This window comes from Caloenas nicobarica, chromosome 2 (assembly GCF_036013445.1).
Source record: "Caloenas nicobarica isolate bCalNic1 chromosome 2, bCalNic1.hap1, whole genome shotgun sequence".
NCBI classification, from domain to species: Eukaryota; Metazoa; Chordata; class Aves; order Columbiformes; family Columbidae; genus Caloenas; species Caloenas nicobarica.
Window position 1 is genome coordinate 66699532 of NC_088246.1, and position 288358 is coordinate 66987889.

The following is a 288358-nucleotide window of genomic DNA, read 5'->3' on the forward strand; positions in this document are numbered from 1 at the left end:
TGATCAACTGTCAGCAGCAACGCCCGTAGGCAACAGCCTTCTCCTCATCATGCTGCCTTCAGACCGAGTGACGGTGCTTTTTGGCAGGGAGTACAGCAAGAAGTCAGAAAAGCTTTTTATCTGTTCAGATCTACCACTATGGATATGTATGACCCTTTCAGGACACAAGTATTAAATGTGTCACTTAGTGCCAATACAAATGGTCCTTGGGAAGTTCTCTATTTTAATTAAGTGGATGAGTTTGGTCCTTGGAGAGCTCAACATGTACTTGGTTGAATAAATGTTTAATAATTCAACTTTGTCTCTCCTAATCTTATAGCTGCAACCCACAGAAAAGCTTTCTTTTCCTTTACACTGAATATCAAATGAAGAATGCTCCATTTTATTTCTCTGGTTTTTCCTTCCTGTCTCCAGGTCCAAGTTCTGAGCCGTCCTCTGAGACCACAGAGGAGCCACACGTGAGCAGCAGCCCCATGCCAACTCCACAGGACACAGCCATCACCCAGCATCCTCCTCAGCTCTCCCTCCAGGGAGCACATCTCAGAGCAATGGCTGTGTGTCTTCCAGTGTCCATCTGCTTCACTGACCATCACCTTTCCCTCAGTGGTAGAAGTGCCGTTTCAGCTTGCTTGTGTGAAACTCTCACAGCTTCCCCCGCAGCTGGCTCCTCCTGTCAGTAATTGGAGCCACTGACCAGCACTTCATTTTTGCATTGCACTCAAAAATCTCTCTTCCTTTTCAAAATTCAGAAGGCAGCTAGGGATGTGAAAGCAGGCTGCGGGTGGGCTATGGGATGGAAGAGAAAAGAAACTCAACAGTCTAGAAGTTGTGCGTTGCCAGAAGAACTCGCCTCTCGCGACGTTTGGTGTGCCTTTAATCTGAACATGCCTGTCAGGCAAGGAAAGGTATCAGTCAAACATTTTTCCAGCTCATGGTACAATATAAAACTATTCCTGATGGCCCTGAGATGTGTGTTGGATTTAGCACTGCAATTGTGTGATGCTGGTGTTACTCTGTGAGGTCATATGGTTGCGATCTGAAACAACCTGGTTGCACAATCTGTTTTTCTTGGAAAATATGGATCCTATGCCCCACTCCTCCATGCTGTACACACCCACATTTATAAGACACCACAACAGGGATGTCTGCATGTTACAAACCTGGGATGCTTTTGAGGACAAGAGGAGGAGGAGAAATGTGACACAGTGAACAAAGGCTGGGCACTGTTTCCTTACATGAGAGGATCATGGGTCTATAAGGGGAAGGAGGGTGCCAAAACAGAAGGTCGTCAGATGAGAAATTGTCCTCTACAGCATGTGTCCAGGGCTGCTTGCAGCTCAGTGAGACTGTACCAGCCTGGCACCTATTACTGTCCTTTTAACTTGAACCAAAGCCCATGCACAGGCCATTGAGCAGAGGCCGCTCCTTTGCTTCATTACAGGAGGATGACTCTGCCTGTCTGCGCACCCCGCGCCCGCCAGTGGGTGCAAACTGCTGCAGCCTTATATAACTTTTATTTTAACTGCCTGCATTTGACATCTGTGAGACTACAGCACTAACGGCTGCAGTGGAAATGTTGAGGAATAAGTCTGTGAGTAATTCCTGTTTTCTCCCCAGCTTATATCATTTACCTCAGCCTTCGGTTGCTCCTTGCTTACTCAGAGTCAATAGATTTCACATGCCTCTCTGCCACATCCCTCTCTTAGCCAAACTCCCACTGTGTCCACTGCTGGTGGGTTAGCGTGAAGACAACCCAAGTGCTTTGTAACTGGGGTACAGCAGATGTGTGCTGAAAATTTAAGCTGTTCAAAGAGCAACCCTTGGCCACGGTGCTTTGCCATGGTGCAGCACACACCATGACACGAGTGGTAATGCAGAAACAAACGCTTTCAGAGAGCAAACACCGAAAATGCTGTCTGTGCAGGAAAGGACTGGATTGCAACTGAGCTGCACCTCTGTTACCTCAGGCTGCACCTACCCTGGAGAAATCCCAGAGCACAGACGTGCAAACAGCTCTGGCACTCTGGTCTCTGTCAGGGCTTGAGTGAAGCAGGCCCTCACTGTCAGCATGAGCTGCACACTTCATCACCCTGTGCCCTAATCTGGAATCCAGGTTTTGGCATTAAAGGCACAAAACCTGTTGCTTTTTTAGGTCTTCTCCATTGCTTGTTGTCTTCGTGCATGCCCCTAGTGCTGCGAAGGGCTGGAGGACACCCTGGAGCTCCCAAAGGGGCAGCTGCTGCCCAGAGGAAACTGCCCTGGCTCCCTTGATGCGAGCTCTGAAGCCCTCCAACAGGTTCACACTGGCTGAGGAGGTGCTCTCTGGCATCTCTGGGAGCTGTTATAGATCACTTCTCTGGATGAGAAGTAAGAATTCAGAATTAATTCAGGATCCTCTTCTGGGTCATTGTGGAAGCATGGACAGCACAAAGGAGAAAATACTTTCAGTGCTCAGAGTTCCCTGATGTGACATTGAAAGCTCAATGCTTGTAGGTCTTCTTATGATGTTCGCTCGGCTTTCTTGGAAGATATTTAACTAATCAGTATAATTTAAAACATTTGTATCTCTAAATATAGCTGCACAACTCTTGGGATGCACTTGTGCTACAAAGCCCACAGTTACCAACCCTCTTTACATTTAAAACTGTGGTTTCTGGAGTCTGATAACTACAATAATTTCAATTTGCACTTTAAAAAAATGTAAATTTTTTCTGTGCTGCTTCAGGTTGTGAAGCAAATTTTCAAATTATGTCTTGGCTGCACTATGAAAAAGCACAGCTCCAACTAGTATACCTGGTGATTCCTAAGCTAAGCTCCTGGCTTTGTGAGGTTTTATGTGCAATTTTGAATATGAGTGGCTACGAATAATAATAGTGGTCTTGAGATTTCCCCACTGGGTTGGAATGAGACTCCTTCAAGTCTTTTGCAAAATTTTTACACAGCTCAAAGAAACGATTTCTGGGCAGTATGTGGACTGCAATATTGGGAACGGGTTCTTCCAGTGTAAACAAGTGAGCATCCTGCCTCAGAAATTACATCCAACCATTTTCAGAGCAGAGGGTCTTATAACTGTATTCCTTATGTTCTGATATGTGAGATCAGGCACCAGAGGATGTATCTGTTTTTCAGCAGAGAGGATCTGAATGATGTAGTTTGAAGAGAGGAGTTAGAGCATAAAAATAGTCTCACTGTGAACTATCCTACAAAACAAGAATGTTAGACCAAGGTTCAGAGGTATTTGGGGTGAGAGGCATGCAAACCACTCCAGATACCAATGACTTCAATGTAATGGCATGAATATGGGTCCCTCAAAAAATGCAGGAGCATCCTTCATGTTTTAGTCAGATTTGACTCTGTAAAGACTACCTGAGATACAGGCTCTGAGTAAAATTTGTCTAGGGCAATTTGCCAAATTTCCACACAGTATTTTGGGCCAAATGTTTTGAAATATTTTAAATATCTCATCTTGAAATTGTCAATAGGCAATTCTTCATCAGTGCTTTCAAGAGGTCTGAGTTTGCCTGACTAGCTGTTGTGCACACAAACTAACTAATTAAAGCAATGGTATATTCTTATTTGCCCCAGCTGCTCCTTGGTCTTTCCAGGAAGTGCACTGGAAGTCCAGTGCAGCCAGTTGTGTTAAAAACATCAAGGCCCTGAAGCTGAGCTGCTGTAGCAAGTTGATTTGAAGCCTAAATTTTGAAAATATAAAAATAGGCTTTTAGCGGCCTGCCTGACAGGGGCACAGATATTGTGTGGGCAAGCTGTTCCAGAAGACGGCTGTGCAATGGTTATTAAGAGCTGTACTTCCATAATAACAGTGCTGGGAGGTTTCCTTAGTACTGAATGGTAAGCAAGGTTCCACTTCTTCCTCATTGAGACCTGGAGGCAGCACTGTGTTTGGTGAGCTCTGGTGCATTATCCTTTAATAGCTAAGCAATGTACTTCACTTGAAGGATGAATAACAGAGTGTTTTCTCTCCCTACCCTCCTCCAGCTCCCCCTGCCCGCACCACCCCACCCCCTCCCCACCCCCTGCATCACTTTACTCTACTTTCAGAATAGCTTCTTCCATTGTTGGTTATTGTCATTATCAACCTATTTCCCCAACCACTGCTCTAACAATCATTTCCTAGTTTCTAGGCATTAAGCAAAGATTGCTGCAACATAATTGGTTAATTTAGAGACTGACTTTGAACAGCATAATTGATTTGAATGTTATGATGTTTTCTCTAGCCACTTCTTTAACTAAAAATCACAACATGGCAAGGCCTGTGAGCCCAGGCACGGGCTCAAGGCTTCTGCAGGCAAAGCCCCCCTTGCTAAGTGGGTACCTTCACTCATGCTCCAGGCACCCCACCCCCGGGGAGGGGTCCCCACTGGGCTTCGTACCCCTTCCTTCTGCCACCCCTTGTAGGGTTTTGGGTGCCAGAGAAATCACAAACCAACTCGCTTCTCACACGTCGCTGCAGGGATCAGATTTATTGTTGCTCGTAGAGGAGAAAATGAACAGTAGCAGAAGCAAGAGCTGGGGCCAAGTTGTCCATGGTGTGACTCCAATTGCCTTCTTACAGTGAGGGGCACAAGTCTCCGCCTCTTGGAGCGTTAGTCATGGGCCTCTCAGGCACAAGGATGAGCAGCCCCCTTATGAGTGTTTGTCTCAAAGGTTCCAGCACCACCCTCACTGCCTGCCCAAGCACTGTCCTTCACAGCACTGGTTTGCTGCCTGCTTCTGTGTCAAGCTCATCAGTTTTCCACCCAGGGCACTGAGGGCTCTACAAAGGCCCAAGAGGAAGGTGACACCAGTAATGTAAACAGTAGAGCTCATGATGGGAGGAAGGCCGGAGGACTGAAAATAAACATTTTTTTCATCTGCTGATAAGTACTGCCATGTGCACATGTGTCTCAGAAGCTGGTGGGACCAAGGTGACAACTGGCCCATGGCAGCAGCTTGTGGGGTTCAGAGGCACCTCAGACCGCATGAAGGGTTTTGTTCTGTGGCACAGCGAGCTCATTGCTGTGACACAGCCCTGGGGAGCCGCCTGCCTGGCCGCCTCTGCACAGAGCCTGCTCTGGGGACACTGCAGCAGGATGGGCTCCAAAATCGTGGTGGCGTTTCCAGGAATTTAGCTGTGTTGCTGCAGTACCCAGTGCAGGAAATGTTGCATTTTGCCATAATTTCTCATCGGGTTTTGATTCCCTTTGTCTCCTGAAGACAGGCATAGGGCAGGGAGTGCCCTGCACACACCCTGCGGCCGCTGCCCTGGGCCCCACAGGTGCCTTGTCAGGGCCCGGAAGCAGCAGATGCTCACCAGAGAGCCCTGAAACAGGCTTCCCAGCCCACTCCCAAAAGCTCTCCTTTTCTGTGTACAGCAGCTGCTCTTGACTTTTGTGATGCATCTTCACCCATTGTTACAGAACGGAAAGCTTTGAGTTTTTAATTACACAACAGAAAATTATAAAAATACCAGCTGGGCGGCACGGCTTCAGCCTGTCCTCACAGGTAGCTCTGAGCTCCCAGCGCCTTCTCAGCTCCTCTGGCCGACTGCAGAGGCTTCTGGAGGTGGGAAGGGAAGGGGAAGGGGAAGGGGAAGGGGAAGGGGAAGGGGAAGGGGAAGGGGAAGGGAACCTGCTTTAACAGGTGGGTTGGACTAGGTGATCTCCAGAGGTCCTTTCCAACCCCAACCATTCTGTGACTCTGTGAAAGGGAATAGAGCTGTGTTACTGCCTCCTGCTGTAATGCCAAGAAACAACTGCACTAGAAGCAGCAGTGTTGGTACAGATGGCTTCAGGCCCTTGTCCTTCCTATTGTTTTGGTGGAAATGAGTGATGCTGCCCAATGTGAAGCTCTAAAATCCAGTCCCTTGAGAGCCACCAACTTCTGGGCCTAGCAGCAACCTGGGGTCCTATTTCCAAATACATCACAGACAGCAGAGATGGAGACAAGTCACCCCCACATTGCCCAGCAATGCAGGGCATTCCCTTGAAAAGCGGGCCGCCCCTCAGCTATCAGTATCTCCTGCTGCAGGCGTCAGCCTCAGGGTGCACACACCCTGCCTGCACTGCTGCCTGCAAATGCCACAAGACAGAAAAACACCTGCCTGGTTTTTTTCCATACCAAACTGCATATGTGCAATTGCAGGTAGAGTTCATGTCCTTTATCACATAATGTCCAGGATCATTGTAGAAATGTTCATAAAAATGTAGTTACTACAAGGGACATAATAGTTTTTACCTACTCCTCCTCCTGCTCGGTACTGTCTTGTAATAAATTTATTAATGGTTTGTTGAGTTAGCAGAAAGAATCCAAAATAATGACATCAGCTATTTTCTTGGAGCAATGTTTTGCTTGAGTGGACTCCAGCAAACTGATGTCCAGGAAACTTTTCCTCCCAATATCTGAATGATAGTTTTTTAGGGGTCAGCTTTGACAGCTTCTGCGAACTTTGCTGCTTGCAATCCTCAAATGCCAAGAATGTCACAGCCACAAACAGTTCAGTTTTTTGTGGCTCTTCAGCTCTCAGGCGTTTGTAGGAGAAGTACCCCTGTGATCACCTTTAATCGCTTTCCTTTTGGGTTTTGGTCCCAGCTTTTCAGCTTCTCCCTGGTAGCACAAAGCCAAGAAGAGGAAGCAGGACCCCAGAGGTGATACTGCTGGGCTCACACAGCACACCTACCATAATGCCTCTTCCAAGTAGTTTGTGTGGCTCAGCCATGCTCATGTCCCCCATTTCCCAAGGCAGAACTGGAAAGAGGTTGATGTAAATCGCCAAGTGAGATGATACTTCTCTTTCCCTTGCTGAATAAGGTGATATTCCAAGCATCCAGCCTGACGTTGGCTGTTGCTTTTTAGCACCTCACTACCCAGCAGACCTGCTGCAGCAGCTGTCCCCCACCCCGCGTTGGTCCTGTGACATCCAGGTCCTGCATCCAGTTGGGCCACGTCTCACCTGGTGTTTCCTTCTGCAGCATCGCCTCAGCTGGGTGCAGGCAACCAACAGTGGGTCAGGCGGCTTGTGCCCATCACAGTGCCTTTCCCAGTGCCTGGAAAACTTTATCCCTCTCCCATGTATTCCTCTGCATTCTCCTCTGTCTTGGTTAGTCATGCTCCCCTTTTCAGATGCACGTTCTTGCCATGCAGCTATTACGATTACGCAGGCTGTAACATGCTGAAAGATTTCTTTCCACTCCTCCACAAATATCTAAACTTATCCCTCACTACCTAGTTAATCTGTCTATCAGATCCAAATACCCCAAACATTTGGGGGTGTTTGGGTTTGGGATTCTGATTCAGGCTTATCTAGAGAAAACACTGAAAGGTCACTGCGTTGTACTTCATCCAGCAAATGAAGCTGAAAGCCATTCAATGCTACTGTATGAAGGTACTGCCTGAATCCAATACCTACCTGCAAACACAGTGTGACTAATTTGGGTCTGAAAAAGTTTTATGTATGTGTTGTTTCACTTTTAATGTTCTCTCTACTTTTCATCACTTCTTTAAATCCCACTGAAGGCAAGATTTCTCACAAGATGATGTCTTGGCATTTTCACTCAGTGATGTTGACTTCCTAATGGCAGCGGGGGAATAAACCAGTAGATTAAACTGTCCAATCAATTGCCCTCCTGCCTGTATTATGTGCATTACTTCCCACCGTACATATTCAACATTACATGCTATGATCATTAACACAGTGGGTGCTGTTAGAGAATGAAAGCCAGAAGCATGCTAATAAAAAGTTTAATGAATAACATGATATTCTTACCAATAGCTGCAGAAAAGCTGTTTTAGGGAAACAGGAACTGTGTGTTGGGGCACATTTTACATGAAATAGGGTTGTCCGTGCTAATAAGTAGATATTCCTTTATCATGGGACTTGTGCTGAAACACTGGCCCAGGGAGAAAACTGAGTTTGAGGGAAATATCCCCTTGGACCATAGAGGTGGACAAAGCAGATATTACATCCCAGCAGCTTGCTTTCTATGCTATATAGATTAACTGCTCAGCAGGACATTAATGCCAAGAAATTTAACAAGCATTTTTTCCAGTTTCAGCACTGCCAGGGTGCTGAGCCACAGCGTCACTCTTTGCTTCCTAAATTTGCTATTCAAATCTTACCTGCTGATCTCCTCTGCTTTGTGAAACAGGGCACAAAGCTGCACTTCTTCCCAAAGAGAGGGTCTGCCTGGCAGCTGTTATGAAAGGGACCATTGACATCCAGTCTGAACTCCTCTTTTCTTAGTTTCACCTGTTTATTTATGTTTGCCTTGAACTTGCTAGTTAATTCCCTTTATCTACATTATTTATAGACTCTCTGTATTTCAAGACTGTTCATTTGTTCCCAGGGTGGACTTGTCTCTTAATCTAACTAATCTAATATGTTCTGAAGTCTTTTCATTCTTCCTCATAAATCAGACTTTGGACCTTGATGAATCCATTTGGTCACTGATCTGAATTCTCTCCTATTTATCAGATCGTCTTCATCTGATACAGAAATGAACAGGCTATTCCAGTTGTGACTTTGAAAATATTATATCTATATATTCCAGCCTCATTATATGTTGCTCTGGCTGTTTTACCTTGCTATCCTGCATTGCAAATACAGTCCCCTAAGATTCTTTCCAAATCGTTTCTTTGCAGGTTTATCTGATTTTGCATGTCTTAGACTGTTCTTTCCCCTTGTGAATTTGGACAGCTTTTCATTTTCATTGGGTTTTATTCCATAAATGGTATCTCATTCTCTCACTTTCTCTCTGTATTTTTCATCTGTGCAAGTTCTTTCCTACTTTTTTCATGTATCTTTTGTATCAGTAATTTCCCTCAATTTAATTTATCTGGGACCTTCATTAATATGTAATTTATCCTCTACTTTAGACAATTAGTAAAAGCATAAAAGAACGGATGCAAGTTATTTAACAAATGTCTTTGCTAGTGTCCCTGCTGACCTGTAAGTTGTTACTTCAATCACTTGTTTCTAATGTTTAATTTCATTTTTAAAAGACGTGATCATCTCTCAACCCTAGTAAATGATGCTGAGATGAAGATTCAATGGACAGTCTCATAAAACATTCTACAAATAACACCAAATATAACAGTAGAAGGAGGTCATTTGAGATGACCAGTGCAGTCTCTTTTGTCTGCTGAGCCTGTATTACATGTTTTCCCAGAGCTGTTTGTTTTGTGATTTTGGTGTCATCTATTAACCTTGACAAAAAAAAAGGGTGCTCAGAAAGAGGTGAAATTTCTGTGCTTTGCTTTCCTTCTGTGACAAAACTACAACTGACTGCTGGAAACTAGAAATTACTTTTTCTGGCTTCAGAAGCTCAGCAAAGCCTTCTCATGACTATTTGTTTTTCCAGTGAAATTAGTCAAAAATCTGGCACAATGCTGACTGCATATGTAAACCATTCCCATGAAAAGTAAAATCCTGGGTTTAGCAGCATAAATCAGAGTCCTGTTTTATGAAGCATAATTCAGTTATTCCAATAACTTCTTGGGAAATGATTGATTCCTTCTGTATTTTTCCCTGTTTCAAATCTTATATACAGGAATAATAATTTTTTTTAAAAATGGATGCACTGTGAGCATGCTGTCCAGAACTACAAAAAAAAGGGGTCATTAAATCCAAGTGTTTCAAGAGGAAGAAATTTTCCCTGTTTCCCCAGTTACCTTTGTATTTTCCTAACTGGTGGACAACCAGTTAGTCTTACATCTCTCTAACTTCTCTCCTTGTGTTTTGTGGCACTCCTTGCTTACGACATTCCAGCCTTCGTGCTATCAGAAATGCTCTCCATGACTTTCAAGACCTGCACGCTTGCACAGAGAGTGGCTGCTCCTCTCCTGGTGTTCATATCATAACCTGGCCAGAGCAGGAGACCAGACCTCATCTGAAAATCCTACGTGGCTTTTACTGATCTTTAACCTTCTAGAAAGCCTTGGGCTCTGCCAAATTTGTAAGGTTTACATCAGAGGTATAGAGAGTTTATTGGCCAACACTACTAGAGCTCAGTTGGGTTTCATTGACTCTTGCTGTTTAGTGGGAGAAAGACACTCCCAGACCTTTAAGACACTCCCCCTTCTCCCCCCCAATACTGAAGGACTTGTGTAAAATCTCTAGGTCTTTGCAAATCAATTCTTATCAATATTTCTTTTAATGACGTTTTTCTCTCTGCTCACTTAGAAACAGCCTAAAATAGCCTACACACCTGACATTACCATAGTTAGCTTATTTAGAGATCACATCTGTGTTTTGTGTGAGCAGAGTACCTATACCACACCTTTCCTTTGTCCACTGCTTTCTTTTTGATGGAAGATTTTTCTATGCAGCTATTCAGTATTTCAACCACTCTCCATTCACCATTAATTTCAGATCCTCCGTAATTTGTAAGTGGCATTGCAAAATTGCTCACCCCAATACTGTAAAAAAGATGGTTTAAAGTCCATAAAGCTCTCAGCTGAATAATCCCTTCCTGTATAGACAGTTGTACTGGCGGTAGCTTTGTAAGCCCTAAAACAGCATCAAATATTTCCAAAGCAGACCTAATTTCTTTCTGCAAAATGAAACTCATAGCAAAAATCAAAAATCCAGTGTAAGAAGTGCCTTGAATTAATCTAAGATAAACAATGACACTGAAAAAATATTTTTCTGGCATATGACTGGCAGTATACAACTAAAGTGGTCCAGTGGCTGTCAGTATACATACATTTTTTTACCCTATAATTACATAGACTAAATGGATTGGTCTGACAAAAAAAAAAAATCAGCCAACAACAACTGTTCTCACTCAACTCAATGAATATTTCCTGCTGAACAGAGATTACTAAGTGATAGTGCATCATTCATAATTTTGCTAGTGAAACTTGAAATTTGTGCTGGTTTCCCCCTGGTAAGGAGCAAAACCAATCAATCCCAAATGCTGAGTGATGAATAACAATTCATTTAGGAACAAAGTTGTCATATGCCAGTACATATGCCAGCAATTTCTTAATCTCTCTGTTAATTGTACAGGCACCAATGACAGTTTAATGAATTTTATTGTTCAGTAATCTCCACATCCAGAATTTAGAATCATAAAATCTTTATGGTTGGAAAAGACCTTTAAGGTCATTGAGTCCAACCATTAACCTAACACTGTCAAGTCCATCTCTAAACCATGTCCCTAAGAACCTCATCTACATGTCTTTTAAACACCTCCAGGGACAGTTACTCAACTGTTTCCCTGGGCAGCCTGTTCCAATGCCTGACAACCCTTTCCATGAAGAAATTTTTCCTAATACCCAATCTAAACCTCCTCTGGTGCAACTTGAGGCCATTTCCTCTTGTCCTGTCACTTGCTACTTGGGAGAAGAGACCAACACCGTCCATGCTACAATCTCCTTTCAGGTAGTTGCAGACAGTGTCTCCCCTCAGCCTCCTTTTCTCCAGGCTAAACAGCCCCAGCTCCCTCAGCCGCTCCTCATCAGACTTGTGCTCCAGGCCACTCATCAGCTTGGTTGCCCTTCTCTGAACTTGCTCCAGCACTTCAGTGTCTTTCTTGTAGTGAGGGGCCCAAAACTGAACAAAGGATTCAAGGTGCAGTCTCACCAGAGCTGAGTACAGTGGCACAATCACTTCCCTAGTCCTGCTGGCCACACTATTCCTGATACAAGCCAGGATGCTGTTGGCCTTTTTGGCCACCTGGGCACACTGCTGGCTCATGTCACTCAGCACCCCCAGATCCTTTTCCACCAGGCAGCTTTCCAGCCACTCTTCCCCGAGCCTGTAGCGCTGCCTGGGGCTGTTGTGACCCAAGTGCAGGACCCGGCCCTTGGCCGTGTTGAACCTCATACAATTGGCCTCAACCCAATGATCCAGCCTGTTCAGATCCCTCTGTAGAGCCTTCCTACGCTTAGATGGTTTAATTATTTTTAAGCAAACCTTACACAGGAAGGTAAGACTAAACAACAAAAACTCAAGAGTACTCCATCAATTAAATCTGCAATGAAATCTAATTATTATACAGCACTAAGGGAAAAAAGTTAAAAGAAAGCTTCATCTTAGCTTTGAAAATTATTTTTAAGTTATGTAAGTCATGTTTTGTAACAAAGAACCCTTAAAATTATTTCCACATCATACTGAGAAAAAAAAAAAAAGGTACCATAAAATGATAAGCACCTATATCTATTTTGGCAGTTGCAGCCCCAGAGAACCTTCTGGACCATGCTCGTAATGGGGAGGCTGACACACTCTTTTAGGTACGCAAAGCTGGCCACAACTTTGCCATGCCTCTGCTCTGGATGGACCAGCTCTTGTTTGAAGGCTACCTGAGCTTCTTGGCTGTAGATCTGGACTTGTCCTGATGTGCTGATGCTTTGCTCAACATGTTTCTACTCCAGTGCTGGTGCTGCGCTGACTCTTGGCTGAGCCCTCACTTGCTCTGGCTTGCAGATGAGCCTTGCCCTCAAGCTCCCACTTGCCTTTCTGAAAGCCTGCCGTGGATCCCCAAACCCTCACCCCAGTCCCGTCTCCACTGCCTGCTCTGGTGGCAGGAGCCTTTTGGAAGCCCGAGAGCAGCAAGTCCAGGGCAGTCCTGCAAACGAGGCCTCTGCCTGTGCTCAGTCCTGCCTCCCTGCCGCTCAATGGACAGCACAAGCTTGCTCAGCCCCGCACACCTTACCCCTAGGCTGCTGGGACAAAGTTCAGGAAACAAAATGGCACTGTAAGATGAAGAACTAGCTGGAAAAACAGCCACACTGCACACGGAACTGTCTAAACCTGTACTGAGCTTCGCTCCCAGCTCCACACATCTTAATGACTGATTCAACTGGAAATCTGTATTGTTACCACCTGCCTCTGAGGTGCCATCTCACTCATCTAGAGGCTGCCTTGAGAACACAAGTGCTGCCCTTTGCATACAAGTTTTTTATTGGTCCCATGCTCTCCTTTTTGAAAATAATAAGATATTTAATCTATAAGAAAGAAAATAAGTGGAAACACAATCACTAAAACTCCAGGGGCTGGCATGCTTCATCTTGTATGTCACTGGATGACATTTCTCTACTTACCTACCCTGTGGATCTCTCTGGTAGCATGCAGCAGCCTCACCTTTTCTCTTTCAAATGTGAAACCCTCCTCTGGATGCAGGATGCAAATACTGGCTAACATGCACTTGGACGGCATTTTCTGGCAGATCTGGCTGAAAGAGTCTGCAAACATCAAGTCAGAAGCATATGTAGGACCTCAGCACGTGCTTTAAAACGCGGTGCATGCGCAAATGCTCTGCTGACCTGGACACAGGGGAAGGAGAGTAACGATGACAGAAAGCGAGACTTTTTAAATGCATTCGGTAACTTTGCATTGCACTGTGTCCCTCTACTCACAGAAATTGCTGGTAGGTTCATCATTTCCCCAGATGGTGTTGTGAGCTGCTCAGAGGCATGCTGCGGGCAGCTGCTGCCTCTCAGAGCTCCTCCATTAACTCTTTAAGACCAGCAGTGAGCAGCTATGGAAGTTAACAGTCCATTTGCTGTATCAATTGCCCTGGCAGTCTGATAAGTTCGATGGTGAAAACAAGCAGGGAATCCAGGAGGGATTCTGAAACAGGCAGGGAAATTACCTGTCAGCAGGTTTCTAACTCCTATTGTAGAACACCTTCATTGTCCACAGAGGACCTCTGCAATGGAAAAGTGACCTAATTATGAAACACTGCTCTCAAAGGCCCTCTTGTTTGCTGTTTAATGCCTTTTGGGTGAATTCTGCTTTGAAGTAATTTTCTTTCTATTTTCTTGAATCACTACTCTGACTTTATGCTTATGCCAATAGCCCTGGGGCTCTGTCTATACTGAGTCTGGATATCTTTCTTTCCCCTCTCCCCAAGCCAACCATGTTCAAACACAGTGCTTGTGGAGAGGTACTAATGTGTTTTCCCCAGCCTCTTCAGACATGATTTAAGAGCTGGTAGTTGAAAGCATAATGCAGAAAAATGCATTTGCAAAAGGAGACATTTTTCTCTTACCTTTTTTTTCTTTTTTAATTGGATCTAATTTTCTCCGAGAAACATAGCCAGGGCTCATTTTACTTTGTGCGTACTTGGTTATAGCTGAGTCACAATTTAGTAGTAGGTGTGGTTTATCTCTTTTTTTTTCTTTTTTTTCTTTTTTTTTTTTTAAATTCCCAGTTCACCACTGTTCAAGGGCCTGTGATGGCTCTTCTTCAGACTTTACCTGGGACACCTAATGTCCTTTCCACCCGTGGATCAGTAATGTGAGTAATGTGTGCTACATAATGAAACTACAAGTGGTTAAGCTTCCATTTGGAAGATGGTGCTTTCCATTTTAGAAATATTTTCCTGATTTTTCACTGGCAGTCCAAGATTTTCTGTAATATCCAGCTCTTTGGACATTTCGTTCTTTCTCTCAATTAACTCTTTCAGACCATACATTTTTCTGTCTGTAGCTGTAGTTTACTGTTCAACTAATATCTTGGTATTCAGTCTTCTGCAGAAGAATGCTATTTTATGGTCAAGTTTGTAATTTTAATAAATTAAATAACACATTCTCCCCTACTCCACTGAAAGCTTAGCACTTAATTATTTTCTTTCATTCTGCACCTTTGTGCCAACACTAGTTTTCCTCAGGATGAAGCTCTTGCACTTTCCCAGCCACTGTTGTCCCTACCAGCTTTCCAGCTTCCTGATACTTTGTACTGAGGGGTCAAGCCAAATGGCCACTTAATGACATTTGTTTTGGTGATCTTTATTATTTTCATACCTGCCTTTAGCCTTTGGACATAGATCACTGGTTCTTTCCACATCCAGCCATTTGAGACAATGTGTTGTTTACTCGCTACCATCTTATTAGGGCTAATCCAATGGACTGAATATAGCTAAGGCTATGCTGCAGCTTGACTCACTGACTCTTAGAGCACAGGCATCTTGTGTTGCCACAAGCAAATAACTTATGATGAAGAATATATGACACCTATATATTTAGGTGTCTAAATCCCAGCATGAAATCCATCACCTTTAATCCTTAACTCAGCCTTTACTGAAACTCTTTGTGAAAAGAACAGGTCTGAAGATAATTTCCAGGGTCTGTGGTGAAAAGTTAAGCTGCAAGTGTTGTTTTAACACTTTCCCTGAGACTACTTTGATCCAGGTTCTTGAATATGTTCAGCCTAGAATAGAATAGGTTGAACGTGCATATTAAACACTTTCTAATGTAAAGTGGAACAGTTTGGAGTGCGTGCCGTCTGTACAGTCTAGCCTGAGAAGTGATTGAGAAATATCTTGTTGCAGTCCCTGTTTCTGTAAACTTGTTAATCAGACTTGCTTGACTCTATGTGGATTTCCCATGGTGACCTCATTAGACACGCGCTTCCACTGTCCCTTTTAAGGTGCCTACATGTCACATATGTGAGCAGATATTTCTTATTTGGTAGCTAATAACCCATAATTTGTATGCAAGAAAGAGCTACTACAAAACATTTGCAGAGAAAAAATATTTTCTTGTATGCCGTAATAAATTGCATGGGTTTGTATCACAAATAATGCAGTGCCAGGGAGGGCGCCTTAAGTATAATATTTTCACACTGGTATCTTTTGTTTACATGGGTATCTTTTGTTTGATAATGTTTGAGAGGATGTTACTCTGGGGAAAAAATATTTGGTTTGTTTGGTTTTGTCAGTAATTTACTGAGTTAATTTGCTTCCTGCATATCAACATGTTCACAGCTGGGCAATTGCCATATTATTATAAATTAAATTAAGTAGAAGAGGAAAAAAACATTTGGATGGATGTTGCTTATATATGCAGAACATATAACAATCTTGAGCTTTATTATGCTGCATTGTTTTAATTTATATTGCAGCTGAATGGTTTCTTTTTCCCCATTGACAAGCGAGTTGCTAGATGATGCAGTAGTGCAAGAGTTAAGCCTGTCCGGTGATGGGACTCTGGTACATGATGTTCCTTTGATTTGCCAAGGTGGTTTCTCTCTAGAGCTTCAAGTCAGGGAGCAGACTAACAGCTGGCAGACTGATGGTGGCATGAATTCCTAGTCAGACAACCGGGACCCTCAGCCCCAGCTGTGGGAGGTCTTCTTTTCTGCCACAATGTGCTTCCCCCAAGGAGAACGACCTCTAAATGAACTGGGGCTGGGGGGAGCAGAGGAAGCTGGTCATGTGGAATTGATTAATTTGGTGCTCAAAAGTTATGCAGAGTGTAGAGAAATAGGAAGGTTTCAGAAGGAAGGGGAGCAGCACAACAAAAACCACAGAGAATTGGTATAACTCCCTAATGTAAGCTCAGAAAAACCTGGTTACTTCAGTGGGATTGGAGCAGAGCATATTTTTCTCAAAACCAGAAAATTAAATGAGGAATAGCATCTTTTGTAATACCATAAATGAAAAAAAAAAAGGTAAACATATTTCTTTTAAATAGAAATGATAATTAACTGTATCTCTTCTTGAAATAAGCCTAGGGAAGACAGGTAGGAGGAAAAACTATAGCTCCGGCAGGTAACTGTATGTACTTCCAGCCCTTTTAAGCAACAAGGTCTGAACCTCAAGTCTTTGCAGTAACTTCCTCAGCACCTCCACCTCTCCTGTAGCTCAAGGACACTGTGTGGTGTATGGTGAGCAAAGAATTTCTTTGGTTTAGAGTTAGGGTAAGGGTTAGGGTCATGGTTTAGCGTTAGCACAAATAGGGTTAGGGCCATTAGAGTTAGGGTTAGGGACTGGGGTTAGGTTTTTGGCCAATAGCGTTAGGGTTAGAGCTATTGCATTTAGCGTTAAGGTCATTAGGGTTAGGGTAAGGGTTTGGGTTAGTGCCATTAGGGTTGGGTTTATGGTTAGGGTTAGGGCTGTTAGGGTTAGAGTTAGGGCTATTAGGGTTAGGGCCAGTAGGGATAGGGCCATTAGGGTTAGGACCATTGGGGTAAGTGTTAGGGTTAGGGCCATTAGGGTTAGTGTTAAGAATAGGCTAAGGTTTTTGTTAGGGTTAGGGCCATTAGGATTAGAGTGAGAAACATTAGGGTTGGGGTTAAGATTAAGTTTGGTGCCATTACAATTAGGATTAGGGTTAGGTTTAGAGTTAGGGGTTACAGTTAGGGTTAGGGTTATGTACACTAGGGTTATGCCCATTAGGGATGGGGGTGAGGGTTAGGGTTATTAGAGTTAAGCCCATCAGGGTTTAGGTTAGGGTTAGGTTTAGAGTTAGGGCCATTAGGTTTAGAGTTAGACATTAATTGTCACATGAGCAAATCATTTACCTGTTTCTTCTCTGTTCGGTGGTAAGTGGATTCAAGGACAGAAGATATGGCAATGTACACAGCTAACAAATGCAGCACTGAAGTCAAGAAAAGCACATTGCTTCCGGAACTCTGATATTTGTTTCAAAAGCTCTGCAGTAACTTCAACTTGCACAAAGAAGCTGAAAATGGTACTAGTAATATAAAGTCTTTTAACAGACCCATTCAAATTCATTAAGCCCACTGACCTCTTGTTTGTTGATTTATGTAGTCTGCATGCTCATTACCTATAGAAGTCTGGTGTTTCCAATGTTATTTAATTTATTGTTTCTCATGGCAAACAGGCTGGGCTAAGAAAAGCTTCAGGGCCAGTTCTCAATGCAGTCTTTATAATGTGGTTTTTCTAACAGAGTGCTGTGCATGTTTGAACAAAGGCTCTCTTACTTCTGCATCAAGTGCTGTGACAGTCTGAATGGTGCCATAGGCATCAAGATGAAGAGTGCTTTTCTGCATGCTTTTACACATAGAATGGAAAATACCAATCTCTCCTCTAACCCAGGGAATCCTCCAGCCGTCCTCTAGCAGGTCCCCAGGACACTGGTCACCCCACAATTTGCAGTGCACCCAGACTAGCCCTTCTGTGGCAGCTGTGCTCTGCTTGGATATGTCTGTGCTAGCATTGCAGTTCTGATTGGGGCCATGCTTTTGGAAAGAGTTTCTTAATTTTCCTTATTTACTGTGCTTGGGTTCACAATGCCTGACCTAGGGTCCTTCTGCAGGAGCTAAACTGAAAGATGTGCTTCAGCTGCTAATGGGCGCTGAGTCCCTGGGAACACACCACAGCTACTCGGAAGGAAAAACTCCTGAAATACACAGGGTGCAGATCACAGAATCACAGACGGGGTGGGGTTGGAAGGGACCTCTGGATATCAGCTAGTCCAGCCTAGTTGCTTCAGATGTTGGGCCCTCAGCACCGTTTTGCTGCTAACATAGACATAGCCATCATTCACCGTTTGGGCTCTGATCCATTTTGTACCCAAAGTGCTGCAACGTGTGCAAAGCAAGCTGAATAATACATAAACTCTACCTATCCGGGTGCATGTCTGTGGAGGAAGGTATTGTCAAGTTGGTGAGTGGGACTGTAAACTTACTGTACACTAACTCCTTCTGTAGCCCACTTCTAATTGTAGTTTACTCTTCCCTGAAAATGGTATATTCTCCTTCAATGAGAATTTAAAAGCTCCTTTACAGCACATTAAGTTTCCCATGCTCATAAGCCTCTAGATGACAGGAGTGATGGATGATTAAATATTAATCTGAATCAACTTTCAGAGTGGTTTTGTTAAATTGTTTTAAATTTGTGTGTATTGACATTCAGAATTAAAGGAGATATACTTCGAGTTTTTTTCAAAATGAACTACAATTTACTGAGAAAACCTTAGTTCTGAATAAGAGAGTCAACAGAGAGGCTTAGCTTGGTTTAATGGTCCATTTAAAAAATCTGAAACTAGTTAATTTGGATTAATTTTTTTCTGAGAACCACAGGGTAGATAAACCCCACAGATCATCCAGATCATTCTTCTCTTGTTGTCCTTGATTTTCAGCCAAATGGCTTAGAAGAACCCTTCAGACCGCAAAGCCTGTAATGCAGCAAATATAATACTTTTATGTGTGATGCTGAATTTACACAATGAATTGTATTTAAGAAGCATTAACCCTCAAGGTTGAAATTTTGCCCAAACCAGAACAGGATCAAGCTTAACACTGCCAGATTCTTATTCCATTTGCTTGGCTGCTTGACCGTGTCTTTATTTAGTAAGCATGGTTTCATCTCAGAGCCTTGGGTGCTTATGTTTGCTTTGAGACACAAAACTTAATTTTGAAATTGCTTACAGTTTAGGCTCTGTATTTCTTCCCATTTATAGGATGTTTACTGTCTTGGTATTTTGAGTGGGCAAATCCCAACACTAGCAAAATATTTTTTCAGCCTGAGCATGGCTGCTGGGATTTGTTATACCAACACAGAGGTGGACATATGTTGATGTTTACCTCCAAATCCTTTGCAGACAAGCAATTTCTGAAGATGTGGTGTGGTCTACAATCAGAACAGTATTGCAGTACACCACCAGCCACCTGGCTTTGGTGGCTTGGTCAGATCTCTACACAGAGAGAGTTTACAGTGTAAGTTTGCATCTGCTCTGGAAAAAGTACTTGAAATCTAACTATACTTGCTGTTCTCATAAGGTTCCTGTTTTGATAGATGCTTTTTATATGTATACCTGAGTCTCTTTTTCAAATCGAAGAGCCAAGCAGCTCACAGTTTCTTGCTTGGCAGAGTAACTCTCCCCTCCAGCACCCCATGACTCTGGATATAAACACCTTCATATATAACGAGTTTAATGAGGTTTCTGTTTCAGGGTGGATTCACATATACTACCTTAAAATTGAGTTTAGCTTTAATTGGAAGGAGGTCTGTATGCTGTTTCTTACAACTGTGCTCCTGCAATTGGATACAAGAGATTATAGAGACCCAGATTCATTGCCGTGACTCTCAGCTAAGTTGGCAGTAACATAACCTGATGTCTAATAAAAGATGAAATACCAGAGCTGTAACTCAGAGCAATATTATTTCCTCACAAAAAGGATAGGGAGTGTTTATAAGCCATCACCACAGTAGCTCTATGATGTCTTCTGTGACTTCCTTAATTTCCTTTGTTTATTTAACTCTTGTGATTTTCCAACCTGGTAATTTTGCCTGAAATAATTTGAAAAATTTTTTTAATATAAAAAGTACAACCTGCTTGCAGCAGGTTATATAATTTCTATATATAGTTTACAGAAAACTCTAAGCTCTCCTTCTTCTATGAAAGAACATAAATACACATAAAATGTTGTATTTATATAATATACACACATGGCCACTGTTACAATAGATAATTAATATTTTGCACATGCACATGGCCAATTTACTCACAAATAACTTGAGGGGAAAAATACTGTATTTTCTCTGCTGCTGCCATTGATAAAATTATGCTATCCTTCCGCACTGCATTGCTATCTGCAGTATAATTTCTTAACTTTGAGAACTTCGTTCGCATCAGCTGCCCTGAATGGAATTGATTGCAGTCACATAAATAGAAGTTCAGCTTAATTATTCTCCTGTTTGAAAAATCACTCTTACCTGAAGCAAGCAATGCTTCATTTCCCTTTCTTGTTTTTCCCCCATCCTTTTCCCTCCCTACAGTTACAAAAATAATTATCTCCTTGACAGGTATCAAAATTTCGCTATCTGCCTCTCCCTCCCTTCAAAAGCAGACTCAGCAATACCTTGTGACAATCGATCAAAAATATTACAATAACAGATTTCAACACAGTCTTCACAGACACATTCACTTACCCATCTCTGGGATTTCTGTCTGCTGTTAGAGCTGAGGAAGGGGAGTCAGGCTTCCAGGGGTTTCCTTTCATCCCTGCCACCAATTCTAAGGAGCGAGTTTCTATACCCATCTCCACAGTCTACACACACCCTAGGTGCCCAAAATTCATGGTCACCATCACCTTCACTCCCTTTTTGCAATTCCTCTTTTTACATGAGAATAACACACAAACCATCTTCTGCCTCACGCCACTGTTTCTAGGCACGTCCCTTGCAAAGGCTTCCAGTTCACCACTCAGTCCCTTTCAGACAGATGAAGACAACTCTTTTATAAAGCAGTTTGAAGCTAAAACAACTTGGCTGACTGGGAAACCAGGGTGAAACTACAAAATTACAACTTTAGTACAGGTTCCTACTGCCTACAGCCATGTTCTGTTTCTTTGGTCATCAGTGAAGTGGCGGATCAGTTTCTGTGAAACACATGTTCCAATACATACATAAACCCTAATCTCTAGTACTACTTATCCCAACAGAGTCTCAAGAAGATGAATACATTTGAAGAGTGCTTTTTGACACTCAGCTGAGACATCTTACACACCTGTAAAGTCTCTTCTGGATTAGATGGCACAAATCCTGAACAACATTCATCATGGCAGTAATAACAACTGAGATGATAAAATAATCCAAATAAATAAACAAAAAAGCAATGTTAAGGGCCATCCTATCGTAAATCTAGAGGAAAAGGTAGCCTTTTCCTCTTCACAGCTCTGAGATAACAGTCCAGCTTTTCTCAGCTTTCAGATAAAAGACCTTTAAGTATTGCACTTAGAGCTGCTTTTTTTGCTTTATGAAAGCACCTTACAGGAAGCACTGAAAGCATATAAGGTGTAAGTGCTTTTATTACTTTTTTAAAAAATTAAAACATATTTAAGAAATCTCAAACTAATTGAACAAGTTATACTGGGATGTGTCCTGACTTCTGTGTTTGCCCTGTCGCTGCCATTGTAGCTGCCATCTGTGGAACAGAAGCTATGGCAACACTAGTGGGATGGATCAGGAAGAAACGGGTAAACACACCTGCAAGGCATTTAATCATATTCCCTTTGACATAATTGGGACTTGGGGTGGTAATTTCATTTGGAGGAGGACCAGATCCAGCTAGAAGCTGGCATTTTAAAACTGGAAGAGGGATGAGGCTGCACCCACACTCTCATGTGAAGAGTACTCCTTGCAGAAAACCACAGAAATGTCTTTTTAATTACAGTAGGAAGCCTTGATTGTAAACAAAAGGTTGAATGGGTGGTCCTGTTCATTTGTCTTTTCATAATGCAAGAACAACAGAATAGGAAATGAAATTAGAAGGCAATATATTTAAATCAACATTTACTTTGTCAATGTTACCTTAAAAATCAATTAGTTCAAGTGCAATGAAGTGTTGCTTGAAACTTGACAGATTTTGTAGTGATTGTAAACAATAATCAGTAAAAGCATAAAATGCATATGTACATACCAAGACAATCTCATCTACATTTACAGATAGTACCAACAAAACAACAACATCGGGATAGAGAACATCTTGCAGCAGACCTGCAATCCACTGGCTTCTTTTGCCAGGCTTCTGTAAGTGGGTATCCTCATAGCTGGTCACTCCAGATAAGGTTTGCCGCTTTCTCTGACACATGCAGAGTTGGCTTCTTGCAGAGACAAGGGGCAGCCTGGGACTGTCAGTCTTTATCATTTGACCTGACATTCTTGCAGTCGATCCACTAACTGAGAAAAGACGCTAATTAACACATACATAATCTTTGCTTCAGTCTTAAGAGGCAAAAATCATGACAGATGCCAGAACTAGCCGAAAGTTTTCCCAAGGTGGGGGAAATAAATACTAAAATAAATTTGAATGAATGCCAGAATACACGGTAAATAAATGAAAATACGTAAAGGCTGACAAAAATCTGGAGCCAGATTTTCAAGAAACTGGCAAGAGATAAAGGAGGAATCTCAGGAAATGTATTTCAATCCTTGCAAATAAGTTGCAACTTGATGTATTACGGGGGGCGCAGCAGCGGGCATAGGGGGTCCAGCAAGACATTCTCGTTATTAAAACCATAAAAGTTACAAGTGTGACGCTTTCTGTTTGAGTGGTAAAGCGGCATCCTCCAGTGGTGTACATGCGGGCAGACCCTGAACACGCACTAACATCAAAAGGCTTCACATTTTCCCAAGCCCCTGCTCCCAGATTGGTGACATCAAGCAGGAAAATGGCTGTGCCTGAACATCTGTTAACGTCTCGATCCCCACTTTGCCTACCGAGGGGTCCCGGCAGGCCCTGGCACACGCAAACCCCACTGGAACAGGGTCCATGCAACATCCCCACCTCGCAAAGGCAGCGGCGTGGCTGGGGTTGCTGGGCGCTACTTGAAAATGCGCTTCCCATTCGGGCCCCCTGGGTGCGATCAGGCAGCAACTGCACCGGAGTTAGGCAGAAACTAGGCAAACAGCTCTCCCCAGCCGTAAGGAGCATGTCACACGCAGTGTGGGCTCTCTGACAGCACTAACCTGCTGCAGTCAGGCTGCTTCTGCTGCACTGAGCCAACGAAAGGGGTCTGAACGCGTAAACTTACCTGAGACAGCGCGACTACGACATCGACCGAGGGAGCGCATTCACTTTTTGAAAGGGCGTTAAATTAAGTCTCGGGCTTAGTTTTTGGGCAACTCGCGCCAGCTGTTTGCGGATGGGAGCTCCTAGCCCCGAGACACCAGGGTACGCGTTGCCCCGAGGAAGCGGGAAGTGGGATGTAAATATATTAACAGCGATATTAACGTGGTTACCTCCTCGCCGCCGAGCGGCGGGGCGTACCTCGACGAGGACGATGCCCCGCTGTGTCCCCCCAGCGGGGCGCGTTGGGGTCAGCGCTGCCCCCGCGCCCCCCACCGCTCTCCTAGCCCGGCGAGCAGGGAGCTCGCCCCGGGAGAGGAGCCGCCTCCGGGCAGCACCGGCACCGCGGCGGGCAGGGCCGCCCTCAGCCGCCTGGCCCCGGCGGCAGGCGGCGCTCCGCGGCCGGCACTGGGTGTTGCGGCGGGGCCGCGCCGATCCGGAGCGAGCCGGGTCGAGTTGGGGAGGCAGGAGCGGGGCGCAGCGCCGCGATGGAGCGGGGAGCAGCCGGCCCCGGCAGGGACGAGGCAGTGCCTGAGGTGAGAGGGGGCCGCGGGGCGGGTGGGCGAGGGGCTGCGCCTGTGCCGCCCGCCCGGCTCTGGGTGGCGGCAACTTTGCTGCTTGCAGGCGGCAGCGCCCACCAACTTGTCGCGTCCCCTCTTCGCCCTGAGCCATGCGCGGGCAGAGGGGCGCAGCGAGAGCCGGGGCGAAGCGCAGCCACCCCGTCCCGTGCCTCGCTTTCCCTCCCGCCGGGGCGAGGAACGGCGGGACCCCGCTGCCCGCCTACTCCCGGCCCCGGCGGCGCTGCCCGCGGGCGGGCGTCATCCCTGGGCTGCGCGGTGGCCGCTGCTGAGCCGCCCCTGCCCGGACACCCCGGCCGGCCGCCCTCCCGCACCTCCCGACTGGCAGCGGCAGGTAACGGGTCTGGCGCTGGCAGCGGGGGTCGGCGGCGCTCGGAGCTGTAGAGGGGGCGCAGCGTCTGCGCCTGCCTGAACTGCCTGAGAGTACTTTTTTGCTTGCTTGTTTTTTTGGGGTGGCGTTTCGTTTTTGTCACAGAAACGGGGTGCATTGAGCTGTCACTGAAATGACGATGGCGTGCCACACCATCCTGTAGTTTTTGTTTCGGCACAGCTCATGCTGCATTCTCGGGTCTTTCACAAGGTTTACACAAAATTAAGTCTTTAGCCAGGTCGCAACACCTGCTAAATAATATTTATAGCTAACATGATTATGAATTTCAGTTTGGATCCTAAGCAAAATTTGCTCTGAATATGCGTCAGTCATAGTTAATGTTTGCTAAATGCGTTACTAACAATTTGAGTGCATATTCTCAGTAAGATCAAACCATAAATTGTGAAGGAATATCAAGGGTCTGTCTTGATTCAGAACCACACCGTATGGTTTTAACATACTGGCTTCAGCACTGGCCCTGAAAACAGGGGTTAAGATTTGTCCCGAGGAAGAAGGTTCTTGTCCATAAGACCCTTGACGACCCTGATAACTTCTAGTGGAGTCTTTCGGGAGAGGAGAGCTCTCTTTCTGTGCAGTGTTTGTGCCGGAGTTACTTTTGCAGGAATTTCTTATCACATCTTTCTCCCTGGGGGGGAAATTAGCTCGGTTTATAAAAGTGACAAAACCTCTGCCTGAGAGCATGTTTTTAGTACAGCCTGCAGCACCAAAGTTATTTCAGAAGGAAAGGTGCCTTTAAAGTCTGCTTATCCACCCTTGGCTATTTCCATCGTTCCGAAATGACTTAAGGCTGACCTTCGGAGAAAGAAGACAGCATTGCTGAGAGGATTTCCAACCTCTTTTATTTGCTTTTTTTAAGGCTTCCCTAAAACAAACACGCAGAGCATTTGGAAGGAAAACTATGATTGAATATTCAGCACTTCTTTCATTTGGATAAAAGCTGATGGACATTCCCACTTGTTTTGGAAAGGTTTCTATTCAAGCACAAGAGATCAGATTTGACACTGCTGAAGTAAAACATGAGATAAGGCAAAGGAAAGTAGTCCTTTTTTATACATCAATCTTTATGTGGGGAAATGAGGTTTAAAACTAGGTGAATTGTCTCAGGTTTTTTCCCATGACACTTTTATTTTGGTGGGTTAATCAGTGTATTAGTTTCTGTGAAAACTGAAGGCTTACGCCTTTTAAAAAATAGTAGCAATATCACCAGATACTTTCAGGCAGTACTTATCTGAGAGACTACTGCACTTGCTAGGAGATTAACAGCACTTGGCCTTACGCCTCTGGTCTTGTGCCTAATAATACATTGTGGGAGCACTGCATTAACTGTCAGTAAATGTCTGTCATCTCTTTTGGCTTAATTACAGAATCGTTTTTAAACAGCACACAAAGGAAAGTTTCGGGTTCAGGTTTTAAATGTGATATAGCTCTGTGTATGAATCACTCTTGTGGTGCCTGGATCTATTGGTGGCGTCCCCACTAATAAAGCTCTGCTTTGTTTATGTGGCTTTGGTTTTGAAGCCCTAAAATGTATGAGTTATTTTTTTAGCACCTCTATGTTAATAAAACAGATGAGACAAGAGTTGAAGTTGTGCTTCTTTGCTGAACAGGATGCTTAGACAGGATTGTGGTGGTCTTCGGATGCTTCTCATCTTTCCCTTTTCTTTGTTGCTCTTGTATTTGACTCTGGGAGAAATCCTTTTAAATGCCTGACTACAATTTCAGTCTAAGAAATTGCTCCCAGGTAATCGGATTGTGCCTTGCACTGAACCCAGTAGCATCTGCAATCAGACAGGATCAGAAATAAAGCCAATGCTGAATGGATTTTTATACACTGTGGAAACCCTCCTACTTCTGTAGCATGAGACCTGTCTAATTGGAGAAGCTAGAGCCAGAAAAGCTGGTGGGAACTGACGGTGCTGTAGCTAACCTGCGCTAACATCGTGCGCGGGCACTGTTGGTTCAGGGCAAGAGTACCTCAATGGTGAGTTACTCCAGAGTATTGTCTTCTGAATACTCAGCATAGCATTTAGCTTGTGAACTTGCATGTAGACAGCTATTTGATTGTTTATTTTGAGCAACTGGGAGAAAGACTGAACTGGATGTGATCACTGTGTGCTCAGATTGTTTGCAGGGCAGAAAGAGAGGCAGCATTTTAAGACTGAATGGGTGATTTAAAAAAATGTTCAGGAAACAGAAAACTGGAGGTAGTGAAAACTCTTAAATATTTTCTAAAGGTCTAAGTGACTGAAGAGCCTTTCTCCTATTTAAAAAAATGACATAGGCAGTCAAGAACCAGAGTTTTAAATCTATGATACAGATGGGTCTCAGTAGAGAGTTAAAAAACTTTGTCACATGTATATAAAGGATAAAGATTGTTCATTTTCAAATTTTTGGTAGCTTTACTGAAAAAATGAAGAAGCCATATCAGCTCTAGCCAGGTACCTCTTTAAATATTTGGTGGGCCTTGCATTGCATTGAGTAGTTTATTTGCTTAAGACATCAGTTTTAAGTTACATGACTTGCATGTTTCCCTACTCAGATTAATGTCTTCATCAGATTGATTATGACATCTTTTATGATCAATGGTCCTTAATGCTTCATTTGCATCAGTCAGGCATTTTTAAATACCTATTAATTAAACCTGACAACTTCAAATTACTTTCTACTGCTTTTCTGGTGTGTTATAATTTGTATTCTTATTCTGTATCACAGCTGAACCTACATCCCATTTCAGGGTGCAGTTTAGCCAAACGGAAAGTCAGAGCCTGTTGCTTCTGTTCCTCTTGTGTAGTGTCTCACCTGTGGAAGAACTTTTCCTTGTTCCTCCCTTTTTTCTTTTTCAATAGGACTAAGATACCAAGTGAATTAAGATTCTGTGCAATATGGTTAAATGGTGAGCAGAATAATGTTTTTGAAGACTCTGGTGCTGGTCATAGTGGCTTTCCCCTGGCTTCCCAGCAGAATGGGTGGACACTTCCCATGTTACTCAAGATGAGAGAGAGGCCAGAGTCCCTCTGCTTTCTTAATGTTGTCCTTCTGCCCTTACCAACTCAGAAATCATCAGTGATGTTTTACTGAAACCTGATGTGCTTTACATTTTAAAACTTTCAGTGCTTCCACTAACCTTAGTTGCGTATATTCCACTGAAGAACAATTTCTGGAGCATTATTCTTCTTATTAAATATTTAAAAGCTCTTTATGTTTTTTCACCCTAGAAAAAGATGAGAAGTATACACTCTCCTAGCTTCTTATAATAACATGTACTGACATTTATGATAGTTGTTCAGGTTTTACCAACAAATTTGCCATTTCACAACCATTTGGTGGTAAAATCTAAAATTTTAAAGCAAACCAGAGGTTTGTGATATTTTTTCTGATTACAGAAAACGAAAGGAAGAGTTTAAATTACTGTAATTGAATCGAGTCACTGTAACGTGTTCCGACTCCTGAGTAGAAAAGGTCCCAAATGATCTCTTTCTCATTGTCTTTCAGGATTCTAAATAACCACATTAAAAATAAGGATAATTAAGACTGTTAACTGTGATGCCAGCTATTGGTAAAAATAAACATAAAGCCACTATGTTTGCAGGATATCTACACAAATAATGGTTCTCCATCCTCTGTGTTACTTGGTTAACTAGTGTGTTGTTTTCTGAGCTCCCTTGGTAGTATTGGTGAAGTTTGTTGAAAACAAGGGATCCAACTAATGCATATTAAATTAGAGTTCTGTGCAACTGGCAGGAGGTAAATCAGTATTAGACAAATGGGAAAAAACATGAGTGTTTGAAAGGAAAAACGTTTTGCTCAGGATTTTAGGGATATTAAAGCAACTGAGACAAAACTAAGGCATTAAAAACGTATCCTTTCAGTGTTATTTCAAAAGGCGAAGAATTGCACATGCTGGTGATTATGGAGATTATTATCTTTTTCAGAGCTTCATGTTTCTTGAAGAAACAAAGTATTTAGACTGAGGTGGTACCCACAAGATGCACTTTGTAAATATTAATGGTGTGGGGGTTTTTTGACAATTGAGTTAGAACCATTTGTCTCAATTAGGAGAATAAATAGACTGATATCAGCTGGGCTGGGAATTACAGGCAAGATCCAGCACTGACTGTGTGCAGGGTTGTCTTGAGCCAGGATGCTCACTGCTCGCCTTTCAGTGAACAGGAGCCCCACAGGAGCAGCTGTGGGCAAGCTGCTGATACCATTTTCCGTCCAAACTCCATCACTCCCCAGGTGGAAGGGGGTGGCGACACTTAATAGAGTCATAGAATCATTTAGGTTGGAGAAGACCCTTAAGATCATGGAGTCCCACTGTTAACCTAACACTGCCAAGTCCACCACTATGTTGGCTTTGCTTGGTACACCTGGAATTTTAGCATGGTCCCCTGGGAACTTTGGAGAGAAATGATAAATGTAATTATTTTCTGAGAAGAGCCATTCTGAATGTGTATATCTCTTGCCATCCTGTGATTTTTTTTTTTTTTTGCAATTGTTTCTAGTCTACATAATTGGAACGATCTGATAATGAGGTTTCTCAGGCGTACTGTAAAGCAGGCATCATGTGTTGGTTGTGAAGCAAATTCCTTACATGTGTGATCATTTTATGCATATTTACTGCACTGTCTGAATTGCAAAACATCAGTAACTTTAAAATGTTTAAGAAGATACTAGACAGATGAAGGAAAAAGGGGGAGGAAAAGTAATTTAGGGTAAACCATCCTCCAGGAATTTGGTACAGCTGTGAGAACAATTTTTTTTGCCAAGCCTTGTACCCCTGAAAAATATACATAACTTCTTAATGTCTAGCTCATTTCTGAGATTTTGAGATTTTTGTCTATCCAGGGTGTTGAACAGAGCTGGATACTGAATAGAAAGCTCATTTCCACCCACTTTTTAATTTCTCCAGTTAGAATTGCACCTAAGCTATTGCTTTTAAATCTTTGTCACATCAAACCAGCTTTTATTCAAGGAAAATACTACTTGGTTACTTGCTCAACTGGAAACAGGTATCTCTTAAGGCAGATCTGCTTACTATAGTGACTTTGAAGGTGTGAAAATCTGCATCATTTTACAGCCTCTCCCTTTCACTGCCTCCCCCCGCCTCGGTCCCTCCCTTGCCATGGAGTTCAGCAGCACATGGATCCTGAGCACTGATTTCTATGCCTTATACTGTTGCTGTTTCAGGTGGGTTTGGGATTACTGGGCTGTTACTGGCCTGAGCTGGAATTATGTCATTCACAGTGAAACTCAAAATTTGGTTACAGCTGAAATGACACTGAATGGGGTGAGTAATAGTATAAGAACACCAGATTCAGCATCAACAACAATAGGAATGTGCTAGTTTAACCGCACAAGTGAGGTAGATTAATGAAGGAAATAATATATAATTTCCGTTAATGAGTTGAGGTTATGTTACTTGCATGGGTGGTGTGAAGCAGTGTCAGCCGGGAGCCCAGCTCACTGTCTGAAGTTGGTTATCACACTGATGGATGGATTTTTCAATGTGTGGAAAAATATTCGGGGGGCGGGGAAGGAGAGTATATTTTTAAAAAGAGGAATATCCTGTGTTGGAAATGAGATAGAAACAATTGCTAGAGAAAGTGCCTTGTCATCACCGGGAGTCATTGAACAGCCAAAATAATAGGATAAAGGATAGACTGAGCTTGAGGGAAAATAAGGGTTTTTGAACTTCTCAGAGTGAAGTGCAAGAATCCTAGGTACTCTGTGCCAAACATTGTGATGGGCAGCAGAAAAACCAGTTGTTTTCCTGCAGATTTTCAGTACAGTGTTTTTCAGCTGGTAAAACCAGGAAACCAGAGCCTCTGTGGAGAGTCTGCAATCACAATATAAATTCATTCAACAAAACTCTGAGTGAAACCCAAGTCTCTTTAGTTTAGAGCTTTTAAAATATTATTCCGAGGCTAAAGTCTGTATGGGTTAGGATTCTACTCTATTCTGACCTACAAGGATGAAATTTTTACTTGGCTCTCAAGAATAATTTCTCTTTCCTCACAAACTGCCTTTGGTAATGTTATTGAGTTAAGGAGGAGATACTTTAAAAAGCAGATATTTCCTACTATGTGGAATTTCAGTTTCTAATTCTGACATGAGAAATTATTGCTTTTGGAGATCACCTTCTAATGTGCTTCAAGTTAATGAAGGTTATGACAGACCATCAAGATTGATACCATCTTTCCATACTTCATGCTTCCTTTCCTCTTTTTTTAAATTTTTTTTCTTGTAGCGAATTTGCAGTTGTATTCTGATGGTGGAAAGTTGCAGCGTGTCTCCACAGACAGGCTTGTACCACTTTGATACTGTTACTGGATCTCTTGCCATCTTTTCAGGCTGGAAGACACTGTGTTTCATCTGAGCTGTTAAATTTGTTTACAACAACACACGTTGACCTAGTTCTGAGTTTACCCCCATGCCGGTCTTACCTGCCAGACCTAAGCAATCAGTGAAGCTGCAAGAGGTTTGTTTCTGGTTTCTATTGATGTGTATGGGTATGCGCACTTTGAATGATATCATTTATATGATATCTTTTCAATATCCAGAAGCATACAGTGAAATATTGACCCAGTTACGTTTAATTGTAGAGACAGTTCCTGTGGCAGTATTTACGTTAATATATTGTCTTAGTTCCCAGCTAAGTTTTATGTATCTTTCACAGCTTGTCATCCAGCTGAACTTGTATTCATTAAGGGAAAGTCATGGTACCTCAGTGCCTTAGGGATATCTCTGTTCTTCAGCCTAGAAGATGGCAGGAACAACTCCAGTCATACCAGTTCTGGTTCAGATACAGTAAGTTTGCTGTAAGTTTTGTACCTGGAATAGTTTTCCTACTGTGTTCTCATCTCTCATGTTTTTCAAGTTCATTTATTCAGGTTTGCCTTTGAGCTGTAGTTTTTAATGTTATCAGATACCTGTAAAGACATCAAAGGTGTTTCAGGAAGGACTTTTCTGTGTATGACACTAAAACCTGTGAAAACCTTTGGAAATATATATGGGCAAGGGAAGCTAATCAGGGTTGTGTATGAAAGAGAGAAGTAAGAGATATTTTAAAAGTCTTTTCACGACAAGTTGAGGTAGTCTTGAAGCAGGTATAAGGCTCCGTTTTATACCCTCTGATTTAGAAACAAAAGGTTGGGTCCTTTGAGGCTTAGAAGTGCACTGTATGCACAACCTTTTCTTTATCCACGGAGAGTAGAAGTGCCATTATCCTCCATGCTTTTGAGAGTCCCAGCATTTGATAATTGTAGATTGCAAATCTCCCCTTTTGTGTGTATATTCTTCAATGTAAATGTCACTAAAATATTTCTCGGGTTAGTATTAAATTTAGTGTTTCCCTAAACCCCTTATTCTGAGTTCAGCCTCTCCTGGTAGTTTTATGAGGCCTCAAGCTGTTAAGGCTTCCTCTGACTGCAGGAGGAGTTGAGTTTGCTCTGCAGACCACTGTTAGGGGCTCTGCAATGGGAGCAATTCCAGGCTAGGTGGCAGGGAAATGTTCTTCTTGGCTCTGCTGAGGTAAATCAAAGGAGCCTGTCCAGATCTACCTTGGTGTAAATGAGAGCACATCTCAGTCCTAGATACATCTCAGTCCTAGATCTTTGGTCTTGTATTTCTTTGTACTTGTATTGTGGTCTGGAGTTAAAACCCTTAGAGTTATGGATTAATAATATATTATCCTTGGGCTAAGCAAGAGTAAAACTTCTGATTTTATTTCTTTCCTAACTTTAAAATAAAAATTTGTGAGAAGATCTTACATTCAGTGCCTAATCCTGTCAGACTTTAGCCTTTATGAGTAATTCTTACTCACACAAACAATCCTACTGAATCCTTCAGTGTCCTGAAGCTGATGGACTAATGTAAGTACGGGATTTCAAGAGTGAGTCCTTATAGAACGTTTAAAAACCTTTTATTTATCAAATCTTATACATTCTAATTACTAGTTCACGGTTTGTATTCTTTGTCATGTTAATAAGTGTGGTGAATCATTTTTAATAGCTGTTGTGTTTCTCTGTAAGCTCTGATAGTGTCTGTGGTTAGACTGTGACAAATAACACCTGTTCAAATGCTGTACATGTGTATGTGCATGCTTCTCAGAAATATGCTTTTCTTTTTCATATCAAACATGTTGCCTTATGCAACAACCTACTGCAATTCTAAATGCTGGATTTTTTTTCCTTTTTTTTTTTTTTTTTTAACATTGTCTAGAATTAATTTATTCCACAAATAAAGGGGTCTACCTTTAGCTTAAGTGAGAGAAGACCAGTGCATGATCGAAGGCCCGTACTTCAGTATGTTTTAATGAACTGGATTAATTGATCTACTTGTTAAAAAAAAAGTGTTGTAGGGGGTGCACATCACAGAATCACAGAATCAGTGTGATAAAACAAAGACGAGGATTTGTCATGTATAATGTCAATAGCCTGATTCTTTCCTGAAGCCTCTGGAGTCAACATTTCCCTGGGCTTTTCTTGCCTCCTTAAGGTTGAGAAGGTTTATCAAGCACCATCTAAAGATCAAAGAGAGTTGGTGACATGATTTTCTTCCACCCACTTTCTGCTTCCTTGGCATCCGTTGTTCTGATTATTTATGCTTTAATATCCTTGCAAAAAGGACAGTGTCTGTTTGTTGTTCTTTTACCCCTGAAAGTATGGGTAAATTAACTAATTATGACTGTAAGCTAAGGGTACTCTTTATTGTAGAATGCTAACAAGCACCAGGAGTGAGATAAAGAGTAGGCTCAATGGTGGCTTGTGCAGTGTTGAGCTGTGCAGATTAATACCTGTTTAAACTCTCATTGCATCTCGCTGGAAGAAAGAAAGAAAAGCCAATTACCACTGTCCTGGCCTTCATGGTGTTGGCAGTAGCTTAGACAGGATAGATTTCATCTTTCCTTCCAGTACACTTTGCTACCATCACTTCAGAGATCTCTGCAGGGTCCAGGCATCTTAGGCTCTAGTCCTTGCCTTGAACGTTGTCACAAGAGCTACATGAGGCCCATAATGACCTACTTAACAGCATTTTGACAGTGCTTTCCTTCTCAATAACCTAGTTATTGCCTGTGTACCTTCCTTAGCTCAACCAGCCTCAATTGCAGGCAGAACTGTTGAGGAGACAGAATATAGATCTCGGAGGATTTCATAGAAATAATTTGCAATCCTGGCAGAGAGTAATATTTTCTTAATTATCTTTTCCCATGAATCTCAAGAATCCACTGGAGTATGTCAGTTCATACCACTCTTGGCGTTCTCAAAAGTGGACCACTATTAAAAGGTAATTGTCTCACAGAAAGATCCTACTCTACAATTTTTAAGTTATTCTTTGCATCACTGGAGATTTCAGTGCAAAATAATGAAGCAAGAGACACAGCTGCAGTTATATTAAATAGCACAAAAAGGCATAATTGAAATCAGACCCTTTATTTTCAGAATCTAAATGAAAACACAATGTTAGTGTTTAGAAGCAAACTGCCCCAAAAGCAGGATCTGTCATGATTGTGCATTATGAGATTCCTTGAACCTTCTAATGAATTGTGTTGTATTAGCCGCTGCTTTCTCTATCCTATTTACATTTATGAAAGCTAGTAGAGGTGGTCTGACTTTGAGCCATTCATTGTTAGAATTGCTGGCCATTCATAATATAATGATCCATTTTCACTTAAAATAAGTTAGTATAAAATTGCACAGATTGGTATTTTGACTTTAAATGGTGCCAGGTCAAAGTAGAACAGCAGTGTTCGGGCTGTTTATCTGTACATCTGGCATTATTTTCTGTCTTCTGTTGTCATCTGCATGAGTTTTGTCTCCATTCATTTTGTGCATTCACATACCCATTCACAGGGATAACAGGTGTCTCAAAGAGCCACCTTACATAGCTTCACAGTCATCAGCTGCATATTCATTGTGCTGTCGGAAAAACAGACGTAAATCCTTACAAGCTAGGCTCAGAAGTGCCTGCCTTCGGGTTTCTGAATGAACTCCCAAGCCGCAGGTTTGGTTTATGTGCTGCCTGCACCATGTGTGTCCGCTACAGGCGAGTCCCTGCTCTGTATTGCCCTCCCGTCGTGCTCCCTGGTTACTCCACTCGAGAGCTGTGTAGTGTGACCCCAAGCTTTTCTGCAGCCTGCACAGCTGAGTTTCCATTCTCTGGAAAACAGAGTACTAGAAAGTGTGGGAACACGCAGGAAAATAGGCATCTAGATATCTTTAGCATAGATTTAGGATACAGCCAGGTTTTGTACCTGTTTGCAGAAGGCAGCAAGCACTCCAGACTAGACATTAGCATTATCATTTGGTTTTGTTTTTTATTTCTGCAGGAGTGTTTCTGAACCCCTGCCACACAGCCAAGGCTGAGTCAAAGCTGGGAGCAGGCACATACCTTAGTCCCATTAAAATGGGATGGTCTTCAGAGGTAGCTGCCTTCAATCCTTTAAAAGGACAGACCTGGGCCTGCTGTTTTCTTTGGAAGGGCAGTGAGGTGGGATAACAGTGACCTTGAGTTGGAGCCATGAGACTGGGAATGAATTTGCCTTCTGCAGCAAAAACCTCTAATTCTGAACATCTGGGGCAGTGCTCTGGCTTCTTGGCTGGGTGTTCTCTTCATCTTCCATGCTGAAGCTGTGCCACCCGTGCCAGAAACTCTTGGGGCTGGACTGAGGAGGCAAAGGCAAGAAGGCATGTGATGCTGTGCCCTGTATCGGTGATGGTATGTAGCTTCCTTCTCATATAGTGAGAATGAAGATGAAAGATGATGAATGACTGTGATAATGAAACGGGTATCCCTCTGCCACTTCTGTAATTTTATGTGAGCCAACTGGTAAGTGTTGGAGTGCCAGGAAACAACATGTGGGTTTCCAGAGATCTGAGGATGGTTTTAAAAACATTTTTATGTTGCTTACTCACCCATGTTACATTTCTGATACACCAGTGTGTTCTCAACAGCACAGCAGTAAGTATGATATTAGTACAGTTATGGTTAGTTTTTGTAATTATGTAAAAGCAGTTTCATTTATCGGTTTTTATTTCCCACCCGCATTTTTTACTGTATGTTCTGAAATGTCTCTGAAACAAACAACATGGTAGCAGTAGAGGTTGTTAAATCCACAGCCTTAAAGGAAACTAAACGTTTTTAACAGAAAACGAGACAAAGCTCATTAATGAAATGTGTGTTTGTGTGTCAGACTGAGTGCTTTCTTCCTTGCAGTTGCACTTACTGACTCAGATATGGTTCTGGCGACTTCCAGTGCCTGCCCGTCCCTGGAGGGACAGCCTCTCTGCTTGGTGGGGGAAAAGAGAAGTATGAGACCTGACCCCTGACTTCTATCCTTTTTTTTTTTTTTTTAATTTCTTGAGTGGAGTGGCAGGCACGAGTGTGAGAGAGGGAGGCAAGTCCCTTGGAGCTTTGTGGAGGTCGTCTTCCAGCACACAGGGACAGCCTGCTCCTGTGCCTCTGAGATTACCTTCTTGAAGAGAGACCAGCCTTCCTGGACTAGTTTGCGCTTCAGGACTGCCTCCCAATGGACTCTGCCAACCAACCTTCTGAACAGGTCAAAGTCTGCCCTTCAGAAGTCCGAAGTGTCAGTTCTGCTGACCACCCTTCTAACTTCTCCAGGGATAGTACACTCAATCATTTCATGATCACTATACCCAAGTCATCCTACCATGTTTCTGAGATAGCAATTAAATCATAGCTTCTCTGCCTCACAAGGGCTTCCAGCTCCTCCTGTTTGTTGCGCATGCTGCATGCATTGGTATAGATGCACTTCAGCTGAGCCATTGATTCCGCTGGGAGGGCAGACCCAAGGGCCTCGTTAGCACTACCCTCAGAGGCCTGCGTGTCACCCCTGGGTGTGCCTCTGCCACACCTGGTTTCCTCCCCCTTCAAATCTAGTTTAAAGCCCTCTCAATAAGTCCTGCTAACTCCTGCCCCAGGATCGTTTTCCCCTTTTGAGACAGGTGCATCCCATTTGTCGCTAGCAGGCCAGATGCCATGTAAGCTGAACTATGATCAAAAAACCAAAAATTCTGCCGGTGACACCAGTCCCACAGCCAGATATCGATCTGATGGGTCTTCCTGTATCTTTCCTCGTTGTACCCTGCAACTATGGGGATAGAGGAGAACACTACTTGTGCTCCTGATCCCTTGACCCAGGGCCCTGAAGTCTCTCTTGATTGTCTTTAGTTTTCCCTTTTCAGTTTCATCACTGCCTACCTGAAAAATTATTAGTGGGTAGTATTCTGAGGGCTGTAGTGAAGCTGTTGTTTTGTTATAACACGTGTTACAGGGATAGATTTAGGCTGGGCCTTGCAGAGCTAAATTTAGCTCTTCTCCCACTGCCTCTCTGCCCTGATCCCTTGATGCAGTGCAAGGGAATTGGAACAACACTGTGGCTTCCCTCTGCCTCCTCAACCCCACATGACACTCATAAGGAATCAGAGACAAAAAGTGTCACACATGGAGCGAGAGACTGTCACTTGTCCCTATCAACCACTGTGTGTCTGTGACTCAGCCTGCCACGGACTTTCAAAGGAGCCTCTGTCCCTGTTGCATCAGCAGATGCAACATGTGTGGTGCATCTGCTCCTTTCAAGGGTGCCTAAAGCGCTGAATACATATTTCAGCACCATGAGGTGGGGTGAGAAGACATTAGCCTGCAACTAAATACTAGTTGTAAAGTACGTGCAGCTTTGGGGAAGAGTGAGCTAGTGGAATGAAGTGCACAGAGCTGATTTCCTCCAGAGAGGATGCGAATGAAGGAGGGTTAGACAGCAGCATATGGCAGTTCAGCTCTGCACAGGCACTGTGCAAAATGCCATCTCCGTATTTAGTAGATCAGCTTCCTCTGCGGGTGTCCTAACCCGATTCTGTAGCAGACCTAATTCTTTCCTTGATAACTGAACGGATTTGGTCTGGAAACAGAGACTCTTATGATTTCTCTGACTGAAGTTTTTTCCAGAGAGAAAGACACTATCAACTTCAAGACAAATAACATATGTTAGAGGAGAATTTTAGGAGGCAGCATACCAAAATCTTAGGCCAAACCCAGAGAAAACATTTGGAAAGCATTTCAGAAGTAACTAATTACAGAAGAAAGAATAATTGGGGGAAAAAAGAAAAAATCATGAACAAAAAACCCCATTTACTTCCGTCTGCTCCTGAGCTGGACAAAATCAAGGGAAAATCTTCGCTTAACCATAGACACATCTTGCAAACATCTGCAGGCTTCCTCCTGCTCTGAAAGATCTGCTGGGAGGGGAAGCACAGATAAGAGGAGACAAGGGCTTAGTAGAAAGAGAAGTTGTGTTTGGTCTGGCAAGTTGTACATTTTTATTGTCATTTGAAGCTACCTTAAGCTCGATCTCATGCTCTGTGGATCACCTTGAAGAAGTCACAGAGCACTGTCATGGGTTGGTGAGCAAATGGTCGTAAGTTGCCCACATAACTAGAATGATGTGGTCTGAGTATAGCCAGAAGGCCAAATATGACAAAAATAGCTCAGTGTAACCGATAGATTTTGTTTTCCTATATACGTGACCTTCTTATGGCCGTGCATGATTATTCTCCACGTTTCAAATCATCATAAGAAATACTCATTTTCAGAGCAAAATTAGAGCAGGAGGCACACAGAGTATTTGTTAAAATGTTTACTTTCCAGCATATTGGTAGTCTGGTATAAAACTTGCTGGCCTCACCCTCCTAAAGTAAAAAAGAGATGTTAAAACAATCTGTATCCATCTGCCTTAGGGAAAGCAGTGAGATGGTGTGATTTCACTCAAGCTAGTTGGAGTATTGTAAAAGTTATGAGGAGAAGGAAAACTTAAAAATGTTTGTTTATTCATTGACTAGGAAAGGTAAGGAAATATATATTTTTTTTTTTAGGAAGAGAATGCACTTTTGGTTTTATGGTTTGTATAGTATTCCCCATTTATAGTTCTAAGCATTGAATGGCAGCTGAAATAAGACTAATCAAGACTAACTAGAGACGTGTGCTCAAAATTTGTCATTATCTCTTGTCAAGGTTATAGTCTGTCCTTATGTCATCTTCCACTGGTATTGAATTTCAGTAGACAAAATTTTGAATGTTTTTAGAACTGCCAAGGGTAATCAATTGAGATAAATCTGTGGAGGTAAAAGAAGTTGAGGGAAGATGAAGAGTGCTGAAAGTTAATTTAGTAAACTGTAAGCTTAATGGTTATGTGTGCCATCTAGAAGTAAGAAAGAAATCTAATAAAAATAAAGGAAATTTGATACCAGTTTTCATCCTAGAAGGTAAACAATTATATGAGAAAGAGGGGCAGATGGAAGGTTAAATGTAAGTGTTGCAGATATATACTGGAAGTTTCAAGCAATAAAATTTGCAGAATTAAAAAGAAATGGGAAGATTTAAAGTATCAATTATTAGAGCATAAAATAACTCATACGAAAAGGTATTAAGAATGAAAGGAATATAATTCAGTAAAGCAGAATGACTCCGAAATAAATTGTGAATGCACCAATTATACATTTTCTTATTCTGTTTGAGGGAGCTTTTGCACATTCTGAATTTTATAATATTCTCTGACCAGATTTATTTTCAATGAATCAGGTGTGATTCTTTTCATGCAGAAACTGCAGATGTATAAAGGGATACCATAACAATAATTTACAACATTAAAACTTAGAATGTGTTACTTAATATGCAATATCCTCTAGACTAAATAGCCAAATCTTCATTTGGCTTCTGGTTTGTGTGTTTACAGTCATTCAGATATGAAAAATTTACATTTGAGCATAGACAGCTGCCCTTGAAAAGGCATTTGAATCACTGAATAGCTAATTAGTTGATACAATTACGTGGGCATATTTTGTACATGCAAATAAGGAGGCGGTGAAAATGTAACCTTAAATATAATTTATTTTTGTAACTGTTTTGACAATTTTAAAAGCCGTTAGTCATTGCTTATTGAAAGTGTCAGGAAATTTTCATTTGTTGCCCACGTGCTCCCTGTGTGGTAATAGTAACTTGCCAGCCTGCTTGCATTAGAGCGCACAGCAGCGAGTGAGGATAGAGAGCAGATGCCATCGGTGCACAGAGCAGTACGTGAAACGGCTGAGCGAACCTCAGCTTCTGGACCAAGTATCGAAGAAAAGTTTGCCAGATGAAAGGTGATTTAAGCATTGTTTCAAAAATCAGTTTCAAGGCCTGTGGGAGTGAGATCACAATAGCTTTGAAAGTAGGACTTAGGTAAATAAATGACAGATTACTCTTTCCAAAACCCAGCTTCAGTAATCCATATTCAGTCAGCTTTTGCCTTTGTGGCTTACATGTTATGGCTAGAAATACTTGGCGTGAAGTTCTGTGGTGGATAACAATTGCAGGTTACATTTGACCACATTATAGGTGATTTATATATGCTATACTGCATAAATGTAATTACGCATGTCTCTGTGGAAAAGAAAATGGTCCTGTTAAATAAGGAGCTGGAACTGATGTGTGGTGACTTGATATTGTGAGACAGTTTTTGGAGTGAAAGGGTCCATAAAAAAAGGAAAACTATGTTGCTGTAGTGGAGAATAACTTGGAGGGAGAGTAACGAAACTACTTAAAAGGAGAAGAGATTTGCCAGATCATGAGGAGTAAGAAAAGATACCACAAGCAACTCTTTTGCCTTTTCATTATTAGGAAAGTATCAGAAAGGAGGCTAATAGATAATGGTGTTTCAGTCACGCTTTAGAAAAAGTGAAGCTCAAGTTTTGGTTGAGGGGAGTGAGCATTAAACACTGTCAGGGCTATAAGAGCCATGTCCATAAGGGAAGTGCTCAGCAATGAGTGTGACACATCCAGGAGAATTTGGAATGAAAATGTCTGTGATACCTATAAAATTCCTCCCCACTGTCCCTCTGGGATGGTTTGGCTTTGGGTAGTGGAGCTTTCACCACTCCTCTCTTTTTAATGTGGAAATAAAGGCGTTTAGGAGTGTGAGATGGGGTGGAAATGAGGATATACGTTGTGTGTTCTCTCATCTTGTCCTTACAATTTTGGACTCGGTGTTCAGGATGGCTCCTTTGTAGTGGTTTCTAATTCTTTGCTTTCTCTTCTTCCTCTCATTTGGTGGAACCACACAGGATCCAGTAGGTCTGCTGGACTTGAAGAAGCACTGGTTCTCTGTGTGCAAAATAACTGTTGGCCTGAAAATCTTAACAGGTTTGCATGCAAAAAGAGTGAGGACATTCTACACCATTCTGTACCCAAAATTAAAACAAGCCTTCTTAATTTAGATGGAAGTAGGCTGTCCATATTGCAAGACTGCATCTGCGATTTGGGCATCTTTATTAGACATGTGTTTATAACATTTTAGGACAGTGTGACAGACATACAATATCCAGGCATTCTGAAATAGCTACCAATGAACGCCCATATGATGCCTGTACATACGTTATGAAAAGTAGCTTGTTTTACTGTCATGGACAGTGAATTCAATGACCCTGATTTTCCTTTCACTGTAATAAATTCCCAGTTGTCTTAAGTCAATGGGAATGCAGAGTATACATAAAATAGAAGCAAGAGGCCAAAAGCATGAGACCCTAGCATACGTGTTACAGAAAGGGATATCTAGCTGCTTAGCTTTACTTTTTTTTTTTTGTTTTTGTAGCTGGGCTTTGGTTTTGTACAAATATAATGAATAGTAGGATTTCTAGATTGTGGAGGAAACTGACATTGTGTTGTGATTCCTGGGGAACACAGTTTTGTTTGAAATCCTTCTGTCACACCTTACTAGTCCACAGTCAGGAATATTATTTATTATTTCTAGACAACGTTTATCCGGCAGCGGAAGAGGTAACACCAGCCGACATTGTTTGACCATTTCACTGACTTCTCTTTTGCTATTTGTCTCTCCTGTGCATGTATGTACCTTGGAAAGGACACGTGTTATGCGAGGACCATCGGATTTTCATAATGCCATTGTATGACCAAGGTATCTCTCCTCCAAAAATAAGGAGTAATGTGCTCTGTTTTTCAACTTAGATATACATTCATAGTTATAAATATGCACATATGTATTTCCAGCTGCTTCCCATCACAAGTACTTTTGTATGAGCAGACATCTCATCAAGCTATGGACATCAGAAAGTTGTGTGCACAGCCTGTGTACATGCAAAACCAGTATCTGCAGTGATCACATTTAACTTGAGAATTAAGGAGTTATGCTCCATAATACAAGTTGTTGAACATGTTCAGCTTGGATAAAACAGGAAGCATTTAGTAATATATATAACTGCCTAATGTGAATCTTATGGAAAGCTTATTCCAGAATAGTGCTTAACTTTAATTACAGAATGTTTCAGGTTTGCATGCACTACAACATGGTAGAAATCCTTTTCTTTTTTTTTTTAACAGTATTTCTGTTGTTTCAGTAGGTATCTTATCTCCACGGAGAGATCAATTGATACACAGTTGCTGACTTTTGTTGTAGGAGTGCCATACTTTAAAAAATAGGAATATGGAGGATCTTTTGTTGCTGCCAAGAAATTAAAAATAAATCTCCAAAGGTTCTGTGTGCAGAGATTTTCAAAGAACCTAAAGGACCCTGTATACCTAGGACAGTTTTGGTTGCCCAAAATGGGCATCCAGTGCTCTTTTAGATGTACCAGCACAGCTTGCTTGGCATCCAGCTGTTGCAGTTGTGTCACATCTGCCATCCTCAGATATCTCAGGGTGTCTCAGATTGCACGAGATGCCTCCATATGGACAACAGATTCGAGCTCCTTTTTTCCACTGGAAGCCAGTGCGAGCTGATGGCTGATTTGATGCTTGATGCTTCCTGGCCCTGCACTCCTGAGGGTTGTGCTTGGATTTTCACAAGCATTTTATGTCTCAGATTGCATGTCTGTCATTTCCCTGCCTGTTCAGGGAAATATATATATGTATATATACACATATACATATATGTATGGGATATATATGGGGGAAAATACAAAATGTTATAGAGGAGTGTTTACATATATTTATATGTATATAAGCATGGGCTTAATACCAGTTCTGCATTTACTCTGCAACGGTTTTCTTTGGTGATATTGCAGACTAGGGTCCTCAGAATCCTGAGAGAGGCAGAGAGCTGCTTATAAGACGCTTGGCGCTTGCCAACTTACACGAAAAATGCAGGCATTCAGCAAATGCTCGGATTAGGCTCTAAAATAATGAAATATCTGCTTTATACAATATTTGTCTCTATTCAAAGCCTTTTATCCTTCACTCCTCCTCTTCCTTCACAGTGTTTCAGAAAATGACATATTTCTTTTTGACTTATTAGTTGCTGTAAACATAAAACCACCAAGTGATTTTAGTTCATTACCATATTTTATCTGAAAACAGTATAATTTACATTTCTTAGTTGACCACAAGAGGTTTAGCTAAGTGTTTTCTCTCTCCCATTCTTTCTATAAACCCATCTGTGTTTGCTCTTCTCATATTTATTTCACACTTTCCTTCCCTTCTAGATCATGAAGCTATGCTTTACAGCCACAAAAACATCCCTACAATGACTACTGAGACACAGAAATGTATATTATGAACTGGACTCACTGTACAGCATTGGTAGGATCTTTTCTGCTGACTAGATCTGTCCAGCAAGACTTTGCAGGGGTCCCCTCTGCTCCAGCCCCTCAAGGGCCTGAGGACTGACCTCCCTAGGAGCCAGTTTCCATAGCCACTTCAATTCCTCTTGACTCAGTTGAAGCCAGGGCTTGTGGAGTACAATCATTACAGAATCATAGAATGGTTTGGGTTGGAAAGGACCTTGAGGATCATCTAGTTCCAACCTCCCTGCCATGGTCAGGGACACCTTCCACTAGACCGAGTTGCTCAAAGCCCCATCCAACCTGGCCTTGAACTCTTCTAGGTAGGGATGGGGCATCTACAACTTCTTTGGGCAGCCTGCTCCATGGCCTCACTACCCTCATAGTGAAAAATTTCTTCCTTACATCTAATCTACACCTACCCTCTTTCAGTTTAAAACCATTATCTCTTGTGCTATCACTACACGCCCTTGTAAAAAGTCCCTCTCCAGCTTTCTTGCAGGGCCCATTTAGGTACTGGAAGGCTGCTAAAAGGTCTCTCTGGAGCCTTCTCTTCTCCAGGCTGAACAATGACAACTCTCTTACCCTGTCATCATAGGAAGGGTGTTCCAGCCCTCTGATCATCCTGGTGGCCCTCCTCTAGACTTGCTTCAGCAGGTCCGGGTCCTTCTTATGTTGGAGGCTCCAGAGCTGGACATAGGACTCCAGGTGGGGTCTCACCAGAGCAGAGTAGAGGGGCAGAATCACCTCCCTTGGCCTACGGGTCATGTTCCTTTTGATGCAGCCCAGGGCATGGTTGGCCTTCTGGGCTCCAAGTGCACATTGCCAGCTCACTTCAAGCTTCTCATCAACCAACACCCCCAAGTCCTTCTTGTCAAGGCTGCTCTCAATCCATTCTCCATCCAGCCTGGTTTTTTGCTTGGGATTGCCCTGACCCATGTCCATGACCTTGCACTTGGCCTTGTTGAACTTCATGAGGTTCACATAGGCTGCCCTCTCAAGCCTGTCAAGGTGTATCTGGATAGCATCCTTTCCCTGCAGCGTGTCAACCACAACACACATGATGCACCTCAGCAATGGTGTCTGAGACCAAATGGAGCTGCAGGCTCTTGTCAGGGTATAGAAGTATTCAGCAGCCAAATACTTATGGGATTGAATTTGGAGAGCAAATTTTCTTGTTGGGAAGGGGAGTGAATGGAGAACAGCTGCATGATCAAACCTTAAGCTAAATGGTTCTTGTCAGAGTGAGCTACTGAGACTGCTGAATATATTAAATAAAATGAGGTCATTTAAAGTGTAAAATAAATAATACAAAAAGAATTATGCAGTACAAATCAGATTACATGCTTTCGTTTCAAGTATCCTCATTAAGTAGCTGTTAGCTAGTTATTTACTGATCTTTATTCAGATTTTCAGATGCTGATATCTGTGTTTACTTTTTACTTCATGAGAAAGCAAATGGGATATGAATTCATATTTTATGAGATGTTATTTATTGAAAATTTTCAGGAGGAGAGAGAATGAAAGTTATTTTTGTGCATGTTTCCTGAATGGCTCTTTTGTGTTAACAGTAGAGGTCGGCTGTTAGCAAGAACACAATCATAAAATCATTATTTGGAAGTAACACTGTAGGATAAGTAAGTTGAGGTAGCTAAATCCGGGGTGTTCTCTTGTATTGCATGATACAGATATCATAGAGCTGTTGGGCACGTAAGCCCTGTTCCTTAGAGACACTTCTACTCAGTGCTCTCACTAGGTAGGAAGAGGAAAGTGTATAAAGACCAGGCTCTAGATTCTTTAGTAGACAAAATACCAACTATTTACCAAATAATATGCTTGAAACTGAGCTGGAGCCTAGCTTTTTGTTAGTACCTGTAAAACTCCACTATCTTTCTCATTTAGCCAAAACCCAAGTTTTCTTCCCTGCTAGTGCAGTGCTCAAGGAACCATGACCTGATGAGTTAGACCAGCTTATTTAACTGCAGAATACCTGCTATGGAGCCTCCTTTGGCAGTCAGGAAGCACAGTCTGAAAGAAAATGAGGTGCAAAATCATTCCTATACTTGGCAGTCTCCAGCTTCTTTAGGAGCCTGTTGGAGCTTCTGGCAACACCGGAAAATTAGAGCAGCTTTCCATTGCTGAAAGTGAAATAGTCATACATATTCTCTTAGCTGCATAAGGAACTGGCTAGCTACTATGATGGGCCATCAGATAAAAGTGGAATAAAGAAGGAGCAAGCATCCTGGAGTTCCAGAGTGGGAAGAGGGAACTTAGAGAAGCAACTTCCTCAGCTTTACTGGCCCAGATCACCCTCTTGGTCACCTTACTCTTTTCTGTGGGTAATGGAGTTGCCACAGGCCTATTACCCTTTGTAGATCTAGTTGTGAGCAAAGTCATCAGGGCAGGGGCTCAGAGTGACAGTTCTGCGCAGATATCCAGTGTAATGCAGTTGCAAGGTCGCTTGGTTTGTGTGGTTGTACTGCCTTTGCTGATGTAAGGCCTGTTTCTGTATCTACACAGAACTACATATGAGCCCAGCTGTACAGAGCTCTGCAACATGAGTGTTACACTGCGAAGTTAAAACCAAGTGGAAAAAGCTGTTCCACTGGCAACCCTCAACGAGCCCTGGATGCTGTAGTGAAGTCTTAGACATCTCCTGAACAAAGCCTTTGGGTTAATTACCTCCTAATTTTCCTTTTTCAACTCATGAACACCACAGACCCTGTAGCTCATGGAGCCTTCCTCACAGAAGGGGAAGGTTGGGTAGTAATGAACTGAAGCAGCTTGAAACTCCTGGTCGTCTTTCTGATGGTAATAAGATTTAAAGCATGACAACACAGGGAAGAAACCAGCAGGCTTGGAATATACCAGAGATGCTGAAATCTGGCAGAGTGATTTATTGTTTGTAACACTTGCAGAATAATGTATGCTTTATGAGTAACAACATGTCCTTTTGCAGCATATGAAAATAACTGCTCAGAAACAAAACCCTGTCAGTAGTAGTGATGCTGTAAAATTAACTTCATAGCTGTATTTTATCCTCATGTTTTTATGTATCTGCTGGTATTGCAAATAGAATGATGCTGAGCAATCTGGCAGAAGGTGAAGGAACTCTGAACAGAGGAGAGTTTTCTCACGGAGAGCATGAACTGTTCATTTGCTAGCCCAATTGCAAAAACAATTAGTAAATAAATAACCACCCTGAGCATCACTCAAAGATGTTGATTGTTTTCCTAATGTTGATATTTTCTTACCCACTTTTGTTGCCCCAAGAGCTCACCTCATTCAACGGTTCATATAAACTTATTGGGTTGAGAAACCTCTGGACAGGAGGGACTGTTGTTAGAATTGAGCTTCTCACATTTCTGTCACTGAAGTAGTTCTCTGGAAATGTTAAATCGGAGTGTGTGATCATGACCTCCAGTCTACCCATGTTCTCCAACAAGATGTCAGTGGAATGTTTTCATCTATTGCACACATGATTAATTAGCCTGTCAGCCTACTTCTTGTATCTGTTCCAGCGTTTTTGAAAGGGGAGGTGATTTTTGAAGCATTCAGCATGATTGTTGAAGATACTGCATATAACTGGGTCAGTTATATTTTATTTGATTTTAAAGCCATCATCTTCACAGTGAAATCCATTTGTTGCCACTGCATTGTATAGATAAGTCCATCAAAAGTACAAATTTACAGAGAACAAGGTCTTAAAAATGCTAACACCCTTGCTCTGTGAGCTGACTGAAATAATTGCATTGGAGAAAGTGCAAAGTTTTCTAATCCTTTCAATTCATTATTAAACATTGAAACTGACTTGTGATAACATTATCAGAAGATCCTTTCAGTGAGCAAGCATGTTTAGTGAATTTAGAGGTTTCTCTACTGAATATAGCAATGGCAATTCAGTGTAGGGTGAAGTGGATTGCTGTGAGAGAAATTACAGAGATGCCTTAGACTATTTTAGGTCATTTTCATCCTCTTCAATAGCAGGGCAAGAATGGGGCAATACATCTGTAACCCCAAACTGTGAAAGGCCTCTACTATCACCTGTTTGAGGTAAAAAATCCAAACAAACTCCTGCCTCTCTAGGAACCCAAAGCATCAATGCTCCCACCCAGAAGGCTCTGGTTTTGTCCTGTCAGCTTTTGTTGGGAAGGCTGATGTGCCACCACAGGTATCTGTCTAGGAGGAATTCAGAATAGAAAATGTTATGAAATTGAATGTCATTTCAAAAAATAATTTGGTGTTATAATTAATATAAATACATGAGGGGTACTTTGCTAGTTATATTATTAATTCTCATATTTAATTCAGCAAAACAAATATTTTTTTCATTTACTTTAAGCTGCTGCAGTATTTCCAGTTCACCACAACTGAAAGCTGCAAAACTTAGATGCTCCTGGGTAAAGACCACACAGAATAGAAGGGCTCTGGGAGCTTCCCACTCCAGGTAGGGAAGCTTGATCATTGTGAAAATGGCAACGTGTGTCCAAGGTAAGATCTAGAGCACCTTCTCATTGAAAAACATGTCTGGAGGACAGGATTCCTGAATTCTGTTCACAGAGGGTAGGATAGGCAACACTCACTGCATCAAGCGGCAGCCTTTTGTTATTATTCCTAGTGCTCAGTGTGTGGCACCATGTCGTAGAGTTAAGAACCCCGCTCTGTTTAAAGTTCGTCTCATCCAAGGACTCTGAAACTGCAGCCTTCTTTGTCGTGTGCTAAAATATCTGGATCCCTGCAAGTATGGGTAAGGTTATTGGGACAAACAAGGCAGAACTGAGCACTGAGCTCTGGAGACAGAGGAGTCTAATCACAGATTTTTTTTTATGTTGACAAGATTAGCTGGTGCAAATGTGCAGTGTATGAGGACATGGGTCTCAAGGTTAAAATAATTGTTTGGTAGTGTGTACTGATGGTTTCAGCTGCTTGAAATTTCACTCGCCTAGTACATGGGGTCCATTACCTCGAAGGGCAGTGCCAACATTTAAAACCAAGTTTGCTCCTCTTACAGGTATGTGCCTAGCATATGTGTCTTAACTGGTATATGTATGGTCTGCCAAGCTGCAAGGGCTTCCACCTAGCTTTTTTTCTTTGAGCTGTCTTCTTTAAAGTGGAGTTTAGTAGAATTTATACATGCCATGCATTCCATGGATGTTGGTTTTGACTTTGTCAGACATTGAGTGGTTGGATGGCATCTAACTCCAGTCATCATTTGTTGCTGCTTTTTCTTGGAGGGGGAGGAGGCATAATCTGCACACAGCAGAAAATGTAGAAATTACTCATATTCTCACAAGTCACCTCAGAATGATTGATGGGAAAGAAGTGTGAGAGGGAGGGAAAGATATTGGTACAGTGGAGAGGATAAGCAGAGATGGAATGAAGGGGAAGACAGAGTAGAAAAACTGGGAGACCTTTGTTCAGGTCAAGGACATAAGACAGGGTCAACATGTGAATGAGTTCAGGCAAGTGGCAGAGCTCGCTTGTCAGCTCCAGCTTCTCTTTTTCCTTGTGGATGGGGGTCTGGCAGTTCCTGTCCAACTGAAGCTGTTTGAATTTCCTTCCAGCTCCCAAAACAGCATAGGATTTCAAGCATACGTTCTTCCTGGAGAGTTTATCTGCTCCCTTCTTCCATTTTTTAAAAATATGTTCTAAGGTTCCCTGCTCTTTTAGCCAGGATTTGGAGGAGGAAGTGCTTACCATTTCACAGCATTTCATCCTTCTACCTAAGCACATTTATGTCTGGGAACCTTCTTCTGGTCCTGAGTTCTTTCCGGCCCTGATGTGAGTCAGTGCAAACCTGGCAGTTCTGGCCAGGGACTCGAGACCCAGTGTTTTGGAAGCACACATCCAAACACACAAGGCAGAGACTGGAGCGAGTGCTGAGACCAAGCTGTATGATGCCTAATGTCAGAGGCGCTGGAGTGCTAACACAGAAGAGTGGGTGGGAAGTCCCTGGGGTCTGTGTCTGTCAGACAGATGTGAACATTTCCATAGCATGTTGTCATTCAGCAAAACAGAGCACTGAGGTGAATGCACTGCTTCGGTAGGACCCCAGTGGCAGATATGTCAAATGTCAGGTGTCTTCCCAAGTCTTCAGGTTATCTTTTTTTTTCTCCCCTGTTTCTATTTTCTCTTCCCCTATGACAGAGCTCACCTCTCCTCTTGAACCTACCAACTATAGCTGGAATAATGGAAATTATTTTGGTGGTAGCTTTTGGTTCCCTGAGGCTGAATGATTTCTGCTGCAGGACAAGGTCTCTTGATTTACCATGCTCCTTTTTGTGGTATCCATAATATAAGTTGTTGTCATGATTTAACCCAAGCTAGCAATACAACCATGATAGCCGCTCATTCCTCCACTTCCTCTCCCCCAATAGGGGAGAGAATCAAAAGGGAAGGGAGAAACTTGGATTGAGATAAACACAGTTTAATAACGAAATACTAACACACTACTAGTAAATATATATACATATATAATAGAAATAAAAGATACTCAGGGCAATTCCTCATGAACTCTGTCCACGGCTGAGCAAACAGTCCCAGGAAGCAGCATCCTGGTCCCGAACAGCTGATCCCAAAGAGAGAGAAAAAGAGGGAAAAGGTAGAAAATCCCAGAGGCCTCTGCAAAATAACAAAAGGCCAAACTAAACGTCCTGAACTGAACTCCCCTGGCTCCAATAAAAGAGCTAAGAAAGAACGCATGAGAGAAAAAAAACACCCAAGACCAAGAGCAAGAAATGCCTGAGAGAGAGAGACTGGAGGATCCCGACTCTCCTTAAATATGAAGCATGATGCTAATGGGGTGGAATACTCTTATTGATCAGTCTGGATGTCAGTCAAGCTCTGTCCCATCCATGCTGCCCTTCCTTGATGCCTCACACCTGTGGGCAGAGCACTCAGAACAACGTTGGCTCTCAGACCAGAGCAATTAAAAGCATTAACTCTGTGCTGAGGTGTTATCTCTTGTTCTCAAACTAAGTTCAAATAATGACTGTGCTAGCTATGAAACAGAAAGGTTTCTAACTGCATGAAGTAAATTAACTCATTTTCACTCAAACCAGCACAGTTGTCTGTGCCCAGGCTTGAAGGAAAAGCTGAGGCAATAGGACAAATTCTCAGAGGGATCTTTATGCTGTATAGTTGTAGGCATTTAATTTAAGAGTCAGAATTAAGAATGCAGGCCAAGCCATAGAGGCAATGGTCAGATAGTTGACTTCCCCAAACTCAAGTTTCTGAACATGTAAGCTGAGAGTTTGCTTCTCACTGACTACGCACAAACTGATCACTCTAATATTAGGCTACTGAAATAATGTGTCTGAAATCAGAAAGTGTGTGTACCTATATGTGACAGTAGAAGTAATTTGTATATTCTAATATTTTGACATCAAAATGAAGACCTATCATCACCTTTGGTTTTGTTTTACTTTCTTTTCCAGCTCACCTATGCTAGAATCATGTGTGGTATTTCTCTTCCATCCCACTCTTTTCACTGTCTTTTCTCTAGCCTCTGTTCTGTTTTGTCTGTGCTCCTCTGTATTTGTAGTGGCAAAAGAAATAAGAGCAGTTCCTTTGCCTCACGAATCTCCACTTCTCTTCCTTCTTCTCCTTGTCGGACTGGGTCTTGATACAATAGAAAGAGTAGGCTGTGAAATGGATTATCATGGGGTGGGCTCAGTTTGAAACAGCTGTGTTTCATCCCTATCTTGCCCATTTTGTCTCTCTGCTGATTTGACACCCTGATCAAATGACTGAATTTGAAGAGTTCACAGTGTCTTAAAATTTGGAGTGTTCCTACAGTGCATTTCAGTGAAGGGAACTGAGTGTATCCTAAGCAATAAAAAAATCAGAGAGTCTGCAAAGATCAGGCAGAACAGTTTTTCCTCACAGAACTACTTACAATAAAAACCCAATCACCACGTTCAAACTATTTTTGGTTTAGCTATATTAACCCTTGAATATTTGTAAAATTTGTTTTCATCATCAGTTCATATTTCCCAAATATCTGAACAGAGACACCAGATATGCACAAAGCAAGTGATTGGCTAAGTGGACAGGCTTTAGTCCAGGAGTGGTACTTTAACCAGAGTTTGAGGAGATTAGATTGCACATGGAGTTTTGTTTGATTCAGTTCCTGTTAACTGCAACCATGGATGAAGTATATAGTTTTAAGAGTCTAAAATTAAAAGGTATTCTATGCAATGATGTTAATAATTAACTAAAACCATGTTGAATTTAAAGGTAGACTTGTTTCTAAACAGAGTCTGGTTTTGAGGTCAATGCACAATTGACTTATGAAACACACATGAAAGCAAGAACATCATCTGCAAAAAAAAACCCAAAAAAACAAAGAAGTTGCATAAAATCTAGTGTTATCTAATTAAAGCTAACAAAAGGAGTAAGATGCATCTGTATACAATTTATCTTCTCTGCAAAGGATTTAATGTAGAAGTTAAAAAGCCTAGATCTACATCTAAAACCTATTAACACTTCATAAAAACATTTATTCATAGAATTGTAGAATCATAGAATCATTTAGGTTGGAAAAGACCTTTAAGATTGTTGAGTCCAACTGTAAACCTAACACTGCCAAGTCCACCACTAAACCATGTCCCTAAGCGCCACCTCTACAAGACCTCCAGGGATGGTGACTCAACCACTTCCCTGGGCAGCCTGTTCCAATACTTGACAACCCTTTCCGTGAAGAAATTTTTCCTTATATCCAGTCTAAACCTTCCTTGGTGCAACCTGAGGCTGTTTCCTCTCACCCTATCATATTGAAATATGTATATCTAGCAGCCATTCATACAAACCTGTGAATGGCCCTGAAAGAGACATAAGGGCAAGTACACGTATCAATTTAGTAGGAAAAGTGCCCCAGCAAATCATCATGAACATGATGAATGTGAAACTGGACCAAGAGTGGCATAACGCAGTCAAACCTTCTTATTTCCAGTCAGAAATCTAGTTGCTACATTTTGTACTAAATCAAGCATATTAATCATCTGGGTGGGAAGCTGCTAAGTATAGAATTGCAAAAATCAGTAGGACAGATCAGAAATAAAAGATGCTGGTATCAGTGTTAGAGAGGGAGCAGAGCTCATGCTAAAAACTGCTTTACCCCCCTACAGTGATCTGCAGATCCACTGAAACACCTGAATGATTATTCTGTGATTTGCAAAGGCACCATAACTTCTTTGGTTTTTCATGCTTCCTGAATTTTGGCAACAGGAATGAGACAATCTGTTTAATTTTCTGGATGAGAGGAATAAACAATGCTGTTTTAACATACCACACAGTCTGTCACTTTTGCATTTGATAGTGCCATTCATATTGTACCTTAGGCCAGCTGTGGGCGTGTAATCATGACAGGAGCAGATATTTTAAAAACTGGATTTTGATGATTGGTTATTCTGAAATACAGCAATCTAAGGACAGGAAAATAAATCTTTCAGACTGGCAACTGACACCATTGTAAGTAGTCAAGTTTAGTACCATATCGGAGTCTGTTAGACTGGTTGATTAAACAGGGTGCTAAAAGGGTTAATTGTTGAGACTCCTAAAATAAACTCATGTATGATTCATGGAAGGACAGAAACTTCACCGTCTAGTGGCCACCAGTACTCAGGGTGCCCAGTTAGCAGAGTTCAATCACTGACCAAGCAAGTACAAATAACACATTTTAATGTTAGGCTCTTGAGATTGTGTACTCAATCCATGGTTACAGTTCACAGCAGCTGAATCAAATGAATCTTCATGTGCAGTGTCATCTCCTCAGACTCTGAGAAGTATAGCTCCTGATCTGAAGTCTGTTCACTTTAGCCCGTCACTCTGTACATATTGGTGTCTCTGTTCAGATATTCAGGGGATATGAACTGAGGATGAGAGCACATTTTAGAAATGTATGTTTTTCTTGTAACCAAAGGAAGGTTAATACAGCTAGGCAAATAAAGCCTGGTTTGAACATGATGCTCTGCCCAAACCTTGTATGGTCTGCTAGTTTATCATTGCTCAGGATACAGATAATTCTGTTTAGTGAAATACACTGTGAAAGCACTCTGCTTTAGGACATTTGTTGAAATCTTGAAGCTCATTAGTCTGAACAGAATTCTGTAATTATGGGGAAAATGCAAAAGCAAGCAGTGTGTTCCTCTGTCTGTCCTGTATCTAGCATCACTGCCTTCGTCCGCTGTGCAACTGAAGTGTACAAATAGCTTCATAGAAGCAATAGTTAAATTCTCTTTAGGACACTAAGATAAATGGGCATTGGAAGCTTGTGGAAGTGAGGGAAAAGGTGGTTTTGTGCTATGAAGATACAGGTAAGGATTCCATACCATGAGGTAGTTAGTTGAGCCAAATCTCTGATTTCTTAAAGGTGTCACAGTATTAATACTTTCACTATACAGCTCTAGTAAGTGCAGTAACACTAGATAACTCATAATCTGTCTAATGGAGGCAAATAGCTATGGACGCATGTCAGAATAATTAACATTGAGTCAAGTTAATTTGATTTGTTCATTTAACAAATTGAATTGTTTCAGCTAATTACATACCGTGGCATAAATGCCATGAGGAATGTTCAGAAAAGAAAACGATTCCTTTTTTTCCTCCACTAAATTAATGAAACTATTAAGGAAAATATACACTCAGAGTATGCAAATGATGTCCAACTTCACACACTGAATTTTGCAGCCTCCGTTACGGCATGACTCTTCCTGAGCTTCTTGTTGGATTGACCAATGCAGCACCCACCTCGTAGCCCCAGACTACTCTCTGGAGAAGCCTATCATCTTAGCTGTTCTGCTCCACTGCTACACAAGGAGCCTGCCTTTCTCTGTTCGATGTGGACATCTCAGCTGAGTGTGTAAGACTGTGTCCCTGCCTCCTGTAACTCCGATGAAGAAATGGACAAAATGAGGGACTGCTCAAAATTCTACTAACTTTTCAACTTCTTGGACTATTGCCTTTTCTGAGCGGGAATGATGGTGGCTTAAGAGGTTAAAGATATTAAAGTTTACTTGTAATAAACACAGAAATATGTAAAATTCAACTTTTTGGGGTTATGTAGAAAACACTCTGTGTGAAATCAGTGTGACTCCCCTTTGTCCTTTGCAGTGTATCCTGTTATAGATCATAGCAGTTTTACTCTGATTTTCATTTGTTGTTGTTTGTTGGGTTTTTTCTTGAATATCTTGAGAGTGAAGCTGGCGACATATATAGCAAACAAGTTGTATTTACATGTCTTCATGATTTTTAAAACCTAGACACTTTACAAAATTGCTTCAGCACTACTTCAGAAAGGTTGCAGAAGAATGCTTTGATGTTTCTGGTTTAACCAATGTTACTTAGTCTCACTTTCAGTCCTTATGAAACAACACTTTTGCTACATAAATGTAGCAAAGCAGCAGGCAGAGTTCAGACCCTTGTTGTGCTTGGTGGAGTACAAATATGCTTAGAAAAACTGAAATAAAAATTTGAAGCTAAGTGTGAAAGAAATACTGTCCATATCTTTGTATAATGATGCTTTAACATAGATTGCACTGCTGAGGTAGAAAGTCTTGAATCTGTATAGCTATGGTTGACCTCTTCCCAATTTTGTTTCCATGTTGTAGTCCCCTGTCAAGCTCACTGCACACAACTTGGTGTGTACTTTGGTTCTACTTGGACACATGTTTAATGGTTCCCTTAGCAACAGAATTTGAATAGACATGACACAGTTGCCAGGGGTAGCATAATGCAGCCTTTAAAGTTATGAGTGCTCTGTCTGCATGGAAAAGCATCAGGCTGTGCAAAGATGCCCATGTCAGGTCTAAATGTGTTAACTAGAGGGCAAAAAACAGTAGAGTTGGATACTGTGATGCCCTAACTGGCCTAGCACAGCCTGCTTTATTGTGTGGCCAGCAGGACTAGCGCAGCGATCATCCCCCTGTGCTTGGCACTGGTGAGGCCACACCTCGAATCCTTTGTTCAGTTTTGGGCCTCTCACTACAGGAAAGACATTGAGGTGCTGGAGACAGTTTAGAGAAGGACAACGAAGCCGGTGAGGGGTCTGGAGCACAAGTCTGATGAGGAGTGGCTGAGGGAGCTGGGGCTGTTTAGCCTGGAGAAAAGGAGGCTGAGGGGAGACCTGATCGCTCTCTGCAACCACCTGAAAGGAGGTCGTAGCATGGAGGGGGTTGGTCTCTTCTCCCAAGTAGCAAGTGATAGGATGAGAGGAAATGGCCTCAAGTTGCACCAGGGGAGATTTAGATTGGATATTAGGAAAAACTTCTTCACAGAAAGGGTTGTCAGGCATTGGAACAGGCTGCCCAGGGAAGTGGTCAAGTCACCAGCCCTGAAGGTAGATGTGGCACTTAGGAACATGGTTTAGTGGTGCGCCTGGCAGTATTCTAAGTTTATAGTTGGACTCGTTGATCTTAAGGGGCTTTTCCAACCTAAACGATTCTATGATTCTATGATAATGACTACGTAGGGAGCCATATTCATGGTCCGTGTGGACAAACTCGGAAACTAGTTCTGCCGAATCAGGTGAAGAGCTTGGCTTCTTGCTAAGCTGTATCTGTTTTATTGTTTTCATATCCTCCTGGTCTCATTTCCTTTTTGGTTTTGTTTTTGGTTTTTTCTTAAATCTGTGTATTGGTTGCACCCCATCCGTTCTGTATTTTGTAAGCGTCATGGGCAGATGCTCTTCTCTCTTCATGTTTCTGCAGTGCCTGACAGGGACTCTTAACTGAGAGTCCAGGTTCTACCAAAATGTAATAAGTACAAGAGTAACCTAGATGTCTTCCTGAGTCATCACTGGTTTAAAGCTCTCCTCAGCAGGCTGGCCAACTTCTTGGCAGGGATGCTTTTGCCCCATTTTTCATTCTTATTCAAGGCAACTTGAGACTAATAGAGCCACATGCAAAACCATATATGACTTAGATGGAAGAATGCTGATAAAACAAGATGATGAAAAATGTTTGTGAGAAGAAGAGTGGTGAGAGCAGGCAAGATGAAAAGGCAGTAAGTAGGGAAATAGCCCCCTTTCCATTGAGAAAATAATTCAACAAAAGTTGCACGATTCTGACATTTGTTTAATCTTTAAAATCATTGATGAGAAATACCTGTATTTTAAAGATCTCAGTTGTCTGTTGTTGACAGAATTTGGCTGAATTTGTGTGTGTGTGAGTGTAGACACAGATATGCATACATGGATGGCCGAAGAAAGTAGTGAATAAAAATTGTTTGACTCCACTTAAAAAAGAAAAGAATCCACAATATGTATGACCCACCCTGTGTATCATCATCAAACTGAAACAATTATACAGCATTTCTCCCACAGCATTTTAAAATGAACAACAAATATAGAATAAAATTCTGTCCTGTGACCCTGCAAGGGGCAGCTTATTACAGACTGTGTTTTAATAGACTTTCTTGCATCCATGTGTCAGATTAAATGGTAGAAATGCCAACTGGATGATAATGTAGTATCATTTCTGGAAGTATTGGCTTTTATAGTTAATCTTCAATGGGATGCTTTACTGTAGGCATGTGCATACATTAGATAACCTTGGCACGCAGAGAGTATTTTAAGACCCACATAGTTTTGAAACACCCTCTAATATTCAATGAAGGTCACAATACATTCCATGCACATAAGATCAGAAACAAACCTTCCAGGCTTATTTTACTTCTCAGGATAGATGCCAAATTGGGAGCCCACGGTGATGTATTTTCTTTTTCTGTGGGACAGTTAAAGTGGCATAACAAGCTTTTGCATGCTATTCCACTGACATCTGAGCCCTGGTCTAAGGCAACCAACTTAGAGGTGCCAAGGAAAATAATACATACTCTTCACATGCTTATCTTTTAGCTGAGATTTCCAAACCAAATGTTGCCAGCTAACAATCTATACTATTATGGATTCTGGGATCTTGGAATGTTTGCCTGCAGACAAGACTGAGGTCAGAAAATTCACTTTAGTAACTAAAGTCCAGCATCTGATGCTACCAGTAGTGTCCAGAATCAACCTGTTAAACCAAAGGCAACACTATACATAACTACTTCTGTTATCGCTTTCTATTTATCCATTGATGATACCAAAAAATAGTTGCTTCCTTAAGCTTTATATTTAATCAGTGTCATTTTATATCCACAAAATAAAAGGTTAACCCTCTGTAATTCAGACATTTGGTAATCAACAACATACATACAGATTTTTCACATTGAGTTAGCTGCTTCTTAGAGGAAAGAAGAAATGCATGTAAGATTACATTCAAAATAATTCTATGAAATGTATCTGGCCCCTTTATACAACAACCTGCTACATGGGGGAGAGGAGAAAAGCAAATCCTGGCCTTGATGTCAAAACAAATGTAAACTACTTTTTATATGTTGACTTGTATAACAAGTGAGGCATGAAAACAAAAGCGCAGTGCCCTGAGTAGTAGCAGTGAATATTTTATCTTACCAACAAAAAGCAACAAGAGACTAAATGTTTAAAGTATGTGCCCTGCTAACAGTGCACTCTCGTTATGACAGTAATGGTATTTGCAATCTCAGCTGCACTCAAGCCTGTGCTGTGAAAGCACCCATTTCTCGGAACGCATGTGGCTGCCTCTTGCCCTTTACTGGCCCTTAGCCAGGCAAAGGAGCTTTTCTTTGTTGTTCATGGTGCTCTGCATAAATGGTTGTTTAAACAATTTTTTTGCCCAAAGTGAAACTGGAGAGATTTTGGCATCATTAGTTCTTCTGAAATTTTCACTGTGCCAAAAAGCATCTGTAGGTTACTGAACATACCTTTTTGTTGTTGTTGTTGTTGTATGTAAACCAGGCTTTCTCTGACTTTTTACAAGTATCCAGTGTAAATGCCCTTCTAAAATTCAGTGGCTGGGTTCTCACAGAAATGTAGGACTATCACAGCTATTGCTGTGATTTGGTTGCTTGACTGTGGTTGGTAAGAATATTTAGAGGGTGGCTCATGACTGTGAGTAGCAAGCATTCACCACTTTCTGCTGGAGAATGTTTTACTCTGTCTAATGAGTTAATAGTTAGTGAGTTGTTTAGGGATAAAGGAAGATGCTGCTCTGGGAATGTGTTTTTGAATGTGAGTGCTCTCCAGTTTTTCCTAGCAGCCACTGGTTCAGTATTCTCTCCAGACTGAAACATGATATTCAAAGGGAATTGGAGAATGTTGCTTGTAAATTATGGACTTACTGCCTCGTGGTTACTGTCCTGTCAGACTATACTTCACACCTCAACTTCATCTCCTGTCTTATAATCTTGTAAGGTTTGTATATTCTCCACTTAAGACTGTTCCCCATCACTGCATCCATTCCCAGTCCAAGTCTTTTGTGTGGAGTTCCAACACTCCCATGCTGATTTCTTGTTTCCTACTTCATAATTGAGCAATTTAGGAGTATTTTGGTGATTTGGTCATGGAAGATCGGATATTAGGAAAAAATTCTTCACAGAGAGGGTTGTGAAGCAGTGGAACAGGCTGCCCAGGGAAGTGGTGAAGTCACCCTCCCTGGAGGTGTTTAAAAGGCACATAGATTAAGTTCTTAAGGACATGGTCTAATACTAGAGTTAGGTTATGTTTGGACTCGATGATCTTGAGGGTCTCTTCCAACCAAAATGATTCTATGATTCTAAGCAATGTGGCAGGTGAAAAAGTATGTTCAGGAAATCTGTGGATCGTGGTGTGGTGAATGGAGGCTACGCAGAAGGCACAAATTTAATCCCAGAATTATGCATAATGCTTGATCTGGTAGGGCAGAGTGCAACAGCAGATTAGCCTTAGCCATCTGAGCAAAACTCCTTGCAACAAGAATCTTTTGCCTCAGATGAAGCTGCAAACCTGCCCCTTCTTCTTGTAGCCTGACTGAGAAAGCAGCGTAAAGTCCCGTTCCCAGCCTCTTGCTTTCTGCCACTCCTTTGAGATCAGTGGGAAAAATCCATTTGATTTCATCCTGGTGATTTGTTCAAGGGTGTCTGTCAGGAAGTGGGAAGAGCCATCGCTAGCTTAGACCAACATCCTGCTAAATGTGGCCAGTTGGGTTCTGCATTATCCAGAAGTCAGAGCAGCAAGTGGGTTGCTTCCAGTTCTGCTTCGTTCTTAGGTTCAGTCTTGCATTCCAGAGCTGCTGCCAGGCTGTAGGACACCCTGTCCCCCTGCTGCAGTCAGAATCACTGCAGAGCCCCCAGTAGCTGCCAGGGTGAGCTCTGTTCCAGACCAGTGCCTCCGTTTGTCTCTGCTCCGAGCCGGGATGCAGACCTCTTTGCAGGAGGTGTCACTAACCTGCACGGCAGGCACCCCAGCACGAGAACCAAAGCTTGTTGCCTTTCAGAAGCAGGGCTGTTCAGGTAGATATGCCCAATACAGCTTTAATCCAGCTGGTTGGGGTACCAGTGGCAAGTGAATCTTGGTAGCACACACTTTGTGCTCAAGCACCCAAACCTGCTTGGGTGCTGGCTGCAGGCTGCATTCTCAGCTCCCATATATTCATTGTGATTGGTACCTAAGCTTGGTGAGTTTAAATTGGGAATGACCAGCAGTGCTGCAATTGCATTTCTGACTGTACTACAGGCATACATTTTATCCTCACCCTATAGGCATTTTTGTGATAGATACATTACATAGATGGGGCAAAATAATTAAAAAAAAACATTTGTAACTAAGTTTCTTTATTAAGTTGCTGAAATGTAAATTGCCATTTGTCCAAAAGACCCATTTTCCTTTCCAGTATCCATTGACATCCAGGATATAAGTCAAACCTCTAGAAAGGAAATTTCTGAAAATGATAATACACTGGGTTTGTTTCCATTCATCCATCGATTAAACACTCTAGAAGTACCAGCATGGCTTCTGACCTTATTGCAGTTTAAGTTCTTTCCCCAAGTGACTATCAAGCAAAGACAGTCTTAAATAATAGAGGAAAAATAATGCTATGAAGAAAAGTTTCTCGGGGTTGAAAGGATAGGATTGTTTTTCATCTAGCAACACCCTAATTTTACTGTAATTTTAAAATTGTGTTACGCAGATTGACTCTCCAATCAAGCTCCAGATGCGTTCATTTGAGTAGCCTTGACCTCCTTATGGACTCAATATATGTATCACAAAATGGCATTGCTCACTGGGAATGCAGATCCTGAGTTCACCTCCTACTCCTTTAATAACTTGGAAAACCTATGTGAAGTGCAAACCAAGAAAGGATTATTCTACAAAAAGGCCAAACTTCTGCACCCTGGGGAAGACTTGTGCTGCTTAGCCCTCCTGGATGACCGGACCAGGTTTGTCATCATCAACGTAGGTGGTATTAAATACAAAGTGCCATGGACTACCTTGGAAAACTGCCCCTTGACCAGGCTTGGGAAGCTAAAATCTTGCAGCAATTATGATGAGATCATGAATATCTGCGATGATTTTGATGTTAGCTGCAATGAATTTTTTTTTGACCGTAATCCTAGTGCCTTCAGGACGATCATGACTTTCCTGACAGCTGGGAAGCTGCGGCTTCTCAGGGAGATGTGCGCTCTTTCTTTTCAGGAGGAGCTTGTGTACTGGGGGATAGAAGAGGACCACCTGGAGTGGTGCTGTAAAAAGAGATTGCGACAGAAAGAGGAGGAGGCAGCTGAGGCCAGGCTGTATGAAGGGGAGATGGTATTTAGTGAAACTACGCAATGTGCCTTCCAGGACAATAGCCGATTGAGTTTGTGCATGAGAAAGCTCAGGGATATGGTGGAGAACCCCCACTCAGGGATCCCAGGAAAGATCTTTGCTTGTATTTCAATCTCTTTTGTTGCCATCACTGCAGTCAGCCTCTGCATCAGCACCATGCCAGATGTCAGAGAAGAAGAAGATCGGGTGAGTGCAGCTTTTCTCAGAGTAAAGTGTGTTTGCATTGTTGTCTCCTCAGGGAAGGTGATGGGCAAAATCCCTCCAGCAATCATGCAACTATTACATTCAGTATTTATGATGTGAAGGGCTGACTGGGGTAGAGCACAGAAAGCGTTATGTCACTTAATATTGAGGGCAGACTGGGACAAACTCTGCCTTGCCATCACAGCTTTGCCAGTTCACACCAGCAGACAGCTTTACCCAACAGGTTTGGTTTATGACATCTCTAACCAGATGACAAACTAGCTGTTGTGGGTAAAGAAAATCAACCTTGCTTGAGGCTTAATGTTTTGAAGTTAGGTTAAGAGCTAACAGATCAGTTTTCCTTAGACATACTTGGACAAATCACTTTGAATGAACTCTCAGTACCACTCTGTAAAAACCACATCTAAAAGATTTTGATGTTATAGGTGAAGTAAAGGGCAGGGAAGCTGAGGCAGCAATTTAACAACAGGAACGAAGCAAATGTCTCAGTTTTCAGAAGTGCTTAGTATTCTCATGTGTAAGCTGTGGATGTTTCATGTCCTTGAAAATCAAGTTTTATGGATATTTTGTTTATTCTTCAATTCAACAAATGTCCTAAGGGTTTAGTCCCTTATTTGTGCAAGCAGTTCATTTTCCTAGGATTAGCTGTACGTAGGCCAATGAGAGCTCATCTGAAGATCAATAGAGGAGGACATCTACATTTTCATTAAATATGTCGTGAAATGCAATCTAAGGGGTTTGAGGGGTGGGGACTTTTAGAAGAGTTCATGGCCTCCTTTTTTTACTCAAATCCAAGCTTGACACTAAATGTTTGAGCTTCTTTTCCAGCCCCATGGTCAATAAATGTGATTGTGAACTTCAGCTACTTCATTTACCCCATCAAGTTCTGCCTCTCAGCTGAAGGCTATGCTCACATGAAAGCAGAACCCTTCTTGTGTGCCATCACCGGAGTGCTGGGTGGCTCATCACTCACTGCCACTAGCAGAAAAGAGAGCGCTCATTGCCTGACAGGAGGCATTTACTACTTTGTAGCATTGAAAGTGAAAAGCATGCTGATGGAAAATGGGTCCAGCAACTCCAGAGACCCTTGCATTTGACTGAGTACCTCATGTGCAGTTAAACCCATCCTTTGCTTGCGAGGTGTGCTCAGGTTAGATATCAACTGAGTTGTTCGATTTAGAATCAGACTCATTCAGTAGCAGCCAGGAAAAAAAGGCAAAACATTTGGTATGTTGCCTGATATTTGATTTGTTGTAAGATCTTTGTTTTGAAGGCTTTTTATGATCTAAAATTTGGGTATAGTAGTACTGGGTACTAGTTAAAACTATGTTGTCCTAATAACTTTATAAAGATCATTTCCAAAACATACACCTTTTACTGTAATTAACCAACAGGGCTCCGGCATGCTGGAATTTAAAGCACAAGGGATATTTTACTGTTGAAAACTGAGATGTATTTGGTGTTTAGATGTTCCTGGATTAAAGTGAGAGCTGAACAATTGCTTTCAGAATTACCAGAGTTTAGGCACCTTACATTTTTACTAGTGATCTGAACATAAATAGGAACTCATAGTAATAGGCTAATAATATTTGTTGTGTGGAGGAGGGTAATAATGAGGATAGAGCAAGCATATGAGAGAAGCCTGGATTTCTTGGTAAGCTGAAGCCATTAAAAGTAGCATGTTTTCATAGTCAAATGCAAAATTGTACAAAAAAGATGAATGCAGGCTTGCTTTTCCAAAAGCAGAGAGTCTGATTCCCGAAACGAGACTCTAAATAGGATTTAGGGTACAAGCAACTGCATGTAAGTTCCTGTTGCAGCATAAAGTCAGAAGGGTCAATGTGATCCTTGAATATCTAAGCTGGGGAGTAGTGATTAGAATGAATTAGAATTAGCTGGATGATGATTTTGTGCAGGTATGCAGCATTGGTGAGAGTCACCCTAGAATACTGCAGTCTGTTCTCACACTGATACTTTTAAATGATATTTTGAAAAATTTGAGCGAGTGCAAAACACCTATAAATATTAGACAACTGGAGAAAATGCCATACAATAAGAAATTTACACATTTTAGGTTTTTTAGATTATCAAAAGGAAGATGAGTGGATTAAGCAAATAAGTGTTTTTTATGGGAGGAGGAGAACTGTATCATATAAAAGGCCTTTAAATTAAGCAGGGAAAGGATGCATGGTTAAAAGCTGAATCCTGATTACAGAATCACAGAATCACAGAATGTTAGGGATTGGAAGGGACCTCGAAAGTTCACCTAGTCCAATCCCCCTGCCAGGGCAGGAACACCTAGGTGAGGTTACACAGGAAGGCGTCCAGGCGGGTTTTGAATGTCTCCAGAGAAGGAGAATCCACAACCTCCCTGGGCAGCCTGTTCCAGTGTTCCGTCACCCTCAATGAGAAGAAGTTTCTTCTCACATTTTAGTGGAACCTCTTGTGTTCCAGCTTGAACCCATTACCCCTTGTCTTACTGTTGGTTGTCACCAAGAAGAGCCTGGCTCCATCCTCGTGACACCCACCCTTTATATATTTATAAACATTGGTGAGGTCACCCCTCAGTCTCCTCTTCTCCAAGCTAAAGAGCCCCAGCTCCCTCAGCCTTTCCTCATAAGGGAGATGCTCCACTCCCTTAATCATCTTTGTGGCCCTGCGCTGGACTCTCTCCAGCAGTTCCCTGTCCTTCTTGAACTGAGGGGCCCAGAACTGGACACAATATTCCAGATGAGGTCTCACCAGGGCAGAGTAGAGGGGAAGGAGAACCTCTCTCGACCTACTAACCACCCCCCTTCTAATACATCCCAGGATGCCATTGGCCTTCTTGGCCACAAGGGCACAGTGCTGGCTCATGGTCATCCTGCTGTCCACCAGGACCCCCAGGTCCCTTTCCCCTACACTGCTCTCTAATAGGTCGTTCCCCAACCTATACTGGAACCTGGGGTTGTTCCTGCCTAGATATAAGACTCTACATTTTCCCTTGTTATATTTCATTAAATTTTTCCCCGCCCAACTCTCCAGCCTGCCCAGGTCTCGCTGGATGGTAGCACAGCCCTCTGGCATGTCAGCCACTCCTCCCAGCTTGGTGTCACCAGCAAACTTGCTGATAGTACACTCAATTCCCTCATCCAAGTCGTTGATGAATATATTGAGTAGTATTGGTCCCAGAACTGACCCTTGAGGCACTCCACTAGATACAGGCCTCCAACCAGACTCTGCCCCATTGACCACAACTCTCTGGCTTCTTTCCTTCAGCCAGTTTGCAGTCCACCTCACTACCCGATCATCCAGTCCACACTTCCTCAGTGTTGCCGTGAGGATGCTGTGGGAGATGGTGTCAAATGCTTTACTGAAGTCAAGGTAGACCACATCCACTGCTCTGCCATCGTCAATCCACCTTGTTACGTCTTCATAAAAGGCTATGAGGTTGGTCAGACACGACTTCCCCTTGTTGAAGCCATGTTGGCTGTCTCTGATGACCCTCTTATCCTTGATATGTCTTAAGATGGCACCAAGGATAAGGTGTTCCATCACTTTCCCAGGGATGGAGGTGAGGCTGACCGGTCTATAGTTGCCTGGGTCCTCCTTCTTGCCCTTTTTGAAGACCAGAGTGACATTTGCTTTCTTCCAGTCCTCAGGCACCTCTCCCGTTTCCCAAGACTTGGCAAAGATGACGGAGAGATTAATTCATATGGGAAACGAGGTGCCAATATTTAATACCATGGTGATTAATTACTGGGGCAGAGTGGGAAGAGAATTAGTGTATTTTGTATTTTTTAATGTTTTCAGTTCAAAGCTCAGTGCCCTTCTGGAAGGTAGCCTTCAGCTAAACACACTCTGCTTCAATCAAAAGTAAATTGCTGGTTTCAGTTCAAGTTGGGTGAAATGCTTGCAATGCAGAGGAGATCAGAATAAATGATCTGATGATTTTCTGTGTCCTTAAATTCTGAAAGCTCAGAGCTCCTGCATATAGGCTTTGTTTTTCCCTTTGCACAGGGGAAGTCTGTGGGCAGAGTAGAAATTGTTATTTTGTTTAAGACAAAGGTAGTTCTTTAACACAGGGGACAGGTGAAGTATCACTTCTTACATAGCTTAGTTCACACCCAATGTTCCTCGCCTGCTACTGAAGCAGCGCAGGTCAACACTCTATTTGAGTTGAAATTAAGTCATACCAGGAGTCACACACACTGACTGATTTTGGTCCTGCGCAAATGGATGTAAATACCCATGCAGATCTTTTCAGCCTCAGTAAGGCTGGACAAGGAGTTGTACATCTGCTCACATGGAATTGCTTGTAGGATCAGAGGTCGCAAACTCCTTGCCTGGCACCTGTACATGGCTTAGCAAGCTGATGCAGCTCATCAAGTAACAGGTGCGGAGAGAAGAGAGTTTATGTAAATTCAAAGTCATCAGTTAATCACCCTGGGCTGTATCCCTAGTACCTAGTTTAAAATTCGTGCCCAGTGATAGCTCTTTGGTCTGGTTTTGCAGTCTCCTAACAAGCAGAAAATGTATGTGCATCCCTCCTGGCTAAGGAACAAATAAACATAAATACTATTTCAAGAACACACCGTACTCGGTATGTACATTTTCGAGGTTCTCTGGCTGGCATTGCTGTTGTCAGGGTTCCGTGTCAGAGCTGTCGTAGATACTCTGGCTAACAATCAGTGGCCTTTTCCTTGAGCTGGCGTTTTCCAGAAATCAAAAGCTTTATGTGCCATCTATCTGTCCTGTTATTGCTTCAGGGAAAGAGAAGGGAACCAGTCACAAAAAAATCCATGCTGGAGAGCAATTTTTCATACCCTGACCCTTTAATGTCATCTGAATGGACCAGCTGTTACATCCAGTGATGTCCTGGAGAGGTGTGAGTGACCTCATACAGATGTTAAGCATGTGACATTGAAAGTTAGAAGTAATTACCAAGTGGGTGAGGAAATTATTTCAGGTGCCTGCCTATCTCTTTTAAAATACAGAAGAAGAATCAGTCATACATTTTGTTAACTTTATTAACTGCTCCAGATGTTCTGGATGACAGCGGCAATCCCTAGTGGTTTAGGAAGAGTGAGAAGGATCATGTTCCTGTGTACTGTAGCTTTCTTGTTCTTACTAATGGCCACTGTGATTCATCTCGAGCGTTAGTCTTTTTTGGAATAGTATGATGTAATTCAGACACTGCACAATTATCAATAAATCTAACAGAATCAGATCCTAAACTACTTTTTACTTAACCAAACTAGGACATATATTTTTATCTCTTTTTTTTTTTTTCATTTAGCTTTTATTTACTGATTAAATTAAATAAAAACCCACTAATCCAATAATGCACATAACAGCTGCTTCTGGAAATTTCAAGAAGAGGACACTTCAAATGTATAAAGAAAACAAACCTGTGAAGAGAGTCAGGTTCTTCTGTGTAAAGTAACAAAGCAATAATTAATTTTTAATTTCAAAATCTTTAGAATGGGAGATTTCTGTGCAAGATCTAAATTTAATGGTGAAAATTCTCCTCTCAAGGCAAAATACTGCTGAGACAATATCACAGCGTGAGCCCTCAGGCACTGACCTCTTTCAAGACCACCACAAAAATGATCTCCAAGACACGAAAATAGCCAGAGGCATAGGGTATCTTTAAGGCATTTTAGGCATATGATACCTTTAAGTGGGCTTCTCAACCCTCTAAACACATGGCAGGCATCGAGTGACTCAAGGAAAGCAGCTAATACATCACAGGAGTCTTAAACCAGTTGGGAATACATTACAGCAAAAGCTTTAACAACACAATAAGAGCTGAACAACCAAAAGACATTGAGAAATTCAACTGAAAGGCAGGTAGTCATCATATTAGACTTCATTTTTTCTTGGTGAAAACGGAAATGCCAACCATTTCTATCTGCAGAAGAAAGCTTTCTTTTATTAGACAGTCTTCCTCATCACAGAAAATAAATGGTGAACTCAGAGATTAACATCAAGCATTTTGTCCTTATTCACAAAAGCATTTATAGGCCTGAGTCCCACCGAGCTCAATCATTTGTAGTAACACAGAATAAACCAGGAGAAGATCAGAGAGTACTTCCTTCTTCATGGTGCTTTCTAACGTATTGGGAAAAGCTAGTCTAATTAAAGATGCTGTGATAGGAAGTTACAGTTCAATAACCTTCAACTGAATAACATTACAACAAAGAGAGAGCCTCATAAATAACGAAGTTAATAATAGCTCATAAAGAAGCCTGAAACTATTTAACCTTCTAAGCTTAATTTACACACTGTGCTTCAACTTTCTTATTGGTGAGGATGGGGAATAGATAAATTGTGAATGTGTGTTTTAAACAATCTCGTGACTAAAGATTTCATTTCACAAAGGTACATACTAAAGTAACTTCAGACAAGGTTAAGAGGGTCTTGTATAATGATTCTCAACAGCTTTTCATAGGCAAGCTGATGAGCAGTGAGATCCTGAAAACTGGCTGAACAGCCAGGCCCAGGGGGGGTTGATGAGTGACAAAAAGTCTAGTTGGAGGCCAGTAACTAGTGGTGTACCCCAGAGGTCCATACTGCGTCCAGTCCTGTTTAACATCTTTGTTAGTGATCTGCAGAATGGGGCAGAGTGTTCCCTCAGCAAGTTTGCTGATTATGCAAACTTTGAATGAGTGACTGATAGGCCAGAGGGTCGTGCTGTCATCTGGAATTACCTTGACAGGCTGGAGAAGTGGGCTGACAGGAACCTTGGGAAGTTTGACAAGGAGAAATGCAAAGTCCTGCACCTGACGAGTGAAAACCCCACACACCAGTATATGCTGGCAGCCACCCAGCTGGAAAGCACTTGGGCAGACAAGAACCTGGGGGTCTTGGTAGGCACCAAGTTTACCATGAGCCAGCAATGCGCCCTTGCAACAGAGAAAGCTACCAGTATCCTGGGCTGCATTAGGCAAAGTATTGCCAGCAGGTTGAGGGAGGTACTCTTTCCCCTCTGCTCAGCACTGGTGAGGCCACTTCTGGAGTCCTGTGACCAGGTCTGGCCCCCCCAGTACAAGAGAGATATGACCATACTGGAGAGAGTCCAATGAAGGGCCATGAAGATGATAAACTGGAGCATCTCACATAAGAGGTAAATCTGAGAGAGCTGGGACTGTTTAGCCTGGAGAAGAGAAGGCTCAGGGAGGGATCTCCTCAGTGTGTGTAAATATCTGAAGGGAAGCTGCCAAGAGGACAGAACCAGGTTCTTTTCAGTGGTGCCCAGTGACAGGACCAGAGGCAAGAGTCACAAACACAGGAGATTCCCTCTGAACATCAGAAAATGCTTTTTCACTGTGAGGATCACTGAGCACTGGGACAGGTTGCCCAGGGTGGTTGTGGCATCTCCATTCTTGGAGATATTCAAAAGCTATCTGGAAATGGTCCTGGGCAACTAGATGGCCATATTTGAGTGGGTGGACGGGGCTGAACCAGATAACCTCCAGAGGTCCCATCCAACCTCAACCATTCTGTGATTCTGTGGTTATAACTATTGATTTGTTTAGGTCTGTGATATGAACAGGTAGCTACATAGAAAGAAATGTAAGTATTCAGGACCTCAGTGTGTCAGAAAAGTCAAACATTTTGTTGGATGAATGATACCATCTTATCTCAAAACTCTTGCAGTTCGAGATACTTCTGGGTGGGAAAAACTGTCATTTTTACATTATATAATTTATTTTTTTCAGTGAAAAGTAATGTAAAGGAGTAAAAGAGTATTGCTGGTGTTTTCTATCCTAAGATGGCACTCTGCTTGAGACTCTGGAATGAAGCTTTTCATTACTGGAAAGCTTGTTTTTAGCACTTTATCTCTTTTGTGACCATTCAGCTGTTTTTCTGTATGTGATACAAAGACCTTGATCTTAACTGAGCCACATGTTATGTGATTCATAGATCTTTTTTTTATGAATGAAAGTCTTAATAAAATTGCAGCTTGTGTGTTTCCTTTGTTTGTGGAATAAACTGTTCAAGAAATTACAACACAGTCAACATAAAACATGTATTTAAAAAAATCTCCCTGCTGGTATTTGAGGTAACTATTTATAGTATATAGGCACCGAGGGTGACTTTGTATAAGAAGAATCTTGGGGAATTGGACTAACTAATTTCCCTGGGGATTATCTGAGAATTCATTATACCATTCTCTCAGCTCTGCTGTTTAAATGCAAAAAAAGGATGAGCTGTAATAATATCACAGTTATAGCATCTGAACTGAACTACTGATGTACTCATCCCCTACATTGCTCATTTGCATTTTGTGTTTGCTCTGGGCAGTTCAGGCCACAGCTGGCTGGAGGCCAGGGAAAGACCAAATGACTCAGTAACAATTGTCACCAGCCTTTCCTACAACGTTGTGCACAGGGAAGTTCCTGTACACTCAGGAAATTCATGTTGACTTTCGCATTCACATGCCCTTGCTTAAGGGATATAGGACTCACAGCAATGCAGAGCTGTATTTTAAATAAAAGTAAGGTGTTTCTTATTTTTTCTTTCATAAGATTAAAGTTGGTTTTCTGCTCAGATGGTACTTAAAATGGTAACACAGTGCAGATTACAGGCTTCGAAAGCATCCTTTACCCACAGCTTTAGTCGTCAGCAATAAGCAAAAGTTTGCTTTCTTGTTTATGTGCTCAATCTACCTCATGTAGTTTCATCACCTGTTCTGTGTAGTCCCGCACTTAGATTGTGAATGCTTTGGGACAGAATATCTTAAACACAACATCTATGACCATCATCATAACAGAAATAAACATTACATCTGTGCTGTTGTTCAGGTACGTGGGCACATTCCTCATGCCTCAAGCTGCAAGCTAGATTTCTAAGTAAGGAAATTTTTTTCTTTGCGTAAGCAAGACCAACTTAGTTCATGCAAGATGCAATTACTGTATGACATCTTGACAGTCCAAAACTGAGGAGTAACTGTGAAGTTCTGCAGTGCAAATCTGAGTCATCATAGTGTGGTCTCCCAGTTCATATCTGATGGTCAGGGAAATTTGCTGTGCATGTTGCCTTTCAGACAGCTCAGGCTTGTCTGAAAGCAGTTGAAAGGGATGAGGTTTTAAAGATAAAAGCGATGTTACTTCTGTGAGTCACACACAGAACTTTAAAATCAAGGAGTCAAGAAGCTCTGCACTGTTCAATCTACGCCTTAAATGTTGAGTTGTCTGTTTTATTTAAGTGGTGTGCATCTTTTATCTGACTCCCATGGAATTTGTAAATATAAGACTAATGGCAAAATGCTTTTGCAAATATCAAGAAAATATCATGTCCTTCGATCATTTTACTGGGAACTGTGCTTGTCTGTGAACCATCTGAATGTACAGACATTAATGTAAAAGAAACACATGTATTAATCTTTCTTTGTGGATCTGAATCTAAATCTTTGCTTTACTGGTTATCCAAATCCAGCTATTATCTTTAGAGCATCTCAGTGTTGGTTTATTTTACTAAGTTCAGGATTGTTGTACTGAGATGTTAGGGAAACACATTTGGTGCTGTGACGCCTTGGCATCCTTGTTGCACAACACAGTACCCACTGCAGCTGCCCTGCCAGCCAGCGCCCAGGGCTCCAGCTGCCTGGAAACCCCCCGGTCAAATAACACATCATGTGCCAGCTTTGCCAGCTCTTTTCAGAGGCAGACCCTCCCCTTTGCAAGGCTACCGCAAGCTGCTAATTAACAGAAAATGTTTGAAGGAATGATTAGTTATTCTTGATATTGGTTGTGTGGACCAGATGCTGGATAGCAACTAGTTGTATTTAGTCATGACTACTTTTGTAGAGCTATCACCATTTCTTCTCCTTGGCTTACTTGTTGCTCTTGGGAAAAAATAACTACTTTGTGCAGTCCTTCACCCCCTTGGGAAAAAAAAATACAGCCTTCCTGCTTGAAGCTATTTAAACTTTAGCAGACATATCTAGTTGTTCTGTCATGACATCTCCTTCAGGAGAAGACAAAGGAAACATGGTCCCAGTAAGAAAATCTTTCTCTGTTGTATTGGGAGGGTTAGGAGGAATGTTGTTTTTTCTTTCACTAAGAGCTGCCTTTAGACTGGGAGGTAGGGACACAGCACTGTGGAACAGGTTTGGACTGAGTCCCATAGTGTGCCTGCAGACCCTCTGCTCAAAATTCCCCATCTCAGCAAGGTTACCACCTGAATGTTCATGCCATACCAATGTTGAGTATCACCACCACATCTTTTCCTGTGTTGCTTTTCCCAAGTAAATAGAGAAATCCTATGAGACAAGGAGCTGCCCTGGAAGATTTACAGGGTAGTAGTTTACAATATAGACTTTGGGAACCACCTGAGAATCTCTGCAGTGTTTTCGGCTTATAAATAAAAAAATGGAGAGAGCATTTCTCTGTCCTGTTAGCTTGGGGATGAGGCAAGAGTCGGATAAGATAAAATTCCTGATTACTTGTTAATAACTTTGTGCTGTGCTAATGAACTCTTTTGGTCTACAGGATATCTTCTCATGAATAAATAGCAGGCTCAGGTCTTCTTTTAAATATTGTATAAATGTGCTGCAATATAACATTAGTGATTAATAATGAAACAACTAAGACTCTTCCATAAAAGCATTGGTAACTTTGTCACGTTGTTAATTGGTATATGTTTGGTACAATGCGTCTCACCCAGCAAAACATGCTCCATATCTAGTTTCTTTATAAATTTCTCTGGTTCCACCACCGTAACTATTTACACCTACCAGTGGGTTTATTCTCCTAAATTCTGGGTAAACCATCCAGGGAGTCTCTGACTCTCATGATAATAGTTGCTTGGCCTTCAGTCATGTTTGCAAAATTACTACAGCTACTCAGTAGAGCCTACTTTGTAATATCCTGAAGGTACAGTGTAGCTTCTTCACTCCATAGATTGCTCCACTGCCTTTCGCAAGAGAGTTTGTGCTGTATGGGCTTATTGAGTACTGTCCTGGAGTTCTGAAAGAGAGAAATCTTTCATTTATTTGCAATCAAAGTATCATCTGGAAATTTCATCTCAGAGCTCCAGGATATGTTGCTGTCAATTCTGGAGGTTTGGAATGAAAGAAAGCAACCAGATTTATGTTTGGCTAGACCTCATATAGCTAAGCTGAGGTAATGAGCTGATTCATGTGTACAGCACTTAGAAAAATTGCATTAAATCATTTAACATGATAAATGTTTACATTTTCATCGCTTAAAATGTGGTGATTGAGATGAAATACAGAAGTTTTTGAAATTGGGAACTTTTTGCAGTATCCATGGAGACATTTAGATTCAAGACAAATTAAGATAGAAGAGTGGTATACAAATGAAAAAAAAATATTTAAAATAATTTTGCAGTAGGTTTTTAACAAAGGCTTAGGAAAGAAATGGGAGAAAACTACAAGATTGCTGGGTTTTCTGAAGGTAAGCATGTTATTAATTCTAAGTAAAACCATTAAAAAGATGGTACTGAATGCAATCGGCAACATTTTTTGAGGACAACAGCATAATTAATTCTAGTCAATGTAGAATATCACTCATTTGTCAAAATTTATATAATTTTTATAAGGTTATAAAGTTTTCTGAAAAAAATAACTTCTGATCTGGGTACTTACACTTCTGTAAGATATTTGAATTAGTGACACACAACATCTTTCCTTAATAAAAATGATGTTTTTCAAAAGCTTATCTCCCTTATTGTTTTAAAAATTTCTGTTAGATCTCTAAGTAGCAGAAGACTAACATGAAAAATCATCATCCAGTGACAGTGTACGCAGAAATGCATGCAAGCGTGCCTGGTGTTGGCCTGGAGCTACTTGGGTGATTTGCTGGTGATTTGGGAGAAAATATAAAATAATTGCAAATGAAGTAGACAGCCCAAAAATCACACATTAGTCAGGGACCATAAGTATCTGGCACAGTAAGCTGAACTGATTTGAACATGGGAGGGGTAACTGCATGTTCATCAATCAGCAGAGGGTGCAACTTTTAAGTGTAGAAAGCATAGACAGCCCGGGACAAAAGACTCTTTTGGAAGTGGGGACTACAAAAGGATTTAGAGACTCTGGTGGACTATCAGCTGTACACGATTTTCTATCCGACATGCTAGTTAAGAGGCAAAGCATGAGGCTTGAGATACTGTGTCCAGATTGGAATCCACTAAGCAGGTAAGTTGAAAAAAAAAAGTTAAAATAATTATTTAAAATCCAAAAATTCTGCTTTTTAGTGAGACACTAGGAGAGTTTTTAGTGCAGTAAACAGCAGAATAAGAGAATGCCTGTGGGCAACAGTGAACAATAACTGGAACCTGCAGCGAGACAAACTCCTGCCCTAAATAAGGTGTATTACAGGGTGGGTAATTAACAATGGAAACCATTTATCTAGAGATGCTTGTGTACATGGAATCATAGAATAGTTGGGGTTAGAAGGGACTTTCAAAGGTCATCTAGTCCAATCTCCTGCAATGGGCAGGGACATCTTCAACATCTCATATGGTTTTTAAATACATTGTCAGTCCTTCTGAACCTGACAGCTCAGTTGAAACCCTGTGTGTTACTTGTGAGCCATGGGGTGAGCCATTGCCATCCTGTCCCTGACTTGCTGGTGCAGGGGTGCTGTGCAGGAGGTGCCAGCGAGGATGTTGTACATCTGGGGCTTCCTTGGCCCTCCTGTATGTTCAGACCTGAAGACATCAGTAAGATGAAATGAGCAGTGGCAGTTCATAATTGTGATTAAAGGGGAGGGCAGCCAGAAAACCTCAGAAGCTTGGAAGCTTTCCAAAGAGAAGTGACATGGCTGGGACATCTTACCAGCAGGACTTAGTCCCAGCATCAGCTGCTGTTCAGACTTGGGCTTGCAGGTCGCTCAGGAGCAGGATGCCTCAGCTTGAATGGGCTGTTCACCAGGACATGTGTCAACCCAGCCCTCTGGCCATCCACCGGCAAGGCCATTATACCTTCACCTTCCCCTGCAAGCACACACACCCCCCCCCGCCCCGCCCTGCCTTTCCCTCTGCTTCAGCTCATTTTCTGAGCCTGGATACAAATAGGAAATACAGAAAATAGTGTAAAGGTCCCAGGCATCCGATACATCCTGAGCTGTGTTGGAAACTTGGCACACACTGCACTGGGTAGAGGTGACAACAGAACAGAAATCGCAGCACCCTCCTGAAAGGTCCACACACTCAGTGTCTGTGGGCAGAATTTGAGGATATTTTCTCCCAATCCACAGCTAGTTGCCCTTGTACACAGTAGACATGTTGGCTAATTTAAGGCAAGTAATGCAGTTCTTATATTCTGCTCTGCTGTCACAGAAAACACTGTTACTGTTGCCTTGAGCAGAAAGAGAGGATATGAGACAGTGCAGCTTTTCATAGTGGTCAGATCCACCTTGCAAAAACTCATCCACTTAGCAAGTGCAGAACAGCTGACAGCATTTCAGTGCAAGGGCAATGCCATAGCAGACTGCAGCTGCAACTCAGTCCCTACCAGCAGGAGAGCAAATCTACCCACAGGCAACATAGGCTAATCTTTCACTTGCTTTCAGATAACAGGATAAAGGGAAAGAGAGGGAAAACGGGTTTAAAAAAACACATGAGAGGAAAAGAGTAAGCTTGACGCTGTCCTTCTTTCCTCAGAAGAGAAAAAACAGGCACCCTCAACTTTTATAGCAGGTTACAGGGTTGCAGGAACCAGTAAAACTAATGTGGGTCAGAAAATAGAACTAGCAATGAGTGGGAGGCAGGAGGAGAAGAGCCTCTAAAAGAAGGATTGAAAGAAGGGGAAAACTGGGGGAAATTATAGGGAAAATATGCTTTAAATGCTATTAAGAATCAGTTGTTCTTTTTAATACAATTGGTAAGTTATAAAAAGAGAGAGAGAGAAAACAAGACAGGTTCTTTTTTCGGTGTGTGAGACAAGCTTGAGGAGAAGAAGAAAAGAGGATGCTGGGTTTAGGAAGAGCATGGTTCTAGATACCATATATCTGCACATATCTGTGAGCACAGCCAGGTGCCACCACAGCATCGGCTTTTCCCAGGTGCTGGGCAGGTGTGAAAGCATTGGGAATACCACTGGTCTGTAACAGCCCCATCTCTCTTGGGCTGGTCCTTTCTGAGGAAAGTGTTTGGTCTTGGTGTTGTCATTCTCTGGGGAAACTGCTCCAACTGCACGTAAGTGCCTTTGGCGAGGACTCAGCCCCATTCTGGTTTTGCGGCATTTTGATTTATGCTGCCACTTAGGAGAGATAGCCCTCCCATCTTTATTTTTGCAATCCTACCACGTTTATGAGATGCAGGTGTGCTGTAAGTGCCAAGTGCCATTGCTCAATTTTTTTGAAGCAAGAACTGAGTCTGTCTGTGCTAGGACAGAAATTACAAGCCACAATTATTCTCCAGAAATCAGAAGATTTGCAAAATTGCAAGCTAACTGGGCTTCTTCACATAAAAGCTCAGGATCAAGCATTTGCTTAGGTTTACAGAGAACTGATTTTAAAAAAAAAAAAAAAAGCATTATAGTTTCTAAGCCTTGGGGGATATAATGCCTCTATCAGAGCTAGAATAGAGAGTGGGCTGAAGAGGAAGATTTCTAGTTCATGTGAAATCAGGGGGATAAGGGATAGGCTTCTGGTGTTTAACTGTTCCTTTGGGGGTTTTTTTAACTTTCCATTTCAGTGAAAAAGTGGACCAAAACCAAGAAGAACATTTTGGAAATTTGGAAATAGAAAAATCCAAGGTAATTTTTACTCAGAAACACTAAGAACATCAGTGTTTATAATGTGAAGCTGTTCTTCAGAGGACACCACTGCTTGGTGGAATCATCATTCTTTTTCCTGTGTTACTGCCTCCGTCCATGGCAGTGACTCTGATAAACAAATCATCTATGCCGAGCAGCCCCCCAGTGTCTGGGTGTGCAGGTAGGGCCTGGTCCAAGCCTGGCAGGCCGTGTGGGACCTGTGGACACACCTGGACCACTGTGTCACTCATGTTTCCCACGGAGGGGTCTGCTGCAGGGCAAAGCTTCTAGAAAGCAAGCCATATGGGCAGTGGCCTGAGAAATCCTGCCTAAAATGCTGTGGGAGTTCATGAATCTCAAATATCTTGTTCTCTTGGGCTTGTGTCTTCTTGTGTAGCTCTTTGTATTCAGTCAATTTCCAAATGGCACTGGGATGGTGTAAAACTGCCAAAGCAGACCCCAGATACAACTAACCAGTGTTTTGACTCAGAATATTTGTTTAAACAAATGGCAGTAAACCTATTCTTGTACATATAGCCTGAAATTCTCTCTTGTTTAGAGCCTCCCGAGGCCCAGCTCCAGCAGCATCAAGTGCATCATTTCACTTTGCTAGTTGAACATTACAAGGAGGTAGGACTTTGGAGGGGTGCTCTGAGATGAGTGTAGTCCCCTGTTGTCACAGGTACCACATCACAGCACCGTTACCAGAAACTGAGAAACTTAATCTTAAAAGGTCTCTGGTCTTCCCTGTTTTTGCACGAGGGGCTCTTTGGAACTTCATTCCAAATTCTGGAAGCTGGTGTAGCTATTTCTTTCCTGCCAATGCTGTCCTTTCTATTAGTCATGTGTTTTTTTCAAATAGCTTGTGCAATGAGCATGTGAGGTCCTTCTCCTTCCCACTCCTACCTCACCTGCCATTACTCAGCTGGTGGTGTTGCCCTTCCCAGCCACTCCTGAACAAAGACAGCTGTTCTAGCATAACCAACCAGGGAGTTATCCTGTTTGACTTTGCACTGAAGAGGATTAAGGAATGATGATATAGCCCATTCAGTGGGATGAGCTGGAGATTGTAAACAGCCAGGTAGCAGGCAGAGACAGCAGTACTTTCAGCACGTCCAGACAGACCTGAATGAGAACATTTGGCCATGCCATTGAATGGTGCTTGTCCTCATCCCCCTGCTTTAGTTATAGACAGCAAACGTGTCTCTTCTGTGCCTTCATTTGACGATGGTAAACAAGTCAATTGCATTTAAATGTCTGTTTTTAAGATAGGTTTTCTATTTCACTATCCATCCGAGTAATCTTGTGTTACTCTCCTGCCTCATTCCAGTTTGAATCATTCTTGTTGAACATGGGTGGTTCTTGAACAAATCAAATCCTTCACTTATGTATTTGGATCTATCAGTGAGCTCCAAGTACAAGTGTTGCTTTTTTTCCATGTGTATATTTGGTAAGCAAGAAGGAACTGGTGTCATAGGATCGTAGAATAGTTTGGGTTGGAAGGGACCTTTAAAGGTCATTGAGTCCAACCCCCTACTTCTCAAGCTTGTCCAGGTCCCTCTGGATGGCATCCTGTCCGTCAGGTGCGTCAACTGCACCACGCAGCTTGGTGTCATTTGCAAACTTGCTGAGAGTGCACTCAATCCCACTGTCATTGATGAAGATATTAAACAGTACTGGTCCCAGTACAGACCCCTGAGGGACACCACTTGTCACCGGTGTCCATCCAAACGTTGTGCCATTGACCACTAATCTCTGGATGAGACCATCAGCTAGTTCCTCATCCACCAAACAACCCACCCATCAAATCCATATCTCTCAGATTTAGAAAGAAGGATGTTGGGGGGGACCATGGTCTAAGGCTTTACAGAAGTCTAGATAGATGGCATTTATTGCCCTTTCTTTGTCCACTGATGTAGTTACTGCATCATAGAAGGCCACTAAGTTGGTCAAGTAGGACTTGCCCTTGGTGAAGCTGTGCTGGCTGTCTCGAATCACCTTCTTGTCCTACATGTGCCTTAGCACAGCTTCTAGGAGGATCTGTTCCATGATCTTGCCAGGCATAGATGTGAGACTGAGTGGTCAGTCGTTCCCAGGGTCCTCCTTTCTACCCTTTTCAAAAATGGGTGTGATGTTTCCCTTTTTCCAGTCACCAGGGACTTAACCTGACTGCCATGACTTCTTAAATACCATGGAGAGTGGCTTGGCAACTACATCAGCCAGTTCCCTCAGGACTCTGGGATCTATCTTATCAGGTCCCATAGACTATGTTCAGTGTCCTCAAGTGGTCACGAACCTGATCTTCACATACAGTGGGAGGGACTTTTCTCCCCCAGTCCCTGTCTTGTAGTTCATCCACTCGAGAGGTGTGGGAAGAGAGATTGACAGTGAAGACTCTTTCAAGAGTGAAAACTGCAGGTTGTGAGAAGCTGTGTGCTCATTGTAGTGAAGCAGATTAGAAACATAAGAAAACAAAGCGAATACTAGCAAAGGGAATACTAGCACATGAGGAGGTCACTAGGCAGTGAGAATGCGGCAGAGCCTTAAAAAGTATTCTCAAAGGAAAACATTACCAGGGTACATCACTCCTCCTTAAGTACAGCCCCTCTCTCCTGGTGCGTGGTATGATCAGACTGGGAGGTAGCAGCAGATGGCTGCTGGAGCACATACTGTTCCCTCAGGTTGCTCCCAGCCACAGTCAAAGAGTCTGAGGAGTTTTAAGATGTCTTTACATCCCCCGCTCGCCCCTGCCAGCCTCTCCAGGTGAGGTAGTGTGCTGTTCCTGATAGGCATCTGAAAATCAGGCAAGTTGATGGTGTTCTGTTTCATAGGTATTTATGGTCTGGCTTATTCTTTACATGCTTCTTGCAGATTTTAGGTTTTGGTTGCTTTCCGTAAGGTAGATTCAGGTAACATTTGTTTCCCTCTAGCAAATACTATTGCTTTTGGAGAAGTATGTGCTAAAACTGGATGCAGGTGTGAGAAAACCTGGTTGAGAAGACAATGTTAATGAAAGGGCATTTTATGCATCTGTAGTACTACTTACCTGCTTTCCATTCTTCCCAGAAACTCTGTTGGGGCAAAAAGCAGCAGGACAGTGGGCTGCAGACTTTATCTATATATGGCAGGGACAGTAAGTGAAGGAGGCAGCGAAATGGAGGGCAGCCTTAGAATCGCAACAGTAGTCTTGCCTGGAAGGTGGGTGATCGAATCCCCTCTGTTTGTGTCTTTCTCCACAATTCAGATGTATATGCCAAATCCATGCAGAGTAAAACTGTTAAAACATCTGCAGCATTTGCAGGGAAAAGACAGTTAAATAGGTCTAAAAGCTCAATATTTATGGCTTAGAAACCCAAGTCCTACCTATAGTATCTAATTTCGGTCATGCAGTTTGAGGCTGAGATCACAGAATCACAGAATCACAGAATGTTAGGGATTGGAAGGGACCTCGAAAGTTCACCTAGTCCAATCCCCCTGCCAGGGCAGGAACACCTAGATGAGGTTACACAGGAAGACATCCAGGTGGGTTTTGAATGTCTCCAGAGAAGGAGACTCCACAACCTCCCTGGGCAGCCTGTTCCAGTGTTCCGTCACCCTCACTGAGAAGAAGTTTCTTCTCACATTTAAGTGGAACCTCTTGTGTTCCAATTTGAACCCATTACCCCTTGTCGTACTGTTGGTCGTCACCAAGAAGAGCCTGGCTCCATCCTCGTGACACCCACCCTTTATATATTTATAAACATTGGTGAGGTCACCCCTCAGTCTCCTCTTCTCCAAGCTAAAGAGACCCAGCTCCCTCAGCCTTTCCTCATAAGGGAGATACTCCACTCCCTTCATCATCTTTGTGGCCCTGCGCTGGACTCTCTGCAGCAGTTCCCTGTCCTTCTTGAACTGAGGGGCCGAGAACTGGACACAATATTCCAGATGAGGTCTCACCAGGGCAGAGTAGAGGGGAAGGAGAACCTCTCTCGACCTACTAACCACCCCGCTTCTAATACACCCCAGGATGCCATTGGCCTTCTTGGCCACAAGGGCACAGTGCTGGCTCATGGTCATCCTGCTGTCCACCAGGACTCCCAGGTCCCTTTCCCCTACACTGCTCTCTAATAGGTCATTCCCCAACCTATACTGGAACCTGGGGTTGTTCCTGCCCAGATGCAAGACTCTGCACTTTCCCTTGTTATATTTCATTAAATTTTTCCCTGCCCAACTCTCCAGCCTGTCCAGATCTCGCTGGATGGCAGCACAGCCCTCTGGCGTGTCAGCCACTCCTCCCAGCTTGGTGTCATCAGCAAACTTGCTGATAGTACACTCAATTCCCTCATCCAAGTCATTGATGAATATATTGAGTAGTATTGGTCCCAGTACTGACCCTTGAGGCACTCCACTAGATACAGGCCTCCAACCAGACTCTGCCCCATTGACCACGACTCTCTGGCTTCTTTCCTTCAGCCAGTTTGCAGTCCACCTCACTACTCGATCATCCAGTCCACACTTCCTCAGTTTTGCCGTGAGGATGCTGTGGGAGATGGTGTCAAATGCTTTACTGAAGTCAAGGTAGACCACATCCACTGCTCTGCCATCGCCAATCCACCTAATGAGATGGCCTAAAGCAGCAGGCTGCTTGTGAATTGGGCAGAGTAGCTTGAGGAAGCACAGCTGGTTCGTCCTGTATTGAGTGCCATCTGTGTCTCCTGCCTCTTCTGTCTGCTCGGGTGGCCACAGGCTACCACAGTGCACAGCTGAGCTCCTCACGCACATCGTCTTCTCTTCCCTCCCGTAGACTCCCAGAGCCATTTCTGAGCCTTCCATGAGCAAAGCTGTTTGGCTTCGTAGTTGCACATCAGAAGAGCACTCAGGAGAGACAGAAATGCAAGGCACATGCAGGTAGTGGCATCTCCATAACTCCTTGGCTACAGGACTGCAACTGAACAGCGCAGCATGTATTTTTACAAGTTGATTAGACCCTGGCTTTGGATTTTAGCACACCCTGAAATTACGTTCTAGCAGTTGCCATAGTATTTTGGCATCTCCCTTGCTCCTGTTGGTGTTCCATGTTTATGTGAAGCTTCACTGGCAGAAAAAAATGGCAGGCTGAGAGGTTTTGAAAAGTGGTGATTTAGGGTGTACTGCCTTGGGATCAAACGAAATCCAGACAGATGAGTCTGGAGTAGGTATAGCTCCTTCCCACCTCCTTGCTCTTTCTCTTCAACAAAGACAAGTTGTACAGGAACAATTGTACAGGAGCTATCTTGTGTCCATAATATAACTGCAAACCATTTGTGACAACCCTCCCCACTGAAGGCAATGCTCTGGTTACCTTTTCTAGGAGCTGGGCTGAAGATGAAGCATGAACTTAGCTCTAGTTGCAGATCAAAGTGCGTACAGCAAGAAGCACAGGGCTCTTTCATGGCCCCTTGGTGACTTTAAAAAGAGAAACTGTTACTTTGAACTAGCAGCCAGCCAGCTCTGAGGACAAACTGTGCAGTAGCTGAATCATCTTTGCTAAGGAGCACAAGAAGCACCCAGAGCAGATGGGCTGCAAGTTCAGCCTGACCCTGGCTTTGATGGCAGATGTACTGAATTACAATCACCAAGTCTGTAGGTGGTCGATGGCGAGGGGAGCGTGTCCGTGCTCCAGGGCTGCCCTTCCAGCAGTGGGTCACATCGCAAGAGTCACACGCTCATCCTCACTGTGACAATTGGCTGGATGCTTTCATCAGAAAATCACTTTTCATCAGAAAATTGCTTTTTGTCCGAAAGTGCCAGTGTGAGCAAAATCTTTGGGTTTTGTTGGGGGGGGCACATTTCTGGGAATGTTGCTGTTTTGCTGGAATTTTTCTCAGGGAAGGCTTCTTAATTTGACAGTGATAGCTGGGAGGAGAGACGGTGGTGACCCAGCACCCAGTGCTCCAGGCACTCCCGCAGGCTGGGACAGAGCCAGGTCCTGGCTCCCGTCCTGCCTGCTTAGCAGCAGGAGCTGGGTCTCTCCTGAGCTGAGCAAGTGTCGGGCTGCTGAGTAACTGCAAGTAGGGTTCCGTCCTCTGAACCTCTCTGCAGACCTTGACTACAAGAGGCAGTTCAGCTTCAAGCCCAGACTGGAGGGGAACACCCTCAGCTGCCGGGCTGGGGACTGTCTCGCTCTCTGCAGCACTGCGGCCAGGCTGTGGGCAGACCTTGTGCAGCAGCCTCAGCGACTTCGCCTGCAGGTCCCTTGATGTTGATCTCTGGTGCTGAGACCCTGGTTACATCAGAATTTTAAGTTCCACATTTAAAAAAATAAAAGAATTTGATTTAATGTGCACAAAGAAACACTTGAAATACATGGTCCAAAAGGCTCAAGTAACAAGGGGCAAGAGGAAGAGAATAAAAATACCATTTTAGACATGCCATGATTTCAAAGCTTATTTAAGTATTTTTATATGCAATACCTCTCATGTCTGGGTTTTTCTTTTTCTTAACATATGTATTTGACAGGGAGGGAGATCTTCATTACTGAGGGAAGTGGGCAGCATTGAAACTTCTTTGAAAGTACTGTGAAGCTGCTGACCATACAGAAATGTGTGTGCAAAGCCACACAAGAACCGGGGCAGTTAGAGGTGATCTGGCTTTTGACATCTTCTAATGCCAGAGGGAGGAGATGGCATCAGAGCCTGCAAGAATCTAGAGGAGAGTCAGAATTCTTCTCAGGAGACCAGAGGACAAAGGCAGGGTCACGAAGCCGCACTTTTGTGACAAAACAAAGGAGAATTTTTCTGAGGCACAATACAGGAACATACCAGGGAAAGGGAGCCTGCAAGCCAAACCAAAACATTTCTGAAAGATGCCTGCAGTTTTTAGACAGACCATCCAGAGCAATGAGTACAGCTGGATTTGAACTACAGTGACACTGGCATTTCTTTTTGTAATTTTCCTTTTGCCAAAGAAACCTTTGGCAAAGAATATGTTTCTCCAAAAGAAAGATACTGCGGCTGGCTTTTTGACAGCATATTCCTATAAATCATGTTGAAGGAGACTCACTTCTTTAATTTGACAGCATAGAATGAATTACTGAGACCTTCCTTCGTTCCTTTTCTTGTGCCCTGAGTTGACATTAGTATGTAGCCCCAAAATCCTGTGCAACTGCAGATATTTCCCCATGCTCAAGTAATTTCTGCACAGGAAAATAAAAATCTACTTGCTGTTTGAAAGAAACACATATACGCACTTAAATAAACATCAACATCTTGTAAAGAACAACTGTTTCCATTTATTTTTATTATACCACTCCTTTTTGTGATCAAAAGCCTAAGATATTGTTTATTTAGTGGCATGGTTATATGACCTTTTTTTTTTTTTTTAAAAAAAAAAGAATGTTAGACTTTTAATACCAGAGAAGTGCAATGGGTGGGTGTCCTTTGTGATTGCCATTCATGCGAATTTTTGTTTAGGCCTCTAAAAGACAAAAAGAAATCAAATTGTTATGAAAACTAAAAAAAGTTCTCCTGTGGCCCAGTTTCATGAAGCTAGATATGAATCCGTTAGATTACAAGATGAAGAAATCTGCATGGTATGAGAGATACCTATTTTGCTTACAAAAAGTAAAAAGCAGTATGTAGTTGTTAATTTACATGTTTATGCCCATGAATTGGTATAGCTTGATTTTTTTTTTAGAACATACAGATTTGATACAGACCTATTTTGGGCAGGATGCTATCCTATTTTGTTAGGAATTGTTTTTATCTTATTCCAATGGCTGATTAATTCTTGATTGCTTTTTTTTTTTTTGATCTGTTTGTGTTTCTTTCTATGCAGTATTGTTTTGTTTTCTTGAATTGGAAAAAACCTCAAAATGCTAGGCAGAGTTACAGCATCTGGTTGGACTTGAATATACAGTTAAAAGTTTTAGAAAGAGAAAAAAATGTTGGTTTTTTTTTTACAATGCTGTAATCAAAGGGAAAAAAACTGCAAGGAAAAGCAGCTGCAGCTGAAAGAAACAAAGTGCAAAGAGCATAAAACACATTTTTGTTGTTTCTGGTTTTGATTTCATGTGAGGATAATAACAGATCATACCTAGATGATATTGAAACATGGTCCAGGGGACAGGAAGACATTTAATTAGTGACAAAAAAAGGCCTCTGGCAGGCTAATTGACACACAGGTCTGTTTTCTAAAAGTCTGTTCAGACTCTCTTATTCTCTTTTAAGACAGCCTTCAGACAGAGCCTGGCTTGTTCAGATTGCAATAGGTTAATAACAATACTGAGAATGGTGAGCACTTTGCTGAAGATAATTATGCATTAGCTAAAAGAGGGGATTGTTTCATCCCATTAAAATGAACTCTGTGTAGCAGAGCATTATCGCTCCACTTTACTGAAGGTAAACATTTCAGCATTCACAACCTTCACTGTCAGCTGTGGGTAGTGGGAAGAGCGGAGAAAAGCCAGAGCTCGCCACCAGCTCTGGATGGAGGAGATTTCAGCTCTTCATTGCTGTGATGAGCAAAGACGCCAGCTTGCTCCTTCTGTGCTGGATGACCCGCGCTGCAGATGCTGCCAGGCCTCTGGTGCTCGGCTGAACAAAGGTTGCTAGGCTGCTCCTGCGCCTGCATTTTTGATGTAGTTCTGCAGGAAGGCTGGAGACATAAATAGCAGAGCTGTGGGTTTGTGAACCTACACAGGATAAACATGTCAGACTGTGGGAGGGCAGATAGAGTCTTCCAAAAGTCATCCCCACTGGTAGTCCATAACGAGGAACAATTTTCACTCCTGTTCGCTCCCACATGAAAATTCATACACAGAAGGCCTTTGGAGAGTTTCCTTTCCTTATGCACCAAATAGAGAGTGCTGGGGGAATTAGGTGGCAAATTAGCTATTAAATGCCTTAATGTCTTTGTAGGTCTGTTCCAAGGCTAAGTTCTCCGTAGGCTTCCTGACTTCCCTTAAACTTTTAGTGGCAAGAAAATTATATACACGCACAGCAGAATCCAGAACTCTTACTGCCAGATAGGTCTCTTAAGGCAAGCTACATCTTAGCTTGCAAGCATGGTGGTCCAAGTAGTGATGTACCTTTCAGAGAAAGCAAATTTGCACATGGGAGATTTTTTTTTGCTTCTTGCCATTGCTGCTGCTTTGATCAAGCCATGGGTTCTTCCATGGGCTGTCTTCCTAACGTCTCAGCCCGATCCTTTCGTGCACATGCAAAGATAAGTAGTGTCAGGAGCTGCAAATCACCTGCAGCCATTGCCCTTAGGTGTGAGATCGAGTGTATCCTGATATGAGATTCTCAGGCAGCAGGGCACTGGGACAACATCAGTCTGATGGCTGGTTTCTGATTAATAAGGTGAGAAGTTACAGTGGCACAGGCAGAGTCCTTCCTGTGACTCTGAGCTTTGGCTCTGGCCCACAGAGCCAGATTTGTGTGGTGGCATTAAAGCATCTTGGTTCTGTATCTGATGGAAGAGCCTGACAGCTTAATTATGCTGTGATAGGAGCAAAGCCCCTAAAAATAAGATGTTTTGTCCTATGTGTTATTGAGGCAGATACAAATTAAGCTCCCTGTAGTCTTCACACCTATCAAAATTAGGAAGTTAAAGACAGGCTATCTGAGCTACTACACTAGTAAAACTATATTATCCTTCCTCCCTGTAATATGCTTAAGATCTTGGCAGCGATTTCAATTGGACAAGTAATTTTTCTCTCCGTATCAGCATGACACCCCGGGAAACAGTGGGAGGTATGTCATGTGCCAGCTGAAAGCAGAATACAGAAAAAAAACATCTATAAATACTGGGCACTACAACCTTTCATCATGTTTAGAACAAGAACTGTAAATGCCAGCTCTGAGCATTCCTTTTCACTTTTTTTTTTTTTTTCTTTTTTCCTATTGACATCTCTTCAGTAATTGTCTCAGTCTCTTCTTAAGCATGAAATGGGGAGGACACCTAGGCATTTTGGTTGTCATATTGAGGTAACACAAGGCTTTACACTCAGTGTGATGACACTGCTCTTGCATCCAGCCACCCCCCACATTGTGGGGAATGGTGTAGTTAGTGAAGAGGGCTAAAGTCTCATCACTCCTTTGCTATTTCCTTTCACAACAGGGGAAAAAACTGCACATAAACACTTAGAGAAGACTGAGATTAGGATGTGGTGCCGCGCAGTAAACATTTCCCTGGCTCGGCCTAGCAAAAGATACCTGTGGTGAGCATGCGGGCAGAACCATTTATAGATGTGCCAGGTTCTCAGCTTCTCCAGTGGTGAAATGGGAACCAGCTTGACACAGCCTCCTTGACACTACTCCTGAGTGATGCTTTATTGCTATAATTTGGCATAGGTAAGCAAAACAAGGATTTTACGTTGGTACCTAATACCTGTTGCATCGAGTGGGAGTCACACACCCCACTACTATGGACGGACTCCTACATGCTTTCAAGAGTTTTTTGGATTATTCAGAGTCAAACTGGCTCACCGAATAAATATACACTTCCCTTAAATAAATATACACTTGCCTTCCGCTCAAAGCCCCTAGAGCATTAGCACTTTTATTTGAGCTTTTACAGAGGAAACAGCACTAGCCCTATAATTGTCCACATCAAAATCTGTTTATTTAGAGAAGCTGATTATTATTCAGCTGGAGTTGCTAACAGTGATGTAGCAGACAATTGCCATAGTATTTGTGCTGTTGAATTAACAATCAAAGAGCAGCCATCATCAGCATTATTTATTGCTGTTCCAATGCGTCAAGGCTGGCTTGTTTACAGGCACCATAACTGAAGAACCAAAGTTCTCTTTATTTTCCACTGAGTGAGCTGGCACCTCTTCCAGTGCCTCAGAAAGCTTGGGGAGGGCATTGTGGTCATTAGTTGTTACAGGTGACGTAACTGAAAATGCTTATCTCTCCGGACCCTGCCTCTATTCTTGTGGTACTTTTTCTTTTAGAAATACCTACATTTATTGGTGCTTTATATAAGCTTTTGACAGTAGGGCTAGTGTGTTAATAAATGTTCACTGGAATATAAAATATGTTATATTCTGTGAATAATAGATTATAGATGACTCAAAGCAGATAACATAAAATGCTGTAGGTGTTTATGAGCCATTTATATGCAATTTATTATTGATCAGGAAGCGGAGGAGGGATCTCCCATTTATTAAAAACGATGACTCCTGTTCTAATCCTTTCTAAAGGGTGTTAAAGGCTCGGTTAGAAATGAGGTGTGAGCCACTGTCCTCTCAGCAGTGGGCTGTCTGGCCAGCAGCTGATACCATCACACTAAATTCTTGGCACCCTCAGGATACTCCTGAGCATCATTTTTTGTCCTGCAGCCAAACATGTAGCTAGTAGCTCTGGGTTTACTTATCAGTTCCAGCTGCTCTTACCAGCAATGGTTTTACTTTGGTACCTCACAATTTGTATCCATTTCATGTGGTGCTTTCCTCTAAGAACTGTCACTCAGTTTCTTTGGTTCACTCCATGGCTAAATCTTTTTCTTCTCCCTTTTCTGTGTTTCCCACTCCTCCCCAGGGCGAATGCTCACAAAAGTGCTACGACATCTTTGTGCTGGAGACAGTGTGCGTGGCGTGGTTTTCGTTCGAGTTCCTGCTGCGATCCATCCAGGCTGAGGACAAGTGTGCTTTCCTGAAAACCCCGCTTAACATCATCGACATCCTGGCCATCTTGCCTTTCTATATCTCTCTCATTGTGGATATGGTCTCCACGAAAAACAGCAGCAAGCCCAGTGGGGGAGCCGGGAACAAGTACCTGGAACGCGTGGGGCTGGTGCTGCGCTTCCTGCGGGCTCTGCGCATCCTCTACGTGATGCGGCTGGCGCGGCACTCGCTGGGGCTGCAGACGCTGGGGCTCACTGTGCGCCGGTGCACCCGGGAGTTTGGGCTCCTTCTGCTCTTCCTGTGCGTCGCCATGGCCCTCTTCTCACCGCTGGTGTACTTGGCTGAGAGCGAACTGGGAGCCAAGCAAGAATTCACAAGTGTGCCTACCAGTTACTGGTGGGCCGTGATCTCCATGACAACTGTTGGCTATGGGGACATGGTTCCTCGTAGCATCCCCGGACAGGTGGTAGCCCTGAGCAGCATCTTGAGTGGGATTTTGCTGATGGCTTTCCCAGTCACATCCATCTTTCATACCTTTTCCCGTTCCTACAGCGAGCTGAAGGAGCAGCAGCAACGAGCAGCAAGCAGGCAGATGCGCCAGCGAGAAGAGAGCACCAGACTCCCAGGTGGTGACAGTACACAGGGGCTCAGTGTCACATTCCCACTGGGTGCTGCCGGGCAGGAGGATCAGCTCGCACTGGGGACCAGGAAGCCAAGAGAAGTTGTTGACTCTCAACAGCTGAAGACATATGTTGGCAGCACAAGAAGCAGTGGACAAGTGGGGGTCAGTTCTGTGAGAAGAACCTCCTGAGCGGCATAAACGAGGGGCAGACACACACAAGATTGTCCCCGAAGACCAACTTCTGATCTTAAGGGCCCACTGAAAAGTGCCCCTAGAAAGCCTACCAAGTACAGCTCTGCTCCATCACTTTTCATAGGGCTTTTCTGTTGATCAAGTACTTTTGGCAACCCGCAAGGAGCAGCCGTTGAACCCAGCCAGCCAGGAGAATGCAAGGTGAAGCACAGCCTGTGCCCGGGTACCATTTGGTGGAGCAGCCAGCGAGCCGCCCCCTCCCCGCTCCGCGCTGCTCCGCATGCGAGGGGCTGAACGAGGGGGCTCCCTGTGCCCCGTGCACAGGGGGTTTGTTTCAGCAGCTCCGCCAAAGAACACAAACTTCAGACAAGCCAAAGGAGGAGGACAAGAGAAGGGCAGAAACGTCCCTTCAGCTTTCCCAGGGGCTTGGTTTTGTCTGTGTTACAGGCCAGGCAGCCCAGCCTGGGCTGCCAGCTGCCAGCTCCCATTTGTGCGCTAGCGCAGTATGCATTATTTAGTAAATACGCGTATTTACCACCCTAAGCTTTATATCGTAGCCCCATGACAGAAATACACAGACAATCTTCCTGACTGTAGTACTGAATGTTATCTTGTGGGGTTTCTTTTCCTTTGCTAACAGTTGGATATAACAAATACCTTTACAAATCTCGCCATTTCTCCACTTTCTGTTAACTATTTCCATCTCTCATGTATCAAACAATGTGTTCAACAGATGACTAAACCTGAACTACATGCAGCCCAAGAAGGGGAGGGTGATGTTAAACCAGCAGCGATTCCCAGCTCTGCATTCTCCTTCTCAGCGGTTGTGGCTGCTGTGGCCGCAGTCACGTGCGAACAGGAGCAGCACAAAGCTGGTGAAGTCAATGAGACATCTTCAGTGGGCTCTGGACTGAGCTGCAGTGTAGCAGCTGTGCTCTACGTTAGAAGTACTCTTTTTTTTTTTTTTTTCCTACTAAGAAAAAAACAATTCTGTCATCTAAAAAATTGGAATTATTGTTCTGGCTCTTCTTCCTAATTCTGAAAATATTTAAGTCAATTTAAAGGCAAACTGAACGGTGGCATCTGCATGTTTTTTTACTGATACCAGCCCATGAGCTTTCCAGCCTCCTCCTTGCAGGAGCTGTGTAGCTGCTCCAAGTAAATGCACTGTGTGGGTCTTTCAGTGCTCCTGCAGGTGGGATATGACCAGGGGATGGAGGGAAATAGAGCACAACTGCCTCTTGTACCTACACCCCTATTTGTATTAAAGCCATGCAGTGTCACCCTCCATATTCTTCTCCTGCCAGGAAGGGAACAAAAGCTGATGAAGGTGAGATTTGTCTGGTTTATTTTTTTTTTGCCTCAGCATATGTTGTAACACCAACCATACATTAGCAAACTCCCATATTAAGCCATTCTTGATAAGGATGGAGCAAGGGAAAACAAAAGGTTACACTTTATTTTAATAAAAATTAGAAGCTTTGTTGCTGCATGCTCGCTTCTGATGGTTGGGGGCAGGAGGGGAGGCAGCATTTCACCGTGCTGCTGTGAAGCCACACAAGTTGCTGCTCCAGCCAGGGTCCCACCGGCCCTCTCTGGCCCATAGCCACCCTGGCACTGCTCCTTTGCAGACAGACCCAGGCCAGACAGCATGCAGCAGTGCAGCGGGGTCACTGGGCCAGGTACTGCATTTCGTTATGCAGCTCAAAGCATCCCCTGTGCTACACATACAGCTTGCTGGTGAGTGCTGCGAGAGATGGAGGCAGCAAAACTGAGCCCCACACCTCGCAGGCTGCATCAGGGTCTCCAGACCCCTAGCTGTATTGAACTACAATCAAACCAAATGCAGCCGCAGGCACCATTCCCAGCCCACCCTCCAGCAGCACATCACTCCTTGTGCCAGGCGAGCAGGGCCACGGGCTGCTGGATGGTGCCTGGGCTGACTCAGACTCCTGGCAGAGCAATACCAGGTTGACTCATGAGAGATTTTAATTGCATTATTTTTTTTAATCCTGATCCAGGCGTTTCTTGCATTAAGGCTTATTAAGGTTTGACATCGGAGATACAACTTTGCCCCCCCCAATACTCCCTTTGCTGGTTTGCATTTAGCTGACTGCAAAGTGTGGCATGGTGCTGAGGGGCAGCAGTGCGTTCCGCTGTGGCACTCGGGTGGTCAGTCTTCAGTTGGGACCAAACAGATTCACCAGGTGAATCCACAGGTTCGCCTTTCATGACACTTCGGTTCATGCACCGCAGGTGCTGTTTAGAGCTACATCTCTGGTGTGAATGCAGTGACCACAGCTAATGTGCATGGACGGTGCACAATACGTCTCCTCAAGGAGGTGAGGCACATAAATGATAAGCAACATTAGCTTACTCTTAGAAGAGCCATGTTGGAATAGACATCCTTGCAGACTGGAGAATTTCATGCCTGCCGTGCTAGCAAATAACCATGAATGAATGCTGGTTTTGGCCCCGCAGCGTGAAAAAAACATCACCAAGACATCCAACTGCAGCTCAGCAGCTGTGTAGATAAACAGACTGATGACACATACTGTGCTATTGCTGCGCTCCATCAAGTTTCTATTGTCCTACAACAGTGTGTTCTTTATATTTTCAAAAGGCACCTAATTAATTCCAGCACGCAGAGAGTTTTAATAAAGTGACAAAGCCCACTCATTGTCTGCTAGTCAAGGCCTGGCTTTTAATAAAGTTTCATTCTATCTATTGAGATGACAGATGAGGAAACAAATATAAACCAGGAACCTTTTAAAGAAATTATTTTTGGAAGCTGCATAAAGTTGTGATGCACACATTATCAGACATAAAAGATAACCCAGAGGAGTGTGAGTTTCACCCAGCATAGCTGTTGTTATGAGTGATGCTTATTACCTTTGATCAGCTGCTGGAGAACGGTTGGTTTTGTTGTGTATAATTGGGTTTTTTCTTTGACATGGCACACATATGATTTAAGACCATTTATCTCTAACTGTAATAAATGTTACACTGCTGTCTGAATGCATGCCGGTGCCAGCAGGTAGTTATACCTGTTTCTTTGAAACACAGTGTAGTGCTTCATGGTTGTAGTACATTGGTTTTGTCCCAAGGAGAAAAAAAAAGAAAAAAAGCCGCTATCATATGGGACAGAGACTAACAAGACGTGAGCAAAGCTGCCTCTTCTCCACAGCCATCTCAGTGGCAGCATGCATGGGCCTGGATATACAAATTCTGGCAGCTGGCAACAATAATCATCCAAAAACCAGAACTATGTTTAAAAGCTAAGGATGTGGTAACTGATAAAGGGGCAGAGTTAGAGGGAATGGCACAAGCTTCAGCACAACTCCTGCTTGCACAGCACATAGGTACAGCTATCTCCTACCTCACAGCAACCTCAATTAGGAAAAAGCACTAATCGTAAGAAAAGCCTGACACTGGTCTCATCCCCTCAGCAGTAAGGCAGAACAGGCACAGTCTACGGCAGCCTCACAGCAGATGCTTCAGGGAGGCAAAGTATCCTTGACTCTCACAAGGCCCAGTGCCTGCAAGCTGCAGTCTTGCAGGAGGATGAAGTCTTGGTGTGGAAAAGGAAAGAGGCGGATGGAGGGACTGATGGGTAGGGAAATCCAGTGTGGTTCTGCTGGCCCATCTGGGGCTGAACAAAGCCCCTCAGTCTCCCAGCACAGCTAAGCCAGTGCCTACAAGAGCCAAATCCACATAAGCTGGGACACAGAAGTGGCAGGACAAGGGTCTGGAAGGCCTAAGTCTGTTTTTCCTTTTGGGGCCTTTCTGGATGTTGACGTCTGCTTGGGACCTGGCTGCTTTATGAGGCTGTTTACAGGGAGATCTGCCCCTGCTTCAGGGTACGCCTCACATTTTGTTCTAGTCTCTTATTTACTGCTGTTGGCACAGGTATCCAGGCAGTGTGTTTATTTACTGGCCTATTGTTGACTTGCACATTGTCTTCTTTCTGTTACAGAAAGCCACCAAAGCAGCTACAGCTGTCGGTCAGGTCCTTGAAGCCTTCTTGGCGCTCAAGCCTAAACTACGGATCACAACCAAATTTAACAAACAGCATCAGCGGGCCAACCTTTGTTTTACTACCCAGTGCCAAATTTGAGCTTTGGTTTTAATTGCATGTAATTACATATGTAGATACATGCACCCAAACATCTAAGCATGACAGCTCTGTCTCTGTGGAGCTGTGGCACAGAGCACTGCCTGCCCTGCATGGCCAAGGGAGAGCTTCACCCCCAGGCCAGGGCAGCGGGACAGAGGCCCTGCTGCTTCCCTGGCTGCTGCAGCATCTAGATGTGGCTGTGACAGCTCCTATTTACTGAAGGGGCTCCCTGATGTTTCGTTTAGGGCCAGCCCCACCATTAGTGTCCCCTCAGTGAGTGCCAGCACAGCAGCCAGTAACACCAGTACTATTTGGGGTAGATGGTGCAAGTACTATGAGTAACACGCAGGCTCGCTGTTGTAAGAACTCTTGGGCTGTTGCCCTCCGTGCTCTCCACTGCCCGCAGACTGTAACAGAACAGGCGGGTTTTACTGCCCACCCTCTCATTTTCTTCCTCCTTTACCTGAACTTCACTTGTTTACCTTCCTTTGCCCTTCCAGGTCTTGATTTTCCTTCATTCCCTCCTCTTCAGGAGTGTCTCCCTTCAGTTGAGCAAGCTCAGTCTCTCGCACCTCTCTCCTGCCCTTCCTGACCCTCCCTGCTGTGGCCCCAGCTCTCTCTCCTTACCGACTCCCCTTCTCCAGCTTCTGCAGCTACTACACACAGCAACAGCAAACCAAACCTTCTCTCCACACCAGAGCAGCCAAACAGCCCACAACAGCAGCCCGACAGGGCCCAGGAGCCACACAGCAGCCTCAAGGCTGGTCTTGACTGTCATGCCTTGTTTTGACATCCTAAATCAACAGGGAGGGAGGTCAAGACCCCTCTTGGCACCCTGGTTCACCATGACATGACACACTCAGTTTCTTCGTCTGCCGTGCAGAGGCTGTAAAGAGCATGTCACTCAGCTCTGTCCCATCTTTGACCTTACTATGCAGTTTGCATGATACGGGGTGTTTTTAAGCTACATAATAATCTGTTAGTAATTGGTTTTTACTGTGAGCATCACAAGCATAAAAGAGTTTAGTGGTCATGAGGGTAAGTTTACTCCAGGATGTATGGAAGAGCAGGGTATAGAAATCAAGAATTCCTGTCATGCATCATGACTTCAGGACAATTTACGGCTTGTGTTTACCCATTCATCAGGAAGAAAAAGCATGCTAATTATTCATACAGACAATGCTCTAGACAAGCTGAGTTATAATAAGAGTTAAGAAGCATGCATCTTATACCTGAACAAAACAAAGCAACACTGCAATTTATATATAATAAGTAATTTTTATTTAAAAAACATTGCAACTGACAGAGAAAATAAACTCCATGAAATGTACCATACATTCAAAGAGATGTATTTAAAGTAACTGATTTCTTATTCTCTGAGGTGATCAATACAGATAATTCCTGACAATTAAAAGAACAAACCCAAAGTTTTGTAACATTTTGTCCCTAAAGTATCTTGTAAGATGAAGTTCAAGAGTTCCTGGCCAAGAGTCCTACCTCGCTAAATGCCACATGAAAAAGATTGCTCTAGACATGGTTTCACTGGCTTCTCTTCCAGCATTTGCAGCTCTGGTGTGAATGAGACTGGTCTGCAGAGATCGCTGGTTTGGGTACTGATGACAGACTCAAGAATCTGCCCAGACAAAAGTCCCAAAAAGAAAAAACAACCCGTAGTTCAAAGCCAAAGAGGTGGCCGAAAGTGTGCACTACCAGGTGAAGCTATAACATACAGAAGTACATTTCTTAACAGCCATTTATTTCTTATATCCCCATTTCATAGAATATTAGAAAAAGACCACCATATACAAAAGTCTTATCATTACAAGTTATTAAAAAAACCTTCAGACCATTAAAACACACAAGAAAGTGTTTGTTTGCATACAGTAGAAATCCAATCCTCATTAAAGCAGCGTACCAGAGAAGCCAGTTGTTAAGTAAGTTTTCAATTAGAAAAGACAAAACCCCAGATGTTCCTGTAACACAACCAGAACATTGGAGAAAAGAGAGGAACAAAACATTCATAGTCTGCTATGCCGGGTACATTGTCTTAGTAAGGTCACTTCAGGCCTAAAAGAGTCTGGTATCGAACAAAGAGCGTGGAGTCAGTGCCCAGGCAGAGCACTCTGTGCCTGGTCCCTGGAACAACCACTCTCCTCAGCTCTGCTCTACTCACACAGATCCCACTGGATCTGCTGGGGCAGGAGGGACTTCCTGAAGATGCTCTTCTTTCTACCTCCAGCAGCGCCCCGCCAAAGAGCAGGACAGCTTGTTGGCCCCAGGGCAGGACTTCTGCCCGCAGGTGTGGGCCTCAGCCCTCCGCCCCCAACACATCACCTCCAAAACCAAACAGCACATGCAGGGGGAGCCCCAATGTCAGCCTGGGGCTACCTGGGGAGTGAAAGGGGCACAAGCCTGTAAAGCAGCAGAGGGACAGTCCGCTCTTCCTTGTCTTATGATGGACATTCTCAGCCGAGCACCACGCAACCACTGCTGCAGTCTGCTGATTCTTCCCCTCAAGAGGACAGTTTGCCATTGATGAAGACAGTTCAGACTCAAATCATGAGGTTCTCAAATGAAACAGGGTAGGGGAAGTATCAGATTTACACACTGAAGTTATTAAATCTCAGACTTGCTGCCATCGGTAAGAAAACATAAGCTCTTGGGCTAATCTTGCAGAAAAGATGATTCTCAAAAATATGTCCCAGCCCTAACACCTTGTCTGTGGTCAGACAAGATTCACCCAGCAGCTGGGAGGGAGCCTCATGAAGAAGAAAGCAGCACACAGCTGCTTCACACCAATCAGGGCAGTTTCATGACAGCAGCTGGCAGAAGCCCAGGGGCTTGGCCACAGCTCCACACCACCGGCATCTGCTAAACATGTGCAGTTCTCAGAAAGGGCATGATGACCTATGCTGGCAAACAGCCACTACAGACAACATCTGCAATTATAAATAAACTCTGCTCTTTCAGCTCTCTCAGTCCCTCTGTCTAACTACAGGCTGCTGATTATTCTAAGAGCCTAGAAGATCTTAAGCAACAGAAAAAGGAAAATGTGGACTCCTTCCTTGTTGGGTCAATGCAAGAAACACCTCAAAACATAAACTGATTCTTGTTTGGCATTAAACAACATGAACTTGAATCTCAGCCTCCACAAATCAAACCGTCAGACGCTAATCCTGCTCCATAGGATACGGCTTTTTCTCTGTCTCAAGCTTTTTCACTTCCCCTTCTGAGGCAATGGAAGTGGAGCTGCTTCTACCTTTGTAGCTCTGTCGCCATCTAGAAATACTTGCCTGGCAATACTGGCAACACACATCTGCTGGACCCCTGGGCTTGCAAAAGACGTCCTGCAGCTGCAGGAGCAGTGCTGCACCCTTAGTGCAGCACGGGCTGTTCCCAAACCCCATCATTTCAAAGCAAGACAACCTAAGTTACCTGCAGTCTCCTGTTAGCTGCTCCTTACAGCCGATCACTCGACTGGCTGTGCCTGCTCTCAACACAGCTCCAGCATTGTCCATACTCAGACCCTCATCATCTCCTTGATGTGTCCACCTGCCACACTGATCCCACGGAGGAGGTGAACACCTGCCATTCACTCGATAGCACATTGATGCTTTGCACTGTGTATGACTGGTTCATTCCTGGCTGCTCATCTCTTTACAGGGCCCCTCTTCTCTGCTCACCAGACACCCTTCTTAAAGAAAAGAGAAAGCTCCTGAATTTTTGCTCCAATACTTCTTCCTACATTGTGGAGATACTGAATGCTAGCATATGCCACAAACCTCCTGCCAATATACAGACTTTATAAATAGGTAAAAGTTTCAGACAAATTATCCTATAACTTCTGTGGTGTAACACCATTAAATAGCATTAAAAACACAAACCATCCAGCCCTTGTGATTGAATATACAAACATTTGTGAATTGATAAGGCTCATAGGTACATATGCAAAAATAAAGTGCCCCTCCCCCCACCAAGAAAGAGTTCTGTACAGCCAAGTCTGAAACAGAGAGAGCAAGTTATTTAAAACGAAACCTCCTGAGCTGAAGTGCAGCCAAATTTTCAATCCTTGTTCTCATTTCTGCTTTCAACTTGCCAACACAGGAGTATTTACAAGCGGAAGAGGAACTGCCATGGCTGACTCCACCGCGCTGTTGACCTGCAGCCTGTCCAGCTAAGTACCTCACAGGGCCTTGGTGCTGGCTGGGTGTGTAGTGTGGGACACAGGCTTCTGAGGGTAGTAGCTGTACAAGTAAGCCTGCAGCAGGATAGCGAGGTCCACAAAAACCTGCAGGAGTCCACAGATGGAGAACTGAAAAGGAGCCTGATTCAAGATGAAGTAAAGAGTCTTGAACGTGTCCCCACTGGTCCACATCAGCACCATCTTGACACTAAAAGACAGAAAAGAAGGGAACAGTGTCAACTGAGAAGAAATTGGCTTGTGACTAGCCCTGCCATGCCAGTGGATCCCAGCTACTTCAGCACTGGGTTGGGACCCCACTCGACGAGGGCAGGCAGCGTGCCAAGCCAAGACGTGCAGCCACTGTATCAAATTCTTTACCTCACAAACTGCAGCACTTTTATCTCAGCAATTACAGCTCAAAATGCCTGTGGTTATGAAAGTATCCAACATTTTAAAATATCCAGCTAGGATATTTGACTCAGCAGTGCTCTGTAAACATGACTGCCACAGGCTGACAGCACTGACCATCATAAACCAAAGTAATACAGTGCACAGGAAACAAAGGCAATTAATCCCAGCAATTTTGTGCTCACACAAGGTGAAGTAACACAAAGACTGCTCTCTCAAGCATGCACACTTTTTTAGCATCTGCTGAAACAAACACTTCTGATAGGTATAAAAAACCATTTCTTATTGCAGAAAATGCAAAACCCAAAGGAACTCCAGAAAGACAGATTGTCCAGTAGTACAGAAAGAGCGGAAATGACATGCCTGCAGCTGTTACTGGAAGGATGAACATCACTAGGGATTTTTATCAAGGACACAGATCAAGAGAAATGCTCAGACTTCCTTTTAATAGCTATCCTTGCTTTCGTCTTGCTGCACTGCTGAGCCATCCCCTGTCCTGCAGTCTAGCTCCTGCTCCCCCACATCAGGAGAAACTCTGGGGAATAGAAGCAAGTTCTTCAAACAGGCCAAATTTTTTTCAGTGCCCTCAACAAAATGTGAACAACCAGATCCTGAAGGCTGTTTCGAAGCTTCATGCACTTTAACAGGGGAGTTTTTTAAGCAGCTGGATAAGCGGTGGTGGACAAAAGCTTTGTAGTTCATGGTATGAGCATTGTGCATGATTTGCCGTAATTATGAGCGATTATGTTTTGCCAGCACTGACTCCAATTCATCAAATGCAGTCAGGCCCACGCAGCAGGGTAGGACTTAATGTTCATTTCTCAAACATTCAAGCAGGGAACTAGCACAATTTGTATTTTGGCCACAAGTACACAATGCTATTGCAAGCCAAATGCTGCAGCCCACTCTCTCCCCATATGGGAAAGGAGGCCAAAAGCATCAGTTTATACTGCCTCGTGGCACCAGAGAAACACAAGCCTTTTTGTCACTCATGTCACGGGACTGAGACCATGAAACAGGTCCACAATCCCATGGAGCTTCCAAAGAGAGTCTCTGTGTGGAAGTGCAAGCAAGGACATGGGGTTGAGTGAGCAGTCATTCCCTGCCCAGGGTCATTCTAAAAATGTAAATAAATAATCAGAGAAGGAAAACAACTGCTGAACCCACAGTGTAGTTTGTGCCTGGTGCAAACAGCCTGCACCACCTGCCTTGTGCATGTTCCCAGTCACACCAAGTCACCTTACATCACACTTACGGGAGGTTTACAGACGCAGGCGGCGGTGGGCATTGTTTGGAATTTTAATTAGGAAAGGGGATAAACTTTGAGGGTAGTAAAATTGGCACCTTGCTTGCAGGCAGGCAACATTCCTCTTCCTCTGATTTTAAACATATCAGTGCTTGCTGGGCAATTGATCACAATTTAATTGTGAATCTGTCCTGGCATGGCTGGGGACCCTCACTAAAAGCACATGTTAAACCTGGCAGGTCAAACTGCTTGCTGTTGACAGAAAGGTGATTCAGGGATGCCACAAAGTATCTGAATAGGAATTTAACATGCAAAGGATATTTGTCACATATTCCCCATGGAGAAAGAAGCTAGCTGTGTTTTAAAAGCGACCCCATGGTGCAGTGAAGATGTGGAAGAGAAAATACACACAGTCAGAAGATGTACAGCCTGCAGAAGAGTTTGTTCCCCCAAAGGAAGAATATCCACTGGAGGAAACCTTACAGACACATACAGTTCAGCAGCACCATAGGAGCCAAGCACTAGAAGCTCACCTCTAGCTGTGTCACATGCTGTGCTGAATTTGCCCAAGCAATTCTGGGTTTTGCTGGGAAGTCACCTGTGAACTCAACAGCCTGCAATACTGACTGGCGAACTGGGTGCATGCTCCGATAGCCTTTGCATGTTCCAGAGCCCCACTCTTCAGCTCATATATCGGACATTCAAGGAAATCAGTATCATATCTAGGGTTCTCTCTAGGACATGACTGTTCTAAACACAGGGAAATCTCAACTTGGCAAAAATTATTTTTTAAAATGTAGTAGATATTTTAAAGAGTTAACACCACCAGTCTGTCACTGAATCAAAATTTATACATCTTCCTCTGTCCAATATCTTGGACAAAACAGCAGAGAAAACCTGTAAATCACCAAGGTACTATAAAAATGCAAAATATACAGAACACACTTGATGTTCCACAAACCCTTAGTACTGTAGCTGCACGGAGGTTTTCAGAGCCCGGGGTTAATGCAAAGCAGTGACTGTGGGAGCACTGTCTGCTCTCCAGAGGAGAGGCTGGGACAGGACAAAAGGAGCATGTCCGGCACAGGCATAAAGGTATGTGGGGTAACCAAAACCAGTTTAGCAGGGAAACAGGGACAGTGTCACACAAGAAATGAGAAGAGGCAATGAAGAGCTCCAGAGAAATGCCCAGGAGACATCAGATGAGAAAGGGGTAGGAAAAAGAGGCTGGAGCAGGACAGGGAATGACAAGAACAGATGAGAACTGGGAACTTGGGACACATATCCACGGAAATGACCTGAATTTGGGGTGGACAGACGGAGTAGTACAGCCTGCGACAAGGGCGTTCAGGGTTGTATTGGGTTTGTGTGACAACGTTTTGGTTGTGAGGGGACTACAGGGGTGGTTTCTGTGAGAAGCTGCTAGAAGCTTCCCTCATGCCCAATAGAGCCAATGCCACCCGGCTCCAAGATGGACCCACTGCTGGCCAAGGCCAAGCCCATCAGCAACAGCGGTAGCACCTCTGGGATAACATATTTAGAAGGGGAAAAAAACTTGCAGAACAGCAGCAGGAAGAGTGAGAATATGTGAGAGAAACAGCTCTGCAGACACCCAGGTCAGTGTAGAAGGAGGGGCAGGAGGTGCTCCAGGCCCCTGAGCCGTGGTGCAGACCATGGCGAGGCAGGTTGTCCCCTTGCAGCCCATGGAGGTCCATGGTGGAGCAGACATCCACCATGCACCTCAAGGAGGACCCCACACTGGAGCTGCTGAATGTCTAATTTTGCTTGGCAATAAATTAAACTTATTTCCCTAAGTCGAGTCTGTTTTGCCCGTGATGGTAATTGGTGAGTGTGGTCTTGCTGTCCTTATCTCGAGCCATGAGCCTTTTCTTATATTTTTCTCTCCCCCTGTCCAGTTAAGGAAGGGAGTGATAGATCAGCTCTGTGGACACCTGGCATCCAGCCAGGGTCAACCCACCAAAAGGGTGAAGCTAAATAATGAGCAGAAGCAGCATGTGCTGGGCCAGGACCCCCACCTCATCACTGCAATGTCTGCAAGCATCCCTGAATGCCCCCAACATCCTCTCCAATTAAGCAAGTGTCTCACACCTCCAGTGCCTGCCCTAGGGAGAGGAAAAGCTACAACTGCTGTCAGCTCTCTCACATGTCAACCAGCACCCATTTGCACACACAGCCTGAAAGTTTCAGCTTGCTGAGAAACCCATCCAGTGTCTGGGTGGCATCTCAGGGGAGAACAGAGCTGCCCCTGCCCCCACTACTGCATCACAGGCCCATGCCTCAGGAGGCTGGGAGAGGGGCTGAAGGAAGTTTACACCATCAACATGGCTTCTGCCACATCCTATTGCATACCATAGTAATGGCGCTCCCACCTGTTCTGGGCTGTGCACTTGCCTTGTCCTTGCTGCATATGCAGATGCCATTTGCAATAATTCAACGGTGCACGCGTGACTATGCGTCACTGATTGCATAGATAAACCATCACCGCTCTCACACTGTCAGCTATCATGTCACCTCAGGATGCCACACAGGATAGAAAAGTCAGTTTTTGTCTGCAGCTTCTCAACTTCACTCACTCGCTGAGGAACACAGGTAATTCCTGTATTTGTTGTTCTTCTTTTGGGGTAGAAAAGAAAAAAACCAACTCATTTTGGGCAGATAGCTCTTACCTGCCCTGGAGGAGAAAAGAGCAGTGTCTGTGCAGAAATTGAGTTTTTTCCAATGGAGTTTTCAGTTCATTGTGGGCAAGGAAGAGGAAAAAGGGAAGAGCACACCCAAGCCGTTCTTTCACTGCGCTGCTGTAACCTCAGTTTGCTGAATGAAGCTCCCATCCCTTCCCGGAAGATGCGCGAGGCTCATTTTTAACAAGCTACCAATACACCAAAGGGGGAAACCCTCTAGTCTCAGCTTTCTTCTCCTGCAAGACTCTGCATCCCATGTGATGGAAAATCTGTGGGGTCACAGCAACAGCACGAGTCTCCCAGAGAGCAGCATGACACAGCAGTGGTTCCAATGCAGGCTGCCAGCAGCGGTGAACATAGAATCATAGCATGTCCTCAGCTGGAAGGGACCCACAAGGATCATCAAGTCCAACTCCTGTCCCTGCACAGGACAACCCCACAGTTCACACCATGTGTCTGAGGGTGTTGTCCAGTCTCTTCTTGAACACTGTCAGGCTTGGGGCCGTGACACCACCCTGGGGAGCCTGTTCCACCACCCTCTGTGGGAAGAATCTTTTCCTAATGTCCAACCTAAACCTCCCCTGGCACATCTTCCTGCCATTCCCTTGGGTTCTGTCATTGGTCACCAAAGAGAAGAGATCGGTGCCTGCCCCTCCTCCTCCCCTTGTGAGGAAGCTGTAGCTTGTAGAACAAGCCCTCTGCGTGGCTCTGCTGCTGTGCAATGCCATGTGCCAGGTTCCACCAGCTGGCAGATCACAGTTGATGTATGCCTGGCCCTTGGCTTCATGGCGCAGAAGAAAATGCTGCACTATTAACACAGATGAGGTTTTGCTGCGAGAGGCAGGCAGCACCCACCATCAACACTGCCCAAGACCAGACACCCCTGCACACAGAGGCTGTATGCAGCAAAAATTTTCCAACCTAACTCACAAAGACCAACTTCACGCTGTATCTTCCTGACACCTGCAAAGCCATGTGAGCAAACCTGTTCTGCACAGCACTGGCTACACAACAAAGCAGGATTCAGGAGCAAATAAACTGATGTCTTTCCTCAAGTAGCCCAAAGCTAAGCTGGGGAGATGTGGAAAGCAGGAAATGCTCACTTTGCTGATTTGGAGGATACGGTCTGGCAGGACAGCACAACTGCTCTTAGCACAGATGAGAGAGTGGGTTACAGGTGAGCAGTGCCACAGAGCCATTTGGGGAGGCAGAAATAAACAAATGGCAGCATTTGATTGTGTGACAACAGAGATGCCAACTGGAGGGGCAGGAGGAAGGAACTGTGCTGAAATAGCTGGTATTGCCAGAGGCTGAAACAGACGTGTGGTAAAAATAGCACTTCCCAGTAGTGTAAATCAGTGCTGCAGTATCCAGTGACAACACACCTCCTAAAAGCAAGCACCTTCCTCATAGCTGAGCTCCTTACAAGGAGCTGCTCGTGCAGTAACAGTGTCAGGTCTGTGTAAATTGCAATTGACCGCATAGAGGAAAAGCTGGTATTTTTCAACTGCTCTTAAAATCCGAACAAACTTATTTATTCTGCTGTTGGAATTAATTCTCAGAAACAAACTGTCATTTCTGATCAGACACTGGACTAGGGGTGGGTTGCTAAATACTGGGTTTTAATATTGTAATATAAAAATTCCCTAGGGTGCTGCTGTTCTCTACCACTGGTAGTAGATTTCATAAAGACACTGTACCAATCTTAATTTGCTAAATAAATAAATAGCATGCTGGAAAACAGCACTAACATTTCTCAAGGAACAACTTGCTTCATTCAAGTTCCTTGCATATTGTGTATTAATTCTGAAGTAAGAGCAATTAGAGGTAAAAACCACCTATTAGTACACCGTATCTGCAGTCAGCCAACAAACCATATTTTTTACAAAATGTTCCTGAAATTATTCAGATGTAGAAAGGGATTGTAGAATGCATTCCGAAGGAAAACAAAAACAAAACCACAACCTTTCTGTTCCTTCTCTTTGAGGAGCTGTACTAGTGGCTGAGTAACTTACAGAACAGTGAGATTAGCCAGGTATTTAGGCTCCAGTCCCCTCTTATCCAGGACTAATGTTATTTGTCTCAAAGCTTTTCAGCATCTTCATTCCTTCTGCTCAAAACCTGGCTGTGACAGTTTCAAGTCTCTGATTTTCCACTGGAGTCTTTGCACACTCTGCTCAACAGTTGTCACTTCTTGGTCATTACACCTTTCTTCTTCCTTCATCTGAAAGAGCAAAAACTACGCCAAAATGATCTTTTAGAAAAAAATAAGATATGAAGCCACCTTGTTCTCCTCCCTGGCAAGCTAGTCTGTCTTAAGACTAGTTGCAACCATTCATCAAAATAACTTACAAACAGCAGCACACCGGCAGAGCTGCAGAGCAGCAGGCTGCAGAAGACGGGCTGGTACTTAGCACAAAACCTACACGAGAAAAAAGACACAGCAGTACTCATTTCCCGTTCACACTATAAATTTTCTCAGTCAATGTTATGACTCTGCATGTTTGTAGCTTAACACACAAACCCAAAAATACCCTGCAAGCTGGAAGACACAAAGGGAATCAGACATTACACAGTGACTTCCGCTGAGAAATTCTGTAGTGGTTTGATCAGACATTTCAGCACAAATAGTAACAGGAGGTATGTGTTGCCCTGATGTAATTACAGCCTGCTACAGTCACAAATATAGTGCCAATTGTGCTCAGGTGAACTCACTCAAAAACTCTAAGTTATCAATAATGGAAAAATGAGTATAATTTATTTAACTTCACCTACTTTGAAAGTTGTGGGGTTTTGTTGTTGTTGTTTGTTTTGTTTTCCTTTCTAAAGGAAACTAAAAAGAGGAGAAGTAGCCTGGACTCTTTGTATTCAAGAATCAGTAGAACCTGACTGCAGCTTCCCCAAATCATGGCCAAGTGCCGGACTGAGGCACAGGTGATGCCAGATTAAAAAAATCTGACTTTTTAGACTGCCACAGTTTCAGGGATTTATTCAAATGTTAGCACTTGACTTTCATATGTATTAAAAAATTGTGACAGTTCTTTAAATGACTGGGGATATAAAACCAGAATAAAATAATTGAAGAGCTGACAAGCTAGTATTTTCTCTAGGAATAAGGTCCACACCGAAACAGCCTGTCAATAAGTATTTTGAATACTGCATTTGGTTTCCAGAAGAAGGTACAGAAAGTATCTCTCCTGCAACCTTTTAAGCTGTTACCTCCCACAAGCCATTTGCATGGGAATGTCTGGAAGAGAAAGCAGATTCATTTATAACACCCTGACTTCGGAAAACTTTCAGCTCCAATTTGCAGCTCCAAAACAGTCTACTCAGAGAAGACAGCAAGCATCCGTAACACTGCATTTCCATCAGAGGCTGGCCTGCCTTCAACAGTGAAACATAGACCAGAAAACATGAAACCCGAATGCCATGTTATTTTTAACACTGTACAAAACAAACAAAAATTATTAAGTAGAGCATTTGTTCCTAACATAAAGCCATACAGCTTAACAAAAAAGTTCTGATGTTTACCAAATTGTTTAGCCTGCCAAAAATTATTAAACGGGGGGAAAGAAAAAAAAAAACACCACCAAAAAAACAATGGGATCAGATACATAAAGTGTCTAAAGTTTGAAAAGCTGGGAATCCAAGCCCGAAATTTTTCACCAGTCCGACGTGCTCTGCCTCATCAAGAGTGCCTTACCTCACTTCTCAACAATTCCTCTGAGGCAGCACTGACCATCTCCAGAGGGAGCTATTAATATTAATTATTATTAATATTTATTATTATCAATACTACTAATAATAATATTTGTCCGGCTCTGCAATGCTAGCAGGAGTTAAGAGAAGCATGTAGCAAGAGAGATCCAGTATCTATTTTGGATCTCTGGAACCAAGCTAAAGCGAGTTGAGTTAAAGCTACATCCATGGATACCACAGAAGGCTGTAATACAAGAGCAAACTATCTGAAAGCTCTAGAGATTTTCAAGGACTGTACAAGTCACTGAGGAAAGATGAAGTGGAGGATTCCAGTGTGGAACACCACCGGGCAAACAAACCCAGAAAGATGCAGTCTGAAATGATTTTTTTGTTGGTGGTCTCTTTTTTAATATATGCATTTTACGCAGACTCACAAATAAACAACAAAAGTTTTATGGAAAAATAGGGTAAACAGGTATTTGTCACTTATTTTTCCTCATGAACATCTGTTTTCTAAACTCCCAAGAGCGGCAGGGTGTCAGGCATTTTAATTCTGCCAGTATTTGTTAGAACATGCCTGTCAGAGGAGAGTCAAGGGGAAACTACAAGACACACAAGATGTGGCTGGTGGATAGTCCAGGTTCACTGGTACGGCCTCTGGCTATTTCAAGCAGCTACACCTAAGGTTTAGTCCGTAAGGGTCCAGAAACTGGCAACCCTTAACAGCTGCAAAATATTTCTAGTATTCTACAACTTCCACAGCAAAAAGAAGGGCAGCAGGTCTTAACATCCTTAAACACCCTAAGTCTGTGCAGCAGGTATGAAAATACATCTGTGGATCAGCAGAAAGACTTGAACTACAATTCACACCAGTGCCCTTCCTGCCAGGAGACACAAATGGATGCCGGCCAGGCTGCAAAGCTCAGGTCTGCTCAGACACATGGTACAAACACATATGATATGGGTTCTGCTTCTGGTGCTGGTGGATTTGGAAGCTTTGAAACCTGCTGCCATGACAGGGAGCAGCTTTCCTCAGGTGCTGGGGCAGGAAATCATGCCCTGCATTACTCATTGTAATAATACAGTCAGCTGCCAACACACACGGTACAGTCAGCTTAACGTAAATGGTGCAGAGCACACCTAAACTACACCACCCTTCAGCATCTCACTCATGAAGTTATTCTCAAGTATCTGTCCCCCTTTCCCTGTCTCTCACCTCCCACTCAAGGTGTTACAGTCAATGGAGTTGCAGGCACAGCTGCTGGCTAATGCTGCTCTAGACTCCCTACAGGGCCAATCTGTCCCCCAAACCTCAGCTGCTGCAGTCTGCCTGCTGCCAGGAGGGACATTGCTGCTACACCCTGCAGGGCCAGTGCTAAGAGATGGCAAAATAATGTCCCTGTGTAACGCCATTCAGTGTATTTCCTTCTCTAGTTCCAAATAACTTGGGACACATTCAATTTGAAAGGTAATAAAAAGACCAGAGGGAATAGAGCTTTGCTTCAGCACAGCTGCCGTATCCCAAGGCTCAAATCACAATGCTTTTAAATCTTCCTTTCTTCCTGCCCTAGACCAACAAAGAAATCATCAGACTCTTCATTTAATTTAGGTAACGAGCACATTTTCCCCTTCATCTTCGTATGGTAACAGTACATAGCCTGGGCGCGCTTTTAGTATTCCAGTTCAACAACTGCAATTATCACGTGTCAACATACAGAAGATAACATTCACGAGGTAACAGTGCTAGCCCTAGTGCTTACCGCGTTCTAAGGGACTAGCATTCAGCAGTTGTCTCCGAAGCCAGCACACCCACACGCCCCCCACCTGAGGACAAAAATCTAATGATGTTGCAGTCATTACTTTTCATTAATTAGTCACATCCTTCGGCTAGTAAAATGCTTCTCACATTCTAAGAAAACACTGGAGAAATGAGTGTTAAATAAGAGTGATCACTCAAGGACAAAGTCCTACTTTCCAGTCAGTTTATTGACTGGAAATACGGTAAGATTTTGCAAGAAACAAAGCCTACATTCTTCTCAAAAAAGCTTTGCTGTTATAAGGAAATAACCCCGGCAAGCTCTATATGAAAGTTAAGTCAGCACCTAAGCCTTCATACGAAATGCCAGGTTTTCCCCTTTCCTTCCACACACACATGTGCGCGTGGAGGTACAGAAGTGAAGTTCATGGTGACAGTAATGCACCATACATACAGGAATACGCCACACATAGAGTAATGCACCATACAATCAGCTGTCCTGTTTCTCAAAGCAATGCCCAGCAGAAGGCTGTGCTTTGTCAGAAGGTGCCACCACCACAAACCAATGCTTTCTGAGCCCCTTCCCACACGCAGCATTACCACAGTGGCTGCAGAGTGGCACTTTTAAGCCCTGCTGCGGACAAGAAATAAAAGCATCAACAATCACATCCCACACACAGGAGCATGACGCAAATCTTAACATTTCAGCCCAAGCAGGGTCTTTGCAGTTCAAAAAGGACAGACATTCTCTAGCCTATCTTCCTTCCCAAACTCTTGCCATCTGCCCCTTTGCACACTAGGAATCCTGTTTTAGGAAATTCTCTAATACAAGATTAAGTATCTGAAGGGACACGGCTTCCACCACTGCCCTGAAAGCTTACCTGACAATGCCATGACATCTTGCTTGGCATATAATTCTGTTCCCTTAGGTGGACATGTATCATTCCCAGCCATCTTCCCTGGAACAAATTAAACTAACATTGAGCCTTGTTGAAACAGCTTTTTCTGACACCAAGTTTTCTTTCTTTCTACATCCTACTCAATAACACTACAAGAACTTCCTCTCCCATCTCACTTTTTGGGCAGATCATCCAACACGTCAGTCACTACACTTCTCACTCTTCTTCTGTTTTCTTGTCCTCTGTGCCTGAAGAACAGAGGACCAAATGCACCACTGCAGGTCAACTCGTAACAGAAAATCTCTCGTTTTTCTGGATCACCCTGCAAAGTCACTTCCCAGCTTAAGTTCCATCAGCCTCTTCTTCCTGCTGTTCTAGCTCATCTATTAACCACTTAAATTACTCACCACTCTGCTCACTTTACAGATACTCATCACAGTGAGTGTTACCATTATGGATATTTGCATCTTTGCATCTCAATCTATATTTCTCCAAACCCAAATCTCATTGTACTTCCATTCCATATTTCTGATCCCACTCAGTCCTACTGCACTGAGGAAGACAATTCTGCAACGACATAACTAGATAACTTATCCTACTTACACAACTGGCTGCAGTGAACTCTGGCAAAACAATGCAGGTGCTGGAATTTCAAGAACTGAGGCACTTATGTTCCCAGATTTGTTGGCAACAGAGGAAAAAGACATTTTTAGAAAACTTCCATCTCTCAGGTGCCTTCATGATAAGCTCAACTCTGACCTTTTGTGACTTGGCAAGTCCTGACCTTAACTATGCAAAATACCTTGCATGACACTTCCTTGCCAAAAGAAAACAGAGCGCCCAAACCTAATGAAATATTTTTGTAACAAAAGTACAATAAATTTTCTCTTTTATTGCAGATTTTCAGGGCACAGAGAAATCCACCAACTGAAGAGAGCACTGATTAGACATACCAGCAGCGCTTTATTCCTATCACTGTAAAGAGGCCTTGGACTATTTCTAAAAGACGAATGCTTTTGGTTTGAAGTTACTTGCTTTGAATTTACTTTTTGAACTGATGGGATGAGGTGCCAGGGGAAGAGATGTGAGAAAGGTTCAATATGCACAAGAGCTTCAGCAGTCCACACTGTGCTACAATTTGAACGATGCTTAAGGGAAGTGGATGCTGCTGCTCACACTGTCAGAAATGCTGGGAGGGTGAGGAAAGGAAAGCCTCCCACTCCCTCCTGGGTTTTTCTACCTGCCTCTTCCTTCAGTTCCTGAAATTCTCAGGTGTGTTGAGTGCACAGGGCACCAAGAACTGTCTTTGCAGCCCCATACCGTACTGCTTGCAGGCTTTGAAAGAACAGCTCTGGGCAGACACAGCAGGTCAGCAGGTAAGTACAGAGGTGAATGAGGTGCTGACCACAGCAACCTGCAGGCCACACGTCTGCGCAAGGTAGAGCAGAATGGGCAGGTCCTTGAACCTGGAGCACCGATCACAGGTCGGCTGTAACTGAAAACAGGGTGCGGAGAAGAGGAGAGAATCTGTTTGCTTCCTGGGATCAGAACAAAATGGTTTCAGTTTACCTGTTCACATGCTGACAGGACTCTGCCCTCATCCTGAGTACACTGAAGCGAGAGCAAGCCTGTTTACTTTCCTCATGTAGTAAGACTTCAGAGAAGAAATTAGAAATCTTCTGAGGACTAGATATCACTTTCTTCAACCTCTTAACTTTAAAACAGCCAGATTCAGGAAGGGAATCTGATGTTTGTGGTATCTATTAGAACCACAAACGAAAAGGGGAAGAGAGAAGCTGTAAGTGGCAAGCCTGACAGCTGGTACCAAAACCTGGTCCATCCAGTCATCAGAATTGTTTACTGACTACTCCCCAAACTCCTGCAAACTTGGATGTGTATGCAAAGTCCAAACTACACAAACCCCAGAGTATTTTATATGAAGGCCACCATAAAGGACAACAGTAACCAGCCGATCAGTGCCACAGTAATGAAAGAAAAAATGTCACCAAAGCAGAAAGAATGAAACAAGTAAAACTCCCCCAGCAAATTGTATGGCCACTGGCTGGAGCCTCAGAAGCAATGACAACGATTTTTGCAGACCCATGGAGAAAACTAAAGATCTGAGTAGAAAGAAAGAGCATTTAGGAAGATAAATTAATACAATCACAGAACTACAGTAAATAATGAGAACAGTTTAAAATAGGAAATGTGTAAGCATGCTGACAGACAGTTTCGATTAACTTAGTGAAATAGGAAAGGCAGTGAAAATAAGAAATGGCCTATATAACATGAAGTACAAACCACTTTTAAGAAGAAATTAAGAAATTCTGCATTTACCCAATGTGTTTCTGGCTCACACTTAAGACCTTAATTTCTCCATTTGCCAAGGTCACAGATTTACCTTTCAGTTCCTAATTATTCTCTTGAAAATCACTTTCTCTCTTATAGCCTAGTCCCTTATGATTGTCTACACAATGCCTTCTGTAATGAAAAACATGGGTCAGATGATTTGAACCCACAAAGCCATTCTGTTTTATTTTTTTTTAAACTAAATGGCCCCCACTTCCCATACCCCTCTTCGACCTTCTCTATTTTGACTGTTTAATACATAAAGCAGCTACTATTTTAACAATAAGAGTAGACACTGTTATACCAGCATCTGGAAGCTACAATTCCAAATCCTGAAAGAAACTTATCTCGCTTCAGCAGCTTCCTTGGTGTTAGTCCCAGACCAGACACAATGCACTAACTCATGTCACCGTTGTACTGGCCAGTGTCTGCTTTATGTATATAGCATACTCAGAAAAAGAAATCTCTCAGGTAGGCATCCATTATCCCTACTCCTATTTCTTTGATTTTGCTCTCATCCATGCGATTTTCTGTCAGTGAGAAACAGAAGCTGGGTGGAAAAAAAAAAAAAAAAAAATCAATACTGCCATTGCCTGCATCACCCTCTTCTAACATACCTTCCTTTTAACACTTTTTAAGTCCTTTTCCAGTTAACTTCTCTATCTCCTTTACCAAACCTCTCCAAAGAAGCACAGATACATTAAAAAGTTGCTGTAACAGATGTTGATTGCATCTAACATCTGTTTTCAATGTAAGCTAATGCATAGCCACAACTCTTGCCATAATACTTCTCTCTAGCTCAGGTTTTGTTTTCTTTTAAACAGCAGAACTCCAAAGGAACTAACTCATGAGGGCTGTTTACCTATTCACTATTCAAAAATTCCCTCAGGCTAAAAAAATCACAAGAAACCACAGCAGCGGCATTTTTAGAGCACTTCCCCAATCTCCTTAAATCTAAAATCTCACTAGTGGAGGTGGCCGGACATTGATTAACCAGTCCTGAATAAAGCCTTCTATACTTGTTCACCACAGCACCCGGCTTAGCCAATACAGGCAGAAAATCTAGCAGCTTGCATTTATCTTCAGAATTTGAATAAAGCCAGGATTTGTCTCTGGGACAATCACTGTCTTCAGAAGTCAAAAGCTGCTCTTCAAAAATGATGTAAAGAGTTGCCTGTGTCATAATGGAAAAATCTATAGACCAGTACTAAATAAAAGCACCCCACAACAAAATTTTGTCTCCCTAAGAAATACTGTCTTCTAGTATTTTTATTATTATCTGTAGGGGAAAAGAGGAAATAATATCTCGGGATATAAATTTATATAATTTCTTTCTTTCATACCCCTTCACACTGCACTTACTTTACTGTATACATTTGGGATAAACTCCTGCACGTAACTAGCTCACAGCTGCAGCGCACCTCATAAAACACTTCTGAATGGAAAAGCATTCTTAACATTTCCAGCTCTTGGCTCCAGCAGCTTCTGAGACAATAAGTGCAGCCTGTTTCTCCTTCAGTTACTTGAGGTTTTTAAAACAGGGTGATCACAGCGACCAAGCCAGTACTGCCACAGGAGGGGCTAAATTAGTATTTTCTTTATTTTGTTGTACAATAATATGATTGAATGCAATACTGTGATTTTCCTCATTCAGCGTTTTCAGGCCAGATTTCTTAAGACAGGCTCATATGAACACATAAGCAGAGGAACCGATTGTGCTGGCTGTCTCTGGGTGGCGAAGTTCTGAGCCTTTCACCCAATGACAGCCAAACATGAAAGTCAAAGATGTGCAGAAAGGAGGTTACTTTCAAGCTGACTAAAAACTGGCCACAGGGTAGAAGGGAGACCTGGGAAACAGCTCACAGAGAGATAACACAGCCCTTACCTGGTTCTCTCCCTCTGACCAGGAATTACTGGAGAGAGTCCAGCTACAATCACAGATCACAGAGAGACGGGGGTCTGGACCACCTTTCTTATGAGGAAAGACTGAGAGGGCTGGGTCTGTTCAGCCTGGAGAAGAGAAGGCTGAGAGGGGATCTCATCAATGCTTATAAATATCTCAAGGGTGGGTGTCAAGAGGATGGGACAAGACTCCGTTCAGTGGTGCTCAATGATAGGATGAGGGGCCATGGGCACAGACTGGAGGTTCCATCTGAGTTTGAGGAGAAACATGTTTACTTTGAGGGTGCCAGAGCACTGGAACAGGCTGCCCAGAGAAGTTGTGGAGTCTCCTTCCCTAGAGACATTCAAGACCCTCCTGAACACATTCCTGTGTGACCTGTTCTAGGTGAACCTGCTTTAGCAGGTAGGTTGGACTAAATGATCTCCAGAGGTCCCTTCCAACCCAAATCAGTCCATGATTCTGTGATTCTGAAGCCGCACACATGGCCCTGATCCAGGCACAGCAGGTGCTGCCGCCTGCCCAGTGTGCAGCCAGGGAGAGACAGCAGTGCATACCAGAGCCCCACAGCTGCTGCAGGAGGACCCATGTGCTTCCACGCTAAAGACTGATGGGCGCATTTGGGTGTCACCTGTACTGTGGCTTCTGAGACTCCAAGATATGCAGCCCACCTCAGTCCCACTGCCAGACCTCTTTCGTGGTGTCAAGATCTTGAAATATTTTACCACGTAATATATAAAAAATTTACAAGTGAGGAGCGATCTTTTAACCTCATAATGCTTTTTCCCATATCACAGGATGCCTCCAGTATTCCAAAGCTCCTAAGTTTTGAGGTTGCTTTCTTCCTTTTTCTAACTGATGCAAACATAATCATACCCATGATTCTAATTCATCCCAATAAAGTCATTAAATTACTCTTTTACTAGGTGACTGGACAGAACTAGTTTTGTCCTTGAACTGAATGGAGATTAAATTAAGTGATTATTTTCTTGATAGGTATTAACACAATTCATTTTAAAAAAGCACTTCTGTCAAAGTTAGTACCATAATTAATAGAAAATATGACTGTACTATTCAGGTTTGCAACTATTCAAAGGTACTCAAACAATGGAACAGAGTTGTAAGTTTCTAGAAAGTACTAATTCCAAAAGTAATCAGGTGATTTGTCAAAGAGAACATCATGAAAACTTCCGTTCCTTTGAATGGCTTAGTTCTGTTCACTTAATGATGGGAAAATTTCCACCCTTCAGTCTTCAGCCTACCACGACATGCTACACTATCTTCCCTCCACAAAAGCTGTTAGCCAGCTTTCACTTTCTGCTTTCACTGTTTCCATCTCTTTCCAACTTCCCCCTTGCCCTCCGCTCTCTGAGAACAGAGGAGGAAACTACAAGACCTAGTAGCGATATTGCTACAAAAAGAAGGAAAATGAGAGTAGCAGTGAGAAATGAAGAAATAAATAAAAATAACTGAGGAGCTCTATCCAACAGAATAAAGATATCAAAGAACTGGAAAACTCGTTCTCAGGAGCACTACAATGCACATAACTGTGATTCCTTCACTGCAGCAATGCCTTGTTACAATAAACATAACTGACCCAGCTGCAGATGTCCTTTAGACATTTCCCTCAGATACTGAGCACATTTTCAGTAGGGGACTTTTCAGGTAGTAGCAGATTGAAATACAGGGGCAAGATAATGGGACCAGACTCCCAAAGGGCACCGTGCTACCACCACAGGCATCTGTCCCATTTACCTCTCCCATGGCCTCTGGTCTCCAGGTTTGTTTATTGGCTCCTACCTCAAGCATGAGACGTCTTCAACTTCTCATTCAAACAGAAAGGGGTGGTTAGTAGGGAGGGGGCTGTGGGATTATTTGTTCGCCATTTTTTTTCAGAAACAATACAATGTCTGAGGAGTCTGACGGGATACTCTGATCAGATGTGGCCACATACTGTAACCTTATTCTCCATTTCTCTTTTACATTTTTACATTTAGGAAAGGAATTATTTGCTAAAGAAGACACAGACTTCACATATCAGCTGCTGTGTCTCAGTCTGCCCTAATTCAGGAAGACGTGCATGTTGCTGTTTTTCTCAGCCAAGCCATGAGGGCCTCCAAGTAACCCCTTCTCTGGCAGCAATAAAGGCTGTGATGTTTCTCAGGACATGAGCTCCACTCATGCACCACAGGTGACAGAACTACTGTGGTTTAAGAAGTTACCGCCTACAACCAGGATGTGATAATTCTCCAAAAGGTCAGTAAGTAGCACAGCTTAATTCTCACTGCTCTCTCCATTATGCTTAAAGCCACAAAGACACTTGAAACTCATCTGTTTCACTTTGCCACTGAGGCTTGCTAAGGGCACAACTGGCAGCCAGCTGTTATGGCCCAGCTGATAGGCAGAGGATCACCAGTGTAATTGCTTCTGACAGTGTAACCATTCACATGCATGCTATTTCTACACGGAGCAGTAAATAACTGCACAGAGCAGTGGGCAGCAACTAACTCCCATCTGGTAAATACCCATGCAAGTTGATAAACTTGATCCTATGAGTGGCCTGGCTGGACTGTCACATGCTCCCTTCAGTGCTTCCAGGACTGGGGTCTCTTCTCTGACGTGCCTTTAGACAGAGAAACAGGCATAGGAAAGAAAGCTGAGGAAATACTTCCAACAGCTCCTTCAGCAGAAGGTAATATACTAGCAAAAGTCACTTTCACAGTAGGAACAGCCCCATAATGCATAAAGACCATCAAAGTCAACTCAGGATTGCTGTGACGGATGCACCACTCATCCCTGACAATTGCATTGTGCTAGAAAGTATATGTGCTAGCTGCAAGATACATAAAACTGCAATATAACCTGAAAAAAGAAAGAGTACTAACATGTGCATTTGCATGAGCATCCTCCAACTGCAGCATATGCTGTACATTGTCTTACCAGTCCCCAGACCCATTGATGTCCAATGTCACACAAAGTACTGCACCAAGAGCAGAACCAGAAAGGGGGAACACTTTCTGGAAAATCTGTGGGCACAGTCAAAAAGGAGGGTGGCTATCGCTGGACCTGGTTCCATTTGATGGCAAGGGAATGGGAGCTTTTATACATTTTCTATTGACTAAACACAGCACTCTTTTGCCAAGCAGTTTTAGATGAGAATTCTGCAATTCTGTGCCTAATGCTTTACAAAGAAAGTATTGTTGTGAAGCACAAAGGGTTTTTTAGTCCTGGTGCTTAACAGCATATACAGAAAATTGGAAAACTGAAACTCAGATCCCCACAGAGGAGCTAAGAAAAAGCAAAACACTATCTGGAAGTGGTTATCATAATGTGGCATTATGGTATTACGATTTGCAGATAAAAAACATAAAGGGAAAAGTCAAACCAGAGCATACAGAAGGTCTAGTAGGTAAATTGCCTCTGGATATCACAGGTACAGAATTTTGCAAGGCAGTGTGTGCATAAAAATACCCCAATATTTTGCAAGTTAATCCTGACTCTGTCAAACAAAAATCCAAATCAAAAAATGCCTTAAGCATCAAAGTAAATTTCTGAACATTCCCTCAACATTTCAAGCTAGAAAAGAACTTAAGAGTAGCTAGTAGAAGAGTCTCCAAGCCAAACAAGCGAAAGGAACAATGTCAACAAAAGACAGAATTAATTTGGTTTGGGGCAGTGGGGAATGGTTATTTTTATTGACCAAAGTAAAAATTATCCCAGCAAGTTTAAAAGCAATGAAACAGAAGCCATTTCAAGACAATGAAAGAGGAAACAGTCACAAACGATCACAGCACTCCATGAACTGAATGTGCTGCTGTACTGTTTCTACAGACCACTGCACTGATGCACCACAGTGCATGTTTTCTCTCTTAGAAAGCTTTACAAGTTGCCTTTACAATTTGGAAATCTTAGTGTTATGACTGAGATATCCAGTAAACCGTATGAAAAGATAATCTTCTGTAATATTCCAACAGTGAGCACAAGACCAAAGTTTTCTGTCCCACGCTTGTTTACAGAGGGTTTCCCAGTCATGGCTGTAAATGTCTCATTTGAGCTTTTTAAAATGTCAGTTACAAACTTTTACACATAAGTAAATACTGATGTCATTTGCTAAATACAAAATGATGTATTAGAAAAAAGTGATGAGTAGGTAAGTGAGAAAAAGTGATGAGTTAATACGTGAGTTACACTGAAAAAATTATTTGCTGCCGGCTCAAAATATTTCTTGCTCTTCACTACTTTTGATATGCAAGATCTCTTTAGTCCATTTCTAATTACCAATGTAGCACAGCTTGAGTTGAACTACACTATGTTGCTAATGGCAACAGCAATACTTTTACATTATTTTACTAAAACGTGTTTCATCTTGGAACTGTCCAGCTGCACTTGGACAATGGGTCAGCCCTCAGAGGTGTAATGGAACTCCCGCTGCGTTCAGCAGCACTGCACCAGCTCCTGCTGACAGAGAAACCTAGTCCAACAGCTGCTGTATTTTCAAATAAAATTTAGAAAGATGACACTGCCCTGCCTAGAAAATCATTCCCCATGCTACACAAAGATTTACCTACACACACACACACACACACACACTTGTTTTATGTAAGACAAACACCATACCTCATTCCTTCTGTAGACCTATTCTGGTAGTTACGATAGAGCTGGGGAACGCCTAACATAGCCTCAGTGAACACCGCAAGGAAGCCCAGCGTTTCCACAAAGAGAGATGAGTCAAGCCAGAGGTAAGTGATGTAACCGGTCACACCAGTGAAGGTCAGGACACACTGCACGTAGTCTGTAAACTTGCTCCAATGCCAAAAATAGTTCAAGTCAAAATCTGCAACAGAATAGGAATGGAAGAAAAATAAAATATGTTTTCCCAACTGGACTCAAAGTTAATCAGTGCAGAACTGAGAACTGGGAAGTGTGAGGGAGCCACTGTCAGTCTTTGGGGGTAGGGGAAGGTAGAAAAGAAGGGAAAGGATTAAACAAACAATCCCCGCCACCAAACTCAAAATAATCAAGAGAAAAAAAATTGGAATCTTGATTTGGAAAACATTTTTAGTGGGAGTGTTCAATAAAGAAACAATAAAACAAAGACTTGCAAACTACCAAAATATTTACAAATATGACTTCAGGCATCAAGCACGAAGAACACTGGATATGACTCTACCTGAGCTGGCATATGAAGCGTTTCACAAATTCCTTCACAATACTAAGGAAGGGCCGGAACCACATTGATGCAAGTGCTCTCTCTCTTAGGTCGTTATCTCTACCTTCAAACACCTCAATCCAAGCTGCTTAGGAGGTCATCTGAAGCCCGCAGCTCTGGTCCCTGGTGCAGTGCAGGGCAGGCTGCTGTGTGCAGCTGGCACAGCTTCGCTAAGATTGGTGCAAGACCGTGACAAGAATCCCCCCGGAACAAGGCTTCCCACAGACCTCATCACTTTTCACTCCAAAATGTGCTTCGCTCTTGCCTTTGCCAGTAACAATGAGTGCAGGGTGCACACCCATTTCTACATCCATCAGAACAAAACACTACACCATAAAACACAATATCCTCTCTTGAGAGAACGAACGAGCAAACCAGCCATGCCATTTGCTTGGCACATTAACAGCATACCACTGGAAGATATGCAGCCATCTTCTTGATGACTAATACAATATATAACCCTATCACCATTGACTGTATAGCAAAATAACAACATAATTTTGAATAAGAACTCCAAAATAACTGTTCGTTAGCAGGTGCTGTTCATGTTTTCCTTTCTTAAAAGCATTTGAAGTTAAAAATACCTACCTCAGACCAACTGGACTCTGTTAATTTTCAAGACAATGAAACATCATTCTAACCGGGTTATTAGAACCAGCCCAAATATGTGCAACACACCAGCACACTACTTAGAAGCTTTCTGTCACTGCCTCCTCGGCAGAAGTACAGAATGCTACAAAAAAGTCCTACTGTTAACCCAGACAAGGAAAACATTGACCTCCACTGACTAACACAACAAACTCAGTGAAATGTGAATAAATCTGTACAGGCACTTAGCTGCCTAAGGACACATACCCATGCCAAATAATAGTTTCATTTTCTGCTTCTTTTCATACTTTCATATCATTATCAGTCTGCCCTCACCCTTTATTAACTAGTGTCCCCTTTTCAATACTTGGCAAACCCACGCCCCAAGACAACTACTGACTTCATCTAGCTGAACCATTTTACTTTGCCACACAAAGAGGAAGGCAAAACTGGCCAGTAGCAATACCCCACCTGTAGCATTGTCAGCCATCACCCAGAACTGAATTAAATAATCTGTGGAAAAGTCACTGTCAATGTGATGTTGACCTTCAGTATTTTATGCCATTGGCTCCTCAGCCTCAGAATTCAGGGACACAAGACTAAATAAAAGGTAGACCTGGTGCTGGCACAGCCCACACAGCATGTGAGCATCACACATTTCTGGGGCTTTGTGAAGGCTTTCCTTTGTGAAGATGAAAGAGGAAAAAAACAGAATAAAGCAGAAAAAAAGAAGGCACAAGATAACCACAATGGCAGGAAAAACATTATCCATTTTCATTTATCTCTTTGCATTTTCTGGAGAGGTGCAGAGTCAATGATGAGAACCTTCTGACAAGGTAGAAGGAATGAGAGACACTCAAACCTCCCATTCCTTTCACTTTGCCTGACATCTGCATAACATAAAGCAGCAAGAGGCATCACAGAGTAAATCCACACTAATTTTTCCAGCTTCATGAACAATACCAAGCAAATAATCTGATCCACCATAACAAATCAGACACTATGCAACCGTTATATTAGTAAGAGATGCTCTCTGGGACAGAGGCTTTTGGACTCACAATGGGGACAGAAGAAAAGCTAAAGGTGGTGACATTACAGGTCATTTAAAAAAGCAACCTCCATTCTGGAAAAGGAGAGTGACTGATGGCTTTTGCGTAAGACATAACTGCTATTTTTACCAGATTATATCTTTAAATCTTGATTCTGAGAAGTTCTCACACAGCCTTTAGTTTCTTCACAGATAATTTTAATTCAGAGCTCTTGCATTCCAACATGCTGCGTGGAAAACTCGCATTTACTTTGCAGCAAGGGTCATTCAACTTTGATACAGCATTCAACAGCTACTTTCTCAGACTGATACCTGAAATCCAGCCACTGGTGGCAGCCACAGGCAAGAACACATGAAGCACACTCTTCCAGTCAGTTCCAGCCCTAGAAGAGACCCTCTTGGCTCTCAAAAAAGCTATATAGTCATTACACCTCGAATCCTGGACTCGACAGCATTAGTTTGGATGTAGTTGCCATGCTGCCTTGGGTGCACAGTACCTTTGGCCCCTGTTTAATAACACTACCACCTGCTGTCTGGGCTGCCCTGCATACACTGTGTTTCTCCTCCTGCATTTTTCACGTGTTCAAGGATCCTTTTTAAAATACCCATCCCTGTACACCAGATCCTAATTTCCCCAAGTTTTGTTTCATGATAGAAATGAAAGAACTAAATCCATGTGGGGGTGTGGAGGTTTTGGAAGTTCATGAAACAAGAAACGTCAATGTTCACGCAGCTACTATGAGGCCAGCTACAAAATCCACAGACCCATGCAAACACTTAAACACACAATTACCTCCTGCTACGCCAGCTGTTGACTGAAGTCCATTTCCATTCACATAAATATTAACGTCCCTGAACCTAGTATTAGGCAGCCAAGAAATCTGGTAATGATGATAATTTAGTCATCATCTTTTGTCTGAAAATCTTAAGTATTATTTCTATTATAATAATATACACAGATAAGAAAATTATTGTGTGAAACAGGACTTCAGCTGAAGCAGGATAGTTAATTACTAGCACAGGAAAGAGAGTAAGGTTCTCTTTTGCTCAAAACTATCATGATGCTATATAATCTCTAGTTCACTGTACTAGGTTATGAGTAAGTTCTAGTTTCTGCTATAAATTTTGCTTGGTCATGTTTTCCTGAAAGAAAGACAGGCAAAACGAAGTAAAAACAACTATAACTTTGGTAACAGTCTTACAGAAAAACATCTGAGTTATCTTTAAAACAACCCAACGCATAATCACTAATTGCACTACTTAATAGATGTATTTTCCAAATCTATTTTAGGACACTACACATCACCAAACTCTGTATTACCAATTACTTCCAGCAAGAAGTAAAAGAATGACTGAACTAAAAAAAAAAAAAAAAAAAAAAAAAAGGTAGAAAACAGCATACCTGACCTTTCATAGGGGTTATAGCTTCTCTGGCCCTTACTTGAACTGTTAAAATGTTTTGCTGCATTACATTATTGTTTTTTTTTTTTTAATCAAGGCTGAAGCTTATCTTTTCTGATAAACAGTCTCAAAAATTCAGAGAGGAAAAAAATCACATACCGATTACTTCAAGGTTTGGAAATAAACTGTGACTCATTTTTCCAAGTGCCTCTCCTCTCAAGGGGGTCCAAACACATTAGTTCTTCAATAGGTGCTATATACTTTCAAAGCAAAAATGTTGGTTATGCTGAGTACTGTGATAGGCATATGCAAAACCAGCTTTTAAATGCTCAAAACCAAAAGGGAACTGTTCCTTAAAAAAAAAAAAAAGAGGAGGAGTTTTAGAAACAGAACAAAATCGACATGTGTGTGCAGACCAGTCCTGCCCTCTGCATACAGAGCAATCTGCAACTGAAAGGACAGGCAGATGTCCCAAGAAGATAGCCAGAGGACACCAACCAATGCCCTGGGCCATGTCGTCTGAGGTGCAGAACTGAACAAAGCTATAAAACATTTTGAAAAATATAAGTATTATTGCAAACATTTGAAGAAAATTATGACTAATAAAGATTATATTGGGATTTTTGCCCCCAAGTCCTATCCCCCAAGCAAAAAACACCCATTTTCTTTAAAAGGACAAAACAAGAAATCTCACTGCACCACAATTTATTTCTGTCAAACCTCTTAAAATCTGTCCAAGTTAAATTTGGATGCATATCTTCCTATTCCCCAAAACGGCAAGGCACTGCTTGGGCAGCTCACTCCATTCACTAGCTCCCCATCCTGCCCAGAGAGAAATTCGTGACATGAGTTTGTAACCATACTCCATTGATGTGGTTCAAATGGTAGCTCCCAGTCACTAACATCCTGGATGGATCTGAGCTGGCATTACTGCAATGACAGATACTGTATCTTATTACCCATGCCTGAGCTCTTTAATCCACTTAGTGAGTTGCATTTTAAACATGTTAATCCATTGATAGATGAGAGATTTACGTTGGAAAATCCTATTGATGCTGGGGCAAGGAGCAGCTCAGTAGGTTCTTTGTGCACTGACTGGAGAAAAGTCCACACAGCTTGAGGGTGAAGAAAGATGAGATTAAAAGACGTCCTCCGGGAGGCACATCGCATGTCAGATATGAAAAATGTAAAGCAGGCAGCGACAGCATTGCAAATAACCATGGTTAGTACTAGTCAGGCCAAAATGCAAGTAAAAAATTCAAGATTGTGGTGTGGGATAGATGCCAAGCAACACGAAGAAGAGTCCGCAGTATCAACTTTCACTTAAGGATGACACAGAGGTCCAAACAGTTACATTATTTTTAGTCAAGAAGCATTTTATACCAAGTCAGCTACCATGTCAGTTCCTTTTGGGAAAGTGAAGCACAGACTTTGACATCCTAAAAGTTATTTACCATAGCTCTCAATTTCTCTTGCTAGTTGCATCCCATTTTGTGCCTTGACCTTTCTAATTCAGTACCTAAATCCTTGCACTGCATCCACTTATACTTGCCTTTAGTCATTTGACCCAGTTCCCACTTCTTGTTTGGTTCCTTCTTGCATTTGAGGTCAGTGAGGAGTTTCCAATTTACATTCCCTGGGAGTGTTTGAATTTGAGCTGTTTCTATAACTTCACCAAGGAAAAGAACTCCTTCCTTTTTATGAAGGCTACTGATTTTATTTGTGTTCCCTCCTGCTCCTTATAAACAGCATCAATTCATTGCCATTTGTCCAAATTGCCTCCCATAATCAAACCCTTGACCTCCTGTATGAAAAACACTGCTCACTAAGTCATTCTAAGAGAAGGCTGGACAGTCTCTACTCCTGAGTGTGTTTCTAAAGAGGTGCCTGGGTAGTTAATCCTCCTCTCCCAGGGCTACAGCTAAGTCTTGCACTTTGGGAGGCTGCTGTTCAAATAACCTCCAATTTCCAGGACCTAACTCTGAACTGTGATGCCTGCCCACCTGACCTGACTGCTCCTGTCACAGCCTACTCTGCACACCATCAAAGGACTCCAGCCCACACACTCAGATGTCCAACACCTCCCTTAACAACACCGGAATCCAAACTGAGGGCTTAGATGCTGTGAAAGAGCCTGATAATGGTAATTCAGTCAACCTGGAAGAGTTACGAAATGCAGCCATAGCTGGAATTACTTCATGTTATTATCCATGGTCTGTTTACTGTAAAATGAACACGCAGATCAAGGATGCAGGAGCTGGAACCTACAACTCTGCCCTGCCCGTGGGTCTTAACCCCTGGGCTACACTGTAGGAGACTCCCCCTCACTTGCTCTTTTGCTTGTCTCAAGAAGCTTGTGGTCTCTGCTGTAAAAGGGGTTCAGCTCTGAGCAGCAGGCAAATACGATGACGCCCCTGCTCATCCCAGCCTGGCAACAAGGGCAACTTCCTGGACAGCTGGAAGACGCAAACTTGTATCCCCAGGCTGACAAGAAAAATGAACTCAGACCTCTCATACCTTGAGTGAGTGCTCTCAGCTACACACAGGCAGTGCACTCAGTAGTAGCATCTCAAAATAAATAAATTTTGCCACATCCTCAGAAGAGGATTTGGGAGGCACCTGCCACAGGAGCTGGGGGCCAGGCAGTGGCTTCTGAAAAGGAGACTTTTACACTTGCAGTCCTCCAGCTGCAGCAAATCCTCAGACATTTGCCTCAGGCATTATCTGTCTCCCTGGCAATCCTGATTTCAGATGCCTCATCTCAAGACAGCCACAACACTACAGAGCAGCACACTGGCTCACACTCTCCACCTTGCTTGCTCATTCTGAGCAGCTCCCAGCCAGCAGGTGAGTTTCTCCGATCCTCAGTTCTGAAACTCCTGCATACCCCCCAGGGCACCCAGAACATAACTGGGGTGACAAGAAAAGGAAGGCTCGGCATGACTGTTACTGGGTGATCCATAACCTCTCCTTTCTCATCAACTATATATCCAGCTAGGTACTTTCTTCTTTCCTTCCAGAAAAAAGGAAGGAAGCAGCATTAGAGACAGATAGGGAGAACTGATAAAACGAGTGACAGAAACCTGCAAAACACTGTCTGAAGCCAGCATTCCTTTTACACTCACTGGGACTGAAAAGGAACTCACTATGTTTCACTCATGGTACAAAAGAGAATAAATGAGAGCTTCGCACCAAAAACTTCTGGCTCTGATCCAAACCGCTCTCCTTCTGAAAAAAAAAAAAAAAAGGAATCTGCCATCTTGTATAGTCTCTATAAAGACACTAATTTCACTGTTCTCCATTTCCATTCCTTCAGGCCTGTGACCTAGGAATATCTGCATCTCTGTGTACTTTTTAAGTATCTGTACAGCCCTGTCACCACAGTACCCTAGCATCTCTCCATGCGCGTTTACCTTACAACATCCCCATCTACAGGCTATTGTCACCTGGCTAGTACCCATACGTTGATACTTCTTCCCCTCTAACAAGTCTAAGATGGGAGCAAACTATTCCAGAGGGTCTTGAACCTTCTGAAAATATCACCCCAGCCTGTACAAACCAAATTACTGTCATTTAACTAAATCAATTTTTTACATCCTTTGGCCTATACAGCTCCTTTCCTTGGCCACATTTAGACTGATGTCAGAGGTTCAAAAGAGCCAATCCTCTTAGTATTTGACTCTCCTTAAAGTCCCTGCACAAAGTCCTTTCGTTAACAAAAAGTAACCAGTAGATTTTCACGTGAGAAAGGAAAAATGTCAGATCTTAATTACAGAGAAAAAGGCTGAAAGCCTGACCCAGATAAACCTTGAAGATTCATACAAAGAACCTTTGCTGTTAAAAGCTCACTGAAAGTTTTGGTACTTGATGGAGGACTGTTGAACATCTGAGGTTAGAAGCTCAAGTCTGAGGAAACCTCCTCTACATCAACATTATCCCTGTCTCCCTCAGTCACCTCCTCTAGTCTGGAGACAAGTACTTCCCTTGGTTTTCTTTGCCTCATTTTATGTGGTGTCACCAGCTTCTAAAATCTCTTATGCTGGGCCTCTGTTTTGTCACATTAAGTTCATGTTTTTTTACCCCACCAACAGGATTATTACCCACTCTTCTTCCTCCTTCTCAAAAAAATTACACATAAGTGGGCTGAAATTTTTCTGGCACTGTCCCGCCTCGAGGCTTCTCACTCATTTTCAATACTGTCCCCCAGCACAACATACCGTCAAACATCAGCACCTGCTTTGCCCTCCCCCTTTGGGTCCTATGAGGTCCACTCTACCACCTCACCAAAGGGAATTAATTGCAAGGTTAAGAGACACATGCTAAATACAACCACTTTTAAAAAATCACACACAATTGCACTGGTATATGCAAAAAAGCCAAATAATCCACACTCTATCACAATGCCCTGCCTTTCCCATTAATTTGCTACTTTCCTGATTTTTATGGCCTTTCGTTTAGGGGAAACCTTTGAATACCATGTAGCACAGTGGTCTTGACCAGAGCTAATTAGCAATAACAGCTATATTGGCTATTTTGTGAACCTTAAAGAAAACCAATTAAAAAGTTACACTTAGGCTGAAAGTTTTACCCCTGCTGCTAACACCATACAGGACAAGTAAGAATGAAAACCTAGAACAGAATATTCATACTCTGTGCACCTCCGGCACAGTAGAGAGCCTTTGGTGTGCTACCCACAGTGTAATTTGCTTTGTACACAGCTTCAGTTTATGGGAGAGAAAAATGCAGTTATATAAATCCACAAAATTAGGTTGACCTTTAACTCATCTTTCCATTGTCTCACAAAAGGATGCAGAATTGTTTACTTCACTTGTACTACACTGTTACCAGCCCCTGTTAAAATTTTAATTTGTGTGTGTGTTTATATATACACCTAAGTATGCTTGCATACACATACATACCTCTTCCTCACAGTACAACTGGTAATGTTATAAGCATTAAAAAAAGCAACATTACAAGAGCAAGCAGGGGAGAACAAAGTTTTTTGTTGTAATACAGAGGAAGTTTTAGCAAGTATGGTATCTGTGAACAAGCCTCCAACTGTTGGGCTCAGAGACTGCTGGCAAACGCCAACTGAGCTGGGAAACCCACACGGAGCAGCACAGCTCAGCCCAGCCAGCTCTGCACATTAGTGCAGAACAAGTGAAACCAATTTTGGGCGAGCCAGAAGCAAACTCCTTCCTTGCCCCACCCTGAAAAAACCTGCGGAAGCATACTCTGGACCAGTCTCTTCCAAAGCAAGGACACTTCTTGGAGTTTGCCAGAGGGCACATGCTTTCAAGGCTATCTTGCAGGGGGTACACTTGCAACCACCTATCAATTTACCTTGTGTAACATATGCCATCTGAACTCTGTTTTCTTCCCAATTCCAGCTGAGAAAATACCAGGTCTGTACTGCTGAGCAGACCAGTAAGACTAGGAGAAGAAAAAAGACAATCACTACCGTAGATACATGCCAATATTGCTACCAGGGCAAGACACTTAAGCCTAGATATATCTAAATCAATGTAGTTGTGGGACTGTATTTCCTCTGTGAAGATTGGCCTCCTCAGTAACATCACTACTGAAATTATCTACTGCGTTACTGCTGCTTCTGCCTGTTCAGTACAGAAGATGTCTTGCCTCTTTCTATTCCAATGTATTGACCTTTCTTCTTAGTCACTGTCTCCATGAGTTTGTCTCAACAGCTGGCAAAAGCGGCTATTAGCTGACTTACACGATGACTGATGAAGGAGAACAGCCTAGTAACTAGGCAGATCATGGGGCAAGGAAAGCCACTGGAATGAGGTAGCCGTGGCACAAAGGAGTTAGTGCTACAGAAAACAAGCTATGTATTTGAAAGGTGGAATGAAAGCAGTATAAATGGCTTTAGAAACCATGTGAGACAGAGAGCACGGACATCAGGAGGACGTCCTCCTCTCAAGGTGCAGCACAGGAGTGAAACTGGAAGCCCAGGGAGCGCCACTGCAGAGTTTTGATGACTCTGGGCAGCCAACGCTTTCATTACAAACACTCCTGATTCTGCTCACCTCCTACACCAGGAGTGTCAAAAAGCCCAAACCAAGTCAAGCTAAAGAAATAAATCCCCCAACCCCTCCCCCACAAGCACAGTTCTGAAGTAAAGCCTTTGCTCCCAACTGCACTAATGATGGGGGCAGCAGATTAGAGCCGAGCTCACTCTTCTTTTGGCTAGATACGCCTTCCTATGCTAACTATAGAAAGAGACTTCTTTTTCTGACAGCAAGCTAAGCAGGGATGATGAGAATGTCACAGTAAGAAGAACGTGTAGTACCCAGTTACTATTTTTACAATCGTTTAAACAATATTTTACACTATCCTCAGCATGGTTTATCTAAGCTCTCACCCACAGCTCTACCAGACAGTACACAAAGGCCTCCAGACAAAAGACTAAAACGGAGTTAAGTTCAGCACTGCAGAGCAGGCAGCCAAGTTCTTATAGTTAGAGATGTAAACTCTATGAAAACAGTTTAATTTATTTTGAATAGTACTGAAACTTAATCTTCTAAGTCTCAGAAGAAATCAACTCTACTATACTATTAGAAACAATTTGCACCTATCATACTCTTCCTCATTCAATTAAAGAGATGAATAAAAGTTCTTCTAAATATTAAGAAACAAAGCTGTGCATTAGCCCAGATGCGGGCTGGCTCACATACCACCATGCCAGGGATTACAATGCCAGGTTGCATGTATAACACAGCAAGTTACTCCCAGAAACTCTGAAGTAACTGTCAGGTAAGACTTCACCCTCTCTTCTTGAGCTGCAGATCTCTGAGGAAAATGCTGAATAGCTAGTAACGTGCCTAAAGATAAATGATTTCACTCTTTTTCAGCCTCCTCTGAGCTTGATGCACCTGAGACCTTATCTCCTCTACTGTGAAGGCCCCACAAAAAGAAAGCACTTATGTGATTTTTTTTCAGATACTTAAGTCAGTCACACATACACACAAAGCTAAATACTCTTCCTAAAAATATAAACTCCTCTTCTCATGTAAGAGTTTTTGAGGGAAAGTTTAATCCTTGTTTCCTAGGTAACCCACCACCATCCAAGACAAATTCTGGCCCGCCAAGTGGCCCTACTAATTTAGCAACCAAACAGAATAATGCCTTGTATAGCTGCCTCCTTTGCTAAAATAATGTCATGTGGCCTGCTAAACATCTCTTGGCAATTGCCTCAGTTAACCTCAGAATGTTGCATTTTAGTATCAATAGTTTAATGATTCAAAATCATCACAAGCATGTGGGAAACTGTAGGAAGCTTTCTGTTCTTTTTTTCACTTGCCTCTCTCCTCTGCCCAGTCCCTGCTACACACACAAAAATGTCAGAAGTGTGACAGATGCACTTGATCTCTTAACCAAACTAGCGATAGTTTGGTACAGGCTCCAAAGGAGGTAAAGGCATGAGCCATAGCGGGGCCATGAACTCCTCTAGTTCCAATCTGTTCTCTGAAAACCCACAAAGGAGCAGAGTGACACAGCGAGCATCAATGCATGTGAGCTTGGGACACCGATCATGTGATTAATGCATCAATTCCATCACACGTGATTTGACTATGAGTCAATCACTTCATTCCATAAATATGAGAGCCTGGGTGAGCTACTGTGAGCTCTCCCTGCCCAGCAGCGTGGCTACATAGCAGTGATCTGCCCTTGAACTGGGACACCCCTCAAGGGTGCTTCTCGAGGCACAGAGACCTTTTGGCAACAGTAGATCTTTGGTAAGCAACTGATAGCACACTGAATTAACACTAATGAAACATTACTAATCCAAGTAGCTACTCAGTATTATTATAAAATTTGTATGGGTAATTCCACTGGACATAAACTGTTGTCCAAGTCTGAGACTAAGCTGGAACCCTGCCGCATCTAGGCTCCGTAAGGAGTTTAGAAAGCAAGGGGGCCCACTCTAAACCTTGTGACTCAAGAGGGGGGTCGTCCTCACCCTTTTGCACCTCTGGTCCCTGTACGAATCATTTAAACTCGATTCTAATTCAGTTTTCCTTTGTATGTCTCTTCCACACAGTAATTAATAAGGTGAATCTTGCCATCAAACTTACTGAACCTTGGTCAACCACTGTTAAACTTTGTTAATTTCCAGCAAATTTATTGAACTTCATCAAATTATTATTATATATAAATAAAACATATTGCTGCTTCTCTCTTTTGAGTGAAGTGCATTCCATTCTTTCACAACATGTTTTCTTTAATTATCTGAACTGCTTTACAAAGATGCTAATATCCCAAAATGACTACACAAACGAGTCTATTTGATAGGGCTTCCTTTCAAATATCTATCTTAGATAATAATAGGGTAGGCTGGTGAACAAAAATCCCATTTTGAAAAAAAAAAAAATTGTATTTCTGGATTTTTTTTCTATACTGGAACAAAAGCAAGACTTTGGAAAAATCTGAGGGAGGATGAAGGGAGAAACAAACATACAGATGGGATTTGGGAAAGAAATCCGATTTTTTAACATCTCTGATTTGAATTAAGGACCTTCCACCTAGATGTTCCCATGTCCTAAGAGAGCACACAGTCATGAGGCTATTGCCCAGTCAGGTCAGGAAGTGTAAATTCTGTCCTTTTCAGATGAACAATTTTGACCAAACAAATTCATTGAAATAATTTATGTGTGTGTTTGTGAAAATGTGACCATTCACCAGTGACAACTCTTATCTCCAGCAATCAGTTCACAAATTTCTGGCGAGTAGTAACAGAAAAATCTCAGCTGATAATTTCTCATTTACTACCATAAATGTAACTCAAGCATATTGACATTTGTAAAGTTGACTATGGAATTTTGTCCACTTTTTAAAAAAAAATAGGTAGATGAAGCCGCGAATAATTTTAATCTCAACGTGATTTTCTAGGGAAAGGGAAGAAAAACGACTTCTGGTAGCAGAGGGTTTTCCAGAACCCACATGCCTGCAGTGTTCTCTCACAACCTTTAAACCAAACCTCACTCTGTTTACAAGTTTGCACAGATCTGAATTACTGTATACAGGGACTAAACAGGAGGAATTTCCACACTAATTACTTCATTGCATTACCAGGAAGAATTTACAGGGAGGGGAATCGGTGCAGAGTTTCACTTGAGTGCTTGCAGATTGCCTCACTGATGACAGCACATGTAACTGAAGGAGCCAAGCGAGAGGGAGTTCCTCTGAAACACAAATTTTCCCTTCAACTTCCCAGCCATTTAGTTTGACCACAGATAAATCCCTGCCTTGATGTGAGTAGTGGTTGTTATGCAAGATGCACTTCTGAATACCACAGTTTCTGAACACCTTGTGTCTGCAGCTTAATGCTCCATAGTCAATGTATCTTCAAGATCTGGAAAGAAGGTAATGGTAGTAGATTTAAGTTAAGTTGCTCTGTCATTACAAGTTTAGTGGTGACACAGGTGTGCATTCACAAATTGTTCACATTTCCCAGCAGTTTAAACCCTCTCATCCCCCTCAGGCTACAGCAGGACAACTGTTTAGCTCCCTGAGGCAGTTTTTCATTGAAGTGAAAAAACGTGGGCTTTTGTTTTGGTTTTGATTTGTTTTTGTTAAGATTTTACAGGGAAAATAATTTTAAAAAAGAACAAGCCTGTATTTTAAGCCAGATCTGTTAACTTATTCAGTTCGAAACATAATCCCACAAAACAGTTTGTCAGTACAACTGAGGAGGCAAGAATGAGTGGGGGGAAAAAAAAAGAAAACAGAGCATCAGGAATATCTTAGGCTGGCATTGGTGCCAAACATGCTGGCACCAGCCACTGCTGGAGGAAAAAGACTTCGGATGTTACACCCCCTTATAATTAGTTTTAAAAAGGACAACAAAAAACACTCTACACCAAAACAGGCAAAGACAGTGCGCTGGCAGTGCTCACCAGTGAGATAACTTTGCCACCACAGGACATGGTTCTTTTTTTCCTGGATAGGTGATATAGGGATTTGCCCTCTATTGCTGTGTCCCTTACACATCTGACACTCAGGAGTGCAGGGGATGCCGAGAATGATGACAGGAGAACCATAAACAATGAGCTGCCTAACAATAGTCCTATCCACAAATTCCTCGTTAAATTTCTGTGTTCTTCTGTGAAGAAACAGTAAATTTCTTCAAAGACTGAGCAGTTCTTTTGACTTCTACTGCATACAGAAATTTAATGAGGAACTTGTGGATAAGACTATTTTAAGCGATTTCGATATTAAGTTTGCTCTATTCCCTGAGAGCACAGTTTCTTTTTCTTCTACTATAACCTGCTCCCAACAGGGGGTGAAGAAAGGCACCAGGGAGTAAATAGCATCTCTGAAGACACAGTAAAAAATTTAGGGCAGAAGACATTTTCTGAAATAACTGCTCCTGATTTTTACATGCCAAAAGGTGCAAAGACAACAAAGGTCAGCAGTGTAAAACCTTAACATAACGAAGGAGCTACTCTAAGTTTTTGGTGGTTTGTATAAATGGATAAAAAAAATGGAGGTGAGAGGAAGTAGGGAATTTCAAGATGAGCAACTGTGTGGGGTTTTTTTTTTCAAAGACTATACAAACTGGAGATAAGGAGGGGAAAAAAAGTTACCTAGCAACAACTGCACAGTCTGTGACGTTTACAAAGCAACCTACTAAAAAGTCAATTTAAGTAAGGAGGAAATTGCAAAAAAATTATCACAAATATAAAGATAGATTTCAAATTTTAAAGATTGACTATGCACACATGCACACACAAAAAATTGCAGCAAACTTGCAAAGGCTACTGAAGTGTGTGTAAAACTCAAAGCACTCTATGTATTTTCGAAACAGCTGTATTGGTCCCAATTTTGATACGAAAAAAAATCCTGAAACTCATATACCTTAAGCGAAGAAACTATGGTGTTCTGAATATTTAAAATGTGTATCTCCCAAGTTCTCACCAGGCTTTTGAGTTGCAATGAGTAATAGTAAAAAAGACAGCTTTAAGCAGCTGTTAAAAATAAAAAAATGTTTCCCTGAAATACTCAGGATCTGTCTTCCTTTCACTAGTTTCTATGTCTCCATGGAATCATCCAGGATGAACAAGACCCATTTTTTAAAATGTACAATGCAAGTAAAAATAAATCTGCCAGAACTGAATTCTGGGGTTTGGATTTTTTCCCCTACCCATGGGAGGGAACACAGGATTCCGATGCAGTAGATGTAATGCATACTGATCACAGAGCAAAGAGAAAGTAGGGCACATAATAAATGCATATGAAAGGAGACGTTCATAACTTCAGGAACAGTGGTGGTTGAGTTCCCTTCACAAGGAGGGAAACATGCCGATTACCAGCAATTCGAGCATCTGGATGGAGACAGTACACCCTGACCCTCAACATAAATTCATGATTCACTGCAAAATTGCATCTTTTCTGCTGTTGATTCCAGAGGACACAGGAAGCACCTTCTCATGAACAGCTATGTTACATCCTTTCTTCCCCAACCTCGCTTGGTGTTATATCATCTCCTCATGGAGACAGAGACTGCATAGAATTATTTCAGTAACAAGATAAAATAAAATTTTGAGGATAAAAACATTTACTCTGAAAAATAAAACAAACAAAAACTTTGATTATGCACACTTCTAATGAGGCCTATGTTTGCCAATCTATTAATATCATTTAAATCACTGAGCATCTGCTGCATAGCTTTAAGAAGTCAAATATTAAGTCTAAAGAATTAGTGGCTGATGCACTGGAACCAGAGCTTAGAAAGCTTTGTCTGCTTCTGCAAGGACAATTTTTTAGTTTTTCAGTTAATAAAATATAATATATAAATAACAAAAATATCTCATTTATTCAAATAAGAAACTGACCGGGAGCTGAGTAACACCTTTGTTCTGTGTCTTTGCATAATGACAGAGTATAAAAGGATGACACGACCAGAAAAAAAATAGAGTAAAAGAATTTTACTAAAAAACTACCTAAAAAAAACCTGCTTTTTTTTTCTTAAAGCATGTTTCCACAAAATGGACATTCAGTACAAACACTGCAGTTTATTTACATTTTTTAAATTTAAATAGGTTATTCCACATTTCTATTCGAAATCAATTTTCAACCAAAACGGCTCAATGTAAGTTACAATTAAACCTAATCTAATATATGGCCATTTAATATACTTTTAACATTATAAAAATGTAACTTGGATGGATCACATATTATGCTGTATCATTACTGAAATGTATAGGTATTACATTTCCTTCATCAGCACCAAAACCTACTTCAGCATGATGACTATATTGCTACAAACATTATCATGTGAACCAAGCTTTCTTTAGTAAAATAAATGAAAGATATAAAATAGTTTATTTTATTTCCATATTTCTTGCTTGGTAATTTAAATCATCGTTTGCAAAGGCAGTTCTAAATCCAAACACCCTCACAAAGAAACAGGAAAAACATCTTTTACAATATAAGATTTCCTCATAACAGCTTCAATGAACTGGAGTCTTTGGAAGTCAAAGGGAGATGGCATGGGCCTTAAAGCAGGGACAACTGTGTGTAGGACAAGACCTGAAGTGAATCCAAGAACTGATATGGCTTGCAAAAAATCCTTTCACTTTAAACCTGTCTCTGTCTTGATAAGATGTACTGTACAACCCTTCAGCAGTCCAGGCTGCAATCTGGAATGTGGCCAGTGCTGCTGAACACTCTGCACTGTCACACCACTAAATAAATAATTTGTCCCAATATCTAATGTAGTCACCTCTTCTGAAATAATCTATTTACGGTGCATGCAATAGTATCAAGTGTGGAAGGGGGGGTGGGGAGGGGGAGAAGATGATGTACTGCCTATGTTTGAAAGTTGACTATGATATCTCACTGAAGATAAGAGTATGGGCACAGGAAAAATATACTTAAAACACAAAGTTAAGAATAAACTAAATTTCTTGCATTGTCAGAAGTACAACATAGCGGAAGTGTTTCACTATTAACTTCTACCTGTAAGCCACGTCTGTCCTACTGCAGCATTCTCATCAGCCTCCACACTAAATGCCAAAGTCTGTGCTGTTTTCCATAACAATGCCCATCTCCCCAACACACAGGAACAGCATGGACAAAAAATTCATAGACAAATTTCTTCAGCATTTTTAAGTTGTTCTTTGGGCACTTGTTAACTGCCAAACATCAGGAGCGACAATTTGGCATTCACACCAGAGGAGTGTTTGGTTTGGCTTTTGTTCTTCAGCATGCCTTGGGCCTGCAGGTTCATAAAAAATGACTCAAAAAACCCTACATAAATAAAGAAAACTGTGAACTTACTGTTGCAAAAGAAAATTAGTAAGTAAAACCTAGTAAGGCAGAGGGACGTCTTCCAAGATGCAGTGCTGATCTCACCACCACAGAGAGCAGCATCCATTTCACCAGACTGGAGGGATCTCCAGTCCAATCCACTAGCCTGAGCCAGGGATTCAAGCTCTTTGCAATGAATGGAGACTGGTCTGCCTTCAGCTTCTTTGGACGACTGGGGAGCAAGGGTAGAACCAGATGCCAGGCCTTTTGCTTTTATGGGAAATACTGAGATTTCAGGTGTTTCTCCATTCCAAGTCAGGAGGAAGTCACACTCTTTCAGATATGCACATTCAAAGACCAGGAACCTGAATACCTCAGTAGCCCAAGGGCTAGCGTGCTTCCTCCAGGTCCCACTAGGGCACCTCTCTCCTGCCTGCAGCCTGGCATCCCGGGGGGGGTCACCAGAGCCACTTGGCTCAGACTGATACACCCCCACCTCGGTCTCTCATATCCTGCCTGAGTGCTGTGACACCGGCCCATGGCCCATGTAAATGGACTGTTCCAGCGCTGGCCTTCACAAGGCTAAAAGCATCCAGGGGCAGAGGCAGACACAAACTAAACAGGGGGTGAAGGCAAAACAGCGCCGATCACATGCATCCTTTCGGGGATTGCAACAGGGGATAAAGAACATACAGGAACGCAGGAGCACCTAAGCCCCCTGCCCTGATTCATCCTTGCTCAGCGCTCCCCTGGGATACAGATACAGAACCCTTCGGTTCCACTGCTGACTTTTCCTGCTTCAGAGCAGGGACAGAAAATTGAATTTCTTGTGTCATCTCCCAGAAGCAAAGAGACCAGGGAGACCGTCTTACTGGAGCGTAGCAAACATCTTTCTCACTTGAAATGCCCATCTAGGGCTTGAAAACCCTTTTCCAATAAATGCATCTTTGGTGCATCACTGCTTGCAAAGTGGGAATGTGGAGTAGGGGGGAAGGTGGGGAACTTTCAATTAAATAAAGCTCTCTCTAATTGTTTTCAGTCAAGGATGGTCAGTGTAGTGCATCACAGGTTAAAAGCATGGCATTTGTGTCTAAATAGAAAAGGTTTTATTTTGTTTTCCCTTGATACAGCAATGAAAATGGAAAAGCACTGATGCTTCAGTCTTGTTAACATGTCATTAAATAAGAACTTCAAAAACATAGACCTATTAAATATATTCCCTATTAATTAAAACTAGTAACTTCATATTCCCAGTTCACTTTAAATAAAAAGTGGCTAAATAAAACATATACGACATAAAACGCAGTGAAAAAATAAATCAGGCTGAATGCAATCATCAGGTTGTACCTTGAGCATCACCTCCAAAGAAATTCATAGAGCATATTTTGCCAACTCATACATCCTACCGTCATACCAGCGCCTTGTAACACCATTTTAATTGGGACCAAGTGAGAGCTGCCACCCAGCTCAGCACTTCTAAGTATTAGACTCTGGGTCACTTCATTAGGCACTCCACTCACTCCGTATACTGCAGTGGGTACGGTTATCTCAGCATTTTCAGCAGACTAAGACAAACTGTAAACAGAAGCAAAAGTCCTAAACAAATGATGCCCGCGGGGCCTCAACATATAAAAGGAGCAACTTTCCAGAGTGACAACATGTCTGTCTTTCATACGGATCCCGTGTACAAGAGGCAGCAACAGAAACTGAGAAAGCTATGCCCCCATCTCCTGTACAGGATATAACTCTTCATAGGTTGACTCTACAGGTGGTGTTCAGGTGTTGAACTGTTGACTCTACACCACTTACATAAATGTAAAGATAACATTCTTTAAAAATACATGAAATCTACAAAATGTGGACATGCCAGGATTTATAAGATGATCCTAAAAATGTGCTGCAGCCAGAGTTTCTTTTCCACTGCAAGCTGTCTAGACAACCCATTATATCCAAGCAGTCAGCACTGGGCAACAGCACTTCTTTAGGCACACACCATGTCATCTAGTGTTACAAACCTCTTAAAAAAAAAAAAAAAAATTGAGCTATCAATGCATCTGTACTAACAACTAAAACCACCTCAGCTTCAAAGTTTATTCTGAAGTCTGTGGGGAGTTGCGCTACCCTTTAAATCTTTCATTACTTATACCTTTTGCACTGAACTGGCAACTTGGCCATCATCTAGAAAATTATTGTTTCTCTTTTCACCTGTTTTGCTTACAGAAACTGAAAGACATCAGACAAGCAGCAAAGCAGGATATCACAATGAAAACTAGATAACTAATTCTCATCACGGCTCTAAACTTACCTATTGCCTTCTTGCATTAATAACACTTTGCTGCACTTTCACTGGTACAGTCTGCCCTCTACAGTCCCTGAGCCCAACTAGCAAAGTTGAGAGACAGAAGCCATACCCACAGAACAGGAAGGTATGAGTTTGGGAGCACGTAGACTGCTAGATTTATGCAAGTTATTGGATGCAGATGGGAAGTATTAGAGGGTGTTGAAGGTGCAAGCTGATGTCTTTGCAAGGCTTCTCTATAATCTCTGAAAGGTGACAGTGATTGAGAAAGGTTCTCTATGACTGAGGGCAGGAGGATTAAAAAAACAAACAAACAACACATCTAAGGATCTAAGAAATACAGGCCAGTCAGCCTGACCTCATTCCTGAGATGGTTATGGAAGTAGTCCTCATGGAAGTCATTTCAAAGCACATGAAGGACAAGAAGGCGACTAGGAAAAGTGAGCATGGATTTACCATGGGCAAACTGCACCTGACCAACCTGGCCACCTTCTGTTATGAGATAACTGGCTTTAAGGAGGAAAGCAGTGGATCATAGTATCATAGAATGTCCTGAGCTGGAAGGGACCCACAAGGATCAGTGAGTACAACTCCTGTCCCTGCACAGGACAACCCCACAGTTCACACCATGTGTCTGAGGGTGTTGTCCAGTCCCTTCTTGAACACTGTCAGGCTTGGGGCCGTGACACCTCCCTGGGGAGCCTGTTCCAGTGCTCCACCACCCTCTGGGGGAAGAACCTTTTCCTCATGTCCAACCTAAACCTCCCCTGGCACATCTTCCTGACATTCCCTTGGGTTCTGTCATATTGTTTACAGTGCCTTTAGCAAAGCTGTTGACAGTCTCCTACACTACCTTTATTAGCAAAATATCAGCTGGTAAGCGGACAACAAAAAGGGTAGAAAATGTGCTGGATCATCAGGTTCAAATAATTTTTCCTCTCAAAGGCAAAACATACAATTTATGACCAGTTACAAGGCAGCCCACAGTGATCAATACTAGGGCACACACTCTTTAACATCATTTATAACAACCTGAATGATGGTAAGTTCATTAACTATACCAAATTAGGGTAAGTGTATGATAAACTGAGGGACAGCGCTGCTGTTCAAATAGATTCGAGTCTGAAGATGAGGGCTGACAGGAATACCATGAAGTTTGGGGTTATCACACAGCTGAAAAGGGGTCACCCCACAGCCCAGTATGGGTGCAGGGGGCTGAGTCCCTAGAGAGCAGCTGTGTAGACTCACGGAAGGTGCCTGGCAGACAATTTGAGCACCAGTCAGCAGCGTGTCCTCATGGCAAAGGCAGCGGGTCACTTACTGGGCTGTACAATTGAGCAAATGTGCGGCCAGCAGATGGAGGGAAGTATTTATTCCCTTCTGTCCAATATCTACAAGACTGTACCTGGAGTAATGGGTTCAGTTTTGGGCTCCCAAGTACAAAAAAAAAAAAAAACACCATCGGCCTACTGAAATGAGACCAGTGGTGGGCCACAAATATGAGTAAAGGGCTGAGGTACATGGTGTACATGAAGAGGCTGAGAGAACCAAGTTTGTTCAGCTTTAAATGAAGGCATCTTGCTGCCTTCAGCTAAGGGGAGAGTGTAGAGAAGATGGTGGTAGGGTCTTCCTGAACACACATGGTGACAAGACAGAAGGAAACAGACATGAGTTACAACAAGGGAAATTCCAATGAGATGGAAGAAAAACTTTATCACCATGAGGATGGTCAGACACTGGCACCGGTGCCAGAGAGGCTGTGGAATCTCGATATTTGAAGATACAACTCACTTGGACATGGTCATGAGCAACTTCATCTAATTGGACCCACTCCAAGCAGAGAAATGGACCAAATAACCTCAGAGGTCCCTTCCAAGCCAAATTATTCTGTGACCTTGTTTAAAGAACAAATCTCACCATTTAGATCTAGATGTGACCAAGTATACAATGGCATGTGGCATGCCCAATAAGTACACAACTACAAAACCTTCTCACATCTACCAAACTGAAGCAGCAGCTTTGCTGCATACGTGTTTCCCTGATCTGCAGGATAGGCAGACAAATCGATTGTATTTGATCGTTTAGATGTTTCATCACTGATGTTATTAAAGCAACTAATTATTCTGGCTCCCACCACGAAGGAAAAGATATCTTCAAAATCTCTTTTTATTTCTACACTTAGGATCATAGCCCTAAAAGCAAGATCAGACCCCTCACTCAGATTCTAGTTGAGTGTCTAAGCAGGCAAGACTTGGAAACCCCAGAGCACCCTCATGTGGCTAGATATTGCTATGAGGTCTCCTTCCTCAAAATACACAGAGCACAAGCAAAACTCACATTTTATTCACAGGTTTATTTTCCCACCACACCACTGGCTAGAAGTGGTATTTGTGCCAGAAGTAGTATTTCTGCTGTTGCACAGTTCTTCCAACATAACCTGTTTAAGTCGTCTTCTTTCCCTGCCCACTCTATTTTTTTTTTTTTTTTTTAATAAAGAGAGGCTGAGAGAACAACAGCTGCCCTCCTCCTTCCCAGCTCCCCCAACTACTGCCACGTGCATTTCACGCTGCATGGCAAAGGAAAGGCCTCCTCACCGTACAGACCTCACTCGCTCCACCAAACCTGCTCCACACTCTGCCTGTCCACCCCCATCCTCCTTGTAGCGGCTAGGCTTTCACAATAGGCATGGGCCCTTCAGCTGCTACCCTCAACCCAGCAGAGATCATTCTAAACGCAACCACTGTAAACTGCATTAGAGGTACATCAAAAGAAGGGCCTGCTTCCATTTTCATGTTGAAGCCACTCAAAAGCAGTAGCAAAGCTGGTGCAAAAGGAGGGGTTAGAAGGCCCATAACTCAGGTCTGAACATGCTGCTCTACCAAATAGTATCTTACTGAATCCATTTGGACTCAGAGATTTTACAAGTCTCTGGCTGGCAGCTTCCCTTACTGCCTGTAAGCTGAAAACTTAAAGGGAGCTAAATAATAATCTTAAAACGCAGTAGCCCCCAAAACATAACACCATCCTCCAAGTTCCCTGTCCTGGTCACTAGTAAACACATGTAACATCTACTTCTCAACTCCCTGTTTTAGGGATAGAGATGATGTATATTGTTTGATTACCACCAATGATGAGAGCCAGAAGAATTAACACATGTGATGCAAAACATGACAAAGCTAATATAGCTGACAAAATTAAGAACATTTGTGTATTTCTGATTATTATAGAAGTATTTTTCATCAGATAATATATAACCTAGTCCAAAACTGAGGAGTAAAAGAACAAAAGGACTATTTTTTTCAAATTGCACGTGGTGGCCTCACAGTAAAACGGGCAAAATACTGTATTTACAATCCCACAGTAGCTTGGATTGGAACAGCCCTCTGCAGGACATCTAGTCCAGTCTCCTGTTCAAAGCTAACCTGTTAAAATTTAAAAAAGGAGGACATTTCACTTTACAAAGTGGCACTTTGGACTTTTCAGATCAACAACGGATAGATTTTTAAACTATGACAATAAACCAGTTTGACTAGTTACTGTGTGAACTACAATAATATACGAGCACTGGTGAGGCTGCACCTGGAATCCTGTGTTCAGTTATGGGCCCCTCACTACAAGACAGACATTGAGGTGCTGGAGAGAGTGCAGAGAAGGGAAATGAAGCTGGTGAGGGGCCTGGAACACAAGCCTGATGAGGAGTGACTGAGGAAACTGGGGCTGTTTAGCCTGGAGAAAAGGAGGCTGAGGGGAGACCTGATCGCTGTCTGCAACTACCTGAAAGGAGTTTGTAGCATGGAGGGAGTTGGTCTCTTCTCCCAAGTAGCAAGTGACAGGACAAGAGGAAATGGCCTCAAGTTGTGGCAGGGGAGATTTAGATTGAATATTGGAAAAAAAATCTTCATTGAAAGGGTTGTGAAGCATTGGAACAGGCTGCTCAGGAAAGTGGTTGAGTCACCATCCCTGGAAATGTTTAAAGGATGTGTAGATGTGGTGCTTAGGGACACAGTTTAGTGGTGGACTCGGCAGTGCTAGCTTAACAGCTGGACTTGATGATTTTAAGGGTCTTTTTCAACCTAAATTATTCTATGAAAATGTTACTGCCCACATTACGCATAAGATAAGAATAATCCCTTCAGCCCTTAAAGGTTTGGAGGTTTAAGAATCAAAATAAGTTGTGGGTGGCAGCTCCATTTTCCTAAGGCTTTTGAAAAATATATTAAAAAAACCAAAAAAACCAAAACACCACCACCACCACACACATACACACACACACAAAAAAAACCCAAACAAAAAACCACCACCACAACAGAAAACAAACAACAAAACAACAAACAACTTCTTACAATGACTTTTCCAATACAGCCTTCAAAGTCCAGGCATGCTACTTACGCTTATCACTGAATGTAAAATATTTCATTCAGTGTATCAAATGGCCTGGTGGAAAAACGTGTCTAGTATGAAACAACCACTATACACCACTCCCACACACAAACTCAAAAAAGAGAATCATTAGCGGCCAGATAAGGTTTTCATTGTCAAAGACACCATCTCTGACCTCTGAGTGGAAGCCTCAAGGAAGAAATCTTTTCTGGCAAGTTGCCAAATGACAAGCCTAGAAAACTAAATTAATCAATGGTTATAAAAAATTATAGACACTATAGAACTGTTGGCTTTGTTGCATGCTAAAAATATTTCCTGACATGCAACTCACCCACCTGCATTCCATGGTGGGTGTTTATCCCACTCTCAGTCCCACAGGGGACAGTGACCTGACAGGTGGCAACTATTCTTCTCACTTAACTGGTCTAACTGATAAACAAGTTAAACTTGGAGAAAAGTAGATTCCAAACTGAATGGAGCTTGACACTCATTGCTTCTTTTTCAGACCTGCACAAGAGTTTGCACAGCTGAAAACATTTTTCCCTAAGTACTCTGTTAAAGGACATTACCTCTCTGCCTATCAGTCTTTGTCTCATCTTAAAAGAAGATAAAATATGTAAGTTCCAATCCAAAGCCTGCATTCAGCAGGAACCTGTTCAACCATCATTGTGCTAACCAAAATTCTGGAAATGTGATTAAGTGCTACCATCCAAACAAGACCTCCCTCCTTCCTGAATTATGCTACCTGCACAAATAGAACAGCAAGTCAGCAGTCAAAAGAGCTGTCTACCTGGTCATTCCACTATCAGATGACAGTCAGATCCAGTAAGAAGTCAGCATGAACTCTGCTGACTAACAATACAAGACTGTAACTTGAAAAGAAGGTCCTGTGTGCTAGCATGAAGTAACTGGATCTTCACAGATCACACATACTAATAAACCAGAAAGCAGGATTAATACAAGAGTCCTTGGCATTTCTTGGTCTCCGCAAAGAACCAGCCTTTTTTTGGATATAAACTATATCCCGTCACCTTACCTCTCTCCAAGAAGAAACTCAAGACAAACCATTTGAGGCAAGAAATCCTGGATATCTAAAAACTGACTACTCAATGTAATATTGGTATTTAATCAGTCTAGACAAATAGCCTTTATGTAGATGTTCATCAAGTGATCATGAAAAGCATAAGCAGCATGCTCAGGAGAAGGAAGGGGGAACATTTGGAGTTATGGAGTTTGTCTTCGTAAGTCACTGTGACCCATGATGGAACCCTGCTTTCCCAGAAATGGCTGGACATTTGCCTGCCGATGGCAAGGTGGTGAATGAATTCCTGATTTTGCTTTGACTGTACATGCAGCTTTTGCTTTACTTATCTCAGCCCATGAGTTTTCTCACTTTTACCCTTCGGATTCTCCCCTCCATCCCACTGTGGGGGAGTGAGTGAGCAGCTGTGTGGGGCTGAGCTGCCTACCAGGATGAGCATACAACAGAGAGAGAGGTATGTCCTTCCCTGTGGCTTTACTACAGCTACTGATGTTATGTCTGTAGTTCATCAATGAAGCAATAAATCTGAAATCAGCTTGAGACTTGGAAGCTGTTGCCTCATACCTTATGCAGGTAATATCGATCTCTCCCCTTCTATTGCCAAGTTCATCTATGTCTCCCATGAAAAGAAACAGCCGGTGATCACATTTAGCCTTCTGCATCTCACCACTTGCCTCTCACATATAAACCTGCTGCATGTCATGCATTCCCAGAGAGACCTGCCCACCTGGATCCCTCACCACAGCATCTATAAGTCTGTGGACAGATTTATCATAAGTCTCCCTTGCAGCCGTGCAGGGAATTCAACTACTAAAGAGCACGGTGTAAAAGTCACATACTTTCAATGAAACCAAAGTGCTGCCCACAACCAGCCAAGGGAAACTGCGTCTGCTCTGTCTTCAGCTTTGCTCAGCATGTCGAGGTCTGGACAGAGAAGCACGTTGTGCGCATTATTTACAGAGCACCTGTGGAAAATCACAGTGCACACCTGCACATTTGCAAGCCAGATGCCCCTGCTGAACCCAAACAGAAGAAACACTCTAAACAGAGGGAGCCAGAGAAACAATTAAATAAAGTTTCCATCCTTCATGGCACATGTAATCTATTACTGCTGTTCCAGAGTATGCCAACACTTAATTTATCACAAGCCAACTGATGCCCTGAGTTAAGATTGAGGAAAAAAGAAGAGGTGAAAGTATGAGTTATTTACCAGGCTGTCACACTGCCAGTGGAAGCTATGTAGCAGATGACTCCATCTGCTTAATTCACGTTACTATTTTCACTTCATTATTATGCAGATACTAACTCTGTGAAGTTAGCTATACGGACATTTTATGTTTTTTCCACCTTAAAAAACGCAGTTTTAAATATTTTTGCAACAGGTATTTAGTGAATGCAAGTTTTTGTCATTTTATTACTACTGTTTTAAAACTTAATGTTACTTGGATAACTTCTTCTTTGGGCTAAAAGCAAGGTTCACTGATATGGCAAGTTTTAAAACCAACTTCAGAGGGAGTGAGGGAGGAAGGTCTTCGTGATCTACCAAAGGTGCCCTCCAAAATGTTTAAACATCTACTCGGGGGAAAAAGAAAAAAAAAGAAAAAAAAAAAAATCAGTGAAGTCACATTCACTTTGAGACTTGCCTATCACACCAATGAGACCACCCTAAACAACTTCAAAAGACACCAGCTCTTCCAAGCAGTGCCTTGTTTAGTGTTTTGTTACTTCTGCCCCAACAATCTCCACCACTCACAGGGCTCAAAATACGTATATAAGAAATTTGTATTTCAGTATAACAGATTAAGACATTTATCCACATTTGTTCTAAAACATCTTATCAATGAAGAAAAAAAAAAAGTAAGGAAAAAAAACCCCAAAACCCACAAACATCACTCAACTGCAGGTTTGCTCAGCCTCAGCAGTAGCCATTAAATGCTAGCAGGCACTAGGTAGAACTAGATACTTGCATTAGAAAATAAAGGGAACATGGCATTATTCCTTCATAACTGGAGCTACTTAATCCTTTTAAATTCTTCCTTTGTCTAGAAGAGGAGGTGAATAATTTTATTTCTGTGTGAAATCAGGAAACTCTACACTTTGGGGCCCATGGTACTGTAAATTATTTTACACAGATAGGTGAAACTGCAGCAACCTTCCCCCAGACTCTCAACTCCACTCAGCACTGACTGCTAGAAAGTCAGTTTTCAGCCATGTGCCAGGTAAAGGCTTTTGCAGATAATGTGTGGATAAACAGTGGCATTAAGTGGTATGCTGGATTACTGACAATAAAATATCTCTAAAAGCAATCCCAGAGAGCACAACAGGAGCTCAGTTCCTATTTACAGAGAGGCAAACAAATGCCTCAGTATTTATCTAACAAGTTCACCTGAAATTAATTAGTAGACCAGTACATTTTTCAGATTAATGGTTCAACAGTTCTACAACAAAATAGTGTTCATGGATAGTCAATCTTCAATTACAAATGAAATATAAAGAGCATTTACTATGTAATATAAAGGTTTCTGAAGCCTAACAACATATTGAAGAACATTTTTAACACCACTGAAATAAACGGGAAATGAATAAGCCTATATTTTTCTTCTTGAACAAAAGTTTAATCAAATCTTATTAAAAGATATTGCAAGAATGCACTGCCACATGAAAGCGTGGCAAATACTTCCGTCACCCAACCTCTAAGGGAGCTTCCCCAGCTTCCAGCGCAGCAAAACAGCACTGCAGGACACAGCTCAGCTAAGCCCTCTGTAAACTGAAATATGACTTATGCTGTGACATAAAACACCATGTACCCCACTCGTTAAACCATCAGGACATACTTCTGCATGTACCCTATACACAAATACCTTTGAACATTCCTGATTTGTTTACACCAGTAAGAATTTTCACATTTCAACAGACTTGACTACTCCAGTCTTTAAGCTTCTGAACAGTCCTTTAAGACTGTCCCGTTCCTTAGTAATAATTCGATTCATACCATTTTGCTAAGCAATTCCAAAATGAACTTCAAGTAACATTTATTAACCGAATGTCTCAGATTTAAATCAGTTGGATTAAGAGGTATCGTGCTTTTTTCTACAAACCTCATTTTTTTAAGCTATCAAACTACCAAGCAAATGACTTTTTAACCAAAAAAAGACAAGAATAAAAATCTGAAATGAGTAAAAGGTCACATTAAGTTACTTATTTTTGTTTAACCATCTGAAGCATCTTTAAATAATCCACTCAATCGTAACTAGGAGCACAGACAGCTGTTTCTAGCTCTGACACCGTAAATAAAGCATAGCTGAATACTAGTAAAAGCCAACAGGAACACAGGTACGAGGAAGACAGGACTGCTTAAAGTTTACATTCCATTGGTTAGTGTTGCAAGCCAAGGAGAATGAATACAAACTAGAATAAAAGACAAACAGAAAAACAAAATAGTTGGATACCAAGTCCAGGAAAAAAAATGTTTTGAAAACATAAAAGGAAAAGGTGCTTTGCAAAATACTGGTGTCAGACCAAAAAAGGTAAATTTCCCAAAGCATGCATTTTTCCCCTAAATCTGAAAGGGGAGATCCAGAAGATGAATCATTAAAAGAGAGTCTATTTAACCTTAACAGGAATGGTCCTATGGCTTCAAGAAAGCACTAAGGTTAATATTACTCTTCGGTAGTTTAATTAACTGTGTGTATTGACAAGCATAGAAGTAGAGACTCTTCTTTTGCACCAGTAATATTCTTCTTTACCCTGTACTTTTTCAGATGACGCCTTACTAACTCAAGAATTGCAACAGAACATAACTAGTATCAATGTGAGATTCTGAGTAAGTTCAATTCAAATAAGTCTAAAAGTTGACTTTAAGGAACTTCTGTGTCTCTAATCACTTTAGTTTCTTTAATGCAATATCCCAACTAATTTAAAACAAAATTACCATGATTTGACTAAAACTGTCTTTCCAAACTACTAAGAGTTGAAAATACTGCAAAGCTGGTTTGCACCTAATATTTCCCCTTCCGTCAGCAAATTAAAGAACGGATTCCAACTCTGAAACTTAAGACTGGAAGCTCTCACCTTAAGCGTTACTAATTCCCAAATAACAATTTTGAGGCTTCTTTGATGAAAGAGAGGAACAAGCCAAAAACTTCACAAGGATGCAGGCATTATGCTTGAATGTCAAGTGTTATGGGAAATTTCTTATCTAGCATTCTGAACAATGCTGAAAGATATTCCTGTATTTTTCATAGTTTCTTCCAGAGTCAGGGCTGGAAGAGGAGGAATATGAGCCTGAAGAGATGGATTGCTGTATCATGTAATACTTTGCTTGTCTAGCTTGGGGAAGGAAAAAGGAAGATATCATTGAGATACACAATGCAGTAAATTCAATTGTCTTCAAAAAAATGGTTTCTGAACGAGAGATGAAAGCATCTTTTCCTCTATGAAAGTTAAAGGTGGGGAGGGGAAAATTAAAAAAAGAAAAAAAATGCACCAGGTTTTAGTATGTCAATAAAAGGTAATGCAAACATTCTCTATAGAAATGATCATGCAATCATTTCTAAAAATGGTTACAAAAAGTAGCAAAGCATGAAATATGTAGTTGAGAAAACAACTTCATGCAGAATGGGTTTGTATAGTACATACCCAGATAGGATCTCTTGGGAGGTGCTTTGATTTCTTCATCCTTACTATCTGCAGCTACATAAAAAACAGTTGAGGAAAAAAAAAAGGGAGGGAAAGACAAACAGACTTGTATGATTAAATGCAACAGTACGTCTTTTAGTTACAGTTTAGTCAGTTAGTACCTTTTGCTTATAAAAAATAATAGCCAAAACATGCTAGAAATTTTAGTCTCCATGCTTTCTAGAAGGCTCACACCCCATGATGTTAAGATGGGGTTGAGCAGTAGAAAGTCGCAGAACAGTCTCAATGCACAATCTAACAGCCATGTACCTAAGGGGAGAAAATGAAAACTTAAAAAACAGTGAAACAGACAGCTTAACTCCTACTTTATATACTTTTCATGATCAGAGAAAGCAAGTTGTTACCTTAGCAACATTAAGTGTTTAGATATATGTGTATAATCAGCTAAGACAACACAGTTGCCTTGCCTCCTGTGGAAAATGCTGTTCTAAAATAGTTGCAAAAAGCCTGAGCTTAAGCCAATTGTGTTGGTAAGGGCAGAGTAGACCCCATCTGCAACCATTCTGCATGATTAATTTTTTCACTCTAGCCTTCCTCTGCCAGTTGAAAACCATGTATTACACAAGAGTGCTTTCCAGTGCCAAAACCAGAGCTCTTCAAGGGATCAGAGTGCTATAATAAGATACAAGTTACAAAGCAGGTTAAGACAACCAGCAGTTGGAAGGAAGACAAAACTGGATGGACGACCAGAGAAAATCTTCTTCATGTAAAAACCCAAGAGCCCATGTTCTACTCAAGGACCCTGGGCTGTACTGTAATAAGAAGAGAGGTCTAAGAGCCCATTTTTAACAAATGCTGTCCACTGGATTTCATTGTATTTCATACACTCATGGTGCTCAAAATCTGTCACAATGCCTCGGGCATAATTGACACTGAATCTTTGTTGGAGAGAGGTGGAAGGCTTATTTGGGGAAAGAAAAAGAGGGTTCCTCATAGAGTGTCTGTTGCTCCAAGAATATGAAGAGACTGCTCTGGCCTGCCAACGTTTTCAAGAGTGACCACATGTTTTTAGCTGTCTGTATCTGTGAACACCTTGCTTCAGCCTCCTCTTAATTCTCAAGTCAATACATGGCACATGTACATTTTGCCTTCCAGTATTTCGCTCTCTAGCATGGTAGCACCATCATGCCTCAGAAATACTACAGCACTTTGAACAAAAACAATTATAACAAAAGAAACTACCACTGAACCTTGAGCCAACTGTACTGAGCCAACACCACAGACAACAATTTTAAAGTGGGCAATAAATAAAGAGTGCTATTGTTACCACAACAATGAAACCAGGAGTTTTGCATTACAGCAGTCAAGATGCAATTTAAGTGGTGTGAAATAAAGGATAACAGATGAGAAGGTATTGTTTGTGCCTGCTGATTTCATCTGAAGACTCTTTCGCATAGCTTTCAAAGTATTCCTATGCAGGAGTGAGAACTGTCCTATCATTAGAAGTTTTAAAATAAAGTTTAGAGTGCTTGTTGTTTTCTTATGTGTCTGGTTTTTGTTGGTTGGTTTTTTTGTCTGTGGTTTTGTTTGTTTGTTTTTTACCACTTGAAAACATTTAAAAACAGGCTATACAGTCCCAAGTGTAAAAATTAATAAAACAGTTGGATATATAGAAGACTTACTCTGTCTTCAATCAGTACATGTAATCGAAGGATAAAGTTTATGTAACTAGAACAATAAGTCAGAATGCAGAAGCAGCACAAGATGTGCTTCGCCACTTTCAACTTACTTTCATTTTACAAGACTAAAAGACCTCCATAGTTGAGAAGCAGCTGAGAGAAAAAATTAAAATTATGCAAGTTTTCCTAGTAAGTTTTCTATATAAAGCCTACAAGAAATAATCAAACATTACTAGAAAGAGTCCAGGGAGACTATTTTTCATGCTATGATATAGCACATAAATTAAAGCACAAGCATTTCAACTGAATGGCTTTATGTCTATGTTCTGAATTACTATTGATGTGTATTTTAACCCAGTAGCACCACAAAACAGGCTACGGAACATAGAACAAGCTGCTTAGGATAAAGAGAGACTGCTCCTTAATGCTTCAAGAAATTTTAAGTAGATTCCTTCTGAACTAGTCATTACTTCAGGGACCTCATCTGTGAGAAACAAAAGAGAAAAAGGCAACTTCCACATAATTCAAAACACACTGGTAAACATACACTAATATGACTGGGGGGTAAATACCGCATTTAACAGTAACACAAGAAAGCAGCAAACTCCCAGTGAAATATTCTATTCTATTCACTTTCTAAATATTTTAGATTGTTTTGCAGAAACATTCAGAAGGAGGATACAAACTAAAGAATAAAAGTGCTTAAATTGAAGACCAGCCATGTGAAAAATAATAAATTCTATTACCATATAGAAATTGTGCACCTTCTCTTCAGGATCCTGCAAGGTTAATCAAAAACACTGACTTCAAACACAGCTTCTCACTGCCCCAGTAAGCTATGAGGAAAGAAAGTAAGTATACAGATTTATCAGTTTCCCTAGATCACCATAAAACTTAAGAGATAAGATTAGGAGTAGGATTAGAAACACTGATCTCACTCCTACTCATATTATGCTTGAAATTCAAACCTATCTCCTCTGCCTCGCTTGGAAGGAGCTTTGTATGCATTTATGTTTATTCTGAGCCATCACACTACAGTTGACCTTACTAAAAATCAGCTACAGGTAAGAAAAATATTTTAGCTGTTCTCAAAGTTTGTGGAAGGATGCAAGCCTTTTGACAGAAACAAATAATCAAGGTCCTCATGTAGGTAAAAATCAGTCTCTCTAGCTAATTAAACACATACAAGGTGAGTTTCAGGAAAACTGACCCAATGACACAACGCAACCTTGAGGAGTTTCCATTACCTGGTAAGGGAAAGACTAATTATCCCTTAGGAGACTGTATGTCTTCCAGGAAGAGTTGTTTAAAGAGGGCTATATACCGAACTGAATAGCCTCCCTTTTTGTCCAAAGGTTACCGAAGGAGCCTGGAAGAGTGCATGTGTAAATATGCACGAGGATAATTTCCTCTCAGAAAAGGCAAACAGAGAAACCTTTCTGCCACTTCACAAAGCACTAGCACAGAGAGCAAAGGGGGGAGAAATTCCCCTCCCAAAATGCTTCCTGGATTTCAACTGCTGCTAAATCTGGCTGAAAGCAGTTTTTAAGTCATTCATCCTGCCAGACTGTTAACCCTTGTGAACACAGCAGTTTGTGTTTTTTGGACTGGAGCGCATTTCCTCTTCCATATGAATTCACTTACCTGAATAGTTTCACACTACACTCCCGTAAGCAGGAAAGGAAGTAGCTTCTTAGCTATTAGATAAATTACCCTATTGCACAGCCAGCAGCTGCTGCCTTCTAGTGATGGCTGTGGATATCTGGAACTGGATCAAACTCTCAATTATTATGGAGTGAGGGAAGAGAACAGATGGAGAGAATAAATTATATGTCCATATTGGCAAAACAACTGATGAAAAGCTGACAGCGTTAATTCTGTTCTCATTGGTAACAAGCTGTAACATAGAATGTTTTAAGCCAAAGTCAACACACAGAAACACAAAAACTACCCCTCTCACATTTCTTACCTGGGAAAAAAAGCAGGGACTTTCAACAAAGCTTGAATGTTTCATTAAATAAAGAATAATACTGTGGCCCTAACTGAAATTATCAATGCCTAAAAATTAACAATTAACTGAAGTAAAAAATACGTGAAAATTCTCATAAATCCCAACTAATCCAAGACTAAAGCCCAAGGAAATGGTATAAAAAAGACACTGTTTTGCAACTGATAAGACAGCACCTGCTGTTTTGACAACCAGGAACTTAGAAACTAGAAAATAAATTATGTACAAAAGCAAGCATCTGCAATTGCAAAATAAAATTTCAGATAATGGCATATGATCATATCTAAGAACTTGGTAGAAAGCACAACTGAAGAAAATAACTTCTTATTCTGGCAAAGATCTTTAAAAAAATAATCTAGGCTAGCACAATGGCATAACAGCCAGCTCTATATTCAGGCCATGGTGTAAAATATTAAGGAGAACTCCCATTTCTAGACTGAACCGAGACCCATTTGAAAGAAAATTACAGCTATACATATTTACCTGGAAAAAAAGCAGTTTAAAGAAAAAAGTTCAGGAAGTGCAACACTGAATTATTAAGACACTGGATTGCAATTCAGACAGAACTTTTGTCCAAAATACAGTGCACCATGCTTTCAAAAAGATTTATCCTGCAAAAGCCAGTTCCTGTCACTAACCTGCGAAAGAGCGGCGTTTTATGTTTAGTTCGTTGGACACACGTACTTCAGTGCACAGTTTCAGCATCAATAGCATAGTAATGATCATGATAATACTTTGCCACAAAAGAGGGGATTCAAAACGCCTTCCAAACCTAAAAAAAAAAAGGAAAAGAAAATACATAAAACATCTCAAAGATTACAAGTGTTGTACTCAGGTACTTTCATTCTTTGATCCTATCTAAGCACCTGAAAAAGGAAACCCTAAGAGTAACAGGAATGAAAGGCTGAGGAAGATAAAGTCACCAGCCAGACCTGGATGCACATCCAGTAGCTCAGAGTCACAATCCCCTTACGGGAGTATTGGAGAACCTTATTACAACGTTCCTGTTGACTGATCCTAGAAATTCTGAAACCAGAAGCTTAAGTCTTTGTTTTCAAATCCAGCAGTAAACCTATCATTTTGAAAGGAGAAGCAGATTCATTGAGCTGTCAAGGCAGTAGAGAGACCAGAGAGCTTTGCTGCATTAATACCAGTTATGTGCCCTCTCCAGGTATGCACTCTCTAGATTTCACGAGGACCTCTGCGCAAAACTTACCTCTCTCAATTTTTCATTTTTAAGGTGAAGCCATAAAAATAGCATTTGCCCTATAAAGAAATAAATACCCAAAGATGTAAGCTTGCTAGTTTTAATATAGTATCTTCCTACAGGGGGCAGGGTGGGGGAAAAAAAGGTGTTATGCTTTGTCTGCCTTCTCTGCCTCTAGACATCTTGAGTGGAAAGACCAGGTCTGCAGAACACACCAATCAATTCATCAATTTGTGTCTAATTTGGACCAAGGTCATGGGAAGTAAAAAGTCCAAAAGATGTGGTAACCAAACATACATAACTTGTCCTCTCCTGCCCTCCCCCCCATTTAATTTCTGATTGCTCATAGATGATGTTTGGTGGGGACTACTGAGCCCTTCCTGCACGTAACACAGAGACGTGAACTCAGGTTGTGGTCAGTCTTGACTGAAGAGCTCCCTCATATGATTGCATAAGCTTCTGCCACAGGAAAATCAGACCCTTTGGTGAAGACCAGTGATGCCCCAAGCTCTTCCTGCATTACTTGATGAAAGCTCAGCAATCCCCACTATACACAAGGGTGAAAGCTTTTAATATGCAGCCCTCAGAGCATATTAGATTTATAATAGGAAGGGTGCACTCTGTGCTCAGTTCTGCCAGGTTTTATGTCTTGAAGACAGAGATGCTGAGGAAGGGGCTTGCTGAAACATATTGCTATGCTCCCCAGCTCCTTCAGCCTGCACCATGAGGTGCACAGGCTTTCTAAATTTCCTCATAGCACAGTTACTAAGGCCATTCCCTGAGCACATCATACTACTGGAGACCTTGGCCTCACAGGCATGGCAATCATTGCCCTCTTCTTGACAGTTCCTCTTTTATAGCACCCTGGTAAAATATGATTTCTTATGCTTGGGCTATTTTCATGGCAGAGTTCTGTGTTAGTAAAAACCAGCTAGGTTCACCATCACACTCTCTCACGCAACACTGAATTTCCACTATAGCCATTTCACCAGAGAGAGATTTTTTTGTTATGAATTAACTAATAAAGAACAGGAGAGAGACTGGAAAGTCCTTGACTAGCTTCCTTGGAAATCTTCCTGTGCAGAACGGCCAAACAGCCCACACCAATGAAAACGACCAAGTATTTCCCCCCTAATGGCATCCAGATAAGGAAAAATACGACAACGCCTTGAGCCTCCACACCACTGCAAAGACACCACCAGTAGCTACTGGAAGAACAGCAGTTGTGTGTACCTTAGTCCTACCTCTTCTTTCTACTGTTGATGTATTTGTGGCGGGCCACATGAGAACCATTATCATAATAAATCTGGAGGACACTATGAGGAAGGAAATACAAAACACAACTGTAGTCACATGCGGAGTGTGCTCTGGGTACGATTTTCACTGCACTAGGAAAAAATGCAGGAGAGAAGAACAGAAGCTGGGCCTGGCCTGTGCCCATTGATCCCAAAGCTTTCAGCTTGTGTTGATGACTGTGGCCACATTCCCCTGAACTACTGGAATTCACCGCTGCTGTATTTGTCTCTTATTCAGGGAATGAGGAAAAAAAAAAACGGGAAAGATCTACTTAGAATTACAGAGCAGTTAAAACATCAGGCTTAGAAAAAACATCTTCAATTACAAATGCATTTGCATGTAGAAATATAGTAATGCATTTAAGAGGGCCTGAGCTAGCAGCACAATAAACTAGAAGCTATTATGATGGAAAATCCAGCACAGGTCATTGAAAGGTTGCAGTGGTGTGCTCCCCACTTCCCTTCTTGACCTCTCCCCTCTCTTTTTCAACCTGACCTTTTCCCATAACCCAGATCAAGTGATGATCACCACTGGCGCCCAGGATGGGTGCATCTGGTGTTGATGGCTGAATCAGCTCAAGGTGGATTGGGGGAGACAGATAACAACACAATAGCCAAAGGCTAATCTATGGTAATGTGCCCACCTGGCCACAGGGCTGGCCCCAGCCTGACTCAAGACAAATTTGGAAGGAAATGGTACCTGCAGTCAGTATGCAAATATGACTGTGGGTCAATCATCCTACTCCACAAATATTGGACAGCCCAGAGCCCATTGAGCTCTCCTCCATGGCAACAGGCTGCATGCGGAGCTATCCCTTGAGTAGGGACAATACTCAAGGTTACCCCTCGAGGTTTAGAGAATCCTTAACACACCAGATAATCAGCAAGTGAATTGGGAATAAGTGTACTGAAACTTTGTAATCTTAGCAAAGTGATATTAAGGATTAATTGTGCATATATAATCCTTAAGACATAAACTACTGACCAAGTCTGAGGCTAAGTTCGCATCTAGCTGCACCTAGACTCCTCTCCAAGAAGGAGTCTAGAAAGCAAGGGGGCCCATTCTGAATGTTGTGACTCAATGGAAGGGTCTCCCTGACAGTCTTATCTGACCCTGTCTCCTGTGCAGTAAATAATCCAGCATACTTCACTATTAAATCTTGTTAAACCACTGTCACATTGTTATCAATAAACATATTGCTGCTTCTCTCCTACGAGTGAAGTGCATCACTCCATCCATGACAAAGGTTATTTTCTCCCTGCTGATGAGGTTATTGGCCATTCAGTAATGGGCACCTCACGAAAGTATTGCTTGTAGTATAAACACCCACCCACTACAAACACACATAAGCATGGCCGCCTGTTGCCTGATAATAACAATTTGCCATCACCGCAGCCTTACTGGAAATGAGACTTGAAGCATTGCTCCAGATCGTCTAGCCCTTAAAAACTGGGTGGGGGGAGAAAAACAAAATTCACAACATACGAGAGAACTAAACTGGAAATTAAAAAAAAAATTACAGGGACTTCAAACAACGCACAACAGCCAAAGACAATAAAGGTTACACAACAAAACATACTCATGTGAAATACATCTCCTCAAACACCAACCCCCAAATTGAGTCTCACAAACAACAAAACCCTCTAAGCTAAGTCACATCTACCAAAAAAAAAAAAAAAAAAATCAAACAGCTGTCATGAAGACCAATAGGCAGAGTAAACAGGCCATGGTCTACACCACACTACCTGGACAACAGGACTGTAGGGAACACCAGTGTCAAGGACCACTGTGAGGTTCTTGAAGCTTTAAAAGTAAAGCCAGAAAAATCATTTTTCTCAGGATCATGGAAACAAACACCACTCCAAGTTGCTTACTCAACTTCACTCTGATATTGGGGCCTGCCACAGCAACACGGATCCAGTTTAAGACTCTTCAAGCCAGCTTGAGCTAGGAGCACTGCAAGATGCAAGCCCTGCAGGGACAGTGTGCTCTTCCGTGTTCTGTTTACTTTCTGCCTTGCAGATGTTATTCCTGTCTTTGCCAAAGCAGGAGCTGGGAGGGGAGGAACATTAGATTATGAGAGAAAGATGAAAAGCATTAGGATACTCAAACAGGCTGACAGAAAAGAACAACTTTGAAGTTACTCAGTTGGCCTGCATTCCTCAGAGGTCAGTACTGGGACCGGCACTGTGTAACATCTTTGTCAGTGACACGAACAGTGGGACTGAGTGCATTCTCGGCAAGTTTGCAAACAGCACCAAGCTGTGTGGTGCAGTTGACACACCATCCAGAGACAGACACCTTGACAGGCTGGAGAGGTGGGCCCATGAAAACCTCATGAAGTTCAACAAGTACAAGGTCCTGCACATGGGTCAGGGCAATCCCAACAAAGACAGGCTGAGAGAAGAATAGATTGAGAGGAGCTCTGAGAGGAAGAACTTGGGGGTGTTGGTGATGAGAAGCTCAGTATGATCTAGCAATGTGCGCTTGCAGCCCAGAGAGCCAACCATGTCCTGGGCTGCATCAAAAGAAGCGTGACCAGCAGGTCAAGGGAGGTGATTCTGCTCCCCTCCTCCACTCTCAGGAGACCATACCTGGAGTCCAGCACTGAGGCCTCTAACATAAGAAGAGCATGGACCTGTTGGAGTGTGTCCAGAGAAGGGCCTTAAAGATGATCAGAGGGCTGAAGCCTTTTATGAAGATAGGGTGAGAGAGTTGGGGTTGTTCAGCCTGGCAAGAGAAGGCTCCGAGGAGACCTTCAGCAGCCTTCCAGTACCTAAAGGGGCCCTGCAAGAAAGCTGGAGAGGGATTTTTTACAAGGGCATGTAGTGATAGAACAAGGGGTAATGGCTTTAAACTGAAAGAGGGTAGATTTAAGTTAGATATAAGGAAGAAATTATTCACCATGAGGGTTGTGAGGCACTGGAACAGGCTGCCCAGAGAAGCTGTGGATGCCCCATCCCTGGAAGTGTTCAAGGCCAGGCTGGATGGGGCTTGGAGCAACCTGGTCTAGTGAAAGGTGTCCCTGCACATGGCAGGGGGGTTGGAACAAGATGATCGTGAAGGTCCTTTCCAACCTAAACCATTCTATGATTCGATGATGCTCTCAAGTCCTGGAGATGAGGGAGTCACCATTTTCACCCCACAACTACAAGGTTATGTGACATAAAGTGAACAACCGTCATATTTGCAGTGTTCAGAGAACTCAGATCTCATATGTCAGACTACAAAGAGACACAGAATTTTTCACTGCTTGCTTAATACTATAAAACCAAAAGATCTCTTTTTTCCCTGTAGTCGTCAAATGTGCAAAGAAAGCAGGGGAGAGGCTTACATTTTATTAGTATTTAAACAGTCTTAGAATGATTTGGGGTAATGAAGACAAGAGAAGTGCTAGAGCAGAGACTAACTAGGCATTAAGAAAACCAGGTAATTCCATCGGTACGACTCAGTCCTGTTGCAATAATCCTGCTATTCCAGTCCTGAGCCTACTCAAAACAGCAAATGCTGATTGTGGGAGTGTAGGAGGAAGCAGCGTGGTCAGGGTGATGGTGATCCAGTTGTACCAACAGCAATCAGATTCTTTTCAGAGACATCTTAGGAAAAGAGCAAACCTTTTTTGCCTATTCTAGTTTGGGTTTCTTTTGCAGACATCATTTCAGCTTCCACCTGTTGGCTGCTATCCCAAGGCTGTGCCCAGTCTGGGGCAGGGCCTCTGATCTGTCCTCTGCCCCAACATGGGCAGACCTGATGGGGCACAGCCTGAGCTCAAAGAGGCAGCTCCACTCATCGCAAGAGTGGAAACCACCAAAATTCCTACAGACCTCATGGCTCTGGGTCAGCTTTTCCAGCTCTTTGGGAAGTTACAGATTCTAGGCAAGATGGAAAGCATGCAGGATACTGCACACACCACCAGGGGCATGAGACAGCCCTGGGTACCAGCATAGCAGCTGTTTTGAAGGACAGCCCATACAACCACAAGATTTAATCAGCAGGAAGAAAAAGAAACAAACTAGTTTTACAACAAGATCTCTTTATATGAGAGTTTCTGTTTTGCACATTAACTTCCAGGACTTTATGGAGCACCCAAAACAAACTTCTCACTTGGACACACAAAATCCTACTTTACTTTTTGTACAAAAGAGCAGGGCATCTTGTCCTTGCTGTCTGGCATTTATAACAAGGAGAAGGAATTGTGTAACACTTTTGCTCTGAATATCTGAGCAAGATTCCACTAGCAGGCCATATGTAACATAATCTTTTCAAAGCCTGTCAGCTTGGTTTATAGCACCATCCCACCTTCCCCACATGGTGAAAGTTGGCAAGATTCATTTTAGTAACCGAAGTCTTAAACTCAATTTTCTTCTTCCCACAGGAAGTCCTACAAACAGACATCGCTGGCCCACTACCTGAAGCCAAAGCAACATCTCACAGCAGGGACCTGATTCACAAGGAGCACAGTAGGTGTTGGAGTAAAATAAACAAACAAGTAGGAATCCACCTCAGACAACATCAAGTCCAATATTTTCCTATAAATTACTTCCAGCTGCATACTTGTCTCTGTAACCCCCTACTCATAACAGGGAGCTTATTCCACTGACTCTGGCACAGAGAGCTCCCAGTCCTACTGACATGACAGTTTTCAGAACCCAGTTAGTTTCAGGTGAACTGAAGTGGAATGGGTAGAAGGTTACCTTTGCTCAAAATCAACACTCCATAATTTTCATCTTTTCCCTGACCATCAGAACCTTTTTCCAGTTTGTATGAAGGCAATTGCTTTATAAGAACAACTCCAAAACAGGACTGGTTTCTTTTCTCTTGTTTGGATTTCTATGGTGTTGCTGTTGTTTAGGCCAGTGGCCCAGAGAATTGCATCTCAAGACCTCTGGAAACAATATCGTCTTCCCAGAAAATATACAAACCATATTATACTACTACAAAAACGTTTTATGGATTGCAAAAGTGAAAAAATAAGTCAAAAAACCTCTCAGAATAGCAGGGGGCATAAGTACTTTTGGCTGAACTTAACTCAAGATACAAATAAAAATGCCTACTGCAGACTTCCAAGAAATCTGCAGTTCTCTTTCCTCTAGCGATTTATTCTGATTTTAATATTAAAAGAAACCATAATTTATCTCACCATAAACTCTGTTTTTAAAAAAACAAAAAAGAAAGAGGGAAGAGAGAAAGAACTCACAAGTAAGTTTTCCCACATCCTCCACCCCCAACTGATTACACAACTCTCTCCCACCTTCTTGTTCCTGTTTTTGATCTTGACAATGCAAAGCCCGTCAGCTGGCAGAGCACAGGCCACATGAACCAAGCAGATACGTCCGTCTTGGTCAAAACTGAGGTCAAGTGCCACAGCGCACTCTGAAGCTGGCCCACAACTTCAGGACAGCCTAGGACAGCTTAACCAGATGATTAACTACCTCAAAGCTCAAACATCAATAAGACTCGAGGTATCCTTTGGATATTTTAACAACCAGTCTTGAACAAGAAATCTGAGTTAATTCTAGCAACTACAGTAAAATATTAGAGAATAAAAATGGTAATGAAGTGTTTTATGGAAAATTCTGAGGGAAAAAAATTTACATCAGATTTTTTGGAACATGCCATGCATCTTCATATGTACCAGAGTTACAAAGGCACTGAGTTTTGAACTGTTTCTTCCTCTTTACCCCCAGCGCAGACCTTCTCTGGGCTGATCAGTCCAGAAGTTGAACTGAGTGGAGAGTGAGAAACAATGACCTAGGGGGACAGGAGAAGCAGTACTGGCAATGGCAGAATGACTAGAACAAAGGAGCAGCTGATACCAATCATAAATCACATGCAGAAGCTACACTGGCACCCCAAAATAAAAGCTAGATTATCACTAAAAATAATGGTAAGTTGATATGAAGTGTAGTCACAGCATAAAATCTACTTTTCACAGCGGTAAATGGAGACCCCATTGTGCGATGCTGTTAGCACAGACTGTCTTTTTTTTCCAGAATCCTCTCTAAAAGGGCCAAAGACTTCCCATACAGACAGCACACTAAACCACAAGTTTTCACAGTCAAACTTCTACTTTCTTTTTCCTAAACAAAAGCCATGTGTGCATAAACAAAGTGGAATCGTGCCCATTACTATTCATAGGCAGTTTCCATTCTTGCAGACCAGTCTTCTCCCACTGCTTTTCCACAAAATTCTGGCATATAACTCATTGTTGGAAGAGAGCAAGGCCAAACACACAACTGAAAGCAGAAATGTCTCTTTAAAGATGACATCTTGAGATACTGTGAAACAGAGAAGCATGAAAAATTACTTAATGGATAATGTATTACTGTCATCACTAGCAAACAGACGTTCTTTGAGCACACCCTGAAACTAAGGGATTAGGTAGGAGGAATACAAGGAGAGGCATTGCATGAGTCCTCTTCACTTTAAAAGACAGCTTACCATTGGAGACAGTCTAATCGGAGGAAGAGAAATTGTAAAAACAGATAACTGGGAACAGGATTGTTATCCTTGATCTCAGCAGTATTTTGTTCATTGGCTACTGTCACAGTGCAATAGACCAGCTGCAACTCTATTGACACATAAAACATGCCAAGAAGATTAGGAAGTAAATACTCTACTTAGAGGGGAGACAAAAGGACAAACTCCACCCACTGCAAAATCAGAGGTTGCGCACACACACACACACAAAAATTCCCACCCACAAACCTCTGAGATAATGAAGCACAGCTCTAGAAACAATTGGAATCTGCCAATTCACAAATATGAAATGAGGGAATCGCCCCCACAGCTGGGATGAACAAAGTATAGTAGCGCCACAGGGGGAAGGTGGGACTGGGTCTGCTATGAGCGATAGAGATACAGAAAGACCAGCACTACTCAAGAGCGAAAATACAGAGAAAACATGTCATAAAAGGCAGGAACTGTCTGTGCCTGTTGTCTATGCATCTGAAATATGTAACATTCCACTCAGTGAACCTCAAATTCAAGAATACATGAAATACAGGGAAAATGTGGAAGTAACAACAGAAACTAATTACAGAAATGTCTTTGAAGTTAAAAAACCACACAACATCAAATACGAGTCATCCTAAGAAATAATTGAGGCCTGAAATGTAACACTCTTAGAACTTGAAAGTTTTTAAGGTCTACCACTTTAAGTACTTATGTTTGGATCAGGGTGGAGGGGAAGTCAGGAGGGATGAATCTGGCACAAATCATACACTTCATAACCAAGAGTCATGAAGAGAAAGTAAAACAAATTAACAAATTGAAAACACCAGCTATGTGTCAGTGAAGTTTTCAGAAGAGAGATGGATTAAGGTCTAGACTGGTTTGTTAAAGGGAAGGAGGAGTAACCTTATCAACTGGTAATCTGAAAGTCAGATTGGGGAAAAATTATAACCAAAACTACTTGTAGGAACAGTTCTGTTCTGGCGCAAGAATGGATCAAAATACGTAATAAATTTAAAACAAAAATCAACAAAAACCTTCTAATTCCCTCCAATGACTATTACATACGAAATTAAAATAATTCTGCTGTTTATGTCGAATTATCTAGAACACTGTGTCCCACATAATACATCAGTCATAGGTGACATTAAACAACTAACACAAATACTGAGTTGCCAAGTTGCTCTATTAATGCATCTCAAATTCAACCACAGAAATCAGCAGCTATTACTCTGCTGTCTTATGCACAAGTAAAATATCCACCCTCAATACTGCTTTCATGTCTTACAGGTGTACATAATGAATTACCAGGGATGCCTAATCTTTATAAGCAGAGAAGCAAAATATTCTCTCTCAGGGAATACTTAATTATCATTATGTAAGTCTTCCTTTCTGTATTTTAGTTCAGTTAGTTTAGTTAGAACTAGAAAGAGACAATTCATTTTAAGTACAGACAGAAAGGTTTCTGCAGGCTCGTGCCTGCAACATTTCCCCATAGCAGTGGCTGTACCACAGGCCAGCAGCATGCCTTACACTCCCCTGTAGCCAGACACACTTATGCACGCACTGTGCAAACCCATTCCATGCCATCACTGAGCTCCAAGGTGAACAGAGCCCACGCAGAGCTAGTATGTGTCAGGGAGTGATGCTACTAATATTATGTGGCTAAAATACTCCCAGTAAAAAAATTACATGATCTTATCAATATAACCGCATTCCCTCTCTTTTGAAGTGTTGACAAATCTTTTAACATTGACATAATTATAACTTTTCATTACTCATACTATTTATTGTTTCATGCATCTCTTAACTAGGTATACTTAAAATCAATTCGAAACAAAGATCTTTGACTTTTATAGCCCAAGTCTCATTTAACAGATGCACTCACCTGGGTTAACTAAAAACTGTCAGCACTTCCATTCAGGTGCAAATCATTTGTATATGCCAACTACCTCCAGTGAAACAAAAAATTAGACAACTCCTATTTCTCAAACTGTCAGCTCAGGCTTTTCACTTCTCCTCCCCCTGCCAGTTCCTCTACTTCACTTCTGCTCTCTGCTTTCTCCACACACTTCTCCTCAGGAAAACATAGATCCAATGCAACAAGTAGCTCTGATCTAGTGATGGCTCCTCAGTTTGACTGCCAGCTGTGGTCCCAAGAGAGGGTCCCCTGTTTTCTCCACTCCAGCACAGCACTTACACGTTGCATTTTGCTGTAGAAGAATCCAGGAAACTCCCTATGCTTAAAAGAGTCAGAGGAGCTTTAAAAAGAAACAGGAAATCAACAAAAGGATGTAGCCTGTTACCTATCAGTTCTTTGTGGACTACAAAGCAGTATTTTGTAACCAAAATATTCTTAGTACGATTGTTCTCAGTTGCAGTAATTTCCCAGACTATTTCATCTTTGCTTTCTCAAGTACATTCCCCAGTGTTGTAGCATCTATACTATAAGAAGTAATGAGGAATATAAATAAAATTACTTCACAGAAATCACACCCTAATAACAGTTTCTTTGTCCAGCAGCACAAGAGCTAAATATGTAAACAAACTTGCTTTTAAATACTGAAAGTGGTACTGAAAAGAAAAATAATTTGCTTTTAAAGGCAGCCCACCCTTTGCCTAATTATCAAAGAATCAATATTTTTATCTGTAGTTGTGCATGGAGCTCTAAAAGTGAACTCCCTTTGAAGCCAGTTGATATCCCTGGAAAACACAAGAATGTATGGCAAGTGTCCAAATGACATTAATACCAACTAGATGCTAGAATAAGCATGCAGGACCAGGGCCTTCACTCTGAGAAAGGAGGTAGAGGAGCAAGGGAAATGTAAAATATAGTCAGCAAGAGAAAAAGTCTGAGAATAAACCTCTTTTTTTTACCAGCAAGTTAAAAAGTTGCATCTTGGAACATCAGAGCACTGATAAGCAGATTGGGCAGACAGCGCTCCTGAGCCCAGCTCATTTTCCTCAATGCAGATTCACCTGCTTATGGAAAGACAGGATTTTGACCTTCAAGAGAGGGGGAAAACTATGTAAAATCCTCTATTGCCTCAAATATTCCAAATCAAAGCTTTACAACCATCAAGCAAGAACCTTTAGAACCGGGCAGACGCACACACGAAACCAACTTACCAAAAAAGTATTCGCAAAATGTTGGCGACCAGTAACACCAGGCAGACGTAGGTGGAGAAGCCCTCTGCGTTCTGCGTGCGGCGGATGTCTCTGTACTGCGGGATGTAGGGCACCACGCCGCCGAACACCATGGCCCCCGCCGCGCCCCACGACACCAGCTGCTGCATGGGGACCAGCAGCCGCTCCAGGCCGGCCGCCTCCATGGCGGGAGGAAGCGGGGCGGCGGCAGCAGTCAGGCTGAGCGACCGCCTTCCGCTGCGGCTCTCCGGCCGAGGGCGGCTTCAGCCCCGCACGGGCTCCGGGGCGGGATGCGGCACCGTGCCTGCGCCCTCGCTCGCAGGGCCAGCACCTGGTGAGCGGGACGGGAGGTGAGCCCGGCTCGGCCGCGGGCTGCTCGGGCTGCTCCCGCCGCTCCCGGCCGGCCGCCGGGCACCAGCGCACTCAGACCCCCGCCCTGCTGCGGGCGGGCCGGGCCGCCCCCGCTGCGCCGCCCCGACACGGCGCCTCGCTGCCGCCCTCACACGGGCTCTCACAGGGGGATCCCTGGCTCCGGCACGGGCCGGGGGCGGCAGCTCTCCCGCTGAGACCTCCCGCCAGCGGCCGGAGGCACCGGGCGGAGAGCCGGGAGGAGGTGCGGGGGCAGAGAGGGCACGGACCCCCGCCCGCCCCCCAGCTGCCGGGTCGCTTCTCGGAGGGGGCCGCCCTCACCTGCCCGCGCCCGCCCGCCGGCCGTTCCCTGCCGCGCCCCGCTCATCCAGAGCCGCGCGAACACGCGCGTCTGTCTGTCCGTCCGTCCGTCCGTCCGCCCGCCCGCCCGCAGCCGCCGCGCCCGCAGCCGCCGCGCCCGCCACCCCGCCCCGCTCCACCCCGCCCCACCTCCTTCCGAAGCTCCGGCCGCCGCCATCGCCCTCCGCGCGCCGCCGCTCCGCGACTGTGGGGCTCGGGCCGACGGCAGCGCCGGGCGGCTCGTGACGCCACGATGACCGGCTGCGCCTCCGCCAATGAGCGGCGGAGCCACCCCGCCGATTCCGCTCGCGCGGCGCCGCCGCGAGCCAGAGCGCGCGCGGCGCCGCAGCAGCCGCCGGGAGTGGAAGCGGCGGCGGCGGCGGCAGCGGCGGGGCGGGCAGCCCGGGCAGCCCCACCGGCGGGGCAGCGGCGGCGGCGAGCTCGGCCCCCGGGCTTGCGGAGCCCGCCCGTTGCTTTGCCAAGCCCCGAGGACCAGGCGCTGCCGGCGCCGTGTCACATAGGAGGCTGCCCGCGGGCGGTACCGGCCCCGCCACCGCGTCCTGGGGCATTGCTGTCCAGGTACGCGTAGGGAACGCGACCCGGGCCGCCCCTCGCCTCCGGGGGGTGGGGGGTGCTCGGCGCCCCCGGAAAAGAGGCGGCGCCGGGAATGCCTGCGGACCCTTCTCCGCTCGCTGTCTGCAAGTGCGGTCCCAGATCTTTCTCCCTTCCTTCTGACTTCTTCCTAAGAGTTACGAGACGCTCCGCCAGGCTTCATGGAAGTTACATTTCAGTGGGTCTCAAAATTGCAGTCCCTCCTTAACTGCAGGCAACACAACTGAAATCGGCACATCTTGGTTACAAGAGAGAGTTATTTCCACAAATGGCAATGGAAAAGGTGGCAAAGGGAGGCAGAATGCGCATCTTCCACCCAAAATCATCAGCAAGTCTTTACTGGTGCTTGTGCTGGGCCCGCAGAGAAGTACGAGTGCTGCACACAGGTGCTAGAGGAGCTTGACAGCATGGACACTGTATCCTCAAACAGCTGCTTGAGGTGGTGGCAAACTACTCTGTTTCCCTGAAAATTAGACAGGGTCTTACCTTAATTTTTGCTCCAAAACTTAGTACTTTTTTTACATGTATAGCTGCCTGGACGTTATTTAAATAGACTTTTTGAATGAACTGCAACTAGGGCTTATTTTTGGAGTAGGGCTTATGTTTCTAGCACCCTCAAAAATCCTGAAAAATCACGCCAGGGTTTATTTTCGGGGTAGGTCTTATTTTGGGGGAAACAGTGTAGCTACACTAAGAAGGACGGGTCATCCATTTCACCTCACAAGTGGCTGTACAACTGTCAGCGAAGTTTGTTCCTTGGGCTCCCCATAATACTCTCAGCGATATGACGTCTCCTTCCTTGTATGTGCTCCTGCTGCTCCAACAGTTGAGAAATGAGATGGCTTTTCCTGCAACCGAATGATGTATTACTTTGTGTGGTATATCAGCAACTGTAAATGTTTGTTTTGAGCCTTGAACGCAAAGGAGCTGAACTAATAATACAAATAAATGTTTGGCTTAGGGCTTTTGAAGCCTTTTGTTTACTTCCTGCATAGCAGCACCTTACTCAACTGCAACCATTTTTGCCACCTGGCAAGTTTTTGCAGCGTACAAACATACACATACATGAACCTCTGCATTGCTGCAGAGTGTATTCTTCGGTATCATCACACGAACATCCAAAACACTCTAGGTGAGATGACAAGTGACAACACTAGGACTCTCACACAGGGAAGCAGTAGCTCTGCTATTCAAACAAAGCTCTACTTCATTCCACAGACCTGAAAGTTTGATTGTCAAAGTTAAAAATGCACAGAGGAATTATTTAAAATCTGATTTTTGGATAAGGAGCCTGAAGTTCTTGATTTCAGAGCATCTGACTAATTCAGAGGGAGTATAACAATCAAATCATGTATAAACTGCATAATATAAAACATATTACTTAATGCTCAGATTCCATGTATCACATCTGCGGTGTCATAATCATGCAGGTATGCTGACTTCTTTCCGAACTTTTCTTGGGAGCCCTTGCCATATTATTTTTCCTTTAGCATAGAGGTCTAAACTAGCCTCAGGCTGAAAATAAGAGTAGCCCAGATTAGGAAGCCAACTTTTGTTCATGTGAATACAAGTGTTTTGAGACAATATTGAAAAAATATCTTGAAAAAATAGATATTTTGAAGTAATGGTTACCTACATAGAAGAAACTGCCCGGGTTGACACCCGTTCCCCAGATTAGCTTGCAGAATAATTGCACTTTTAGGTCTATGTGATAACAAATTTTGTACAATATTAAGATTCTAAAGTACTCAACTGGAAATAGGCAACTGCCTTAACTTCGGTTGTTTACTCTTACTTGAAACTGTAAGGGTAAAATTGCTGAATTACAGTATGTTGCCATGTGAATGTAGTTCGGTTTTGGTCACTGCAAAATGTCCTAGTTGTTTAGGAGTTAATCCACTGATGCAAAATAAGATGACTAGTGATGCCAGACACTGGGTGGGGAGAGAAATGACAGGTTGGCTTGAACTCTTCAGGCTGAGCAGCTGCACAAAAGCTTGTGCCAGCACCAGGGAGGGATCGTTCAGGTCTCAGAATATTCTAAGCAGTCAGGGGTGACTTTCTTTGGCAGTGGTGCCATCCTAAGCTACTCTGTGACTCCAGCATAATGTTCAGCCCAGCACATAGAACATCCAACCACCATAGACCCAGCAAGACTCCAGCAGGAGAATCCCCCGGAGCAAATTTACCTAAAGTCTGGGAGGTAACAGGTGATTGAAGAGAGTCTTATCTCATCAAGGGAAAGTTCTGCAACCTGCAGGTCTGAGTGCAGCCAGATGAGAACACTCAGCCTACTGAGGCTTTACATCAAACTAGTGTTCTTTGTCTGGCAGTTAGTAGCTAAGAGGGAGCTCAAAGGACTGCGTCCTCGGTGTAAAAGCAGAGCCTGGCATAGAAATAGTACTGCTTCACTGCCAGACAGCAATCCTCTGTTTTTGAGTGAGGAGAAAAAGAACAGGTGCATTTATTCTTCCAAATGGACTGACAAAATTCCCCCATTAAAAAAGAAAAAAAACTCCATTTCCTAGAACTGCGTTACCCATTCAGAAAACAGGAGGCAGTATGTTTCACACCAGGTCTTTGAAGACTAATATTAATCTTTTTATGACAACTGCTGTAAGAGAATTGAGTATGTGAGCATCTCAAGCCACCTAAATACAAACTAGCTTCTAGCAGCTGACATTTTGGTGACAGCATAGTCCCTAAACCTCCAATCATAACTTTGATTTATTCCAGATCAAGAAATCTGATAGACACTATACCTGTTAAGAAATGTTCCTATGGCATCTTTGCATGTTATTTAAGCAATCTGAAAGTGATGAACAGACATGGTATGTTTTCAAAGGGATTTTAACACTGATAGAAGTGGTAAAAATTATTATGTAAGGTTTTGTTTTGCAAATAGATCTACTGAATCAGAAGAGTAAACAGAGGCCTCTTTCTGCAATTAGCTCCAGGTAGCCATATTCCTAGAAGAAGGACACTAGGGCACATAGGACACAGAAATCAACACTCAAGTTGGACTAGTTTCAAAACCGAAGCTTTAGCTACTTCTTCGCGGGTTTCTACAGGAGGATGGGGGCCGTTGGTGCTTCGCTTGTAGTTACTGCAGTAGCAAAAATAGAAGGTTGCTGCAAGTCTTCTAACCAGTCTGGTTTTCTGTCAATTAACTTTGAAAGATGAGTATTTAAATTATTTTATAGCCTACATTAGAGAAATGCTGTTGCACTGAAGCAAGCATAGGAAGTCCCTGCAAGATGTAGGCTAAAGACACAGTGCAGATAAGCTCTAAGTCACTCCTTGAACACATTGAACAATAAATGTTGTCATAAAGATTATGTGAATTCCTACAGTAGCCAAATTTTCTTCAATTATCACATTATATCTCATTCTACAACTATAGTCACAGTGAGATTAAAAGAAAATATTCACCGTACTGTTCACAAAACAAGTCAGGGGGTCTTAAGTACACTGAAATTGCCCTGTCTTACCAAGATGTGTTGTCACTGAATCAGCAATCCTCTCCACTTTTGATTTTCTAAAGCAACCCTACAGCTACTGGTGGCAGGAGCTACCTCTTGGCCCCTTGAAACACAGGTCAGCCCGTGGTTTTGCAGCTGATGGACAGAATCAAGCTAGTGTTAAGGGCAGAGAGTGTTTTATTGCACATCTTCCCCACTTTCTCATTCTGTACTGGTCAAAGCAGTGAGCGTAAGCATGGGTGGAGCACCCACCAGCATGCAAAGGAGCTCCTTCTGTGCTTCTAAAGAGGGCCTCTGACAAATGTGCCTGGCCTACAAGCCCACCTCTGGGCAGCGGTGGCATGCTCTGCACGAGGAGCAGGAACCAGGACCACACAGGCTGAGCTGATTGGATTCCTCTCTGTACTTGGACTGCTACCATCTCCACAGACAAATGAAGAAAAAGCCCCAAACCAAACATGTCAGAGAAGCAGGAATCAACCTGACAGCTGGCAGAGATACACGAACCCTTCTTCAAACCATTACAGCTTTGAAACCGCAGGCAAAGTTCAGGTGAGTGAAGAAATAAACAAACAACAAGGTATCTCACAGGCAAGAAATTGAACGAGGATTGCTTAACCCACAGGCTGTTCTTCTGTCAAATGGGTCCAACTGACTACAACCATTTATTCCCTACATGCTCTTGTATGATGTTGCGTCCCATGGCTGCAGGGGCACCTCAGCCAGCTGTTTGCAGCAGAGGAACCTGCAGACAGCTCCTGCTCAGCACCACCAGCTGCGCACCTGCACATCCTCACCTGTGCCTGGCAGTGCAAAAGGTCGACAGCCCTTAGGAACAGAGCTGTTTTCTCATAAGAAAATATGTAATAGCTTGAAGGACCAGAAACGAGGAATGTCTCCACAGACAGGATCTGCACAGCATTCTGTGGGAGAATCCATGCAGGCTCCGTCCAGTGCTGAACCAATGCATGGTGCCCAGCATTGGAAGGGACATAAGGTTTACTCCCTATCTATATTCCTCTTTTTATTCTGTCCTATTAAAATGGCTATTTTATTAAGCCATTTTTGATTGGACTTTTCTTGCTGAGATGCAGAAAGAGCCCTGCACCATCTCTCTCTCTCCTGCACTTCCCCCCACACCCGAGGCAGAATACTTACTAATTACAGGATCATCGTGTTCATCAAGGAGTTGCTGATACTGTGGAGTAAGATGAGTGAGAGGGAGTGTGGTGGGTTGACCCTAGCCAGCAGTGAAGCCCCCACCCAGGTGCTCACTCGCTCCCTCTCCAGCAGGACAGGAGAGAGAATCAGACGGGTAAAAGTGGGGGAAAAAAAACCAAACATGGGTTGAGATAAAGTCAGTTTAGTAAGTGAAGAAAAACAACAAAAATAAGTGATGCAAAAGCAATCACTTGCCACCTCCCACCAGCAGACTGACGCCCAGCCAGTCTCTGAGCAACAGCTAATTTGGAAGAAACTGCCTCTTCCCAGCCCGTTTTTATTGCTGAACATGATGCTACATGGTCCAGCATGTCCCTTTGGTCAGTTGGGGTCAGCTGTCCTGGCTGTTTCTCCTCTCACCCTCTTTCCCACCCCCAGCCCATTTGCTGGGGGGGGAAGGATGAGAAACGGAGGTGGCCTTGATGCTGTGCAAGCACCGTTCAGCGACAACTAAAACACTGGTGCGCTATCAACACTGTTTTGGTCACAAATCAAACACAGCACCATCTGGGCTGCTATCAAGAAAGTTAACTCCATCCCTGCCAGATCCAGCACAGGGAGTAAAATGCAATTTGAGAAAACCTTAAACTGGATTTATCTCTGAAGAATGAATGAGGTCTTAAGTCTTACCAGAACAACCCCTACCCTTCTCTGACTCATTTACTCTCCTTGATGAAGCTGTGGAGTGGCTTGGAAGTAGAGAGAGAAAAGAAAAATGGCAGAGAAACTATAGCTTCAGCATGATTCAAAATACCACCATGAAATCTGGAGACAGTGGCATTACAGCAACCAAACACTTTTTTTCTTTCTCTGTTCCAGGACAAGGACAAAGTGCTTCTGATGGCACTTATGCACTGTAGCACACTTCTGGTTTTCTTCTGTTGAGATAAGCTCAGCATCTGTGGTACACATAAGAACCCGTCCTACATATAAGAACAAAACTAAACAAAACAAATTTATGCTGCCCTTATCAGGAGCAAAAAGTGCAGCAGGGGAAAAACAACAACAACCACAAACTTTATTGCATGAGTAACAATTGAGTCCAAGACAATAATCTAGATGTGACAGACACAAATGTTGCAGTCAGGTTTTTCTGAAACCCCAAGGAGCTGCAATATAGGTCTTTTTCAAATGATACAACATTAATCCCAGAAAGAAGCTGAACATCCTTATGTGTCCTCTGAGCACACCGGCCAGTGCCCAAAGCGGCTCCCAGCCTTGGGGAGGGTCCCCCCTGTCCCCAGTGTGACTTGACCACACAACCTTCTCATCTGGAGTCAGACCCGCTGCTGTTGCACCATGAGGCCACACCGCTGCACCTCTTCCCCTGGCTGTGGAGGCCCAAGTCTCTCCAGTGCTCTTCTGCCCAGGTGACACTTGTGCCAGCCTATGCTGGCAGCAGCCCTTGGCACTCTCCGGTCCCTCTACGTCCTTGTCATTTCAGATGCCTTTTGCCAGGCACGCTTAGAATATGCACGCACAAGACTCCTGCTGGCAAACACCATGCAAAGCACTAAACCCAGTAGGGGTGGGAGGACCTCCTACAGCAGCCAAGCTGCACAAAATACCTGTCATATCCTTAGCACCCCCATTTCTGCCACAAATGTCTCACAGAAGAAAGCAAAGTGATGCAGGCAGGCCACTGTCAGTAGAGCTTTCAGTTTCAAAAGCAGATTTGTGAAGGATCTTTGTTTCAGACAAGAAAGCGCAAGCTTTTTCTCCCAACAAAAATAGCAAAAAAACCCAGACTTCCACACCCTTGAGTTTTTATATTACTGTCATTGCTCACTGATTCAAACCTTGCACTTTCAGGAGGGGAAGTGCTCGATGGATGCTCCTCCACCTTCGTCATCCAAAGACAGCAGGAACGAGGCTGGAGCAGAAAGCAGCATGAGAAGTAGTATCTCTTACCAGCCATGCCTGGGAAATACAGCTAGAGATTTCTGGATCACCACATAATTCAGTCAACAGCAGCTAGGCGAGTGATTTCACACAGCTACAAATTACATACAACTCTTCGCAGAGCCAAAGGATGCCATGATGCCAGCCTCTGTAGTTGAAGCTTCTGCAGCAGGCTTTCTGCTGCTCCTGCAAATGCACATTTATCCCCAATGCAGAACACTTACAGGGAAAACTATACCCTCTTTCTTGTTACACCTACTTAGCGATACACGATACCCACAGCACACACAAGGAACTTCCGATAAAGAATATCCTTAACCCTGTCAGTTTTCTTTCTGCAGAAACTTGCAGAAAGGGGCTGATTGAACAAGTTTCACAACAAGCGGATTTGTGAGCAGCCATCCCAAAAAGCAAAGCTGTCACTGCAGGCAGAGTACCTCCATCAGGCGTCAAGTTTCCTGACTGCTGGAATTACCCTTTCCTCTTCAAAGATATAGAGCCTGAAATTTGAACCATGCACAAACACCCAGGCTTTTAATATTCACCTCAAATGACATGTCTTTCAAAGAAGCTACAGCTGCCAGGCACCATTGACCCGAATGCCTTTTCCCCATGCCTGAAGCATTTGCATTTCACTCACCACATCTTTCCCTGCTTTCAAGTAACAGCCACTTGTTACTTCTACTGGTGTTACCAGATGAAAGAAAAGCGATGTCTTCACCGGTAAGTATTCCAGTGGAACGAGCTTTCACCAAACTACACTATGCTGAGTCAAGAGAAGCAGGTGAATGTTAATAGTTTGCGTGCAAGAAACATCAGCACCATTCAGGATTTCAGCATACAAAAGCTGATGACCTAGAAAAGCCAGATGCTTTTTCTGCACATTGTGTTCCTCTGAACAACAATTGCAAGGCAACACAAGAGAAGCTTCCCAAGAGGGAGGGAAACACCGAGCACAGCATGACTCAAAGACCCAACCCTACAATTTGGTAGCAGAAATACCGTGACTGTGGTGCAAGAACTAGCCTGTACCTAGCCTTTTCCTCTTCAGAGAAAACTTTTACAATTGATCATGCCTGTGCCGGGAAAAAACAAAACAAAACACCCCAAAATTTGCAGTGTGATTTGTATCCTGCCTCCTGATCTACAGCCAGATAAGCTGCCATGGTGGCCCAGGAATACTTGCCTTCTTGTCTCCTTCCAGGACTAAATTTCCTGTTTTCTTTTTTACCACACATGTAATGTTAGGCTTTTGAGACACCCTCTCTCCATCCCCACCTCCATTCCAAAGTGGCCCTGAGCCAGACACGCTTGGAGTACATGACCAGAGGATTCCTGACCCCTGGCATACAAAATCCTGTTTGTCAGCAAAGAAGAGAGGGAAAGGACTTTATGTAACATCCAAACAACAAGTGTAATGCATTTCTACAAAACAATTCCTTTATTGCTCCACACTGCAGGTTTTTACAGCATGGCATCATATAGTGGTGGCATTCAACTTGGAGCTTAGGACTATAAATGTTTAAACATACTTTTGTTTCCTATCCTGCTACCCTGACTTCTCCTTCCAGCATTAGAGGGACTGGAATTTCCCTAGGAAAGAGCAAGGGAAACACGCTTTGGATACTATTTGAGCATAAAAGCACCATGTGAAGAGTTCACAGCACAGGCCAGCAATTCTGAAATTGGATGAAAGCAGATGGCTCCTCAGCCTCTAGGTCACCCTATTTTTTTATTTTTACTTCATGTGCTTCATACCAAGAGGATATATTTAAATTGAAAGTGACTAAGCTAAGTTTTTCACTGAAAGGAAGTAGCATAGAGCATGTTTTGGCATGGAAAATTCATTGATATTGTTAAATCTTCTCTTTTGTTCCTCTCTCTAACCCCTTCAAGACCTGCTTTTGTATTCACTGCCAACATTAACTTCTTGGTACTCTTGTAGTAAATGAAGTATTCTTTACTTATCGCAGTAAATACTCTTATGAGCACCAATAGCACTGGTTGTTTACTGGTTCTCAGCTAAACCTCTGCCTTTGAAACAAAAAGAAAACCAACCAAACAAAAAAATTTTGCTGAGCTTCCCTTAGCCCACAGATGCACACGTAACATGGATTACTGCTTTTAAAATATGACTCATCTTACATTCACAGATTTCAGGCCCTGGAAATGTGTGTAACAGCTCAGCAGAAAAACTGAGCCCTCTGAGGAAGGCGAGAACAGCAAAGAGCAGGGCAAAGCAAAGAGTACCAGTTCCATTTTAAATAAATTCATTGTTAAGCGAAGTCATTTTGGTCTTGCTGTTTGTCTCTTCTGTTCTTAGGTTTTCTGGACTTTGGAACTTTTCCCCAACCATTTTTGGTTTTACAAACACTTCCATTTTTACTCCACAAACCCAGCTGTGGAGTATTGGCCTAATTCAGCTCAAGATTCGAACAAGGAGGGCCGTTCAAATTAGCTGTGGAGGCCACACAGTAAAAGAACCAGACCTTCGGAGGAGGAATCACATGGTGAAATATTTCCTTTATTTTTTAGTCTCCTTCACACTTTAATTGCCTTTCCTCCATTGCTGTGCTGGCTGGTTACCATCTGTTTTTGTCCTGACCCTACTGACCTGCCTTGCAAACAAGAGGAGCTATTTACAAAAGGCCTTTACTGAGTCATGCTTGTTTTCAGTTGAACTCTAACCAAGCCGTTGCTAAAATGCAGTGCTACAAAGATTGAGTACAATTCCTGCAAACTCAGTGGCTGTATAATGCTTGCTCCTCTACTGCTCAGCTGTTTCTTTACCCCTGCAAGCTCTTAACTGCAAATAGGACTCTGACACTATTCAAGACATCTGGACACAAGCAGACAGAGCCACTTCAATGGGCTCCAGGAGAAAATACTGCTGCCTAAGAGGGAAGCTGAATGCAGCTGCTCTGGCAGGAGGGAAAACCAGGAACACTGTGGCTGTTATCAGGAGTAAAAATGCAAAAACAGTAGAGCTCTACTGTCTAGCTGTAAGGGAAGGGAGATTTATTAGCAGCAAATAAACAGGTAAGATGCAACAAGTGCTTCTTACTACTTATGCTACAGAATGAAAAAAATATGTGGTTGCATCTAGTGGCTATGTACAAATTCTGTGTGCATATTATTGTTAAGATTGTTTTATCTGGAAGCTTTCTAGAGCAATGACACTGTTAGAGCACTCAAGCTCTGCAAAATTGGCTTGATTTTTCTTTCTACAATGAGAAAGGCAAGCAGGAGAATCCACAAGAGTGCGAAGACACATACAGAGGAGAAGCCATGATTATGGGAAGCAGGCAGCAATGTGGAGGTTTGCTTTGATGCTAGAATCTCACCACATAACATACCTTCCTAAATCAGGTGGGGAAGGTCAAGAAAGAAAACAATTGTGTTTATTAAGAAAGATTCTGAGTGCTAGGTTTACGAGAGGTAATCTTTCCAGAATTTGAGGTCAGTCCTAAGGCAGGAGAGAAACTTGTTACAGATGAAGGCAATGTTATGTGTTTGGCATATCTATAAAATAATAGACTAAGGAAAGCATTCGCCCAACAGTGACGTTCTCCTAACCATATAGGCACAGTAAATTGAAAACCTCTTCGTTTACATCAGGCAACAATTACGGCAGCCAGGACCTATGTGTACACAAGACAACACCTCTGCAACAGATGCATTAGGAGCTTTTTATGCTACAAAGATGAAAACTGCAAGGGTGACCAACATGCTAGCACAACTGTAAGAGGCACCACCCAATTCTTGATGATGTCTTTGGTCTTGTCTATTTAGATAACAAAGCTGGTGAAGGGTCTGGAGCACAAGTCTGATAAGGAGCAGCTGAGGGAACTGGAGCTGTTTAGCCTGGAGAAAAGGAGGCTGAGGGGAGACCTGGTCACTGTCTACAACTACCTGAAAGGAGGTTGTAGCATGGAGGGGGTTGGTCTCCCAAGTACCAAGAGATAAGAGGAAATGGCCTCAAGTTGAACCAGGGGAGGTTTAGATTGGATATCAGGAAAAATGTCTTAATGAAAAGGGTTGTGAAGCACTGGAACAGCCTGCCCAGGGAAATGGTGGAGTCACCATCTCTGAAGGTGCTTAAAAGATGTGTAGATTACATTCTTAGGGACACGGTTTAGTGCTAGAGTTAGGTTAATGGTTGGATTCAATGATCTTGAGAGTCTCTTTCAACCTAAATGATTCTATGATTCTGTGAGATTCTGGTGCAAGGAATTTCAAAAAGGACAGTATTTTTACCACTTCACATTATAAAACTAATTACATGGGGAAAAGGAAACAAACCTTAAAAACCAACCAACAAAAATCAAACCTGCAAAACTTTGGCCTTGTTGGTAGACAAAGGAGCACTTTTCATCATTTGTCACTTCTATGCAATCGTAAGCAATGGGTATAAACTGGAACACAGGAGGTTCCATTTAAATTTGAGAAGAAACTTCTTCTCAGTGAGGGTGATGGAGCACTGGAACAGGCTGCCCAGGGGGGTTGTGGAGTCTCCTTCTCTGGAGACATTCAAAACCCACCTGTACACGTTCCTGTGTAACCTCATCTGGGTGTTCCTGCTCTGGCGGGGGAATTGGACTAAATGATCTTTCGAGGTCCCTTCCAATCCCTAACATTCTGTGATTCTGTAAGACCTCTGAAGCTCAAACCTCAACACCCTTATTTAGCTATTGCCCCGCAGAATTACGATTTATTTGGAAAATAAAGGAATATCACCGCCAGATGGTATCCCACGATCCACCCGCTCCCTTCAGAGCTCGGCGCCGGGGAGCGCCCCAGCCCCCGCCTGCGGAGCAGCGGGCGGGGCGCTCACCTGCCCGGCCCGCCCCGCTGCGCCGCGGCCGGGGAGGCGGGCGGTGGGTCGCGGCGCGGAGCTGGAGGCCATGGCGGCCGCCGACCCGCCGGGCGCCGGGGACCTCTCGCAGCTGGTGAGCGTGGGGCGGGCTCCGGCGGCGGGGAGCGGGGTGCGGTTTGGGGGCAGCCTTGCGGCGGGATGCCCCGCACGGCCGAGCGGAGCAGGGCGGAGAGGCGCGGTCCCTGCGCCCCGGCCTGGCTCGCTGTGCTGTAGCTGCCCTCCGTGTGCGGCCGCCCGGGGCTCCTGCTTTCTCTCTCTTTTCCCCCGCCAGGCGGAAAATCTGCTGCACCAGCTGCAGGAGAATTTTCAAGCTCTGACTGAAACGATATCGCTGAGAAATATCCTGTTTTAAACCCTGATTACTGGCTCCGCGGGAGAGGTTCCGTGCGGCTGCGGGTCCCCCGCCGCGGTACCCAGCCATGTAAAGAGGCACTTTGCGTTTGAAAATCGGGCTGCGCTTTTTCCTAATCATCAAATTAAGCTATAATGATTGCCGTTGCTAAACACCTATGATGTAGAGGCAGCTGAATTGCCTCGCCCCGCCCAGGTCCGTTTATTTTTCCCAAGAAGGAAATTCTAAAAAATGTTTTGCTAAAAGTATTTACTCCCAGTGAACCAGTCTCTGTGCAGCTATTCTTGCACTCAAGTAAAATAAGCAGCAAATAATGTGTAAAGATTCCAAAGGCACATTTAAAACGCAGTAATCTTCAAAAATGCCACTTAAATCAGGGTATCTCTCTGTGTTGTAGAAAAACAACTGTTAGCCTCCTGAGCGTGGGAAGGTGAGCGCTCAAAAAGAGAAAATAAGATCTCAAGGAGCTCCAAGCTTTCTCATTAGAAGTACTTACAGAAACTATCTTTGCGCTCTGAAACTGTAAATTTATTACATTTTCCATTTTTTTCTGACTGGACCTTTCAGGAAGCAGCTGCTTTAGCGTAAGAGAAGAATAATATTTTAGCAGCACCCATATTCTGATTGCATATGTTGACTGGATGGTATCACCCAGGAGTTCCTTGGAAAGCAAGCAATCTCTCACACAGAAAATACTCCATTTCACTTGCAGGCATATAGGAAGGCATCTGAAAACATGTAGAACTTGAATGCTTCTCTGTTGCGAAAGAAAGTGGGATTGTCTTGTAATAATAGAACCTTGTGCATGCTTCATCTTGTGTTAGTGTTGAATGTGAATACGTAAGAGGCTGAGACATTTGGAATAAAGCTTCTCATTTTTTCTCGCAGAAGAAAAAAAATACAGAATTATAGAATTATTTATTTATCTTTAACTTTTTACTGGAAGAAATGGGTGAGCGCATTGATGATCTCGAGAAGCATGTTGCTGACCTGATGACAGAGGCTGGAATAGAAAACACCGATGAAGAGCTGAGAGTAAAGAAACTTAATTTTTACTGTATTTTATGTGTTTCCACTTAGGTTTGAACTATGGGCAGTATCTAGCATGAAAATATTGTTTACATGTTTATCATACCTGCATTTACTTGGATTTTAAAGTATAATGAAATATTTTGAAATATTTTAAAGTATTTTAAATTACCTGTATTTCTTTTTGCCAGAAGCCAAAGAATGCTACCACTTTTTCAAAAGAACACCAACTGTAGCTTGCTGCATCTGTTCCAGCTCAGTGCCACATCTAAGGGGTAGTGCAAACTAACCCCAAATATGTAAACTGAGGCTGTGCATTTGTATTAAAACGTATGTGGCTTAAAGCACTCCTGCCCACCATTCCTGTCCCTCAAGTATGCTAACCTAGCTGAAGATTCTTGCTGGTAGAAATTTATGTATGTCTCTTTTTAAACCTGCTTTCAGCTGCCCAACGTAGCTCAGAGCACACCTTGTAAATACTGTCACCCCTCACAGAGCAGTTGTTTGTTCTTGCAGCAGTAAGACCGGGGATGGAAGGAGCAAGGATAACTTCAATATTATAGAATCATTTTGCTTGGAAAAGACCTTTAAGATCATTGAGCCCAAGCATTAACCTGGCACTGGCAAACACTCTGTAATATAAAATCATGCTACAGTTCAGGATTGTGTGCTGGATTTTTTATCACTATCTGTTGCAAATGCTCCCCTGCTCCCAATGGACTGGTGTTCTTAATGAGACAGCGTTGCTTCTGTGTTCTGTGGGTGGGAGTGATGTCTTCTGCCTGTTGTTGTACACTTTCCTGATTCAAACTGAGACACAGCAATTATTTTTGTCCTTTAGAGACTGCTTACCCAGTGAAAGACAGTCATATCTGTAAAGATACTGGTAATTTAGGCATCTATTCATTCTGATGCCTTTTTCATTACAGGCTATGAAATAATTTTAAGAAATATAGAAAGGTAATCCATGAAGATGTATTTAATTGTACAGACATCTTCCTGGTTTTATGCTGAATCACATTCATGAATAATTAAACCACTAACCTACTTATTCACTGTTTCTTTGCAGCACTGAAATGAGGATGTGACCATGAAAGATAAAGGCAGAACAGCACCACACTGAATCTGGGAGTTTACAGTCAGTGTCCCTAGTCACAAAATGTGTCAGTGAAAGCAAACATGCTTGGTCACAGTAGAATTTTTTTTCAACTATTGCCCTAGGAAAAAAAGTAGAAAGCTGGGTTTATTCACCTAAATGAGACACTGTCTTTCCTGTATTTGGGAAATAACTGTTTCAGGGGAGGCAAAACCACTATTTTGGACAGAAAACTATAACCTATATAGTCAATGTCAAAACCTTTTTCCATGTATGAAAATGTATTTCGTTTATTTAAATAATACTAAAATTTTAATCATATTTCTTTGTTGCCTTTTTAACTTAAATGTTCTTAGAATAACAAGATCCTTCTATGACAAAACTTTTCCATTTGCATGTGCCATTTTGATGCAGCTTTATATGTTTTACATTACAAAATGCACCTTACGTTATTAGAAAGGTACCTTTGCAAAACTTCCTAGGTCCAATGAATATAACCTGTTCTGCACTAAAATAAATGGCAGTATTTGCGTAGATTACAGCTGTCATTACTGTTTTCACAAGCCCACCCAAAGCTGTGCATACCTGTGCAGATAACATCATTCAGGTACCCCTATTGTGCCAACTGCAGTTTTTTAACATTAGGCATTTTGATAAAAGAACCTATTTTAAATACTTTGAGACAGATAAGGAATTCTAGTTACCAAACACGTCCTGAGCAAGATATGGTAGAGTCAAAGAGAACAGACCACCTGCACTAACTCTAAGGTTCTTGTTCACAAAAACATTGGAACTTTTCACAGGAAAGATTTTGTTTGAAACTTAATGGGAACCTCTTACAAGTGCAGAAATTGGAACATTACCCGGTAAATAGAATACCTCAGCTAATGAAGGATAAATGGTTTTTTTTTGAAACTGCAGCAGGTGTTGATACTTAGCATCTATTACAGAGTCTAGTATAAAGAAATCATTCTAATCAATGCTTTAATCAGTGTAGATTTGCAAACAATACCAGATTGGGGGGGCAGGTTGATATGTTGATGGACAGGCTGGAGAAATGGGCCAACAGGAACCCCATGAAGTTCAAAGGAACGTGCCAAGCATCGCCTCTGGGACAGGGTAAACTTACGCTGCAGGGCAGCTGCAAGGGGCTGGCTGGCATGCGGCTTTGCAGGAAAGGAGTGGAGCCTGGTGGACAAGCTGGAGAGCGCCCTGGCAATGCAGGCTGCAGCCACACGCTCCTCAGTATGAGCATGTGTAGATTTGCCCCTGTTCAACTCCGGTGAGAGCATCCCTAGAATAGTGTCAATTTGGGGGCTCCTCAGTTGAAGAAATACATTATGATGGAGCTAAAAGAGACCCACCGAGGTATGGTGGAGTACAAAGCGTAAGAGGGTTTCAAAGAATTCTGTTAGTTCAGCCTTAAGACTATAGCTTCTTGCTGGCAACAACTACCCCATGGTGGAACATATGGGGAACAGTCCTGTTGGAGGTGTTTTACAGGAGAGCATGAATAGACATGAGCTGGAACACAGTAAGTTCCAGCTATTATGGATGCAAGGAACACTTTATTCAACTCTGAAGGTGCTCAAGTAGAAGAACAGGCTTTCCAGAAAGGCTGAGGAATCTCCATCCTTAGAGATGCTCAACACTGGACACAGTCCCAGGCAACTTGATCAAGTGGAACCTACTTTGACTAGGAGGTTGGTGGTCCCTTCCAGCACAGAGGATTCCATAATTAATAACCACTGTAAACTAGATTAAATTTAAGCAGAAATTGAGATGCTATGTTTTACTTTCTTGACTCATTCTAAATCATCTAAAACACACCTGATGGTAAAAAAAGCATATTCTAATTTGTCTTGTGACAAACTGGACCTTTCTGCATGGTCTGGCTTGTTTTTTCTTAATCCTGTAAATACGCATGTATCAGTTAAAAAACCAAACCAAACCGAACCAAAAAAAAGATCCAAAACCTACCAACCAAACCTCGCCCCCCCCAACAAATGGACAACCAGCCAACAAAAAACCCACAACAAACAAAACAAACAAACAAACCCAAAATCAAAAAACCCACCCCCACAACACTGGCTCCATTACCACAAAACAAAAGTTGTCAGAAATGCAAATGGAAACTTCAAAAGCCATGCCACAGTGGAATCCAATCCAAGTCTGATGAATCCATGTGCATTTTAATATACTCTTTGACAAACTGGAGGTCAAATTAGAGAAAGCACAGCTCATCCTCTCTTCAACTGTTGAATATGCAGCCAGCTCCAGAACTGCAATTACTCTTTGACACTGCAGAATCTACTAAGCAAATTGGCTACAGTAAGCATAATTACCATGACAAAAAAGTCCATCACCACAAGTTAATTAAATAGGGGGGAGGTTCCAACTTTCTCCAACTTCTGCTAAACATTAATTCTCGGAGTTTTGCTACATTTTAATAAGTGCACCTTAGTGTTTTGTTCTTATTTTTAGTGGATACAGAAGACCAAGATACTATGCAAGGAGATTTTGACAGAAATGATAAGTCTTCGTCTTCAACATTGACTTTGCATCCAATTGCATGTTTCCATTCTCAATTTAATTAGCTAAAGAAAATTAAGGTGAAAAGTGGAAATCACTTCATTCCTTTAAAAAAGCTATAGCATAGTTTTCCCATATATTTGTGTAACAAAAGCAAACACAAACAGTTGAAATGTTTTTCTGCAAACATCCTTTTTGTGTACAAAAATACATAATACCAAAAGGACAACACAGAGTAAAGTCTTCAAAAAAATTAAAAAAAATCCAAAATTCAACTACAGTCTTACTGCAGTCAGACAGTTCCAGGCTTTGTGTCTTCTACTTTTCCAAATATAATTAATAACATTTAAATAATTCAAAATACGCTCAAAGTTGAAGGCATTGTTACATTTTTTTTCTTTTAATATATATATACACCAGGATAAATTTAAGCGGATGTAGGGTTAAAAAAAGGTAGCCCCCAAGAAGTATCAGTATCTGTACTTAGTGGAATAATCTTTTGGTGATACCACCAAACCTCGACCTTTGCGGGCTCCTCTATAAACAGTTTCTATAATGTCAATCATCTCTTGCTTATCTTCCATTGCCCAGTTGATCTTGTTGTTATTACCTGTACCTAGATCAATCATGATGTGTTTGTTCCTTTAAAGGGAGAGGAAAAAAAGAGAGAAGTTAAAATGGCATTATAATTCAGAAACTTCATATCCCTCACTATGCTTTGTAGGATTCAAAAGAAGTCCTTATAATCGAGCTTGCAAAATAAGCCTCAAAGAAAGAGTATCCACTCCTGTCACTCAAGCTGACATTTTACTATCTTTTTCTAAAGCCAGAATAAAGACTGCAAACATGCCCACAGGATTGCTACTCAGTGCAATTATCTTCAGCATATTCCTCATCATTTGCATTTCTTTCCCACTACTGTCTAACACTAGAGAGTTCCATGCTTGTCAGTAGCACATTTTATCTCATCAATGTAGACACCTTAGCTCCAAAAAAAACATAATACTTTGGGTATATCTTTAAAGCAAGTTTGACAAGCCTGGCTGCCGTATTACTGCAGTACGCTATACAAAGAGTTTCATATTTAAAGCTAAAAATAATGGATAATAAAACCAGTTTTCACTATCACTAATTTGTACTCTATTATCAAAACATTGTTACTAGTCTAAATGGAAAACAAGCTATTTCCTATTTAATCAGTTTACTCTTTTGGAGAGAAATGAAAATATAAGCATCAGTATGCTAACACGTATTTAGAAATTATCTACTGAGACACTGTGTTTGACATACAAAAAATTTAACTGAGTTACATTCCAGGATCATCATGTACCTGAAGAAAAACATCACGGTACAGGGATCGTACAACTCGTACATCTTGTTGAAATCTGGTACTTCAGTGATATCCACGAGATAAATAACAGCAAAGTTTTTTACCTAAACAGAAGAAAACAGGAAATATAAAAGCAATATATATTACCAAGCCTTTGATTATTTGTATTACTGATTAAAAGACATAAGATTTCATTATTGCAACATTTATTTTCCAAAATAATAAGTTATAAAATCACAGTAAACAGTCTTGCTATTATTTCTAACCACAATGACCAAATAACATGCAAAATATTTTTTCAATATAGCCAACATGCTGATTTCACATCCAGTATGAACTGGAAAGATCCTGTGCTAAATCAATATCCAGAAAAGCAAATGCCCTTTATATACAACTGAGACCTCAGAGGGACATGCACAGCTCTAAATAAGTAGAGTAACTTCTTTGTGCAAGCCAAGCTGACACATTTTGCCTGTCATCAGCTGCTTTTAGACTTCGGAAAACTAATGATCTAAAATGCCCTGGTGCCTGCCTCTAAGCAGTTCTCCCCTCTAAACCATATGATTTGTTTAACAAGGCTCATTAAACTAAAACTGCTAATTTAATAATAAAAACTGGGAGCTTTTTGAGAGGCATAAGCTAATCAGGAGCTTAAAAATTAATTAATAATGAAAAGACGACCTTGATGAGAAGATATTTCTGTGCAATTCTGGTAAAACAGGCTCTCATTTTGCAGAATTACTGAGTTAAATGCACAAGAATCCTTCCCTTTTAATGACACAGTTAATGTCTTCATTCCTGGAAGAAAACCATGTCACATTTTTGTTTCCTAGTTGTAGCATATTTGACCTTAAGTGGAATTAGAGGAAGATTTAGTTTCTAAACTCAGCTCACACATGTACAGTAGACATTAACACACACATTAAAACAAGTCAGTAGGCATCTAAATTATGTAAACCTTTAACTATAGGGTATATTATCAAATACTCACACATTATACCATGAATACACAACCTTGCCCTGCCCATCCTTACTTACATGCGAATACAATTTCAGTCCTTCTCATTTGACAAAGCAAAATTACCAGTCTGAGGTTAACATAAGTGGTCGAAGATTTATGACAAACTTACTGTTTGTCACAATACTTCCCACTTCTTAGTTTTTCTATCAAATGTGTGTAAAAGCAATGATGAGTACAATTTCTGCTTGATGAAAGACATTTTATTTTAGTCCACAAAACAGGATTAGACTGTACCAGAAAAATACTACATATGCTGTACCCTGTACTTAAACATCTTAGCGGGCACTTTAATTCAGGAAGTATGGAGCTGTTTGTTTAAAAAAAAACCCAGAAGCACAGTAAATACATTTTGATGGACTTCTGCTTCAATACAAGTTTCTAAATTATAAAAAATAATCACACTTCAAAGATGTAAATAAGTATCACTAGCAAAGAAAATAAAAGTCTCTTCTGGAGTGACACAGCATTAAAATAGTTTTTACTATGCTTTTTTGGAGCCAACTATAATCCTAGGTTCTAACAATAATCTAATGAAAACATCCCATTTAAGCCATCTTCCAAAGCAGGCAAGAGGTAAAGCCCTGAAAAGCCAAGTTATTCATAATATTATATCAAACTCTAACACCCTCAGAAGTTGTCATTCATGCCCCTTTCAATTTTATATGAAAGATGTCTAAGAAACTTAATGGCATGTTCAGAATCAGCTGAGAAATGACTGAAGTTACTCCCTGACTAGCCTCAGGAGGCAAGACAGTTGGGTTTTTTTTAAACAAACAAAACAACCACCACCCCCAGACTCTCAATCTGAGGAGCCATTTTTATTTTCTCCTATCATTTCTTCTTCCATCCTGCTGCCATTTTTAGCATCACCTAAAAAAAAAACCCAAAACTTTTAGTCTTACATCATATACATTTAATTTAGTTCAGCTGTTGCAGAACCAGAAAATGCTTGTCACTAACAGTGAACATCAACAGCTTAAGATTTTAGAAAAGAGAACCAGACTGTTCAAGTCTTAAACAATCACCTTTGCACAGCATATATGCAAGTTTTCACTGTAATCTAAGTATCTCAGACATTAACTGAATCTTCCTTCTACCTACTTTTATAGAAGTGAAACTGATGACAGTCACCTGCTCAAAAGCTTGTATGAAGCCTAAAAGGAGACCTCAAAGCTAGATATGGACTCTCAAATTTGAACTCAGAACTCTAAAAGTGGCTCTATTCTTCCCTCCTTGCTTTCTTCATTTCAAATTGGACAAGATTAGCACTTCAAAACCACTGAGCCTGCAAGTGCACTGAATAAGGACGTGTTATGTTGAGTTTGGGCACTGGCTGCCAAGGCTGCCCATGACGTGGGCCTTGCCGTGTAACACTCCACTACACGGAGCAGCAGGAGGGGAGGATTCAGGCCCAAGAATGAACTAGATAAAAACACAGGTAAGAGGCAAATACAGAAAGGGTGATGCAGAAGCACTGCAGTGGCCATAATATATTCTGTTTAGTAGCCATGCCACACCAGGCAGGCTTGTCACTAAGAGGCATTTTATTTCAACACAAGACAAGCCCTGCAGAACTACTCGGATGTCTCTCTCTGCACAGTATTGACCAGTTTTACAGCCTGAAGAAGCATTTACTGACCCGGACACAATACTGGCGCCAAGATACAGCAGTACAGAGCCAGCTTCACAGCAGTACAGAGCAGTCTCTGAGCCGGCCTCACATACAGCTGGCTCTAACTCAAAAGGCTTTAGTTCAGGCTTCATTTGAAGCAAAAGCAATTGAAGTATTTCTGGATCCAGGCTGGTATGGATGCAAGAGTTGATCTATACTTAAGCTAGTAAGTCTGCAGAGACAAACGAAAGCTTAAGCTCTCCCCATCCATCGAGATATGAATCCATACCCCAGACAGAGTTGTCAGTTCAAAAACTACATCCTTATACAGAACAAGCTCCGCTATCATTTCAAGGCAGTGGTTGTTAAAAAGTTTCTTTCTGACTTTTGAGTTATAACTGGGGATAGAGTATGGAGGCCTCAGAACAAGAATAAAATACAACTCTGTGCAAGCAGACCACACTAAATAAAAGCAGCTGCAGTTACAACAATTGAGACTACTCTGAGGTTGCTAATGTAAACCAAAATTTTGCTGTCCAGACAATAAGCAAAAAACTTTGTGGTATTGTAGAAGTTGAACACATAACAACACAAGTTTATTCTGAAAGTACTTAGCCTCACAACATAGAGTAACATACAGTAAATTTGTTGCAGTAAGTTACATGCTTTCTGAAAAAAGAAACCTCCTAGTGACAGACCTCCTTTTAGACAGCTCCACATTTGTTCAACATCTGAAGATAAAAACATTTTCAGTAGAAAAACAAAACCTATTAACTTCTGAATGTATTTATTTCTGGCACACTGACTTCCTTTGTCCATCTTCCAATTCAAAAGTTTCTCTCTCTTACCAGGCCATTGTAGCTGTTGTCCATGGGGACAGAACGGAATAGGAAACTAAAAGTCAAACAGCAGCATGGATTCAAAATTTTATCAGGCTTACGTTCATGGGGTGGGCTTCTATTTAGGTTATTTTTTTTTTCTTAATTACTGTAGCTTCACAGATTAGTCGACATTACTCAATACACATATACAAAACCCAAAAGTATATTATTGCCTAGCTACAGTTACCAGCTATTTTAATACTCCACAGAACTGTATCTGCTTGGGTGGACTATTATTAAATCTTTAAATAGAACATCTCAAAACTATAAAGCAGAGGAATCTATAGGACCCTTAACATAGGATACAGAATCTGTACCTGATCTTGATCAAGACCACACACTTAGCGGGTAAATAGGAAACAGATGTAAGAAAAATCATATGCCAGATGAAATAGATCTCATTTGTCCTCCGAAGTTCTCCCTCCCGACTTTCTTCATTAACAAAGTCATTAAAAAAAAAAAATTAATGCATTCCTACAAACGAGATTGCCACAGTAATATGATCAATGACTAGGAATGGCAACAATCATGAAGTTTCTTTAAAGTTCTGTTAGGGGTAAGTAATACTCTTGTTTGTTTGGGGTTTTTTTTTGGTTGGTGGTTGTTGTTGATTCCAGCTCCCTTCAAGAAGCAAATCTCACAGCCATACCTTACCTTATGGCCCAAAGTGCATGCAGCAAATACCTAAGGAAATCTGAGACAAGATCTAAGATTCCATCTTCTCATCTTTCTAACCAGCTTCTAGACAATGTTTTTTTATGTTTAGATGTCTTTATGGACAGGGAAATCACAAGAAAAAAAAATACAGGAACTGAGACTACCTTTTGCAACAGATCGTTCAAGTTGAAGGCAGGTAGCAGACTTGCATTACTGAACTGAAAGAGGCTGCAAACACAGTAGGTACAAACTCGAAAGTCTGTACTGTCAATATTTATATAAACTTTCTTTTCTTGCTAATTATGCTGTAAGTTTAGGTGATAAATTTCTAGGGGAAAAGAGAAAGACAGATGCTGAGAGCAATGCTTACAGCTAATAATTTTGAAAACTATAGATAAGTTAATACATTAGCTTTGCTTAACTTTAAATTAAAATACCAGTAACTATAATATCAATATTTTTTTATACCTCTCTCTTTCCCTGCCTTCTTTTCCTCTGTCACTTTTCATGTAACCTTAACAGAAAGACAGAGGCACAACTAATGTTTAGCAAAAGCCACAGCTATTAACACCTCTGATTACAGTTAAATAAATGCAAAACATTTGAACAATCCTCCCTAAACGACCTACTGGTTAAAGTGACTCAGTTTCACAAGAGGTTACCCGATTTACAGTATTCAGTCCTAGATAAATCAAGGGTTGAAAATATTTCTTTTTAAAGGGCTATTAGAGTAATTTACCAGCCAAAGCCCTGTATTTCAGGGGTTGGGGTTTTAAAATTGTGAGCCTCCTTCAAAAAAAAAAAAATTTCTGAAAAAAACCCAAAACTGTATTTTTAAAGCAGCAGCTGCAGGTGTTCCAGAGGAATTTTGTGAAACTCAATTCTTAGATGTTTGGTTGAAAACCTGACATATGAATAATTCTCATTTGTTTTGAAACTCAGTGAAACCTTGTTTCTTTTGCATGTAACACTGGGAAAAAAAACCAGTCAAATGTAAGTGGAGCACCTTTCAGTGAAAAGAATCTGCTTTGTATTTTATTATAGCGTTCTAGTTTCTTTGCCCCCAGAATGATTCAAGCTGAAAAAATTCTGTTTTCCTATTATAAAGTACAGATAAAAATTACTGCTTCTCAAAAATACACTGCAGATTAAAAGAATATTGCACCATGGTAACAAATGTAAAATATGGCTACATTTTCTTCAATTGTAGCATACAATTACAGCATGTTAACATTCTGTATTATTCTCTAGCATAAACACCTGTACAATTGGAACTTCTACTCACTCTTTAAAACAGCAGAGATCCAAACATGGCTTGTAAGCAAGAGGTTGAGGAAGGATTTCCCCCTTTAATTTGCCATTTCTGCAGAGGGAGATTTTTAAATAAGAAGTTACATTGTTCTTTCTTCCCCCAGTCACCCCTAACTGCCAACATGTCTGCCAAATTGCCAAGCATCCTACCAAAGTCCATACTAACAGTATCCGAGCATAAAATACTCCCGCCACGTTAAGCACAAAACAACTAAATTAAACCACGCCACAACATCTTACTGTATTTTATTATGTCTTAACATTTGGCTATAGGTCTTTCATTGTACAGATTTTTGAGACCCAAGTTCATTTATTTTAAAATAACATTAAAAGAGAAAGGAGTACACCATGAAAAGAACTCTCTATCCAGTTATGCAGTATGCACATGATTTTACATGAAGATAGCTTTTCCTACCCAAGTTACCACTTCTGGTTCAGATTTTTTTGCTTCATTTTCTATGGGGTTCAGTTAAAGAAGACCTGTCAATTTTCTACATCTATTCCTAAGCAAAATCTTTACCAAGTACACAAAAAGGGAAATGACAGCTGATTGTTTAACAACCTAATTTTTCTTCAATATCTATCTTTATTTTTCTTAAGTGAGTGACAAGCTGTCAACAAACATTCCGTTTCTATCTGAAAGCAGCTTCAGAGTTTGTCTCCTAAAATTTATTTCAGCCCATGCAACTTAACAGAATGCCATCTGTCTCCACAAGCAATGTCACTGACAGATTAATCAACAGTATCCTGTACATTTTAGGATCTCACCATTTTAAAAGTCAAAATGAAAGTAATTTTGCTAGTTATTCAAATGGAAGCCTGAAGCTACCATACATTCTTATGGTAAAGTGACAGTGCTGCACTGCCTGGAGCCACAGCAGTCCTACTACCAAGCACTTGTTTCTGCTTGAATGACTGATATTAACAGGCACCAATTTTTATTTTAGAACCTGCAACACTCTTTTCACCCCTTTAACTACTACAAACATCAGGGCAGTCGATGACTTGAGGCAACACTTATGAAAGCAAACCAAACAGCCAAAGAGCCAGGAACCCATATTTTAAATAGATCGATAAGGGGAAGGGTATTGTTAGAATTAGAAGAATAAAATATGTAAACTGAGGCAGGCGTCGGGTAGTCGGTAAACCCTGAAGTACCCAACCAATGGGGAACGGGGAGCGGAAATTGTGGTCGGGATTTGGGGGGATATAAGCAGAGGCTTTTTGCCCTATTATGTATGCCTACCATTAGGTAGAACACTCGATCTTGCAAAATCGTTATTAAATTATGCTTTGCTGAGAGATCCTTCCTGGGTCTATTATATTTCCAAGGTAATTGTTTCCTACACGACCTGCCCCAGGCTTCGCGTAAGCCACGTGAAACACGGAGCGCAGTCAGTGACCGCCTCACGCTACAGCCCCCGTTTACCTTTTCGGCGATGCTGTACAAGACCTCATCCATCTTCATGCAGGTCGGGTCCCAGTCGTGCCCGAAGCGGATGACCACGACTCGGTCCTCCTCCGAGAGGATGGCCTGGTCCACCTGCCAGCCGTTGTGCAGGTGCGGCAGCATGTACGACATCCTGGCGGGCGGTGCGGGGCCTGCGGGACGACAGCAAACCCCCCCCCGGAGCTGACGGCCCGGCCGGCTCCGCACGGCTCCGCCAGCCCCCGCGGCCGCACCCCCCGCACCCCCAGCCCGGTGGCTCGAGGCCGCGGCGCAGCGACGCCGCCAACTCGCCGGGCCCTTGCGAGGCGCCACGGCCGAGTCCCTCCCGCCCCGTCCCCTCCCGGCCCGCCGCACCCCGTGGGCGCCGTTCTCTCGGTGAAACGGCGCAACGGAGCCGCTGCACGAGAGGAAGCGGAAGTGACGAAGCACGGCCGGGCACGTCACTGCGAAACGCGCTTCCGCCCTGCGGAGGAGGCGGAGTTTTCCTCAGTGGGCGAGTGGGAGGGAGTGATTGGGGGCTCTGCTCAGTGCAGGGCAATGTTTAGGTTTATGCAAAAGAAGTGCGACTTAAGTGAGTTCGGTGGCAGGTTCACTCTCTTATTTACCGCGTGGAGGAAACACGCCCAGCAGACCGCTGCCGTCCTGCCCTCCAGGAGCCTGATACCCGTTCTCAGAGCAAACTCCCGGGGGTCGCCTCTCGCTGATAACCCTTCGCTCCGGGGTCTGTGTTCGGGAACTCTGAAGGCGAACCTTCAGGTGAGGCCTGATAACCGTTCGCGGAGCACACAGGCAACAGCATCCTGGCTTGTATCAGAAACTGTGTGGCCAGCAGCACTAGGGAAGTGATCGTGCTACTGTACTTGGCACTGGTGTGACCCCTCCTCAAGTACTGTGCTCAGTTTTGGACCCCTCACTATAGCAAAGACATTGAAGTGCTGGAGCGAGTTCAGAGAAGAGTAACAAAGCGGGTGAAGGGTCTAGAGAAAGAGTCTTATGAGGGGCGGTTGAGGGAGCTGGGGCTGTTCAGCCTGGGGAAAAGGAGGCTGAGGGGAGACCTGACCACTGTCTGCAACCACCTGAAAGGAGGTTGGAGCATGGAGGGGGTTGGTCTCTTCTCCCAAGTAGCAAGAGATAGGACAAGAGACCTCAAGTTGAACCAGGGGAGGTTCAGATTGGATTTTAGGAAAAATTTCCTCATGGAAAGGTTTGTGAAGCATTGGAACCTGCTGCTCAGGAAAGTGGTGGAGTCACCATCCCTGGAGGTGTTTAAAAGACATGTAAATGAGGCTCTTAGGCACATGGTTTAGTGCCAGCATTAGGTTAACAGTTGGACTTGATGATCTTAAGGATCTCTTCCAATTAAAATGACTCTAAGTGGGATGTGGAGCTGTGCTGCTGTGGTCAGTACAGCTGGCCCAAGCGGTGCTACAGGGTAGCACCAGGAGGTTGAAATGGAGGTCACTGCAGCCCAAATCTCTGCTACTGATCACTCTGCAGATGTTAAAAAACTCCCTGTACCTCCATTAGATTTCATGAAGGAGATGGTGCAACAGAGAGAGCAGCTGCATGCATCTCCTGGTTATGGAAGATTTTGTCAGTATATTAATCTACAGCAATAAACATCTTCATGTTTGAGCTACAGCTAGTTGTGGCTTGAGTATTGGTCTACTCTGCACTGGTGCGGCCTCACGTGGAGCACTGTGTGCAGTTCTGGGCACCATAGGATAAAAAGGATATAAAGCTACTGGAGAGTGTCCAGAAGAGGGCTATGAAGTTGACGAAGGATATAGATAGGAAACTGTATGAGGAGCTGCTGAAGTAACTGGGTTTGTTCAGCCTGGAGAAGAGAAGGCTGAGAGGAGACATCACAGCAGCTACAGCTTCCTCACAAGGGGAGTAGGAGGGGCAAGCGCTGATCTCTTCTCTCTGGCGACCAGTGATAGCACCTGAGAGAATGGCAGGAAGATGTGCCAGGGGAGGTTTAGGTTGGACATTAGGAAAAGTTTCTTCACCTAGAGGGTGGTGGAGCACTGGAACAGGCCCCAGGCCTGACAGTGTTCAAGAAGAGACTGGACAACACCCTGAGACACATGGTGTGAATTTTGGGGTTGTCCTATGCAGGGACAGGAGTTGGACTCAATGATCCTTGTGGGTCCCTTCCAGCTCAGGACATTCTGTTCTGTGAAAATACAGGTATATTTGAACCAGCTGGGTCACAACTTCATGCCCACCTTCTGTGTTTCTTTCTGGTGCACCATACACCCAGAACTAACCCTGCCTGCGAGAGCTGCACTGCCCAGCCCCGGCAGTGGTTGCACTTCAGTGCCATCCTGCTCTCTCATCTCATGGGATCAACATGCTGGTACTTGAACACATTGGGTAGACATTTCACTTGAAGTGATCAGCAATGAAACCAGGATATTTCAGCATTAGGTTTCAGAATCAAGCTGGCCTTTGAGATAGGGCATCCTGAGCCAAACTTTTTACTTCATGAAAGGCGTGTGTATTATTTTACACCGTACGCTCGGCATGTGTATTATTTTACACCATACACTCATTTAAAAGGTTAGCTTGCAGCAGACAGGGAGAAAAGCATATTTTGCACCATAAAAAATCCACACAAGCTTGAGCTCCAGCTGTGGGGAACAGTCCTGGAACAGTAGCATGAATTTGTACCAGCTTTGTCCCAGAATTGTGGAGATCAGGAAAAATTACCAAAGTCTCCACTTTGCGGTATCTCCTTTCTAGAAAATTCAGTGCTGGGGGCAGGAGAGGGAGAGCAGAGGAGAGGAGGCCACGGTGGGAGCCGGGCCTGGGCCGGGGTTGCATTGGGTAGGAGGTGGGTGGCCTGGCCCAGATCAGGGACAGCGGGCAACTGGGAAAGAAAGAAACTCCATCGGAAAGAGACCAGCTCTGGTTAATGCTTTGGTTGTTGTTCAAGTAATGTGTTTTTTCTACAGGGAACTTAGCAAGAGGAATTTGTTCTGGATAACGCATGATGCTAATATTAACTTCAGTTTAAAACAGAGCTAGGAAAAATCATGTAGGTTTATTTTGCTAGGATTTGACTGCGTCCAAAGTGACACAGCAGTGCAAGTCAACAAATCTGCAAGAAAGTAGGAGTCAAGCTCCACTGAAGAAATAAGGCCAGCACTAAAGTTAGTACTTAAAGGTAGGCCTTTTTATTTGCCCACTTGTCTCAATCTGAGTCATATTTTCAAATTTTTCTCTGCAACATGAGGACCAGAACTTACTACACATGCATTATTTCAATATGTTACATGTGATTATCTATGTATACATACATGGAAGCAGGTATCTTATGTAAATAGACTGGATGTTTAAAACACTGAAGGCAAGCAGTGTAGCAGTGGTCCAAGGATGGCCCTTCATCATGGAAATTTGTTAGACCTAAACCATTCCTGACAGATGTTTGTCAGACCCATCTGAGCCTCAGTGCCTCCCTACACCACCTGCAGCTTCACCAAGCATAATCAATAGGCAAGAAACTTCAAGTAACTTTCTAGTGGCCTCTATTTCATACCACTGTCTATAGAAATGAATTTGTGAATAAGGTTGAGAAGCTATGAGATTTGTATGAAATCAAACTTGATTCAGGACTAGAATGAAACTATTTGAGAAGAACACCTAGTAGGCCTGGATTTAGATCTGAGGGAGTGGATATTCCTTGGTGCCTAAATCAGCACTTAGTGAAAATACTGGGAATTTTTCTAATGTACCACATTAGTACCAAACCACTGTGGATTTTTTCTGTATCACTAAAAGCAGTATTGAGTTCCATCAGTTCCAGATGTGAATTTAAATGATCACTACAGCATCACTCCTTTAAGAGTGTTCTAAACAAAGGAGTTTTTCTTCTATTCCTCTGTTGCAGGTCATGGCGGGAGAAGAGTTGCCAGGTGTTTTGATTCTGGATGTAGGAGGAACTCATGGTGTGCTAGAAAACCTTGCAGTGCTTTTGAAGAAACACTTTCGCGTTATCACCCTCAAGGAATTCCATGAAAACAAAGAAGAAATGAGAAAAAAAATCCAATCTATTTTCATATTTGAGTGCAGGCCAACTATTGACCGTGAGCTTCTACAAAGTCTGCCTAATTTAAAGGTAATTGGAAACTCTGGGGTTGGAGTCGATCACTTGGACTTGAAAATGATTTCTAACTTTGGCGTAAAAGTGACCAACACCCCACATGCCGTGGCGGACTCAACAGCAGACATAGGAATGGCCTTGATGCTGGCCTCTGCCAGAAGACTAGTGGAAGGTAATGCTTTAAATTTTCCTGGATCTTAGCTACTTCTTTGGCATATCTCAATTTTACAGATGATCTGTCCAAATCAATATTTGGGATGCTTTTACAGGGAAAAGAATTTCTGAGGACTCCATTTTCAGAGGCCTCTGCCTTTCTTATGTCTCGCTTCTTTTTAAGGCAATGATGACAAAAGTAAGGCCTTTGCCTAAATTATGCACTTTAAAGTCACTTGTGATATCCTGTTTGGAATAATGTCTGGGGGCTTAATTTTCCTCTGGCTGTTCACTGTGTGGGTTGTTTATAGCTGTAAAAACTGGATACAAAATGCATCCAGATCAAATGTCACCGCTTTTACATTTCCCCTTGGAACAAGTGTAAGGAGGTACAGGAAGGTACAAGCATTAATGGCCATGTCCCCACCACTAGAGCAGTAATTAGTGTAACTCTTCATTTTTTTTCCTGCTTCTGCAAAGAGTTTGTCTAAACCAAGGGGTTGTATTTCCCAAAGAGCATCAACATTATTATTGAAATAGCCGATAGTCATTTTGACAAAGTTATTCCAAACTCTACCACCAACATTAGTTTGTGTCTTCGAAGGCAGGTCCTTTCCCCACATGCCCTTGCTACACAATTCCTTTCAGGAGAAGGAAGGTGTCAGCAGAGACTATCACAAGAAGTTGCCTCTGTCTTAAGGGACTCATAATGTTTCTACCACTGCTGCTCCATCCCAGAGCATGAAGTAACACCTCTTCCCCATGATGTTTTCTAACTATTGCATCTTGTTGGACCTCAGGTTCTTTGTATAAAAGCTCCTAGAGATCTCTGGCTGAGCTGGGATGTGCAACCTTCACCCCCACTCAAGCAGTGCGGCTGCTTTTGGTTGTGATCTGGGAAAGAAATAATGAGATTTAACCCAGCTAAAAAAAAAGTGAAGTCAATGCTTGCAGGCTGGTGAGTGTCAAAGAAACTATATTTGAACTTGCAAGAAAATACTCCAGCCACAGAAGGGTTAATTCCCAGAGGCCAGGAGCACCCCGTCCTGTGATACTGGCTCCAGGCCTGGCTGCAGGGAATGGCACCATCCAGGCCCTTCTCTACACTGGTCAAAATTAGGAAGGTTATTTTGTAAGGGGTGCTCCAGAGCCCCGCTGCTATGATGGTAAGAAACTGCTTCTTTCCTCTAAATCTATGTTCATGGTCAGTTTGTACCCGTTCAGCATGTGTTCACATTCAGGCTGCCAGATTGCGGTTTCTCCAGACACAAAGTATTTTGCTGTCAACTGGCTGGGAGTGGAAGTAACCAAAGCAACGCTTGGGATCATCGGGATGGGCAACATTGGGTACAAAGTGGCTCAGAGAGCCAGAGCCTTCAACATGAGGATCCTGTACCGTAACAGGAACCGAAGGTAAAAATGTCTGGTTTCTGCATGTAATTAGTCAGGGGGCAGTGACAGAAACCACAGCTCTGCTCTTTGTCCCTGGTCTTCCTAGGCACTTGTGACAGTTGTAAGCAGCATGAGGAGCACCAGCATGCCACTACTTCCTCACTTTGGGTCCCTTCTCCTCTGGTCAGGAAGCAGTTCCTCCTCACCTCCTGTGCTCACTCTGCCGTGCTTAGCTACTAGCAGTTTGGAACAAGGGCTGTGTGACCTTTCTGAAGATGTTGTCCAAGGAAACCAGGCCTTGTGCCCTCATTGTGTCTTCTGTCCTGCCAGACTCTTCTTCAGGCTTCTGGCAGCATCCCTGGCCCACCCAGCCAGTCACCCCTCTCCTCACACCAGCACCAATGACAAGGGTCTTAACTTCTCTGCAGCCTCCTGTACCTAATATTGCCTACATAGAATCATAGAATCATTCCAGTTGGAAGAGACCCTCAAGATCATAGAGTCCAACCATAACCCAACTCTAGCATTAAACCATGTCCCTAAGAACCTTGTCTAAACACCTCCAGGGATGGTGACTCCACCACTTTCCTGAGCAGCCCATTCCAATGCTTCACAACCCTTTCCATGAAGACTTTTTTCTTAATGTCCAATGTAAACCTCTTCTGGTTCAACTCGAGGCCATTTCCTCTTGTCCTGTCACTTGCTACTTGGGAGAAGAGACCAACCCCCTCCATGCTACAACCTCCCTTCAGGTAGTTGTAGACAGCAATCAGGTCTCCCCTCAGCCTCCTTTTCCCCACACTAAACAACTCCAGTTTCCTCAGCTGCTCCTCATAAGCTTTCTGCTTCAGACCCTTCACTAGCTTTGTTGCCCTTCTCTGAACTCTCTCCAGCACCTCAAGGTCTTTGCTATAGTGAGGGGTCCAAAACTGAGCACAGGATTCGAGGTGCAGCCTCACCAGTGCCGAGTACAGTGGCACAATCACTTCTCTAGTCTTCTGGCCACAGTTTCTGATGCAAGCCAGGATACTGTTGGCCTTTTTGGCCACCTGGGAACACTGCTGGCTCATATTCAGCCAGCTGTTGACCAACACCCCCAGATCTTTTGCTTTCACACATGCATCGTTCCTTCAGTGTCCCACCACTCCTCTAACCTCTTGCTCCCTCTAGCCCACATCCTTCCCCCCTCCTTTCCACCATCTGTACCTATCAATGTCTTTACCTTAACCTCAAATGTCTCAATCTCAATGCTGTTCCAGATCTCTCCTAGGGTTGATTGATTGTTAAAGCCAATTAGAAATAGTTGTGTCAATTTGGGGGTGGGTGCGTTTTTGTTTCAGAAGAAAGGAGGAGGAAGAGGCAGTTGGTGCCCACTACTGTGAGAAGATGGAAGACTTGCTGCAGCAATCAGACTTTGTTATGTTGGTTGTGAACCTGACTCCTGAGACTCACAAGCTGATTGGGAAAAAAGAGCTGGGGCTGATGAAACCCACAGCTACTCTGATAAACATCAGCCGAGGTTTGTGACTCCACAGTTAATCTTGTGTTTTGCCTGATTATGTTGACATTCTCCTGTCCAACCTCAGTCTGATATCCCACTTTGGGTCGTGAACTAGCTGGCAGTTTACAAATCAATGACTTATCATAGATCAGATGCTATGTGTTCAAAGGTCCTATGGAATCTAGAGATGCTCAGCAGTTTTTCTTTTCTCTTTAGCCTTATGCTTAAGATAGGGCTTTTTAGTGGAAATAACTGAAAGATTTATTATCACTGATGATAAATGGTGTACAAGGAAAAACATGAGTTTCATTTGATACAGCTATGTAGAAAAGAAACCTCACATGGGGTTAAAGATCTGTTGGCACTGAACAAGCATATGAGAGATGTAGTTTCAGTAAACAAGGCAGAGAGAAAAGTGTGGAAAGCTTGAAGAGATTAAATGATTTCTCTATAATAATACAGAAAGTCAGTGTCAAAATGAAGAAAAGACTGAAACCAGTCACATACCACAAAAAGCTTTATGCAGTGGACCATAATCCTCATCTAGTTAAAGATTAATAAATAAAATCTCTGTTTTGTTTGGATAATGGTTATTAGAAAGACATTCAACTTTCTAACAAGATGAAGATCCTGTTATTTTTCTTACTAGACCCTTGAGACCTTTCCCCACTTCCAGGTAAAAACATGTTCATTAACTCATCACAACAGCAAGATTTATTTCAATGCAGGTGCAGTTATTGATCAAGATGCATTGGTAGAAGCTCTCCAGAATAAGGTTATTAGGGCTGCCGCTCTGGACGTGACATACCCTGAGCCTCTGCCAAGGTGAAGAAACCTGTTTTCCATTCTGTTGATCTGAAGTGGTTTAAACTGTATCCATAAGTGTGCTCATTATCTGGATCTCCATGGGGAGCCTCTCTCACTGTTTAAGGGCAAAACCTCAGGCAGTTGCCCACAACCATAAATAAATGATGAACTATTTGCCTTCCCTATATCCATCAGTTCTTTGCCAGCCTAACTGACAGGCAAGGCAACGAGACCAATAGAGAGGCAGAAGAAATAGGTAACCAAGCTTTCTACAGCTTTCTGCTGGTTCTGTGCTTATGGCCCTTTTATTTCAACATGCCATTGCTGTTTCCTGAGGTTCAGTTCTTAACAACTAGCATGGGATAGCTGTAAATTCCCTGTGTAATACATTCTGTTCTTTCTGCTTCTTACAGAGACCATCCCTTATTAAAATTAAATAACATCATCATAACCCCTCACATTGGAACTGCGACAGTCCAAGCTATCCGTATGATGGCAGAAGAAGCAATAGCAAATATTCTGGCTGTTCTCAATGGCCAACCCATTCCAAGTGAAGTGTTTCCCAAATGATGTGTGCCAGATGATATCACTATATCTCATATGTATGGGAAGCACTATTTCTTACAGTATCACTTTTACACTAAAAAATAAGCAGCCTATTCCTGCACTGCTCTTGTTGCCATGATACTGCAAAGCTGTCATCTCACTAGACTTATTCTGTACTGTTATTTACAATTCTGAAAAATAAAGTGGAACTAATAAGATATTTGTTTGAAGATTTTAAACTGAGCAGTTACGCACTTTGATATCTTCAGTCTTTCAATGAATACCTGTGTTCTGTTCCCAGTACTTGCTCCCATGTGATGATAAGCAAATACACCAAACAGTTTGTGTAACCCTCTCAAATATATTAAAGGTGAATTGAGCATTAATACCCGGCAGAAATGTGACTGTATCCTGAAACACTTTTCAGTCAATATTGAAATATTCTATTTTTATATCAAAACACTGAAGAAAGCAGACTCCTTTGAAATGATTGTAGGCCTAAGGTTTTCTAACCTAAGAAGAGCTCTGCTTCATCTGCATGTTAAATCAAAACAAAGTATCTTCAGTTTTCTCGAGGGGATTTTTTCAAAGCGAAAGTAAATCCCAAGATATTTAGTTCCACAGTGCAGACAAAAATTAAACTTTTATCTTGACTAGCCAAGAAACAATATTAGTTAGCAAAATTAGTGATCAGTCTTAACTTGCAGACCAGAGTCAAGCTTTTTCTTACATTCTCTTTCCTATGAGCAAGGAACAAAGTCAGAAAATTCAGTAAAATGTTTGTCACCTCCACAAAATCAGGAAGCCTTTCCATTATTTTGAAATATGGTCAGGCTTCTTGAAGGGGTAGTAAAATGAAGTTTTAGCACAGAAAGTGTAGACATGCCAAGAGTTAGACATTCAGATGTAAATAGTGAAATACCACTAACAAGACAACACCAAGTATTGCTATAGAGGATTCCAAGATCTTCAGCCCCTGAACAGCTCTCCCCACAGTTCTTCCCAAAATGCCTATGGAAAATCAATGATAGCTTTAAATAGCCTATTAAAAAAAAAGGCAAAAGCTGTTAATTCACAGACCCTCTGGGACCAGCAAACTGATGGTCAGTGATTCTTGAAAAAAAAAAAAAAGCCAAACAACAACAACAAACAAAACCGAAACCTTTCTTTTAATTTAAGTGCATACGTATTTCTTGGAAAACTCTTGCCTAGACGTCTATTATTTTTAAACTTATGATAGCCTCAGGAGAAGGCAGTGTAGTTAAGAAGTCACTGGTGTCTCTTCAGAATATGAGGCTGCAAAAATCTCTGTAATGAAGCATTTAAAAATTAACCTGGTAACTCAAAGTTCATGATGAAGTTGTGTAATTTCTTTTCATAGACTAGATTGGGTCCAACATTTTTCTAAACTATATATGGTAATTTGTGATTTCAGGGCAGGGGAGAAGATTTGTTGCACCAGAGTATTGATGGTCTGAAACTAAGTAATTAGAAATAATTTTGTGTTATGAGCCTGGTGGCAGGGATATGAAACCTTACAGACCATGAGGGACAGAACTTCATCAGACTTGATCAAGTGAATACCTGTGTGTGTTTAATTTGTATTATACTTAAAAGAGCTGCTTTCTTGTCTTGGTTTGTTTACCTCTCTGTCTAGATATGTGGTTTATGAGATTTTACGTCATAGATGTCATGAAAGTGATTGTTCTTTAAAATGTCTGGAAATAATTATATGTCTTTCTTCTGACATTTCGTATCTTTCTTTGTGAAGATTATGGGATAAGCAGAGCTACCTGGGCTTTTGGTAAATGAAATGGTGGCATACATGGGATACTGCATGGCCATGTGATGTTCCTGAAGAAACATATCTATCTTATCACCATGAAGGAATTTCTTGGAAACAGAAAGCATATGAGTAAAAGGTTCTAAGCGATTTATTTGTGGTGGCATAAACCAGTCTGTATGGGAATATATTGGAAGATTGGCGAGGAGGTTAGTTAAATGTAAATACGCTCAAGTGACTTGCAGCTGTCTGTAGAAAAAGCACGTACATCACACTAATTGTTTTACTGACCTTGTGTGCTTGATGAGTAGAACTCTGTGTTAGATAACATAGGCCTGTGAGAAACTCTAGGCACCTTATCACTATGTCTGAGATTCTTGCTTTGTTGTGAGCAAGAGCGGGAGGCTGCGCCTGCCTGAAGCCTTGAAATACAGGCGAGCTCAGCAGCACCAGTGATCTTCCAGCAGGGCTGAACTCACCAGCGCCTGCGTCCCCGCTTGTGTCAGCTCTGCCTGGGAGCTCAGGTGCCACTTCGGAGATCCCCCAGTAGAGAGGTAACTAAAATAAAACTTGCTCTTTGCAATGCATTCGTGGCCTCTGGCTCTTCTTGCGACGTGCCTGCATGTGTGTATACATAGTCATTGACAAAAAGCTCCTCCAGAGCCTGCCAAACTTGAAAGTGATTGCGAATTCAGAAGTAGGGATGGATCACCTGGATCTGAAACTTGTAGCTAGCTTTGGTGTGAGGATGGCTAATACTCCATGAGCCGTTTCCAGCAGCACAGCAGATACTGGGATGGCTTTGCTGCTGGCATCTGCTAGAAGAATAGAAGGTGACATCTTGATTCTTTTGTGGCTTCTAAAAATCATATGAGATTTACCTACCATTAACTTGGCTTTTCCTAGAGTTATCTGTAGAGCACATAGTTTCACATAAAATGTGAAAGTCTAAATATGTTGGGTTGGCAAATAGATTAATTGGTATTTAATATGTTTTCTGATCATCAATACATCTAAATTATCACATTATACACAAACATACCTAACATTCATTTCAACCATAAAGTCATATGAGTTTAGTTTTCACAGGACACGAGCCTGGGTTGAAAACACTTGAGCAGAATCTAATCGCATTTGATTCAAACACAACTTTTTGCTTTTGGGCCAAGCGGTCTTTGAAGCTGGAATTAGTGTTTAGAATAAATATGGCTGCAGAGTTAATTTAACAGTTTCCGATTAACAACACACTGAAGTGTGCTTCCTACATATGAAAACTTTCAATGTCATTACCTTCTTCAGCAGCGCATTTCCAGTAACTATGACATTTGCTTGACATAAGACAGGCTTTTTGATGTGGTAATGCTGCATACAGTGTTATTGACCAAAAGTGAGGGATGCCAAAGATCAGGCAATTGCTGCAGTCACATGCTGGCAGAAGAAATTGGAGTGTGGGAGGCAACAATGGGACAGAATAGAGCTATATGCTGAAAGCTGTGGCTGACAGAGGCATATTCTCAGAGGCTGAAATGAATTGGTGCAGAATCAGGGAGTTTAAAGAGCATTAGAGAGCAACGAGCCAGTCTGCTCCTGTTTCTGCTGGTAGCATCCTTTCTAGTTTCTTCCACAATTTTTTCTTGCCATTTCCCCAAATAGATCTACCCTTGGCTTGGTTAGAATGCTTTCTGTTTCAGGAAAAGATCCTTGAAATTTATCCTATTTAAATTTACCCACCTTTGATTTGCCAGCTCTACCACAGGATTCATAGAAACTCAGCGGAGACTTGTTTCCCCTTAAATCTATTTGTACCTCAGAAGGAGACAGATTAAAAGGGAGATTAATTTCTTGTTCCTATCTACATAACCTATCCTTGGTGGCATTTCTGATAGCCCTGCCCTAGCATGACTGAGTTTTATCCTAAGGCATTTTTTGTTACTTTAATAATACTCTGCTTATGTCTTAGAAGAGCTGATGATACCAGAACACTGAAAAATTAGCAGTCTGTCACCGTGTTGGCAAACTAGTAAGTGCTGTCTTTGTGCATATAAGTGTATTTTCTGTGTTCTAGAACTATCCAAAGTTTTGCAGGTTTAACAGATCATTCTGGAAATCACTGAGAAGTGATTTTTAAAGAAGTCACACTTCTTCTTTTCCAAGGAGGATGACAGACGTGAACAAGAAACCTGGTTTTATTCTAAATAGCAAAACCAACATTTGGTGTTGTTCACCACATGACATTCCCAAACTCTGCAGTGTTACTGACAATTATTATTTTGATTGTTGATGCAGAACAGGGCAATATTTTTATTATTCTAAAGCAGTAAAAGGATTTTTAGGGGATATTACATCAAGAGGCTTTTTGTAGTATGGTGAGAATAAATGGGGATGTTGCATACATGTGACAGGGAAGGATGTTTTATTGGGGAGTCACCTAGGACATTCCAAAAACCATTGCTATTTAAAATTGTGTTTGTAACCATTGAAAGTGTAATATAGCACCACAACAAGGCCAGACTCTTTTGCCTTGTTCCTCAGTGTTGGACCCTGTTCATTTCCCATATTAGAGTGTCTTTCTTGCAGGCTATCACATTGCAATTTCTTCAGGTATGGAGTAATGTGAAGCCAATTTTCTGGGAGTTCAAGTTACTGGAGCAACTCTGGGGATCATTGGCATGGGCAGCATTGGGTGTAAGACTGCTTTGAGAGCCAAAACACTTGAAATGAACATTTTGAATCACAACAGGACATGGAGGTAAAGATATGTTTTGACCTGATTACGGCACAAACTCTCTTTTAGATAGTCAGTATTTCCTTTTCAAGGAATTATGTCAGGAATATACCAAGAAATGAGGGAATAGGGCCAAGATTAAAACAGAAGGGAAAAAAAAAGAACAGTTGGCTCATATCAGTGTTGTAAGGATTTAATTGGTGATTAAACACTTGGAAACTTAATTTAGGTTTTATATTAGAAATGCCAAGGTTTCCTGGAAATATGAAAAGAAAAAGGAAAATCAAGCTTATACCTTTTTTATTGTTATCATATGTTATTATAGTGAGACATAACTCTACCTTTTGTTTATTTTTTCCCCATATTTTGAAGTTCGGAAATGATCTTGTTGAAACTGTGAATGACTGGAGAGCTAGGAAACATGCTTGGTACAATATGAGAACTGATTAACTTGAGCACTGTTCTTGAGAAAACCTTGTTTCTCTTCAAACCAGTGGGAATTTTGCCAAGTATTTAACTGGATTTCACCCTTTAGATCTAGCCCCTCTCAACTTCTGTATCTGGGAATCTGATCCTTGTTAGAGTTCCAGCACAGGGGCTCTTCAGTGTAAAGGTGAGCAAGATTGCCACGTACAACTCGAGGCTGTTGCAATCAGGAAAGTTGCAGCCAACAAGCAGAAAAAATGTTTACAGATATAAACCATGAAATATCCTGAGACAACTTTTCTCCATATGCAGACTGCAGAAGGAGGGTTACTGCTCTAGCTAGCCCTAACCAAATCACAAGGGTCGATGAGGCCAGAAATTTCTAGCCTTGCTTGGCATTCCTGTTACTTCATAAAATATAAAAACAGCTGAACAAACTCACATTTAGAAAAAAGTACTAGTGAACACCCTCCTTAAGGTCTTTTCAGAATTTCATAAACCACGAAAAAGAGAAAATAAGGCACAAATCCTTTTTTTTTCTGCGTATCATTACTAAGTCCCTCTGTTTAATATTTTTCAGTCTTTAATATTTATGTAAGAGTTCTATGATGAATAATTGATGCACAGTGCAACAGAAATGAAAAACATGCTTATTTAAAGTACATTTACACTTCAAGCTTATGTGCTGAAGCAAGATGCACTCTGCATGCTGCAAAACTGGCTGTAGTTCCAGTCTGTTCTTTACCCACTTAATCTCTGGTTGTTGACCTGGACACTGAAAGAAAACAATGGAATGCATGTGCTAGGAGACATGTGGTCCAAAATTACAATGAAGGTATTTTCTTAGTGTGACTTCTTTCTTTATTTCTGGATTAAGGAGGAGATAATTCAAAGCCATTCTCTTGCAATCAGGAGCTTCTTTAGTTCTCAAAGTTCAGGCAGCTAAATTTACGAAGAGCAGGAGAAATGGCAACTATTCTTTTTTTATTGTGAAAAGTTCAAACTGAAAACCTCTCTCTACTTTGGTAACTTTCTGTGTGGAACACTTTATTTTGTGAAAGTCCTGGGGCAGCCAGGAGCCTGCCAAAGAGCTGCCTTGCTGATCCCACTCATCAAAAAATGACAGGCTCACTGTAGGATGCCCAGAGGATGTGGACCACTGGTACGCTCAGGGCTCACACGGATAAGTTCTGGTGAATACTGCCTCTCTGGTTTGAGCCATTACTGCAACCTGTGAGGGGTACCTTCCCCACAGCGGGTCCTGAAGAATGGACCATGTGCTGCCATCTGTTCCAGTGCCTAGCCTTAGTCCACTTGCAGACTTTAAAAGGAGCCCCTGGACCCTGCACTGCAGTGGCTGAGAGGCAAGCACCAAATCCATCCTCTGCTGTAGGGCCTGAAGCCTTCCAGAAGGGCCTAAACAGTCAGCTGAGACTAAATTCACATTTGTTTACCAGCTGTTTGCTACATGAATGTGACAATCAGATCCTTTAGTTTGTATACCAGTGGCATCATTGAAGAAAATGTTTTCATGACTGATGCCCTGAAATACAGTGTGATCCCTTTTTTCCCCACCAGGAAAGAGCAAGAGGAGCCAGCTTTCCGCGCCGCTTACTACAAAAAGATAGACAACTTGCTTCAGTGGTCTGATTGGGAAAAGGGGAAAAGAGAGATGGAGCTGATGGAACCCAAGCTACTCTCATTGTGATTGTCTGAGGTGCCACTGACTGGCCTGAGGAGAAGGTCTGAGCCAGCTCCTGCTGCGTTACCAGCAGCACTATACTGCGCCCCATGCACAGCTGGTGCGTGCACTGAGGACAGCTCAGGCACAGCAAAAACTCCTCTCTCTCCCCTTCTTTTTTTTTTTTTTTCTTTCATTTTTTTCACTCCCAGATCATTACCTGCAAATGACACTCAGAGAGACTCTTGTTCCAAACCAGGTACAGTAGTTGACTAGGAAGCGCTGGTGACAGCTCTGTAGACTGGTGCTACCAGGTCTGCGGCTTTGGATGTCACCTACCCAGAACCACTGCCCAGGTTGCCATCTCTACTTGTTGGTCAGGAGCATGGGAAAAACCCAGCAGGAGGCAGGAGCATCCCTGCAGCAGGCAGGGGTCTGGCAGAGGCAGAGGTTTGGGGAAAAGTGCCATGAATACCAGTGGGAGGCAGCCCAGATGTGGCGGCTGATAACAGGCCAAAGGGCAGCCTGGGGGCCAGGAGACAGCAGGAGGGGGCTTGAGCATCACACTCCCTCCATGGAATCACCATATGAAGCTGCAGCAGGCTCCACTTACAAGTTGCTTTATCTGAGAGTGCAACTTGCCATGAATAGGTGCAAGCTGCTTGAGTCATCCCTTCTTAAATCTGCTGCATTGCCCCAAGGTTTCCGTCCCCACAGGCTTGTTTCCCAAATCCAGGGCTGAAGCACTGCAGATCTCTTGGGCCCAGAGGCTACCTAGCTTCTGTAAGAAGACACCTCTACCAGAATGGTGCCTCAGGCAGTTGACTGTGCTGAATGCATTTTGGGTTGGGTCAGTTTGGTCTTGTTATCTCTACATGCCAGGACATCACTGTCCATTATTTGAATCGCATAACTGCAGCCCAGATCATTGTGTAGGGTTAATGTGTCAGAAGAGTTTAATCTTCTCTTCAGACATAGCTCAAATTGCTGCCTAATGGCAAAAGCCTGTTTCTGGTAAAAGGAACACAGTGTAAACTCTTAACGTGTCCTTTTAATGTCCAAAATTACTTGAACACAGGTGATCAGGTTCCATGGATGTCAGTGGGACTTGTATATTCATACTTAAATACAGTGCAAAAGCCAAAGTAGGACTGCACTTTATTTAGCTGAATGACAATAGGTCACTTGACAATCTCTTTTTTTCCGTTCTTCCAGATCACACATTGTTAAAATTAAAGAATGTCATTATAATGCCTCACCTAGGCATTAAAACAGGCAAGACCACCTACATGATAACAGAGGAAGCAGTTGAAAACACACTAGCAGCTCTTAATGGTCTCCTCGTACCCAGGGAAGTGCTCCCTAGCTGATGAGCAAAAGGATATCACAGCTCTCTTTTTATTATTCTCTTTTCCCTGTCAGCTCTGAAGGTTTTTATTCTCATGTTTTCCCTGTTAGAATAAACCTATTCCAATTGGGCATGGAAAGCTATGGCTTGGTTTCATGTGCCATTAAAAAACAACTTTGACATTTTAATTTCCTTATATTGGAGGAATACATTACTTTTCCCTTCCAGCCATAGATAGATGCACGTAGCTTCAGGTAGCTCCAGGAAAAACAAATTCTGATTTCCAATGCACTTCTTGCTAGGCTCCCTAGTCCTAAAGAAAATGTCATTTTAGATTACATAATTCACTTTGTTGCTATTCTTTTAGCTATCAAAACCAAGAAAGTAAGCTACCTGGCTAGAAATAATATTGACTTTCCATATGGAAGTCTCCATTTAAACTAGCTTCTGAGACTCAAAATGCTGAGGCTAAAGTCAGTTTTCAGAAACGTACTCAGAATCACTTATTCAAAGCAGATGGGATTTTCGAAGACAATTTAAAGTACCAGCACTAAGGAAAATTAGTCTTCAAGACAAACTTGTTACTATGTTTGTAATACCCAATTTATGTGCAGTCTACCTCCAGATTTTTAACTTTGCACAAATATTTGGAAGAACACTGGGAGCCCTCTAAGCCTCCAGCACCATTCTGTAAACTGGTGGGAACACAAAGTCTATAAAAACACAGGCAGCATTAAAATCCAAAAATATACATTTTCTTTTCTATCACTGCTTCTGGACATTTGCAAGAATAATTATATTTGAAACGAGATATAACAGGGAACTTCACAACTGTAAAGAGAAAATAATACTTTGACAAATTTTCGTTACTGCAATTATTATAGAAAAAATCAAAATCCCATGGCTTTCCTCCACTAGAAATAGCCCCTTTATTACAATTAATCATTCAAATTCCACAGGAAAATTCTCTCTTTAAATAGAAGAGTGCTCATCCACCTCACTAAAGATTTGTAGGAAACAGTTAGTTGTCTTCTCAGTTATCTTTATGTACTCTCTGTTGTCTTAGTACAGGTCCAAAAGACAAATAAACCAATACGCAACTCAAAGTGGCAGTGCTATGCATTTTATTATGTAGTATGACTTCATGAATAGTATGATTATTTAATCTGTCAGTAAAACTTATACCAAAGTTGCCATTAAGGGCAGCTAGGCTTTTGCCTGTGGTCTCATGCATCTTTACAAAGCCATTTCTGCTTCCTTTTTCTTGCAGAAGGTGGTCACTGGTGCTTGCCAAAAGACACTTCCATTCACCAGTTTAACATACGATGATGTTACCAACTTTTGCAGCTCAGGGAAACAAGATATTGCAGCTTTTCAGAAGCAGCATGTTGGCTGGCAAGAAATTCAAGACTGTCCCAGGTACCTCCCTATTCTCTGAAGTACAGGCACCCAGTATGCCTTTCATGTCACCTGTATGACTCTGATAAAAATAATTTAAGTTTATTCTTTCAAAATAATAGGCTAAGCAATAAATTACAGAGCTGAAAACAAAGCTACAAGAAGCTAAAATAGCAGAGAAAAAAATACCTTTTATTAGATCAATATCCTAAAACTGAAAAAACCACAAGGTTTTGCACATGCAAACTTGTCTCCAGACATGAAGCTGCAAACATAAAATCAGATACAGTATTTCATTTAACTTCTACATAAAACAATAGAATATGCTTGGCATTTGCTTAGAGTTCTACTTTTGCAGATATTTCAAGAATCTGGGCTGATTAGTTACAGAAGTCCTCCCTAATGGTGGGTTGCTTTAGACAGGAAGACACAGCACTAGACAACAGGATACCTGTGAGTCATTGGAGTGATGGTTTGATTCACGTGCAACACCTAAAGACTTGGCATTCCACAATCTGGAAATCATCACTTGAAGGACAGCTTCCCAAAATGTCTTCAGGAAGCACGTACCTCTCTTTCCAAACCACATTGCAAAAAATGGCCCTTTGTTTCCTGCCTTTTCTTAATCTATAAATATTTATTAAATAGTATAAAATTAACTGACATACAGTTAAAGAAACCTTCCTGTGCTTACTAGATGCTGTTTCCCATCTTTGCTATTCAACTTAGATTGTGCTTGGACAACACAATACAGCCAATCTTATGATTACTAAAACTGGATCAAAAAATTTAGTGGCAAAAAATTTATGAGCAAAGAGATGATCCATTACAGTTCACTGGGTCGATTCAGGTTTATTTGAAACATTTTGACCAACAAACAAAACCCAAAGTCTTTCAGGCTAGCACAATACCTCAAAAGCCTAATCCTAAGAAACAATTATTACCCAAGCACCTTACTAACACTTCAGGCATTAGCTTGCTCTGCAGTAATTACACAGACAACAATGGCAATACAGCAATATTTAATAATAGGAATGAAATTCACAGACTGTGCAATACTTCTCTCCCCATACCCACAGACATTATTAATTTCAGAGAACTTTGCTGGTATAATAGACCCCTTTCTATAATAGAAAACTAACAGCACACTGCAAAACTCTGTAATTCAGCTTAACACACTACATGGAGGTCTATAAGGTACTCTACAAATTAAATCTACTTAGAACATGGTAGAGCACTCTCATTTTACCTTAAACAGACTTAGCTTGCAGTAACAGTTGATTGGTAGCTGCCCACACTCTGCTCTGTGACATTGTGTCCTAGTACTTCCAACAGCTCTTCAATCACTCAAAATATAAATGGCTTCCTGCTCTCTTCTGTCACATGTGTTGCTATACAGATATATGTCCTACAGAGATATATCTCCTGTAGATATTTATCAGCTCCTGAACCATAACTTGAAAATCAGATCACAGAATGGTTTGGATTGGAAGGGACCTTAAAGATCATCTAGTTCCAACCCCCCTGCCATGGGCAGGGACACCTTCCACCAGACCAGGTTGCTCCAAGCCCCATCCAGCCTGGCCTTGAACACTTCCAGGGATGGGGCATCCACAGCTTCTCTGGGCAGCCTGTTCCAGTGCCTCACAACCCTCATGGCGAATAATTTCTTCCTTATATCCAATCTAAATCTACTCTCAGTTTAAAGCCATTACCCCTTGTCCTATCACTACATACCCTTGTAAAAAGTCCCTCTCCAGCTTTCTTGCAGATCGCCGTTAGGTACTGGAAGGCTGCTGGAAGGTCTCCCCAGAGCCTTCTCTTCTCCAGGCTGAACAGGCTGAACAAGCCCAACTGTCTCAGCCTGTTATCATAGGAGACATGTTCCAGCTCTCTCATCATCTTTATGGCCCCCCCTCTGGACTCACTCCAACATTCTTTAAGTTACACAAAAAAGCCTTGAAGCCATGTGATTCTCTCCACATCTAACCCCATAACGCATCCATTTTCTTGACATTTGATAGGTATGTCCTGGATTTTTGCTTAAAAACGATGAACATTCCTTTGACTATTTTTTTCCCTCCTCTGACTAATTGCTCCTTCATTTTGTTCACTACCATGTTGTCATTCAAAAATCGTTTTTCTACCTTCACTAGTAAAATGTGGCAGACCTCCTTCCTCAATTCACAGTGAGAATGACTTGTGTCTTTGAGAGCAGCTTTACAATGGTCCTTTGATCTCAGGTATTGTAAAGTGAGCAGTAGGTTAAAAGATCACCCATTATGTCTTATCAGCAAACTTGGAAGCAGGTGATGTGAAACAGAGAATGTGTAAGCATTTTAGGTTTTGTTGCCTTTTTTTTTTTAAGAAGAAAATTCAAGTAGACTTAACTATGAATCTAGTTAATATGCTCTAACTTCATCTTGCTAGTTAATGAATTTTTGCTTTAAAGTTTAACTGCCTGAACTTGAAACCCACGTAAGCAAATGATACTCAAAAATCATCACCAGGATAACAAGAGCAATTTATGTTTTTGTATAATTATTGCAACATTTTATTACACTTCATCTTTTCATTAGTAATTTTATAGAGGATTTGGTGTTGACTGCCTTAATGTTCAGCATATCAAAATGTGTTTGGAAGAATCCAAGAGGACACGAGTCTGTAATCTGTTCCTTTGCAAAGCACTGCAGCGGTCAGGAGAGATGCGGCAGTGCGCAATTGCTGGTTTTTTCGTAGCGTGGAAGGAGAGAGATCCCTGGTGCCCACAGCAGCAGCCGTGTTTCACGGCACCCTGCAAGTGGCTGCTGACCGCCCGCACAGCTTTAGTGAACAGAGTACTGGATCTTTACTTGACCACCTCCATCACCAGGGATTTACAGCCCAGGGAAATCTGTCTGGAAAATTTTCACGCGTGGTTCAGGTGGGATAGGCAAAGGACTGCCCGTAGCCGGGATAAGAGACTGAGCACCTGTCCGGACCAACAGAGAGACCAGGCCATTAAAAAACCACACACTTATTTGTGAACACCTGTTGCTCTCCCTCGGCATCCCGAGGAGTTTGGGGCCGCCTGCCGCCCCGGCACCTCCTCTCCTCCCCCTTCCCCGCAGCCGCCGGCCCGCGGCAGCACGTTTGCGGGCGGCCGCAGGCAGCCGGGCGGCGGGGCGGGGGCCGGGCAGCCTCCGCTTGGGTGGCCGGCGCCGTGCCAGCGTGGGGCGGCCGCGCCCCGCCCTCGCCCAAACCCCGGCCTAAACCCTCGCCCTCCCACGGCCCGGCTGGGGCGCGGTGGCAGCGAGCGGGGCCGGAGCGGGTGAGTGCTGCGTGCGGCGCCGCGAAACCCCCCGGCCCGGGGCACCGGGAGCGCCGCTGCCGGGCGGTGGCCGCCGGCCCCCCGCCGCAGCCCCGACTCAAAGAGCGGTCGGCGGTACCGTCGGTAGGAGTGGGCGTGCGGGGCACGGAGATGTCCCGGGGGTCTCCGCGCCCCGCCCGACGGCGCGCCCTGGCCGGGAGTGGGACCGAGAGAGCAGCTCGCCCGTTCCGTGCCGTCCTGCACGGCCGGGCCCTGCGGCCGCCTGTCCAGCTCCTTCCCCTCTCCAGTCCCACTTGCAGGCTCGCCGGGAACTGCGGGCGCCTTCAGAAAAGGCTCAACCGGCCCTAAGCCTTGCAAAGCAGCGCTAACACCGCGCTCCGGCGGCTGGAGATTTGGGAGAGGAGAGAGGAGCGCGGGTCCTACCAAGCAGTGGTGCCTTATTCCAGCAGCCCAGGAGCTGGGGATCCTGTCTGTGCTCAGCCAGGAAAAAAGCACAGCCAGCTGGTGTCGGGCCCAATATCCATTTGTCTTTTCTGTACCTCTGACGCTACGTCTGTGTTTCGCGAGTGGCTGTGAGGAGCATGCGGGTCTCTTGTCTTTAACCTGAAATAATAGACTTGATTCATTTCAGAGTCGGCAGAGTGAGGAGTCGTCAGGACGCTGAAGAATACCAAGGAAAAAAAGGGATAAAGTTATGTGCAGAGAGTTGGTAACTCCAAAGTCCATAGTTGACAAATTATAGCCCTGTTATATTAAACAAGACCTTTCCTGAGATAATCTCTTTCATGCTCATTACTTAATATGGCTGCCTAGGTAGCAAAGGCAGAACTTGGGGACTAAAAGACTCCACTCACATGGTCACATTCTTAAATCAAGACTTTGCCTTTAAATATTGAATACTGAATTGGAATAACATCTGGTGACTCTTTTGTTTAAGTGTTAGCGTAGCTGGTATGCCACAAACAATGTTTTCTTGTCTTACTAACAAGGCTATACAAAACTTGAACATCCTTCTTAACACAGGAAGGACACAAAAAGAATTCTGCATGTGGGAGTGAATATCTTCAGCCAACTCTGCCATCAAGTGGGAAAATAGCGTGTAATGGATCCAATCAATTCCTGTTTTTTTTTTAAAAAGGTATCATGGGTCACTTAAGGATATGTTGTTTTGATTTCTCATTGCTTTTGTAGGGCATGGAGGGTCAGGAACTGCCTTATGTGCTCATTGACAGTATAGGAGGAAAGCATGGAGTATATGAAGACCATGTTGAATTTCTGGAGAAACACTTTCAACTCATCACCATGAAAGAATATCTTGAAAACAAGAAGTTTCTCAGTGAAAAGATCAGAGCTATTTACATGTGGTATCACAAACCAGTTATTAATGAAGGGCTGCTCCAGAGCTTGCCTAACTTGAAGATAGTTGCAACCTCTGGCGTGGGAATAGATCACTTGGACCTGAAACTCCTCTCCAGCTATGGTGTGAAAGTGTCCAACACTCCATTTGCTGTTTCCACTGACACTGCAGACTTTGGAATGGCTTTGATGCTGGCATCTTCCAGGAGGCTTGTGGAAGGTAATAACTGAAATGCTCGTAGTCTTTTTATAGAAAAGGTGACTCTTCAAAACATGCAGTTAGAAAGTGTGTGCTGCTGCAAAGGTAAGCTTAAAAGTAGGAATACAGGAAAATACAGCGATGAGGAAAAGTTAAGACAAATCTGTTATGTTGACGATAACTTGCACAGAGTGCAAACCATTTCCAAACAGGTGTAGCAGTAAGGTAGTTGTGTTCCTTCTTCAGGCAGCCCTAAATTCAGGCCTCTTCCCCCTGAGTCCATAGCCACTTACTCATTCTACTTGTTCACTGCAGTCTTGCTTTTCACATTTTGGTAAAAGTGGAATAAAAGGAGATATTTTCAAGGAGGTTTGAAACCTTTCTTTGCCAAGCTGACACATATCTAAGTCCATTACGAACAAGCTGTCCAGAAGTCTGTCCACCATGGTCTGTGCTTCTTTTCTGTGCCAACTTTGGTGTATCCTCAAGATAGCTGGGAATCATATTTTGGCCTTGCTGAAAGTCTTGATGATACCACAACAGATTCATCAGTTGCCCTATTTGGTATTTGCAATGTAGGTGACATCCATGGCACTGTCAGTTTCATTAGCCCTGCTGAGGAACCACCATGAGTAAGATGCTGTGTTACTGAGGTGCATTTCAATGGTGCAATAATCTGTACTGCAGGCAGAGAGAGACAATGGGCAGGCGTGTGATGTACATTGAAGGGAGGTTGCTGCTTTGGTCTTACCTTGTCTGCTGAAGAGGGGCTGGATATGTTTCTATCCAGAAACATGATAACATCATGTTACTGCTCCTCTGCTTCTGCCTTATGGTAAAAAGTGGGAAAAAAAAAAAGTAACCAGACACCAGGACATCCTTTACATGACATTTTTCTTTCTTTTTCCTCCTGCAAGGCTATCAGATGGCAGTCTCCCCCAACACGGAGTATTTCCCTGCTGACTATCTGGGGGCTGAGGTTTCTGGGGCAACCTTGGGGATTGTGGGAATGGGCACCATTGGCTACAAAGTGGCTGAGAGAGCCAAAGCCTTTGAAATGAAGATTTTGTACCACAACAGGAATCAGAGGTAAAGCTGGAAAGTCTGTTTTGTCACTGCTTTTAAACATTATTTGTACCTTTCACTGTCAAGCTGATCTCCTGTTCTCTCCATGTTAGGATAGGACAATGCGCTCTCTGCACTATTGTTACAAAATATTGTGCCAGCAAGCAGTGAGGGCCACAGATTGTGGCCAGGCTCACCCAAAAGTCCAAATCATCAGGCAAGGTGGAGGCCAGGTCAGGGCTGGAGGGAGCTGGAGCCCAGCATTGCTGGGGCAGGGGCTGGTGGCCCCGAGGGGAGCTGCCATGGTGCTTTGGGATGTGGAGAAGCCCTGGGGGGCTGGCCAGGGACAGCCAGGGCTGGTGGTCCCTTCAGGGCAATGACAATAAGTTGCTGCCTTGTTATTGGCTCTTTAAGTGTAAAAGTACATAGACTTGCTTCAAGATGGTCATTCATTTCCCAGTTTATATAGAAACAAAGGAAAGAATGGGAGGGATGCATCTCACTGGTCTCCCTGTGAGTCAGGGCTCCCTGGGCCTTCCTGTCATGTTGGTGACATTGCCATAGGCTGATGAAAGGAGAAATAGTCAGGGAGGATGTTAACTCCTGTGACTTAGGTGTGTCAGACCCAGCCAACAATGCAGAGCCGGACTTGCGAGCCTGTTTGATCTCTTCTAGGTGAGATGTATGTGTCCTTCACATATGCCATGACTCCCATCACGCCCATCCCATCGTTTTCTTTTGTGGGAATCTGATGGGAGCTGGGCAGTACATGGCCCAACCTTGTCCTTGCATGGATGGAATGCACCGGAGGTCCTGCAGCGTGTGGTTTCTGTGAACCAGCGCTGACACAGAGTGAGCAGACTGCTGGTGGCACAAATTTCTGAACATTTGATCCCAGCCCTGTCTTGTGGGTTTCCTCAGTAATTTTCAAATGAGTTACTTTTCACAGGGAAGGGAATTAATGTCAAACATCAGTCTTGCTTTTGGATTGGAAAAGAATCCCCATTACAACCAGAGGCTGTGACACAAATGCATTTATTGTATTATTTATTCAGTGTATTTACATGATACTCATTTCTTACTTTTCATCCCCACAGGTATGGTATCGCACATTTGTGTATAGTGCACTTGGTATTGTGGGATACAGCTTAACATTTTCTTTACTGAGTTTCAGTCAGATAACTGGCTAACTGCTCTGCACTCCGGAGTGAAGAAAACAATTAAGAAACCTTTTCTTTAATGGTGATTTGAACTTTTTCTAGTTACTTACTACTGGAGTTTAATTTTGGATTTTTCCCCTCAGAAACAAGGAAGAAGAAAGTGCTGTTGGAGCCATTTACTGTAAGAAGATAGATGATTTGCTCCAGCAGTCAGATTTTGTGTTGCTTTCTGTGAGCCTGACTCCACAGACACACAAACTGATTGGGAAGAGGGAGCTGCAGCTGATGAAACCCACAGCTACTCTCATTAATATCAGCAGAGGTAGGGTGCAGAACAAACAAAATTGCATTATGGTTTGCTGGCATAAAAAGTCCTGGGAAAACCCAACCCTAATACAGAGTCTGCTACTCTGAAATTTTCAGTAAATTCTCTGATTACTAGATTATTTAGATGTCTGTGGTCATGTATCAGCAAAACATTCAAGCATTTCTATAATTATGAGCAAGTAGGTCTCTAAAATGTTAGTGAGCTTGAGTGTTAGAATCCCATGTATAATCTCCTACTTAAGCTTTTTATTTACTTAGTGCAGTGTTGTTGCTAACATACATCAGGGCGGCACAGCCCACCCTGAAGTCTGGCACTACATATTTCCTTTTAAAATTCCTGACTGTCCAACTCTAATGCGGGTACCCAAGTTTCCTCCTCCCACTTCACCACCCTCTCTCTCTGCTGCTGCTTCTGCTTTGTGAACATTGCTAGCCCTGCCGTTTGCCTGACCACTGTGCCCAAAATGATGGTGAGAGCACAATACAGAATATGAAAATAATAGTGTCCTTCTTACTGTACCCTAGGTCTGGTTGTGGATCAGGATGCTTTGGTGGAAGCCCTTCAAAACAAACTTATTAAGGCAGCTGCTCTGGATGTGACACATCCTGAACCTTTGCCAAGGTAGAACATGTATTTAAGTTAAACACAAATAAGTGTATGTGTGTGGTTTAGACTAAGTGCAAGTTTGTGAGCATGTGGGAAGTTACATCATTTTTGTTACTAGGAGTACATGGTGTATGTGCACTGGTCCTCCTGAAACAATGTCCCAAATCCTTCCCTCCTAGCCAAACAAAATTTACACTGACTCATTTGGAGGATTGTTGCATTAAAAACCCCACAAACTAGGCAGCATTTTGAACTCCTCTGACTATTCTTGTGTCATACAATTAGTTTTTAATTATTATTTTTTATACTTCCCTGGCTCCTTTCAGGTGACAGAGTAACAGATGAATGTTCAGTGAGTGACAAGCTCAGTATTTCTTTTCCTTTCCCAGGGATCACCCTTTGTTAAAGATGAAGAATGTTATAATAACTCCTCACATTGGAAGTGCCACCAAAAAGACACGCCACCTTATGAGGGAGAACATGACGGAAAGCATAGAAGCGGGTCTTAGAGGTCTTCCTATCCCTAATGAAGTATTACTGTAAAGCCACCTGCATTTAATGTTGATGCCTTTAGTGTTTATCCTGATGTGAGGAAACAGTAATTTGATCACTCTTCGTGTCATGATTCCATGTGTGTTATACAGATAACATGTGTAATGCATTGATTTAAATTATTTAAATAACTAAAAGTGATTCTGTGTGGAAAACTGCAGTGTTTTGTCATGAACGTCAATGAAAAACTCATGAGTCACGGAGTCACACAGAATCACAGAATGTCAGGGATTGGAAGGGACCTCAAAAGATCATCCAGTCCAAACCCCCTGCCAGAGCAGGAACACCTAGGTGAGGTTACACAGGAAGGCGTCCAGGCGGGTTTTGAATGTCTCCAGAGAAGAAGATTCCACAACCTCCCTGGGCAGCCTGTTCCAGTGTTCTGTCACCCTTACTGAGAAGAAGTTTCTTCTCATATTTAAGTGGAACCTCCTGTGTTCCAGTTTGCACCCGTTGCCTGTTGTGCTATCATTGGTTGTCACCGAGAAGAGTCTTGCTCCATCCTCCTGACACCCTTTATATATTTATAAACATTGATGAGGTCACCCCTCAGTCTCCTCTTCTCCAAGCTAAAGAGACCCAGCTCCCTCAGCCTTTCCTCATAAGGGAGATGCTCCACTCCCTTCATCATCTTTGTGGCCCTGCGCTGGACTCTCTCCAGCAGTTCCCTGTCTTTGAGCTGAGAGGCCCAGAACTGGTCCATAGTCCCGTGTCGGTGTACCTTATTTTTCTTGCATGCTCTTAAAATGGCCCATCGGCACACCACCAAAGTGAAGGACATTTGAATCGTGTTCTAGTGCCGCCGCCGAACCGCATGGCAGAGCAGGGCACGGTCAGCGCGTCCGCCCGGCTGCTCCTGCCGCAACGCTTGTGCTCGGGGAACAGCTCGCAAGGCCTTTGCTGGGGCGGCCCTTCCGTGGGAAGGCAGCAACCGTGTTTATTTTCACTTCGAAGATAACTCACCCAACTAACAGAGCCTGTGCCCGGGTTTGCCTGCGCGGGGCGAGGCCGTGTCCGAGCTGCCCCCCAGCTCGGGCCCCGAGACCCGCGGGTCCGCCCTTGCGCCCGTGCCCGGGGCAGCTCTGCCCCTCTTTCCCGCGCGGGGCCGCCAGGGCCGCCCCCCGGCCCCGCCGTGGCCGCCGGGGCGCTGCAGCCTCGGGCCGCCGCGCCGCGAGGGGGAGCCGGCACTGCCGAGCGGCCGCCGTGGGGAGGGTCACACGGCCGGGCCGCGGCGGCAGCATGTGGGGCGCCCGGGCAGGCGCGGCGCTGCCGTGGTGCCGGGCGCTGCGCAGCTCCGCCGCCCTGGGCGGCTCCAGGAACCTGCTGAAGAAAATGCTCCGCAAAAACAAGTAGGTGCGGGGGCTCCGGTCGGGCCGGGGAGCTGGCGGGCGGCGGGCGCTCCCGCCGGGGTGAGGCGGCCGCGGCCGGGCGGGCTGCGGGGCCCGTCCTCCCTCCGGCTGTGCGGGGCTGCCCGCGGCCTGGCGAGCGCGCTCCCCGCCTGCGGCGCCGCTCCCCGCCTGCGGCCGCAGCGCCGGGCCGGGCCGAAGCGCCTTGTGAGCGCCGGGCGAAGCCGTGCGAGGGGGAGCGCGGGGCTCGGGGCGCGCCCGTGGGCCCGGCAGCCCGGGGAGGGCCGCCCGGCAGCCCGGGGAGGGCCGCCCGCCCGCCCCGAGTCGCCCTGCGAGCGGCACCTCCAGTGCCCGTGGGGCTCCGGTGCCGGCGCTTCAGTGCTGTGCCAGGTGACACCCGTCCCTGAAGAAACCTTCGGGTCGTTCTTTCCCCACTCCACGCGCAGCTTCAGCCGCGGGTGGGGAGCGCCGCTCCCCCACCGCCTCCCAGCCTGTGACCCCTCTGGGGAAACCCACTCGCGGGCATGAAAACCTGGGTGTTGTCCTTGTGCCTTCAGGTGGGTGGCATTGTAGTTACATGGGGAACACATTGTTTCTCTGAGCTGCTGAAAGATAAAGCTGATTTCCCTTCCTTTTTCCTAAAGAAAGAAGTTTTGGTATGAGAGCCCTACGCTGGGATCTAACATGGTGAGTGCAAGCTTCTCAGGTGCTGTGTTTAGCTGTGCCAGGAGGAACAAGCTTGTGCTTCTGCCATTGTGTCTAACTTTGGGGAAAGCTTTTTCTGGTGCAGAAGCAGCAGAATTTTGTGAATGAACACTAGGGCTCCAGTTTCACTGTGACATACCAGGATTGCTGGCAGAAGCTGTTCTGCTCCCCAGGGCCTTGTCCTCTTCTGTGCTCATCTTTCATCCACACCAGCACCTCTCTTGCGTGCTCTTGAGCCCATAGTAGAGAACTGATCCAGATTAAAGTTTCTGTATACCAGCTTAGTTTTGCTTTTATGGAAAACAATTGTTTTTTCAAACAAGCAATGCTTTTTAGTTAATACATGCTGTATTTTAGAAAACTTGCTACAAAATAATAAACTTGTAACTTGCTACAAAAGAATAAAGAAACCAAGAAACCTTCACTGTAATACAAGAAGGTGAAAGATTTTGTGAACAGAAATATTCTTTATTGAAACACCTGATACATAAGACCTATACAAAGCCGTCACAGCTCTAGTAATGTTATTCTAAGAGCATACTTAGTGGAGTGCACAAAACTGTACGTAATTGCCTAATACAAGTTTGTAACTACTGATTAATGTGTTGTGTTTTTTTTTTTTTTCTTTTGTGTTTTGTGGGGTTGGTTGGTTGGTTGTTTGGGGGGGGGTGTTGTTTGTGGTTTTTGGTTTTTTTAGATGTATAAACCAACCAAGATGGCATCTGTACTGAAAGATGACCAGACAAAAACTAGGAAGGAAGATAACATACGCTGCAGAGTCTTGAATGGTCTTATCCATAAAGCTGTGGCAGAGATGATGAGTACCTGTGAAGTTAATCAAGAACTTTATGATCTCAAGCTGGAAATCTGCAAGGCAAGTGCCAGAGCTACAGCTTATGTTGAGCCCCTCTGACTGTGCCCTGAGGTCGGCGTGGTGCCCCAAAGGAGCTCCCCTGGTGTTGCGCGCAAGAGGAGTTTTGCTGCATTCGGCTGATGTGGCACAACATAGCAAGATGAGGCTCTGGATTCACCTGGCGTGCTAGGAGAACTTTGCCACTGTTGTATGTGGCTCAGTAGATCTTTGACAGTATAATACAAATGCAACTTAGGACAACTAAATGGTAATTATCCTGGTATGGCTTTTTTTTTTCTTTCTGTCACTCAGACACATACTATTTGCCTTGCTCTTTCAGAAGGAGGACCCTCGTTTTACTAATGTAAATCTGTCTTTCCAAGAGTCTTTTCTTTGTGCAGCTGTGTGGGAGTTAATACCTCTTTGTGTCCATCATCATTACACAGGCAGAGGACCTAAGTGAGGCATAAGCTTAGTTCAAAAAAAAAGCAAGCCTTAGAAAATGGCATTGACAAGCAAGTTTCCAGAAAGAATTGGAATTTGTACTTAATTGTAGCTAGTGTTGTCATAATTCATGGGTTTGAAAGGGATGTTAAAGCTCTGATTCAGGAACTAAGTCAGTCTCTACATTCTTGTTTGTTGTCTGTAGTTTTTCCTTATACATTTGCTGTTGTTAAGATTAAATGAAAACAGCTTGATGGACTTAGCTTTGTTAGATAGAAATATGGAAAAAAATGCACCTCATAGCTGCATCTGTGACAAGGGGTTTGTCATTTATGATTGAAATGTGTTTTGCCAGCTGAATTCATTCTGTCTTCAGGCAAGTGATTAAAATTACATGAGCAAGATGAATCTTTTGGCTCCATATGTGCAATATCCTTCATACAGTATTTCTCTCTCTCTAGGGCTTTGAGGATTGCTTGTCTAACTCGGATGGCATGTCTGCATGTAAAAATACTGGCTGGTGTAGGCAAACTACAGCACTTTCAGGAGACATTGCTATAAATGAAACAACTTATAAATGGGAGGAGGAGAGAAACAGCCCTCCTTCAAATACAGTGCAGATTTTATTATAACTGGCTGGTGCTTAGTGTTTGTGCTGCTCTGGGATGTGGCTGAGACTCAGTCCTGATGTACTCATGAGCTGATTCTGGCCTGATATAGTTTCTTCCATTATCAAAAGAAATCTAGTAGGCTTTCTGCAATCCATCGGATTTTTTTGGGGGAGGGGATATCAAAAGTTAAAATGATATAATAATAATACAGATAAAAATCATGCTTCAGGCTTGATACATCAAACTTTTATCCACGCAATAACATCACTCAAGTGATGATGAAGAAATGGCTTGCGTCAGATAGGGTTGTTTAGGTGCTTAGATTAGACTCAGCATGGGAGATGGGGAGGGTTGATCCTGCGTTAGAAACAGCTGGTTAATGGATGGTGGGTTTTTTTAATGAGTGGCAGGTTTCCTGAGGAAGAAGTTATTTGCTAATGGAAAAAATCAGTATCTGCTTTGGTTTTTGGCGACAGTGCATTCTGGCCTAGAAAAGAGTAGCACTCTCAACAGCAGACTGTGATGCAGTTTTCACTCCTGGGAATACTCTGATGGAGTTATCTTTTCCTGCTAATGTCTGTAGACACTTGTTGGCTTCTGGACTAGATGACCTCTGAACTGTGCCTTCCAAATGAGTAGTTTATACTTTTTCCTCCCTCTCCCTCAGCTCTTTCCTTCAGTTGAGCCAGAGAGGTTATTAGAAGTTTGCAGAGTGTACTCTTCTAGTGAGAACCTGTTCTTTAAGATGCTGCTAGATGCGATGCATAACAGTTAGTGAAATCTTTCAGAATCCAATTTGTGTTTCAGAAGTTTATTCTTCAGGAAGATTGTCAGTCTATCTCATGTGTGCTTCATCCCCTGCACACTGTGTGTTTTCAATTGCATGCATGACAGCTATGGATATTATCTGTTAGTGAGCCAGAGGTTCAGGCACTGGAGGTCCCCAGCAGGCTTTAGACCTGGAGGGACTCTTACAGTGGCATGGAGGGCGTTCTGTTTTCTGTCAATATCAAAACCAAACTCTGGGTGACAGCAAACCGTGCAGTGTCACAGGTCCTTCTTTAGCGGAAACTTGCACTTTCCAAAACGGCATGCTGCAAATTGTCATTCTGGACTTTTCATGATGGTAGCACCATCACATTGATGAAATGTAGCACTGTCAGTAACGTACAGATGCTGACAGACTTCTCCTCCATTTAATTACAGTTGAAGGGGAGATGAGGCAGTGACTTGCTTAAATCGAAAAAGTCCTTTTGGTTACTGAATGTAAATCTTATTTGATGTTAAACTCGACTTCTATAAAGGCACTATGTAATTTTTGTTCTTAAGAGCAGAGATGGACGAAGAGATTCTCCTAAGAATTTACATATCCAGTTTGGGTCATTGTATGCTTATTCATGAATTAGAGACTTTGTTGTATATGGTGTGTATATATCTAATTTTAAATAAACTTTTGTCTTCTTGTAGGTGTCCTTGGCGTCAAACTTTTCAGCATGTCGTATATACTGGAATCCTGCTGCTACTATGGAGGAAGAAAGTTATGTTGAGAGCGTACTGCAGAAGAGTGCTCCGCGTATACGGTACTGCGATGGGATAAACAGTTAGACCACTTCATAAATTCATAGCCGTGTACTAGTAGTGTATCTTAAGTATTTCTGATAATCTGTATCTGACCTGTTAGGATGCTTTAGGTTTTTAGATATTTGGAGTCAGAGCATCTCCTGTGATGAACCTCACAGGGAAGGATGCCGGTGTCAGACCAGCTGTGTGTTCTGCTGGAGCACAGCTGGCATATTTGGCTTCTGTGCTCTCTTAGGATTGGACTGGACTGAGCAGGAAGAAAGAGGAATTTGGCTGAAGTGACACTTCACTGTACTAGTGATGGTGGGCTGGATATCCTGTGCATGGCTGTAAGCCAGAATATGATGTTGCACAAGAGGACTGACAATTACAAGTATCTCCTTACAGATTGACTGGGTGATTCTAATTGCTAGAGACAATTTGGACCTGGAGAAGGGATGACTGATATTACAGAAATTCTTCACAATTCTCATACCAAAAAATAAATGGCGGGATGCTACCTTGTATTGTGATGCTTTTAAACGTTTTTGGTAGCGAGCCCAGCGAGTTTTCAGGATATCATAGAGATTTTTGTCTCTCCCTCTTTCCTTGGCTTACCCTCTGCTATCCAGCCAGTTTGTTGGAGGATCAGGACGTCTCTCCATGCGGAAGGTGGCATTGAAGCATACTTGTAGAGCCATTTCCTTTCCTCATCTCCCTACACTGTGTAATTCCTTCTTCAGCACAATGCACACTTCTATTCCCAATAGCTTCCACTTTTTGAGAAGGAATGTTGTTGGCTGGGCAGAAGACAAGGGGAGCCCTGTCAGTCCCTCCTGCAGATAGCATGTAGGACTTGTCGTCTTGTCCTGCTGCAAGGGCTCCATCCCCGACTGCTCTCACTCCTACAATGGGGATAAGGAAGCCAAATGAAGTGGGAAAAGACCTGAGACATCCTGTACATATAGGAGACAAATCTAATATCATTAATACTCAGTGGGATCTGCAGCTAGTAGTTTTTGTATTGTTGCACATTCAGAGTTGGGATTCCGCAGTGACATATTGCTTAGCGCTAACCTGAGTGGATACCCATCAGGCTAAGTTTTGCAAACCATATCCTTAGATTTGCAGTACTGCTGAAGCTACTTTAACATATTTTATCTGTCCTGGAGGTGCTGTACTGTTACTCATACTGGTGAATGCTGTATTTTTGCCAGGTATCTCCTGATGAGTCAGCAGATTCTAGGAAATGTACCCCCAATAGTATTTGTAAAAGACAAAGAAGCTGCAGCTATGAAAGAGGTAATTGTAATCTTTGACTCAAGTGTCCTGAAGTGCCTTATTCTTGATGTGTTACTATTACAGTCAATTACTGTTAATGACTTATGGGCTCATGTGGTGTGTATTAGCAGAGCTGGAAGGGATTACAAGAATTTTGGACTCTCTAGAAGTGCAGTGAATTGCTTGAACTTTCTGTGGTCACAATTCTGAGTTTCATGCCAATATGCTGATCCACAGTGTGAATGTTTTTCACCTGCACTAGCATCAACAGAAAGCACAAGAATAGAAATAAACTAAACACTTCTGAAATTTCTTAATATTGGTTATTACACTGCCTCCAATCTACACAAGAAGTAACAAGTGATTATGGAAGCACCTTGTCATTACCATTACTCCTTTATTAACATACCTGGACGGAGCTACAAATTCTTATTCCTGCAGGTCCTACCTTTCAGGTCTGTTATTGTGGAACGTGTTCCATTAATCACTGTTCCTCAAACTTTATTAAATGACCACATACTCTTTTTGAAGAAGAAAATCCCTGGGTTACCTTCAAGTTCAGTTCATAGGCCCCGAGAAAGTTAACCACAGGAGACAAGTAAAAACCCTCCATATATAGCTTCTGTCAGTGAATAGCACTGGGAAGCATTTAACTGGATCATATTTTCATACATTGCAGATCATCAGATTTATGTAATACACAGATTCGAATAACAGAGCTTGAAATAACGTAGCTGAACCTGATTTTTAAGTATTGGAAGATGGAGAAGTACTATCCAATTCAGCTCCTAGAATAATACGTTGAATTCGAAGGGAAGTAATGTAAAGAAAAGTAGGAATAAAAATTTCAAATAAGATAAAACTTTCACAATTAGTTACAGTCTATAAGCACTGGATATACTAGTTTTGTAGCATTTACTAGTTATGTGCCGTGTTAAAAGGGAGTTGGGAACTCAGTATTTACATGCAGTAGAAATACAAACTTGCAGAAGGGGGAAGAAGTGAAAAAAATTGCAGTGTAAGGATGTTATGAAAAAGTATTTGCAAGACTTAAGTAAAACCAAGTAAAGCAAAAATTATGTATGTCACACAATACTTAGCCCACTGTTCAGAATGTACATTAGGCAAAAGAATTTTATAGTAATCCCTGGATCAGGTATGCTATTTGACACAAACTTCCTAGGCAAGAAGTAAAGGCAGTTCCATGTAAGTGGAGGAAAAGGCAATTTTGAAATGGTTTTGCTAAATATTCCAAATATGTAGAAAATAAAATATTTGCTGTTTGATATTTGTCTGTTTCTTGTGTAGGTGTGGACAAAGTAAATGTAATACAGTGCCTTTAATATGTATTGTCTCCGTGTGTTTATAGATTGAGGAATTACTGTCAATTGCTGATTTTGGACCTCCAGAAGAAGTAGAAACATTATCTCAAAATGATTCCAGGTGGGTTTTTTGAATGAGAATTGTACAAGTGTCTGTTTTCATCTCTGTTGGCCAACTTAAATTGAGTACTATTTGACATGACAGAAAGTGTATTTTAATTAGATGTGTACATTGTTTTTATCTCAGAGTTCAGCAAATGGTTCTATGAGGAAATAGAAAGTAGAAGAGAGAGACATTTTGGAAGACCTTACTGAACAGGCATCTCGGCTTTTAAAGAGATTAGTTGGGCCCTTTTATTGACAGAAGAGGCTACAGAGTAGGCTAGGAAAAAAAACTAATATGTTGTCATCCCAGAACTTAAATGTAGAGGACAGCATTTTATTTTGTGGCTTAAGCTTTCTTTACCAATGTTACACCCATTAATTAAAATTAAGGGAAAATATTTCTTCTTATATATGCTCTGGTTTACTTTCATGTTTTAGTGCAGATACATTTTCGGAGGCTATTTTGTTGTTGGTTCTTGTGCACAGGTACCTTGCTGCAGACCACAGGTTCGCAAATATGGACAGGGAAAGTCTATTTGGACCTCTGTTAAGCTGTGGAGAATGACTGAATTGTTGCTTGTAACAGCATCGTGTATACGCTTTCAGAGGCAACTAACCCATAAGGTGATACCAGGCCACAGTCTTAGAAATCAGCTGTTTGATGTCTGTACTCTGAGTGATATAGTCATCAGACTTGTTACTTGCAGACTTTTATGAGGGAAACATTTTAGAATTTCTAAGAATTCACACCTCAATGTGTTTGTGATAACTAAAAAAAAAAAAAAAACAAAACGCTTTGCAGTAGTAATGTGTGTTTCTTGCTGGTGGTTTCCTCAAGAGGATAAAAGCTTTACATTTACCAGTGTTCCTCTACTTGGTCACTTTTTTGTGGTATAAGTTTGGATTGTTGTACATAAGCACAAGTTTACTGATTAATCTCCAGAAGTTAACAAAGAGTAAGTTAATTTAGCATTTTTCTGTGAGGGATTTTTGGCTTTTGAGGGATAGGGCCAAACAATCTATTGGAATAATGATTCTGTGGATTGGGTGCTCTCAAAGCCAACAGCCTTGCACTTGTGTGCTGCAGTCTGTTGCTGGAAATGCCTTTTGTGCCTTAATGTCTCACAAGACTCTTAATTAGGTGCAAATCAGAAGTAGCTTCCTGGGGGAAATCACTATTGTGACAGACTTTCCCCACAGAGCACCTAACATCTTCCTCTGTTTGTGTCTTGTGGAAATACTGAAGTCCAGCTTAAGGTGCAATATGCTGTCACTCATACGCCTGTCTGACGTGCTCTGGGCACAGGCTGCTGCTGCTTGCTTCTTGGCAGAGCTGGGAGAAGTCTGACGTCCTTGGGGCTCGCAGGTGTAGTGCTCACTGTTACCTGCGCACACCTTTTCCCAGAAACAGGCAGTTTCATCTGGAATGAAGTTGCTTTATTGGCTTCCTGCCATTAAATCTGTTGACACAGGCTGTTCTTGGACATGAAGAATAGTGGTATCTCTTCCTTCTTAACAATAGGGAGCACAATGCTGAACACAGTGCACTAATAAAGTCAAACTGAAACCTGCAGTTTATTTCCGTGTTACTCAAGTTGTCAAAATTAGCATTGCCCCTTAAAATATACAAAGGGAAAAAAACCCCATAACGTTTATTTTCCTTTCCACAGTGAACTTTTCTCTTCAGCAACTCAATCTTCAGATTCACCCATGCCATCTAATCTCTTTGGTATTGATCATGAGCTGCTGAATAAGCAGATAATGGACTACAAAAGACTGAAAGTGTCAAGAGATATACAAAGCATTGCCTGGACAGAAGAGCATGAGCAGCAGCTTTCTAAGATTCAAAAGAAAATGAAAAAGAAGAAAACAAAGAATCCTCCTGATGATGACGACATTACACCACAGAAGTACTTACTGGACAGACACGAAGCTGATTACTGGGATGATAATACTGAATCAGTCTTGAACTATGAGCTGGAAGATGAATTACAGGAAGAGGTAGACAAATGGGAGGCAGACGATGGCATAACTCTAAATCAGCCTACTAATAAACTGAAATGACGTGAAAAAGCCACTCCCTTGAAAGTGGAGACTGCCAATAGCAAAAAAAAAAAAAAAGACAGCCATAGATACTGAAAGATTAGTTTTGTACAGCCTGTTTACCACTTCCTCTTTCAAACTAATAGGTTTGCCATATGGGCGGAGGTTTGCTAGCATGAGGTATGTAAGAAGAACAAAAACGCTACTTATGACGTTCTGTTAAGCAGCTTGTAAGTTGCTGCAGTTGTAGGACTTTCAACCAGAGTGCAGTTTTGTAATGACAAAAAACACATAGTGCAGCACTGAGTTAAAACTTCTTGCAGTTCTGTTGATTATTTCCAATAAAATTGTGGTTTCTGTGTTGAATTTTTTTTTTTTTTGAGTGATCTGGATAAAATAATCACAGAGTGATAGTGTCTGTTATTCTAAGGTCAGGAAGGAAGAAGGAATTCAGAACTTTATAGTTGTGCAAGAGGAACTGCAACCAGTAAAGAATCATTTGTTGGGTAAAATTTGGCAAAGCATTGACTGTGACTGAAAAAATTCATTAAAAACTCAAAGGTGGAGAAAAAGCAGCAGGGAAAAATGCCTCAGTAACTGTTTTGAGATTTGGAAATGGGTGGGGAATCATATAAAAAGTGAGAATAAAGCTTTCTGGCTCAAAGCAAGTAAAAATAGTAGCATGAGTGTATAAAGTCAGAAGGGCTGAAGCTTCAAAATTTAGTTATAAGTAACAAAGTAGTAAAAAGGAATTCTGCCAGAAATAAGGTACATTTAATTCCATTAATTAATTGGCAAGTAAAGAAAGATAATGCAGGAGAGGTTGCACGATCAAAAAGATTTAAAAAACAGTGAGTATAAGCTCAAGATTATAAAAAATAGTCTAAAGGATTTTTAGTTTGAAGGGAAGAGTTCAGGTTGGCAAAGCACACTGAAATTCACTGTAGGTTATTTAATAATCCCCTTGATACAGGTTCTGAAGATCGATTGCCTGTAAGCATATGGAGAGGATACAGGCTATGAATGTCCATAGGATATTCCTATAAGCTGTTCAGAGCTTGTATTGAATAAGAGCCAGGATGTTATAAATATATGCATCACTTCTATTAGGATACAAGCTGCAGCTCACATTAGTACTTGCCTAACTTGAAGTAGGTGAATAATCCCACAAATTTCAGTGTGCGTCATTTGGGCTTTCCAGGAGTTCTTCCTAAATTCCATGGGACGGACACGCTTTGAAGTAGATGCTTTAGTTTGTTTTCCAGTTAGTGAAGCTATTTATTGCATCAGAAACTGTTCACGTGCAGTATCACTGCCTAAGCTAGCCATGGATTTGTTGCAACTTGGCAACAAAGCTCTTACATTATGGAATGAACAACAGGAATATGTTGATTGGTAATTCCTGAATGAAACCACAGAATACGGATGTCTCTATCTTTAGTTTCTGCTAACTAAAGGTTAAAAAAAAGGAAAAACAAACAACAAAAAAACCCCAAACAAATAAAATAAGCCCCCCAAAAACCCACACCCAAACAACCTACATATTGGGTTTTTGAAGGAATGAAGAGAACAAAATTGATTACCTCTGCTTCTGGTTTAGTTTGGATATTTACAAACTAGATTTGCAGTTCATAGATTAGATTTCATCTAAAAACAACCAAAACCATTCTCATTGTCAGTCCTAATACCTTTACTCCCTTGTTAAGTGAGGGCAGTCAACTTCTGCTTGCCACAGTTAACATCAGAGAAACCAGGCTTTGTTTGACTTGGATAGCTGTAAAAGACAATAAATATATGTTACACTCGATGTGAGGAATATGAACTATAATCACGTGCAGAATCCTTTGATTTAGTTTTTATGTATCATAACTACAGACAGGGAAGGAACTTCTGCAGCCTTCAGACTTGGTCCGCTTCCTTCAATGGCAGCCATTCGCTGCCATCCTGTATTCAGCTGTTAATCCTAGTTAGGAACACTCAGCTGGGAGTAATTGTTATTTAACATTGGCAGAATCAGACGTGCAGCTGAGTTTAAGCGACTGGTGCCCCTGTGAGAAAGTGCTACACCCCTGGTGTTTGAATCAAGGTGATTAGTCAATGACAGTTTTAAAAAACATAGAGAGCTTTCATTGCTTCCTATGACTGTCAGTCCAAACCTTCCCAAACACTCTAGGATTCTACAAGTGTATTGTTCAGATCTAAGTTTCAGACTGAAAGTATGGAAATAACTCACTTATCCCTGCAGTCTGGTTATTTCCCTGAAGAGCTGGTCGTATAAGGTACTAATTTTAAAAGGCAAATGAGGGCACGTAGTTCCTTTGCTTCATTTTAGCCAATCAGTTTGATTTCTCTGACCCCTCTAAGACCTTGCTGTGAAAGTGTTTGTGCATTTTGTATATTTTTAAAACCGAAGTGTCTCTCCAGCAGACCTGCTGAGTAACATTGCTGTGCTGCAGACCCGCTGAGAGCGGGTTTACTAACCCTCTCCAAAATGTGTTACTCAAGGAAGGCAACAGTGTCCTTACTCATGGGAGTCAGAAAAGCCACTAACAAAACCGGCATCATGACAGGGAAATTAGAAAACCAAGATGCACATCTCACCAAAATCTTATTTTCTTCCAAGGAATTATTTGTTTGTCATGAAAGCCAGTCTACCCTTAAGCCTTTCTTGCATATGTAAAGCCAAGAAATGTAGAATAAAATCTCAGCAAAGAGAAAAAAATGACTATATTGCCCAATGCTTTGACATTTTGTTCTATATATAACTCTGCAAGAGGATAAGTGAAGACAAAAAGGTTTTGTTTAAGATTTTGAAGCTATATAGGATGTGCCCTATCAAACCAGAAGAAAATCTTCATTAACTAAGAATAATGAGCTGCATGCATGTTTTTCTTGCATTCAGTCACTGCTGATAGCACATTGCTGCACTGCACTCATTCGTACTTTACTATGGTGAAAGACCAGTGATTCTCATAAACACCTAACTATCAAAGCACCACACTTCAAACAGTAAGAATAAAAATGTAGAAATGTTTGTCTATTGTGGCTATTACATCTGAGGTTTTTTGTAGTATGTTCTTCAGGTAGTCCATCTTAACTGGTGGGCTTTGCTCAAACTTACTGGAAAACAAATTCTAATGGAGAACACTCGTAGTTAATTTCAGTTAGCTACTCTCTCTCTGACTCCAATGAACGGGTAGGAAACCAAACAGGTAAGAAAACAAAGCCATGGGAACAGGCATAGTAAAATGGCAGTGCTACAGCAGGTGTTTTGAGATCTATGGTGTCATGAAAAGGAGACGAGTTCTGCAGTTGAGATCTATGGGCTGTCGTGGTTTTCAGCAAGTTACCTGGGACAACCTGACATCATTTCAAGTGATGATTAGTTTATTCTGCAGGTTCAAACAATATTTCCTTGAACCTTTCCTTGAACCATCTGCAGTTCCAAGATTTAGAAACTTTTTGTTATTGTTTGTGTGTTAGTGGCTTTCCAAATAAAGCAATGCATATATGTCTGCTCCTGGCTCACACTGAAGGCAGAAGTCAGCATTTGCTCTCTTTGACATGAGCGTTTCAAGGGTGCTAGGTACTTGCTTCAGTGCTAGACCAAGAAGTCTGTTAGTAACTCCACTGGCGTGTGTCTTGGGAGAAGGAGGCTACTCTATTTCTACTATTTATTTCTTCAATAGAAAACTTCGGTTCAGGGCTTTGGCAGCAGTCCACAGCTGTGGTTCACAAGACCTTACTAACTTTATTGACATTGCTAACTTGTAATTGAAAACCATCACCTGATTCTGAGGAGAGGCTTCAAACAAACAGTGAGGAAGGAGGAGCTGCTACTGCTGGACTCCAGGCAGCTTAATACATCTTTGGCTGCAATCAGATCAAAAAGAGCCTCCTAGGCACACAAGGTGGCTCCTGACAAAAAACAAAACACATGGTACAATGGACCTTGTGTTCTTCTCCTGTTGGCCTGATGACAAGCTGCAATGACAATCACAAAACCAGAACAGTTGAGGTGGGAAGGGACCTCTGTGGACTGTCTAGTCCAACCCTTCTGCTCAAAGCAAGGTCACCTACAGCAGGTTGCCCAGGGCTGTGTCCAGTCAGGCTTCAAGTATCTCCAAAGATGAAGACTCAAAAACCTCTCTCAGCAACTTGCCCCAGTGTTCAACCACCCCCGCAGTAGAAAAGCGTTTTCTTTTGTTCAGACAAAATTTCCCGTGTTTCAGTTTCTGCCTGTTGCCTCTTCTGTCACTTGTCTTCTCTGCACCTCCCATCAGATATTTATAAATGTTGCTAAGGTCCTCTTGAGTCCTCTTGTTTCAAGGCTGAACAGTCCTAGCTCTCTCAGTATCCCCTTGTATGTGAGATGCTCCATGCCCTATACTGTGAACAATTAATAACACTGAAATAAATTATCATCTTAATATTGAGGGTATGTTTAAGTACTTGCTAAGTGAGAAGCCAAAACTTGCTAAATACACACAGCTTTTCTAGAGTGTGGTGTTCCAAAACTGAAGCAGACATCACAAAAATGCTACAGTGCAGAAGCACCTAACCCAGTCCTTGACCAACTCCTGAACTCCAGAGAACACCTGGAAAGATAATAAAAATCTCCATCCACCACAAACTTAGGGCTAGAAAATATCTGGAACTAAAGCAATAAAATACCTATCCAGCATAAATCCCATGGTATGGAAAGAAAACCGTGTCTCTCATTTGACAAGCTGATGGAAAGAAAGGATCAGCTGTGCTAGAGAAATCTTGTACCTTCATAAATGCTGAACTGAGCACCAAAGGTAGTTCCTGACATTTTTTTTTCCTAGCCTGAGGTTTTTAAGCAGGCAAAAATCAATTGAGAAAAGTTTGTTGAAGATGAGGCAGCTTCATTCATGGAGCGAGTGCTGCTCACACAGTAAATCTGCCTTGTCCGAGTACTTGGCTGGAGACCATGTCATTTTTCCTGAGTGACCATCAAGCCGGGCTTTAATGATTACTACCAAAAAACGAAGATGGATGTTGTCAGTTAATAGACTCCAAATAGCTGCATCAATGGCCAATTTTTCTGGGGAGGAAGCTGAACTCTCTCCAAAAAACCACTATGTTTCTTCATCTAACTTTTCACAGTTCATATATAATGAAAGAGCCACCAAAATGCTTGCTTCACATATTTTCTTTCCCTAGGCAGCACAAAAGATTTGAAGAGCAGACATGCAGACTGGTATGCCTGTTGCTAGCAGTGCTAGTTTTGCTTGGTAGATTCCACATGGTTATTATAGCTTACGGAGCGTGCACCTCCTTAAAGAAATATTGAATAACTTAAATAAATATCGAAAACCAAAACAGTAAGCAACGATATGCTCACATACCATCTCCTCATTAGGAGGCATAAGAGTCAAATAGTAGACATCACTGCTGTCAACTCATGTCATACGGTCTCTGCCACCGGGCAGGACCTCAAACACAGTTAAAGAAACTTGGTAAGAACCCGGAGTGTGAAAGTGGTTAGTGGAGCTCAGAACAGAGACACAAACACACTTAAGCCAAGCTGCAAGGTGCTACACCAAGAACCTGTGTGCCTCCACGCATATGGGCAAGCCCTGAACAGGAGATGCATCTGAGTTTCCTCACCTTTGCAGCCCTGCTCCCCTCCTGGCAGCAGTCAGTGCAGCTGTTGAGCAGAACTCAACAGCTTACCAGCAAGTAGGTATTGGGCCCAAAACATCTTAGAATCATAGAAAGAATCATAGAATCATAGAATGCCCTGAGTTGGAAGGGACCCAAAAGGATCATTGAGTCCAACTCCTGTCCCTGCACAGGACAACCCCACAGTTCACACCGTGTGTCTGAGGCCTTGTCCAGTCTCTTCTTGAACACCGTCAGGCTTGGGGCCGTGACACCTCCCTGGGGAGCCTGTTCCAGTGCTCCAGCACCCTCTGGGGGAAGAACCTTTTCCTCATGTCCAACCTAAACCTCCCCTGGCACATCTTCCTGCCATTCCCTCGGGTTCTGTCACCGGTCGCCAGAGAGAAGAGCTCAGCGCCTGCCCCTCCTCCTCCCCTTGTGAGGCAGCTGTAACCGCCGTGAGGTGTCCCCTCAGCCTTCTCTTCTCCGGGCTGAACAAACCAAGTGACTTTAGCTGCTCCTCATATGGCTTCCTCTCCAAACCCTTCGCCGACTTCATAGCCCTCTTCTGGACACTCTCCAGTAGCTTTACATCTTTTCTATTCTGTGGCGCCCAGAACTGCACCCAGTGCTCCAGGTGAGGCCGCACCAGTGTAGAGCAGAGGAGGGAAACACCACCATATACCCCCATAGAATGTTATGAAGGTTTATAGCACAAATGAGAGCCCTTTTCATCTACCATCAAAAAGCAATAAAGAGAGGAAACACTACCCAGGGCACAGTTTTGTTACAGAAGATTTTGGGGTAGAAGCAAGAAAGTACTGTGTCCTGCAGAAAATGCACAAGTGTTCTCCAAGCTAAGTGCAATTATTCACCTTACCTGTACTCAGATTTCACCCCTGCCTGAGCACTACAACTAAACTGAAGCTCCTCTTTCCCAGGCAGGAAAGGGGTCCAGCTCTCTGCTTGCAGGAGACCCCCAGCTCTGCTGAGAGCAGGGAAGCCAGGTGGGTAAGGCTGTGGGGCTGCTGCAGAGCTACTGCATCTTGCTAACATTGGCCTTGCTGCTAAACTGACATCTAAATTTGGCAGTTTAGTTAGTACAAAGAGTCTTTACTGAAGAAAGTGATTCCAACAGCTGATAAACAGAAAAATTATGTATATTTGGTCAATGGAAAGTCAGTTCACGTGTTTTTCTTCTTGTCACTGCTGAAATGTATTGCATACAAGAAAAGGGAAAATGTCAGTCTTTCCCAAACTCAGCTCTCCTCTGTTTGCATAGTTTCCACTGGACATTAGACTATTTTTTTTTTTTTTTTTAATATTTGTATTTTGGGAAGTTTGTAACACAGAATGGCAGAAAAGCCTGTGGGGGAGCAGGGTGGGACAAACTCCATGCACTCATCAGCACATGAAGACAGACAAGCGCTCTCTGTGTGTCACTCCCATTTGGATGCCTGAACTTTAACTTCCTCATTGGTACCTCTTGACTGCTTTGTTCAAGAGCTTGACATTTTGTGCATTTCTATTTCTGTCATGGCAGCAGCAGTTAGTAGGAGTGAACGCTTTTGTTAGAATAGAAATCACTTGGCCAGTCCCAGACACTCAGGCTGCCATTTACCCTTTAGTGTATGACTCCTGGTAATTATTTTCCTCTTGCGTTAAGATTGGTGGGGAGGAATCTTTAAAAATCATTATTCTGAGTGCATCTCTTATTGAATTCTTACTTTTTATTTATGTTGATAGGCTGTTTGCTGGCAGATTCGAAAGACACTTGTCATGGTAAACAAACATCACAGTTTGAAAGCAGTCAGACTTCCTTCAACTTTTCCCCACAGGTTTTGCCTTCCAGTTTTATGAACTATGCGATCACTTTGGCTTTTTGATCTTTCTGGGGAAATTTTCAGTAGGTTTAAGAGTGGGATGGGATCCTAGTGAAGTGAGGCAAGATGAGCAGAGCAGAACTGGTCTGTAAAACAACAATGTGTATTTCTGTTGTGTTCATGTCTGATTTCCAGGTCCTAGTGGGGTTTTTTTGTATCTGAATATGTGCCATCTTGTGGGTGATTCTTAGCTGTAACAAAATTTTGTTTGATAGCACCCAAATAGCATTGTTTCACACTTATTTCACATAACTCTGGGGTTTTTTTCCCCTTTTTCTTTTTTGAGGCTACATTCCCACCTTATCTTTACAGGTGACTGGCTTTGACAGTATTTATTTTACTTTTTTCTCCTCAGACAGGTCAGCAATTTCAAGGGAAGCCAGACAGTATGGAAAAGTTGATAATACATGGCTGTATAGAAAAAGGAGAATGCACTTCAAATCACAGCTTTCATTTACCTGCCATGCAGCCTGTTAAAAAAAGTCATAAATTTCTCAGAGTAACTGCAGGTCAAATAGAGTTCACATTGGGTTAGTATGGGTTATCTTGTCCACGGTTATTGCTGTAGTACTGGATAACAAGTTCAAGGTCTGTTTAATCTACAGAGGCTCTGTTTCAGATTCCTGGCACAGGGAGAGGCTTCCCTGTTTCCTGAGGTTGTCCTCAGGCCCCTGTAGCATCTGTGGGACCTGCTGCTCCTGCAAGAAATGGGTCTATGAAGCAGTGTGGGATGTGCTTGATTTACCTGTGACTGGAGTTAGATTTAGTAAGTGTAACATGATATTTTATAGGTATGATTCTGAAAACGTATGAAAGGACTGGGGAGTGAGAAAAGAGGTGCCAATTCTTCATTAGATAATTGTTTGATTTTTACAGGGGCATATACCCGTCAACTAATAAATTAAATCAAACTGGTAGAACTTTTAAAAGTTTTTCTAATCTCTCCATCTCTGTTATGCCAGTAGAGAGTGTATATTTAGAGAACTATTTCGTCAAGTGGCATGAGGCAAGATTTTTTAGGAGTGTCTTCTTTAAGCCACAGTAGGGACCTTTACAGCATTACTTTTTGGGTATGAATATAGCTTTTATTACATAGGATCATTGAATGATTTGGGTTAGAAGGGACCTTTAAAGATCATCTAGCCCAACCCAGAACAAATGCTGGATTCTGCTACTGGGACAGACTGACACTGGACACAAGTCTAAATGGGGAGAGGAGTGGCTGGAGAGCAGCCCTGCAGAAATGGATCTGGGGGAGCTGCTGGGCTGGAGGTTCAGTAGGAGTCAGCAGCGTGTGCCCTGGCAGCCAAGAGGGCAGACTGCATCCTGAGGTGCATCAAGCACGGCATGACCAGCCGGTCAAGAGAGGTGATTATCCCACTGTACTCAGCACTGGTGTGGCCTCACCTTGAGTGCTGTGTATGGTTCTGGGCCCACAGTTTAAAAAGGATGAGAAGGTACTTGAATGCATCCCAAGAAGGGCAGCAAAGCTGGGGAAGGGGCGGGAAGACATGTCCTGCGGGGAGCGGCTGAGGACACTGGGTTTGTCTGGTGTGGAGAGAAGGAGGCTGAGGGAGGGTCACCTCACTGCTCTCTCCAGCTTCCTGAGGAGGGCAAGTGGAGAGCGAGGTGCTGAGCGCTTCTCCCCGGCACCCAGTGCCGGGACAGGTGGCAGTGGCTCAAAGCTGTGTCTGCCAGGGAAGGTTTGGCCTTGACATGAGGAAATGTTTCTTTACTGAGAAAAGGGTGGTCAAGCCCTGGAACAAGCTTCCTGGAGAGGTAGTGGAGGCTGCATGCCTGTCACTGTTGGAGAGACACGCGGACAATGCCCTTAAGACCATGCTTGAACTTTTGGTTGGGCCTGAAGTGGCCAGGCAGTTGGATTGTTGTAGGAAACTTCCAACTCAACTACACTACTTCTACTCTACTCTACTCTACTCTACTCTACTCCATTGCATTGCATTCCATTGATATTCCATTGATATTCCCTGTTAAAAAAAAAAAAAATCTCTCTTTTTCCTATAAGCCCCCTTTATATATATTGAAAGGTTGCAATAATATCTCCTGGAGACTTCTCCAGGCTGAACAACCCCAACTCTCTCAGCCTGTTCTCATAGTAGAGGTATTTCATCCCTCTGATCATTTTTGTGGCTTCCTCTGCACCCTCTTAAACATGTCCATGTCTTTCCTGTACTGAGGGCTCCAGAGCTGGACACAGGGCTCCAGGTGGGGTCTCACCAGAGCAGAGCAGAGGGGCAGAATCACCTACCTCGACCTGCTGGCCATGCTCCTTTTGATGCAGCCCCAGATACAACTGGACTTCTGGGCTGCAAGCACACATTGCCAGCTCATGTCCAGTCTTTCATCCACTAGCATCCCCAAGTTCTTTGCAGAGTCATTCCTGATCCATTCATCTGTCGGTCTGTACTAATACAGGTGATTGCCTGGACGCAGGTGCAGGACCCCGCACTTGGCCTTTTTGAACTTTATGAGGTTCATATGAGCTCACTTCCTCAGCCTGTCGAGTACCCTCTGGATGGCATCTTTTCCCTCCAGTGTATAAACTGCACCACTCAACTTGGTGTTATCTGCGAACTTGCTGAGTGTGCACTCAATCCCACTGTCACTGTCATTAATAAAGATATTAAACAATATTGGTCCCAATATCCACCCTTGAGGGCCACCACTTATTATTTATCCATTTGGACATGGAGCCATGGACTGCATGTCTTTGGATGCCACCATCCAGTCACTTCCTCATTCATTGAATAGTCTGTCCATCAAATCCATATCTCTCCAACTTCGAGACAAAGATGTTTTGTTGGACCATGTCAAAGTCCTTACAGAAGTCAAGGTAGATGACATCAGTTGCTCCTCCCTTGTCCACTGATGCAGTCACTCCATGACAGAAAGCTACCAGTTTAGACAGGCAAGCCACCAGTTTAGTCAGGCAGCTATGATGTAGTCATACACTTACTAAAATACCATCAGTATGCTGTACTACAGCTAACTGTCCTAACTGCAGAAGTGTTAGAATAAATATTTTACAGAATATGCAGAAGTTGAAGGCCTAAGGTTCAGGTGGCCAATGTCTGCGTTACAGTCTTTGACACTTCACCCCAGGTTACAGGACAGGAAAATTCCTTTAGGTGGAGAACCCAGAGTACATTAAGGGAAAGAAATGCTTTAATGCATGGGTTTACCTTAGGGAGGAGAATACTGATACAAGAATTTTGTCTTCAAAACAGTCTTCCATTAAAAAAAAAATCAACACGGTGTAACATCCCAAGACTGTTAGCCTGCTCCTGATAGTTACATTCTGAGAATGGTGGCTGGTCAGGTGAAAGTGAGAATTGCAGTAATCTGCAGGATGAACATGTTAAGTGTCTTACTCTTAAAATTAATTACTTTATTGCTATATCTCTCTATTGTTTTATTTTTGCTTTACTGGAAGTGTCAGTTCTGTCTGATGAGCTACAGCTAATCCTCATTAGACTCAGTTCAGTAGTTTTAAAGCAGAGCAATAAATGTGTAACTGAGGTGTGCTGAACTAGCACGCCTAGGTGACTCAGAGGATTGTGAATACTAGTAACTTGAGTTCAGGAGAACCCATGGACTTGCCTTCTCCACTCCTAACTGGTTTTGGCTACTTTTTTTTTTTTTTTAGGCAGGTGATGTTTCAGTACAGAGATTCCACCAGTTGTTTCTTCTCAGGAACATTAGCATCAACTAGGTTTGTACCAGTCTTGTGTTTAGAAAGGCTCTACACAACTTTGCTCATATTATTTCTGCGCTCAAATGGTCATTCCTACAGCCCTTCTCAAATCTTAACTCCTTCGGAGAGTGAGTACGCGTGATCTGCTCCCTGCCATCTGCTTGTTCGTGCTGCCGCATCATTTGTATGGGGGGTTGTGCTCCCACCATCTCCCTGCCATTTAAGTCAGGATCAAATTCAGACTCAATATTGGAGTCTGAGGATTCACTCCAAATATTTCCATCCCATTCCTTGGGATTCCAAGAGCGTTTTGTGGTAAGAGCACAAACCTGAGAACACAGAAACTCACTTTTTGCATATTTTTCCCTTTGTTCCTTAGCAATACACGCTAGCAACCAGTCTACATTATCTTGCAGCTCATAGCACCGCTCTGCTTGAACAGTAATTACTTCTTGTGCGATCACCTTTGCATCCTGTAAAATATCAACCTCCTTTTCCAATTCTCTTATTTTACTCTGCAATGCAACAACTTCGTGATCAAGAGCTCTAAGACCAGTAACGAATAACCATCCCAATCTCTCCGCTAATTTGCGAGAAGAAGTCGATGCTGCTCTCCATGGAAACTTTAGCATAGCTACTTGAAATACCTGGGAGGTAATCACCACCCCATCATCAATCTGAGGCCACGCCTCCGGCGGAGCCAATTCAGACAGGAGAGCAGCCACGGGAGCCCAGTGCTTCGTACTGGGCCATCCCGGAATTTGGGGAGTCACCCTCGAGGCCTCCCCTGTCCCCGATGTTTTTGCAAACCACAGCATGGCTGGTTCTAGCGACTGCCGACTAACACCAAATATGTACACATACGCAGGCATGTCGCAAGAAGAGCCAGAGGCCATGAATGCATTGCAAAGAGCAAGTTTTATTTTAGTTACCTCTCTACTGGGGGATCTCCGAAGTGGCACCTGAGCTCCCAGGCAGAGCTGACACAAGCGGGGACGCAGGCGCTGGTGAGTTCAGCCCTGCTGGAAGATCACTGGCGCTGCTGAGCTCGCCTGCATTTCAAGGCTTCAGGCAGGCGCAGCCTCCCGCTCTTGCTCACAACAAAGCAAGAATCTCAGACATAGTGATAAGGTGCCTGGAGTTTCTCACAGGCCTATGTTATCTAACACAGAGGTTCTACTCATCAAGCACACAAGGTCAGTAAAACAATTAGTGTGATGTATGTGCTTTTTCTACAGACAGGTGTAAGTCACTTGAGCCTATTTACATTTAACCAACCTTCTCGCCAATCTTCCGCTACATTCCCACACACCCACCCACTCCCTGAAATCACTCTTTGGTTTTAAGGTTAAGGTATATGCGAAGAAAGCAATTTCTTTACAACATGTACATACAAACACAGGAGGTACAGAATATACAGAAACAATTAAAAACCAAAACAATTTAAAACAATTAAAAGTGAATGAAAAGAGAGCTTTGCCATTCCTGTTTCTTCAGCATCTAAGCTTCCTCCCGTTCGAAAGGTGATGGGCTCCTTGCTGTTCACAACCTCCTGACTGATAAGCCAGTCAGTCACCCTTAGGTTACCCTTCATGGGAATTGATCTGGAATTAGGGACTGCCACTTCTTTTTCTTTTCTAGAAATGGTTATGGTTATTTAGATTCATATCTTCTGCAGTCCTATGGAGAATTTTTTAATCCCTCCATTAAATAAAAAGTACTTTTGAGCTTTGTCCTAAATAATGAAGGACTGTCTGGTCTCATGGAGGAAGCACTTAATATACCACAAACCTGAGTTTGCTAATAACTGACCAGATAATGTCTGGGTCTCTCCTAAGCAGTTTGGTAGCTCACTATGGGACAAAATTCCTTGAGCATTATTCGACTCCTGGTCAATGCTGTTTATCATATGCAACTGTGTCTTTTACAACCATGTCTATAATTAATGCACACAGCACATTTCTAGATTGTGTTGAAGACCAGACACAAAGGTGGTGGTGGCAGTGTGGGTGGCTGAAAAATATTGTGACATTTCAAAGTGTGCAAGACAGACCATGCTAAGCACAACGTTTCTGTCCATCAAGAGAACAGCCTTCTGTAAATCAAAAGAAGGCTTATGGGATAGTTGTACACAGTCCCCTGCTCATGGACACAGATCACACCTGGATCCCCTTTTGAGGAGTCCAGTTCTTTCTGTGTTATGTATAGAAGCCTAGTCAGCCCAAAGTTTGAAATACCACACTGGAGTGAAGTGCTCATTTTCAGGGGGACATGGACAAAAATTGCTGATTGAGACACCATGCGGTGAGTGAATGCACAAGGCAGGATGAGAAGTTGGCCCTTGCAGGCCGTCTGGACCCTTCTTACCCAAGACATAGGCAGGTCAGCACCTGAAGCGAGGAACAGGACAGAGCCCGTGGTAGGAAGTGGCTGCTGCTAGAGTCAGGTATGAGGGAACAGGATGCAGGGGAGACTGCCCGGTCAGAGGGAGTTAAAAGCATGAGTGCTTGTGTGCGTAAAATAGAGTAGCAGCAGTGGTCCAAAACAAGACATAGGAAGAAGGAAAACTCTGAAAGAAATCATACAGCCTAGCAGAAATGAGGACCTGAGCTTAGAGGCTTCCCCCAGCTCTCCCACCACTTGAACCCCAGGCACACACCTGGGCTGTGTGAGAGCTGGCTTTGTGTGCAGGCAGCTAAAACCCTCAGGTTCAGAGGCTTTCAGGGCCCTGACTTATATATTATTTTGTTTTCCAATCCCTTTTAGCTGTAAGGAACATCACCTTTTTTAATTAACAGTAAATCTTTAGGAAGCCTATCAGAGGCAAGAGGGCTGGTAGGACTCCCACTACAGAAAATACTGCAGCATGAACTCGGAGCTTACTAGGCACTAGAAAATCCAAATAAGAGCAAGGTGTTCTGCAAGCCCCAGCTGTGGAGAAAGCTGTGAGAGATGCTTTTACCTTATTAGACACCGAAACCAAATCATAAAATATTGTCCATAAGAAAGCATACTTCATTAGTCCATCTATTCCAAAAACTATTTGATCCTCTTTACTTGCATTATTCTTTCCACTCCTTTCTTCACATTTACATAGGTGTCAAGGGATGTCCAGCTTGGCTACAACCATCTCAAACTCTTCTGCATCTGACCTTGTGCTACATTACACCTGAAGTAAAATCCAGATGGAGTCAAGTTCAAAGCATGTCTGTTCACCACAATGATGCTAATGTCATCATCATGGATTTCACTTCAGGTATGCAGGTACCTTGCATACAATACTGGGTTTGCTTCAATAACTGTACTTCCATGTAAGGTCACAAAAAGTGGAACAGTTACAGACTTCACCAAGGCCCCTGGAACTGCAAGTCTGAACTCAGCAACTATCCAGTCTACAATCTGATTCTCTCTTCAAACATTTTGAAGCCTATTTGGTGAAGAAATACTACCTATCTCCATGTTTTATGCAGAAGAAATTAAGCACCATCTCAGACAATGGAGTGAGGCAAGTACCTTTGGGCCAGTTGTTGTAACTCATGGTGGAACTCAACCCCTCCTGTTTTAAACATGTTTCATGCTCATCTAGGCTTTTTCTGATCTAGGATATCGATATCCCTTCTTCTGATGGGGAATCAGGAAGAACAGTCCTTTAGCCCAGTTATCCTCAGCATGAACTTCCCTGACACTAATTACCTTACTGATGGTTGTTCAAACAACTGTACCAGCCACCTTGAGAATGGCAGCTTTGGCACCTGCTAGCAAACAGGACTTTGACAGTTAAATTAAGCTTAGAAATATATCCAGAGTCTGCTAGCTAGATGTGAAACATAGGTCCTTCAAGGAGAAGTTCCTAAGCAGCCAGGTAGGATGCAAACTCTAGAGGTCTATGAGGAGGCTGAACAAACTATATGTCTGGAGGACTTTCATATTAACAGCTTCAAAGACATTCCTGGTACTAAAAACATAATCAGAACTAGGCTCCTTACAATCACCCCTAGGTACTGCACTTTGAAAAAATATACACTTCTAATGATCACCATGCCGCTCCTCGTTTGCTGTTATTGAATCCAACTGAATTTGTTCAGCTGCATGAGACCGCATCTGGAATATCGTGTCCAGTTCTGGGCCCCTCAGTTCAAGAAGGACAGGGAACTGCTGGAGAGAATCCAGCGTAGGGCAACAAAGATGATTAAGGGAGTGGAGCATCTCCCTTATGAGGAAAGGCTGAGGGAGCTGGGGCTCTTTAGCTTGGAGAAGAGGAGGCTGAGGGGTGACCTCATTAATGTTTATAAATATATAAAGGGTGAGTGTCATGAGGATGGAGCCAGGCTCTTCTTGGTGACAACCAATGATAGGACAAGGGGCAACGGGTATAAACTGGAACACAGGAGGTTCCATTTACATTTGAGAAGAAACTTCTTCACGGTGAGGGTGACGGAGCACTGGAACAAGCTGCCCAGGGAGGTTGTGGAGTCTCCTTCTCTGGACACATTCAAGACCTGCCTGGACGCCTTCCTGTGTAACCTCATCTAGGTGTTCCTGCTCCGGCATGGGGATTGGACTGGATGATCTTTCGAGGTCCCTTCCAATCCCTAACATCCTGTGATTCTGTGTATTAAGCCCAACTTCACAACAAAAAATCTCACATTTTTTCCACCTTTCATGGAGAGTTTTTTGTTGGCCATGAATATGTCACTGTCTGTGACCTTTACCGTTTTCCTGAGATTACAGCAGGCTTCACCTGGAGCTCTCTAGCCAAACCATGGCATGTACCAAACTATCAAAGATAACATGAGGAGCCTAATCTTGATAAGGCAGTCTTAGAATATTATCTAAATCAGCCTCTTCATCTGTCTTCTTTTCAAGCAATACTTAGAATCTGAAGAAAATAAATTGTATGCACCTAAATTATTCAGAATTTGCTTTGATACATCGACAGAACTAATCCATTCTTTTTCCAACCGAGATATTTCTAGTCAAGACCAGACACCATGCTGTACTATCAGCTGAAATATGTATCTCTTGCGCTCAATATACACTTAATCTCTCACAATATAAAGGTAAACATTTCTGTCTGCTTTAGGAATATATCAAGACATAGGCATCTGAAAGGTTGTATAATAGAATAATCTCCCAAACTTTTTAGATATTGTGACTTGGATTTATATGACAACTTTGGGAGAGGGAAAAACACCACAACCATTTTTTCATTTGCTAAGCTGAAACATGTCATTTCCAAGAGCAAGTCTGCCAGTCATCAGTGCTGGGCACTGGCTAAGTTGTCTATAGGGACCGCTATGATTCCACAGTAAGTGACCTTATTTTTTTTTTTTTTTCATCCCCACAATATTTCTTTAAACTGCTGTAAATTTAAACGTCTTTTCTCTTGTGCAGAGGGCAAAGGTCTTTCAACCCTAGAAATATTCAAATGAGACTTTTATGTTTTTAAAAAGGAATTTAGAACTTTTTGAGATTGACCATGAGCACTCATAGGACCATATTTAATGAAATGGTTAATTGTTTTGGACCTTTGAAACAAATGGGAAAATTCCTTTATATGTGAATAGCATAAGATCAAATATTTAAATATCCACTTAATTATTTCAAGTGCATTTGCAGCATGCTAACTGGAAAAATGAGGCTGTAATTTATTTCAAAGAACTCCACAAACATTGGGCTGGGACTAGGCAAAGTTAGCCCAGCTTCTTGGAATTAGCTGAAATGTGTTGATTTTTACACCTGATCAAGGACTAGGCATATTATCTGTTTGGTTAGGTAATTTTAAAAACTCCACTTAATGTTAAATCCAGTCACAAGTTGCTAATTATTCTCTTATCAATTAGTCTGCAGCTCTGTTAAACATCAACTATTTTATGTTTTGTTTTCTCTTATCTCCCATGAAATGTCCAGCACACCACACTGTGCTGAGATGGGGTACACCTCCTGCAGTGCAGCCTTTCCTTAAAGACTACACCCTAACTACTGTAGCTATAAAAACAAATACATACATTTATTCTAAGAATTTGCTAAACATTATTTCTGAACAAAGAAAAATACTCAATATGTAACATGTACATTATTTAGAAAGAAGCTATATGATAGCTATATATGGCTATCTTAGAATACTCGATGGAAACACTCTCTTTAGCTGAACATAGCAGAAAGGCTGAGTAGATAGGCTAAGAATCTGTGTATGTAAATTTATCACACAAATTACATGTGACATCAAGCACTATCGGAAACTTATTTACTGATAAAACTTAAACAAGGAGAAAATACAGGTGAGAAAAATATAGCTCATTCTTTGCATATATTCTCCAGCTTAATAAAGTTAAAAATCATGTAGAAATGTTGAAGTTCTATTAGATTTTGTTGGCCTTATTAGCCCTTCTGTATGACCCGAATATGTACTTCTACAGAGTTATTCAGCTCCCTTTGATGTTGGTAGACATACACCTATCTAACGCCAGACCTAGGGAAAGTTGAGCCAAACTCGAAGGGATGTTTGACATTACAAACGCAACAACTGGAAACATCCAATACATTGTTATAACTGGTTTTTAATTCCTTTTCTAAAAATAGGGAACATCTGAAAAATAAAATATCAGAATTCTATGTGCAAAGTGTTGGCAAAAGCAGTAGTGATTGTTTTTTTCCTAACATTTTCTTGTTTCCATTTCTAGACTTCAGAAATTATGAAAAGCAGACTGAACTGCATTTCCCAATAGAATTCCCAAAGTAGAAATATTTGCACCTACTAAGGAATTGATTTCCTGTGTTACTGCGCACACTTTATTAAAATTATTAAAATTAATAAAATTAAATTAAAATTAAAATATTTTTAATTAAAATTTTTTTACCAGATATATCTAATATCTGGACATACTTTTTTCAAATTTGGCTAAAGCGCTTCTAATGTAAATGAAACTGAAAATTTGCTGATTATATTTGAAATTCAGAAATATCAGGTTATTTCTAAAATTAATTTGATTAATTTTGAGTGTGAATTAGTAACTGAGATACTAATTAGTGGATGGACTAATTCCTCATTCTTTTCTGGTTACCTTTACTCCTTAGTTTGTTTGAATTATTAATTATTTTCTAGAACGTGATCTGGATTTTTAAGATGTCTTTCCTTTAGGCAAATAAGCGACACAGTTTAACAATAATTTTGAATCTATTTTTGTAGGTAAAAACATCCTGATAAACTTTGTTTTGTTTAATAAAGAAAGTGATGTTGTTTCAGCTATAATTAACAAGTAATTGTGATAAATTTTTCATCTGGAAATCTTTACATTATGCTCATTTTAAAAAAGCCCATATGGAATATTATGAAAAGTAATTTCATTAAGTATCCAAACTAATACAACTGATTTAGGAATAAATATCAAGGACAAGTTAACTTGGCCTAGATATTGTATTCTGGCATATGACATGATCTATTAGTTTTGTTAATATTACCTAGTGACGACTGAGGCTAGAGACTGGCACATGTTCATATTACCATTATTAATGTGCCTCAGTACAGAAATTAAGACCTATTATGTACTTTCCAAATGAGAGCTTGGGTTTTAAAGAGTTCTCAAGAAAGTCTCATGCCACCTGGTTATGACAGTGTCTCACAGCAGAGAGTGAAAACAGCAAGTTGCAATTAAAGATTTTTATTATGGTCAATGAGGGAATAACCTCCTTGGAAAGAACTTCTTTATCAATTTTTTATTTTACAATGGTACTCAGTTTTTAAACTCTGTCATCCTTTTAATTGCCCCGGCATTGACTTGGCAATGTGCTTTAAGCTGTAAAAACAACCAGACTTTTTGAATATGGTTACTTTTTCCATAACTTCTCATAGCCTGGCATTGTGCTTTGCCTTTTTGTTGTCCGTTGTTTTTTGGCTTCTTTTTCTTCTTCTAGAAGAGAGGCTCCTTTGTTCTTGATAAAAACTTGCTTGAAAATCTATTGCATTCAGTACCAGGCTTTCTAGCCTTCAGTGGAATTTGGGGCTGATCTAAGAGAATGGGTTGTGCCAGCTTGCATCACCAAACCCTAAGCACAGCAGATATCCTGCTATTTTAATTGGACTTAAGTGAAAAGTACTTTAGCTCTGAATACATTATCTTGTCTGAACTAAGAAATTCAGCAGTTGTAACTGTGGGGTATTGTTACTTAGGAAGGTGGCATTAGAGAAGGTCTCTTGCAGGGAGCAGAAGAACGGGGTGGCAGTGGAAGATGGGCACGTGGCTCCATTGGAAACTCTTTGCGGGTCTTCTGTTTCTCAAGAATCATGAAAACACTACAACAACAAATGAAACACCTTTTTTCTGACAAATTAAACATATGGACTATACAAAAGGAGAATTTGTAACTTCTGTTTGTTGGGAAGAGATTTTGTAAAGTAATTACAGCAATCTTTAAACCTCTAGAATATGCCAATGAAAATATTCAACAGGCAGTTTCGAAAGTGATCACTGATATTGGTATATGCTGCAGCATCTGCTTCAAAAGCAAGGAGAGTTTTGCTACCATTATATTAATATAAGTTTATATAGAAAATGTACTGGAGGTGTACTTAAAATGTGACTTAAAGTGTGTAACTAACTAAACAAATATTTAACTCCAGTATGACAGCAAAGCTACATGTAATTAAAACACAATCCCCAAATTTCTTGATGTTTGTTAGCTGGAGAAGTACTTGAAATACATTTCCAATGCAAATGACTAATCTCATTGGATTTAGTTGATCAAAGTGATTACTTTTATTGTAAGAAAAGCTGACTGATCTTTTTACTTTGTACTCCTCTTTACATTGTGTATTTCTCACTTCTCTTCAATCTATTGCCCTCAAACCCACTTCTTTTTATATTTGAAATTGTTGATGTATGGGAAAAATGAATATATACATTGCTCCTCCCTTTTAACCTTACCCATTTTTATTCTTCCAAGTCCTCCTCTTAAATTAATTTTGCACATTGCTATCCTATTTGGTTTTTACAAGGGGAAGAATTTGAAGTCTAGTCACCAGTTTCACTTTGAAAAGTCTTCAGCATGTACTGGAGGCTAATGGACCAACTTCCAATATGTACAAATTAATGCTGGTCCCGCAATGTGAAAATGTAACCTCCTTTCTGAAGTGAATGAGCACTAGCTCCACCTCACTTAACTAGGACCTGAGTTTGCTGATTACACTGCACAGTGTGACAGCTGGAGATAAACAGATAACAGATTTACAACTAAAGTTATTATGTAGGTACGTTAAATTTATGCACTTTATAAAGTAGTTCTCATTTTTACTACGTGATAGAAAACACTGGCTGATTTTAAAAGCCATCTGGACATGATCCTGGGCAACCAGCTCTAGGTGGCTCTGCTTGAGCAGATGGGGTTGGACCAGATGGCTTCCAGAGGTCCCTTCCCACCTCAACCATTTTGTGGTCCTCTGAAAATCAGGAGATATTTCACAGTATTGTTGTAATGTTCAGCGATTAAATACCTTTTCACAACTGTTTTCCCTTAATCTCAATCTTTTGCTTAATCTTTTCAACATATTCATAGTTTGAAACACTCTGCAATTATTTGGTGATGCTTTGTTGCAACAGAAGTTTAACGTTGATTATGTTGGAGCCATTGGGCATTTCCCTTTTGGCAGAGCCATATTTCATTATTTTATTTCATGAATTATTACACAGCAGCTAATAACTTTATTTTAAATGCTGCATTTTAACATCCCTCTTTGCACTTCATAATAACATTTTTATATCTACTATGAATAATTTATCTTTCATAGATGGCTGCCCTTTCTTCCATTAATGTTTTTGTCTTGCCTACACCCTTAGTGCATATACAATGGTGCAGAAAGTAAATGGCTAATGAATTTACATCAATTTTTAATAATAGAAAGTTGTCACCCAAAAGCCCCCATAAAACTAAGTATGTTGGAATGTACTTATCAGAGTGTTGACTACAAAGATAAATAATTTTTGTGGCTACTACTGAAAAAAAAAATATTTTTCTATCAACATGAATATTTTATTAGTATTACTTTTTGACAAGATACCGGTCAGTCTACTGCTGTGGCCTTCAGACACTTCGCTGGGAGTTGGCCAACACATTGACCTGCATGTGATCAGAGGGCTGGAGCACCTCTCCTATGAGGACAGGCTGAGAGAGTTGGGGTTGTTCAGCCTGGAGAAGAGAAGGCTCTGGGGAGACCTTGTTGCAGCATTTCAGTACTTCCAAGGGGCTTATAAGAAAGATGGGGACAGACTTTTTAGCAGAGTCTGTTGCAAAAGGACAGGGGGTAATGGTTTTAAACTAAAGGAGGGGAGATTCTGGCTAGACATGAGATAGGACTTTTTTACAGTGAGGGTGGTGAAATACAGGCACGGGTTGCCCAGAGATGCCCCATCCCTGGAGACATTCAAGGCCAGGCTGGATGGGGCTCTGAGCAACCTGATCCAGTTGAAGATGTCCCTGCTCATGGCAGGGGCTTGGACTAGATGACCTTTGAATGTCCCTTCCAACCCAAACTATTCTATGATTCTATGATATAAGCTATATGTAGACAAGAGTGAGATACCAAGGCTAGTGGCAAAATTCCCCTATGTTTCCATGCAATGAGTACGTCATTCACATGGTGAACACTTAAAGAAACACTAGTTGAAGTAATTAGTTTGTGAACCCTTTGGAAATGGCCTGAGCAAGGCCAGGACTACCTTGTGGGGAGGTGGAAGCCTGAAAAGCTGTGCCCGGGAGATGGCAGGGCTGGTAAGGAGTAGGTCCTGGTGTGCCAAGGATGGGATCCAACATGGCCCCACAAGTCTCCACCGCAGTGCATCCCCTGCCATGAGCCGCCTCCTGCCTGCTCTGGCCACAGAGCCACACCAGGTGTGGCCGCACTGCTTATGTGACCAGTTGTCTTGGTCCTTGTGGCATGGCTGTTACCTGCCAGCACAGGGGATCGACTATGTTTCCATCTTGTGTTCAGTAGAAACAATCTGCCATCATGGCAGGAGTCAGAGCTCTGTTTTCTGCTTGACATGGAGACATCTGTTAGACACAGGTCAAGGGACCAACCTAAGGAGATGCACCTTCCACCAGACCACCACGCTTCCCAGTGCCATGGGCATGACACCACCACACGCCCACACAACATCACAGTAGGGGTGTCCCATGGGGATCACGGCCCAGAACCCACATCCCGGCTCCCGCAGCTCCTCACCAGGCCACCCCGGCCACCCTGAGCCCCAGCCCCACCATGGCCACCAGGCCTGGCAGAGGAACACCAGGATGGGATGGTGTCAGCTGTGACATATGGGGCCTCCTCCAATGGGAAGCCTGGCTGCCAGGCCTCCCTCGTCCTATTGGCTGGTGGAGGTGGGCGGGGCCTCCAGCCCCCAGCAGAAGCAAATGAGGCTTCACCCAACATTCCACCCAAACCAGGAGGTGGCTGCTGAGTGGTCACGTGGTGACCTCATGTGATGGGAAGGTGTCATCAGGCTCCTCCCACTCCAGCATGACGTCACGCATCCAGCTCTCGCGAGAGCCCCCTGTGGTGCCCCTGGCGGGCGCAGGCGGGAGCGGCAGGTGACAAGGGCACAGGTGGGTCCCGGGGCGGGAGGTGCCCCCCACCTGAGGCCCCGCCCCCAACCGCGCCCAGCTCCCCTAGGGAGCCAATGGGAGCCCCAGCCCAAGTCTCTTCCCATTGGCTGGCTGCCTGGCATGCAAATGAGCGCCGACGTCACTTCCTGGGGTAAATCGAGCGCCATTTTCTCTTTCTGGCTCCGATGAGGAGCGGGTGGAGGTTGGGGAGCGGGCGCGGGGCGGCGGGCGCTGCGCGCGGGGGCTGAGCCGAGGTCGGTCCCGAGGTCCCGCGGTGCTGATGCTGCCGCCGCCGCCCTCGCGGTGCGCGGAGTGAGCGCGGCAGCAGGCGGCGGCGCAGGAGGAGGAGCCGCGGGGCGGGGCGGCGGGCACGGCGCGGCGCGGCGCGGGAGGGGCGCGGCGGCCGAGGCGGCGGCCGGGCCGGCGCTGTGAGGAGCGGGAGGCGGAGGCTGCGGCGCGGGCCCGCGACCCGGCAGGCGGCGGCGGCGGCAGGAGAGGCGGCGGCGAGGAGGCGGCAGAGCGGCGGCGGGCTCCCCCTGCGGCCTGGCTGGGTAGGTGCAGCGGGGTGAGGCGGCGGCGCCGGCAGGCGGCGCTCGCAGGCGGCCCGGCCCTGGGGGCGCGGGGAGGCGGGGACGGGGGTCGCGGGCGTGGGCGGGGCGGGCTCGGGCTCCGCAGGGGCGGCGCGGCGGCGGCGGGCGTCGGTGAGCGCTGGCTGCAGCGCGGCTCCCCAGCTGGGCTCCGTGTCGGCGCGCCTTGGAGGGGCGCTGAAGCCCGGGCTGCACGTCGCCGGGGGCTGGTGCGCTTCGCCTGGGAGCGGGCAGGGTGGGTCCGGGGAGGCGGGAGCCCGGGGCACTGCTGGGGGCTGTAACCCCCCGTGGAGTTTTCGATTCTCCGGCCCGCGAAGCACTTGGGGGCACCGGAGGCGTTTCTGCTGAAGCCCCGCGGTGGCTGAACCGCTCCAGGCGGCCGGGGCGGGGACGACTCCTGTCAGGCCCGAGGGTGTTGGCCCGGGGCTACCAGCTCCCCTGCGGGCACCGGGCGGGCAGTGCCGGGGCTCGCTGGCGGGGCCGGGCGGGCTCGCTGGCGGGGCCGGGCGGGCTCGCTGGCGGGGCCGGGCGTGCCCGCCGTACCTCGTTTCGCACAACGGTGTCCGCCCCGTTCCCCTGCGGGCCGCCCCGGGGCAGCGATCCCCCTTCCCTGGTGGAGGCGATCGGTCACTGCCCGGGGATCGAAAGTGGAAATGAGCCTAGTGAGGCTGTTTAACACAGGGAAGACTCACTGCTTTCCGACTGATGTTTACTAAGCAGCTGTTTAGGACCATATATATTTTTTTTTTAAATTTCCATCAATACTTAAGCGATGGAAGTTCTAAGGGACCAAGTCAACAAGTTGTCTCAAAGTCTGTGGATGAAAAATCTTAATTACTTCTAGACAATACAGGATATTTGAAACATCTTATGGAAAAGTGCAATGTGCACGGGAATAGTATGCATGCAAAATTAGAACTAAAGTCTTAGTGGAATGCAAAACTACGTTAAATATTCTTGTGGTACTTCAGCAATGAATACATTTTGAAAATGAATAATGTAAACAAATGTAACCTGTACAATGCAAATAATTAAAACCATTCGAATATGCTTGCCTTGTGCTTGATAACAGGTAGTGTGAAGTTCTTTTTGTTCTGATTTGTGAATGGAGTGAAAGATAGGTATTTGATTTTTGCTGCAGAAATTTATAGTTCTGTACTGTCAAATTTATGAACAACTCAATTTCAACTAATAAATACCTAAGTTCTGACAGGTAAACTATTCAGGGGGAAATGATTTGTTTTCCTTAACAGTCTTCTATAATAAAAAATATGTATTTGAACCCCTAAAACTTTTAAAGAGTTACCATGAAATACTTACGAAGATTCTCTCTTGGGATCCCAAATCCAATTTATATTCTAGATGTCTTAGTGCTCCCTTAATAAGTTTCAGTTTAATTTTGAACAAGAGGATTTCTTTAGAGCAATATTTAGGCAAACTGTAATAAGACCTGTAATTCTAGTATTCATTTCATGAAAATTTTGTTAAAAACCAGCAACAAAACTCCCCCTAAATTATAGCAAATCTTGAGACGCAGTGAAGAGGACACAAACACAGTTTTTTAATGCCTTATGTTTTACCACTGGGAAATCCTTGGTTTGGGTTGTCTTGCTGAATGCTGGTAGAGCTGGGTTGTGTTTAAACACTTCTGCTGAAACCTGTAGCACAGCTTATGTTTTTGAGTTCTGTCTCCTTGCTGAATTATTTGGGTCACGTGTTATCTGTGCTGTGGATTGGTCTGTGCATCTGTGTGAAGCATCTTTGAGTCATACCAGGCTGACCAGTGTGGTACAAACACAGGTGGTGGTGTTCTTAGGGGAGCCGAGCTCTGTGTATGACTCTTCTGCACACATATGCATGGGGCTGATGAGTCCTGTGGGGTTGAGTAGGGTCCACATAAATGCTCAAGTCATCTGGAATGAGTTTGGGTTCTGCTTGGGGGGTCAAGCTCTGTGTGAGTTACAACTGCTCTCGGAAGGCTCTGTGAGTTTGAATGGTGTAGTCCCTTCTAATTAGTCTTGGGTAACAGAAACTTGATTGCGTGTTAATGAAGCATCACAGCAGTTATTCAAACCACAGTAGCTGAAGTTAGCGATCTGAACTTGTTCTGATTTGGCTTCTTGGATAAGATGCAGTTTGATACGCTGGATCTTTATCCATGTGATCATATATCTTAATGATTTTTACTGTGGTAGCAAATACTGAATGATGGTCATCTTTGGATTAGGTGACTGTTTTAATGGGTATGTGATTTATAGCCAAGAAAATAGGAAAATTGTCAATATAAAAGATTTATAATTCAAGACCCCTAAAGGTTTCTGATTTAGTTGCACAAAAAGTAGATTTCTATTAAGTTGCACTTGGATAGAATTTGGAATTTAAGAAGATGAAGTAGCGTTATTTTGTTGACCAGAACTAGTCTTAACAAGTTTTACTAATTACTTTTTTAATGTAGTCAGTTTAATTTTAGTTTACAACAAATAAAATAATAAACAAGAATGGTATCCATTCTAATCAATTAACTGTTTTTCTTTCCAGGAATTAAATCTTTCAGAGATGTTAAAACACCTAGAGAAGTTGATAGGAAGCTATATGCATTTCTTCCCTCTGCCTCCAAAGGCTTTGATGGTGTCAGCATACTCTTAAATCCGGTTAGGCCTTTCTCAGAAGGCACAGATAAGAATCCAGGTAACGGAGCCGACCGTGTAATACGCAGTTAAACAGATATCTAGGTATGACTTCTTGGAGGGCTTGTAAGCTAATCAGAAACAAAACTAAAGTGATGAGAGTAAAGGCAGCATGGCCAAGCTGAACTCATGTCTAGGTGGGTTTTCAGGAATGAAGCAGTTAATGTTTTCTCAACTAAAATTGAATTAATTTGTTGTTTACTAAAAAGGAAAATCAAGAATTCTTCATTGGTGCGTGTCAGCCCCGATAACTGCTGAAATACAAGTTGGTAAACAAATCTTTAAAAATACTTGCCATTCAAATATTCCCAAACCTGAAAGTCTTTATAAAAACGTCTTCCACACTTACTCGCTAATCACAGTTTACTAGATAAAAAGGTATAAAAACTAGAAAAGATTGAATTTCTGAAGCAGATAATACGGAAGGACAAAATTCCATAAGCCTTTCATGATTTATCTACTATAAGTGGTTCTGTGAGCAAGGGACTAGTGGCTGGCTTCCTAGGAGCATGTCTGGAGATCTGTCTTCTGTGTAGATTATCTGGTGTCTAAAAAGGGTTACATTGCAGCCTTTTGTGGATAGGGTTTCTCTGTATTTACCTGTTTTCCTGAAATCTCTAAAAATGCTTGATTATCTAGTTTACTGCAGGGTTTTGCGGATGTATTGCATGCATGTGGAAGGCACAGTTGTGTGTCTTCCTTGTTTCAGCTCCATACCAGCTTCATATTTAGTTTGGTTGCTTAGTTTCCTTAGGGACACAAATGATGCTAATTTGATTTAAGGAAGAAAGAAACCTTTCACTGTGAGCACAGTGCATGGCTGGAGGAGGTTGCCCAGAGAGGCTGTCGAACCTCTGTCCATGGAGGTTCTCAAGACTTTACTGGCCAAGGTGCAGAGCGCCCAGGTTGCAATTCATTGTTGAGCCTGCTTGGAATAGGAGTCTGGGCTGGGTGACCTCTTGAGGTCCTTTCCTCAGTGAATGAATGTTAAGAAGTAGACGAAAAGGAAAGCAAATAGGAACTTTTCATTTTGTGGTGACTTCTCACTTTGAAGTGGTGCAATGTTAGTATTTTTTGCCTTTTTTTTTTGAATGCAGAGAAATTATAATCGAGGATAGTTACTTTGCAAACTAGTAGTGTTTGTCTTTGACTAGGAAGATGCTGTCCAGACTGTTGCCTTGTTGTTTAGACTAGTATTAAAATACTACAGTACTACTTGGAAGAGAAGAGTTGCATCTGTGATGTTTGTTGAAAAGCGGAGTGTAGTTGGATGTATATGATTACAAATGTTGTGGAAGTGAAGGGAACCTTTAGTGTTGCATAGAACTCCAGTTCGCTCTACCATTATAGAAGTGTTACCTAAGTGAACAGTAAATGCAGGAATAGATTCATGGATAAAATGCCTGAGCAAGAGTTGAATTACCTTTTTAGAACCAAGTTTGAGACATCTCCTGCTGCAATGAGTCTTTTAGTTTGCTGTTAACTTGCTTTGGTTTGGTTAATGAAAAGGTACTGTTGGTGAAAACTCAATAGATTATAACTTTTTTTGGAAACTACAGTTAAAAGTAGTTTAAGATAAATTTGTTTTTTACGTTGCCAACAGGGTAAAAGGTTGAAGACTCTTGGGCTAGAGTAACTCAGGTTTAACTTTACTGTAGTGCTTTCATATTGAATTGCTAGTTAAGAATGGGATGCATACCAACTAGAGATTAACTGTAGTTATGCATGGAAAGAAAGTGCAAGCTAAAGTGAAGAATGTTAAAAATACAATAAAAAATAAATTAGTAGTGGAAGAGTATGGATAATAAACTGTATAGTAATCAGTGAATTAACCTGAGGGCTTGGGGGAATAAGCTTGAAATTTTGTGACCTTTATGATGGGGCATTGTTGGTCTAATGGATACAGAGAATGTTACATGAGTAACTTAGAGTATTATTCCCAAGCTGTTTGTTAAAAAGACCAGCTGAATAACCTTGCATGTGATACAGAGATATAAATATTTTTTGATTGAAGACCAGCTACTTGAAAACTGGAAAATAAGTAATTTGTATTCAAGTTTTTGTTGTGGGGTTTTTTTGTTTTGTTGTTATTTGTTTGGGTGGGTTTTTTAAAAATTTTTCCTGGATTAATGACTTCTATTTCAGAAAGGTTACTGGTTAAGAAAAGTTGAGATACATGGCTGTTACATGCTATACCACCTTTGTAGACTAATGTTTCTTTTTTATGAGATAGACATGCCTCAAGAAATGTCTGCTTCACCTTCTTCAGCAGCATCGGTGTATCAGTTAAAGGACTGAGATGGAGGAACAGTTTCCAGTGGAGCCTGACATACTGAACCACATCTCCTGGCTGATCTGAGCATGGTGACATCCTGTCAGCTCTCTTGTTACCTGCAGTGGAGTTGGTGCGCGTAACCTGCTATCCCAGAGGGACTGATCAGAAAGCTTTAACCAGAGACTACACAAATTCCTGGTTGACTTCACTTTAAAAAGAGGATTTAACATGAATTTTACTCCTTGGATTTGATAGAATGGCAGACTAGTTACTCTGATTTATTCCATTCTGTATAGGTTCGTGTTCCACATCCAACCCAATGGTATCAGAATGCCTTCCAGACTCATTACTACTAAAAAATACTAGAAAACAAGACCAGCATCTGTCAAATGGGGCTCCCTCTCCGTTTCTCTGTAGGCACCTTTCCTTTGGGGGGAGAAGAAGAGGAGAATAGCATGTGAGTTGTTTTAATTTTAATTAAAAAACCTCAATTGTATGTTCCGTACATAAATTAAGGTGGTTTTTTTTCTTATGTAATGGTATACAGAGTAGAAAAAGTTGGGCGATTTTGTGGTTTTTGGTTTTTTGGGGGTGTTTTTTTTGGTTTTTTTGTTTGTTTCGTTTTGGGTTTTTTGTTTTGGTTTGGTTTGTTTTGGTTTGGTTTTGTGGTTTTTGGTTTTTTTTTTCCTTTTGGTGAGGCTTACTAGTAGCTTCTGTTTTATGTGGGACAGGTTTTTGCAACTGTTTAGAGGTAAGTCTTGCCTTTCAAGGCAAAAATTTAATGCTGACAATGAACATGCTTTTTTTAAGAAGCTTTTCAAGATATTCAGGACAATCAACGCTGAAGTACTGTTTGGGAATTTTCTTTATTTTTTCTGTTTCTATTTGTTAGAACTTGTCCTGGATGGGTAAATTGTTTAGCAATAAGAACTGAGATATTTTAAACTCTCTTGGGTCTTCTGCCAGCTGTTTAAGAACAAAGTATTACCTGTGAAGCTCACAGTGACCTTTTTCAGTGCAGGGTAGTTTTGTTGTATTCTGTGCCCTTTTAAATTTCTTAAATCTCAGTCTAAATTGCATTCTGCCATAATCTGGAGCTAAGCCCATGGGGATACCTTTAACACACTGGGAGTTGAAGATAAGCTAAGCCTGTGGGGTTACCTTATGATCTACTGGAGCTCAAGATAAGCAGCTGATGCATGCATAGCCCAGCTGCATGGGAGTGATGAAAGCCTAGCTGTTGGGGAAGTGCTGGACTCTTCCTGGTGGTGTGCTTTAGACAGCTGCGCAACCACACTGCAACAACCCTTCATATAGGTGACCCGCAGCAGATAATCTGTCTTTATAATAATCTTGCTTTAGTTGTCATCCTCCTCTGTATTTTGAACTCCAGCTATCATACCACAACTCTTTGAGCCCAGCCAGTTTCTTGCCCAACAAAGACTACAGCTATCCAAGCCATGAGCAGCTGGTTTCTCAAGGAGAATGCTGTGAGAGACAGTGTCAAAGGCTTTACTAAAGTCCAGGTACACAACAGCCACAGCTTTTCCGTCATCCACTAAGTGGGTCACCTTCTCACAGAAGGAAGTCAGTTAAACAGGACCTGCCTTTCATAAACTCATGCTGGCTGGGCCTGATCACCTGGTTGTCCTGTATGTGCTGTGTGATGGCGCTCAGGATGATCTGCTCCATAATCACAGCTTGATGGAGGGAGCAGGGTAGGGTATAAATCCATGTCCTGGAGTAGGCAAAGGTGATAGAGCTATGTGAATTTCTTCAGAGGAGGAGACCTGAAAGCATATGGGTATTTACAAATAGTGTCACATTTTGGCATATTTAGCTATCGATGCCATATGTGAATCACATTTTGTTTCTACTGCACTGATTTTTTTTTTTTTTTTTTTAGTACCTTATTTTATGCCAAAGTCCATATCAGCTTACAGCAGCAGAAACTTCTGCAGGAAATTTAGGTTTTGCTGGCAGTCATGTTTGAATCATGTACATACATGACAACAAACCAAATTATTACAGAGGCTTCTCATCTTGACTCCAACATTCAAGGTGAAGGGTGTAGAATTCTGCCTTCCTAAATGAGATGGCAGTAATTTTCTGAATAGAACTTAGTACAATTCTGGTATTCAGGTTTTCTTACCAAAAAAACCCCCAAAAACCAACCAAACAAATAAACCAAAACCAAAAAACCTGAAACCAACAGAAAACCACAGCATAGCTACCATATAGACACAAAGTGATCTGAAAGAAGAAAAAAATTGTCTAGATATTTGTCTAGGTAGGAGAGAAGAAACATTAAGGATTTCCACCCCAATTGAGATTGTTTCCTTTAAGAGGAAGTGTTGTGGTTTAATGTGAGCCAGCAGCTAAGCACCTGCAGTTGCTCATTCACACTTCCTTCTCCCATGCCCCTTATGCTGTGGGAAGGGGGAGAAAATCAGAAGAGTAAAAGTGAGAAAGCTTTTGGGTTGAGATAGAGGCAGTTTAATAGGTAAAGCACAAGCGAAGCAAAAGAATTCATTCTCCTCATCGGTGAGCAGGTGTTCAGCCGCCTCCAAGACAGCAGAGCTCCATCACATGTAGCAGTTACTTGGGTGGACAAACACCATCACTCCACCCCCTTCTTTCCTCCAAAATGTATACTGAGCATGATGTCATATGGCATGGAATATCCCTTTGGCCGGTTTGGATCAGCTGTCCCAGCTGTGCCCCCTCCCAGCTTCTTGTGCACCTGACACAGCATGAGAAGCTGGAAAGTCCTTGACTACTTAGCAACAGCTGAAACATCAGTATTCTTGTTCTAAATCCAAAAGGCAGCACCATCCCAGCTACTAGGAAGGAAGTTAACTATCCAATCAAAAACCAGGACAGGAAGCAGGACCTCATTAATGTTTATAAATATATAAAGGGTGAGTGTCACGAGGATGAGGCCAGGCTCTTCTTGGTTGTGGAGTCTTTCTCTGGAGACATTCAAAACCTGCCTGGACACATTGCTATGTAACCTCATCTAGGTGTTCCTGCTCTGGCAGGGGGATTGGACTAGATGATCTGTTGAGGTCCCTTCCAATCCCTGACATTCTGTGATTCTTTGGCTTAAGGCCTTTGGGTTTTCAGGAATACTTTTTTTTGTTTTAATACTGTTAAATGCAAGTGGCTGTGTTCAAGTATTCCATCAGTGTTTTGTATTTCTTTTTCAGGAAAAGTGCAAAATGTTTCAAATTCCTGTTCAAAATCTTGATAATATCAGGAAGGCTCGAAAAAAGGTGAAGGGCATTCTTGTGGATCTTGGGCTTGAAAGCTGCAGGGAATTGTTGAAGGTAAAGCATTTGAAATAATGTAAACCAGTCTGAAATGTAAACCCTTGGAAAATATTCACTTTTTAGTGTATATATGATACTCCTCTTCCACAGATCTTCATGGTGGGGTATTTACTTGAAGGATTACTGCTGACTGGCTACTTGTATGCCAGGTGTGGAATTTAGTATTTTAGTCCATAACATTGAAAGAAACTATTTCTCAGCAAGATGTGTTATAGATGGTGCTGCATTCTCTATTAGTAATATTTCAACAAAAGGAAACAGTACAGCTTTAGCAGAACACCACAGACTAATGAAATGTTATTTGTGTACTACACATAAATATTTCTGTAATTCTTTTAAAATCACAAGCAAATGAAGACTTGAGTCTACTAAAAGGCATTAAATTCTCTCACATCACATATCAAGGGCAAACCTCTGAAGGATATGCGAATTGTCAGTGTTTGTGAAAATGGACAAGCAATTAGATGCAGTAATCCTGTTGCAGGCCTTTAAACTTTGTGTCCAGGGAAGAACATCAAACTTGTTTTATTGAGTGGTAGTTCAGTTCTTCATCAGAAGTGTATGTAAGTGTACTGGGATGATCAAGGTGAACCTAGTACCATTGTTGCTGCTGTGAGGAGAAACTATTGTGCAACAAGCAGGAGGAATTCACGCCATCAGATTGGCAAGACTAATACCAGAAAAAGTGCAAACACAGTAATGCAGCTTAGTGGCTAAATAAATAGCAGTGTGTTTCAGCCAGCTGGTACACAGGCTTTTTTGGCCGTTCGGTATGTTCATGACTTCACATTGACCATAGCCAAGAGTTTAGGTTAATTTTGTGTGATGGTGCTAAAGTTAGCTAACTCTCTGTAGGGGCCCTGTTGTGTCTTCTGGGGTACTTTTTCTGAAACTGTGTAAGTAAACAATTAGAACGTGCTTAAGATCTACAGGCATAACTAATTCTGGAACATTCTTGGTTATTGCAGTTGAACAACGTTTGCTATATCTAAATAAATGTTACAAGGCCTCAGGAAAAGATGTATTTGTCTAGTAATTTCCCTTTTTTACTGTTTTTGTGTTGTATGTTGTTTTGTAACTAAACCTCTAAATCAGAAGCTGTTCTGTCTTGACCCTTTGACAAGGAAATGTTTTAATGATCCTAGGTTTTTTGCTATGAAATTGATTGCAGTGCAACTTTTTGATTGCATTATGAGGTTTAATGGTGAATGAGAATAAGGTGTTTTGTGTTTGGTTGGTTTTTTGGGGGGTGGGGTTGGTGTGTGTTTGGTTGGTTTTGTTTCATTTCTGATAAATGGTGAGGAACCCAGGTAACATTTCCATTTGGGAAAAAGCTCTATGACATGTGGGCCAAAAAAATACTGTTTTAGTTTTTTGCGAATAATTCTCCATCAACCAAGTTCATAAGTTCAGTTTGGTTTGTGTTTTTTACAGGAAATCTAGGACTGGTTTTAGTGTGACTTTAGCAGCAAGAAGAATGGTTTTTTTGAGCTTGATTTGTACTTGACTCATATTGATGATAGTATTTCTTTTTGGTAGACTAGCGTGTGTGATATTTTAATATGTGAGAATTAGCTTAAGGTATAGTTGCTTGATGTGGTGTGGGGTTTTTTCCTCTCTCCCTTCAAATATTGGTTTCTAGACATTGTCATTGTGAGGAGCCTGGAGAGTTTAGGAAATGGTATGAAATTATGTGATACAAACTTACCTGCTATCTGGTCTTACAACTGATCTTAGACGGTTCTAATAAGGCACAACAATGCACAGTAGTTTATGAGGAAGGTGAAGGAATTTCACGTACAACTAGTATCTCTTTGGAGCCTGGAGACCAAGTGGATTCTTGTCACCTTTTCCTGCTCGTGTTTTCCTTCCCTCTTCCAAGTGAGAAATGTGGAAGGGTATACCAAGTTAACCTCTCAAAGCTTGCATCTGCAATGTCAGTGTGGATCTCTGAAAGGAAGAGTTCAGAGTAGCTGTTTGCAACACGAATTGTAGTGGTAAGAATGGTTGTCCTTCATTGGTGAATACTTCTTTGCGGGAAATACCTGTTTCAGCAAAATGATCCGGACTTACTGTCTGATGTTCAGGTCTAGGAGCATCTCTTGGTGGACCGTACTCAAACCAAAAGCAGAACATGTTTGGGATAGGCCATAAACTTCAAGAAAACTTTTAACAGTATGTAATTCACTCCAGTGCTTCAGCTGAAGAATTGTTAGTAAATCTTGAGTCTCTTTAACAGCAAAGCATTGTGTTCTCTAAGGCTGTGGGATTTCTCTTGTTCCATACAAGGGATCTTTTTAAGGTGGTGGTTTTGTGTGTGTGTTTTTTTTTTTTAAAGGAAGGTTTGACCGAAGGGCAAATAGATGTTTTATTCTGTGCCTAGATGTTGATTGGAATGGAAGGTGTTTATTTTTGCACTGAGCTCTTCAGGATTCTCCTTAAGGAAATGTGCGGGTTGAAAAAGCTGGAAAACTTATTGGAAACTTAGCTACATTTTTCTAAATTCTTGAATAATTTCATTTAAATCAAATTGTCACTGGCATGCTTTTCTGGCTCACTATAATCTGTTATACACACAAGGATGCTCACATTTGCATGGTGTGGACAGGAGCCTAGTGGAAACTGAGCCTGCATTAGGTAGGATTGTGTATTTGTTTGACTGCTAGAAGCTGTATCTTTGTGTTGCTCAGTATATTCTGTGTTGCTTGTAAATTTCACATGAATATTGCATTGTTTTTTTTACCACAAACTATTAGATTTATGAATTGCACTGCTCTTGAAGGTGATCTGATCTTAAATGGTTTTTCTTGTGTGCATCTGCTGTTCCAGTGGGGTTTGGTGCAGAGACACCCTCTAAGCATCTTGCAGAATTTTGAGTGAAGAGGGGTTTGTGAAAGGCAAGGAGAGTGTGTGTGGGGAGGAAGCAATGCTAGTTTTGTGGGTTAAGCCTGGATTCATAGCCTGTGTTTCATCTAAAACACTGTAGTGTGCTATCGAACCTAGCCTCGAGTATTCAGAAATGCCTGTCAAACAGGAATCTAGTTATTTTTTTCACTACGTTGGCATTTGGGTATGTGCTAGCCTCAGAAAATTGGAGAAGAACTTAAGATTTTTTTTAGAGTAGCAGCTGGCTTTGGCTTGAGGAACATAAACTGTTCCGATGGGATTGATGAGAAGAATGCTGTAAGGAAAGGTGTTTACCCTGTCACGGTTTTTCCAGACGTGATAATATTGTTGCTTTTATAGCTTGGGGAAAAATACTGCTGCTCTTTGAAATAAGCTTCTGGGAATGTCTTTGTTTTTTCAAGTTAAAAGCATAGCAATGCTATAAAGATTTAATACCAAAACCTGTTGCAAAATAAACCATAGTGGTAAGTTAATGAATTGAAGTAAATAGTGAAATAATACAGATTTAGGAGGAGGAAGGTGGAGGGAGAAAATGTCTTCCAGTATTTGCTGTGAACTTGGCTAGAAGCAATGGAATTAAAGGGTAAATATTTTCACTCTTACATTATTTTCAATAACTATGTAGTGTTCAGAATTCTTATATTACAAGGCAGTCAAATGAACAAGCATTTGAGGTAAAATAAAGAGAGGTGAAAGAAGTAATTTCTTTGAACTGAGTTTCAAGATGTGTATCTGAATGCTGTATGGACTTTCATTCTTTGTGGTTTTTCCTTTTTCCTTGCTCTATATTGAGACTATTGTATTTAGAACAGACTGCAAAAGCAGATTATTTCATGTTTTCTTTTTTCTTTTAGAATCTTGAAAGTTTTGACCCAGGTGAAAAACACTTTTGTAACACTTCATGGAGTGATGTCTCTCCTTGGGAATCTGTGGGCAAAAGGAAGGTATGTATATTTTTGTTAGAAATTCTGGGTAAATGTGCATGTGGAGTTTCTGATTTTCAGAAGTCCTGGAAAAGTTAAAATGCACCTTTTTATGGTAAAAAAAAAAAAGCTTTAACATCTAGTTAAATAGCTTTAACTACTAATTGGGGAAAAAATTTTCATCTGTGTTTTTCCCTGTAATGCATCTGATTATAGGGATTGTACATGCTGTTTTAAGGATACAACCTTGAACATCAATATATGAGATGTCACACTGATGTTCTGCCTTTTTAGCTTAATCTGTTGCATAGGTTTAACATGCTCTTGTATACAAAATGCTGCTTGTTTCATTGGAAGGGTGAAAATGCAATTGCATAGATGTGAGTGGATTAAGCTGAAATTATCCTTAGCGGCTTGGGTTAGGGTTGCAGTTGATTTATGCACGTGAAACAGCTTTGAGTTCTGTATAACTGGAATCTCATGTGAAGCTAGAATCTACAAGAAAGGCAAAGTTGAGATGAACAAAACAAATTTTATATTCTAGCAAGTTTTTAAGATACTATGTAGACCATAGGAGTATCTCCAGAAGAAAAGGTAGTATTTTTCTCAGTCTTACCGAAGAGTCTTAGGGCTCTTGATGGCTTTCATGAGGAAGGCCTGTCAACAGCAAGTCAGCAGTGGTGGGTCTGCTGTTTTCATCCTCAATCAACAGGTGATGGTTTAGAATAGGGTTGTGGTGGCTTGCCAGGATTTTTTTAGTCTGCCTTTACCATATTTAAAACAAACTGAGGCTGCCAAGTGCGATAGCTGTGTTTAATAGTCCTCAGCGTACAGGCTAACCAAACACAATCTTTGCCAAACTGTCATTTAGGAGGAAGTGATCCCTCCCCCTCTTCAGGACCTTTGTCTGCTTTGTCTCCTAATTCTCCTTTCCTGAAGTTGGGTTCATGCATTTAAGACTGGATGTTCATCTGTTCACATGAATTTGTGGATGAAAAAGTCAAATGTGACTTGTTGTTTGACTAGGTCTGTAAAGACAGATTGCATTCAGCCTGTTACTGCCACTTCAGATAAGGTTCACGGTTACCTTCAGCCAAGGTTACCTTTGGTTTAGATGAATGAAATCCTGTTAGTGGTTATGATGGTATCTTTTTTTTTTTTAGATACTTATTCTTTTTTTATTTCTTCTTAATACACGTGAAAAACTTCCTTTATTAGGTCTCCTGACTCCAGTCAGCGTGTTACCTGAGCTCTAGCCTTGCTGATTGTCTTTTTTTTTTTTTCCCCTTTTTCTCTGCCTTCAGACTAAACAGTGTTGGAGATCTTTTGTATTAGATGAGCAGGGGAGGTACCCCTTCTCTGCAGACATGAAACAGGGAAGAAGAGGATGAAGACAGAGCAAGTGAAGCTTCCTGTCTGAAACTTACGATGGTGGTTTTTTTCTGTATTCCTTCCACAATCCTTTAGGAAAAATGATTAGCCATTTCTGTGAAAATGGAAAAGAACTAAAAATCATGCACTAGAGAGGGGATCTTCTGACTCAGCTGGTCAGCATGACCAATAGTATCTATATCTGTCTGAAAAACAAGATTGGAATCTCATCTAATGAACTTCAGTGTAGAGTTTATAATGGGTTGCTGTGGAACAGATTTGCCAAGCTGTATTTTTTGTATACTAAACTTGTTGCTGTCCATTTTCTTTATGAAACCATGGTTTCTTCATATATATCATTCACATATCTTGGCATCATGCTGCCTTGGTTTGGGAGAAAAGAAGTTGGTCCTTCAGGATGTTCTATTCCAAAGTTGTTACCATAAGGGAATATAAGTTGTTTGAGCTACACAGGAAACTTGGTAGGCTGGAGAAGATGTTTATTTAGATGAGTTGGTTGTTTCTACCATTAGTACTTTTTTCAGAGACACGTTAATAATTCTGGAAGAACTTTGGTTTTTGAAGGCTGTTGTGTCTTTCTGCTTGTCTGTAGATTGTGGGGAATGTGAGACTATACAGTGGAAAGTGTTAACTGTGTTCTGGGGTATGTTCTTTGGAGTGAGGCTAATCAAGTTTTACTAAATGCCTCTTTTAAATCTTTTTTTATTCCATTTGTACAGTTTAGGATTGTGTGTTGGTCAATCTCTAAGGCGCTTCATTTTACCTAAGGGGCTTAGCATTCTTTTTTTGTCAAATTTTCTGAGACAGAGATGTCATTAGTAGACTCTGGTAGCACTTGCAAACGTAAGAAGCAGCTTGGATGTGTAAACAAGGAGAACATGCTGACAAAATTATTTTCTAAGGTGTCTGTGTGGAAGAGCTCCATTTCATATAGAAAACATCAAAGTAGCAAACATCCATATACTTTTTTTCTGCTGAAACAACTTTGTTGGATTTTTTTTTTTTAGCTAAGTAGTGGGACTTCAGGATTTGTCTTAATTTGATAGAACTTGAGGTATGGAACTTTTTTTTTCTTTTGCTGATATCTCATAATTTTTACCTCCATCAAAAAATAAATGATCTGAGAAGGCATGGAACATTATTTCCCCTAGACTTACCAGTATGCAGGTACTGGGGTGGCTTCTTGGTGGTATACTGCAGTGCTTGTTTGTATAAGAAGTGAAAACATCATTACTATGCAATAGTAAATTAGTTAAACACTTGGACCACTTACTTGTAGAGTGTTCTTGCTGCACCTAACAATTGTTCAGACTTGGCAGCAAGGAAGTATTGACGGTGTATTATATTATGGTATAGGTTTGTGGGGACAGAAAGACCCAAACAAGAAATGGGGTATGTGTAGGGACATAGAGAGTGTATGGGCCCAGTATTTAAAAGCATATAAGCTTTTCTAAGCCTCAGACAACAAATTAAAATAAGCAGTCACCTCTCTTTGTCACCTGCTAGTGAGGTGCAGCTTTTAATAATGCTCTGCGTGCTTCATGAGTTCAGTAGTGTCAGTGGCCTTTCTCTACCTGGTATATTTTAAAAGTGAGATTGAAGCTGCTTCTAATTTGCTGTGGTGCTGTTTACTGGCAGCTGAGGCCAGACACCAAAAGAGCATAAGTAGAGGATAATTTAGTGACAACCTTCACAGTGTACCCCTCAGCAGCCTTAGCCAGACAGTGGTTTTATCTGACCCAGTCTTTTTAATTTGGGGGTTAGATTTTGGTTAGTATCTGGGGACTGTTTTAGTCCTGGTAATAGACAGCACCTTCATGACTATATGAAATGACAAAAAAAACCCCAAACAAACAAACAAAACCACCTGCACAAATTCTTGCTACAGTTCTTTCCAATGTCTGTGACATGTGGGTGATCTAGCTAGGCTGGATACTTTAGTGGTGGAACAGCTGCTGTTCCCTTTGAATGGTGTCTCATAGAAGGGGCAGAAGTCAGTTGGGTGAAAAACACATCTGAGGCAAGAGACAAGTTCCACTGGATGGATGTTTGAGAGTGCAGATTTGTCACCTGGAGGTTGCTGTGACTGATTCTATAGTTTTTGGCAGGAGCCAGGCTTAACTTTTTAGAAAGTTGATAAGAAAAAAATGTTTGACAGGGCTTCCAGTTTTTTGGAAAGAGCAAATAATGTTAACATGAAAAGTAATGCTGTCAAATGATGTGTAATTGAGGGAGCAAACCACAGTTTAGTGGAAGATAGTTTAGTTTTTTATACAGTTAAAATACTTTAGTAAGAAGAATCTATATGCTATATAATGAGTGTACTAGAGGAAATTTCTTAAAGAAATTGCTGTGATAGGATGTCCAATATGTTGAGATAATGTGTGTCGGTCCCAAAAGAATGTTCTTAAAAAATTAGGTTTTTGTGGCTCTGGTAGAGGTACTTTTGGAGAGCTTTCAGGAAAGGGTAGAGTATTGAAATACACAAAAAAGCTCCATACCCCTTCTCTCATCTTCTCAAGTAAATTGGAGGTGGACCTGAACTAAATAAAGCTTTAAAAGTATTGTATTAAAAGGGCTGCTATTCCTAATTGCTAAGGTTTCACCTCTTGTGTACTGTGACAAACAAATACTACTTAGCTTGTTCTGCGATTCCGATCTTTAGAAAACAGGCTTCAGAATTACTTCTTGTGAACTGTAGAAGTGAACTCACTTGAGACTTTTTAATAAATTATAAAGAAGCAGAAAGGGCACAAGTGTTTCTCTCTTTAAGTATGTAAGCTTTAAGTCTGCTTTTCAAACCCCGATTTCCATGAAAACGAAGAGATACATTCTATACATCTGATTAATGCATTTTTGACATGTGATAGTGCAGACTACTTTCAAACAGGTAATGGATTTAGAAACTGGCAGTTTCTAAGTGAATGTTTTTGTTTTGTTTGCAGAGGTACAGAACAAAGCCCTACTGCTGTAGTTTATGCAAGTTCTCATCAAAATTGCTTACTTCGTTCAAGAATCACTTGCACCGTTACCATGAGGATGAAATGGACCAGGAGCTGGTGGTTCCTTGCCCAAAATGTGCATTTGCTTCTGATCCCAAAATAGTGGGAAAACATATCCGGATGTTTCATTCATCTAATAAAAGAATACAGAACTATACAGTCAGCATTTTGGATGGCATGAAGCAATTCAGGAGTGACATCATAAACTTTACATGTCTAAAATGTCAATTTACAGACACATTGTATTACAATATGAAGAAACATGTGCTGATAAAACATTTTCAAAACCTAATAGGTACGTATTTTGGCCTGAAACGTGATGAAAGTAAAGGGAATTCTATTGAGCACTACTGTAAAAAATGTAATGCTTCTGCAAACAGCCCAGATTCTTTAATGTATCATGTCTTGACAGCTGAAATACACCGAGACCTTGAGAACAAACTTCGGTCTGTGATTTCAGAACATATTAAGAAACCAGGACTGGTGAAACAGATGCATATTGCTCCAAAGCCTCCCCAAGGCGTGGCAGTGGCTGCTCCATCTGCAGGGCCTGCTGCTGCCCCAGCAGGTTCCGTCACAGCTCCCTCTTGTGTCCAGCTTGCATTTCCACAGAATAATCAAAACCAGACTGCGATGCAGCCAAAACCAGTTAAAAACACAGTCAGGTCACTGACTGTTCCAAGTGCCTCTGGTAGCCTTCCACATACAACTTCTGCTCCGGTTGTTACCCCGTCGCATGTTACTCTTGTATCTAGCAATCTTTCTGTAGGTCAGAGTAATGTTAATATTCAGCCGTCGCCATCCCAGCCTATCATTGTTTCCCATGGGCTCCCCCTCAATCAGCCTGTGGGGACTGGAGCTGTTCCACTTAATCACTCTGTTGGAACCATAAATAGAACTGTGGCCCCTGCAGTTCTTCCTCTTAATCAAACTGTGGGGCCTGGGATCTTTCCTATTGGTCAACCCATTGGTACTATAAATGATCCGGTTGCAGCTGGGACGCTGCCTGTGCCTCAGCCCATCAGCCCCATGAGTCGGCCGGTTGCATCGGGAGTTCTCTCCATCAACCAATCCCTTGGGAATGTGAATGGACCCCTTGGTCCCAGCGTCCTTCCTGTGGCGCAGACAGTTGCATCAGGGGTTCTCCAGCTTAATCAGCCTGTTGCCTCTCGGGTTGTTCCTGTCAGGCAGCCTGTTGGAGCTGGGTTTCTTCAGCTTAATCAAGCTGTTGCCCCAGCAGTCATGCCAGTAAATCAGCCAGTTCAACCTGCAGTTTCTCAAAATGCAACTTTTTTGACTGCAGGTTCTATACTTAGGCAGTTGATTCCAACTGGTAAGCAGGTTAATGGAATACCTACGTACACACTTGCCCCAGTTTCTGTTACTTTGCCTGTACCTCCTGGTGGTGGAGTAGCAACTGTTACTCCACCACAAGTGCCCATCCAATTAATGCAGTCTGGGACAGTAACTCAGTTGTCCCAGTCACCGGCTGGTGCACCCTCTCCTCCAGTGGTTCTAACATCTCAGAGTATATCATTGCAAACCTCCCCACCTGGTCCTGAAACAAGTCAGGCTGTCAGACAGGCAAAGCAATGGAAGACTTGCCCTGTTTGCAATGAGCTTTTCCCCTCAAATGTCTACCAGGTGCACATGGCAGTAGCCCACAAACATGGTGAAGTAAAAATGGAAGAAAGCCCAGAACCTGACAAACTTGCAGCTTGTGCACCCTTTCTGAGGTGGATGACAGAAAAGACAGTCCGGTGTTTCTCTTGTAAATGTTTTCTCTGTGAGGAAGAGCTCATGAAACATCTCTTGATGCATGGCTTAGCTTGCTTGTTTTGCACAGTTACTTTCCATGACTTACTAAGCCTTGTGGAGCACAATAAAACTATACACAATGGGAAGAAGCAGTTACATGCAGATTATAGCAACAGAGGATTTCAACTAGGTAGCGATGCTCAGGGTGACCTTGTATTTCCACACTTTGATTTCAGTACAGTGTTACCAAAAGAAGACATTGGTGAAAGAGAAGTACATTTGGCAGTGCTTGCTGGACTAAATTCAAGGACACTTGTCCCTGTTTACATCAAAGTGAAACCTCAGACAACAGAAGTGAACAACAGATGCAAAAAAAACGTGTTAACCTGTCCCTTTTGCTTTGGTACGTTTGTTAGTAAAGAAACCTATGAAATGCATTTGAAAGAGCGGCATCATATAATGCCAACTGTACATACAATTTTAAAGTCTCCTGCTTTCAAGTGCATCCACTGTTGTGGTGTGTACACTGGAAATATGACTCTGACAGCTATTGCTGTACACTTGCTCCGTTGTAGAAGTGCTCCCAAAGACAGCAACTCGAGCGTGAAGATGCAGCTCGAGCGAACTGAGAAGAAAGAGCTACTGTTTGTGAATGGTGAAAAGCAGGTTTCTCTGTTAGTGAAAAGAAAGCAATCGGATCCCAGCTTTGATGCAGAAGACCAAAGGAATAAGGAACAGCAGCCTCTGAGCATAAGTACTGGCGTAGCTCTGTCACCAGAAAGAGAACTGAATTTAGGGGTAGTGCCTTTCAAACGACAAAAGATTAATACTAGGACTGAGATAAAGAAGCTTCTTTCTAGTGAAGATCTTCGCATTCTCGCAGTGGATCCTAAACAGTATGATCACAATTCATACGAGGCTCAAAAGCAGTTTTTGACAGACTATTTTCATGAGAGGCCATATCCTTCTAAAAAAGAGAGGGAATTACTTTCCTTGCTGCTATATGCATGGAAAATTGATGTTGCAGCATTCTTTGGAAAAAGGAGGCATATATGCTTAAAGGCGATAAATAATTATAAACCATCTGTGCTGCTGGGTTTCAGTATGTCTGAACTGAAAAATATTAAGCACAGTTTGAATATAAAAGATGAACCATTAGATATGTAAACAGGCTTTTTATAATCGCTAAAAGCAATCCATAATTGCATACTTACCAATTTAGCAGTTTATAGTATGACTTGTTTTGATTTGCAGACTGGCCTGTTGAAGGGTGCAGAGAAGTACAGAAAGTCTCGTTCAGTTGTGACTTATTGTGAATGGCACATGTAGTTCTGTATTTGAAAAAGCTAAAACCATTAGACTTACACATCTGGAATTTGTTTTAGCTTTTAACTTTTTCTGGAGTAGTGATTTTTTTTTGTGTGTGTGTGTGGTTTTTAGGTTTTGTTTTTTTCTAATCTCTTTCTTCCTCTCCTGGATCCCATTACACTTTTTATACCACCATGTAAAACATTTGTCCTGTTAAAGCCAAATTTTATTTTATTTTTCTGCAATGTTATCATCTTTTCTAAACAATAAAATGTATAATGTTGGTTAAAATACTGAGGTAAACTATGTCAAAAACATCTATTTGATTATTTGCATTTTTAAGTCCTAATTTTGTTTTAACCTATTTTTGTTTTATCTACTGAAGAAGTGATTGTAGCCTTTACATCCATTATCCCTTCAAACTCCCAATGCACTGATAGCAATAAAATACATGGAAATCCTTTTTTTCCTCAGTCAAAATAGCTATGCCAGTTAAGTCTGGTGACATGTGGTATCTAAGTAGTATTAACATGATGGGGATTGAGGGGCTTGGGAGTGCCTATTGAAGTGTTATAATTAACTGACTTGAAATGGTTGTGTTATTATCTGTTAAATAGATCTTGCTAACCGGAAGTATTTGCTGTTTTTGTTGGTGTTGAAGCCTGGTTGTTTAAATACCTGTTGTTCAAAGCCTGGTAGCAGCATTTGGTTTATTTTTCAAAAAGCACCACTGCTTTGGAGAGTGCCACATTGCTTTGTTACGTGGAGTATATGGCTTCTGTGCGCGTCACTTGCCTGTAGAAGCTCTGTCCAAATATCACCAAAGTTTGGTGAAACATCTGCTTTTTATTTTAAATTGCCGTTGCATGAGGTAGTAACAGAGCAGCGCATCCTCCCCAGCAAATTAAATGTATGGCCTGACGTCTTTTGAGTCAGAAACTGTACAAACTGAAACAAGATGAATTGGTAGCATCAAACCTCTAAAGTGTTGAGTACCTGAACCAATAATAGTCACATAGTGATCTTTTTTATTGTCATGTAGAGAGTTAACAATTATATAAAAGCCAAACAGACTATCTTGATCAATATGGATTAGCATTCCTGTTACTTCACTTGAGTTGAAGAACAAACTTGCAGTACTGGTGGCCACACTGAGGCCTTGTTTACTATTGTCCTTTCTTTCTGGATACACTTGGTTTCATCTGGCTTGTGAAACAGTGCCTACAATATTCATTAATAGCCAGTTATATAATAACTGATAATATGCATTATTTTTTCTTCATCCTCCTCTCCCCACCCTTCTTTCCCAGAAGAAGAAGAAAAAGAGCGGGCTCTTCTGTTAGCTCATTTGTGCCAATGTTACAAGGAAAGGGTGATATGCCCAAGATTATTTCTGGTTTTCTAAGTAGTAAGCATACTTTTGCCCCGTGCAATAGTTTTTAAAGCAGATACAGGATTGTTCTTTGTGCCATTTCTAAAAGGGCATATTATAAGCAGGATTTAGTGACTGTCTACCTGAGGTTCTGTAAGCTGTTTGAAATTCTATTTTGGCTACAATCTTAATGTTTGCATATTGATCACTTCGAAGAATTTTAAGGTATATATGTAACATACAGTTAACTTAAACTGAGAGAATCTGCTATTTGGAAAACCCTAGCCATTTGATAGCAGTATTGAACAAACATTAGCACCATTTGTGGGATTTTCCATATGCCCCACCCCAAAGAAGCAGTCTGTTCCTACAGCCTAATAATAGCTCATTAAAAAAAATGTATATAGGTACATTTGGGCATAGTACAGTTCATGAAGCAGTTTGAAGGGCTCTGAGTGAGGATGAGGGATGCTCTATAGAAGTTCTGAAATCCAGCCACTCATTTTCACTCTTCAAACCTTGATACTGTGAGCCCTGTCATCTTTGGGGTAGTTCTGCTGGTATTGGTGAAACCCCAGCAGGGAGGAATTTGGCAGCAAGCATCTGGGGAAGGCTTGTCATGAACAGTTAAAGGTTGTTCTTACAATAACAGCGTGGCTTAGGGTGGGTATCTGGGAAGTCATTTCAGTGCCTTGGGGCACCCACGGAGCAGTCCAGTCTTACCTGAGTTTTCCTACATAGTGTCTTCTGGTGATGTTAAGCATTTTATTTATTGGACTTCGGTTTCACAGATTCAAATAAAACAGCTTTCTAATTTTTTCTTAGGTGTGTGTGCGAATGATTAGTGTTCCCCCGCCCCTTTTTAATATATTCAGTGAACTTGATGTGAAAGTTTCTTTTGGTGCAGAATACCTGTTAAAAAGACATGAAAGTAAGACCTAGAACTCTGGTCCAGATGCTTTAAGTAGACCTTAGTGCGGGGGTGTCAAAGTCACTTTCACCGGGGGCCACATCAGCCTCGTGGTTGCCTTCAAAGGGCCAAATGGACGATCCTAAAATTACATTCGGCTCTTTGAAGGCAACTGCGAGGCTGATGTGGCCCCCGGTGAAAGTGACTTTGACACCACTGCCTTAGTGCATTATAGTAATATCTTTTATTATTTCAGATACTGACAACTGCATGTTTTCCTAGACACTGATGTTCTTAAATCTTGTAACTAATTTGCTGTCTCTAAATGCTCCTGCTGTCATTAAATGAGGATTGTCGAAACAAAAAGCAGATGAATTTCGAAATGTGAAAATAGTGACTGAGACACAGTGTGGTCATGGTTTTCAGAAAAGCCCAAGGAGCCTGAAAACAGCCAGGTTGAATCGGTGGCTTTAACTAAGCTAGGCTTTTGCTGTAGGTTTCTCACGTGCCAAGTCATTTGGTCAGAAAGTGTTAGTCCAGAGAGGTACTGCAGCCCCTGTCTAGGGCTGTGTGTGGGCTGTGTGGTAAATGCCTCTGGCACTTTGCTATGGACAGAGCAAGATACTCCTGGTGTGCGTGTGTTGTTGGGGCAGACAAACTTCCCGAAGGAGCTGCCTCTGCAGCACGCTGGCCACATGCAAGTCCTTAAAGCACGTGGATGAAGCTTTGGTCCACTGTAGAAGAAGTCCAGTTGGGAAGAATAGTGTTTGATTTGGAGGACGATTGTAGCAAGTACTTGTTCGTTATGAGAATTAACTTCAAGTATTTTCATGCAAGTATTTTGCTTCTGGAATGTATTGGCCTGGAGAAGTCTCTGTGTTTGAGAAATATTTTGTTGTGTCTCGAGTTTTTGAGCAGAAAAACGGTGCTGGTGAAATAGCATGACGACTTATTTGAATATGTAGTAGGAAGGATTATTATTATAATGTGACTTCATTGTGTTTCCTCTGTATATGTTCGCATGATGGGAGTTAATATTGTTTGGTAAACTGACATTTTGGAAGGGGACAAAAACCAAAACACCCTTGTGGTTGGTTTTCAGCACTGTATTGTGTAGAGTACTACAGTTCATCATCACATCAAACTTGTTTTTCCATTTGTTGTTTTAAATTGTCCAGGAAAACTTAGGAACTTATTTAAATATTTTTTGGGGGGTGTGCAATTCCCAACAAATCTCTCTGTAAAATTAGAATTCTACTGCAGCTGGCTTGTGCCATTTTCGAACATGGATTTGTCAAACTTCACTGTTAGGCACATTTGTCTGGAAAGATACTTGATACTAAGTAGCAAAGTACAGATACACAGAGGAAAAAGCTGCAGTGTAATTGCAAGGGAGAAAAAAGACCAAACCAGAACTTCAGAAAATGTGTGTGGCTTGTTTTAAAAGTCAGAAGAATTTTCACTCCTTCCTCTGCCTAATGTATGTAAAAAGGACAAATTGATGAATGAAGCAGAACTTTGTGGTGCTGCATTTACAGTCTGACCTATCATCTTGCTTTGGTGCCTACATATTTCATAGCATCATTTTGGTTGGAAGAGACCCTTAAGATCATCAAGTCCAACCATAACCTAACTCTAGCACTAAAATGTATCCCTAAGAACCTCATCTACACATCTCTTAAACACCTCCAGGGATGGTGACTCCCCCTGGGCAGCCTGTTCCAATGCCTGACAACCCTTTCTGTGAAGAATTTTTTTCTAATATCCAATCTGAACCTCCCCTGGCGCAACTCTCCAGGCTAAACAGCCCCAGTTCCCTCAGCTGCTCCTCATCGGACTTGTGCTCCAGACCCTTCACCAGCTTCCTTGCCCTTCTCTGAACTCTCTCCAGCACCTCAATGTCTTTCCTGTAGTGAGGGACCTGAAACTGAACAAAGGATTCAAGGTGGGGCCTCACCAGGTCAGAGTGACAGGCCTGTAATTTTCTGGATCCTCCTTCTGGCCCTTCTTGTAGATGGACATCACATTCGCCATCTTTGAGTCATTTGGGACCTCCCTGGCTAGTCAGGACTGCTGATAAATAATTGAAAGTGGCTTGGTGATCACCTCTGCCAGCTCCCTCAGAACCCTTGGGTGTATCCCATCTGGCCCCATAGACTTGTGCATGTCTAAGTGATGTAGCAGGTCGCTAACCATTTCCCCTTGGATTATTGGGGCTTCGTTCTGCTCCCCATCTCTGTCTTCCAGCTCAGAGGTCTGTGTACCTGGAGCACAACTGTTCTGACTATTAAAGACTGAGGCAAAGAAGGCATGTAGTACCTCAGCCTTTTCCTTGTCCTGTCACTATGTTTCCCTGGCATCCACTAGAGGGTGGAGATGCACCTTAGCTCTCCTTTTGTTGCTGATGTATTTATAGAAGTGGTTTTTTTATTCCCTTTTACAGCAGTAGCCAATTTCAACTCTAGCTGAGCTTTGACCCTTCTAATTTTGTCCCTGTGTGAATTCACAGCATCCTTGTAGTCCTCCTGAGTTGCCTGCCCCTTCTTCCAAAGGTTATAAATTCTTTTATTCCTGAGTTTCAGCCAAAGCTGTTCAGCTGGGCTGGTCTTCTTCCCTGCCAGTTCATCTTCCAGCACACGGGGACAGCCTGCTCCTGTGCCTCTAAGATTACGTTCTTGACAAGTGACCAGCCTTCCTGGACTCCTTTGCCCTTCAGGACTGCCTCCAACCTTCAGAACAGGTCAAGTCTGCCCTTCAGAAGTCCATGGTAGCAGTCCTGCTGGCCCTCCCTTCTTACTTCTCCAAGAATAGATCATTCTCCAGTAACTCAATCATTTAAAGATCACTATGCCCAAGGTGACCTCTGACAGACATGTTACTCATGAGTCCTTCTCTGTTCACAAACAGGTCCAGTGGGGCTCCTTCCCTGGAAGGCTCACTGACCAGCTGTGTCAGGAAGTTGTGTCCCATGCACTGCAGGAGCTTCCTAGACTGCTCCCTCTCTGCTGTGTTGTATTTCCAGCAGACATCTGGTAGGTTGAAGTCCCTCACGAGAAGAAGGGTTAGTGATAGGGAGACTTCTCCCAGCTGCCTGCAAAGTATTTCATCTGCCTCTTCATCCTGGTTGGGTGGTCTGTAACAGACCTCCACCAGGATATCTGCCTTGTTGCCCTTCCTCTTGGTTCTCACCCATAGACACTCAATGCTATCATCACCCTCATCAAGTTCCAGACAATCAAAACCCTCCCTAATGTACATGGCTACCCCCACCTCCTCTCCTTCCTCACCTATCCCTTCTGAAGGGTTTATAGCCGTCCATTGCAGCACTCCAGTTATGAGAGTCATCCCACCATGTTTCTGTGGCAGTAACTGTATCATTTTTCTGCCTCACAAGGGCTTCCAGCTCTTCCTGTTTGTTGCCCCCGCTGCATACATATGTATAGATGCACTTCAGCTGGGGTATTCATCCTGCCACCTTTTTCTGGTGAGAAGCCCAAATTCCTTTGTGGCCGTCCTCAGGTGCTTCCACATCTGTAACCCTTGTGTCTCTTCTACCGCATGGCTCTCCATCCCCTGCCTCCACTGAGACAACAGACCAAAGGGCCTCGCTAGCACCCCATCCCTCAAATGCTGCCTTTGGGTTTGTCTCTGTTGTGCCTGGTTTTCCCCCTTTCCCTTTCAAATCAAGTTTAAAGCTCTTTCAATGAGCCCTGCTAGCTCCTGCCCGAGGATCCTTTTCCTCCTGTGAGACAGGTGCACCCCATTTATTGCTAGCAGGCCAGGTTTCATGTAAACTGGCCCATGATCAAAAAAACTAAAATTCTGCTGGTGACACCAGTCCCGCAGCCAGGTATTGATCTGCTGGGTCTTCCTGTATCTTTCCTCATCATACCTTGTAACTGGGGTTTCAGCTGTTCTCACTTGACAGGCAAGCCGCAGTTGTGACTTTCTCTTTTTACTTAGGTACCAGATCCCAAAACGTGTATGACATCGTTCTTTTTGCCTTCGATTTGTTTAACACATTGAGTTAGATGGTGCTTACAGCACTCTCTGGTGTGTTTGGAGGAGTGTATGTCTGCAGATACCAGGAACACGAATGTGGGCCGGGTGCCCATCTTCTAATTCCACATAAACTACTATTGATTAACACAGTGTTTTACCTAGTAGTATGTTGAAGAGCACCATGTAATAAAATAAGAGGAAGGCAGAGGCCTCAAGTATCTTTGCAAGTATTGTTCTTATTTTATTTTGTCAGCTTGTCTGTTAAATGGGAATAACAGCAGTTCTTGCCATCCTAGCATGTAATGTGGGTGAGTATGTTAAAGACCATAAGACTGATTTTTAGTTGTGCTTTGCAGAAAAACAGTGGAAGGGGTGAGATGTTCCCCTGACAGTTTCCAGTCATCACTGAGAGACTTGGAAGACTGGGTCTTATGGACAGGGCTTGTTGGCTGTACTGTCGTGTGTGGTATGCCAGCAGCATCACCTTTTAGAAAAGGTGATACACGAAGAATGCTATTGGAGCCTCCATGAGATACAATCTCTGGCACATAAGGACCTAGTTCTGGAACACACATTGTGAAATCATTTCTAGGTCATGAAGGACTGGCATCACACGCTATGTGAGAGACTGAGGACTGAATTGCAAACTTTGCAGAGCTCTCAGAATGGTTTCCTCTCATGATATGGGAGAGAATTATGGTTGCAAATGCATTACTTATCCCAAAACAGGTAGTTACCTTTGAAAGCATTGGCAGTCTGCTGTATGTGTGACTGCATGTGATGAAGTTCTGATGAATGCTACAGCGGCTGCACATGATCCTCAATGGAACTAAAGCATAACGTGGGCTGTCAACTATGATCCTCTGTGTAGCACTGCGTGTTGGCAGAGATGGAAGGCAGAGTGTGAGCAGTACAGCTGAATCTTCTCGCTCTTGGCTTGCTTATTTTGGAATAAGAGCTCATTTTAAGCTAGCTGTTGGGCCTGATTGTGTTATGTTATTAATGATGTGAAAAGTGCAAGTCTATTTAACCACCTTGTTAATGGAAGAAAAGCTGTCAGGCAGCATTGGTGTAGAGAAGAGCCAGTATCATATTTGAAGAACTTGAGTGCTGGGACTTGATAAAACAACATCACAATTTATAAACATGCATGCATAAAGGTCAGCCAGCACAGATTCACCTACATGGGTACTACTACTACTCAAGGCCGATGGTGACCTTGGCATGAGCAGAGGTTGAAATGTGACCGCTCATGCATTCCACGTGAGACTGCAGAAAACCAGTGCTTGGGCCAGGGCCATGAGATTCAGAAGCAGCAAGTGCGGTATGGGCATAAAGCTGGTTTTGAGATGAACACGAGCACTTCAGCTGAGGGGAGTTGGGTGAGGTGGCTGTACCTGGAGGAAAGGGAGTGGCTGCCCAGACTCGGGACTTGGCTGCCTGTGTTTTGGTGGGTGAGGTGTCCCAGCGGCAGTGCTGGTGTGGCCATGAGCCTTTCTCCTGCTGCTGGCTGGCCAGGGCCTCTCCCGCCGACATAACACGGCTGCTCTTGTGGCTGCTCTGTCCAGCATCCTCAGAAGGCTGCCATGGGGCTGAGCAGTAGGGACACCAGCCACCAGGCCTCTGGGGGCCTCTCTCCATGTGTTTCAGCTGCTGGTATGTGCCTTGGGGAACCTGCGGAGGACATCTGAGCCCAGGTGCCAGAAAGTAAGGGGAGAATGAGCTGGTGGCAAGTGTGGCACCGTGCTCGGCAGCCTCTTTGGGAATGATTACTTGCCTATTCCAGCAAAAAATCTGGCCTGGTGACAGGCTGAGAGTCCGGCTAATGAGGGTAGGACCTGTGCTGTGGTCAGGACATACAGGCACATGTCACCTCAGCTGGAGTGGTGTTCTGAAGTGCAGTGGCAGCTCCCCATCAAAAACTGTGTGCAGGATGGCTGCTGTGGGCAAATGTCCGAAACGCCTGCCGGTCAGGGCAGGGGGCTGCGCCTCGTGCCTGCTTTCTGTCCCCGAGGTGTGTTTGGGAGGGCCTGGATTTTGCTGCATGTGGCCTTGACTGGAGGCCGGTTCGAGCAGGTCCCTGCAGAAGTGAGGAGTGCGAGGAGGAGCGGGGGTCCCTGCATGCTGGGGGGCTGCAGAGCGGGCAGTGCCATGGGAGAGCCTCTCCAGGGCCCCTCTGAGGCACAAGACCGAGCCGGCTGGTGCCACTGCACTGAGGAAGCCTGGGGCTGCCAGGGGACCACATCTCCCCAGGCAGAGCAGAGGTCCTTGCAAGCAAGACCTCTGCCACCAGATTCTTCTGATACCATTTCTGTTCTTTATTGGGTATATTAGAAAGCTTGGACTAGAGGCTTTCTAATAAAAATTATTCCAAAATATTATTCTAAGTAATAAAATGTAAAATACATAATGATTTAAAATATTTGAATACAAATTATTAAAAAAATTTCACATGCGACTTTGAATGCTTTCGTTTCGGGGAGAACGGGATGGTGCAGAACAAAACCAACAACAATAAAAAACTCTTAATGGCACAAGGGCCCTGGGGGAACAGGACTTAGTAAAAAGATGTTGTGTTTGTTTTTTTTTTTTAAAAGAAGACACTTTCTCAGAGCAGATGTTTCTGTGTGCTTCCCACTGTTTCTGTTTCCCTAAGCCACATGTACCTTTGGGGCAATGAGGTCAACTACTCATAGAAATACCTGAAAGTATTGGTGTGGGTTTCACACTTTCCACTTTGTCTGATTTTGGTGTAGGTGGAAGAGCTGTGGTAACTGTCCATGAGATCTCTGTTATTTGCATGGCTTTTGCTTTGTACTACTTTGTGAGTGAACATTGTTAGATCAACTTGGTTTTGCTGTCTAGATTTTCATGCTGTAGATGGAGTTATTTGCATCATGCTGAGAAATACAGACTTCAACTTGGGAAATCTGCAGCCATAAAAACTTTTGATTACAGTGACGTTACTGTTAGAAGATGTTTAGCTGGTGGGGCCAGCCCTGTTCCCTCTCTGTGGGTTCAAAGAGGTGGATTTTTAAAGGAATTAGAAAAGGTTACACAGGCGCTTTCAGACAAAGTAATTCACAAAGCCTTTGAGCAGACACAGCTGAGATAGGTGGCGTAAGCTGTGCTGGAAATCCTACATTGGTGACAAGCTCTGAGCAGGATGATAAACCCCACAAGGGTGATATTTCCGCCCGCCCCCCCCCCCCACCCCGCCCCAGTACTGCTAAATAAAATATACTATTTGTGCTTGTATGACAAGTCAGCTTCTCCTCACCATATCTGTGAGGGGTCTGAGCTGCAGTCCACAACACTGGAGACGTGCAGTCTGAAGCCTCCAGAAGCTGGATCAGAGGTCCCTGAGAGCAGAGACCTTCTCTGGAGAACGTGCCTGGAGAATGGGTGGGAGCGATACTGGGTGCTGTTTTAATCTGAGACTCCATGTGCATGTAGCTGGGGGGTTTCAGAGTGAGCACAATCTGCTCATGCTGCAACCAGCGGAGGGAGCCCCCAAAACCACATAGAGGGCTGCAAGGGAGAAGCAGAGGGTTGGGTCAGGCTCCAGTTGAGGCTCAACCCTGAGACATCCCTGCCTCAACTTCCATCCTTTTTCTTTTTAACAGCAGATTATTACATTGTGCCCAGGTGGTTGCACATTGAACAATTCAATGCTGTGGTAACTGGAGTGTGGGCCCCCCCTGTACCCTGCTGGTCATCAATGGGGCGGGATGTTCACTCCATGAACCAGGGCTGCATTGCCTGTACCTGGGCTCCTCGCCAGTCTTCCCTGTCCTCCCCTTGCAGAGGCCCCTGATATCAGAGAAAAAATGGTGCTGACATCTGCTGGTTATTATTGAGATGTTAATGTGCTGGTAATACATAATGTCCTTTCTGAATGACAGACAAATGGTCCAGCAGCTCATGACATTGCCAAACATGCTGTGGAAGGTTTAGCTTCTCTTGTCCTTTCTGATTTCCTGATTTGCTGGTTTTCCCTCTTCTGAATTAAGGTAATAATGCTGAATTTACTGTAATTTGCGATATTTTCATGTTTGTGCACACAAGTTCCTCGAACAACCAGGGTTTTCCAAGGATCTTAATAATATTCACTTCTTTGCTCACAAGGGTTGAAACCTTAAGAGTGTGTGCATGTGTCTGTGTCTGATTAGCATCTTGAAATGCCCAGTTAAATGAACTTTGTAGATTGATAAAAATTGTTGTCGTGGATTTGGCTCATTTCCATGCCAAAAATTTAATACATCCAGACACGTCCTTATATCAGGTATGCTTCTCAAAAACCATTCAAAAGTGACATGCTGGTTTATGTACTGGAGAATTACATTCTTGGGGCAGTGCTGAATACTTCCCAATGGGCATCTGCAGGAGAAAGTAAATTTATGTAAAGTGAGAAGGACTTATTAGGCCTGTGCAGATTTGATTTTGAGAATGAAGTGGCACAGAAGATAGAGCTGAAGCTGTAAAAAAAGAGCTTAAAAAACAAAAAAAAAAGTGAAAAAAAAATCCCAAACCAGTTGCATTCCCTCTAAATTAAGAACAGCTGAAATATAACTAAACTTATACTGTGATGCCATCTATGCGATTTCTGTGGGGAACACAAACCTGGCCACAGTGTTTATATTTTTAATCTTAGGGTTTAAGCTTTGTTTTGAAACTACAAGAGCATGATGTCCCCCCGAGTCTATAAAAATAAATGTTTTCCACATTTTACCTAGCTATTTCTGTATTCGATTCAAGGAAAGTGTGTCGGGTTTGCGTGGCAAGGTTTTGGTAGCAGGGGGCCTACAGGGGTGGTTTCTGTGAGAAGCTGCTAGAAGCTTCCCCCATGCCCAATAGAGCCAATGCCACCTGGCTCCAAGATGGACGCACTGCTGGCCAAGGCCAAGCCCATCAGCAACAGCGGTAGCACCTCTGGGATAACATAGTTAAAAAGAGAAAAAAAACCAAAAACCAAAACCCCTCAAAACCAAAACCCAACAAACCCGCACAACAGCAATTGCAGCTGGAGAAGTGAGGAGTGACAATATGTGAGAGACACAACTCTGCAGACACCAAAGTCAGTGAAGAAGGAGGGGCAGGAGGTGCTCCAGGCCCCTGAGCAGAGATTCCCCTGCAGCCCTTGGTGCAGCCTGTGGTGAGGCAGGTCATCCACCTGCAGCCCATGGAGGTCCACTGTGGAACAGAGACCCACCCTGCAGCTGGAGGACCCCCCATACAGGAGCAGGTGAGTACCCAAAGGAGGCTGTGACCCTGTGAGAAACCCATGTTGGAGCAGGCTCCTGGCAGGACCCGCGGCCCTGTGGAGAGAGGAGCCCAGGCTGGAGCAGGTTTGCTGGCAGGACCTGTGACCCCATGGGGGACCCACACTGGAGCAGCCTGTTCCCGAAGGACTGCACCCCATGGAATGGGCCTATGCTGGGGCAGTTGGTGAAGAACTGCAGCTCATGGGAAGGAGAAGTTTGTGCAGGCCTGTCTCCTGTGGGAGGGATCCCACGCTGGAGTGGGGGAAGAGTGTGAGGAATCCTCCCCCTGAGGAGGAACGAACAGCAGAATCAACATGTGATGAACTGACCACAAACCCTATTCCCTGTCCTCCTGTGCTGCTTGGTGGGGAGGAGGTAATCAGGAGTGAAGTTGAGCCTGGGCAGGAGGGAGGGATGGGGGAAAGAGGTTTTCAAGATTTGGGTTTATTTTTCATTATCCCACTCTGATTTGATTGGTAATAAATTAAACTCATTTCCCCAACTTGAGTTTGTTTTGCCTGTGACGGTAATCAGTGAGTGATCTCCCCATCCTTATCTTGACCCATGAGGCTTTCTTGTATTTTCTCTCCTCCCCAGCTGAGGAGCAGGAGTGACAGAGCTCCTGGTGTGCAGCCAAGGCTAACCCACCACAGAAAGCTATGTTCCTTCCGAGGAACTTTGGTATGCTGCCTTCAGGAAATACAAATCTGAGCCAAACGCCTCATACAACTTACAAACCGCTTTCAATTCCTGTTACAGCCCACAAAAGCATTTCTTAAAAGACGTGCTAGATCTGCCTTGTAAAAAAATCATCAAAGTCATACAATCTATGAAAAATCTTTTGAGTTACTGAAGACTTAACAGTAGTGATTTTGAACCTGTGAAACTGATACATGTTTTGGAGAGGATTTCTCTATTAAAGTATTAGCATTTTAAAGCCATAAATAAATACAAACTTTAAAAAATAAATCCAAACCTTTAACACAAATAGTCCAAAGTGAACATCCTAAACCCTAGACAAGTGTGTTAAACGTTCAAAGTAGAGACATCTGGATTATGGCTGTGAATCTCTCACCTGTGAATTTTGGACAAGACCTTGCATTTCACAATGCAGGAAAGGCCACAATATACGAGGAAAAATATGTATCTTTGAGAAATATGTAATATGTATAGAATACATCTTCAATTTATTTGACTCTCTTTAACCACAGAACCATTGTTAGTAAATTGTGGCTTGAATTCCCCAAGTAATACACAGAGCTTCTGTTCAAGTCAGGAGGTCTCCTGGATGTTTAGCCACTTTTATTCTGACAGGTAGGGACTGGACAAATTCAACCTTCTAGCCTAGTCTGTGCCCTTTTTTTTTCTAAGGTGTCAAATACCTGCCTGGTGGGTGCAGCACAGCACTGTGGAACGGCTACAGGTGGATTGGATGCACAAAGTAAACATTTCAAAGATATTTGTTATGTGATATGTGTTTCTGCAATGGAATTGTTGATCTGGCATTAACTTGCAAAGAAAAAATATGGTATGGATTCGAGCTTCAAATACTTGAAATAGCCACATTTTTAAAATGCAAAATAAGCGAGGAGACCAGCAAAAGGTTTAGCATGTATAGTGCTACTTTTCGGCTACTCAAAGCTTCATTATAGGGAAGAGACCTCTTCAGATCATCTAATCCAACCCCCTGCTCAAAGCGGTGATACCTAGAGCCCAGGACTGTCTCCAATCATGTGTTTAATAGCTTGAGGGATGGAAGATACATTCAGCCTCTCTGGGAAACCTGCGCCAGCCTTTGACCCATCTCACAGTAAAAAGTGTTTTCTTCTGTTTAGGTGGAATTTGAGGTTTCTCATTTGTGCCCGTTGCCTCTTGTCCTATCAGCAGGCTCTGCCAATATGACCCTGCCTCCCACTTCTCCATTCCCTCATTTCGGGCACCCATACACATTGATGCACTCGCCCTGAATCTTCTCTTCTTCCGGCTGTCTCAGTCTTTCCTCAAATGCGAGATGCTCCAGCCCTTTCATCATGCTGAATCTGCCAGCTCCCTCCACGCTCGTGTGTGCAGTCCCTTCAAGCCCATGGTCTTATGAATGTCCACTCGACCCTAAGTGGGTTCTCCTCCCCCAAGGAGGAGTTTGCCTTCCCTGCACAGACCTTCCCTCTGCTCTTAGGCACCTGTGATTTCTGACTCCCAGTCTTGCCAGTAAAGTCTGAGGTGAAGAGGGCCCTGAGTACCTTGGCCTTGTCTGTGTTGTGTGTCACCAGCCCTCTGCTGCATTTAACAGAAGGGACACATTTTCTGTAGTCTTCCTTTTGCTCTTTTTGTGCTTGTAGAAACCTTTTTGGCTGCCCTTCGCATACCTTGCCAAATTATGAATGTGCCCTTGGAAAACTGGCATCTGTCAATAATGTAATTCAAAGGCCATTGCGGTATGCAGTAACACTTTATCAAAGATCGGCAGCAGCTGCACATGCATGTACTGAGAAAAAAATGTTCCCGCTATAGTCTAGTGCGAAACATTAACTCTGCTGTTAAAAAAAATGAGAGTAGCACGGGCTGACACAGTTGCTGTGTGGGTGCTGCCAATGCCTGTATCTTCACCTGGATCAGTTAATGTCTGATGTGCAACAGTGCTGTACAAAGGAAACTCGAGTGAACTATTCAGTTTTGGAAATTTTAGTATGGCATTGACAACAAGTACTGAATAATTATTTAGTTTCCAGTGTTTTTCCCAGTGATGTTAACTCGGTTTGCTTATTAATGCGTGTATTTTCTATTCTATTTTATTTACTTGTTGAGTGCAAGTGTGAGCGTGCTTCTTCTAACTGCATAGCAGAAAATGAATATGAGTATAATGGATCATGACTTACACTATCAGAGCAAGAAGGGTCACAGTCATTAATGGTAACAGTTTGTGTTTGAAGCAGTGCTTCTGTACTGCACATGTCCTTGATGCAGTAACAACTATGTGAAAAGTTCAAACATAATTTCTGTCTCTGGCCCTTGCCCACACCCATGTTGTTTGACTCTGACATTTTTTAAACACTTGCCAAGAAAAACTTCTCTCCATGAACATGATGGATGCATATTACTGGATTGCAATCAGGCCCTTGCATATTTTTTAGTACACTTAAACCTGGCTAAAAAAATCATTCTAAGAATAATGAAGTGCGTCCTGGTTATGTGTACCACTGTTGAGGAACTACCCCATGCACTGTTCCTTAAGTCGGTGAGAGCAACTCTAATCTGACCTTGAGTGCAATCTTTCTTACCCTACAAAACATATTTAAAATACATCACATGACTCCTCCTGAAAATGCTTATTTCTCTCCATGAGCAGTATAGGAACCATAGATGGCTAGTTCAGCCACAGACCACTATGATTTTAATAGCTAAATGGTAGGTAGGTTAACCCAACTTCAGGTTCAGTTGTGCTCCTAGAAAGCACTTGATGATTAAAAAGAACAGTTCACCTCAGACTTGCAAAATGGCAACAGCTAAGAAAGAACAGCAATAATAAAATAATGGAGTAACATAATTCAGTATTGTTACAATCAAGACTGTGTTAGCTGTTTTGGCATTACAACTAAATAACCTGGGAGACTGTAATTTACTCCCATATCATGTGCCACAACTTGCTTGCCCTCTTACAACTACAAACGTCTGCTGTCACCAGAACTGCTTTGATCTCCTGTCCTCCAGAGCAGGGCTGGGAAATCTGTGCTTGAACTTGCTGGTGGTGGCGCATCCCCATTACATCATGTATGGATGGAAATACTTCATATCCTTCTTTTCTGTTAGCCTTCGTAATAAGCATTCTGCTGTATGGTATCATTACTTTGAATCCTTCTGCCTGTCCAGTTTCTCCCACTGAAAAATTCTAAAGCTAGAAAGGCAACATTTCATAATAAATATATTTTGTGATATGATTAGAGCCCATACTTTCACTGGTTTGACTGAAGAGCTAAACATGGGTGAGCTTGTGATTGTGATGCTTAGACAGAATCATACCTCTGTATACTCTGCTGTTACCATGGTGGCGATTAGTTGTAAATTAATGAGAGCAAATCTAGTACTATAGAGAAGAAGTAAGTATCTGTTATCTCTGATACCACATTTAAAATACATTATGAATATGTAGGTGCGTTGAGATAAACACTAAAAGAGGGTTTGAATGGTGAACTGAGTTCCTTTTATTTTTTTTTAACAGGGTATCAAAGCAGGGAAGGTCTACATCTGGCATCAGAATTCAAAGAGAAAGTTGTGAAACCACAACAGTTATTTCAGTTTTGTACGCCCACCTGAAAATGATGGTTTGATGAAATTACTGATGACATCATGCAGATACAATGGAACTTTATTAAAAAAAAAAATAACAAAAGACACCATGAAAAACAGCTAAATCCTCCTTTTGGAGTTACACTTCAAAATGAAAAACTGGTAGCCGATGCATTTGAAGACCATGTTTTCCTGTTTGCAAAGGGTCCTACAAGGCCAAGGAATGCAGAAAGAGCATGTCCTGAAAGAATTAGCTGGAGCTGTACTACTGGCATTCCCGTACCGTGGGGGATCCCAGTATGGGAATGCAATCCTGCCCATTGGGCACCGCCATTTGAAAAGGATGAGAAGGTCCTCGAATGCATCCCAAGAAGGGCAGCAAAGCTGGGGAAGGGGCGGGAAGACGTGTCCTGCGGGGAGCGGCTGAGGACACTGGGTTTGTCTGGTGTGGAGAGAAGGAGGCTGAGGGAGGGTCACCTCACTGCTCTCTCCAACTTCCTGAGGAGGGCAAGTGGAAAGAGAGGTGCTGAGCGCTTCTCCCCGGCACCAGTGCCAGGACGGGTGGCAACGGCTCAAAGCTGTGTCTGTCAGGGAAGGTTTGGCCTTGACATGAGGAAATGTTTCTTTACTGAGAAAAGGGTGGTCAAGCCCTGGAACAAACTTCCTGGAGAGCTAGTGGATGCCACATGCCTGTCAGTGTTGGAGAGGCACTTGGACAATACCCTTAAGACCATGCTTGAACTTTTGGACAGGCCTGAAGTGGCCAGGCAGTTGGCTTAGAAGGTAGTTGTGAGTACCTTTCACATCTCTTCTCTCTTCTCTCTCTCTCCTCTCTACTCTCTCTCTTCTCTCTACTCTCTGCTCACTTCTCCTCTCTCTTCTCTTTCTATTCTCTCTTCTCTCTCTTCTCTCTTTTCTCTACTCTCTGTCTTCTCTCTCTCTTCTTTCTCTCTTCTCTCTTCTCTCTTTCCTATTCTCTGTCTCTTCTCTCCTCTCCTTGCCTCTCCTCTGTCTTTCTCCTCTTCTTTTTCATGTACTTACCGTGAGTCAAATAACTATAAGACCCTTCTTTGCTTGAAATGGCAGGGGGTTTCCAGCTCCAAAAACACTTTCAAGGACACATATCCGAAAGATTATAAGTAGAAACAGGGTTTGATGTTTTTTTGAGCTACTGCTCACAGGCATCCACACAATGCACATGTGCAGGCTGGTGCATTCTTCAGTTTAGCTTGAGAAAACCATCCCTTGCAGTCTGGCAAAGAAAAGCCGCAGAGCCACAGAGAGTAGCAGCAGGAAGACAGCCCAAGCAGTCCCTGCTCCCTGAACAGGGAGAACGAGAAGAAGAATGAGCACTGGTACTGGCCACACACAAATGTGGAAGAAGAAGAAGAAGAAGAAGAAAGAAGAAGAAGAAGAAGAAAGAAGAAGAAAGAAGAAGAAGAAGAACAAGAACAAGAAGAAGAAGAACAAGAAGAAGAAGAAGAACAAGAAGAAGAAGAAGAAGAAGAACAAGCAGAAGAAGAAGAAGAAGAAGAAGAAGAAGAACAAGAAGAAGAAGAAGAAGAAGAAGAAGAAGAAGAAGAAGAAGAACAAGAACAAGAACAAGAACAAGAAGAAGAAGAAGAAGAACAAGAACAAGAACAAGAACAAGAACAAGAACAAGAACAAGAAGAACAAGAAGAACAAGAAGAACAAGAACAAGAAGAACAAGAAGAATAAGAACAAGAACAAGAAGAAGTAGTAGTAGTGTGTGGTAGCGTGTGAATGTAGTGGAAGATTTGGCGAGGAGGTTAGTTAAATGTAAAAACACTCAAAGTGACTTGCACCTGTCTATAGAAAAAGCACATACATCACACTAATTGTTTTACTGACCTTGTGTGCTTGATGAGTAGAACCTCTGTGTTAGATAACATAGGCCTGTGAGAAACTCTAGGCACCTTATCACTATGTCTGAGATTCTTGCTTTGTTGTGAGCAAGAGCGGGAGGCTGCGCCTGCCTGAAGCCTTGAAATACAGGCGAGCTCAGCAGCGCCAGTGATCTTCCAGCAGGGCTGAACTCACCAGCGCCTGCGTCCCCGCTTGTGTCACCTCTGCCTGGGAGCTCAGGTGCCACTTCGGAGATCCCCCAGTAGAGAGGTAACTAAAATAAAACTTGCTTTTTGCAATGCATTCATGGCCTCTGGCTCTTCTTGCAACGTGCCTGCGTATGTGTAAGTATTTGGTCTTAGTCGGCAGTCGCTAGAACCAGCCATGCTGTGGTTTGCAAAAACACCGGGGACAGGGGAGGCCTCAAGGGTGACTCCTCAAATTCCGGGATGGCCCAGTACAAAGCACTGGGCTCCCATGGCTGCTCTCCTGTCTGAATGGGCTCCGTCGGAGGCATGGCCTCAGATTGATGATGGGGTGGTGATTACCTCCCAGGTATTTCAAGTAGCTATGCTAAAGTTTCCATGGAGAGCAGCATCGACTTCTCGCAAATTAGCGGGGAGATTGGGATGGTTATTCGTTACTGGTCTTAGAGCTCTTGATCATGAAGTTGTTGTATTGCAGAGTAAAATAAGAGAATTGGAAAAGGAGGTTGATATTTTACAGGATGCAAAGGTGATCGCACAAGAAGTAATTACTGTTCAAGCAGAGCGGTGCTATGAGCTGCAAGATAATGTAGACTGGTTGCTAGCGTGTATTGCTAAGGAACAAAGGGAAAAATATGCAAAAAGTGAGTTTCTGTGTTCTCAGGTTTGTGCTCTTACCACAAAACGCTCTTGGAATCCCAAGGAGTGGGATGAAAATATTCGGAGTGAACCCTCAGACTCCAATATCGAGTCTGAATTTGATCCTGACTTAAATGGCAGGGAGATGGTGGGAGCACAACCCCCCATACAAATGATGCGGCAGCACGAACAAGCAGATGGCGGGGGGCAGATCACGTGTACTCACTCTCCGAAGGAGTTAATGGCATTTTCAAAGATCTCTCAGCAGGACAGTGGGGAAGGAACACAGGCACAGATTTTGCCAGCTTGGCATAGTGGAACTGTGTCTATCCATTTATTAGCAGATGAAAAAGATTTATTAAGCCCTATAGCCAATGATGATCAGATACAACAACGATATGCTCAGCTGCAAACTGTCAGGTCTGGACAGGCAAGATACTATTGCACCCACGCTATATCAATGTTTGTGTGCAGCAGTTTTAACAGCATATGCTGAACCTGCTGAATCTGTGTTGTCCCGTGGAAATCGGTGCACAACGGAGGAAAGTATTGATTTAGTGTGGCAGATGGGGGTGGCGTATGCATTGATTATGGGATCCGATCTGGACAGGGTAGCAGTGACAAGAAGTATAAAAATGCAACTTTTGAGAGAAGCGCCTGCCTCATTAATACCTGTGATTCTGCCAGCAGTGACAAATGCTACAGGTACTGCAGGCACTCCAGCAGATGCCTTGAGGGGAATTGGGGCTATAATTTCAGGACCCCCTGTTTGGGTGGTGGATAATGGAAATCTGGCAAAACTGAAAGAATTTACAGCACAGGTGATGAGAACACTAATGTGGAATGATTTAGTACAAGCTGGTATCCCACGATCAGAAATGGGTGGGATCGTACCATCAGAAATTTTTTGCCGCTTGCAAAAGTTAATACTTATGCAAAAAAGCCACCCAGCCCTAGTCCCCCCCCCATCAACACTGCACCCACCCTCCACCCCACCTGCCACCTCAGTGCAAAACCAGTTTGCCTTTACCTGGCAACAAAAGCAATACTTGTCAAGTATTGTCTCAGAGATACAAACACAATCCCTCCATTTGCCACCAAATGGTAGTAGTTGATATAGCACTATGGTCGGGTACCGTTACTGATTGCCATGATATTGATGATCTGTTGATTATGGCAGTGTCACAACAAGAAACTGAAACAGCTGCTGAATTTTTGAAGGTGCATTTGCAGGACCAAGGCTGGGCAATTAATCTGACTAAAACACAGGGCCCTAGTGCTACTGTACTGTTTTTAGAAACAGTGTGGCATAGGCAGCTTAGAGAAATACCAGATAAGGTACAGCACACAGTCCAGCAGTTTTCTGCACCAGCTGCAATAAGACAATTACATGCCTTTTTAGGATTTTTAGGGCATTGGAGAACTTTCATCCCTATATTTTCTGTGGAGGAGGATTCCCCTTGTGAAGGGTTAATAGCAGAGCACAATAAAGTTGATTCATTTGAATCTCAAAACAGTAAGGAAGCAGATAATATGACCTCTGCCGAGCTGCATGCTCAACCTCTGAATGTGCATATAGCTTGTGGACATGGATCAGCTTATGCTGCACACGCATGGGACGTTGCTCACAATCAAACCCCTTTGCTGTTATATGCTTGTAAAACATGCTCACATCATTGTGCTACTTGTACACAGCTACATTTAAGAGCATGGGGAAAGGTAAAACAGGGTCAGTGGGCCTTGAATACCTGTCAGGCTGATTATATTGGCCCCCTACCCCTGTCTAGGGGGTAGCAATATGTATACACTTCTGTGGATACAGTGTCAGGACTAACTACAGGGGAAATGAAATTATTCACACCAATGGATTGTGAAGTGGGACTACAGCCTATTGACTTAGATGTAAAAATTCATATGACTCCAGAGAATGCTGTATGGTTTTGTACCCTGACTTCTCCTCTTATGTTACATCCTTTGCTAATATCTTCAGTGAACACCTGTGTTTTATCTAGAGGAGACGGCACTGGAACAATGTTATTGGTGTCACAGACTCAACATCCAACTGAAGACCAATCTGAAAAAGTGCAGGCCACGACTTTCCAGTCTGTGTGGGCAATTAACCCACACCAGGTTGTTAAACCTAGAGTGATACCAGCTGAAGGAGCTGAAGCAGCAGCGTATGTATTACTGGAAGGTGACAACACTCCTGTTGATTAACTTAGATTTGTCCTGGTGAATTTAGTTTTGTTCAGCTGCTACTGTACCCTAATAATTTGCCTTTAATGTTTACGAGAAACTAACGGCTGCAGATCTCTTAACAATGTGTTTCACTAGCATGACAACCCTCATAGCTGTATTACAGAATTGTGCTATGCTAAGGGGTTTTAACATTAATGTTCCTTATTGTTGTTTCTCTGAGTAGGTAGTGGCTGCAAATGCTGCTTTGATCTTGAAGGCATGTGTTGCTACAACATAGATGGTGAACTAACCAGCATGGAAGACAACATCTCACATCTTTGGAACTAATGCAGCAAGTGAAACAATCTACTGATAATGCCTGGCTGAATGACTCATTTAATTCCTTGACAAGATGAACGGGACACCTGATTATTGTAGAAATTATGCATTATTGTAGAAATATGTTTTTCCTTTTTCTGTATGTGTTTATTGTGTTACCCTGTAAATTGCTCTGTGCTACACCTCACAAGCCCAAATGAACAACTCTGGCTTTGTCAGCCCCAGCAGAAGCAAGTCATGTGAGCAAGGGGGTGGAATGTACGGAACGTAGCGAAAGATTTGGCGAGGAGGTTAGTTAAATGTAAATACGCTCAAAGTGACTTGCAGCTGTCTGTAGAAAAAGCACATACATCACACTAATTGTTTTACTGACCTTGTGTGCTTGATGAGTAGAACTCAGTGTTAGGTAACATAGGCCTGTGAGAAACTCTAGGCACCTTATCACTACGTCTGAGATTCTTGCTTTGTTGTGAGCAAGAGCGGGAGGCTGCGCCTGCCTGAAGCCTTGAAATACAGGCGAGCTCAGCAGGCCCAGTGATCTTCCAGCAGGGCTGAACTTACCAGCGCCTGCGTCCCCGCTTGTGTCAGCTCTGCCTGGGAACTCAGGTGCGACTTCGGAGATCCTCCAGTAGAGAGGTAACTAAAATAAAACTTGCTCTTTGCAATGCATTCGTGGCCTCTGGCTCTTCTTGCGATGTGCCTGCATATGTGTACACAGACACATATTGATGACAAACACTCTTTTTCATAGAATCATAGAATCACTGAATTGTATGGGTTGGAAGGGACCTTCAAAGGTGACCTAGTCCAACCCCCT

General features: G+C 42.7%; 7 protein-coding genes and 1 pseudogene across 18 annotated transcripts; 6 read left to right on the forward strand and 2 right to left on the reverse strand.

The window, feature by feature from the left end:
• The first annotated feature begins 23708 nt into the window (after positions 1-23708).
• Positions 23709-89205, forward strand: KCNG2 (potassium voltage-gated channel modifier subfamily G member 2). 2 transcript variants are annotated; one of them, XM_065628696.1, is made up of 3 exons: positions 23709-23795; positions 59819-60642; positions 86878-89205. In XM_065628696.1, the coding sequence occupies exons 2-3, from the start codon at positions 59887-59889 to the stop codon at positions 87772-87774; spliced, it is 1653 nt and encodes a 550-aa protein (XP_065484768.1). In that variant the 5' UTR covers positions 23709-23795; positions 59819-59886; the 3' UTR covers positions 87775-89205. The 2 variants fall into 2 exon arrangements, with proteins under 2 accessions (XP_065484768.1, XP_065484770.1); XM_065628698.1 differs by lacking the exon at positions 23709-23795 and adding an exon at positions 24144-24171.
• A 3990-nt stretch (positions 89206-93195) lies between these two features.
• On the reverse strand, positions 93196-161625 carry SLC66A2 (solute carrier family 66 member 2). 3 transcript variants are annotated; one of them, XM_065628427.1, is made up of 6 exons: positions 161559-161625; positions 160683-161031; positions 149236-149369; positions 144911-144958; positions 115651-115867; positions 93196-96285 (listed from the first exon to the last, which is right to left on the reverse strand). In XM_065628427.1, the coding sequence occupies exons 2-6, from the start codon at positions 160883-160885 to the stop codon at positions 96078-96080; spliced, it is 810 nt and encodes a 269-aa protein (XP_065484499.1). In that variant the 5' UTR covers positions 160886-161031; positions 161559-161625; the 3' UTR covers positions 93196-96077. The 3 variants fall into 3 exon arrangements, with proteins under 3 accessions (XP_065484499.1, XP_065484498.1, XP_065484500.1); XM_065628426.1 differs by having other exon boundaries at positions 144911-144964; XM_065628428.1 differs by lacking the exon at positions 144911-144958.
• Positions 161626-173493: 11868 nt separating this feature from the next.
• On the forward strand, positions 173494-176373 carry HSBP1L1 (heat shock factor binding protein 1 like 1). The gene is made up of 4 exons (XM_065629387.1): positions 173494-173574; positions 173773-173839; positions 174794-174888; positions 175952-176373. The coding sequence occupies exons 1-4, from the start codon at positions 173530-173532 to the stop codon at positions 175955-175957; spliced, it is 213 nt and encodes a 70-aa protein (XP_065485459.1). The 5' UTR covers positions 173494-173529; the 3' UTR covers positions 175958-176373.
• On the reverse strand, positions 176312-187206 carry TXNL4A (thioredoxin like 4A). 2 transcript variants are annotated; one of them, XM_065629385.1, is made up of 4 exons: positions 187127-187206; positions 186752-186924; positions 179841-179944; positions 176312-179152 (listed from the first exon to the last, which is right to left on the reverse strand). In XM_065629385.1, the coding sequence occupies exons 2-4, from the start codon at positions 186902-186904 to the stop codon at positions 178981-178983; spliced, it is 429 nt and encodes a 142-aa protein (XP_065485457.1). In that variant the 5' UTR covers positions 186905-186924; positions 187127-187206; the 3' UTR covers positions 176312-178980. The 2 variants fall into 2 exon arrangements, with proteins under 2 accessions (XP_065485457.1, XP_065485458.1); XM_065629386.1 differs by lacking the exons at positions 186752-186924; positions 187127-187206 and adding an exon at positions 185297-185371.
• Positions 187207-187271: 65 nt separating this feature from the next.
• LOC135985908 (probable 2-ketogluconate reductase) lies at positions 187272-213212 on the forward strand. 3 transcript variants are annotated; one of them, XM_065629606.1, is made up of 7 exons: positions 187272-187528; positions 190668-190895; positions 209142-209526; positions 210423-210594; positions 211874-212052; positions 212583-212679; positions 213054-213212. In XM_065629606.1, the coding sequence occupies exons 1-7, from the start codon at positions 187310-187312 to the stop codon at positions 213205-213207; spliced, it is 1434 nt and encodes a 477-aa protein (XP_065485678.1). In that variant the 5' UTR covers positions 187272-187309; the 3' UTR covers positions 213208-213212. The 3 variants fall into 3 exon arrangements, with proteins under 3 accessions (XP_065485678.1, XP_065485679.1, XP_065485680.1); XM_065629607.1 differs by lacking the exons at positions 209142-209526; positions 210423-210594; positions 211874-212052; positions 212583-212679; positions 213054-213212 and adding exons at positions 192275-192446; positions 193766-193944; positions 194655-194751; positions 195147-197109 and having other exon boundaries at positions 190668-191052; XM_065629608.1 differs by lacking the exons at positions 209142-209526; positions 210423-210594; positions 211874-212052; positions 212583-212679; positions 213054-213212 and adding exons at positions 192275-192446; positions 193769-193944; positions 194655-194751; positions 195147-197109 and having other exon boundaries at positions 190668-191052.
• Positions 197054-201921, forward strand: LOC135986299 (uncharacterized; annotated as a pseudogene).
• Positions 213213-214424: 1212 nt separating the features above from the next.
• RBFA (ribosome binding factor A) lies at positions 214425-225499 on the forward strand. Of its 2 annotated transcripts, none has more exons than XM_065628781.1 (7): positions 214425-214565; positions 215207-215249; positions 215965-216141; positions 218643-218755; positions 219953-220037; positions 221386-221459; positions 223114-225499. In XM_065628781.1, the coding sequence occupies exons 1-7, from the start codon at positions 214456-214458 to the stop codon at positions 223505-223507; spliced, it is 996 nt and encodes a 331-aa protein (XP_065484853.1). In that variant the 5' UTR covers positions 214425-214455; the 3' UTR covers positions 223508-225499. The 2 variants fall into 2 exon arrangements, with proteins under 2 accessions (XP_065484853.1, XP_065484854.1); XM_065628782.1 differs by lacking the exon at positions 214425-214565 and adding an exon at positions 215019-215119.
• A 20913-nt stretch (positions 225500-246412) lies between these two features.
• ADNP2 (ADNP homeobox 2) lies at positions 246413-268652 on the forward strand. 5 transcript variants are annotated; one of them, XM_065629426.1, is made up of 7 exons: positions 246502-246861; positions 249436-249585; positions 251818-251989; positions 252156-252316; positions 255069-255188; positions 258953-259042; positions 263359-268652. In XM_065629426.1, the coding sequence occupies exons 5-7, from the start codon at positions 255081-255083 to the stop codon at positions 266338-266340; spliced, it is 3180 nt and encodes a 1059-aa protein (XP_065485498.1). In that variant the 5' UTR covers positions 246502-246861; positions 249436-249585; positions 251818-251989; positions 252156-252316; positions 255069-255080; the 3' UTR covers positions 266341-268652. The 5 variants fall into 5 exon arrangements, with proteins under 5 accessions (XP_065485496.1, XP_065485498.1, XP_065485494.1 ...); XM_065629422.1 differs by having other exon boundaries at positions 251818-252316; XM_065629424.1 differs by lacking the exons at positions 246502-246861; positions 249436-249585 and adding an exon at positions 246413-246461 and having other exon boundaries at positions 251818-252316.
• Positions 268653-288358: the final 19706 nt, after the last annotated feature.

Excerpts from the sequence above, each read along its gene's own strand:
- HSBP1L1 (XM_065629387.1), top strand. The coding sequence starts at position 173,530 with ATGGCGGCCGCCGACCCGCCGGGCGCCGGGGACCTCTCGCAGCTG. Across the intron at positions 173,575-173,772 it reads CCGGGGACCTCTCGCAGCTG|GCGGAAAATCTGCTGCACCA; the intron begins GTGAGCGTGGGG and ends TTCCCCCGCCAG. Across the intron at positions 173,840-174,793 it reads TGAAACGATATCGCTGAGAA|TGGAAGAAATGGGTGAGCGC; the intron begins ATATCCTGTTTT and ends TTAACTTTTTAC.
- TXNL4A (XM_065629385.1), bottom strand. The coding sequence starts at position 186,904 with ATGTCGTACATGCTGCCGCACCTGCACAACGGCTGGCAGGTGGACCAG. Across the intron at positions 179,945-186,751 it reads TGTACAGCATCGCCGAAAAG|GTAAAAAACTTTGCTGTTAT; the intron begins GTAAACGGGGGC and ends TCTTCTGTTTAG. Across the intron at positions 179,153-179,840 it reads ACCGTGATGTTTTTCTTCAG|GAACAAACACATCATGATTG; the intron begins GTACATGATGAT and ends CTCCCTTTAAAG.
- ADNP2 (XM_065629424.1), top strand. The coding sequence starts at position 255,081 with ATGTTTCAAATTCCTGTTCAAAATCTTGATAATATCAGGAAGGCTCGA. Across the intron at positions 255,189-258,952 it reads GCTGCAGGGAATTGTTGAAG|AATCTTGAAAGTTTTGACCC; the intron begins GTAAAGCATTTG and ends TTTTTCTTTTAG. Across the intron at positions 259,043-263,358 it reads AATCTGTGGGCAAAAGGAAG|AGGTACAGAACAAAGCCCTA; the intron begins GTATGTATATTT and ends TTTTGTTTGCAG.
- SLC66A2 (XM_065628426.1), bottom strand. The coding sequence starts at position 160,885 with ATGGAGGCGGCCGGCCTGGAGCGGCTGCTGGTCCCCATGCAGCAGCTG. Across the intron at positions 149,370-160,682 it reads ATTTTGCGAATACTTTTTTG|GTTTGGAAGGCGTTTTGAAT; the intron begins GTAAGTTGGTTT and ends TTTTTTTTTTAG. Across the intron at positions 96,286-115,650 it reads AGGTCTACAGAAGGAATGAG|TGTCAAGATGGTGCTGATGT; the intron begins GTATGGTGTTTG and ends TCTGTCTTTTAG.
- KCNG2 (XM_065628696.1), top strand. The coding sequence starts at position 59,887 with ATGTATCACAAAATGGCATTGCTCACTGGGAATGCAGATCCTGAGTTC. Across the intron at positions 60,643-86,877 it reads TCAGAGAAGAAGAAGATCGG|GGCGAATGCTCACAAAAGTG; the intron begins GTGAGTGCAGCT and ends ACTCCTCCCCAG.
- LOC135985908 (XM_065629606.1), top strand. The coding sequence starts at position 187,310 with ATGTTTAGGTTTATGCAAAAGAAGTGCGACTTAAGTGAGTTCGGTGGC. Across the intron at positions 187,529-190,667 it reads CTCTGAAGGCGAACCTTCAG|GTCATGGCGGGAGAAGAGTT; the intron begins GTGAGGCCTGAT and ends CCTCTGTTGCAG. Across the intron at positions 209,527-210,422 it reads TTCCAGGAGGCTTGTGGAAG|GCTATCAGATGGCAGTCTCC; the intron begins GTAATAACTGAA and ends TCCTCCTGCAAG.
- RBFA (XM_065628781.1), top strand. The coding sequence starts at position 214,456 with ATGTGGGGCGCCCGGGCAGGCGCGGCGCTGCCGTGGTGCCGGGCGCTG. Across the intron at positions 216,142-218,642 it reads TCAAGCTGGAAATCTGCAAG|GTGTCCTTGGCGTCAAACTT; the intron begins GCAAGTGCCAGA and ends GTCTTCTTGTAG. Across the intron at positions 218,756-219,952 it reads AAGAGTGCTCCGCGTATACG|GTATCTCCTGATGAGTCAGC; the intron begins GTACTGCGATGG and ends TATTTTTGCCAG.